The sequence below is a fragment of the Meriones unguiculatus genome, chromosome X (genome assembly GCF_030254825.1).
Source record: "Meriones unguiculatus strain TT.TT164.6M chromosome X, Bangor_MerUng_6.1, whole genome shotgun sequence".
NCBI lineage: Eukaryota > Metazoa > Chordata > Mammalia > Rodentia > Muridae > Meriones > Meriones unguiculatus.
This window is the reverse complement of record NC_083369.1, coordinates 56,940,119-57,215,169: the sequence shown is the minus strand read 5'-3', so window position 1 is coordinate 57,215,169 and position 275,051 is coordinate 56,940,119. Positions and strand designations below refer to the sequence as shown.

The window sequence follows — 275,051 nt, the reverse complement described above, 5'->3', positions numbered from 1 at the left end:
GACAGAATTTCATCTTGATTTTCAAAAAGATAAATGTACTTCTGTCATGTGTATGTGTCTGCATATATTTAATGTATACATATTATATAATTTTTAATGTCAAGTATTCTGTTTATCGGAAATAAAAACCATCATTGTTGCCAATTTCAAAATAATTCTGCATGTTGTTGGCACTGATATAAAATGGTTGCTTTTTCTATTGCTTGAGGAGTTCTGGTGGTATCTGGCCTCTCATCTCTCACCTTTTCATTTCACATTTGAACACAGGGTTTCATTGGGTGCATGCTACCCTTGAGCTTCTGATCTTCCTGTCTCCACCTCACCTCCTGAGCACTTGATTACGGGCATACAGCAATACATTTGACTTATACAGTGATAGGAATGGAACCCAGAACTTCGTGCATACTAGGCAAGCACTACCAACTGAGCTATATCCCTAGGCCCTTGATCCCAGGTGTATTGAAGTATGATACCTTTTATAAGAGAAACAAATGAATGTTGTTTTTCTCAGTACTTTGTTAAAAGTAATAAAACAATTTGAGTTTTCACGCAGGATGAAAGGAATAATGGTTCACATAACTTGAAGTATATCTTTGCTGTTCAATGTGACTCTGTATTCAAGAATTTTTATTTTCAGGGGCTGGAGAGTTGGCTCAGAGGTTAAGAGCACTGGCTGTTCTTCCAAAGGTCCTCAGTTCAATTCCCAGCAACCACATGGTGGCTCACAACCATCTATAATGATATCTGGTGCTCTCTTCTGGCTTGCAGGCACACATGCAGACAGAACTGTATAAATAATAAATAACTCTTTAAAAAAAAGAATTTTATTTTTATGGGCTGGGAAGATAGATCAGTAGATAAAAGTGTTTGGCATGAAAGCATAAGGACCATAGCAGATCTCCAGATTCCATATGAAAACCACACACAGCAGAACAGCATAGACGCTGCCTAATCCTAGCCCTTGAGAAGCAGAAATGAGATCCTTAAACCAGTGAGTTCAGGGGTTCAGCAAGAGACCTTATCTCAGTAAATGAAAAGGAAAGCAATCAAGAAAGACACCTGATGGAAGTTAGGCGTCCATACATGCATTTACACATATACGCATTCCCTCTACACATATGTACACATACATGTATGCACATCATACACACAAAAAGAATTTCCTTAGTCAAAATTAGCACAAATGGTGACTTTATTATTTCATTAGGAACATGTGGAAAGATAAAATATGGTTTTAGCATTTTCTCTTTGTGTTTAAGAACTCTTAAAATTTGTCTGAAACTATTGGATTTTACTTTATATTTTCACATATTGGAGTGTATAATTACCAGTTAAATCATACAGCTTAAGAGTTTGCAAGGAGCTGAACTGGTGGTGCACACCTGTAATCCTGGCATTTGGGAGGCAGAGGCAGGGAGATCTCTGTGAGTTTGAGGGCAGCCTGGTCTACACAGAAAAACCTCTCTTGGAAAACTTAAAAAAAAAAAGTTTGCAGGGATTTTGTAGATCATCCACTGTGGTAGTTTGCAAACTTAAACTTAAGTAGTATTTCATAATTCCTTGAAGTTTATAATGGTAGCCAGGCAATAATGGTAGCCAGCCTTGGGGTTGCCAGTAGGTTTAAGACTGGGCTTGAAAATTTGCCTTTTTTTTTTCTTTTTTAGTAGAGTTTGTTCTTTTACACATTGATACATGTGTGTGCTCTGTATTTTTGGTCCCTCTTTCTTCTCCCACATTCTCCAATTTCTCCCCTGGTCTTACCAGCACCCCTCTGTAAATCTCTTCTCCCTATTTGTTTTATTCTTTTGTGTCCCATGGAAAGTTTAATCAGGACTCTCTGTGTGATACTGAGTTTGGAACCAACCATCAGGGCCTGGTGGGCTCACAAGTTGGTACATAATTTGATACCATGTTCCTCTCCCAGGATCTGTCACTTGCCAACACATCAGTGTGTGGTAGGGCCCCTTTTGCCTTTGTAGCTGAGTGTTAAGAGGGCCCAGTTTATGTGGACCCTGTGTCAGATGCGCAGCTGCTAGGAGTTTGTGGCTCCCATGCCCTGCTTACAGAATGCTATTTTGCAGCACCTCTCCCTATCCTCCAAATCATGTATTCTTTCTTCCTCCTCTTTCACAGTGTTTTGTGAGCTTTAAGCAAGCGGAATAAATATTTTGTCTAAGTCTGAGCCCTCAACAGTTCCTTTTCTTTTTTCTTTTCTCAGCCTTTTGTTCATCTATGAGTATTTGCCTTTATCTTCATTCACTACAAGGAGAGGCTTCTTCATTTAAGTCTGAGTATATTCTTTCCCCTGGATATAAACTAAACAGTTATTTGGTGGAAAGTTTCCTGCTGTGTTAGTTCATCTAAGCATCGGTCTTAGGTGTTGTTTCTCCTCCCCCCCACCCAAGGTCAAAAGTTGACGTTTGATACTGGTGCTGTTTGTCCAGTGAACAGCTGTAGATACAGCACAATCTCTTTTCTCCCTCCTTCCATTGTAAAAAATGAGAGAATGTATAACCAAACAAAGTGATTAGCTGCTACAAACTGTTTAGTGACACAGCCCATTCAAAATCCAAAAGTTGAAGTGCCTTTCTACACCCTCAACCCAAAGTTTTTCTTTGGAGTAACCTCCCCTCTCCCCAAAAAGGCTTTATTCTCTGGTTCCTTCACATATTAGGCAGCTTTTTGGGATGGTCAGTTTTGGTCTGCCTAGATCAAAAGATTCTATGATCAGAACCAAAATCATTGGGGTTGGAGACGTAGCACAGTCTAGAGCTTGCCATGCAGTTTTGAAGATCTGCGTTGAATCCCCCAAAATCACATTTAAAAAATCCAGCTCAACTGCACAGAACTAGAATCCAAGGACTGGGTGGAAGAAACAGGTGGATCGCGCAGACTTGCTAGCCAAATAGTCTGACTGAATCGGTGAACACGAAGTTCAAGGAAGAGACCCTGTCTTCAGAAAATCAGGTGGAGAATAATTGAGGAAGACCCTCAGCTTCAACTTCTGGCTTCTTCACATATATATATAAACACATACATCCATACACGTCTGTGCCTGACCTATTTCACTTGATAGTGTGTTCGCTGCACATGCAGCTCCAAACATCAGAACGTCACATTTTTATGGCTGTAAAGCATTCTGTCATGTGTTTGCACTACATTTTCTTTGCTCACTCATGAATCGACACTTGGATTATTTCTGTTTATTGGGCCTTTTAAATAATGCTACAGTGGACACAGGAGAGAATGCCCCATTCAAAGCTTCAGGTGGTTCTAGTTCAGGAAAAGCTCATTTCATAATTGGAGCAAATGCTTTTTAGACCCTCAAGAATTTAAGTCGTCTTTGTTTTCATTCCTTCTTGTTCCGTATACACTAAAGCTGTTTGCCCTCTTAACGTCTAGAGCAGTGTTAAAACTTAACTGAACTGCAGATCTTTGAAAATCACAAGTGCTGATTGGGTAAGTATATGGAAGGAACCACAGCACTCTTAAGCAGCTATCCGCAGTTGGTCTGAATGCTACAATAGTGACAGTAAGAGGCAGAACGAAATCCAGAAAGCACAGGCCGTTGCTACGTCCATTGTCTGCCTGCTTTCACTACGTTTCTCTACCTCAGCTTGTGAGCATTTCCTTACTCCATGTTTAACACAACGTGTCCATCGCACATTTGTCCTATGCAACTTCTAATGTGTTTTCCAGATCAGGACAATGTCCTTCTGTACTCCTCTTTCCAGGGGTGTATGTTAGACCTGGTGACTGCTTTGTAATCACAATGAACCAAAAAAAAAAAAAAAAAAAAAAAAAGTTTGTGATCCTGTGCTTGGGAAGCTGAAGCAGGGAAATTGGTACAAGTTTAAGGCCAGTTTGGGGTATATGATATGACCTTTTCTCCCCAACCAAACAAAACAGCAAAAATCATCACTTTGGGGATGTTACTTCTGTGATTAGATTATGAGGGGAAAAACCATGACTGTTGTGTTCCTTATTCTGTTATGATTGGCATTTTGTCCCATCCTCTCCATTGCTCACTGATAAAGCAAACTCCTATGTTATGTGATACCCAGAGGAGAAGATCACATAGCAGAGACCTGAAGGATGTGGCAACATCTTGTGACGAACAAAGCCATGGCAACCGTCAGGCGAGTAAGCTACAAAGTGGATACTTGCCAGTGAAGCCTTCACATGATGGCAGCCTTGTGAGAAGTCCTGAGACAGAGAACCCATTTCAACAGGTATAATGTCTTAACGCATAGAAACTCTGCTATAACCTAATGTGGAAGTTGTGTTGAATTTCGAGATAACCAGTAGGTTATACATCATTTATGGAGTAGAAATGAAACAACTTTTGTCAGATCTTTAACTTTGTCCAAAGGCAAACACAAATGTTGCTTCCTTGTTGACTTATTGGGCAACACCCTTGGAATGCCTACTAAATTCTAGGCTTGTTTTAAGTTGCAGTGGATAAGTGGTAAACAAAAACACAGTGCCTTTTGCACTGGTTTTCAGAGTTTCACAAAAGAACCAAGACACATTTTATTAACCGGAAAACCTTTCCACGCTGTTATTTAGACGTTAAAAATCAGTAAAGACTTCATTCTATTCTGGCCATAGTTCACATACAGGTTCTTCTGTAGTTCTTGTCTATTGTATTTTAAGGCAACCCTATTTTATTTTAGGATGTATTTCTTGTAGACACCACCAAAATGTCCACTTTACATTTATTTACCTTACAGGTACATCCTGCCTTACAGGTAGGATTCTTTTTTATGCCTTCCCTACTAGTCCACATTTTATCTTTTACATACACATGGTGTCTTGCCATGTGAATAACCATAGTGATTTGATATTAATTATGACTTTATCTGAAAGGCATCACTATTTTCTCCTGTTTGGGGGAAGTGTTTCTTTTTTTAAACTTTTTATTGGCTCTCTTGTGAACTTCACAACATGCACCCCAATCCCACTCATCTCCCCTCCCCTTGCACCTGCCCTCCACCCTTTCAACCTCCCCCACAACAGACCAAAAAAAAAAAAAAAAAAAAAAAAAAAACTCATTTTGGAAGCTGTATTGTGTCACAGTGTTTCCCACAGCAGACACCCCCTCCACACTTCTTTGCTTGCAAATGTTCATTGCAATAACTCATTGGTCTGGAATGAAGCCTCTGGCCTCTGCTACTCTATTGACACTGAAACCTCACTGAGGCTTCCCTTGGACATCCTGTTGTTGCCTTGCACCATGGAGATCTTGTAGTTTTTGGATCTGTAAGACCGGCCTGTTCAAGCACTCCAGGAGTAGCAGATGTTAGGGTGGGCCAATTCAAAGCCCTGCGTCTGGGCCTGAGAGGTATCTGATCTGTTCAACCCACTTGTTCTCATGGACTTGGGGTCGCTCACTTGCAAACCCCACAATCAGGGCCAGCTCTACCCTGCTGTCCAGGTGAGGTACTGCACCGGCTCTTCCAAGTGTTGTAGATAGTGAAGGACATGTCCAGTTCTCCCACTCTCATGACCTGCAGCCAGCTCTCCCTCCTGCCATAGACAGCTACGGATGAGGAAAAGGAGAAGATTGTATCTTCCTCATCCATGCCACTGCCCAGCAGATATGAGGCAGGACTTTCTCTGCTGAACTTTCAACTTCCCGGCCAGTTCACCTGCAAACCCCATAAACAGGACCAACTCTACTGTGCTGCCCAGGTGAGGAGCAGGACCTGCTCTCCCAAGTACTGACCCCAGGGCCAGCTCTCCCACCTACTGTTAGATGGCAAGTGGCAAGGGGTGGCAGGGCATCTCTGTTATACATGCTGCTGCACAGCAGACGAATTGTGGGGACAGCTCTCCCATGCGTGCACCCTCAGGGCCAGGTCACCTGTGCGCCTTCCATCAAGGTCAGCTCTACTGTGCTGCCTACATGAGGGACAGGACCAGCTCTTCTGCTCTCATGATGGCATTGGGATCAGCTTTCCCATCCATTGCCTGTGGTGAAGGCAAAAGGGATCTTTCCCTCACTGATGCCACCACAGCAGAAAAGAGACAGGGCCAGCTCTCCCACACTCATGCCCTCGGAGTCAGCTCAACTGCTAAGCCCCACATCTAGGGACAGCTCTACTCTGCTGCCCAGGTGAGGTGGAGGGCCCACTCTCCTGAGTGCCTCAGCTAGTGAGGGGTAGGGACAGCTCTGCTCTCATGACTGCAAGGCTAGTCTCCCACCCACCTGCCACAAGTGGTGAGGGAAGAAGCAAATATTTCTTCTTCGTCCACACCACTGCATGGGAGATGAGTAGTAGGGTCAGCTATCCCATACTTGTACCTCAGCCTGCTGACCAGCAACTTCTGCAGTGTGTGTGTGTGTGTGTGTGTGTGTGTGTGTGCGTGCATGTGGTGTGTGTGTTTTTGTGTATCTTTTTTTTTCTCTTTCTGTTGCTGTCTTGGCACAGCACCTCATGTAGCCCATACTTGTCTCAAACTCCCTATGTCACTGAGGATAACCTTGAACTTTTCTGCCTTCTTTTTTTTTTTAATTTTTCATCAATTACACTTTATTCATTCTGCATACCCCCATAAGCCCCTCCCTCCTCCCCTCCCAATCCCACCCTCCCTCCTCGCTCTGCTTGCATGCCACTCCCCAAGTCCACTAATAGGGAAGGTTCTCCTCTCCTTTCTGATCTTAGTCTGTCAGTTCACATCAAAAGTGGCTGCATTGTCCTCTACTATGGCCTGGTAAGGCTGCTCCCCCCCCCCCCCAGAGGGAGGTGATCAGAGAGCAGGCCAATCAGATTATGTCAGAGGCAGTCCCTCTTCACATTACTATGTAACCCAATTGGACTCTGAACTGCCCTGGGCTACATCTGTGCAGGGGTTCTGGGTTATCTCCATGAATAGTCCTTGTTTGGAGTATGAGTCTCTGGGAAGTTCCCTGTGTTCAAATTTTCTTGTTCTGTTGCTCTCCTTGTGGAGACCCTGTCCTCTCCAGCTCTTACTATTTCCCAGTTCTTACCTAAACTTCCATTCACTCTGCCCAACAGTTGCCCATCAGGCTCAGCATCTGCTTTGATAGTCTGAAGGGCAGAGGCTTTCAAAGGCCCTCTGTGGTAGGTTCCTAGGTGGTTTCTTGTTTTCTTCTTCTTCTGATGTCCATCCTCTTTGCTTTTCTGGATGGGGATTGGACATTTTAGTTAGGGTCCTCTCTCTTGCTTAGTTTCTTTAGATGCACAGGTTTTAGTGGGTTTGTCCTATGTTGTATGTCTATATGAGTGAGTATATACCATGTGTGTCTTTTTGCTTCTGGGACAACTCACTCAGGATGATCCTTTCCAGATCCCACCATTTACCTGCAAATTTCATGATTTCCTTATTTTCATTGCTGAGTAATATTCCATTGTGTAGCTGTACCACAATTTCTGCATCCATTCTTCAGTTGAGGGGCATCTGGGTTGTTTCCAGCTTCTGGCTATTACAAATAAAGCTGCTACAAACATGGTTGAGCAAATGTCCTTTTTGTGTACTTGAGCCTCTTTTGGATATATGCCCAGTAGTGATATGGCTGGATCTTGAGGAAGCGCTATTCCTAGTTGTCTGAGAAAGCGCCAGATTGATTTCCAGAGTGGTTGTACAAGTTTACATTCCCACCAGCAGTGGAGAAGGGTTCCCCTTTCTCCACAACCTCTCCAGCATGTGTTGTCACTTGAGTTTTTGATGTTGGCCATTCTCATGGGTGTAAGGTGAAATCTCAGGGTTGTTTTGATTTGCATTTCCCTAATGGCTAGTGAGGTTGAGCATTTCTTTAAGTGCTTCTCTGCCATTCGGTATTCCTCTACAGAGAATTCTCTGTTTAGCTCTGTTCCCCATTTTTTAAGTGGATTACTTGGTTTGCTGCTTTTCAGCTTCTTTAGTTCTTTATATATACTGGATATGAGTCCTCTGTCAGATAAAGGGTTGGTGAAGATTCTTTCCCAATCTGTAGGTGGTCGCTTTGTTTTGATGACGGTGTCCTTTGCTTTACAGAAGCTTTTCAGTTTCATGAGGTCCCATTTAATGACTGTTGCTCTTAGAGCCTGTGCTGTTGGTGTTCTGTTCAGGAAGTTTTCCCCTGTACCAATCAGTTCTAGGGTATTTCCCACTTTTTTTTCAAGCCGATTTAATGTGTCTGGTTTTATGTTGAGGTCTTTGATCCACTTGGACTTCAGTTTTGTGCAGGGTGACAAGTATGGATCTATTTTCATTTTTCTACATGTAGACATCCAGTTAGACCAGCACCATTTGTTGAAGATGCTATCTTTTTTCCATTGTATGATTTTGGCATCTTTGTCAAAGATCAGGTGTCCATAAGTATGTGGGTTTATTTCTGGGACCTCTGTTCGGTTCCATTGATCCACCATTCTGTTTCTATGCCAGTACCATGCATTTTTAAAACTGTTGCGCTATAGTACAACTTAAGATCAGGGATGGAGATACCTCCGGAAGATCTTTTATTGTAGAGGATTGTTTTAGCAATTCTGGGTTTCTTGTTATTCCATATGAAGTTGAGAATTTTTCTTTCCAGGTCTGTAAAGAATTGTGTTGGTAATTTGATGGGCATTGCATTGAATCTGTAGATTGCTTTTGGTAAGATGGCCATTTTTACTATGTTAATCTTGCCAAGCCATGAGCATGGGAGATCTTTCCATCTTCTCAAATCTTCTTCTAATTCTTTCTTCAGAGATTTGAAATTTTTTTCATACAAGTCTTTGACTTCCTTGGTTAGGGTTACTCCGAGGTACCTTATGTCATTTGTGGCTACTGTGAAGGGTGTTGTTTCCCTAATTTCTTTCTCAGCCCTTTTGTCTTTTGTATACAGGAGGGCTACTGATTTTTTTGAGTTAATTTTGTATCCGGCCACTTTGCTGAAGGTGTTTATCAGCTGTAGGAGTTCCCTGGTAGAGTTTTTGGGGTCACTCACGTATACTATCATATCATCTGCAAATAGTGATAATTTGACTTCTTCCTTTCCAATTTGTATCCCCTTGATCTCCTTCAACTGTCTTATTGCTCTAGCAAGGACTTCCAGCACTATGTTGAAGAGATATGGAGAGAGTGGGCAGCCTTGTCTTGTCCCTGATTTCAGTGGGATTGCTTTAAGTTTCTCTCTGTTCAGTTTGATGTTGGCTATAGGCTTGCTGTATATCGCCTTTACTATGTTTAGATATGTGCCTTGTATCCCTGATCTCTCCAATACTTTGAACATGAATGGATGTTGGGTTTTGTCAAAGGCTTTTTCAGCATCTAGGGAGAGTATCATGTGGTTTTTTCTTTCAGTTTGTTAATATGGTGGATCACATTGATGGATTTCCGTATATTGAACCACCCCTGCATACCTGGGATGAAGCCTACTTGGTCATAGTGGATAATATCTTTGATGTGTTCTTGGATTCAGTTTGCAAGTATTTTATTAAGTATTTTTGCATCAATATTCATAAGGGCGATTGGCCGGAAATTCTCTTTCTTTGTTGAGTCTTTGTGAGGTTTAGGTACCAAGGTGACTGTGGCTTCATAGAATGAATTTGGTAATATTCCTTCTGTTTCTATTTTGTGGAATAGTTTGAAGAGAATTGATGTTAGCTCTTCTTTGAAGGTCTGGTAGAATTCTGCGCTGAAGCCATCTGGTCCTGGGCTCTTTTTGGATGGGAGACTTTTGATGACCGCTTCTATTTCTTTGGGGGATATAGGACTATTTAGTTGATTTACCTGGTCCTGATTCAGCTTTGGTAAGTCAAATCGATCAAGAAAATTGTCCATTTCATTTAGATTTTCAAATTTTGTGGCATATAGACTTTTGAAGTAAGTCCTAATGATTGTTTGGATTTCCTCAGTGTCTATAGTTATATCCCCCTTTTCATTTCTGATTTTGTTGATTTGGGTGGTGTCTCTCTGCCTTTTAGTTAGCCTAGCTAAGGGTTTGTCGATCTTGTTGATTTTCTCAAAGAACCAACTCTTGGTTTCATTGATTCTTTGAATTGTTTTATTTGTTTCCAATTGATTGATTTCAGCCCTGAGTTTGATTATTTCCAGCCGTCTACTCCTTCTTGGTGTGTCTGCTTCTTCTTTTTCTAGGGTTTTTAAGTGAGCCATTAGGGTGCTTGAATGAGCTGTCTCGAATTTCTTCTTGAAGGCACTTAGTGCTATGAACTTTCCTCTTAGCACTGCTTTCATTGTGTCCCACAGGTTCGGGTATGTTGTGTCTTCATTTTCATTGGTTTCTAGAAAGACTTTAATTTCTTTCTTTATTTCTTCCCTGACCCAGCTGTCATTTAGTAACAAGTTGTTCAGTTTCCATGTGTGTGTAGGCTTTTTGTTATTTCTGTTATTGTTGAGGTCCAGCTTTATTCCATGGAGATCAGACAAGATACATGGGATTATTTCAATCTTCTTGTATCTGTTGAGGCTTGCTTTGTGACCAACTATATGGTCTATTTTGGAGAAGGTTCCATGAGGTGCTGAGAAGAAGGTAAATTCTTTTGTGTTTGGGTGTAAAGTTCTGTAAATGTCTGTTAGGTCCATTTGATTCATGACCTCTGTCAGAGACATTGTTTCTTTGTTTAATTTCTGTTTGGTTGACCTGTCCTTTGTTGAGAGTGGGGTGTTGAAGTCTCCCACTATTAGTGTGTGGGGATCTATATGTGCTTTAAATTTTATCAATGTTTCTTTCACAAATGTGGGTGCCCTTGTATTTGGGGCGTAGATGTTCAGGATTGTGATGTCTTCCTGGTGGAATTTTCCCTTGATGAGTATGAAGTGTCCTTCCCCATCTCTTTTGATTAATTTTGGTTGAAAGTCTATTTTATCAGATATTAGAATGGCTACTCCTGCTTGCTCCTTGGGTCCGTTTGCTTGGAAAGTCGTCTTCCAACCCTTTACCCTCAGGTAATATCTATCTTTGTGTCTTAGGTATGTTTCTTGTATGCAACAGATTACTGGGTTTTGTTTACGTATCCATTCTGTTAATCTGTGTCTTTTTATTGGAGAGTTGAGTCCATTGATGTTGAGAGAGATTAATGACCAGTGGCTGTTAGATCTCTTGATTTTGATGTTGGCTGTGGTCATCAGGTTGTGTGCTTGGTTGCTTTTTGTTTTACTGAAGTGAGGTTATTTATTTCCTGTGTTTTCTTGAATGTAGCTAGCTTTCTTGGGTTGTATTTTCCCTTCCAGTGTCTTCTGTAATGCTGGATTTGTTTGTAGGTATTGTTGAAATTTGTTTTTGTCATTGAATATCTTGTTTTCTCCATCTATGAGGACTGAGAGTTTTGCGGGGTATAGTAGCCTGGGCTGACATCTGTGTTCTCTTAGGGTCTGCATGATATCAGTCCAGGCCCTTCTGGCTTTCATAGTCTCTGTTGAAAAGTCAGGTGTGATTCTAATGGGTTTGCCATTATATGTTACTTGGCCTTTTTCCCTTGCAGCTTTTAGTATTTTTTCTTTGTTCTGTATACTTACTGTTTTGATTATTATGTGGCGGGAGGATTTTCTTTTCTGGTCAAATTTGTTGGGTGTTCTGTAGGCCTCATGTATTCTAATTGGCCTCTCCTTTAGCTTGGGGAAATTTTCTTCAATGATTTTGTTGAAAATATTTTCTGGGCCTTGGAGAAGGGAGTCTTCTTTTTCCTCTATACCTATTATTCTTAGGTTTTGTCTTTTCATATTGTCTTGCATTTCTTGGATGGTCTGTGTCAGGAATTTTTCGGATTTAACATTTTCTTTGACAGATACATCGATTTCTTCCATTGTATCTTCTACACCTGAGATTCTTTCTTCCATCTCTTGTAGTCTGTTGGTTATGCTGACCTCTGTAGTTCCTGTTTTCTTCCCTAGATTCTTCCTTTCCATTATTTCTTCCATTTGTGTTTTCTTTAATTTTTCCAATTCTATCTTCAGGTCTTGAGTTGTTTTGTTTACTTCCTTCACCTGTCTGATTGTATTTTCCTGTTTTTCTTTTAGTTCCTTCAACTCTGTTTCGATCATTTCATTCAGTGTTTTAAGCATTTCCTTTCTAAAGGCCATAAACTGTTTGGCTGCAGCTTCCTCTATTTCTTTATGGATGGCAATATTCTGTTTGAGTTTATCTTCCTCTATGTCTTTACGAATCTTATTTGTTTCCTCTGTTATCATCTTCATGAGCATACTTGTTAGGTCATCTTCTTGGATTTCAGTTATGGTGGGGTGTCCAGGGCTACTTGCCCCTGGGTAACTGGGTTCTGGAGATGCCATATTGCTCTGTCTTTTGTTGCTTGAGCTTTTACGCTGGCCTCTACCCATTGTGTTATCTTAGGAGTTTGGGGTTATTTTCTGGTGTTTCCTGGGGATCCTGTGGTGGAGAGAATCCCCTTTGCAGAAAGCTGGTTTTTCCTGAAGGATGTCTTTTCAGCTTTTTGGGTATAGTCCCTGGATGGCTGGTGTTTTTTCAGGAGTTGCTCACCTCAGGGATATAGACCTGAGTGGTAACTGTGGTCTTTGTTAGTCGAGAGGGTTCTCCTCTCACCCAGGGAAGTCCTGAGGGCAGCTGCCCTGTTTCTGGGTTTCTTGTTGTAAATTTAATGATCAGCTGCTGTGACCCAGTTGGACATCAGGCGCGCCTCAACTGTTTGTGCCTGTGTCTGGAGCACAGCTGAGTGCTGGCGCCTCGGCCCCACTAGACTGCTAGACTTTTTCTAGGGAAGGATTGGGTGATTTAGGTCAGTACAGTTTCCTTCCTTCCCCGTGGATTCTCTGGAGACAGGGACTCCCAGTGTCTTTTTTTGCCCTGGTGCACACTGCTCTGTGTCCGCCAGCTGGCTGGTCACAGAAACTGCCTGTGCCTGGAGCACAGCTGTGTGACGGCGGCTCAGTCTCCGCCAGCTGTCTGGTGCGCAGAAACTGCCTGTGTCTGCCTTTGCGGCTTTTGGGAGCCTGAGTGCCTCCCTAAGCTGGGTAATTTTCCGGGGACCTTTTCAGGTTGGGGGTGAGCTGAGTACTCTGAGATCAGACCCGCTGTTTCTATTTCCTGGCGGCGAATCAGGTGCGCAGGCAGGCAGGGCTCTGTGCCAGAACCTGGGTCCCCGGCTCTGGCTCCGGGCTGGCTCCTGGGGTGCCCGTGGAACCCGAGTCTTTTCCAGGGGATGTCTGGGTGACCTAAGGCCGGTCTCAATCGTTTCCTGTACCCTGGGGTTATCTCTCAGCTGAAAATTCCAGTCTCTGATAGTGTGGTGAGCATGGTTCAGTCTGGGACCGTGACCAGAGACACTGGCTTGTGGCTCTGGGCTGGGGCTGGGGCTGGCAGCAGGCAGCCAAGCGTCTGGCGGAACCGGGATCTCTTCCGCAGTTTAGCCGGGTGAGTTAAAGGCTGATTGAATCTCCCACCGTGGGGTATCCTCTCACCTGGGAAACACAATGACTGTGTTTTATGGCCGAGAGTTCTGATTGCTGGTCACTGTGCTGATCCTGCTGTGCTGCTGCTCAGAATGAGAGTCCTCCTGGCGCCGCCATCTTGCTCCTCCCGATCACTTTTCTGCCTTCTAACTCCACCTCCTGAGTATTGGTATTATAAGCATGCATTAACATGTTCATTTCAATTTTTTTGTTTGATGATGCCGTAAGTGCATATAATGTGCTTTGATAAAATCCATCTCTATTCCCTTCCCTCTAATTCTTCTCATACATAGCCCACCACTTTCCCCTTCAATTTTGTGTTCCTTTTAAAGAACCCACAGTAGGAAAAAAAAAAAAAAAAAAAAAAAAAAAACAACTTTAAATTTTTGTTTTAACTCCTCCGGAAAATAAAAACAATAAATGAAAAAAAGTAAAAAACCTGTACAATCCACCTAATGCTGCCAATCTTGCATAGCCTCTCAGGGTTCTTGTCACCTCTCCCCCACCCCTACCCCCCCCCAAAAAAAAACAAAAAAACTCTACCTCTTCCAGAAGTGGTTGTCATATCCACTAGAACTGAAGTTACAGGTACTTTTGAACTGACATCGATGCTGGGATCCAAATTCAGGTCTCTGGAAGAACAGCAAGTGTTCTTAAACCATTCAGCCCTGGAAAATATAACGTTTGTTGCCACGGACCGGCCCAGTCGGGCTCCCGTAGTCCGCGGGAAAACAAGGCTTTAGACAGGAAGACACGGTTTTGGCGAAGAATTGACAGACCTTGATGGTTTTGACTCTGCTGCAACTTTACTGAAATGAAGCTAGTATTTTTATAATGATTTCACAAAAGGCACCTTAAAATTGGCATACTTCCCAGAACATTCAGACTTTTACCAAGAATACAAAGTTTACATTTTAACTCAAAATGCAGTCAAACATAAAGCAGTACCCACGAATAATCTTGGCCTAAAAACTTTTTGATCAGAGCAAACAAAGGAAAAGAAACCTCAAATATAATTTCATTATTGCTAACCAATGAAGAGGAAAGTCAGGAGCTAAGTCAGATGCCTGCCAAAGTCCCTCTCTATATCAAAATCTAACTACACCTTTGTTAACCCTCCTCCCATATGTCCAGCCCAAGATTTATGATCTTCTCTGGGAACAAGGTACTAAAGGGAGGGGGAAACTCCCACCAGCTGCACCTCTCATGCTATTATTTCTTAAGATGGAGCCTATTATTATTCGACTATTCTTAATGCCTATTAATACTAAATCTAATTCATTACTTTTTTTAAACTTATTTTTATTAAAGCCTTTAACAATCTACTAATGATAAATTTCTTTATAAAGTTAGTTGTGCTGTTTCAGGTGTCACAGAGAAAGATCAAAGAATTCATTATTCCAGCCCCAGAGCCACAACTGAAGAAGCGTAGAAAATCTCAGAACACGTCTCTTTTCCAAGTGGGATGAGTTTTCCAGGGACCTTCCAGGGGGCGTATTTCCGGGGAAATCATATCCCCCGCCCTGTAGCTTATGCTACTATGGCGACACTGGCGTGGGTGTGGCAGTTTGTTGTTATTGTTGTTGTTTTGTTTGTTTGTTTTGTTTTGTTTTTCAATACAGGGTTTCTATTTCGAACAGAGCCCTGGCTGTCCTGGATTAGCTTTGTAGACCAGGCTGGCTTTGAATTCACAGAGATCTGGGTACCTCATCTGCCTCCTAAAGTGCTGAGATTAAAGGTGTGTGCCACCATGCCCAGCTAAAACATAAGTTTTGATGGTCAAGTTCAGATATGGATTCTTTTTTAAGCACTATTACATATTTGGTTCAAGTTTGAATAAACTGAGATGAAAGGAAGGATGCAACACATAAGAAAAACAGAATTTCAACTGGATAAATGACTCAATTTCCTCAATAACAAAAAAAAAATCAAGGGAAATTAGGAAGATAAGAAGATGTTATGAGGGTGATTGTGGTGCTATCAGTTAAGAGACACATGAGGGGCTAGTTGTGGTAGCGCACACCTTTGATCCAAGTAAGTAGGAGGCAGAGGCTGTCAAATCTCTGTTAGTTTGAGGCCAGCCTGGACTACTGGATGAATTCCAGGACACCCAGGGCTACACAGAAAAACCCTGTCTCAAACAAAACAAACAAACAAAAATGGAAAGAAGGAGATCCATGAGGAAAGAATTAATAGTAGGTCCCATATTTGAGACCTGATTCAAGGAAATTATGTGTGTTAACATTCAGCATTTGTGCACACTGATGGAATAGATGTTCAGTGATCTTAAATATTATCTTAATTTTTCTAGTGTGGTAATGGCATTATGATACTCATCAAATTTTTAAGAGTTAGCTGTCCTTGAACTTAGAGAACCACCTGTTTCTGCCAGAGTGCTGGAATTAAAGGCATGCAGCACCACTACCTGGCTAATTAAAATTTTTAAATGTTTTATACACTAACATAAGATAAAAATAGCATAAATAAATTATTGAAGATGATTTTTTATTGGGATTGAATTTTTACTGATGAGAACAAAATAAAAACATTTCCGGAATAAAAAGTAGAGATTACGAGAAACTCTTCCTCAATAAACTTCTGAATAACACATTTAAGGAATAAAAATGTAACACCAGATGGATATCTGACACTGAAGAAGAAGAAAACGGGGCTAGAGAAACATCTCAGTGGTAGGGTGCCTGTCTAATGTATGCAAGGCCCTGGGTTCAGTCCTCAGCACTACAAATAAAAGGAAAAACAATTATACATTAAGATTTAATATTTGTACATTTAGTTGTATGTTAATTACTTTCCAAAAACATTGGAAAATAAACAGTGGCAAATTCTAAAAGGAATCTGAAACAGGCAGAGATTTAAAAGTATCTAATTTGTGGGATTAAAACAAGGCCTACTATGATGGTGCAGGCCTTGAATCCCAGCACTCAGAAAAAAATGGAGGCAAACAGATGTCTGCGAGTTCAAAGCCCGCCTCTCCTACACAGCTAGTTGCAGGGCAACTATGGCTACCTAGTGTGACCCTGCTTTAAAAAAGAAATCAAGCAATAACTTACATAGCTTAAAAATAATACAGACCCAATATTCACTATGGCTGAATACATGCATATCTTAACGTTCCATTCTTAGATTTTACAGAAGTTGTCACTGTGCTACAATGCAGTTATTTCAGGAGTAAGCCCAATAAACTCCCTTATTTATCAATCTGGACTTGTATGGAATATTTGTGGTCTGCTGTTGTCACCCTGTATGGACTGAACCAACGTTTGTTCACATCTTCCCAGACAAAGTTACAAAACACTCATGTTCAGAACACTCACATCCTGTACCAAGGAGAATGCAAATGACCACTTGAGTTAATCTCACAATCATAATGGGAGCAAATTATTTTAGTCAAAAAGGAGCATATAGTGTATAGGTCCACTTGTAATCTGTGAGTTTCGAATAGACATCACTAATGTCAGGTTTTTTCCATCAGTTTTCTAGGTTAGCATAGAAAAGACTGGGTTTTATCATGACACCTGCATACGCAGTGCAGCAGACTGTGCTCTTACTGCTTCTTTGTTTACGTCCTTCCCTCATCTCCTCCAGTGGATGCCCTTCTCCTCCTACTTAGTGCACCTTGGGCTTTCCTAATATATGTAAACCATTACCCACTGTTTTCACCCTCACCTAATCCTTTCCTCTCATGATGTCCTTTCCAGCTCTGTTACCTACAGACTCATATAAACACGCACACACTCACATGGAAACTAAATGTTAAATTCTACAGTTTTAAAATTAAATATTACATATTATCTAGTTCTGTGGAAATAGAGATTTTAAATTTAGATTCCACATATGAGCAAGTCAATGGCATTGATCTTTGTGATTTTGTTTTTTATTATTAACTTTTTATTTTAGTATTTTTTGATAGTAGGTGTGGTTTGCAGGCACATGTATCTGTGCACCACATGTGTGCCTGATGCTCATGGAGGACAGAAAAGGGTGGTCAATTCCCCTGGAAGTGGAGTTACAGTAGGTTATGGAACCCCACATAAGTTCTGGGAATGAAACCTGGGTCCTCTGGAAGCTATTAACCACTGCTCTTAACCACTGAGCCATTTTCCAGCTCTGGTCTCTTTTTTTTTTAAAGGTTAGGAGGACTCTTGCCATTGGAGAACAAAGGAATAGTAACTGGAGGAGGGGAAGATATTGTGTAAACACTGTGGGTGCTGTTGAGGACTTCATGGTGCTTTATACCTTTGTAATAATTCTGTGGCAATACATTCAACTGTGCACTTATTTCCTATGTACCTTTATGTGAGTTCCAGAGCAGTCAGAGTTATGTAAGAGAAACCCTGTCTTGAATATAGATAGATAGATAGATAGATAGATAGATAGATAGATAGATAGATAGATAGAATGTGTTTTCATCAAATCCACCCCTTTTTTCCTCTCCCCAACTCTAAGAGCTCATGCAACTACTTTTCACTCTCAACTTTGTGGACTCTTTTCTAAACTAATTGAGTCCATGTAATGCTGACAGTACATGGGTATGGGGCCATCCTCTAGAATGTGGCAATCTGTCACAGGCCACATACAAAGAAAAACTAACACTCCCTCTACCAACTCCCAGTGGTGCCTCAGCTAAGTGTGGGGCCTTGTGAGACCCTTTCCACTCCATGCTATAATTTAAGCTGGCTTGATCATGTGCACACTACTTTTCTGGGTCATGAAAAAATTCTGATTCCAGTGTATGTGGCTTTGAATTCCACTTGCTCTTACTCACTTCACAGTTTTCCTGTCCCTCTAATGACAGCATTCATTTTTCCCTAATCTGGATCTTGAATTATGAACAAATTTAGTTCACTAGCTCTTCTAAAATCCCTCTCTGGAAAGCTATTTCCTCTTTTTAAAATACTTTTTATTAATTATTATTATTTATTGCAATTTATTCACTTTGTATCCCAGCTGTGGGCCCCTCCCTCATCTCCTCCCAATCCCACCCTCCTTCCTTCTTCACCTCCTATGCCCCTACCCTAGTCCCCTGATAGGGGTGGACCTCCTCTCCTTCTATTTGACCCTAGCCTATCAGGTCTCATCATGGCTGGTTGCATTGTATTCCTCTGTGGCCTGGCAAGGCTAACACACACACCCTCCCGGTGGAGGCGATCAGAGAGCCTGCCACTGAGTTCATTGCAGAGACAGCCCCCGCTCACCTTACTAGGGAACCCAATTGGAGACTGAGTCTATGGGCTACATCTGAGCAAGGGTTTTAAGTCCTCTCCATGCATGTTTCTTGGTTGAGCTATCAGTCTCTGCAGGGAGACTATCAGCCTCTGTTGTTGTTGTTGTTTTTGATTTTTAGCTCTGTTGGTAACCTCCTTTTGGAGCTCCTGTCCCCTCCAGGCCTTTCTATCTCCCCTTCTTTCATTAAATTCCAAGCTCTCTGCCCAAAGTTTGGCTATGAGTCTCAGCCTCTGCTTTGATACCTCAATCAGTAGAGTCTTTCAGAGGTTGTCTGTGGTAGGCTCCTGTCCTATTTCTTTGTCTTTTCCTGCTTCCAATGTCTGTTGTGTTTGCCCTTCTGAATGAGGATTGAGCGTCTGTCTCTAGGTTCTTCTTTGTTGTTTAGCTTCTTTAGGAATATATATTTTAGTGTGATTATCCTATATTATATGTCTAATATCCACTTATAAGTGAGTATATACTATGTGTGTCTTTCTTCTTCTGGGATACCTCACTCAGGGTGATCTTTTTCTAATTCCCATTTGCCTGCAAATTTCATGATTTCCTTTTTTTAATAGCTGAGTAGTATTCCATCATGTAAATGTACCACAGTTTCTGTATCCATTACTTCCTTGAGGGACATCTAGGTTGTTTCCAGATTTTATCTTGACCTGTAAAATCTGGTTCAAGACCCGTATCTTTCAAGCATCTCACTCCCTTATTAAACACATTTTGAGTGTTAAAAATGAGTCAGAACAGCTTTCTTTTCTTCAAGTTCGCATTCTAAAGGATGGAGCTTTGAGAGAGAGAAAGGGGAAAGGAAACAAATACACTAACTTCAGAAGACACAAGCATTATGAAGGGGCTGGGAGGATGGCTCCATAGGTAAGGAGATTGTTACAAATACCTGAGGATGTGCCTTTGGATCTCTAAAACCTGCATAAAAGCAGAGCTATGTGCCTGTAATATCAGCACTGGAAGAAAAAGTCAAGTGAGTCTCCAGAGCTGACTGACCACCCAGTTTGGCTGAATAGGTGAGGTTCAGGTTCGGTGAGACAAGTGCTGTCTCAAAATTAAAGTGGAGGGTGATAGAGGAAGACTCTGGGCATTGATCTCTGACATCTACACACATGCATGTGTGGGTGCACCTAATTTGATAGAAAATGATTGAGTAATGGGTCACCTATGAATGGGGAATACTGAGGACGAGACATTCAAGCTTTTGACCTGCAAGAGAAGATTAAGAGGCTGTCATCTAATCCTGGCCAAGGGACCTGCCAGGGCAAAGAGACATCTCTGAACACGACACTACATGCAAAATGGTTGTTTTCTCAGGTTCTTGTTGAACACAATTGCATGCTTTGTCAAGTTGAAATGTGATATTCTTCCTCTAGGCAAAACCACTCATTCTTTGAAAACTCAATCTTTCCCCTTAAAACACCATCCTTGATAACAATAGATCCACATTAATACTCACCAAGACAAAAGAATGGAGGGTCACTAAGGCTATCAAATAGATCTAGCTAGTCACCAGCCACTCCCATTGATTCTATAACCTAACCTTTTGTCCTTGTCAAGTCCAGCTGGAGTCTTAGTAGATGGAAGCATAGTCATATCCATCACACATTATACAAGTCTGTCCGCTTCCCAGAAACAAGATGTGATTGAGCCCAGGAGATTCAGGTTAAACAAAGAATTCTGCCCATTACATGGTAATGTAAGACTTATTCCCAAGGAACAACATAAACATTTTAGTTTCCATCACCAACAGAACACATCAACAGAATTATTTCACCTTTCATTTATTTCCTCTCTCTCCTTCCTTCCATCTTAATGGTTCACTCTGGTTTCCGTTAGTCTGTCATAGGACTGAAATTCTATTCATAGACAATTTACACATTAAAAATTTATTTCCTAGAGTTCTTGTTTAAAAAACAAACAGCCTTCAGGAGAGGCAATGAACCATTCTATTGCTTCCTCTTAATATAATCCTACAATTAGATAAATCAAATTGTCTTAAGCTTATACAACCTAAACACAGTATCAGGCTTCCCAGAAGCTGCAAGAGCCCCTCAATAGGGGTCTGGTCTCTGTCTTTCATAGCTAAAGGGAAACAGTATACTAATAAGTAAAACATAATGACATGATTAAATTTTTTCATTGGCACTGCCACCAAAACTTTTTTCTATAGACTCTTCAATATTCTCATTCATTATCCATTAATGTCCAAGCAAAGTGGCAATGGAGAAGAAAAAAAGATTGAGATTCTTAGTCTCCATGCCTAGATATTTTGATCTAGCAGGTCTGTATAGGGCCTAGGAGTCTCTATTTGTATACCTTCCTCCAAGTGACTCTGATGCATGTCTTTCTCTAACTAATCCAAGAATTGAGAGTCTCTAACCAGACCAAGATTTGAATCATATAGATGACATCTGAGTAGCTGGCACTGAGCATTTGGAAGTGGGTTTGTGTGTTTAAAATGCTATGTGACCTGGGATCTGGCTAAACTATCTTCAGCCAAGTATAACAAACTGGGCACTCACTGTTGAGAACAACCATTTCTAGCAACTTAGCAGTCTTTTTTGAAAAAGAGCTTTGAAAAGCCTGTCAGGAACAGAGGCTCCTAACTCAGTAGCTATCAAAGCAGTATTTTTATAAATCAGAAAAGGCTTGAGGGTTACTGACATGAAAGGAGTGGTATGGTCATGGATGAGATTAGGGTACCAGATTAGACTTTGGTACTCTCTCATCCCAGAGTTTATGCTTTGACCTTCCAATAGTTAATTATGTTCTTGCACAAATGGTAGGATCTTCCTGCCTAACAAATATTTCCCTGTCTCTCAAGGTCTGTGTTTGATGCTGCAGCCTTCTCTGTGAAACCCTCATGCTGTTCTGGGATGGGTGATACAGTAAAACAAGGGCTTACTACAGTAGTGAATTTAAAGTTCAACCATGTAGCAGAAATTTTGGGAGCGGGGTTCAGTGGAGGCCACAGCATGCAGTTAACAGGGAAAGGAGCTATCTTGTACATTTGTTTTTGCGTGGCCAGGGATCAAATATCTGCCTTTGAATGTGCGGGGCAGGCACTCTACAACTGTGCTATATCCCCAACCCAGTAACAGACTTTAATTTTGTGTCCAAAGACCAAAGACAGTGAGCCACTCTGTAACTAACCATGGGTAGTTGTGTTAATGTTTTATTACACAATAGCTTTAAAAACATGTCTTTAGATGAAAGGGTAGGGAAAATGTTAAGAAGGCAAAAATCATCTGAGCAATGTCCTCAAAGGTAGAGTCCTTGTACTTCTAATCCCCCAGATAACTGTGTGTGTGCATGGGTTCATTCAAGTATGTGTGTGTAGACATAAATGCATTCAGCAAGTACGCACATGCATGTGGAGGCCAGAAGGCAACATCATTGCCTCTTACTGAACCCGAAGCTCACTTACTTGGTTAGGCTGGCTAGCCAACAATCCCAAGGAACTCTCCTGTTTTTACCTCCCAAACTCTGGGATTACAGGCTTATACCACCAGGTGCTGAGGATTGAGCTCAGGTCTCCATACTTGGGCAATAAGCACTCTATCAACTGAGCTATCTCCCCACCCCTAAATACTTTTGACTGCTGATTGCCATATAACCCAGAAATCTGCTCTTTTTTTTGCAAGTGTCTCAAAACTGAGCTGGGTAGAATAATGAATGGTTCAGGGTCAGATGGTGGTGGCACATTCCTGTAATCTCAGCACTCGGGAGGCAGAGGCAGGCAGATCTCGTGAGTTTGCTGCCAGCCTGGTCTTCAGAGTGATTTACAGCGCTACACAGAGAAACCTTGTCTCAAAAAAGGAAGAAGGGAAGAAAGAAAGGGAGAAAGAAAGAAAAGAAAAATAATCACCTGGAGAGCTTTTAGAAGAAAAACTGTCCGAGCTCCACCCAATACTACCTAGTACATCAGTATATTAGAATCACTGGCCAGTGGGTCTAGACAATTGTAGTTTTCAAAACTCAGATGATTCCAGTTTTGAGCCAAGTTTGGTCATTTGTGAATGTGGGCAACTGGGGCCAGTAAAAGGATCAGTGTATTTCACTTCTTTTTTGAGATGGAATCTCTTGCCTAAGGTGGCCTCTACATTCCTGTACTCATGTGATTCCCCTGCCTTAGCCAACATGACTACATTTTGTAGCCCAGATGGGCTTGGAACTCACAGTCTTCCTGCTTCATCACTCTGAGTGCTGTAAGTACAGGTGTATGCCACCTTGCACTTCTTAATCTATTCAATATTTGAAGGATTCTGAGATTTCAGTTTGATTTGATAGGCATGCATTAATTGTCTAGATATTTCAGTAGCTGAAAAAATAATGCTAAAAATAACGGCTCATTTTCTATGAGCTGTAATACATAAATAATCATTCTGCTTACAAGTTTCCATTTAATTTTCACTATACTCTATGAAGTATGTGCTGTTAACAGTTCCTATGTCTTTCAGATATAGAAGACACAGAGTGGTTACACTATTAATACCAATCACACAGTTCTAACTTAGAGCTGAGATTTGAATCTGAGCACAAGACTCCTTCCTAGGTTTCATTGTCTAATGCCGTAGCCACTATCAACAATGGGGCTACTGAATACATGGAATGTGACTAGTCCTAATCGATATGAGCTGTCACATTAAAGGGTACACCTGGTTTCAGAGACATTTTGTGAAATAATATAAAATTTCAGCAGTTAAAAGCACTGGCTGCTCTAGTAGAGAACATAGTTTCAGATCACAGCACCCACATGGTGGCTCAGAACCATCTATAACTCCAGTTCCAGAGAATCTAATACCCTCTTCCGGCTCTCATGGAGAGCAGGCATGAATGTTATAAGCAGATATACAAGCAGGCAAAACACCTATACACACAAAATAATAATTTTTAAAAGTAAAAAAAAAGATTTATTATATGCTTGTCATGATAATTTAATAATTTAAATATAATTATTTAATTTTCTTTTATCTTTTTAATGTGACTACTAGTGAATTTTACATACATGGTTCACATTAGTTTTTTTTTTTTTTTTATTGCAAAGTTTTGCTCCAGTGGGTGCATACTAAATCACGGTCTTTACTTGAAACAGAGATGAAGAAAATTGGTCATGATGTTAAAAAGATTACAGACTGAGTACTGGGGATATAGTTCAGTGGTAAAGCATTTTCAGGCTGTGTATGCATAAGGCCCTGGGAATAAAAATTCTTACTAAATTGTGTTTACATGAAGAGGAAGGAACATTTCTAATTTGTTAATTAAAATTAATTCATTAAAGGAGAATTACTAATATGTTAAGATTATTTCACAGAGATTAATGACAATGGTAAGGAAAAGGTAAAATATGGGGTGCATTAAGAAATAGACTAGTATTCTGGTTTGAGATAAATTACACAGCAAGAGAAGGAGGCCAGGCACAGTGGAAAAACCCATAATCATAATATTTGGGAGTGAGAAGCGGGAGAATCATTCAAGGAGACGAACAGAGCCAAAAAAAAAAATCTGGGCCCAGGGGTTCCTGCAGAGACTGATACTTCAACCAAGGACCATGCATGGGGAGGAACAAAACCCCCTACTCAGAGGAATCCCATAGGCTGCTCAGTATCCAAGTGGGTTCCCTAGTAAGGGGAACAGGGACTATCTCTGACATGAACTCAGTGGCTGCCTCTTTGATCACCTTCCCCTAGGGGTGGGAGGAGTAGCCTTGCCTGGCCACAGAGGAAGACAATGCAGACAGTCTTTATGAGAACTCATAGGCTAGGGTTAGATGGAAGAGGAGGACCTCCCCTATCAGTGGACTAGGGAAGTGGCATGTAGGGAGAAGAGGGAGGGAAGGCGGGGCTGAGAAGAGATGAGGGAGGGGGCTACATCCAGGATAAAAAGAGAATGAACTGTAATAAATAATATATAAATTTTAAAAAAAAGAAATAAGAAAAAATAAAGTTCTAGTCTAGCTTGGTCTATATAGTAAATTCTGGGCAAGCCTGACCTGTAGGGCAAAACCAAGAAAGAAAAAAAAGGGGGCAGGAGTGGTGCACATCTTAATCCCACCATGCAAGAGGCAGAGGCAGGCAGATCTCTGAGTTAGAGGCCAGGGCTGCATAGTGAGACATTGACTCAAAAATATGAGGAGAAGGACAAAATTCTCTCAAAGTGCAATAACCCAGATTTGACGGCAGGCTGGGATAAGTCCCTGAGACTGAGTAATATACAATTCAGTACATGCAAACAGTGGATCTCTCCAGTGGGAACAAAGAAAACAGGACAAACAAGTGGAAGACTGGCAGAACAGGTCATTAGGGTCAGAATTGTCAGAATTTCCATTTTCTAATTGTAACTTGATTTAAATGGCTAGCTTTAAACTCTAAGACTGAGACAAGTGAAGGATAGAGGCTTCAATTTACTCATCTAAAAGGGTAAATGAGACTGTGATCTTTTAACTGTCTGTCCTCTCAAGGCCAATATTCTAAGACCTTATAACATGTTTATAGCTCCGGAACTGAGTGAAGTGGGTAGAGTAAGAACATGTAAATTATTTTAGGATTATTTAAATATTTTGCTTACCAAGACAGTACAATGACTAAGACACAACTTGGGGAAAGTACAAAACTACGAGAAGTTACTGAACTAAATGTGACTAACATCATTGTACAGCTTGCAGGCAATTTTATGTTGATTTGAAATAACATGAATCTGTGAATGACTATTACCCTTAATTTAAATTACTCATAGCAATTGTTGCTTTTCAGGACCTGTCAGAAGTGCTGCTCTTTCAACTGCTCATTACATGTACAAAGCAAATTAATGTGGTTGCAAGTACTAGTAATTTTGGCCAGCTTGCCAGTGTATTTTTTCAGTGAATGCAATTGGTTTTGAATGAATGGTTTTAATTACCCATACAGTGTGCTACATGGTTTTCTATATATAAGGTCTGGCTGAGGAAGTTGACCCACTACTACACAGGACCCTAACCCTCCAGAGACTCACCCAAGAAGGTACAGGCTGAGAAAGTAGAAACTGGGACTCTATGAAGGCTTGAGGTAAATAAAAAACATAAAGGCTCTGAGGAACATTGTACTTTATACCTTGCATTGTATTCTGGTTGTGTTTCCATTTTATTAACTGCTTCCAGAGTGTTATTGTTATCCCCATTTTCGGTCAGTTTTATTTGTGCTATAGGAGTAAGGTGATCTTGGGAAAAAAGAAATTATTGCTCAATAAATTATTCTTTTGTGTGTTTATTTGACCTTTAAGAAAATGTCTTACTCTGTAATCCATACTGGCATGGAATTATTATGTAGCTCAGATTGCTCCTGAACTTATGACAATCCTCCTCCTGCCTCGATGTTCTGGGTGCTGTATTATAGGTGTGAGATAGCAAATTTAGCTTAGTAAATTACTCTTAACTCCCTTACTGAATTTTTAGGTATTTATTGTTCAAAAACTTCTTTCTTTGAGCATAATTTTAAGTTAACATATAAAGTAATAGGTATTTTCATTCATATGTGCCATTATAATTTCTTCTAATTCTTTTCATCCCCATCTGCCCTCCTTATAACCATTGCTCCCTCTAGCTCATTCTCTTGCTTTCCCCAGGTAGTGTTTCCTACTTTCTTGTCACATATATTTCACTACTATTTCTCACCCCATAACTATTTTTTTTTGTAGTTTTAGGGAAAGAAATGCTGGTGATGTAGTAGCAATTGTGTGATGAGATTACTCTAAAGGTATCAAGGGCACTATGAGATGTGTCCCTAGTTGATGTGTACCTGTTGATGGAGGGAGAGTAGGAGGAAAAATATTCTATACAGATGTTGTATTCTATAATGACTAATATCATCAACTTTCCCTCTTTCCAATATTAGTCAGCTAATGCCGAATAACATGTACAAAATTCAACTGGACACAACAGCTAGCATTTTTTTTTATACATTAATTAATGGTTGTTTGGGCAAGGTAGTTAGGTTGAGAGACTATATTTCAAGCTATCTATGGGATTCAGTTTCTACTGCTGGCTGGTTCAAATATTCTATGAGTAGTTTTACTCTGAAGTACAGGATTAAGAAGAACTAGCTATTCACAGAAAGTCCTTCTGGTGACTGTGTCACTATGGCTGTCCTTGAACTTGTTAGGTCATACTTTCCTGGGATTTAAAGAAATCTGTCTATCTCTATCTCCTGAATGCTGGTGTTAAAGACATGAGACACCACACGTAGTTGTATTCAACTTTTAGAACTTTTATTAGGCAATGTAGCTAAAGAGCTAAGATACTCAATGAAGGCTATTTCTGAAATCTACAAAAAGAGACACAAAACAATACATTCACTAAGCAGCTAAGTTCAGTGGGATGCTAGAGGCTGGCAAGCATTCATGTGACATGTGAGATGGGTAAGTGAACTTGACAAAAGAAAACAAAAGGAGGAGAGGGTGTAAAACAGGGAAGGCTTCAAACAAGCAGTTCCCAAAATTATTCAGCTAGAGGAAGAACAAGGACAATGTAAATGTCCTCATTTACATTGCACAAGCAATGGCATGGACATTTGTTATGACACTGTAGTGTCACAGAGTCAGGCTGGAGACAAATTCCTTGCTAGAACAATAGATGAAAAAGATATGGGCAGTTAGTTTGAAGGTGCACTAACTCTTATCAAAATGGTGGTACAAAGCTCAACACAGTGTAAAGGGCAACAAAAGCAAATAAATGTAAAAACACATAAACAGGTTATTTGACTTTTTTTTGTAATATCCATTTTCTTGGCAAGTGTGATTCTAATTAATTAAGATATTGAACACCAATATTATATTACACTACATATGATGACAGTTGGGTCACCTAGATCACCGAGAGACACTATCTTCTGATTGGGGCTGGAGACTGAGGCACCAAGGACTATGAACCTGAGTCATTTTTCCCTTTCTTTTGCTAAGCTCAGATGGCAGGAGCTACCTCCTGAGAGACACCAACTGTATGACAATGCCCACTCACCTCACAGCTCTCTAAACCCAGCAACACCACAGGACCCAGCTACAAACATGAATTCTATCTCTGGTGGATCACTACAGCCTGATTTTCTGCTCTAGCTATCAAAATCTCCTTTGCTCTATGTATTTTTATCTCTTGTATAAGAAAAACTGGATAGAGACTGAGTTCTTTTCTTTTTCTTTTCTTTTCGTAGCTTCTATCTTATCTGTTCTTTATTTTCTAAACTAAGATGCAAGATTTGTAGGCATGGAATGGAAAATTATGTTCAAACATGACATTTGTCAGAAAGCCTAGTTTTTTGTGGTGGCTGTTTTTCTGAAGGGTCCAGGTGTATCAATTATGCTGCTATGCCTGTATGCCACTTCTTCAATCACTTGTGTCCATTTGTTCGTGAAACACAACAGAATGTGCTTCCTGAAGGAGTCTTTTTGTATTTCTAGAGTCTAAAAATATTTGCATGTAAATGTTGGAAATCCAGACAGTCTTGTTAAGACCTACACTTTGCCTGGGGAGCTACACAGCCCATCCGGGGTATGCTTGAAAACTATATTTTGACCAATTCTACCTTTGAGCCCTGGCCCCACAATGCCACACTGACATCTGAGGAGGAGAGACTGGCACTGACAGAGGCAAAGAATAAATAACCACAGTTCAAAATGAATACAAATTCTATAATGACAGTTTCCAAACTATTCATCCATTAAAAAAAAAAAAGTTAATTCAACACAAGCCCAGAATTGGCTGTTGCTCATGTGTTGAGGTGCCAGTTGGCTGACACAGCTTTCCAAGGGGGTTGGGGGAAGTGAGGGCTGTTGTAGTGGAAGGCACACTCAGCCTTTTGTGAGGAGGGTACAAATTGCATCACTCTCTCAAGGCCCTGCTGTCCAGCGCTGGTGAACGGACACCAGGATAGTACATGTCTTCAGGAGAAGTTGCTTACTTTTCCTAGACGTAAAATGGCTGGGTGTCTAAGCTTGGGGAGGAGATTTCCGTCTCTTTAATGAAAGCGCTCTGGCACGGGGGAGCTCTACATGGACTGCTGTGTATTGCTCCTCATGGGGCAGTCTGGGCGTCCAGAGGACACAGGATCACATAGAGGATGGCCTTTTCTGGTAAGAAATTCTCATGCCATCCTAGACCGTTGCACTGTTCCACCGCATGCTCTCCCCCAGGTAAAAAGGAGGGAGGCACTGGGTCACTGTAAGCTCCTGCAGTTGTACCTTTAAATTGGGTGTCTCCCAGCAGGAAAAAAATATACGTTTGGAAGAGCAGTGTGAAAGAATAGGACTGGGTTCCTGTTCTCAATCTTTCCCTAAAGGACCTAGGAACATCTGTCTGTCTCACATGAGGAATTAAGGTAATCTTGTGTGACAGTGCCTCAAAAGAAAACAAGAATTATTTGCTTAGAAAGAGATGCTGGGCTAAGGACTCATTCTCTTGCTGGTTTCCAACTACCTTGAAAAATTGAGAATGGCAGTGGGAAAGACTCCAATATATCCTCCATCCTGAAATACCTTGCACTGTTTTCAGGAAAGGGGGCTATGATGAGATTTATATCAAAATAGCAGTTTCCTCCAGTGAGTCTGTCCACTCAAGATTTGAGAATTCATGGCCAAATTATATGGTCCAGTTTATACCAGCATTCCCTCTTGTATCAGTGGGAGGGCATGGGCTACAATTAAAATGATATCAACTTGAATTATCAATCAGGAAGCACAGTTAAGGACTATGTTTGAGCACTGTACTTTACCTTGAGGCCTTCAACAACTGCGAAAGTAATCAAACCACCCCTAAATAATTGGATAAAAGCCCCCAACTTGTGCCCACAGGGTTCCCAATATTAGATATAATGCTGCATGATTACAGCTCAAGGCTAATGTCTGTTCTTTGAAAACAATTAAAACAAGATTTGTTTTTTTGTTTTGTATATATTTACATTAATTGCCTTTCTTGAAAAACAATACATTTATCATCTATTTAGACACTTCATTTTATTCTTCTTTAACATACATTTATTTGTTATTTATTCAGCATTGTACATTGTCTCATTGTGTGTGTGTGTGTGTGTGTGGGTGTGTGTGTGTATGTGTACATGCCATAGCTCATAGCTCATGTATGAATGTCAGAGGACAACTTGTAGGAATTCCTTTCACCATGTAATTCCTGGGGATTTAACTCAATTTTCAGGATTGTCAGTAAGGATGTTTATTTGTCTGCTGAGCTATCTTGACAGCCAAGAAATATTTTATTTTTAGATAATTAATTATTTCTTGGTTCTTCCTTTTTGTTCTCTTTCTTAAGTATCTGTAGTACAGACAGTGGCTTAAAATTCTGATTCTCAAGCCCTTTCAAATTAGGATGGCAAAAGGTCTGATTACTTTGGTTTGGAAGGGTTTTGTTTGTTTTTTGTTTTGTTTATAGAAATCTAATTTCAATAATTAAGAGCTTGTTATTCCTACCCAAACATTTCCTACCTTCTGTTTGAATAATTTAAAGATGACAATTACTGTTGTTGAGAGTTTCCCGGCCTGTGTTCTTCAATTTGAAACAATTTTAGAACACAAGAGTATATCCAGAATTATACGACAACAGTACAATTATTAAGTCCCTACACTTGAGAGACAACTGAGATTGGGTTTTGTAACTTTTGTCACTTTTCAATTCAAACTAGCACCTTCAAATCACAAGTTACTGGTAAATACAAGATACAAATATAAGTTAATTTTTTTTAATTTTCTTTTTCTATTACTATTATCATTCATTACAATTCATTCACTTTGTATCCAGGCTATGGGCTCCTCCCTCATCTCCTCCCAATCTCACCCTCCTCTCCTCTTCTCTCCCTATGCCCCTCACCTAGACCACTGATAGAGAGGGTGATAGTTGAAAGTCACAGGTGTGGAGGCTTGGAAAGGGGCAGGGAAGAGATGAAGGAGGGAGGGTGGGATTGGGAGGGAATGAGGGAGGGGGCTACAGCTGGGATACAAAATAAATAACCTGAGCTGGGATACAAAATAAATAACCTGTGATTAATATAAAAAATAAAATTATTATAAAAAAGGATGAGGGAGTGCTCTCACGTGCGCGAGCACACACACACACACAAAGTAAATAAAGGAATAAATAAATAAATATAATACAAATTTAAAACACTAAACTGGATGCTTTCCTAAACAAACAGCTTCAGTTTGACTTTCTTTTTCTGGCTTTCTCTCTTCTCTCTCTCTCTCTCTCTCTCTCTCTCTCTCTCTCTCTCTCTCTTTCTCTCTCTCTTTTTGAGATGGAGTCTTACTGTACTCACCATGTTGCCTAATCAGGTCCCTGACTTCTAGGACAGAGCCTCCTAAATGTTGGGCATACAAGCATGTACCACTATGCCACATTAGTAAAGATTTCTGATCACCCCTACCTCCTGTAAGTGAAAATTCTGGTAAGATACAACACTTTTTTCTGAAGGAACTAAAATAAATTCATAGTACAATCATGTTAATAAAATAACTGTCAAACATTCAAATATAAGCCTCTTTAAAAAGTTAAATGTTTTAAAAACCATGAGTCTGGTTCCCTTCCTCCATACTGCATTTTGGTTTCAGCTGTTTCCCTCCCGGTAGATTGCCAAAAAGGGAGCATAAATAAAGCAGCATTCTGATCATTTTTTTTAATTTTTTTAATTCTTTATTAATTACACTTTATTAATTACAATTAATTCACTTTGTATCCCCCCCCTGTGGTTCCCTCCCTCCTCCCATCCTAATCCCTCCCTTCCTCCACCCTCTGCATGCATGCCCCTCCACGAGCCCACTGATAGGGGAGATCTTCTTTTCCTTCCTTCTAATCCCAGTCAATTAGGTCTCATCAGGAGTGGCTGCATTGTCTTCTGTGGCCTGGTAATGCTGCTCCCCGCCTCAAGGAGAGGTAATTAAAGAGCAGGCCAATCAGTTCATGTCAGAGACAGTCCCTGTTCCTATTACAGTGGAACCCACTTGGATACTGAACTGCTATGGGCTACATCTAAGCAGGGGTTCTAGGTTATCTCCATGCATGGTCCTTGGTTGAAGTATCAGTCTCAGGAAAGACCCCTGTGCTCAGATTTTCTGGTTCTGTTGCTCTCCTTGTGGAGTTCCTGTCCTCTCCAGATCTTACTGTTTCCCCTTCTTTCATAAGATTCCCTACACTCTGCCCAAAGGTTGCCCATGAGTCTCAGCATCTGCATTGATAGTCTGCAGGGCAGAGCCTTTCAGAGGTCCTCTGTGTCAGGCTCCTGACTTGTTCCCTCTTTTCGCCTTCTTCTGATGTCCAGCCTCTTTGCTTTTCTGGATAGGAATTGAGCATTTTGGCAAGAGTCCTCCTTCTTGATTAGTTTCTTTAGGTGTACAAATTTTAGTAGGTTTATTCTATGTTATTTGTCTATATAAGTGAGTATATACCGTGTGCATCTTTCTGCTTCTGGGATACCTCACTCAGAATGATCTTTAGTATTAAGGACTGACAAAATTGTCATTGCTTTTGGGGTCATATCCCACAGTTGCATTGAGCTTCTGAACATTGAGTGCTGCTGGTGGCCAGGGAAATATGGCTGGAGGAGATGGCCCAGGTGGTACAGGCATTCCGGATGGTGGAAGGGACCTGGGTGGAAGAGGAAACATTTGAGGATGCATGGGCTGTGGCATCATGGGGTAATATTTCCAAACAACCTTCCCAATAAGGATGGGACCATAGTGATCATAAATGAATATACCCACATGGGATTCATGGTGACTGGAATCATGTTTCTGTATACTTGTGCCTGCTGAAGTCATCTCCTATTCTGAAACCAAACCTTCAAAGGGAAAAAGGTTTGTTTAGAATACTGGACAATGAATGTCATAATAAATAAATAAATAACCCTACATGTCACTGAAATTATCAATAGTGAACTAAGCCTGGTGTAGAGCTTGAAATATTGCTGTATTTTTCTTCTCCACCTTTAATATTTTAAAACAATTTTCTGGGACTTGGATGCAGATGAACTGTACCAGGTACTTACTGGTAATGCTCATATCTGATAAGCAAGGCGAAGCAGTGAACTAGTTATCCAGCTATCCCTGTGTACTAAGAAAACTGTCACCCTATGGTGGGAAAAAAAACCTTGTAAAAAAGATGTTGTCTGAGTCAAATCATACTGAGAACCACTCTGTATTTAAAAGGAACTCCTATCTTCAATCTGAACTAACTAATACTTATGAGTTTGTTCGTCTTTTAGACATATTTCCTCCAATGATGTAAAGGGTTCGTTTTTTTGTCCTCTAAAAACTCTTGAAAACAAAACAGGCGATGGTAAATCAAGGGAGTCCCAACCATATGGTCCTAGAAGCTTGTAGTTTGTTTTGAGGGAGGACAAATATTTTAAGACTCATTTCCTCGAGTTCTTGCTAGTTTCACAATTCTGTATTGGAGTCTTTGCTGCACAGTGTGGCAGGGCACCCTAGGCTTTGCAAACAAAATACACCCCAATAGCAAGCAGGAAGTACATTTAAGAAGGTGTTAAACAACAATGTAAATAAGGGGGATGATCACAAAAAAAGTTGTCTCCAAGCACTTAGCACTTGCTTTTTTTTTTTTTAAGATTTATTTATTTATTACACGTACATTTTTCTGCCTGCAAACCAGAAGAGAGCACCAGATCTCATTATAGATGGTGTGAGCCACCATGTGGTTGCTGGGAATTGAACTCAGGACCTCTGGAAAAGCCACCAGTGCTCTTAACCACCAAGCCATCTCTCCAGCCCCAGTATTTACTATTAAAGGTACAATCAAGGAACACTCTTCAATTAGTTTTTACTCTCAGCAAACTAGATAACAGTTTTCAATAATTTAATTTTTTAGAATCTCCAAACCTGCAATTTTTATTTGAGGCAAAAAAGCCTCTTCCTTTTACAGTCTGCTTTTTTCTGTCTCATCTCTGGATTTGAGGATCTTGTCTCTTTTGGAAACAGACAAATGTATCAACCATCAAATCTTCCTAAGCACAACCGATGGCAATGGATAGAAAAGGTTTTTTGTTGTTGTTTTTTGTTTTTTAACATTTCAATGTGGACTTTAATTAGCAAGTCCCAGCCTTGGTGAGAGCTGTCCATGAATGCATGCAAATACGTTGCAAAATATACAAAAGAATGTTTGACAACTCAGGGAACAAGATCAGGGTTTTAGCTCAGTTTGGTTCTGAAAGGCGCTTTTAAATAATAAAATAAGATAAAATAAAACAAAATAAAATAAAAACCCCCAAACCTCAAAACCCAACATTGTAGTTATTCCTTGGGCTACTCCTGCCACTTAGACATGGCATCTAAACTCAACAAGCTAAGGGTCTCAGGCAGATAATCCATACAGGTGATAGAAAAGTTTTTGTGAGGACTTATTAAGCCATTTCTCCCAATTCTGTTTTTCTAACAAGTCTATTTTATTGTTAAAAAAGAAAATAAGGAAGGAAGGAAGGAAGGAAGGAAGGAAGAGAGAGAGAGAGAGAGAGAGAGAGAGAGAGAGAAAGAAAGAAAGAAAGAAAGAAAGAAAGAAAGAAAGAAAGAAAGAAAGAGAAATGTGGATTCTGTTTCCTAGGGAAAATTCAAACTGTGGGGACTCTGAAAAGTCAAGAACATTTTCTTTCCTTATTTGTGGTATTTTGGTTCTTCTTCAGAAATCTGAGAGGATAAGAAAACTTAAGACCTGGAAGCTGGTGTGTGTGTGTGTGTGTGTGTGTGTGTGTGTGTGTGTGTGGTGTGGTGTCACTAAAACAAACAAACAAACAAACAAAATAAAAACAAAAACAAAAAGAAAAAACTCAAACAAACAAAAAACTTGTTTTTCTTTTCCTCCAAATCTGCTGGGTTGGCCTTTCAACACGGGCTAAGCCTGCCTGTGGAAGAAGCCTGTGGCATCAAGCTGCCATAATTCAATGGCTAGAGCTGTGTTGAGAGTGTTTTTCTAGATGTCCCCCCAAACAAATATACAGCTATTTCCACCACACACCCACTCTATGGTAAAAAGAAGCCTGTTCTGATTTTCTACTAAATACTTATTTGATGCAACTATGTTTTAAATATTTTTCACACAACCCTATATAGTCACCTTTTATTTCATGAAATAGAAAAATTATCAACACCTGAATAAGTTAAAAAGTATTTTCCATTTACACAAATAAGAAGGTTGCTTGAGAAGGGAGCATTTTATAGTCAGATTCCAGAAAACTTACATCTGCTTTAATTAGCATCCACTGCAAATAAAAGCTTCTCAGATTAGAGTTGAAAGGTGCACTGATCTAGGAGCAAATCTTATTTTAGGAATATAATTCCAAGGATTGAGAGGATAGTTCAGTGGATAAGAGGGCTTGCTGTGTTTGCATGAGTATGTTGAATACCTAGCAATCATACAAAAATCTGTCATGGCCATGTGTTCCTGTAACCCCAGCACTGTTAGGGTGGAGACAGGTAGATCCCATGAGCTCACTGGCTAGCCAGTTTAACCAAAATGGAGAGTTTGAGAGGCCAGTGTCTCAAGGGGATGATGCAGAGTGTGGTAAAGCAGGACATCCAACATCTTCCTCTGGCTTCATCCACCTGCACACACACACACACACACACACACACACACACACACAACCACAACACACACACATACTCATACATACACACACACATACCTCACACACATATACATGCATAGTTATACTATCATACACACATGCACAACGAAATACAATTTTAGTGACACATGGACAGAATCTCAAAGGTTGGCCTCCAACTCACTGTGTAGCCCAGGAAGTCCTAAAACTCATGGTCCTCTTGCCTCCCCCACCAAAGGTGTTTATGTTTTTAAATTATATTTATTTATTTACTGTGTTTATGCGTGTGCACACATGTGTCGTGGCACACCTGTGGTGGTCTGAGAATGATCTGTAGGTGTCAGTTCTCTTATTTCATTGAGAGGATCCTTGGGAATAAATTCAGGCCATTAGTAGCGATGGCAGGTACTTCTGATTTTCTAGGCCATCACATTAGGCCCCAAGGGCGTTTTTTAAAAATAATTTTATTTTATGTGTATAAGTGTTTTGCCTGCATGCAAGTCTGTGTATCACATACACTCCCAGGCCAGAGGAGGCCGGAAGAGGGCGTCTAATACCCTGGAACTGGAATTACACGTGGTTTTGAGTCACCGTGTAATCGCACCAGTTGTCGAGTGCTTGCTTTTAACTCCTGAGGTAGCTCTTCAGCCACTCCAAGACTTAATGTTTGACATTATAATTCCTCTTTCTTCCCTTTCCTCCCTCCAAGCCCTCCTGTATACCCTTCCCTTTTCTGTTTTACATAGTCTCTTTGTCATTTATTGTTGTTACATGCATATGTGTATATATATACGTGCACATAGAGTTCTACATATAGGCTCCTCAGTCTGTACAGTGTTACCTGCATGCGTGTTTTCAGAGCTGACAATTTGTTATGGGAGAACGACGTGGTGTGCTCTTCCCGAGGGAAGGCTGTTTCTCCCATTCTCAGCATTCCTATTTGCCTGTAGTTCTTTTCATAGGCCTGAGGTCTCCTGCTCTTTCGCTGCCTACTTTGACGTGTCTGTTGATGTACATGTTCAGCTCTTGGTTGGGCAGCCATGCTGGTGAGATTCTATGGCTTGTAACTTCTGTAATTCCTAGGAAACACAATTTCACAGCAAACTTCCTGTTACTCTGGCTGTGACAATCTTTCTGTCCCCTATTCTGCCAAGTTCCCTGACCTTAGGTGCGGAAGTTGTTTTGTAGTTGTATCCATCCATTGAGACTGGGATGCACAACTCCACATTTAGATTGTGTGTGTTTTCTGTAACTGTCTCCATCTTCTTCAAATAAAAGTTATCTTCATGAGGGGCGAGGACTCCACTTATGTGTGTGAATAAGGACAGATAGTTAGAGTATAGTTAGGGATTATGCTTGTTTGATCCAAGTAACTTCCCCGAGGTCTATGAGTTTACTAGCCTTGGGTACCAGGCTTGGTTTCCCTTTTGTTGCATGGGTCACGTTTCCTGTTATTTAAAAGATTTGAACCACATTTATGTTTTATCTTGTCTGCCTGCTTGTCTGTTCTTTTCTCTGTATGTGATTGTGCTCTGGCACGTAGGTAGAGAGGTCGGAGGACAACTTGCAGGAACTGGTTCTCTCCTTCTACCATTTGTGTCCTGGGGATTGAACTTTGATTGCCAGGCTTGGTGGCGACACCTGCAGAGCAGCATCTTTGCCCTTCAAGAATGTTTTCATTAGAGGCATACAACACCATGCTTTACACATTTCTTATTCTTCTTTAAAAAATAAAATTGTATGAATTTATTCAGAAAGGAGAGAGGAAAAAGAGGAAAGAGAGAGACAGAGACCAAGAGAGAGACAGAGAGAGAAAGAGAGAGTTATATTTATCATGGCCTGGCTAACAGGAGAAGGTCAGAGGACAGAAGTCTCTCCTTTCACTCTGTGGGCTTGGGGATGGAAGGGGGATAGGCTTTACACCCAGTGAGCCATCCTGCCAGCCCACACTTACTATCCTTGTTCTTGGAGAATGGCCTTTCTGTTGATATTTCTATACAAAAAGCAGCAGAGCACAGTAGACAGATGTAAGGCTTTGAATCAACTAAGATGGATTTGGAGTCCTTATTTCCTATATGAACAGGAAAGTGTTATCAGCCTCTTTGAAGCTCTGTGAAGTGGGGGAAATAGTGGCTTCTACATTGCAGACTTGTTTGGAAAGTTAAGGCAAAAGTAAAACACTTGCTTAGGGCTCACATAGAGTTTTTAATAATCAGAACAAGAATTTTATTTTGGAGGCATTCTTGGCACCTCACTTAAATGCTTGCTGCAGATGCTACTATCTTCCTACCGTTTCTGCATCTTAGATTGTGAACAGAATATGCATCTTGCTGGAAGGACACCGTATCTGGCAATGTACCATCACCAATTATATCCAGTTACTAGCGCTGGTGTTGACAAAAGATAGCTTTTCTTGAGAAGCAGGAGGTAGTGTTCCTGCCAGGCCGACCTGCAGTTTCAGGAAGTTAGCTGCCAGACGCACCTGGCACTAATCAGGAGCTCCCTCTGCTGGACAATCAGGCTTCAAGCGTCCGCCTTAGTTCTTGCTTTAACTTTAGCTGGAGAATCAGTTGCAAGGGTACAGTGAAAAGAAGCAGCAGGTAGGCAAGCAAGTATAACCCACAAGTAGGAACAAGTGCAAATATAAGACATGTGCCAAGGGATCTTAGGTTATCAAATGCAGAGTTATAAGGTCAAATACAGCTAGGATCTCGTGCAGAACAGAGTGGTGAAATAAGGGAGCAGATAAATGTGATTAAGGATGCTCTGGACATGGCAGATGTCTGTAGTGGCACAGCAGGGGTCTGTACAGAGGGAAATCCTGGGGGAATCTCCTGGATTATAAGAGTCTTCTCTAAATACAAAGGTGTCACGGGGAATAACAACCCCTGGGTTTAGTCTTGGAAAACAAGCTGGTTCCTGGTTAAAGGATCAGGCCAGACCCCAATCCCCCAAAAGTCATCAGTCCCAGGAACTAGGCCAAAGGTCACCAATTCTAGGAATAAAAAAAAAAATCCCATAAAAAAATTTCTACCCAAGGAATAGCCTGGAGGTAACCACAAGAATGGGAAGATATCTTATCTCAGAGTTGGGTATCTGTGCTGGACAGTCCGCCATTCTAACATTCCTGAGCTCACTAATGTTAGTTATGTTAGTTAACCAATCACTTTGTAACAAACTTGTCCTTGCTAAATATCATCCAATTGTGTAACTTCTAAGCTAGGATTTCCAGGTTCTTGCTCAAGCCTCCCCACCCACCCCCAAATCCCTGCCATGTAGCTGCTCATTGCTCTCCTTTCTGATCCACTGCTTTGGTGACGGTGGAGAGACTGAGCTTACGCCCAAATAAAGCTCTTTGCTTTTGCATATATAGTCTGGATCCTGGTGGTCTTTGGGGACCTTAAAATCTGGGTACAACACTGGTAAACAGCCTGGCTTAGCTATTAACACACCGTGATAGATTTGGCAGTATGTGGATGTTTCTGTTTGTCACAACACACCACTTATCTTTTATCATGAATGAATACCCACAGCCTGTTTTTCACAGACCTAGTTATTTCAAGTTAAAGGACAAAATGTATGATCAGTCAAATATTAGTGTAGAAAAGTTAATTCACAAAGATTGTCTTTATGTAGTGATTGTTGGTACTTGTCCTCCTAAATTTTAAGGAATGTGGTTTTAATTGGGATTAAATAATAATTTGGCATCACAGAGTTGACTGTGTGATTGGGATTTGTCAGTTTGAAATGGTGTGTTACTTTATAACTTTGTCAGACTAACTTCCAACTCATAATTATGAATTTACTCATTCAAAACACAAGATTCCAGAAATGTGCAAATGTCAGGTAGTCAAATGATAGTTGATATAGGTTCTTTGATGAAAGACGCACATCCGTTACCTTCCAGATGGTGTGACCGAGAACATTCTACCCTCAGTTGCAAGTGCTTACCATCAGAGTTGACCAACAGAAAAAAAATTAGTGATTTTGTAATTACATCAGCAGTCAATTCTCTTATAATAAGTGGTGGGCACCAGATGTTTTATTTCTATTATTCTGGGAGATTAAATTTCCTCTTGGTAGATTTTGATCTTCTGGAAGTACCAATTGTTCCAGGAGTCCTATCCCATCTTTCCTTTCTGCTTTAAAACACGAAGGAGTATGCTTTACGGAGATGGAGTAAAGGCAGTTTCAAAAGAAGACACAATGGCTTTACAATTGTGTTAACATTTTATTTTACTTTATTTTGTGACAGGGTTTCACTCTACATTCCAGACTGGCCTTGAGTTCACTATGTAGCCCAGGTGGTCCTTGAATTTGGGTCAGCCAGCCTTCCAAGTAGTGGGATCCACATCCCTGATTGATTTAACATTTTCTTAGGCTTTGATAACCCTGGTGACTTGCCAATTTCCCCTGAGGTGTATGATCTTTTGTATTCCATCAGCTTCTCTGCCTTTCTAAATGTTACTCTTTAGCTCTGAAAAACAAATCCCTCACAACTCCTCCTCATCATCATCCTCCTCCTCATCCTCCTTCTTCTCTCTCTCCTTCTCCTCTTCCTGAGGGAGGCCAATCTCCCCTTAGGCATTTGTCGTGTGATTTCAGGAGAGTGGTGAAGGTTCTTATATCCTCCTTCACCATCGTGGTAAGACACGGGTTCCTGTCAATGTTCAGTTTTTTCTTTGGTGAGGTGACATTCTGCCTACCTGATTCTCACCACTATCTGCTTCTTACACTGTCATGGTCTTGAAACATTTTCCATACATATTTATTTATTCATTTAGCAAATATTTTGTGTTTTCTCTATGTACTACCTGTGTGCCTGGTGCTCAAGGAGGTCAGAATTGTGCATCAAATATCCTAGGACTGGAGTTACAGACAGTTGTGAGCTGCCATGTGGGTGCTGGGGATTGAATTTGCGTCCTCTGGAAGAACAGGACATATTCTTAACCACTGAACCATCTCTCCAGCCTCATTGCACTTCTGTGATTATCACCTACACAGTCTTACTGGGAATCCCTGTTTTGGGGCAAAGTGTTGGAGGAGGGGTGTTAGTATTTATATAAAAATGCCATGCACACAGTTGATCTTGTATGAAAGAGGTTTACTGGATGGAGATGGACAGTGAGAGGAAAGGAGAGAGAGAGGTTGAGAGAGGGGGTGCTATGAAGAGAGAAGGAATGAGAGCAAGAGAGGGGGAGAGACAAGGGCCAGAGAGTAAGAGAAAGTGGGTAGTGGTGGACCAGTCACTATATACCTGGCCCAGATGATGTCACAGGACGTTGTCAGAACCCTAAAGGTCCCTAAGGGAAGGCCAGTTGAATTGCCTGCACAACATAACAAAGGGAACAGAAGTCAAAGAAAAACAAGAGATATAGAGTAACTGGAAGCAGTTCGGTGATAAAGCGAAAGGGGCTGGCAATGGATGCAGCTCACTCTGAAGCTGCATCTTTGAAGGCATCCTAGCTTGCTAACTCTCTTTCTGTCCCATCAGGAGGCTGAGGAGAAACCTGAAGATAGGCATCTAGGTGGCGAAACTCCCACACATGTTCCTCCTAAAGTGCTGGAAATTTGTGAGTTAGAAAAAAAGTAATTTTAGCCTGGCAGAGTGGCACATGCCTGTAACCTCAGCACTCTGGGAGCAGGGGCAGGCAGATATCTGTGAGTTTGAGGTCAGCCTGGTCTACAAAGTGAGTCCAGGACAGCCAGTGCCACACAGAAAAACCTTGTCTTGAAAAAAAAAAAAAAAAAAAAAAAAAAAACAGTAATTTTAGTGACACCCTAATGTAACCAAATGGCATCCTGCAAAAATAAATTTAAAAAAAATAATAAAAGAATGTTTTCTTGAGACCAGGTCTCACTATGCAGTCCAGGATGGCCTGGAACTGATCATGTAGATCAGGTTGGTCTTGAGTGTTAGAATAGAAGATGTGTGCAAACTGCACTCGACCTGGCAATGACTTTTGATGGAAGATGGCACATTTTATGGACACATCAAAATGGTGCTTGGCAAGGGTAGGCATTCAACGGAGCAGCTTGTGTAGAGATGTCACTTTTCTCTTTAGGGATATTTGAATAATCTTGCCAGGTTTATTTTAGAAATCACAGTGAGTTTGCTTTATTGATTTAAATCTTACTGTGTGTTCATTAAGAGAAGTGGGACAAACAGACTAGAGGACAAGAAGGAACGAACATAGAAATTTTGAACCTAAGTGTTGAACAACTTTAGATTTATAGAACTTTGGTAAAGGTAATGAAAACGAATTACACAATAAACTTTGTACAGACTCTCTTCAATTTAACATTTTATCACATTTGCTTTATAACCATCTCTAATCATAAATGTATGTATTTTAACTGTTTGAGAATAAGTTATTCTTTATCCTTAAACTAGTATGTGTTTTTCATAAACAAGGACATAGGCTCATAAAACCACAGTATAGTTATCTAAAATGAAGTGTTAACAGTACTCTTTTCTAATCTACAGGGTTTACTCAAATTTCTAAATTATTTCTCTATGGTCTTCCTTTACAACTAGAAATCAAGGTCTGGTCTATCATCACTCATTGTCCTCACCACCCATGACCTCCATGCATGGTGAGGCTGAACCAGGGCTTCAGAGACTCATAGAATCTGTGAATGTGTTCTAAGGGTAAGTTATATCTCCAGCCTTTTTCTTATGTCTCTTTTTATTAACATTTATATAATATTTTGTTTATTATTTGAAAATTATTACATGGACACAATTGTTATGTCTCTCTGACCCTTCTTTAATCTGAAATCTTCTTTCATAACCATAACATCTAAAAAGATTTAGATGGGCTGGAGAGATGGCTGGCTGGTTACGAGCACTGGCTACCTTCTAGAAGACTCAGGGGTGATCCCCAGCACACACACTGTGGATCACAACTGTTTGTAACCCCAGTCCCAGGGAATGTGACACCCTCTTCTAGTCTCTGTGGGAACCAAGCATGCCCATGGTACATAGATATATATGCAACCAAAGCACACGTAGACACAAAATGTTAAAATGCTCTCAAATTTTTATATTTGAACATACTAAATTATGATTACATTCACCAGATGTTTGGAAATGATCACACTGAGATTTCACCCTCACTTCTATATGTGTAAAACCTTGAATACGAATTCTCATGCAGATAAAACTGGAAATAGGACCATGAAAAGAAAAAAAAAAAAAGAGATGTTAAAGAGGGGGAAATAAAACAATAAAATATAAAAAGGTCGAGGCTAAGGGATTTTTTTTTAATGTTTGTGCTTATGGGGGGGGTTTCCTCCCTTCTATGAGGAGAAAGGGAGGAAAAATTGGGGGAGTGGAGCTTGAGAGTGGGATTGGAAAAATAAGAGGGAGGGTGCTGGGATCAAGCTATGAAGTGATTAAATAAATTAAAGGAAAAATGTCTGTGAATTTGATTTTTTTCATATATACTCATGATTAAGTTTATGTTGTTGTAGGCAGGAGTACCACAAAAGTGAAATTCTGTTCTTTTGTTGTTATTGTCCTTGATATATAATATAATATAATATAATATAATATAATATAATATAATATAATATAATATAATATAATATCACATCACATCACATCACATCACATAACAACATAACATAACATAACATAACATAACATAACATAACATAACATAACAGTATGGCTGTTTTGCCTGCATGTAAAATATGTGAACATTGTGTGTGCAGTGCCCATATTTGCCAGAAGAGGGCACTGAATCCCCTGGAATTGGCATTACAAATGATTTTTGAGCTGCTAAATGGGTCCTGGGAATTGAATGTGGTCCTTTGCAAGAGAAGCAAGTGCTCTTAATTGCTGAGACATCTCTACAGCCCGAATATTGAATATTTTTTGAGATAGTGTCTCACGTTGTGGCTTTGCCTGGCCTGGAATTTACTGCAATTCTCCTGCCTCAGCCTCCCTAGTTCCAGGATGACATGTGTTCTGTGATTGTCAGTGTTGCTAATGCCTCTTTGTTTGGACCACAGGTGCTGCTGACACATAGATTTTTCAGAAAACTTAATGTGGAAAATTATAAATTCAAATATTGTCACATTTCCTGTGGGTTCATGGAAGTTTTCCTATGATATAAGACAAAAGCAAGGAACTGAGGAATCTACCCACAGCCCTTTGATCAGTCTAGGAATATTTTATGGAGGGTGAGGGCTTTTAGGAAATTTCAGGTGAAGCAAGGGGGAATTTGGAGTGAGAGATATTTGGTGAACGTGTTTTCCATACAACCAAGTGATCTGAATTTGTTTCCTGGGACTCACTGTGAAGGGAGAGAAGTGGTTTCTACACACACACTGGGACACTGCCCTCCTACTATAATAGTATGAAATGATAAAAAAGTTTCATTTCTAGTATATTTTCTCGGCTGTATTTGTGCGATATGACTGTGGTGACATTTATCTAAAGATGTGCATGCTTCTGGTTGCTGATAAAGTGTGATAGCAGCCTGACTGAATATTTGATTCACTTTTTAATTTTATGACAATGTACAATATTTAATAGGAGTAAATTGTCACAACGAGGCAATATAATTTTCCAGTATTTGCTCAAATGTTTTTATGGTTTAAACAGGGAATTTTATGTCAATCTAGAAAGGAAAATTCTGCATCAATATAAGACCAGATGAAAGTTTCAGATTAAAACAAAAGAATTTCCACGGGATGGTCAATAAATGATATCCTGAGAAAGGACCTTGTTTATATAGTTAGTAAATTAACTCAATAATAAATATGATGACTATCAACAATATATTCTGTCCTCCTTATTTTTCTTTTCTTTTCTTTTTTGATGTAGGGTTTTTCTCTGTAGCCTCGGATGTTCTGGAAGTTGCTCTGTATACCAGGCTGTTCTTCATCTTAGAGAGCTGCCAGCCTCTGTTTCCAAGTAATGGGATTAAAGTCATGTGCCACCACCCCGCAGTGTACCTCCTTATTTGTATATTCTGAATTCACAAATTCCAGCAAACTTAGGGTCTTAATATTTGGAAAACATTAGCACATATACTGAACCCATATAGGCATTTTACTGCCATAATTTTCTGTACAAAACAGTATGACAATAATTTACATAGTTTTACAATGCATTGGGTATTCTAATTAATATAGTGATGATTAAAAGTCTGTGGCAGAACATACTAAGTTTATATATGAACCCTATACCATTTTATATAAGGGAATTCAAAATTAGAACATTTGGGTATTTGCAACAAGCCCTGGAATCAATATTCTGTGAACACTGAGAGGTGACTATAATTAATAAGTTTACTTAATAAATGTACAGAGTACCTGTTCTGGGCTATGCATAATACCATGGACTTTGATTTGATATGTTGAAGAGAGTGGAAAAAGACAGATAAACGAATCAAGTAGAGGGTGTGTTCCAATAGGACAAACATGAGGTGCTGTGACATAATCCAAGATTGGGGAAACTCAGAATATTTTCCTTATAATTTTATTTGTTTTGTCAGCATATATTACTTATATATAATAATGTACAATTTCATCATATACAGTTCCGTTAGGATGTTTATTTCTTGGAGGAGTTGAATGAAAGATTTATTTATTTTTATTTTATATATGTGAATGTTTTGCCTGCATGTATTTAAGTGCACCACTTGCAAGGTTGGTACCAGCAGGGGCCAGAGGAGGGCACTAGAGGGCACCAGATTCTCTGGAATTGGCATTATGGTGCTGCCCCACTCTGCAAGTGCAGAAAGTGCTCTTAACTGCTGAGCCCCAGGACTTCTTTTTGAGACAGAGTTTCATGTATTCAAGGCTGTCCCCAAACTCACTATGTAGCTAAGAATAACCTTGAACTGATCCTCCTGCCTCCGCCATGTCTAATCTGCAATGCTGCAGATGAAACCTAGAGCCTTGGGCATTCCAGGCAAGCACTTTAGCACTGAGAGACCTCCACCCTCAGTCCTGGAAAAAGCCATTTCTCATTCTGAGTTTTATTGGCTTATGTTCCTTTCAAAGCACGTCGTAAATATGGCTGAATTCATCTCCTGCACCGCCTCATGTATTTGCCAGGCCTTCATTACCTTCTTCTCAATCACTCCATAGCTGAGCTTCATTAGGCTGCTACCTCCCACAAGGAAACTTTTGTCTATTTTGTTTCCCTAAGGATCCCAAACAATGCCTGATTCCTAATAGGTAATTAATTAATACATATTGATGAGTAAATAATTTCTTGTCTTACATTGCCGGGATGCAACAAATTAGGAGTTAAAGCAATATTTTAAAATGAAGTAACTTCTAGGGGGCAGACAGAGAATTAGCTCAGTGGGTACTAGAGATTGAATCCCCAGCACCCATGCAAAACGCTGGATGTGCTGAGTGCATGTTGCTGTAACATCAGCAATAGGGGCAGCGGATCTGCTCTGTCACTCTAGCCAAAAGAATGAGAGTCTCTGTCCCAGGGCAAGAAGGCCCAGAGAGAATGAGGAAGACCTTTGGTCTCTGTGTGTGCACATATGTGCATGTAGCACACACATATCACAGAACCACTCTCCAAATGTAACTGCTTAAGTTTCTGTCACCTCTCACCTCCCTCACCTCATTTATTTATTATTTCAATTATGTTTTTTTGGGAACATGCATGTGCCTGCCGAGTCTATAAGAAAGCATCCTTCCCCTGGAGCTGTAGTTAGAGTTGGTTGTCAGCCACCCAACATGGTTACTGAGAACTGACCCTTAATTATTGGTTCTTATATTTTATACAGATACATAGAATCATGGATGCATGTGTGACATAAAAGTGCAAGTAAAACTGTCTAAAGAGACAATGTTGTTTGAGGTGAGCAGAAAAGGGTCTTTTTGTTGTCGCTTCCCTAGGATATTAATATTTGAGACAAAGTTCCTGCTAATTCTGCTTGGGACAGAGCAAGAAGGTTGGAATTGAGACTGCTGAAATGTAATTCTGTGCCACTGTACTATGAAATTGGGATTCACGCACACAAAAAAGGTCTTCAGTGTCCTCACATCAGTGCTGCCATCCCAGGGACCCTGTGTCTTCATCTTGATGTACTGTTTCATCAGACTAGATTTTCCTGGAAACCACTTCATTTTTTTCCCCTCAGATCGTCTTTTTTTGCTTGTTGGCTGTTCCTTAGTGTTTTGGCCTCGCTTTCCAAAGTTTGTCTTTAACTTAATGCCTTTCTGAGTGACTGCTGCAAATTTTCACTGTCCATGGTGTGGGTATATACAGCTTCTTTCCGAACTATCACTTTTTCCCACACTTACACAAGAGAATATTCTGTAGACTCCAGTGCATACTAGGAGACTGTCTCTGACATGAACTCAGTGGCTGGCTCTTTTATCACCTCCTCCTGGAGGAGGTGCAGACTTGCCAGGCCACAGAGGAAGATGATGCAGCCAGCCTTGATGAGACCTGATAAGCTAGGCTCAGATAGAAGGGGAGGAGGTCCTCTCCTGTCAGGGGACTAAAGAAAGGGCATAGGGGGAGAAGAGGGAGGGTGGGTAAGACTGGGAGGAGATGAGGGAGGAGACTGCAGTGGGGATCCTAAGTGACTAAATTGAAATAAATAAATAGATAAATAAATAAATAAAGCATTAAAAAGCCTAAAAATGTGTTTTCTTATATTTTTATATATTATATAAGGTACCTCAATCATATTTTATCACCTCCCCATCATTTATTCCTATTGCCCCCAACTTTCACTGTTCCCTTTCTTGTTCTGTATTAGCCCCCCTTTCACTTTCATGTCTTTCCTTTTTTCTTTTTATATTTTACACATGAGAGGAAACATGTAATGTTTGGCTTTTTTTAGTACAGCTTATTTCAGTTAACCTGATGACTTCTAGTCACATCAATTTTCCTGAAAATAATGTAATCTCTCTCTCTCTCTCTCTCTCTCTCTCTCTCTCTCTCCTCTCTCTCCCTCTCTCTCCCATGGCTGAGTATTCACTAAATTATGCTTTTTAAATTTTCTTTATTTATACATTGATAGGCACCTAGGCTGATTCCAAAACTTAGCTAATGTGAAATTTTTCAGATTTTCTGTTTTTCTCTTTTCTTCTTATTTATAATTTATTCACTTTGTATCCCAGTTATAGCACCCTCTCTCATCTCCTCCCTTTCCCACCCTTCCTCCCTTTTCCTCCTCCCTCCCTCTTCCTCCCCTTTCCCTCTTCCCTAGTCCACTGATAGGGGAAGTCCTCCTCCCCTACTGTCTGACTCTAGCCTATCAGGTCCTATCAGGACTGCCTGATCCTTTTCCTCTGTGTGCTGTCTAGGTCACCTCAACAAGGAGAAGTGATCAAAGAGCAGACAACCAAGTTCATATCAGAAACAGTCCCTGTTCCCCTTACTAGGGAACCCATATGGACACTGAGCTGCCTATGGGCTACATCTGAGCAGGGAGTCTAGGTCCTCTCTATGCATGGTCTTTGGTGGATGCATCAGTTTCTGCAGTCCTGCCTGTACCCAGCATTTTTGGGGGCTTTGTTAGTCTCTTTGTGGGGCCCCTATCTCCTCCGGGTCCTTCTATATCCCCTTTCTTTTCACTTACTGGGTGGAATCTACAGATTCAATGCAATTACTATCAAAATACCGACACAGTTCTTTATAGACCTCGAAAAAAAATTCTCAACTTCATATGGAAAAATAAAAAGCAAACAAACAAACAATTACAAAAACAGAATTGCTAAATAATCCTGTACAATAAAAGAATTTCTGGAGGTAACTCCATCCCTGAACTCAAGTTGTACTATAGAGCAACAGTAATAAAACGGCATGATATTGGCATAGAAACAGACTGAAGGATCAATGGAATCAAATGGAAGACACAGAAATAAACCCACAAACCTACAGACACCTGATTTTTGACAAAGAAACCAAAACCATACAATGGAGAAAAGATAGCATTTTCAACAATTGGTGCTGGTCTACTGGATGTCTACATGTAGAAAAGTGCAAATAGATCCATACTTATCACCCTGCACAAAACTAAAGCCCAAGTGGATCAAAGACCTTAATATAAAACCAAATACACTAAATCTGTTAGAAGAAAAACTGGGGAGAGCCTTGAACACATTGGCACAGGAGACAACTTTCTGAACAGAACACCAAAGAGCTCATCCTCTAAGATCAACAATCAATAAATGGAACCTCATAGAACTGAAAATCTTCTGTAAAGCAGAGGACATGGTGAACAGAATAAAATGACAGCTTATAGATTGGGAAAAGATCTTCACCAAATTTTCAGATTTTCAACGAGAAGAATCCTCAGACGTCTTTGAAATTCTCTTTAGGAATGGCTGACACTGTTTTTGTTTGTTTGTTTGTTTGTTTTTGTTTTGTTTTGTTTTTTGTTTTTTATATCAAGACTATTTAATAGTCTTAAATGTTCTTGAGAACCTCCAAACAATTTTGTTTCTGTAATTTAAATACATTCATATCTTCCACATAAAACTCATAAACCAATGTAAATTTAGTAAACAAAAGTATATGCAGGCTTACATTTTTGAGACTTCCCAGAGTACTGGCTTATCATGTATAGTGTGCCTTTTGGAAAACCCCATTGTACATTCACGGGAGGATAAGTAAAAACAGTAAATAATGTCTTAGTGTCCTAAATAAGTTGTGGAGAATTCCAAGGGTCTGTGGACCACACTTTCTAAATTGTTGTTGTACAGTTGTTAGAAAGGAATTGCCCTTCTAAAGCATTTGGAGACCATCGGATCTAGTGAAAGGCTCAACTTTAGACATGTAAGATGGATTTCCTAATCTATATTATCAGTTGGTAATTATATCTAGTTGTGAAGATTAAACAAAGTGCCTTCTTAGCGCAGTATGCAGCACATCAGTCTCATAATCTGAAGATTAAACAAAATTAGGCAGTATATCTCACCTATGCCGACAGTACTTGCACAAAAGTTGGCATATATCAGGATTTCAATAACTGTTGTCTCCTCTTTGAAAACAGACCTAATAACTCCCTGCCTCATGAGGCAGAGTGGAAGATAAAATTAAGAGTTCTATTTGGGCATATGTTAAATTTAATGTACTTATTAGATTTATATAGACAGATGGCATGAAGGATCTGGAGTTCAACAGAGGATAATAAATTGCCATTTGAAGGTACTCAGTAGATAACACTCAGGAACTGAGTTCTGGAGCACTTCACTGTAAGACACTGAAAATACAAACAAGAACTGCTAAGGGACATTGAGAAAAGAATGAGGCCATCTAAGAGTGATGCCAACAGAGTGAAGTTAAATGCTTGCTTTGTTGGTGGGGATATAGATTAGTACAGAGTGCTTTGCTTGTGTGCAGGAGTGCCCCCTGACCAGGGAGATGGAGGGGGCAGAGGGAGAGATTGAGAACTTGTTTTGGGTAGGCTGAGGGAATTTTGAGAGGTGAGGCAATAGAGAGGCTATTGTAGAGAATGTTTGGGGAAGTTTTGTTATGAAAAGGAGAAAAGAAATTATAAAGAAACTATTTGCAAGTGTGTGGCCAAGGGAAAGCTTTTGTTTAAGTAGAGAAGCAATGTTGCCTATGTGTTGATCAGCGAAGATCCATCACTATGTGATGGAAGAAGAAATTGGTGCCATCAAAGTGTGGCAGATTATCTGCCAAAGCAACAAACTTTAATAGCAGCTGAGTGGAAGGGAATTTATGCACACGTGGAAGGATTGGTCTTACCTGGGAATATGGAAAGTTTCTGTTGAGCAACAGGGGAGAAGGCAGCATATGTGGGTAAGAATGCAGGTGAGTTCATAGGCCTGTTGGTTTGAAGATGAGTAAAACAAAAGTTTCAGACACTGCTGCATACTGTTGTCTTAGTTTGGGTTTTTATTGTAAAACACCATGACCAGAAGTAATGTGGGGAGGAGTGTGTTTATTTCATCTTACAGTTTGTAGTTCATCATCCAGGAAAGTCAGGGCAGAAACCTGGACGTAGAAACTAACACAGAAGCCATGGAACCGTATTGCTTAGGCTTTCTCCCCAGGACTTGCTAAGCCTGCTTTTTTGTTTTGTAATTTTTCATCATCATCATTATTATTCATTACAATTTATTCACATTGTATCACTGCTGTAGCCCCCTCCCTCATCTTACCCTGGTCCCACTCTCTCTCTCTCTTCCCTTCCCTAGGCCCATTCCCTAGACCATTGGTAGGGGTGGTCCTCCTCACCTTCTATCTGACCCTAGCCTATCAGGTCTCAGCAAAACTGGCTACATTATCTTCCTCTGTGGACTGGCAAGGCTGTACTCCCAGGAGGAGGTGATCAAAGAGCCAGCCCCCCTACTAGGGAACCCACTATGGGCTTCCTCTGAACAGTGGGTCAAGGTCCTCTCTATGCATGGTCTTTTATTGGACTATCAGTCTCTGCAGGGTTCCCCTGGATTTGGTTCTCTTGGTCTCCTTGTGGAGCTCTTGTCCCCTCCATGTCTTTCTATCTCCACCTTCTTCCATAAGATTCCCTGCACTCTGCCCAATGTTTGGCTATGAGTCTGAGCTTCTCCTTCAGTACCCTAATGGGTAGAATCTCTCAGAGGCCACCTGTTGAAGGCTCCGGTCCTGTTCCCTGTCTTCTCCTACTTCTGAGGTCTATCCTGTTTTCCTTCTGAATGAGGTTTCAGCCTCTTCCCTAGGGTCCTCCTTGATGTTTAGCTTCTTTAAGACTTAGATTTTAGTATGTTTATCCTATATTATATCCACTTATATGTGAGTGTATACCATGCCTGTCTTTCTGCTTCTGGGTTACTTAGATGATTTTTTCTAGTTCCATCCATTTGCCTGCAAATTTCATGATTTCCTTATTTTTAGTTGCTGTGTAAATGTACCACAAATTCTGTATCCATTCTTCAGTTGAGGGACATCTAGGTTGTTTCCATATTCTATCTGTTGTGAATAATGCTGCTATGAACATAATTGAGCAAATGTCCTTGTTGTATGGTTGAGCATCTTTCGGATATATGCCCAGGAGTTGTATAGCTGGATCTTGAGGTAACACTATTTCTAATTTTCTGAGAAAGCATCTAAAGTGGTCGCACAAGGTTACATTCCCACCAGCAATGGAGGGGGGTTCCTGTGTCCCCACAACCTCTCCAGCATGCATCATCCCTTGAATTTTTTTTTATTTTAGCCATTCTGATAAGTGTGAATTGGAATCTTAGGGTTGTTTTGATTTGCATCTCCCAGATAACTAAGGATGTTGATCATTTCTTTAAATGTTTCTCTGCCATTCTATATTCCTCTGTTGAGAATTCTCTCCGCCTGAGATTCTCTCTTCCATCTCTTGCATTCTGTTGGTGATGCTTACCTTTGTGGTTTCTGACCTAAGTTCTCCAGCTCCAGGGTTTTCTCTGTTTGTGTTTTCTTTATTGATTCTAATTCTAATTCCAGGATGCTCCTCAATTACAGAATATATTTAATAACATTGCTTCCATACAGAATGTACCTTTAGTAGTGAAACTCGACTGCACTCCTAGGCCAAGCAACAGCATCTGAAGTTAATATTTTTTATTTAGCCTAACAGAAACTGACCAGAATATAGTGTTCATACGTTCATATTCATATTCTTGAGATGGGTGTAGTGGCATATGTCTTTAATTCTAGTCCTAAAGAGGCCAAGGCAAGCAGATCTCTGTGAGTTCAAGGCCAGCCTGGTCAACATAGTGAGTTCCAGGTTAGTGGGAGACTCACAGCAAGAACTTGTCTCAACAAAACAATAAAATCTTGTGGTAGGTATTAAGGATAAAATGGAATAACAAAGAAGAGACTTCTCTAAGGAGAGAAAGATTAGCATCAAGAAAGAGGTGACCATGCAGTCAATGAAACAGAATGGTGGCCCAAGAGGAAAAAAGTAGGAAACCCTTTAAAACTCTAAGCCCAGCAGGAAGTGATGGGCTTGCTAACAGTGACTTCTACTGCAAGTGAAGCCAGCATGGGGAAAGAAATCCATTATATCATTCCCTATATTTTGGAGTGCTTTATAACCTGTGCAATTTTGAGAAAAAAAAAATGTATTGTCTGAGCAAATCGGAGGGATGGATCACAAGTCCAGGAGCCTGGGGACACCCTTCTGTTGGCATCTGGATGGGAAATGGTCATAAGAGGGAGTAATGAGGAAGAGGAGATCCAGTTGTGGATCTGCAAGTTTGAGTGGCAGGGAGCATAGGCTGTGGGAAGCAAGGAGGGAGCCGAACTGTGATTGTGGAGCCTAAGGGTGTGTAAGCGTGTGTCTGGAAGATTGCTTTGTCTGCTTCCCTGTCATATGTGATTTGCTGCTAGGAAGCACGAGAATTATGAGCTCAGATCTGGCCAATTGCTTGATTCCACATTCTTCTGTCTCTTATAGGCTGATTTACTGTCCAGCCTGAAAGCAAGGACACCTGCAGGCAGAGTTCTCAGCAGTCTCGATTCTCTGCTTCTACTGCAGAGCTTGGTGGACTGCTTTCTTCCTTGGCTCCCCTATACCTCTTATACCATGCAGCTTCAACATTTGTCATCCTTGGTAGCACAAACAGTGCAATTTCCTGAGAAAGTGGGGAAAAAGTTGAGGGTGGGTGTCAAATGTGGCTCTAGTTTCCCATAAAAGCAAAGTTTCTAAACTGAATGTAGCCCTTGCTCTGAGAACACATCTTTGTCTGCTCAGAGACTCAACCTATAAATATTACCAACATGTGCAATGGGAACAAAACGAAATACAAAGGACTCCAGCTGTGAACCACTACACAGTTAATAAATTACAATATGAGAAGACACAAAAAGAACTTCCTTCAATGCTTTGTGGGGTTTTTCTACTTTATTTGTTTTTAGTATTATATTCACTTTCTTTAAAAAAAAATCCTTTATGTTTCTCTTTTGGTAGCCTGCAGAGTGCCTTTCACAGTAGAAGGGGTGGAAATTCTTTGCAAGCCCCATATAGACCTTTCCATGTTCAATGAGTTGTATAGATGTTATCTTCAGCTTGTGGGAGTAACCAACCAATGTCTGACTTGACTTAAGGGCCACTTTCATGAGATGGAATCCATAGCTGATACCGTTTATGTGGCCAAGAACCAGAGATTAGGTAGTCCAGAGACATAGGGCAAAACCAAATACTACTGATCTAAAACAAAAACAAAAACCAAAAAAAAAACCAAAAAAAACTATCAATAAGATGATATGCTGCTGTATTAATAGATCAGTGTCATTTCAGCTATCATCAGCGAAGCATTCTCCTGCAGTTGGTGGCAACAAATACAGAGACTCAAAACCATAACAGGCAGAGAATAAGACCTTGGAATGCACAGCTCTAAATGAAATGCCTCTATCAAATCCCTCCCTTTAGATCTCAGAGAAGAGGAGGACAAAACAGAAGGATAGAGTGTAAATAAACCAAATCAATTGAGCAAAGCCTATATGAGCTCACAGGCACTGAAGCAACAAGAACAGACATGACACAGATCTGCACCAGGTTCTCTGAATATATATTATAGCTTTTGGTTTAGTATTTTTATGTGACTCCTCAGTGTGAGAATGAGTGAATCTCTGATTCTTGTGATTTCTCTTGGGCTCTTTTCCTCTGGTTGGTTTGCCTTGTCCAACTTCGATGAGATGTTTTTGTTTTATATTATTATTTATAATATTAATATTAATATTATTTATATTATTATATATGATTTTGTTATCATTTCTTAAAAGCCTGTTCTTTTCTAAGGAGAGACAGATATCTAAGGAGAGCATGGTATCATCAGCTTTCCACCATGGCGAGACTCATTATTTATTCTGGGGAGTGGAAGGCTACCTTCCTCCCTGGAAATTCATCTGCCCAACCTCTACAAGCTTGCTGACCACCAGCAAAGCATCAGCCAGGCCTGGACCCACCTTCTGACTTGCCAGGCCTTTGTCTCACTAGTTTCATTTTCTGCTGAGCTTAGCAGAGCAGCATAACCAATGAGCTGTAGCACTTTGGTATTGTCATAGGCTTTGGAATGCCAGAGCTTCCATTGCCACTTGGAATCTCATTTTAAAAGAGCTAACTAACTGTAACACCTGCTGTAAAACCCACCTCTACCTCCCCTGCTGAAACCGAGACCCTTGCCTAGCATATGGGTCTTGCCTTAAAGTACTCTAGTCAATTCTGAGAGAAAGGGAACCCCGATCTTAGGGTGGCTCTGTTCTTGATCTGGAAGCTAACATCTGAGCCCCAGACTTCCACTGGATGAAGAATGACATCATATGGACCAGCTATATAGTTTGGGGTATGCACTCCCAAAACCTAGGTTACTTCAGTATATATTTACCTCTATGTTCATGTTTACTGCTATTCATAATATCCAAGTATTAGAATTAGCCCATAAACAAATGAATGTACAAAGAATGTATAATACAATATAAAATTTTGTTTATTCTTAAAAAAAAAACAGAATTATCCCTTTCACATAAAAAAAAATTGCAGAAATGGAGACATGTTTTCACAAGATAATTTAGCCTGACAGGCAAGTATTTTATGTTTACGTGTTTATTTGTATATGTGGAATTTAGGGGAGAAAAGGACATGAAAGGAAAAGAGGGAAGGCTGGGGTGGTAGCTCAGTGTTTGGCACTTGCCTGGCATGTGCAAGACTCTGGGTCACTCCCCAGCACTGCAAAAACAAGAAGGAGTGATTAAAAATATATCTAGGATAGGGTTAGGTAGATGGCTCATCAGGTATAGGTGCCTTCTACCAAGTCCAATGACTTGAATTTGATAGCAGAACCCACATGATGGAGCAAGACCAATTCTCACCAGTTGTCATCTGACCATATGAGCACCATGGCACACATGCCCACATGCACACACAACCAATAAGTAAATGTAAAATTGAAAAATAAAGGAATATCGAGAATATACAGAGAACTTCAAATATTAAATACCAAAAATGAAGTCATCCAATCAATAAATACCAATGTACCAAATAGGAAATTCTCAAAATAAGAAATTCAAATAGCCAATAAATATTTGAAAAAGTGTTCAGCATCCTTAGCTATCAGGAAAACACAAATTAAGACTGCTTTGAGACTCCATCTCACCTCATTCAGAATGACTGCCATCAAGAAAACAAATGCAGAGAAACCCTTTTATTCACTGCAAGTGGAGATATAAACTAGTACAGTCACTATGGAAATCAGTAAGGATATATCTCAAAACACTAAAAATACAAATTTCATATCCTCAATATATACATGAAAGACTAAGTCAACATATCATGGATATCCATCTTTATTGTTGCACTACATAAAACAGCCAGGAAACGAAATCAACCTAGATGCCCATGAATAGATAATTGGATCAAAAAATGTGTTACATACATGTAATGGAATTACAAATATTTTATAAAGTGAAATATATTTTTAGTAAAAATGAGATGTGGGATAACAAAATTAAAGTCATGATATTTATAAGAAAATGAATGTGACTAAAGATTATGTTAAGTGAAATAATCCAGACTCAGATAAATAGCATGTTTTCTTTTATATACAGAACATAGACTTAAATTTTTATATTTAAGGGCTGGAAAGATGGCTCAGCAGTTAAGAGTATTTGCAGAAGACCTTGGTTCAGTTTCTAGAACATACATGGTGACTCAGAACTATCAGTAATGTCAGTTTCAGGGAATCTAGTGTACACGAGGCATACACGTACTATACATACATGCAAGCAAAACACTCATATATATAATAAATTAATTAAAAATAAAATTATACACATGTATTTTGTGTTTACATATGCCTTGGAAGTCATTAAAGGGGAAAGGGGATTATGAGAGGGGAAGAAGAGATCTTAAGAAAGGGGAACAAAGAGTAATGGAATATAGGTGCTTAAGAAAGGAAGGACTAAATAAGCAAAAGAGGGTAACTAATGTGGGGTGTATAGAATGTATGGGGGAAGTCCGAGTGGGAAGTGAACATAATGACATACATGAATGAAAATGTCATTATGCTAACATAAAATTTATTCTTTTAAAGTTAATAAAAGTTAGATTATGTTCTGAAAAACAAATAAAAGAAGTAGGAAGGGTAAGATTGATGAGAAAGGACACTGGAGGGGGTGAATATGATCAGTGTATGTAAATGCATGTTCAAAACTGTTGTAATGCAACCCATTACAATATGTAAAATTATTATGCTACTAAACTAAGTTCTCATTTAATGCTTTTTGGAGTACTAAACTTAGAAAGAAACTGATACTGCAATCCCCCTTTCTACCCAAAGAATACTTCATCAGACATTTTTGCTAGAGTACTATTTATCTGACATTTATAGCAGGAGCTCCACAAGGACCAAATATATCTGGGCTCAGGGGTCTTTTCTGAGACTGTTTCTCCAACCAAGGACCATGTATGCATATAACCTAGAACCCCTGCTCAGACATAGCCCATGGCAGCTCAGTATCCAAGTGGGTTCCGTAGTTAGGGGAACAGGGACTGTCTCAGACATGAATTCAATGGCTGGCTCTTTGACCTCCCCAAGGGAGGAGCAGCCTTGCTAGGCCACAGAGGAGGACAATGTAGCCAGCCCTGAAGAGACCTGATAAGCTAGGATCAGATGGAAGGGGAGGAGGATCTCCCCCATCAGTGGACTTAGAGAGGGGCAGGAAGGAGATGAGGGAAGGAGGGTGGGATTGGGAGGGAATGAGGGAGGGAGCTACACCTGGGAGACAAAGTAAATTAACTGTAATTAAGATAAAAATAATAAATTAATTAATTAAAAATTGTACCACAATTGTTTTTTTTTCTTTAACTTTTGAGCAGTTTTCAGTGTCATTTACTTTATATAAAAACAGGAACAGGGAAAGTAAAGGGAAAGGTTGACACTTCAGTATTTTCTTTTTAAGACTTTTTAAATTGTGTATTTATTCTTGTGTGTCTGTGTGCAAGTGAATGCAGATGCCCTGGAGGCCAGAGGCATCCCATTCTCCCATGGAGTTGGAGTTACAGACAGTTGTGTACAACCTGAAGTGAGTGCTGAAGTGTGGTGTTCTGCAAGACCAGTCTTTGCTCTTAATTTGTGTTGTGAGTCATCTCTCCAGCCCCACGGTCAGTATTTTAAAGGGAGATTGCAAATTTTGCTTTGAGAGTTCTAGTAGGCATGGATTTAAAAATGCAGCAAAACTTTTTCTTGAAGGTTTAAAGTTCTGATAATGTGGCTTCATTGAACATAAAAAAACAGATACGTATCTAGAAGCAATTATTGTACAAGTCTTTCAAGAAAGCACCCTTTAAAATTAAGCTTTGACTAGTGTTGAGCAGTAGAGAGTTTATAAAATCTGATAGGCAATAAAACATCTTATTAGTATCACTGTCCCTTTAAGAGAAAAAAAAAGACTAAATAAAAAAGACCCCCCAAAAAAACAAACAAAAAGAAAAAAAAAACAAAAAGAAAAATAAAAAAGAAAAATATATTTTTGCATAATTTCTTGAATTTTTGGAACCCGCTATACCACGTGACAAAACTCCTTGCTATATTAGCGGCCCCCAGACTCCCGCTAGGCAGTGTGGGTCATGGAACCTGCTGAGGAAGCACGCGCTGAGGGAGTTCCCGCGGAGGGCGCCCCGACTGAGGCGAGCCAGCCGGATATTCCGGAAGCCCCTCCAACAGCTGTTTCAACATCAGAAGAAATGGGCTCCCAAGAGCCCCAAGTTCCTGTTAGCCTTTGTGCTGAAAGTGCTGTGGACATATCTGAAAGTGGAGGTGCTCGAGGCCCAGAGATTCCTGTTGCCAGCACCAGTCAGGCCCAGGCCCAGGGTCACAGCCGCAGCTGTTCTCGTGGCAGAAGTATCGAAAAGTCAATGGGAGGTGAGTGGCGTTTAATTTAGTTGCCCACAATGGGGACAGGAGGAGGTTGCAAGCCTCAAAAGGTGTGACACCTATGGGGGTTAAGGTTCGGGGAGCTGTCTGGCCTCCTTGGCCGAAAGAAATGGCGGGCGTCTCTGATGAGGGCCCAGAGCTTGCTAGTCAGTTTTGGGCTTGGGCGGGGCCGCCACAGCACTAGTGGTGGCAGTTGTGGCCCTCGGCAGGGTGGTATATTTGTGCCCCCACAAACGGAGGGGCTTGTGAGTCTCAAAAGGTCCTCTGAAGTGCAGCAGCTGTAGGGGACGGTGCAGGCCAAAGCCTGGCCACTCTGTGACAAAACCGTAATGGCGGGCGTCTTTGACAAGGCCCTGGTCTGGCTAGTCAGTTTTAGGCCTGGGATGGCGCGTTGGAGTGGGTCACACCACCGCAGCACTGCTGCTGGCAGTTTGGGGCCTTGACAGGGTGGCGCGTTTGTCACCCCACCATGGGGGCCTTGAGAGCCTCAAAAGTTCCTTTGAGGTGCGACACTTGTGACGAGGCAAGTTTCAGGTGGCAGCCTGGACTCCGTTATAGAAAGTAATGGCGGGCGTCTTTGACAAGGCCCGGACCTGGCTAGTCAGTTTTGGGCCTGGGGTAGGGGGCAACGACCACAGCAGTACTTGGGACAGTTGTGGCACTTAGCAGGGTGGTGTGTTTGTGCCCCCACATACGGAGCAACTTGTGAGCCTCGAAAGGTCCTCCGAGGTGACACTCTGTGACAAAACCATAATGGCCGGTCTCTCTGGGGAGGGCTTGGACCTGGCCAGTGAGTTTTGGGCCTGGGGTGGAGGGTTGGAGTGGGCCACACCACCGAAGCACCACTGGTGGAAGTTTGAGGCCTTGGCAGGGTGGCGCGTTTGTCGCCCCACCATGGGGACCTTGAGAGCCTCAAAAGTTCCTTTGAGGTGCGACACCTATGAGCGGGGAAAGGCCTGGACCTGGCTAGTCAGTTTTGGGCCGTGGGTGGGAGGCGACGACGACAGCAGTACTCGTGACAGTTATGGCCCTCAGCAGGGTGGCTTAGTTGTGCCCCCACAAAAGGAGGGACTTTTGAGCCTCAAAAGGTTGAAAAGTTCCTCTGAGGTGTGAAACATGTCAGGGGAAAAAGGTAGAGGCGGCAGCCTGGCCAATGGCCAGCTGTGCTGAGAGCTCAGGACTGGCCAGTCAGTTTTTGGGCCTCGGGGGGTGCCGTATTTAACACCCAGAAATAGCCTAGCCAAATGACAAGTTCTCAGATTGGAGGATTAAGCATGTGCTGCACCACTTTTTTTTTTCTTTGTGTTGACACCTGCCCCAGGTCAGGTCCCTCAAGTGACCTTAGCCTCCCTCTCTCAACCTCCGCACCACCCTGAGCCTCCCTGCCACATACAAGGAGTTAGGAGTTAGGGTTTGACCACACCCCTAGTGGTGGGTCCATTCCTGGCTCGGTTGCAGCACAGCAGGGGAGCTCTCTCCCTGGCTGTGCATGGTGCATGCACGCACTCACTCACGCAGCCTAAAGGCTGTACACGTGGCCTAGAAGCTGCGAGACCTGGAGCAGTCTGCTTGGCTGGGGAGTGGGGCGAGGGGCGGGGCTTGGGTGTGCAGGCCTCTACCTGTCAGCCAGGGTTCTTTTGCAAGCACCTTGCCCAGTTTTGGCAACTGCTGTGAGGGCTGTAGAGCCCGGGGAGCAGGGATACATGCAAGAGTGTCCTGGCCAGCAGGTGAATAGAAGGACCACCGGAAAGGCAGGAAGGTGTCTCTGCAGCATCCTGCCTGAACCAGGTTTACCTACCGTGAACTGTAAAGGCTCCTGTGGCTTTTCTGCATGATTTTTTTCCAGCACAAATTAGCAGAAGCAGCAGGAGCAGAACTTTTTCCGTTTAGTTTCCCCAGGAAAAAGATGAAACGGGCAGTCTCCAAAGGCAGCTCAAGGTTGTGTGCTTAAAAAAATGCGAGTATGAGTCTCAGTTTCTCCTTTGATACCGTGGTGGTTAGGGTCTTTCAGAAGTCCCTTGTGGAAGTCTCCTTTCCTGTTCCTTGTCTTCTCCTACTTCTGATGTCTATCCTGTTTGCCTTTCTGAGTGAGGTTTCAGCCTCTTCCCTAGGGTGGTCTTTGTTGTTTAGCTTCTTTAGGACTATAGATTTTAATATGTTTAGCCTATATTATATGGCTAATATCCACTTATAAGTGAGTATATACCATATGTGTCTTTTTGCTTCTGGGTTAGCTCACTCAGGATGATCTTTTCTAGTTCCCACCATTTATTTGCCTGCAAATTTCATGGCACACTTGCAGGCAGAATACTGTATAAATAATGAATAAATATATCTTAAAAACAAAAAAACAAGGGGAGGACCTTCCCCTATCAGGGGACGAGGGAAAGGGCATAGAGGGAGAAGATGAAGGGGACTAAAGAGGGGGTACAGTGAATAAATTGTAATAAATAAATAAGTTTTTAAAAAATCTTAAAAATTTCGGGACCAAGTTTCTGCAGTCTGGAGTGAGGAATTTCGCTCTCTCTGTTTACACTATTCCAATTGTCCTGCTGGAGGGAAATAAGCCAGATGTGAGCAGTGGACAGTGATTATGTTCATTTAATTAGGCATCCAAGAGTTCCTCCTGGGAGTTTCAAAAACTAAGAAAAATAAATATTATCGGGGGAAAAGCAGATTCATTTTCTTTAATATATCATTCTTCCAGTTGTTATTTTCTTATTCTTTATTAAAACCCTTTCAACTAGGTTTTTCACCTTCTCTTCCTTCAGACCTTTTTACTGGGGCTATTAACTAGGAAATACTTTAAAAATTTGAGTTCCTGAAGTTTTTATTTTGTAAACGAGGAGTTGCCAAAAAAGGCACTAAAATGAACAAAATGCCCTAATCTTAGTTCTGCTGAGAAGTCTAAAAGATATGAATGATCTGATAAGCTTTTTCCTTAAATTCTGTGTTTGTATTCCTGGTCTTAATATTTTCTGTTTTCACTCATTAAGTGGTATACCCAGCCCTGAGATTACTTCATTCACTTTTTATTTTTAAATTTTGCAGAAGTTTGTCTTAATTGTGCATAGGGGTCAGTAAAACCCCTATGCACAATTTCCATATATGTATATGATTCATTTTGATCATATACATTATTTATATACATGTGTATATATATTTATAAACAATAAAATAGAAATAACTATAAAAATAAAAATAATCCATTCTCTAGCCCCTTCCTGAGTGTCTTTTTTATTCCTGCTCTCTTTGTACTTTCTATACTTTCTAATAATGTCCAAAAATTATACTATGGAATTAATTTTAAAAATACTTTTACTATTTTTAAAATTTTTGATAAATAATGTTTTGAGAATTCTAGATAATGTAGTTTGATCAGATTCATGCACCTCCCCCAACTCCTCCTAGATCCCTCTTTACCTTGTTACAGAGTTAATTCTGTGATTTTTTTTTTTCTTAAAAAAGTCCTGGAGTCCAATTTGTATTGCCTAACAACTCTTGGGTGTGAGGTCTGCTCAGGAATGTAGTCAACCCACCAAGAGTCACACCATTAAAGAAAACTGACTGTCCTTCTCCCCAAAACTATAGAATTCTAATAGCTTTACAGCTAGAGCATGGGATCTTGTGCCCACCTCCTCAAACTCTATGCTGGGACTTTGTCTGGTTGGAGTTTGTACAGGTCTTGAGCATGCTGTCCTAATCACAGTGAATTCATGTGTCAGCTGTCCTGTTGTGTCCAAATCATCACTTCCAGGTAGTCATCCACTACCTCAGCTCTTATCATCTTTTCATTCCCCTTTGCCTTGAAGATCCTTGAGCCTTGCGCTCAGCACTTCAAATCAGTATGTCTACATCTGGGTTCTGGGTTAATTTCATTTTTTCGGTTTGCATTCAGGCCCATGGAGACCATTTAAGTTTGTTGAAATTTACCCCTACTTGACAGTCTAAGTATATTACTTAAATATGAAATCATGTTTCACAACAGCTTAGTTATTTATTCATCAAGTATCATCATGTAATTTGGATTGACTTTGGAAATAATGACTTTTAAAAGTTAAAATATCAAAGTATTACTAATATGCACATTTTTCAATGAGAATTATGGGTAAGATCTTATATAAAATAACTAGTGCTACCAGAGATGGTCACCAGAGTGAGCAAGAATTCATAATGACTTTCTGTTTGTTTTGTGTTTTATGAACTCAAAAACAAGCCATGAGTTTAAAGCGTGATCAACCTTACGAAATTGAGGAACAGTTTCTATTGCGTCTGCCTTCAGTAAGTAACTCTTATGTTTCAGAATTAATATCTTCAATGCAAAAGTATAGTTCTACTTAGGTAAAATTTGTATTTCAGGCTAAAAAAGATCAGAAAATTTGCTTCCCAGAAGTCTATTAAGCAGTTCTATTGTAGTGCATATTCTTCTCACAGTATTTCTTTCTTCCTGTCCAAAAAAAAAAAAAAAAAAAACAAAACAAAACAAAAAAAAAAACACATGACAATGACAATTATGGATCAACCAGTCACTTATCACAAATATTAACAGCCAATTTTCTGGATAGCCAAGGTAAGGCTGTTCTAAAATTTTTTCTGTCATCTCAGAAGAGGTGGTTGGAGGGACTGTAATTATGTCACCTGCAGACTTATCACCAAGCAAAGTTATGAAACTCCATTTTAACATTTTGATTGAGTCTCTTTTTCCCCCATTAATAACCATTTTCAAGTATTATTTCATTTAGGAGGCTATGATAGAGATAGTCAGAAAGCTATTATCCAATTATAGTTAATTAATTACAATAAATTGTAGCTAATCCTTTCCATAGTAAATTCAATGGAAGATAGCAGTAAGAAGTAGAACTAAAAAGCTGGGAGAAGGCACCAACTGTAGTTCCTAAAAGATAATGATGAAATTTGAATTGACTTCATCTAACTTATACAATGCATGGGCTTTCACGGTACATAGCATAATTAACATTTGGGAAATGTTTTAATCAAGGGAAGACTCACTTTGAAGTGTCTATTCTATTAGTTATCAACTAAATCTTTCTGATTTTTAATTTACCTCCCTTTCAGGAACATGCTTGTGCTGTCAGAAAGATTATACATTCTAGAGGTGCTGTCAAGAAGAATAAACTAAAAATTGACTTTTCTGGTAAGTACCTAAGACCAATTTACAATATATTAAATAGCAAATTGCTACAGATTGCTGTGTGCCAGGCAGTATACTAGGCATTAAAGAATAATGAAAAAAAAGAATAGGATATGTTATCTTTCCAACCTTTAGACAATATACAAATATAAATTTTAAAACTGAATGCTTTTTTTTAAAAGGAATGTTAAAAAAAACAGTTGCTATTTCTCATCATTGCTAGCATTAGAAATTACTTTTTAACTAATATACAATATGAAGAAACAAGCTTTAGATACTCTTTCTTGAAGTTACTAATTGAATATTGATTTTTAGCTTTTAAAGAAACAGTTTTATTAAATAACTTGTCTTTGCCACATAAGTCTTTATTATTCAAATTCTTGGAGACTGAAGTGTTCATTGGAATGTCAATATTAATTTTCTCTACTTTCCTTTAGCTGATGGCCACAATGCAGTTGTTCATGTAGACAATGTCTCACTGCCTGCTAAGCTGGTTAATTTGCCTTGTGTTATTGGAAGCCTGAAAACTGTTGATAGAAAAACATTTTATAAAACAGCAGATATTTCTCAGGTATGATTTTTTTTTTGAGAAATTGTTTCATATATCCCAGGTTAGCCTCAAACTCAGTATGTAGCTGAATGACTTTAAACTTCTAATCCTTCTGTCTTCAACTACCAAGTGCTGGGCTTACAGGCATGCCTTAGGCTATGCTGAGTATCAAACCTATGGCTTTGTGAATGCTAGACAAGCACTTTACCAGCGGAGTGATATCCCTAGTTCCATAAAATCTTGTTTTTTTTTAAATGGGTTGATTTTATTAATTTATTTTTAATTACAATTTATTCATGTTGTATCCCAGCTGTACCCCCTCCCTCATTCCCTCCCAATCCCACCCTCCCTCCTTCTTTTCTTCCCTTGCCCCTCCCCCAGTCCACTGATAGGGGAGGTCCTCCTCCCCTACCCTCTGACACTAGCCTATCAGGTCTCATCAGGAGTGACTGCATTGTCTTCCTCTGTGGCCTGGTAAGGCTGTTCCCCCCTCAGAGGGAGGTGATCAAAGAGCCAGGCACTGAGTTTATGTCAGAGACAGTCCCTGTTCCCAATACTAGGGAACCCACTTGGAGACTGAGCTGCTATGGGCTACTTCTGTGCAGAGGTTCTAGGTTACCTCCATGAATGGTCCTTGGTTGGAGTATCAGTCTCAGAAAAAATCCAGGGCCCAGATTTTTTGGTTCTCAGTGAGGTACTCCAGAAGCAGAAAGACACATATGGTATATACTCACTTATAAGTGGATATTAGACATTATATATGATAAACATACTAAAATCTGTACACCTAAAGAAACTAAGCAAGAAGGAGGACCCTGAATAAGATGATCAATCCTCATTCAGAAAGGCAAATGGGATGGACATCAGAAGAGGGAGAAAACAGGAAACAGGACAGGAGCCTACCACAGAGAGCCTCTGAAAGACTACCCAGCTGGGTATCAAAGCAGATGCTGAGACTCATAGCAGAGTGCAGGGAATCTTATGAAGGAAGGGGGAGATGAAAGGCCTGGAGGAGGCAGGAGCTCCACAAGAAGAACAACAAAACCAAAATCTTGTTTTGTTTTGCTTTTTAGTGCTGAGTACCAGGTCCAGGGCCTCATGCATGCTAGACAATTGTTTTAACTACCACTGAGGTATATCACAACCACTGGATTGATTTTCTTAGTCTTCTAGTTCTCATACCTTTTGTGGACTCTTCATTCATTCTGCCAGTATTACTTTACACATGCTAAATGCTAATAACCATTTATAATCACCAGACCAATTGCACAGGAACATAACATCATGCTCTGGTTTGGTATCTGATACTTAACTTTTCATTTCTTTACTTGTACAGACTCCTGCTCCTTTTTGACATTTATAGTGACTTTTATTAATTTAAAAATATGAATGGCTTACATCTTTTTTTTCTGCACTTTCTGCTAGAAAAGTATGTTAACTCTGAAGAAAAATTGGTTCTTACTCATCATCCCTGCTGGTGCTTTCTGATTGCCTCTCTAAATCAAAATTCTAAAATGTATGCATTTCATGATATTCCTTCTGAAGTGGTAAACACTAGATAAAAGTCAAATCTATATATCATGGTGCAGAGAGTGAAGGGGTAGAGGTAAGGAGAAGAGGATGGGAACGTGATATATTAAAGAATCTGAATGTATATCGCATAGTACTTGGTTCTGGGAAATATCAAGAATCTTCTGTGTTCCAGATTTCTGGAGGTATGCTCATGATTTATTACTAACAAATATTTGGGCAATAGTCAACTTCTTTGTCTTTGCTAAATGTAGATGCTGGTATGCAGTGCTGATGGTAAGCCTCGCTCTCCTCCAGAAGAGCATGTTACCTCTACTGATCCTTTTGCAACTGGCAATGGTGATGGGAAGACAGAGGAAAAAAAATATAACTGGAAGCATGGCAGTAAGTCACCAATCCCTTGCTCATTCTGTCTGACTGCATTTATCAATTGCATTGCAAATCCCTATGAATCAGGGTCTCTTACCTGGTTCCTTAACCTCTTATTTAAAGGAAGAAGTCATGCCACAAACATGAAATATTTCTTTATCAAATTCATGTAGATATAGGACAGTCATCAGTCATATGGTATGTTTTTTATCATGTTTTTATTTTAGTTACTCCACCACTTAAGAATGTCAGAAAGAAAAGGTTCCGGAATACAACCAAAAAGGTTAGTCTCATGCCATTTGTGTTTCTACTTGGTGGATTAAAACTATGAGAGGGAAAGCAAGGGAGAGAGTCAGTTAGGAATTTATTGGTTCATTTGTTTGTTCAATAAACAATGCCTACCAGACGTAGTGGTACTTACCTGTAATCTCAATACTTGAGAGGCTAAAGAAGAAGGATTATGAATTCAAGGCAATCCCTGGCTACAGAATAAGACCCTGCCTCAAAAATGTAAAAGTATGCAAGATCTACAGCATTATGAGCTAGCAGTTGGGATGACAGCAGTGAATAAAAGTAGACCCAGTTCTTTAGGTATAAGCTCATTGTTAGGGATTTAGACGAGTCATGAATTTGACATTTCAGCCCATGCTTTAAGTTTTTGATTGCTATAGATTTAAAGCCAGGCCTGTAATCTTAGCATTTGGTAAGCTGAAGCAAGAGGATTGCCATCAGTTGGAAGACATCTTAGGCTATATTGCCAGTACCAGGATAGCAGAGGATACAGAGTGAGATTTTTTTCTAAAAAAAAAAAAAAAAAAAAAAGAGAGAGAGAGAGAGAGAGAGAAATAAAGTTTTAAATCAAAGTCATCTAGAACCCGATAAAGTAGGAATTCTCCTTAAATTTCTAACCTTACTTCAGGTGAGCTATAGGAAGAGTATTGTACTTTGGATTCATTTTAAAAATTCAATGAAAAACACTGAAATAATCAGATATTCATATGCATTTGGAAAAGCTAGAAGTGCACAGTGCACTCTTTCCCTGCTTTACCCCTTTGTAACATTTTATAAAACTATAGAACAATATCATAAATGAAATTATAATTATTTCAATTCACCAGTCTTAATGAAATATCACATCTTCTTAAACTTATGTATTTATATATGTGTTTAGTTCTATGCAGTTTTACTACATTGCTAGATTCATGATCCACCTACATTGTTAAGATGGTTAAACAGTTCCATCACCACAAAATGTGTCTCATATTGCCCTTTTATAGCTATTTATATTTTCCTCCTGCCTTACACCCCTGATCTTTAGTGCCTAAAAGTTCAAAATATTTTCTTCATTTCTGTAGTTATTTTATGACAATCAATAAATTGAAAACACAGAAACATCAAGAATGGCATGAATCAACAGTTCCTTTTTATTGCTGAATTGTATATCAAGGAGTGAAAATACCAATGTGTTTAACTGTTAACCCATTAAAACATACCTGTATTGTTTCCAGTTTTTGACAATTAAAATAAAGCTGTGAGCAGATTTTTATGTGAACATAAATTTTAATTTCTCTAGGATAAATGTTCAGGAATAATGTGATCTGTCTTTTTTAAAAATATTTTTATATTTTATTCATTTTGCTTAATGTATATGAATATTTTGCCTGCATGCACATATGTGCATGACATGCATGCCTGTTGGATAGCCTGGAACTTGGGTTAAGGGTGGTTGTGAACTACCATAAGTGGTTGCTGGGACCTGAGGATCTGAAACTTTTGTAAGAGCAACCAGTTCCCTTAACCACTGAACCATCTCTCTAAAGGGAGGAGGGGCTTACAAGCCCCCAAGTAGAAGGTTTGTAAAAATATTTTTGAGACGGGGGGGGGGGGTCTTTATCATGTAGTTCAGTCTGGCTTTGAACTTGCTGTGTGGTCACAGATGACTTTTGATCTTCCTGCTACCTCCTTTCAAGTGCTGAGATTACAGGTATGCACTTCCACACCCTGTTTTATATGTTTCCAAGGATTAATCACAGAGTTTAGTGCATGTTAGCCAAGCCCTTTACCAACTGATGTATGTCCCTTGCTATGCTTTTAAAATGCATTTACATTCATTTAGTGTGTGTGCATGCATGTGTGAGACACATGGAGCCCACAACTTTTGAGAATCAATTCTAATTATCAAACTCAGGTCTTCAGGCATAAGAAGCATCTCAATGTTGAGCCACTTCACAAGCCACAAGCATTTTTAGTTTTATATGAAACTGCCACACTGTTTTCAGAAGTATCATTTATATTCACACTGATAATATATGATTGATCAAAATCCTCCACCTCCTCACCTGCATTAGGTCTTGTCATTATTTTATTTTATTTTAGCCATTCTGATAATCTGTATAGTGATTTTATTGTGGTATTAATTTGTATCTTTCAGATAGTTAATAGCTTTGAATTCATAGCAATTCTCCTGCCTCATTCTTTGAATGATGGGATTGCAAACATGTGCCACAACACATAGCTTCTTTTGTCTATTTTCTAAAATGAGTTCTTGTTAAGTTTCAAGTGTTCTTTTTCTATTCTGTATACTAGTCTTTCATCATATTTGCATAGATTATCAATACCTTCTCAGAGCTAATAGCTTAAATTTTTAGTCCTCTTTATAAGATCTTCATACAGCAAAATTTTTAGTTTTGATGAAACTTAACTTATTGATGTTTTTGTTTTAAGAGTCCTGCTTTTTTTTGGAGGAAATTATTTTTTATTTTTATTTTTTATTGTCAGTTACATTTTATTAACTCTGTATCCCAGCTGTATCCCACTCCCTTATTCCCTCCCAATTCCACCCTCCCTCCCTCATCTCTTCCCTGCACCTTTCAAAGTCCACTGATAGGGGAGGACCTCCTCCCCTTTCATCTGACCCTGTTTTATCAGGTATCTTCAGGACTGGCTGCAAAGTCCTCCTCTGTGGCCTAGCAGGGCTGCTCCTCCATTGGAGGATGGGGAGGTCAAAGAGCCAGCCATTGAGTTCATGTCAGGAATAGTCCCTGTTCTCCTTACTAAGGAAATCCACTTGGTTACTGAGCTACCACAGGCTACATCCGAGCAGAGGTTCCAGGTTATATCCATACATGGTCCTTGGTTGGATAAACAGTTTCATATAAGACCCCTGTACCCAGATATATTTGGTCCTTGTGGAGCTCCTGTACTCTCCAAGTCATACTAACTCCCCCTTCTTTCATATGATTCCCTGCACTCTGCCAAAGGTTTGGTTATGAGTCTTAGTATCTGCTTTCATACACTGCTAGGTGAGTCCTGCTTTTTTTGTTGTTAAATCTAAGGAGTCTTCGCTTATCCTAGATACTGAATATGTTCTCTCATTCATTTTTTGAAAGTTTTACAATTTATATTTATGCCTGCAATCCATATTTCAGTTTTATAAAAGCACGAGTTTTAATTCAAGATTCCCCATCTCCCATTCTTCTTCCTCTCCCTTGTCCCTCTATTCCTTCACCTCTTCCTTGAGAATATTTGTACTGTAGATGGGTTCTTTATTCTGGTCCATGGATCCATGCATCAGTCTCTCCACAGATAAAGTTTTAAATTGGAAGGTTGATTGCTACCATTTCATTTTGTTTCATCAATATTGTTTTAAACATTTTAGAATATGTATCCTCCCATATTAATTTTAGAATAAATTTGTACATGTATACAGAAAACTTTGTTAGAATTTTGAAAGAAACTGGTGAGCTTGTGATCAACTTTTTAAAATTTATGTGGTAAGTTTGGCTTAATAACCTGACAGTCAATGAAATTTATTGTCTACTAAATATAAAAAGTATTTAAACATAGTTGTATAGCTCTTTAAGCTTGACTTAAATGGAACGATCAAAATATAAAATTGTTCTTCATTGTACTTTACTTCATAGCACCCAGATGTCAAACAAATGGATGACTTCCAATTTAATGAGGTACAGCATCGGTCATAATTTTTGTTGTTTACTTTAATATGCTATCCATATATATATATATATATATATATATTACAAGCATACAAACATACATACATACATACATGCATACATACATACACTGGAATTTATTCACTGAGAAATAATTATTTAATGTTCAATAACAACTTCTAGGAGAAAAAAAATAATCAGCTTTGCTAGTGCTACCATGCATTACAGATTGCTTTCCACCACCTGGCTCCCTTATTTTCATTTCAAAAGTTATTCCTTGAAGTCAAGGGTTCAATTTAACAACAATTGCTTGAACTAATGTGATTTTTCATCAAAAGCCTTGTTTTCTATTTGTGTCAAGATGAATTAATTGCTGCGGAGTAATTGATTAAAACTATATTCAGGGGAGAACATGTAAAATAGGATCTAGTTTTTGTAGGAATATTTCAATAGTAAAAACGGGACAATGAAGTCTGGGAATTTGGATTTTAAAGCAAATTATAAGTAACTAACATGGAGTTATAGCTGTTTGCCAATATGAGTCAAGGCAAATAATAAAACATAAGTGTTAAATCTTTTCCATAGAGTTATAGACAGATAAGATTAAACATCTCAAGTGATTCAATTTTGAAAAATGAGCGTATTATACAAAATACAGATTTTAGATAGATTCCTTCATAAATAGCACTGTTTAAGCATGACTGTTGTTGGATGACTATCTAACATGGCCCAGTCATTTCAATTCATTAATATATATGAAAAGGGCATTTTCATAAAACTGGGTTCTAAATGTCATTACTGGTATCCACACACCCCTACTTTGCTTCAGTGCATTAAATCTCCAGATGTGAAAAACGAAGTTAAGAGACTGCTGCGCTCCGATGCTGAAGCTGTCAGGGTCCGTATCCTTTATATCAAGTATTTTTCCATTATAGTCTGTTTCCACTCATGTGCATGTGCTTGCAAATCTCACCTCTGGTTGCTAGTTTTGCTTTTATTTGTGGTTTTGGGGATCAAATTCAGAATGTTTGTTAAGTTATATAACACTAAGCAGCCTGCCTAATTAATCCTCTCTTCTGGTGTTTGAACACCAGTTTTGATGGTATAACTTAAGATTTTTGAAATGTTATTTTTCTAGCTAGAAACAGTAAATACAGACAACAGAAGTCTGTGTGTAATTTAATATTACAAACTTCTCCACACTAAGAATGCAGATACAATGATTTAAATTTGGCCTAAATTAAGTATTAAGATCACTTTTAGTTAAAGTGATCTGTGTGTTCTCTTTCTATTTGGCTTTTTCCTTGACTACTATCTTTTCAGGCTGGGAAGTCATTACAGATGATGAAATAAACGAACCAGAAAGTCATGGGTGCATCCCAAGCATTTCAGGATCCCCACAGATGAGTGGTCCTAGCACATCAGGTACTTTATTGAAACAGAGAAGCCTCTGCTAGAGCAAATGTTAACTGTGTGACAGAGCCACAGATTCACAGACCAGTCACAGAAAAAGGATGCCTTTGTACTTATTCCTTATTGGTCTTCCTGTGATTTGAGGGATTTAGATTGGAATTCTAACCACCTATATGCCTTGGTATTCAACTTCCTATGGGACCTTAGATTCTCTAGATATCTTGATAATTGAATACATGGATGAATGTTAGTGTTTCATATTCCTTGCCCTTATTTTACAAAGGAAATGATCTTTCCATAGGAAAATAATTTGTAAAATTCACTAGTTGCCCAGTGAATTTTATGTTAAGGTTATGGTCATTTCCAAAGCTTCAGATCAGTTCCATTTTTTCCTGTGCTTGAACTCAATAGAATATGATAAGCTTGGGGAGATGGCTGATGATTCTGGCAGTAACAGTAATGATGTGGAAGATAAGAATGATAAAATTGAAGAAGAAGAAGAAGAAGAAGAAGAAGAAGAAGAAGAAGAAGAAGAAGAAGAAGAAGAAGAAGAAGAAGAAGAAGACGACGACGACAACCAAGAGGAGAATGATCATGATGAAGATGAAGAAGATGATAAAGAGATAGAAGAACTGGAGACTGACAGTTCTGAAGAGGAATTAGAAAGAGAGCTGCAAATCAAATTTATGCAATTTAGCCTCTATGGAACCAATGAAGATTACAGTTCAATAAGTAAGTCAGAGGAAAAAACAAAGGAATTGGCTAGGGTGGGTGTAAAAAGGCTAACTCTGAACATGTATCATGTGCATGCTTAGTTTTCAGTAGCTTTGTATTCTTGAAGTTGTACTTGATTTGTGACTTGGTCTATTATTTAAAGCTATATTTATATACAAAAATTATTTCTCCACATCTTTCAGTCATGGGAATTCGGAAACTGATTCATTACAAAGAAAAAAACCTCGCACGGATTTATAAAAAAGCACAGCGACAGACAGAACTACTTGAGACTTTGGAAAACTTTACCCTTAAAGTAAGTTCTTTTCAGCTGTTAGACACCCTGATATCTTACTTTGAAAATCCCATTTTTTTATTTGTTTCAGCCAAAAGGACCAGGTTAATTGAAAAATTTTGTCAGGTGTGCTGAAATAAGAGTGAATTATACCACACACACACACACACACACACACACACACACACACACACACACATATATATATATATATATATATATATATATATGTTTTTCAAGACAGGGTTTCTGTATAACAGAGCCCTGGCTGTCTTGGACTCGCTCTGTAGACTAGGCTGGCCTCAAACTCACAGATGTCTGCCTGCCTCTCACTAATATAAGAATTATTTTATTTTTATGGATATGTTTTCAGGTTTCACTGAAAGAAAAAATATTGATATTATCACATTTGCTCTCATCTTGGTAGTAAGATGATTGTAAAGCACTAAGAGAATCCTTTGCTAGATTCTTTTATTTTTTGAGCAGTAGTTGTCAAAGGCAAGCAGCTTGGCATAGTGCTATACCCACTTTGCCTGTAGTCTTTTAGAATAGCCAAAGATAATAACTAAAAATATATTTTGAAATATTCAGATATTTGATACTATTGTGGTATATGTGTGGTTTGTAGATATTATTAGGAGTAATAATGTTCTGTTTTAGTGAGAGGAAATGGAAGAAGAATCTACAGTAGATTCCAAGTTAGCTTCTTCAAAAAGTCATAGGCAAAGGATTTGTGCAGCATTAGGAAAAATGTAGCATGTACATATTTCACCCATTTATTTTAGGACAAGAAAATACCTTAGAGGGTATATAAAATTAGATAGGATTTCACAGGACTTAGGGAGTAGTTTTATGCTCCAGTGTGTCTAAAAAGAGTGCTTGTCCTATAATTGACAGCTTTCTTATCAAATATGTGACAAACTGTGTTCTGTGGTTTTCCTTTCCATTAAGATACATCTTTCATCATGGATCCAACTATTTTTTTTTCCAGAGGTACTTTGAGAATACTTTGCGGCACCTTAGCAAATTGGAAAAACAAAAGTGTGAGCAGGTAAGAAGTACGTTGTAATATAAGTAATTTTCTATGAATATTTCACCCATCTCTAATCTAATGTGTCTCACAAGAATAGTAGTAAACATATATTCTGAGGGACAATAGCAGGGTATAATAAGATCTTTTTGAAAGTCTGTTCATTCAACACTTATTGAATACCCACAGAGTGGAAAAATACTGGGGAAAGAGTGTTGAATAAAACAGATACAACACTTGTCCTCATAGAGTTAATGGTCTGCCAGGGGTGATTGATAGTAAACAAATTATCACATAATATATAGAAGTGCAAATCTCAAACAAGTGCTATGAAGGAAAAAAAAAAGGCAGAGTTTCCATTAGAATAAGGAGAATCCTGAGTTAAATTACAAGAACTTGGCAAAGCTCCCTTGAGGAAATTTTATTTTTGCTTAGACCAGAAGAGTAAGTCTAACAAACAGTAGAATAAGCCTCTTGGGTGGAGCATATTCAAGATCTCACTTAGGAGAGAACTTGACTACTTTGATCGTGTTTCATGTAAAGCAATGAAGAGCATTGTCTGACATAAGATCAAGAAATAAAGCAGAAGTTATATTATTTGACATGTAGGATAGGATAGGAAAGATGGGTTAAGTCTTAAGTGAGTTTAAACAACTTCTTGCTAACTATGAAGTAGGAGAATCAGATGTAGCTTAAAATTTATTTAAAATTTTTTATTATACTTGAGCTTGTGTGTGTGTGTGTGTGTGTGTGTGTAGGTGATTCCTTTATTTCATTTCATTGAGGGGATTATTCTTCCATTTAACATATCTTTAGGTAAATTAACCTTCCTGAGGAGTAGTATTTTGGCCAGCTGGATTAATTCTTAAGGGAGGAGTCAACAATATATAATGTTCTACTTTTTAAGGGAGATCAGAATGTCATGTCCTTACCCTGTGCCAGTAATAATTGGACTCATATTCAATTATTTTAGCAGAAGGAAGTAGTTTTCCCTTATTGAACCTCAGCAAAGTTCAGAAACTCTACATTTCACATCATAGTTTATTCCCAAGGAGAGGCAAATGTGAAGAATACCTTTCTAGTATCACCATGGAAATGGTATATAGGTCCATATTCAATGGTCTCTAAAGCTGTTAATCCCTATCTAGCTACCTAACATGTATGGCTTGGAAGCAAAAAAGAAAGGAAGCAACCAGAGTCGCAAATTCCATACTTTGAGGGCATATTTCATACTACTTAAAATAACTCCACCAGTCCCTACCTCTTAACAGTTCCTCTACTTACAGGCTAGAGACCAATGCACATGGGCTTTCAGGGTATGTTCCAGGTTCAAAATTGTAGCAAATTTACAGGCCATAAAAGGGATCAAAGATAAGTCTGAAGCCTGAGTAACTGAGAAATAGTGTACCAGTAACTGACGTTAATATAACAAGATGAGAATTTAGAAGGTACAAAGGGTGAAAAGATGGCAAATTTCATTAGACATACCTTTGAAAACGGAGCACTGGAGACCTTTACACAAAAATGAGCATTGAAGATGAGGGGTTTACAGAATTAGCCAGGTTAACATGTAAGTTCAACAAGAAGTCTGAAGCTAGGGAAAAACCTACCTGAAGGGGGAGGCAAAAAAGAGTCCACAAAGGAGGAAGAACTGGAGATGTCACTGGTTATAGTAAGGGGTCATTTAGCATCTGAATGAGAAGAGCCTAAGTGAGTTCACAGACTGAAAGTTCACGCTACTTCTTATCCTTGCTAATACAGATTAATCAAAGTTGAATAATATTAGGAAGCAATCTTTATCTCAAAGGTAGTATACATCCTTGAATTTGATTTTACCATTTTAAGTTTCAAAAACATTAGATCCTGGACTACAAAAGGCCCATGACATCTGACTTAGCATGAGTAGAATATTAAGATGCTGATTGGTCAGGATTCTGACTGACTTGCTAAATGTCTTGTAAACCCAGCAAGGAGCAGCAAATAAAACTTGGCATTAGCGGTCAGTTAGTGATGATTGCAGCATTCGTTGTCAGTGGTTAAAGCAGAATCTCATTAATTGGGCAAAGTCTACCAAATAAACTAGTATCAAATGTTCAACCATAATAGGAACATCTATAACATCCTCTCCAAGACTCTGGGTGCATCATTGAAGAAGAGACAAAAAGAAGGTAATAGCCAGAGAGAAAATGGGTAGTGGTGGTATAGGGTACTGACTTCTAGGCATGGCACTGTTGTTGCACGTTTGAACTCACAGTAGCTTTGATTACCTATATAAGATTGGGCCTGTTGATAGATTGTCATGGAGAGGTTTCACCCATCCCTGAGGACTTATATATAGATAACATTTGATGGGGGCTTTAAAGAAAAAAATCTTTGGAAAAGGTACACATGCTATTGTGAACAACCCTAATGAAGCTCATTGGGTCAGAAAGACATGAAAGCAGAAGTTGTACTAGTTGGAAATAGGGAGGCAATTAACTAGAGAATACAGAGGAGTGAGAGTGGGGCAATGATAAGAGGTGACACAAATATGTTATGTACATGTATGAAAATACTATAAAGAAACCCATTAATGTGTAAAATTAATATATTCTAATAAAAATTTAAAACAAGATGGCTCAACTTTTAAAGGCACTTCTTACTGAGCCTGACAACCTGAATTTGACTCCTGTAAGAAATCTAGATTCTTAATAGAAAACATGTTCAGTTTTTGAGCATAGTCAATTTTAAGCTTCGCTTTAATGTCTGGTATACTAAAAAACATTGAGGTCATAGCATTGTGCTTGAGTTCTTGATGGTGTGACTGTTCTTTGGAACATTGTGAGACTAAGATGAGCTCAAAAAATGTCAAGTAATAGTTGATTTTTGGTCTATATAAGTAAATGCTAGATGAAGTAATACATTTAAAGATTGTACACAACCTGTTTCCTGTTTTCCTCCAGTTTGTAATCTGAAGCAGTGAGGAATTCTGAGAAGTTGTGTGTGTGTGTGTGTGTGTGTGTGTGAGAGAGAGAGAGAGAGAGAGAGAGAGAGAGAGAGAGAGAGAGAGAGTATTTTTCTAAATACTGGCTACAGGTCAAAAATTTAAACACATTTTCTGGATAAGCTTCAATCCTATGCTTATGAGTTGTATCTAGGGATGGGCCCCTCTCTAAACATAATCCTTTACTTTCTTAATATTGAAAGTTCAACTTCATATGAACCAGGGATTTTAAATATCAGAGGCTAAATATCAATAATATGCTCTGTTCAAAGAAAATTGAGATTCATGTTTACAAAACGAGGTAGAGAACAATAGTACATGTGGGGAAGCACCTCAAGGACCACTGAGACTCAACACCATCTCAAGTTGCATATTTGGGAGTTCAGAAAGGAATACTAGTCAGTAACAGTTTTTTCCTTTGTTGAACAATTTTTTTTTAAACCTTCATTGGTTCGAAGTGGAAGAAATAAGCTATAAATGTGGATGATTTAATCAGCTATAATAACTTGGAAACAAACTACCTGAGTATTATATTACATCTTAGAAATTGGACAAATGTCTATGGGTATTATCTTTTACCTTTTGACTAGTCTTCAAATAGCTTTACCTGTTGTACATGCTTATCATTTTTTTTTGATATGGTAAAGAAGGAGCTAAGTCATACTTTTGAAATTGTAACAAAATATGTTTTTCAAAAATAAAGTTTGGAATACCAACCAGAAAAAAATCATACAGCTTTTATCTTTTTCTGCCTCACTCTCCTTACAGATTTATCACCTACGGGAACAACTGAAAAGTTTTTTGAAGGAGTAAGGAAACCCTCAGCATAGCACAAAAAGTGGATTCACTTTTCAGATGAAGACCAGGTGGAACCATAAACCTCTATCGCTCTGGTTACTTTATCTTGACCAACTGTAGTTATTGAGTATTTTTCACTAGTTATAGTAAATTTGAAGACCAGAGTCATATAGAAGGGGGCAGTATAAAATGCATAGTAGGTTTAGATAGCCCACTTAACACAGGGCTTTGTTTCTCTTTGTTAATATGACATTAGATAGAGATATAGACATAGCTTTTATTCTATGGTTCCATGAGATCATTCAGCAAATGTTTGTCAAAGGCAGGCGGTGTAGCCTAGAAGGAAGCAGGAGTGTTTTTCATAAGTTATCTTTTCAAACCCTATTTTAAGCATTTCTTACACTATAGAAAATAATCAGTTTTTTCGGCTGGTAACCCCAGCAATCAAGAGGCAGAAACAGAAGGTTACAGTTGAAGGCCAGCCTGGGCTATGTATGAGATCCTGTCTCAAAATAAAATAAAAACATGAAAACACCCCTAACTTCTATCAAGAGCTGGGCATGTGTCAAAATTATTTAACTACCTACCCCTCAGCAGTAAGTACTAGGCTGTGCCTTGCCTTTTTCAGGTAAAAGGTTGTTTTCCTTCTCACTGATGATACCTTACTACTTATCTTTGTTCTATGAGTAGGAACTGAGGGCTGTAGCTGGTTATTATTTATGTAAGAGAACTAGAGCCAAGATTATATCCTTAATCTGTCTTCCCATTGTAACTCCTATAAGAAAAGATTAATAAAAACTAGATTCCTGTAATGCCAAGAAGACTGGATTTCTTCTTTTTTAATAATTTATTTAATTATATTTTATGTCTGTTGGTGTGAGGGCATCAGACCACCTGGAACTGGGGTTACAGTTGTTAGCTACCATGTGGGTGGCTGGAGTTGAACCCAGGTCCTTTGGAAGAGCAGACAGTGCTCTTAACCACTGAGCCATCTCTCCAGCCCCCTAACAACCCTGGATTTCATAGGGATGTTTTTTAAAGCTGTGGTATTATGGCATTCTGGTTGTGTGTGTGTGTGTGTGTGTGTGTGTGTGTGTGTGTGGTGTGATGAGGGAGGGAGGGTGGGATTGGGAAGGAATGATGGAGGGGGCTACAGCTGGGATACAAAATGAATAAACTAATTAATATAAAAATAAAAATTTAATAATCAGAAAAGGAAAAAAAATGTCTATTTTAAACAAATGGCTGGGGCTGGAGAAATGGCTCAGAGGTTCAGAGCACTGCTTGCTCTTCCAAAGGTCCTGAGTTCAATTCCTAGCAACCACATGGTGACTCAGAAGCATCCATAATGAAATCTGGTGCCCTGTTCTGGCATGTAGGCAGAACACTATATACATAATAAATAAATCTTTAAAAAAAAAAAGAAAAAAAACTTTAGACAAATGGCTGTCAATTTTTTGTGGTGCTTTTGATCAAACTCAAGGCCTTGCAGCAAGTTAGGCAAGTACTGTGCTACTAAGCTAAACCTCCTACCCTCATTCCTCTACAAGAATCAGGCTCATATTAAAACACAACAGTGAACTCTGCCTTGGTCTATTTAGTATACCATAACAAAAATACCTTACTTCTCAGACTCTGGAAGAGTAAGAAATGTAATATTAAGGCATCAACAGATGTGGTCTGATCCCAGATGGTGTACAACCTGACTTATACTTCATAACTTCTTGAGCATCATTACATGGAAGAAGAAAAAAAATCTTCCAGGCCTCTTCTTTTAAGGGTATTTCACCGGCCTTTTTGACCTAATCATGACTCAAAAGCCCCACATGTTAAAAACCACTATAGTGTAGGTGATGTTTTAACATAAAAACCTGGTAGACACATTCACATTGTAAGCTCTTTCTGATAGGAAATGACACAAGATGCCATCAGCATACTAGAGAGCCTTTCTAAAGAAGAGTTCGTGGATCACAAAACAGCCTACGTCCTTTTGAAAGAAGCAAGCAATCACATCATAACTGTATAACACTGGGATTTGGAACAAAAGGATAAAGAGACAGAATACAAATAAGCAGCTCCAATGTTTCAATTAAATATTCATGTTGTAGAATGAATATGTGGTAGCAGTTGTGGCTTTACCACTTGTCTTGTAAGTAGGTTACCTCTTTGAGCCTCCTCTAGTAGTTATCTAAGCTGATAAGTTTATCACCAAGAGGCTTTGTTGGGTTTTTGACTGCTCAGGTTGACCCGGGTCTGGTTCCAATTGAAAAAGCAAGCAACTGCCCCAACAAATATACACTTAGGTTCTCTGTACCATGGTTAGTGCTCTATCCCAAATGGAAATAAACAGTGGGAAAAGAAGAGTAAATCAGTCAGTACGGATGGGGCCTTGGAAAGAAGATCAAAGACAGGAGGAATACTAAGGGAAATACAAAGAAAGAAATAGAACCAAAGGGCATATGCGTGTCCAAAAAAAAAGTTAAGCTAAGTATTAGGAGAGAAGTATGAGAAAATCTTAAAAGCAAAGATGATACAAAATGTTTTCTAGAAACCTAGAACTGAAAAGATATGAAGAAGGAGAAAGATAGTGGGGAAAAGAAATTCTGTGTCAGGGTAGGCCAAGAAGTTGAGTTTGAAATGGAGATGGACCTTCCATGTCAGCCAAGGTGGAAGACTAGGACACAAAGGTCTAACACACTGCTAGACAGGCTGAGGCAGTAAGAATGGTACATGTGCCACACAGGTGGTATTCAGGAGTGACATACATAAGAGAACCTTCTTACTATCTTTGTCCAATACTCTAGCTTGAAAGCAGCCAGAACCCTCCTGAGAGGCAGGGAAGGAAGTCAGACAACACAAAGATATAAAGATAACCTTGTACATCTTGAGTGCCTTTCTATCCTATTCCATTTTTGTTGTGTCTGTGTAAGTAATAAACTACAGGTCTGGTTATCTTGTCTTATCATGAACTGACATCTTAACAATTCTGAAGACTTAGGAAAACCAGGTAAAATATTCTAATAATTGTTTAAATTAATAATAACATTAATTATAATTGAATAGCTGGAAGGATAGTATTTGTTGAGTGGGCTAAAATATTAAAATTAATTTCCCCAATTTACTTACACCTTTTAGACATGCTTTAAAATTTTAAACTATGGATGTTAGTTGCATTTGTACTGAACAGTATTAGTATGGACTGGCAAGGAAAGAAAAATTGGTACAGATGAAGAACTAACAGGGTTTTATTTTGACATGAAATAGCATTAAATGAAATGATCACCGTTATTTCATGGGGACATTTTAACACACAAACACACAAACACACATACACACACACACACACACACACACACACACACACACACCACATTCGGAGCCACAGTCTCAGAATAAAGGATAGAGCTTAACTGAATAAATATGTTTTCATGGAAACTCACAGCAGTAACCCTGATTTATCTCCTATTGTTTTAGCTGCTAGAAAAACTCAGAAGGATGAAAAAATTTAGGAACCATTAACTTATCCTCTGAGGCAACCTCTTCCTTGTAAAAGGGGAAACTTGAGGGACCACCAATCCAGGCCACTGTGGCCTGTTTGGCAGTGTTCCTGTAGCTTCTTGACCTATGCTCTTTTCTTTCCACCCCAAAATATTGGAAGAGGGTACAATGTCGTGATCAGAGAGAATAACCAGTGGAACCAAAGTAAACAAATACAAATTTATTCTTTTTAAAGCAGAATTCAAGAATAAAATGGGAAAAGCACCACAGTGAGTGGCAACTGAATTTAACCCATTTGCTCCTACCCCCAGCCTTTCATCCTGAACTTTTATACATGCATGCCACCCTTAACACCTCACCAATCTCTTCCCTAATTTTTATCCTTGTGATCCATTCTTGCAGCCAGCAAGCAACATAGCAGACTTCAGTCTGCCCTTAATACTATTTGGGAACAGCAAGGATATTTATTCAGCAGGTCTCCTTCTAAATATGACAGCTAAAGAAAGAGGAGGACACTGGAGCCCTGGCTTTGAGTTTTTCCCTCTCCCACAGTCACAACTGTTAAAACAATGAAGAATTGCTGAAATATTTCTTTGTTCCAAGTACCAGATTTCTGCAGGAAGTCCCACAGATTGGGCTGCCCAGCTGAAGAACTAAATTTCCACAGCTTTAGGGCCACGTCTCCAGGTTGTCTCCCAGGACTGTTCATAATAAGCCAGCAACTTTGTTGGTTGTCAACAGTATCAAGGGAAATTGAGTGGAATTAATGCCAGAAAACAGTCCCAGAGACCACAACTCTGCCACTGAAAATATGAGTTCAAAAAATAGCCTAAAGCTGGGCATGGAACTTCCAAACCTTTTTAAAACAAATACTGCAGGAAGCAAGGGTATTTCTTGAAATTAATCTGGTGGCATCTTCCTGGCTTTGCGTCTGCCTTGGCCCTTGGTTTGTTTTTAACTATTGTGGACTGCCAGACTAGTTCACAAAACAACTGAAATCTCAATCAGGTTTCTCCATAGTGAAGAACTGCCTGATTCTGGGCCTTGAGAGAAACACTGAAAGTCTTGATTCTGACCTTTGCATTCTGAAGAGATGGATACGTGTCCTCCTGGGTGGAAAATTCTCTATGAACTATATACCACATCCTCATGTCTTCCAGCTGGTCGGCCTTCCCTAACAATTGCCAATTAATGTGAAGCTACTCTGTGTGAGCTGAAAGCACAGCTACTCTCCCAATGGCTTATTGTTCTCCATGGAATTCTGTCCAGAATAAGTTGCCTGCGCTATTGGATAACAACTCCTGTAAACACATTACTCATCACTGATGCTAATCTCCTAAGTCAGAAAGTTTTCCTTAGACTACTAACCCAGCAACTCCTTCACTACCTTCCAGTCTATGGTCATACATAACACAAGACTCCTTTAGGAGTCACAATACACAACAACATACCCAACAACACAGAACACATTTTGCTAAATTCAACTCCAGTGTGGATTCACACTGTCCAAGGAGCCATTTTCCTCACTGCAGGCAAACTGCCTACATATGCAGCAGGGACTGCTACTGGATCCTTGAGCAATATACACACCTCAGGCATTGCAGGTAAACATAAATGGAAAAGTGCTAGTGACTCCCTTAGTGAGACTTCAACTTTGACCTGCTACTTCAGTCTACCTCCAGCACAAATCCTACATAACAAAAGCAACATCTTTTCTACCAAGTCCAGTCCAATGCAGTTGTCCCAGACACTCGGTGGCCTAAAAACTTTTGAGAGTGATTGGAGGTTTTTTTTTTTTAAAAAAAAAAAAGACCCTTATAAAAGATTGTTCCATAATATCTGTGCTCCTAAAGCATGGGGAGGCACATATTCCACAGTTTCTGAGTCCCCTGATCCACAACAAATTTCTCTAAATTTTGTTCACAATCTAGGCTCTTACAAAGAATGCCTTATTCTGACTGATGACCTGGTTCTGTGTTTGATGCTTGCCTACCAAATGCTCACAATATAAGTAGATATTCTGTTCTCCTTTCCAGAGACATCCAGACAAGAAATTTGAGCCCTGAACCCATGGCTTGGTTGGGGGGAATGCAATCTTGGCTTCTGGAGCCAAGCTACTGTTCTCCCTGAAACATATCAGTCTAGGATCTTAGCAGTTCCATCTGTTTGCCATGGTCTGATTTATAACACAGAACTCTAATCATCTTCCTCCCCCTTGACCTTGGTGACAATCGCTGCATTCTGAAAGGCGATGATCCAGACCTTAGGAAATAATAGGAACCATAGGATGAATTCTGTCTTAGCCTGGCAATGGCTAACATATGCCTTTTGTTCCTTCTTTTCTGTGTGGACGGGGTAGAGCTTGAATGTGTTCTATTTTGGTTCCTGAATCATTGGTTAGGGGTGGTAAGAAATTTACCCAAGGCCCAAGTGTCAGTGGAACAAAGTTTGGAATTAGTACAGAAAGCAGAATGCCTCTTCCTGTTAGATAACTCTGTGGCCACAGACTTTCATTTTGTTGGTCTCAAGGTCAGTTTACCTCAAATACCAGTAAGAGAGAAACATCCTAGGGGCACAGCCAGAGTGCATTTATCATCCCAACCAGAGACTGAGGCTAACAAAGAGCAAGGCAGGACGCTAATTCTTTAAGAAGTATTAGAATTTAATGTGTGAGTGAGGCTGGGAGAGTACTGATGTACAGTAGATATGCAGAATAGATATTTATGTATAAACTCAAAATTTAATCAATCTCCAGGCTCTTGGGAGAATGCTCTCCTCTGTAGACTGTAGCCTAAGTGGGCACTGCCTCTGTTCAAGTTCCCTAGCCCACTCTTCCCACCTCCACACTCTATGTTGAACAGTTGTTGGACAAAGGAATTACAGTATATACAGCTTTGGAAAAGTTAGTTCATTTTGAGGGACTGGGTACACCTTTCAGTGTTAGCAACAGTTTTATACACAGGAAGAACTTGCTGCTATTCCACCTTGGGTGGAATGTGGCCAGTTTTCTGATTCAAGTCTAGTGGCTTTTAGGCAGCAATCACTATTCGGGTTGGTGAGTTGTAACTTCCCAGTGAATAGTTAAGGGCAATCAGCCACCTCACCTAGTCCAACCTATGGTATCAAATGGTTATAGCCTGGAGAGTGTCAGGCCCATACTCCCCTAGGATAGGGGTTTTCCTTTCCATTCTAAACCAAGGAAAGAGAGAGCAAGGTCTCCTTGTTGAAGAAGCTACACTCCTGCCCCCATATTTGTGAGGACAGACTCAGAAGAACAAAGAGTAGCTTCACATAGGTTTCCAGAGCATCTCAATGAGTCTCCTGGGATGCCAAGGTCATCAGGAAACAGGATAGGGTATATAAACCCATAAGTTTTTCTTTAATGTTTCCAAACATAGAGTGGAAGCATATCTACAATGACTTGTTCCCCCATTGGAGATGCTCTGATAGGTACTGTGGCATAATGAATAAAGATATTTGAGGAGAAAACATGTAGGTGGAATCCTGAAGAAGACTATGTTCTGGAGCTGAAGTAGTAGGACATACATGGCCCAGACTTCCTAAGGGGCAACTAGAAGGAGTGTCTCAGGGATACCCATTTGCCTCTTTCAATTGGGCCAGAGAGTAGGACTAACCCCTGGGGGATCAATAATCCAGACACCTTGGGGCCATTAGGCTTTTTCCTCCATGATTCTATGAAGAAGGGAAAGGGGCCAGTGGGCACTGCTTAGCCTTACAAGGTAACTTTCTACTCCTCATCTGGATGACAAGTGCCTTGGCCTAGGTTGCAACAGCAGGATACCATAAGGGACAGGCTCAATGCTAAGGATCAATGGGTACATTTCTGGAGTCAGAGGAAGTACACCTCTCTTCCCCCTTTCCCCACCACATTTCACATACCATCAGATGCCTGCTGTTGCCCCAAGCCCAAATATCTCTGGTTGAAGAATGTGGGGCCAGTGGGTACGGGAAAGGTTGGGCAAATATTGAGGGAAGGCATTGACAAGAATCAGGAAAGGACTATGAACTACAGGATTGGCATCTGACTCCATCAAGAGGCCAGCAGGGTGTTTTCAGTCACATCAGAGCTTTGCACACTGGGGAAGGCATGGCGGAGCTTCTCCATGATGTCTTCTAAGCATAGGCTGACATCCTGACTCTTTGACCCCACATCATCTAAGTTGAAAGAGAGAGATTTGGAAAGGTAACTTGAGATTTTCTTTATAAGAAGGAAGCCAAGAGGCTGTGGTAGGGTACTATTAGCTGAATAGTGGGTCCAGAGTACTTGCACCCTCCCAGTAAAATGACTAGTATGGAGGAGACATTAGACATTTTTAGAAGAAGCACATGAGAGAAACAGTCAAGAAATAAATTATAACCAACCTTAGTCTCAGCTCTAATAAAACTTTGGGTAAGACAAATTGCTGGAGGAAGGGGCTACATGGAGGAATTTACCTGCAGCCTCTGTGTCTGGAGTAGTCTGTCCCTTCTCACGGGGATGACTGCCTTCTGACTGGCGTGGAGAGGAATCTAGAGACGAGACTACAGAGCCATTGCCTTCTGACTCGGTGGGTGGCTAGAAAGAGGTAAGACATGATTGAAGTGGTTTTGCCTTCCTGACCTCATTCTTAGACTCCTGAGCTCAAAAAAGGACCTTCGAGACTTCACACTTACACTTTTGTCCTGGATCTTTAAAGAAGCTTTTCACAGTTTCATAAACCATGGTTTTTCCCCTTTAGGAAAACTGTTTAGACTGTTCAGTTATCAATTCAATTTCTCTTTTAACAACATGAGTCAAAGGTTCCTGGTTCTAATAAGAACAGCACTACACCTAAGGGTCTCTTGCTGCCATTTCAACTATAATTAAGCTGTTTGGAGCCCAACTTTCTCTAGAGTTTCAGGATTGCATATCTAATCATCAGTTCATGACGTAACAGTGTATGACAGAAAAGTCCAGGAATTCATTAGATACTGTCCCTTGAACTAGAGAGGGCAATGAAATACATGCCATAAGAAAGAAAACTGGGGGACTGACTGGGAGAGAAGGAGGGAAAGTAGAGGGGGAGAGGGGACAAAGGGGAGGGCAATGAGGGATGACAATAGATAAGAACAAATTATGATGACACAAATGTACAAAGAGGCCATGATGAAAGTATTACTTTGAATGTGAATTTAAAAACTAGTTAAGGAAGTAAAAAGGCTGTTCCATGGATAATACAGAGAAGCAGGGACACTGTCTGCTGCATATGATGACAATGACAGTTAATATATATGATTAGTGTGCTATATTCCTGGTATCTTGCTGAATTCTGCACATGCATTATGTGGTTTTCAGGATGGTTACAATCGTATGATGTTGGTGTTTTTACTTTTTAAATTTTTATTATTATTACTGTGTGTATGTGTGTAGATGTATTTATGCCACAGAGCATATGTGTAGGTTACAGGATAATTCCATGGAGTTGGTTTTCTCTTTCCACCTTTACATGGGTTCCAGGGATTGAACTCTGGTTGTCAAATCTGTGTGGTAAGGACTTGACCAGCTGAGCCATCTTGCTGGCACCTTTTTAAAAAGATTTAATTTTATTTTTCTGTATGCATCTGTTGGTATGTGCCACACTTATGTGGTTACTTCCAGAGGCCAGATGAGGTGTCGGATTCCTTGGACCTGGTGTTACTTATGGTTGTGAGCTGACCCACATGGGTGTTGGGCAACTGAATTCTGGTCCTCTGGAAGAACAGCAATTTTTAGCTGGTATTATCCTTACCTCTGTTTTACAGATTAAAAAGAAACTGGCCTAGCAAGGCTGCTCCTCCCTCGGGGGTGGGGGTGAGGGTCGAAGAGCTTGCCATTGAGTTTATGTCAGAAACAGTCCCTGAACCCCCTTGGATACTGAGCTACCACGGGCTATATCTGAGCAGCGGTTCTATGTTATATCCATACATGGTCCTTGGTGGAGTGTCAGTCTCAGAAAAGGCCCCTGTGCCCTGATATATTTGGTCCTTGTGGAGCTCCTATACATTGCAGTCGGTCCTGAAGAGACCTGGTAAGCTAGGGTCAGATGGAAGGGGAGGAGGACCTCCCCTATCAGTGGACTTGGAAAGGGGCATGGAGGAGATGAGAGAGGAAGGGTGGGATTGGGAGGGAATGAGGGAGGGGTCTACGGCTGGAATACAAAGTAAATAACCTGTGATTAATATAAAAAATATAAAAAAATGTAAAAAATGTAAAAAAAAAAAAACTGGCACTAACTGTCAGCACTATATTCAAACCCAGGTTGTCTGACCCTAGAGATGCTTGACCTCAGGGACAGGAAGAGAAAAATGCAACAAACGAGCCCTTTATTGCAATTTTTTTCTCCTGCCAAATATGTCCTAACCTGAAAAAGCCACACTTTGGATTGTGTGTTGGCATATATGTGTACATGAGTGTATACACATTTGTGTGCATTTGAGTGTACATGTATGGCATGAATGTAGAGGCCAGAGAGCAATCTTGGGGTCAGTCCTCAAGTGTTGTCCACCTTTCTTTTCTGTTTTAATTTCTTTGTTTTAAGAGACAGGGTCTTTCATGGGCCTGGAATTTACCAAGTAAGTTAGGCTGGCCCGCAAGACCCAGAAATCCATGTCCCTGGCATGGGAATTCTGAGTGTGTGTCATCACATCTGGCTTTTAACAACAACAAAAAAGTTTTCTGCCAATCCAAGTCAGTTCACCTCATGTTTGGTGCTTTGCTAACTGAGACCCTTTGTTACAGATGGTTTATGAAGTTGGTTCTGTTAATACCAGATTCCAATGGGCTATGAACTAGCATGTTCTTAAAAGTCAGTTCTCTGCCTCCAGGCTGTAGGTAGCTTGAGACTGACACACTGAGGTGGTATTGAGGTGAATGGGAAGAGGACTGATTAAAGATGTCTCTATTCTTCCCTCTTCCTTCTTCATCCCTTCATCCCAATTACCAGCCAGCTCCTCTTAAGAAGAGCTGACTGCCACAGCTAAGGTGCTCTTTCTCTTCTGTACCTCCAGCTTTCTGTGCCCTCCTGAATCAGGAGACAGCCCTGGTTCTATATCTCTAGCCTCACCTGCAGGAGCAGCTCCCTCAGGCGTTGCAGCTGAGACTCTAACTGCTTGTTGTGGTCTTCAAGGATCTGCATACGTGTCTCCAGGCGGCTCTTGTGCTGCCTCAGGATCCTGGCTTCAGCCAGAAGCTCTTCATTGCGGTGGTCTGGAGTTGCTTCAGTGGAGCCCTCAGCCAGGGTGGGTGCCTCAGCTGCTTCCTCATGCTGCCATTTCAGGCGCCTCAGCTCTCCCTGGAGAATCCTGACATAGACATGGAAGCCAAGACATAGGCTTTAATAGGGTCAACTAACTATCTAGATCCCACAGGTCCTTTCTTCCCCAGGTGTGAGAGGGTCTCTGTGATCTCCCAAGCCAACCCCTGGCGAGGCTCTACTTGAAATGGCCATAGCCACTTCCTCTTGAGTCCACTTGACATTTACTCTGCCATCCTGAGACCTCTAAGCAGTGAACTGACATTTCACATACGAAATGTCTTCAGGCTTTGATGCTTTGGGGGATTAGTTTTGACCTTCAAGAGAAGGTAAGAACATGTTCTGCAAATAAAAACGGCACTAGTGCCAATGGCTTACCTATTCTACTTACAGATTTTTAGATTCGTGGTGAAGACATTGCATAAATAAAGAGATCACCGATCTTGCCTCTTCTCTCTACAGCCCTCAAATTTGACCTTCTTTGAATGTTCATAATGGGTTATCAAGCAAACACTCCAAAGAGACAGCCTACTTTTAGGCACACCACTTTCTATTGATTGGGAAAACAGAATCATGCTCTTCCTAGCATTTATGGGAGCCTGCTCTCTACTGCTTTAATGTAGCAGTTCTCTAACCTCCCCTGGTGAAACCAAGGTGTTTTTTGTTGTTGTTTTATTTTTTTTATTTTTTTATATTAATTACAGTTCATTTATTTTGTATCCCAGCTGTAGCCTCTTTCCTCATTCCCTCCCAATCCCACCCTCCCTCCCTCATCTCCTTCCTGTCCCTCTCTAAATCCACTGATGGGGACGTCCTCCTCCCCTTCCATCTGATCCTAGCTTATCAGATCTCTTCAGGACTGGCTACATTGTCCTCCTCTGTGGCCTAGCAAGGCTGCTCCTCCCTCAGGGGTGGGGAGGTCAAAGAGCCAGCCACTGAGTTCATGTCTGAGACAGTCCCTGTTCCCCTAACTTGGAAACCCACTTGGACACTGAGCTGCGATGGGTTATATCTGGTCAGGGGTTCTAGGTTATCTCTATGCATGGTCCTTGGTTGGAGAAACAGAGATGCAAATCAAAATGACCCTGAGATTTCACCTTACACCCATCAGAATGGCTAAGATCAAAAACTCAAGTGACAACACATGCTGGAGAGGGTGTGGAGAAAGGGAACCCTCCTCCATTGCTGGTGGGAATGTAAACTTGTACAACCACTTTGGGAATCAATCTTGCGCTTTCTCAGACAATTAGGAATAGTGCTTCCTCAAGATCCAGCTATACCACTCCTAGGCATATATCCAAAAGATGCTCAAGTACACAACAAGGACATTTGCTCAACCATGTTTGTAGCAGCTTTATTCGTAATAGCAAGACCCTGGAAACAACCCAGATGTCCCTCAACTGAGGAATGGATACAGAAATTGTGGTAAATCTACATAATGGAATACTACTCAGCAATGAAAAACAAGGAAATCATGAAATTTTCAGGCAAATGGTGGGATCTAGAAAAGATCATCCTGAGTGAGGTATCCCAGAAGCAGAAAGACACACATGGTATATACTCACTTATAAGTGGGTACTAGACCTATAAGATAGGATAAACATACTAACATCTGTACACCTAAAAAAGATAAAACAAGAAAGAGGACCCAGGGTAAAATGATCAATCCTCACTTAGAAAGACAAATGGGATGGATATTGGAAATAGGAGAAAACAAGTAACAGGACAGAAGCCTACCACAGAGGGCCCCTGAAAGACTCTACCTAGCAGTGTATCAGAACAGATGCTGCGACACATAACTAAACCTTGAGCAGAGTGCAGGGAATCATATGAAAGAAGGGGGAGTTAGTATGACCTGTAGAGGAAAGGAGTTCCATAAAGACCAAATATATCTGGGCCCAGGGGTCTTTTCTGAAACCAAGGTTTTGATACTAGTTCACTCCATTGCATACTGATAGCTTGTCCTAATGTTCATAACTAGTCCATAGTACATACCATTGCTGTCCCCTACCCTATACTTTCAACAACACTCAAATTGATCTTTAGCCTATTCAGTGTGATGGACTTACACAAATTATGTGCTTTATCCTGACGGTGTCAGGATTCTGTATGTTTGGGCATTTATCCATCCTGCACTGGCGACATATACTTTGCAAACTAGTCCTCACCCAAGAAACATTGTTCTAAGACTTGGCATGCCAAGGGTGATGTGGAGACCAGTGACATTAATATCTCCTGATAGCTGGTTAGAAACAGAAATTCAGGCCCTCCACACTGGGGACTGAGGACTTGCATTTTCCCAGACTTGCCATTGTCTCCTGTGCACACTGATGTCTGAAAAGCCCTGCTGTAAGAGGCTCTGCAGATGGTACTTCCCTCCCTCCAAGAGCCTTCAACCTTCTGTAGGTCCATGCAGCCAACTCTATTTTTGAGGAGATTAATGCCGTCCGTGGCACTTTGTTTCTTCTGGTTCAGAAATGATGCATGTAGTGCCACAACCCGCTGGGATAGTTTCACTCAGTACCTAGTATTTCTTTTTTTAATTTTAATTTTATTTTTATTAATTATAGTTTATTCACTTTGTATCCCAGCTGTAGCCCTCTTCCCCATAAAGTATTTCTTTCTAGTTTTAGTACTAGAACTTTTTTTAGAGCAAGGACAGATTATAGTCTTGTCTGCATTCTTCTACTGTACTCTCTATACTGTATCTAGTGGGTACTAGGAAAAGTCAGGGTTATATTAAAAGTACTCAAACAATTATTAGAAGAGCTAGCATTGATTAACCCTTACTGTAAGCCAGCCAGTAGACTTACACATTCTATGTTCCATCTCATTTGGTCTTTAAAGTAACCCTTGGAAGTTGATATCATTGTTATCTCTATTATACAAAAAAGAAAATAGAAGGTCATAGGATGTAAGTGACTCGATCCAGGTTATATATAGCCCATGAAGCATTATGATTGAAACTCAAGCTGCCAGTCTCTGGCACCCACCAAATTTATGCCATGACCAAACCTACCGGTTCTCGTCTTCTAAATGAGCCAGAATCTTCTCTAGTCCCCCCTTGCTTTCTGTGCCCATACTGCATGGAGCCTGCTGTCCAAAGGCTGGCTCTCGGTCTGTGATGGGGCTGGAGTGCCGCAACAGGTACTGGTCCTCATCTCTGCATGGATGTAGGAAGAGGAAAGGAGGTGACCAGCTGTTCGACCCAGAAACAAGTCATAGAGCCAGTTCTTGGATCCAAGTTTAGCCTCCAAGAAACGTATGCCGGCAGTTTCACTTTGAAGTCACAGAAAGCAAGCCAGGCCTCAAGTTCAGGCTTTACGATGTTGAAAGAGGCAGTATCTGAGAGACGACTGGGAGACCCCAGAAATTCTGGGATTTCTGGGGTCTTCTCTTAAGTGTAATGAGGAAATCACTTTTCTTTCTGTGTTGTTTCCCCCCTTTATGTCCCTTTCCTTTCTCACCCTCCAGAAGGATCTGAGTCTGTCAAGAGCAGATCATCCCTTGTAGTCAACTGTTCCTAGGTCTTCTTTAGAGGCAAAGAGCCTCTCTTAAAGATGCAAGGACTTTCTCTGTGTGCTATAGTACCTCCCTTAGGCCACACTCCAGTATAGTCTCTGATTTCTCTTAGGGATAGTGTGGCATTAATGGGGTTTTGTATCTTGAGCACAAGTTAATGGCTCCTTTCTGTAATTTTAGACATAAGGTTTTTTTTCTCTTCCCTGAAGTTGGGCATGGAAGGATGGAATCACATGATAGGAAGGGGCTTGGTAGATGGCTATGTTGACAGATGGGAAATTGCTTCTTTTATGAAATACTGTAGCCAGGAAGCAGCCTTCCTTCCTTGGGGAATCAAGGACCCTAACCACCAGCCTCCCATTCCCTTGAAGATATACCATTCCCATTCAGTGGCAGAAGGATTCCCAAGGACAGCTATTTCTGGAAAATTAGCAGCTGTGTAAACTCACATGCTGTCATCCGGGGACAAGCTGTCATTAAAAAAGGAACAATTTTGGCTTTCCATCTCAGCAAGCCTAGAAAGAAAGAGCCACAATAGCAGAGAAAGCAGGACACAGGGCCTGCTTCCATCTCCAGCACTCTAATGGTGCAATAGTGTCACTGATTTAGAGAGCTGGCCCCCACCCACCACCATTGAAGACTGGGCCTTGCTGGCCAGTGGCACATTCCACTCTGCACCTCCCTGACTCATTCTAATTATCCTTCTCCTTGGATTTCCTACAAAATCCCCACTCCCACTGAAAAGCAGTAGTACCTGCTGGCAAAATGTTCAATTCGAGAGTGTGTGTCAGCATGTGGCAACATCGGGGAAGAAGACAGTCTGGAAAAAAAGCAGAAGAGATTCAGGAGAACAAAGATGATTGAAGACCTGTCTCATCATCACCCTCACCCCTACACTGCCAAGATGGCAATAAAAGACAAAGAGTGGACCCTACTCTTTCTCAGGCGAGAGTCTAGGTCAGGCTTAAGAGGAACTGCACTGTCACTTGGTGGTTTTCACCTGGGAACAATGGCCAGCTCATCTGGGACTCAGCCCCTTTCCAGCACATAGGTGAGCTGAATGAGGTCACCCACATCCTCTGCCCAGGCACTGGTACTCACGTCTCACTGCACTCGCTCTCCAGCACTGACTGCACAGGCAGATAACCCCGCTGAGGATGTTTGCTGAAATACTGCTTCGAGCGGAATTTATTCTTTAAGGTTGTGGCAAAGTCCCTCATGTTCTCACTGGATGTGGTCTGCAGGGAGATGGAACAGAGAGACTCCCATTAGTGAGATCCAGATACTACGAGGTACTGTGACTCTTATGCTAGAGCACAGAATGTGACTGTGCTCTAGTATGGTACCCCACTGTTGTTTGGGCCTACCATACCCTCCCAATTAAAAAAAAAAAAATGTCCCAAAGACTACACCTTAACCTCCGAATACTGGTTGCCTCTATGAAGGTAGGCTGGAGGGGTGAGGGGAAAAGAAGACTTTCATTTTAAACTTGGAACACCTCTACCTGCATCATTTGAATCTTTACAGTGAGCATGCTACATTTAAAAATGTCTTTTCTGTTGTTATTATGCTGGGCTTGTTCAGGTAAACATATTGTTGAAAACTCATGGGTTCTTCACTGTCAAGCATAGAAGACACTATCTCACAGCAGGTGGCTTGCTCTCTGGCTCTTACAATCTTTCCATCCCCTCTCTTGTGATTTTTCCCTCAGTCTTGGGTACAGGGTTTGTGTTGAAAATCAAAGGCGGGCACCCCACAGTCACTTATTATCTACACTGTAACTTGTGGATCTCTGTAATAGTCTCCATAATGACACCACCAGCTGACATGCCAACACAGGAAGGGGAAATTCCACATGGTCCAACCCCTAGTTGAAGAGCTAGAAAGGGTTAATGCCTGCTGAGAGAGAAAGAACCATTCTTCTCCAGAGACAATCGTCCACATAGGTTATCCAATCCCAAATAGTCAGCTCTGGATACATGTACATACTAGCAAAGCTAAGTGGACTCAGTAGGTTTTATATATATATATAAATATACATATACATATACATATGTACATATACATATATATATAAATACATATATATATACATATGTACATATACATATATATGTACATATATACATTTGGGAGGGGACACAGCAAAAATTTAAGGGGGTAGGAGTGTGTAGATACACTGCTCATCTATGAAATTGTCAAAAAATAAAATTATATAAAAACCTTTTTTTATGAATTCCTTTTTACAGAATTTGAAATTGTATTTATTTACTTTGCGTGTCTCTGTGTGGGGGGGGGGGGTGCACTGCAGTATGCAAGTGGAGGTCAGAGGACAACTCCCAGGAGTTGGTTTTCTTCTTCTACCATTTGTGTTCTAGGAATTAATCTCCAGCCATCAGGCTTGGCACAAAGTGCCTTTACCTGTCAAGCCACCTTGCTGCCCCTTATTTTCTATAAATTCTAGGAGTGGGGAAGATGAACAGGAGGTAGAGGATTATCAGCTTATCTCTTCTAGCTAGTTTGCTGTTTGCATTTTATACTGCTTTATGTAAATTATAATAAAGGAAAAGTAAATGGCATGCCCTTACTCCTGCTGGCTCACACATTCTTGTCCTAAAATAATTGAGTATAACACCTTTAAAAAAAGTGGGTTGTGGAGAAACAGGTTGAAAATGGAGATGTGGGGGAAGGGAGAAACTCCAGTGTACTTGGAGTTCTGGAAGAATCTAATAAGAGAACAGAAAAGTATAAAGATATCAAGTGAGCGGCTGGAGAGATGGCTCTGCAGTTCAGAGCACTGCTGTTCCAGAGGACTCTATTCCCAGAGGTTCTATTCCCAGCACCCATACGGCTGGTAGGCAGCCCAAAACTGTTTATTACTCGAGTTCCAAGGGATCTGACACTCTCTTCTGGCCTCTTCTGGCACCTCAAGTGCAAGTGGTCCACAGATATACAATCAGGCAAAGCACCCAGGTGCATAAAATTAAAAAAAAAAAAGAATAAATCTTAAAAGACACTGAGGGGAGGACCTCAGGATGCTACACATGTAGCTACCCTGTGGCTGAGTTCAGGGACACTGACCAAAATGGGCTCAGGCAGCTGTGAAGGGAAAGCCATGGAAACCAAGCACAGTCTGCAAGTACAGATCAAAAACATTATGTTTCCTTTTAGTGGACTGAGCAATCTGAGCACAGACTTTGGTACTGGAAAGAAGGAGTAGGAAGAAATGACAAAGTAGCAGGAAGAAACTCAGGGATTCAGTACAGGAGCTATACAAGAAGCTAGGCAGAAAAACTCACATGATCAAGAGAAAAGGAGGTACCTGGAAACATCTTGCCCTCTTTCCCCCCGGGACATTTTTTCTGCAACAAAACAGTTAATGCTAATTAAAGGACTAAGAGTGCCCTAGTCAACTGTGGCTCCAATGACAGAGAGGCTGTGATGAAAGACTAGAGGGGCCTGAATCTCCCAAACCAGTGAATTCCTAATGTTTGGTAATGCTCCATAAGAAGAGCTGACACCTATGTGCCAATGCTGTGCAGAAAGGATTAAAACCTAGTGTCTAAGAGATGACCACCCCTCCCACCTGATGAGGAGTCTCCATACCGGTGTGTAATACTCCATGATGGGATAGTGGAGCTTGTTGCCTTTGCTGGCCCTGCCTGTCAAGAAGCAAGTCTGGCAGATATCCACATTAAACTGTTTCAGACTCCGGTACCTTAGGGAGAGAAGACGTGGTCACAAAGATAATCTAATGTATCACAGTAACCTCATCATTTCCCCAAACCAAATACACACAGAAGAGAATGGGGTTCATCCTATGATATCTAGTGGTGTGAAGTCCTCAACAGGTGAGTAGCCTTATTCTAGAGACCACAAATCCTCATTAAAACACAGGATGCAGATCCCAGGAAGTGTGGGAAAGAGCCAGGTTTTAAAGGAAGGCCAGGTAAGAGCAAACATCTCATTGTGGTAGCTTTCTTTCTTCCTTTCTTTCTTTCTTTCTTTCTTTCTTTCTTTCTTTCTTTCTTTCTTTCTTTCTTTCTTCTCTCTCTCTCTCTCTCTCTCTCTCTCTCTCTCTCTCTCTCTCTCTCTCTCTTTTTGAGACAGGGTTTCTCTGTCCTGGACTTGCTTTGGGACCAGGCTGGGTTTGAACACACAGAGACCCTCCTGCCTCTGCCTCCCCGAGTGCTGGAATTAAAGGTGTATACCACCATGTCCGCCTGTGGTAGCTTTCTAAACAAGGATGGCCCCAAAGGTCCCCTCCCTACTCTGGAGGAGTCAAACCTCCCATATGAAGGCAATTTAGTCACTAGCTGTGGTTAAGTTGATTGCGGCTGTTTTCAAATAGTAACTCTATTTATATTATTACAAAATATAGACCAGTTGTCCTCATCTCTTTCTAAAGGCAAGATAAACTTCTATAGTCCTAGTAGCTCAAAGAGTGAAATGCCTACCCTTAGGTAATTCAATATCTATCCTTGAGATTACAGCTAAATATCCAGTTATCTTGGACAGCCACATATCATCTCTGTGTATATTTTATTCAAGTTATAAAAAGTGCAGAGTTTGTTAAGACAGTTGTATGTTAGTACTCTAAAAAGCTAAGTGATTGAATGGATTGAGGCTTGGACTCAGTGCTTGCCTAGAATGCCCAAGACCCCGAGATCTATCTTCAGCTGCACACTCACAAAATTTAGTGAGAGCAGTTAGGTTTGTGGAGGAAGATGTGGATTATAATCAGGGAGACTTCAAATGAATTTCAATAATGCTTTTTCCCTTAAGCTGGGCTCTGGGTGTGCACCATCTGCTGTAGGCAGTTGACATTGTAACACAGTGCTATCTATGAGGTTCACAGCTGAGAGGAATGTGTAACTGACTTACAAAAAAAAAAACCCTCTTGCGTTATGTAAATTTTTGAATTTGTGTTAGGCTGCATTCACAGCCATTCTCAGCTACACAGATGCTGGCAGTTCATACCTATAAGGCTATTTATACCTATGTTACTGGTTGGATCTCCTTTACGTGAAGTGCTTGCCATCTTTGCTCAGGCTTTGCTGGCTGAGCATCTGCTAATACAGAAATCGCTGATGGGGCATTACCTACAGATTTTTCAAGATTTACTTAAGTATATTTTTATGTATATGGGTGCTTTGTCTGCATTATGTATGTGTGCACACCAGAAGAGGGCATTGAATCCCATTATAGACAGTTGTGAGCTCAGGACTTCTGGAAGTGCTGCCAGTGTTCTTAACAGTGTTCTCCAGCCCCTCAGATTTTTAGGTTAGGGTTATGTGAGTTGCATCTGCACGGTGGAAATGTAAATACTGTGCACACGAATATGTGTCTCTTTCCACTTCTGTACTGGGATCCCTTGTGTGTAACCTGCTGCTCAGCTGTGTGGGGAATATTTGCTAAAAATTGTATAAATCAGGCTTCCTTTTGTTCCTTTCTTTCTGTGGAGTTGATGGTGAAATATTTGCTGATACAACATTTACTATAGATTTTTAAAATAGCATTTACTATATATTTCTAAGAATCTGTAGTACTTAGTATTACAACTAAAACAAAACATTTCCTTTCTAATTTTTCAGGAGTTAAACATTTTCAATAAAAAGTTTACAATAATACAACATAGATAAATTATAAAATGTAATAATTAAATAATGCTGTTCTGTACCCATTTTTTTTTTGTCCCATGACATTTTTTAAATCCCAGCAGATATTTTATCCATACCTGAACCCTTTGATGGGGCACTGCCTACAGACAGAACATTTGGTCTGATGCTTTACTTGCTCAGCAATGGTGACCCGATGCAGAACGGCCAGCCACACCATAGACTGAGGCTCCAAGTTGACCCACTCCAGGAACTGGGAAGCTTCAATGACTGGCTTTCCCGTGCTCTAGAGGATAAGAAATCCAAAGGGTATGAACCCAAGTATCTTGCTGCATGAGTGCCAGCCAACTCTTAATGAAGCAGGGGAAACAGCACTCCTCCAGAGGTTCCCCTTCTGCCTTATCTTAATTGAGCTGACACCCTACCCTGCAGGACTCCAACTCTATACTCCAGAGAACTCTGTTCTGTTGTCTCATCTCAAAAAAGTTCATTTATCTCTGAATACTTTGCACCAAAAGTTGAGATGCTGGTCATCATCCATTGCACTCAACATCCCTTCCATCTCACTTCCCTCCCTCCTTGAATCTACAGCTCCATACTTACAAAACGAAAGCAACTACGGACGCTGGGCTCCACATTGCTGCCCCCAAATGCTGCCACTTCACCCAGCTGACGGGGCACTTGAATAGCTTCATGAAGCAGAGCAGCGAGATGGCGTTGGTCACACTGGTTGCCTGAATTGGCCACTTGGCTGAAGAGGTCTGCTGAGCCAATCATCAACAATAGCCAAATCCAATTTAGGAATGACCAGAAAATGGTACAAGGAAGAAGAAGCAGAAGAGGATGACAGAGAAAGAGCACATTGCAGAACTAATGACTTGAAACTGGAAAATCTAGAAATTCACCCCAATCTCAAATTCCAAGTGATCTAAAAAGAGCATTTCTGAGTTTGGGGGTGGGGGAATGAGATAGACAGACACAAAGAAGGCATCAATAATGAAAGAGGAAGGGAAGAAGGAATGGGGGGAGGAAAGAGAAAGACATAGAAGGAGAAAAGACAGGAGAAAGAAATAAATCGACATCAATGGAGAGGCAGGAAAGAGAGAAAAAGACAGAGAAGGGGGAGGAAAGAGAAAGAAAGAGAGAACAGAGAGCAAGAAGAGAGAGCTAAGTAATGGCAGTGCCAGAGACAGATGTTACAGTACTGGGAAAGCAGATGCCTCCTGGGTATGGGAACACACATTAAGCAGCTTTCAAGAGAGGACAGCTCTTCTAGGACTTCCTGAGGGCCAGGCCAACAACCTTAGCAAATCCCTGGATATAACATCCATTGCTTCAAACCTCACCCAAGACTCAGAAAACACACAGGGAGATTGAAGAACACGACAAGGTAGCACAAGCGCTCCTCTGCTAAGTTGCAAGATCTAAATTCTGCTTATCTTATGGTCTCCCTCCTTTCTCCCCTTGCAACACCACTCCATCACCCAACATCACTGCAGATGCTGGAAGTGTACTCACACTGAAGTTTTTCTTTGACTTCAGTGCCACACAAGCATGCGATACCAGTCTTAAAGGACAATGCTCGCATCTTTCCACTGCGACCACTAGATTTCAAGGAAGAGACAGAGAACATGAATATATGTGAAAGGTTAACATCTTGGCAGTCTGCTACCTCACTGATTTGACCCCAGCAGTGCACTGGCCAGCCATGCCCTAAGCTGATCCAAGTATACCATGAGAGCTAGCTCTTCCCAACATGGCCAGTTTGAGATGCCCCATTAGACTGATGTGGGAGGTTTCCAGGACTGAAAGCTTTTACCTATCAAAAACATTGAGGAGCCAGTTGAGGCTCATGTCTACACATAGTGGCACATTGACAAGGATGCCTCTTTCCTCCTCCAGTCGTTCATACAAGGCAGTCAAGCAGTGAATGACCTCCACCACGTCCATCACATGTTCACTGGCCTGCAGGTCATGCTCATTGAAGATCTCCAGAGCTGTAGTCAAAGTTACCAGATCTACTGGAAAGGAGAGAAGAAAAGGAAAATACAGCCCAAAGAAGAAGCCCAGGGATGATGAGGCTGATGAGGCAAGGCCATTGTATCACCAAATCTGGTACTAACTTCAGACCAACCATTTACAAGTATGCCATAACCTTGTCCTTTATTATGACTCCCATCCCATGGAAAAGCAAGGTAGCAAAAGGTTGCCAGAGTTAACATGTATCATGTCTTATATACATAAGTTCTTTCACATCAGTTTTGAGAAAACAGTGAGATGTGAATAAACATACCTCCTATGCTATACTGACTCCTAAGGGATCATATCTCATTTAGCATCTTTGTTTGCAAAGGTTTCTTTTGTCTCTTAAAATAACTTGGGCAGAGGGCTGATCCCTGGGCCTTACTAGCACTAGGCACTCTATCACTGAGCCAAATATCAGCCCAGTATCAGTTTCAACTGAAAACAGATTTGTTCATGAGCCCTGTTCTAGGAAGCTTAGTCCTGGTCACAAAGGTTCATGCATGGCTGGGTGAATGTAACATACATTAGGAAGACATTTTAATTACCTGTGATGCTGAGTCAGCCTAGCTAGACCCCTGGGGCAGGAAGTTTAAATGAACAGTACTCCTGAGCAAGGCCAAAAGAGACAAGAATATATCTGCAGCATGCTGATGGCCAACCACAGGCACTTGCTTTAACAGTTCTGTTGCTCTATCTAGTAACCCCATGTGAAACCTTGAAGCTGATACTACCTCCTGAAAAGCAGTTTCTTGATTGCCCAAGCTGGCAAAAGGGGAAAGAACCAGGAGGCCTTGGGGTAAGTGAAAAGATTAAGTTTTCACAGCCAAGATGCCCCTGCATTTGTAGTGTTCCCATTCAAACAAACAATGGCTCTGGCCATGGTGGGATGCAGGTGGGAAGAAGCAGACAGGTGAGGACTAGGAGGAGGAGGGTGAAAGCCACGGGAAAGAACAACTGAAGACATACGGCGCAGGGCCTTCTGAACTCTGCGGAGCTTCATGGCAGTGCGATAAGCAGAGAACTTAATGTTGTTCAGATCAGCTGCAAAGAACAAAAGAGACTCACTTAGATCTGAGAAATGTAAAGTAGAACAAGCATTAAAAAGGATATGCATGAATGAGGATTGTTAATGGAAGTGTGCACTGTTTCCACCAGGGAAACAACGTGGTATTACCCAGTAAAGTGGAACACATACACTCTGCCATCAAGGCAGCTATATATTCCATAAAAGTATTATGCAAACATTTTTGACACATTAAGACATGAATTTTATATCATGACCCAGTATACACACAGTTCAGACAGCAATTCTTTACTATATTAATACAAATAAAAACATAAAATTAATATCAAATTTGATCCTTACTAAGTGCCCACCAATAGCTCCTAGTCTCTTTCAGTTTGTGAAAAGATTATGACATGCTGAAATAATATTATGACCTACATAGTAAAAGTATGCCCTGGAAAAACCCTTGCACACATGTACCTAAATCCGCATACAAGAATTCCTTAGCAACGTTGCACATATTCCCTCTAAACTAGAGACCCATGTGCCTATCAGCAACAGAATAGGTAAAGAAAGGCTATATCCAGTGGTATCCCCTACAGCAGGGAAAGTGTTCTAACTCTAGAAATATGCTGTATTTTTCCTAGTAGGCAAAGATAAGGCATAAAAGTCTCCCTCACTGCAACCCAGAGACTGCCTTTCAAATGAGATTAGACTTCATGTCTTCAAGCATAGCTCCCTAATAATGTTAAAATTTTCCAGGGAGAATGGAGAATACACTATTGAGGAAGATGTAAATGAAGATACATTATTGAAGTACAATGGACACAGCAAAAAGCTGTATGTGAAGTGACAGTTAGGAAGCATGTATTTAATATATATAGCTTGATAAGTTTGGTGATAAGTATATGTCAAAAAAACCTGTATTATAAAGCTATCCATTGCTACCAAAGTTTCTTCCCATCTTCTTATTTATCATTATTACTATTAGTAGTATGGTATGTTGCTGGTAAGAACACCTAATATAAGATTATTCTCTTAGTAGAATTTGACACATTAAAAAGAGTACTATTAGCACTTGTCATATAGCAGATCTTTAGGACCTGTTCTTGTTGCATAACTGAAACTGTGGCCTGTGACCATTACCTCCCTGTTTCCTCCTCCCCTACCCTCTAACATACAGCATTCTACTATCGGATTCCTTAAGTCTGATGATTTTAAATTTCTTATATAAGTGGAACCATGCAGTGTTTGATCTTCTTTTTAGCCTTATTTTAGTTACCCTAACATTCTTTGGGTTTATCCACATTGTCTAAATGGTACCGTTTTAAGACTAAAAAAGTATTATTCCATATTGTGCATATGACACACAGTGTTCATCCACTCATACATTGATGGAGTATAGAACAAAGATAATGGTATAGAATCCCATTCCATATAGGAAACTTGTGTTCTCACCTAAGGTTTGGTATAACTCAGTCATCTTGGGATGGTCCCAGCATGTAGTCTGAGCCTGGTGGCTACAAACAAAAGCATCAATAGCACCAATATCACATTCCCAGCACCCTGTGCAGGCACACACACCCATCAGTCAGTGAAAGGTGGGTTGCAAAAATCTGCACAATGCAAAGATAAACCCTGAAAATCCTGACACACCAGAGTTCATCACACACACACACACACACACACACACACACACACACACACACAGGCAGAATCTTAAACACTTCCAGCAAGTTGGAGGAAGAAATGGACTAAGCATGGGAATCTCAACACACAGGAAGTGGCAGAGTTAGGAAGCAGAAAAGACATGTGATGAAGGGGCTAGGCAGGTGACTGACTGCCTTCTGATTCTGATGATCACTCACTTGATGTAGTAGGGAACTTTATTGGGAGAAATGGCTCTTTCCCAGGGAACCTGGACAGAAGCTGTTAAAAAAGAAGAGAAAGAAGGCTGGCCACTAATAATATTCTTCAAGCATCCTGGCCATTCTGAAGTTTCTTAATTAGATTAATTCATTTTATTTGTATATGTTTTGTTTGCATGTATGCATGTGCATCACATGTGTGCTTGGTGCTTGTAGAGGTCAAAAGAGGACATTAGATCCCCTGGAACTGGACTTAGAGATGGTTGGGAGTTGCCATGTGGGGACTGGTAATTGAACCTCTGTCCTCTGCAAGAGCAACAAGTGTTCTTAACTACTAGGCCACCTATCTAGTACATCTTGGCCATTTTTATGCTCTGCCCTTCCTCAAGGTGGCTAAACACAAACAGAAATAACATTCACTTCCAACTGTCAACAGATCCCAGGCAGTAGCACTTACAAGAAACATACATTGCTCCTTGATGCGAGAGAAGGGGAAAGGTGGTCAGTAATGGCCTATTGAACCAGAAATGGGCTAGAATATGAACAGGACTACTTCATAACCCTAATATTTGCCTAAGCAGACTGTCATTTTACCTATTCAGCTGCAGGTGGCTGGACTGTTCCTGTGGCTATGAAATATAATTTTCTCACAAGGTTCAAAGTCTTTCCCCTAGAAGGCCAACTTTCTCAGATCTGTGGGGCGCGGGGGGGGGGGGGGGTTAGTACTGCCTAAATCTTTACTAGAAGGAACTCTTTCAATCCTCTGCCTATATCATTGAGATCTTAACAGGAGAGGATCAGGCTAACTGGCTTGTCTGTTCACTCATTACAATTTTCCTGAATATATGTGTCTACTTTTAATTATGATCTGTTTCCTCCACTAGAATATGAGTTGTCCAAATCTAAAGATTCCTCTCTATTTTTTCCACCACTATGGCTCCAGTGCCCAGAAAAGTACCTGGCTCACAATTAATACTGTTGCATAAATATGCATATTTAATTTTTTAAAAAATAAAAAACTAGGAAATCCACCTCTTTCAGATTGGAAAGGTGAGGTTCAAACAGGTTACACCAGTGTTTTCAAATTTGCACAGCTTTTAGGTTGAGGCACAGTGTCTCTGACCCAGCACTCTCCGATTGAGAGACTGAACCTCCACACCACACAGCTGTTTTTCTTATTGCTTCTTGAATGCCAAGACACCCTGGGCTCCCACCTGACTCCCTGCAGACAACACGAGATTTTCTTGGAAAATGGCTGAGGTTCTGCTATATGCAGTCTAGCTTGACTCACGTACTGGAGAGGAAGTGCTGTGACCCAGGCCCAAAGTCCCGATGGGCATCCTGGAGCTGTTTAAGCCTCTCACCGACCGACACCTAAGGAAAGAACAGTGGTTAACTTCTAGCCATTTAGTGTGGAATCTGCACTTGCCTTCAGGAATCTTTATGAGCTCCCTCATAGGCTGTTCTTTCTCCTGTTCCAATCCCATCGATAGTCACCCAACTCCTGACTTCCTCTAGCACTGACAAGAATCAGATAAGCCTTCTTAGTTCCAAGCCATAGTAATTCTTCTCTCCAGTCTAATCAGTGTGCCTAAATCTAGACAAGTACCTCTCATTCTTCCAGTTCAGCTATTTCCTGCAGCTTACAGGTTGAGAAGCTTATTCTCTGACCCCTAATTCTCTATCATTCTTTTCCTGTGGAGGTTTCATTTCCAAACCTATGATATCCTTTTGGCTTGCATATACTACCCTTTCCCGCAACTCCACAAGCTTGGCCATACCAAGATGCCTCCTCAGAGCTCATTTCAGGATGGTCCTCTACCTGGAGCTGTTTCCATCTGATGTTGATCTGTTCCAGAGCCCTTGAATTCTCCATTGACAAGTGTACATCAGAAATGGCAAGTTGGTGGGCCAGATCATTCACTAACTTCACTCCATCTTTCACAGGAGAAAATTCTTCTTTGAATAGCTAGAAAATCAGAACCCAAGTTCCACAGCAGATAGAAAGTAGAGAAGAGGACACATTACTCAATCCACTTTAAATCTTCCATTTCCATGTAGAGGTTTAGTTTCAACAACACCTAGCTACTTGGCCATTTGTACAATAGACTAAAATATGAGTGATCACTAGTCTTATCCTTTACTTTTATTCATTTTAGAAAAGCAGGGAAAGAGTAAGCAGTAGGAATATAGACAAACTAGCCCCCGATCTAGATCATAATTAAAAGAGGCTCAACTGAGGCCCAGAAAAACAATTTAGTCTCAGCAGAAGGAAAATTGGCACTGTGAAAGGAAATCAGGTCTCAGTGAGAATTATTGTCAGGGAAGGAGCCCTACATACCTTGATGGCTTGGATATGCTCTGGGAGGGAATCTATGAAGAGATCCCCAATGGGCTCCCAAGTGGCTCGGACTCCCTCTGCTTGGGTCAAAGTGGTGCTTAGTTCCTCCATTGCCCCTTGGATCTCCAATAGATGCTCCAGAGTATGCTCAATATGTCGATGCTGATCCACACAGCGGGCTGTCAGTTTCTCCCACAGTTCACTGGCCACCGTTGCCTGCTTCCACACAAAGCGGCTAAGATTCTGAATTCGCTGTCTCGGGGAGGTATCTGTAGTACAATCAGGAAGCCAAGTCAAGCTAACCTTAGCAGATGCAACCCAGAGAAAAACAAAGGTAAACCCATCCTTTTATAAAACGCACATGCTTGCCTGTAAATGTGGGGTTTGGGACAGCAGTGTGTGCTTGCTTGTATATGTATCTTCATATTAACATATGTATTTCTGTTTGAGCTTCTTTTACACATTCTGGGATTTCAAATTTTATTACATTTATTTATGTATTTAAGTATATGCATACTTTGTGTCTGTGCATGTGTGAGTGCAAGTGTGTGTGTGTGTGTGTGTGTGTGTGTGTGTGTGTGTGTGTGTTTTCTCTTTCTACAAAGTGGGTCCCAGGAATTTAACTCATGTTGTCAGGCTCTGGGCCAAGAACACTTACCAGCTGAACCATCTCACTGGCACCACATTCAGAGATTTTTTTTTTTTAAATTAAGCTGCTTATCTAAGATTATTATAGTTTAGCTCCTGGTTATAAGCAATAATATTGTTACTTCCTGCATTCTTTCTTGAAATGGTAATGTCTTGTAAACAGACAATATCATATCACAACCAGGATTTTGGCATTGATATAATCTGTCAGTTTTGTTCAGAGTTCCCTAGTTTTACCTAGTAAAACTAGTGTTCATTTTTGTGCATGTACACACACGCACATTTAGTTCTATGCAAATTTTACCATGTGTTGGTTCATGAATCTACTGTTACATAAGACCATTTTAATTTCACACACACACTTTTACATTCAGGTTTTCTCATTTTTAAGTGGTAAGGTAAATAGTGAATAAAGAATTTTAAGAGATATAGTTAAGTGAATCATCTAGTGCTATCCATATACACTGGAAAATGATTTAGACACTAGTGTCTGATGTTTACTAAAATCCTCATTTTTATATATACACATACATACCCATACACCATCATATACAAGAGGCCAACCAGTTGTCCTCTCTCTCTCTCTCTTTCTCTCACACACAGACAAGATCAACCAGTTGGTCACTTTTCTCTGTTTTAACACCAGAAGAGAGGAGGTTGACCAGTGGTCCTTTTTAAATGAATGGATAGATAGATAGATAGATAGATAGATAGATAGATAGATAGATAGACAGACAGATAGATAGATGGATGGCTAAATGGATAATGAATTGACCAGGAGAGATCTGATATTGACTTTTCCCTGTCAATCAGTCTGTCTGTCTGCATGCACCAGCAGCAGAGGGTAAGGTTTTCTCTTTGTCCTTCAGACTTACTGTTGAGAGATGATTCAGAGTCTATAGTCCTAAGCTACATGGAATTTGCCTTTCTCTCTCTGGAGTTTGCCCTATTTGGGGCCCATTGAGGAGCAATTTATGTACTAACTGGCCAACTTAGAGACCAGAAATAAACAGAGACTGTGAATGGAATCTACAAAGGACTTCACTAATGAAAGCTTCTTTTTGGTCTATTCACTTCATGTGTCAGGGCTGAGGATTCTTTCTGGAAGGGTTTGCTAGACTACCACTCAGACTTAATTTCCATGGTTGACACATTGGCAGTTTCTTGGAATCTAAACAGAAAATGGCCCTCCCTATGATGGCAGGTCCAGAAGGCACTAGGCTCAGTATTGACAAGCAATCAATTTTCATCTCAAAGGTCACTACCCAACTTCCTAGGTTTTAAGATTTTTTTTTCATCTGCTGGGGGATACCAGCATTGCCAATGTCCCTCTCTGTTGAAATAAAGCAGATTTTTTTCTAATGTTTTCAATTTGTGAGACCGTTATTCATTAGTATCTTTACAAGCAAATGTGAAAACAAAGGTAAAGATCACATGGATAATAAGTACAGCCTTGTGTGACAACCCAGGTGGCAAACAATGTTCCAAGGACACACTCCTCTCATTCCCTGAGTTGTTTCAATTCACTTGAGGTCTTTCTTTTCTTCTGTCTCTGTCTGTCTGTCTGTCTGTCTCTGTCTCTGTCTCTTTCAAATATCTCATTACAAGGCCACATATGACACTTTGAAGAGACACATGCTAGTGAGCCCTGCTTCAGGCTCCTTCCTTTTCCTTACAACTGTGACTCTTGACCCTGTCCAACTCTAGACAGACAGGAAAAAAACACCTTTCTATGTAGCAGCTGAGAAAAGGGGCCTGTGAAAGGCACAAAGGTGTTTGCTTAGTAGTACATTGAGCTCAAGAAGTGGAGGAGGACAGGAAGGCCACGTACCTTTGCTCTCAGAATGAGGTTCCTCTAATTCCTCAAATGGGTGCTGGGACAGGAAAGCCTGAGCAGATTCCAGCACAGAGTAGATATAGGGGCCCTTGGACTTGACTTCTTCCATAAAGGCCTGTAAATGTTAGCAATCAAGTTAGCCCTTCAATCACTTCAGTTTTATCTCATGGTCAACAACCTTTCTTCTCAAGGTTACTTGGTCCAATGGCATTACTAGGTATCTTAGGATTAACCAGAAAAAAAATTTATCAGTCCTCCCTATAGGCAGAAAGTAATGCTGGAAATTCTATTTAGTATGTCTGGCTATGCCACAGAAGAGGAGAAATACAGAGTAGACCTTATTTTTCCAGAAGACTCAGTGTGAAACTGAGTTTTACAATTAGTTTTACAAAAAAGCCTGAGTTTTACAATTAGCTTGAGGCCAGCCTCTGAAGCTAGCCAGGTTTATGCAGTAAAAACTTGTTTCAAAAACAAAACAAACAAAAGAACAACAAAAATCAAAGAGATATTTGTCATATCCTGATTATAGAGATGATGTAACTGAAATATTTAAAAGTTCAGAAAACGATAAAGTACAAAATTAAAGAGAATTACAGTTTTATTGCCTAGAGTTAAACACTTAATGTTTTGGTGTACTTCCCTCCTATGACATTAGTGTATATATGCACACATCTATATATATTTTTATGTAATTGAAATCCATAGTTTCATATTTTGCATTTTAAACATCATATTATGTTCATTTGTCCACATTCTCTTTCTAAATCAAGGCAGGGATTTTTTTTCTTTATTAATTACACTTTATTCACTTTGTATCCCCCCTGTGGTTCCCTCCCTCCTCCTGTCCCAATCCCTCCCTTCCTCCACCCTCTGCATGCATGCCCCTCCCCAAGTCCACTGATAGGGGAGGTCTTCTTTTCCTTCCTTCTGATTCTAGCCTATTAGGTCTCATCAGGAGTGGCTGCATTGTCCTCTTCTGTGGCCTGGCAAGGCTGCTCCCCCCTCAGGGGGAGGTGATTAAAGAGCAGGCCAATCAGTTCATGTCAGAGACAGTCCCTGTTCCTATTACTATGGAACCCACTTGGACACTGAACTGCCATGGGCTACATCTGTACAGGGGTTCTAGGTTATCTCCATGCATGGTCCTTGGTTGGAGTATCAGTCTTAGGAAAAACCTCTGTGCTCAGATTTTTTGGTTCTGTTGCTCTCTTTGTGGAGTTCCTGTCCTCTCCAGACCTTATTGTTCCCCACTTCTTTCATAAGATTCCCTGCACTCTGCCCAAAGGTTGACCATAAGTCTCAGCATCTGCTTTGATAGTCTGCAGGGCAGAGCTCAAGGTAGGGTTTTTAATTGGATGACAAGCCTTGACTCAAGTCTGTGGAGCGCAAGCCCCAGGCTAGGCATGCATACCATCCATTGCTTGCTGCTTTAGGTGTCTAAGCAGAACTGAGGCCCTGTCTGTCAGGATACTGTGAAAGGCTATTTCCTGCTGCAAGGCTGCTCATCATACCTCTAGGAGTTTGACCTACCACATGCGTCTCCTTCTCCTGTTGTACCAGGGCCACATCCCCTTGCAAGGGAAGCTGAGCTGACAACTCCTCATCCTTTTGGCTCAGCCAGTCAATAATCTCTTGGAGTGGGAGCTGGAGTTTTCCACTATGGTCTGAGAAGGCCTCTAGGCGAGCACTGTGTGTGACCATAAGAACAGTGACTCAGTCATCTTTTTAAGAAGCAAAATCTATTTTTCCTAACATTCCATGCTTATATGGAGCTTTCATATACAAAACGGATTCAAAGAAACTGCTCTAGCTTAAGTGGTGGGAGGCCCAGGAGTCCCTCTTTCTTGTATCTACTGATGAATATTCCCAAGGTCCTACCAGATGGTGTAAAGCACTAAAAACAGTGGTTGGAAGCTATCTTCCATTAAAATGGTTTAAAACATCACTTTGTGGATCTTAGTCACTTCAGCTGCATGCTAGCATCAGGCCAAGGAGGGTAAGAAACTGAGCAAGGGGATTTAGTGGTGACAGCCATCTGGCTCCTGTCTTGCCTGGGCAGAATTGCGATCACATCAATCTGTTCAGCCACACAGGATGCCCTGTGCATGAGAGAATACAGTTGGTGGGAGGGGTAGGGTGGAGAGTTAAATATGGGCATGGGCAAAGATGCACACAAATCTCAGCAGCCCAAAGGGACTCAAATGATAACAGAAGCATTGGCTACAGGTTGTGACTACAGAGGAAAAATTTCTATTCCAAAGTCATATGTCTGTTTACTAAGGTGTAATGGTAGAAAGTGGAGGCTGGTAAATCAAGGCTTGGTGCAGCTATAAGCCTGTTCCTCCTAGTTGGAACTAACAACTATCTTTTTCCACTGCTTCCCTATATCTGGAAAAAAAAAACTTTTTCTAAATCATCATGTCAACTAATTCTTACAGCAATCTTATGGAGTGGGCATGACTCTCATCCAAAGATGTTCATAAGCACAGACTTAATTGCTAGACATGGAGCTAGGATTTGAAACCAGGCTTATCTGTCTCTACAATCTGCTTTCTTTCAGCTTTTCTACACTGCCTCACCTCATCACAGACACCCCCTCCCAAAGCCTTGTTTTGGAGCTTTAATAGTAGGAAATAGAGAGGTTTTTTGTTTTTGTTTTTTTTTTAAATGAGGCACACAGAAGGACAGAAAGAAAACAACATATAGAAATAGCCTTTAGGCCCTTACTGAGTTGCACCTACCTGCTAACAACCCACAGATGGGAATGGAGGACATAAAAAATATGCAAGTGGGCTGGAGATATGGTACTCTGTTGGTAGAGTACTTGCCTAGCAAGAAGTTTGATTTCCATGACCACATAAACATGGTGTTTTATGTCTGTAATCTGAGGACTCACGAGGTGGACACGGGAAGATGAGAAGTTCTAGGTTCTCAGCTACATAATGACTTTAAGGGTAATCTGGGATACATGAGACCTTGTGTCTAAATAAATAAATAAAACAAATTACAATACAGGGATGGGGGTATACAGGTGAAACCTTCCAAGGTTTGGCAGTTGTGAGGAGGAAGAGGAAGGGGAAGAGGGAACAATCACTTCATTTATATTTATACATCAACACATTTAAGTTTAGAAAGCATTTTCACATGTTATTTGAATGTTTATGACAACACTATGAAGTGTGGAGGAGAGGTATTATTTATGACTCCACTTATTTCTTTTTCTTAAAAAGTGAACCAACGAAGCCAGGTATGGTGGTAAGCTTAGCACGGGAGAGGTAAAGGAAAGATGATTCCAAGGTGCAAGGCCAGCTTGCACTCAACAGAACAAAACAAAATCAAAGTGGAGAGTAGTAGATAGTGAGACTGATGGGGGAGAGAGGACACAAATCACAACAACAAAAGGAGCCCGATACTGTCCCAACTAATTTCTAAAGTAACTGTTTCTAGTGGTTAGTCCTTACCGGAGGTTCTGAGACTTCTTTTTTATTTCATTCCAACACAGATTCATGGCTGATGGTTCCAGGGGGCCAATGGCTCCAACAGACCTGTTCAAGAGCTTTGGACTTAGGCAGGGATCCCTGGCACCATCCCAAGGAGGTGCAGGGATGGTGACCGCAGCTCTAACCTGGACAGAAACACAAATATTCTGTGGTCCCTGGAGTTTTTCCATGCCTTACTATAGCTAAGTTTTCCCACAACAGCCTTTCTCTCATCTTCTTCACTCACATCCTACTTACCAAGCTAAGTGTGGGATATGCGTGAAGAAGAGAGAAAAGCTGATCCCAGGGTCAGAAAATCCTTTCCTGCAGGAGTGTGTTCAAGGGAGTGAGCTGCAGAAGGTATCTAGTGTCTCACTCATTGAAAGGTCTTCTCTTGGGAGAGGAGTGAGACATAGACGTGCTATCATTATTTCCCTCCAGTTCGAAATCTTGCCAGGATGACTGTGCAAATGGGATCCTGCACTCAATAGGAAGCTACTGGGATTTGCCCAAACATGAACAACCACAGCTTTCAAACTGAGACTCAATCCACAGGGGCTCATACTACCACCTAAGCTTTAGAAAATACAGCTGAGGAGCTGCCCCACAAAGATTCAGAGAAGAAGCAGATATTCAAAGGAAGTGACCAGTTCCCTATATCCTATTTTCCAAATGGATCTAGGCCTTTGAGGTCACCTCCCCCCAGTTTTAACCCATACTTTAAACCACAGTCAAGAAGCCTGGAAATCTTCATAAAGGACACTAGCCAGGAAGGTAAACATAGTCTGAGATAGAGCTTAAAGGAATGTTCTGAATTTTGCACTACAAAGGTTACTCTGACCAATGTCAGCAGCCAAAACGTCCAGTCTTGAAGTTTGCCAAACTGTAGCTTGGGTTCTCAGCCCCATACTCTACTTACTGTCGCTGTCCTGGCACTGGTAAGGCCCAGTAACAGCCCTCCTGGGTCAAGAGTCTAGTTGTCAAATCACCTATTAGGAGCACAGTGTTGGGGATACCCAGGCAAGGGGCAGTAGAAGGAGGGAAGTTGGAGGAAGGAATCTCATCTTGAGCTGATCCACCCTACCTGTCTGCAGGTCCACCTGCTTCTTGCCTAGCTAGCTGGCCCTCCTAGGGGCTGGGACTCCTCAGTTCTCTTTTTCATCTTAAAATCATACTTCTTACAAGAGTCTCTGGGAAATTAGGATACTAACCATCCAGTAAAAACCACAGCTCACCACAGCAACATGAGAGGAAAGGAAGGGAGCTACCAAGTTTTAGAAAACAAGCTAAGAACTCAGCACCCCTCTCTGTCCCCTGCAGACTGTGTGCTGACCCTACCTGTGCTGCCTGAGGAGTCCATGGCAGGGCCAGGGAGTTCCATGATTTTCCCTCAGCAGGAATCTGGATACTGCAGATCCCTGAGGAGCTCTGAGCAAGCTCACTCAGGGAGCCAGGAAGAGCTGAGACAGGCCAGGAGGTGGAGGGCTGCTACCCTGTTTGTTTACTGACCCACCAGGAATCTGGAGGGGGTGGCTATGTCAGAGCCTACCCAGTAAATCAGAGCTTTGTTGTGGGGAATTCCGGCTAGCTCCCATGCTGGCAAGGATGTCAGGAGTGGGACTGGGCATTCCATGGTGCTGAGCAGGGTTGTGGAGAGGGTAGCTCCTGCTGATTAATTTTCCCTTTCTGGGGAAGAAACACAGCCCTTTCTTTCTGTTGCAAAGACACAAAGCACTCACTGCCTCCAGGCCCAGCCCTGCTCTGAAGCGGACAAAAAAGATAAGACAACTTCAGCAATAAAGTCATGAAGGCAATTTTTTAAAGGCCTGGTAGGAGATGAGGTTGGGAAATAAGCCTTGCTCTCAACTAAGTGAACTTCCTCAGAGGCAGTAAGGAGCCAGTGTGGCACATAGGGTCATACAATGTTGCATTGGGAAGCTGGGGTAGCTGAATCCCTCTGTATTTGATTGTCTTCCATGAGTCAGAAGCCAGAAGATTCACTGGAGGCCACCATGAAAACAAGGGAGTGCTTTTTCCTGCTTTTGAGAGGTGTAGAGAGAGCTATGGCTAGTAGACTTCTGTACTCTAAGGACAGAGTGATGGACTCTGGGCATCCCTTTGGGCCTCTATAATGGAGGAAAAGAGGACATTGAAATATAGCAGCTCCATGCAAAGAACCAGAGATGGAGTCACTCCTGTCCCAGCTTGTGCTATACTTGGTAGGATTGAGAGAAGCCGTTTACATTAGGCCACTGACTGAGGGCCAGATCCTCTACTGGAAATGACCACCAGTTTCCCTCTTCACTAGACTTGCCTGAAAAAAAGGTTAACATTCCTGAGCTCAGCCCCCACCCATTAGCACTTTCTGAAAACACTATGTTTATACCAAAAAGAATTCTGTTCCCATCCTTATTTATCTCCCACAGTCTTGTAGGCTTTCCACAGTTCTACATTGTTTCCATGCTGAGGTCCACCTACAGGAATAGCTGCAACAGCTGCTTGACCCTTTAGAGAGGCCTTGAGTGAAGCCAACTTGGATGGCTGGAGGATGGCAGGCGGTGACAAGCCAGAGTGGGGAGGGGCTTCGAGCTACAGGCATTACTTGTGTTAGAATAATTGAGCTAACGCCAGGGTCACAAAGTCCTTTGGATGGGGAATGCCCCAGAGGTGGAAACAGCCCTTTGTAACCCAGTCGTGACCAAGCTGTCCTGGCTGTGCTCTGGGAAAGAACACACATCAGTGGCACCGTGTTAGCCTTTCTCTCTTTCAGCACTCTTTCTTCTTAGTTTCCAAACCCCCATCCAGGTCCCACATGGCTCTCTAGAGCCCTGGTCTCCTCTCATTTTCCCCTCTGAAGAGGGCCAAGGACGTTTCATGGCCAACTCATGAAGAGTAATTATTTTCTTTCCCTTTCCTATCAGTTGCTCTCTCTGGTTTTTGTGGCTAAGATTTTTGCTGCTCATGTCCCATCCACAGAGCTCAAAGGAGTCTATATATATATATATATATATATATATATATATATATATATATAGAGAGAGAGAGAGAGAGAGAGAGAGAGAACAGAAGAATATAAAGTACACTACCCAGAAACCAAGGCCAGGAAAAAATCTCACCTTGCCTGAGTCCATGCCTTGAAGAATCATGTTCTTTTGGGACCTTCCCAGGCCTATAACCCTCAGAAGGTTAACATGGGATTGGTTCCCATTGGTCATAATGGGCCTTTGGATTGCCTAGGCTGACATCTTTCTTTGCTGTATATCCCCCATTAACTATGTAGTGGCTGATAAGGGATGGGCTGCAGGAGAATCTGTGCTGAATAAGGGTTTTCATACATACACAAGTTTCTTTGCACCTTAGGAAGGACAGTTAACATATATGTTCACACACATCTAGTCTTTCCACAGCCCTTTCTTTTAGTAACGGGCACTTACCTGAGGCTGGGGGCAGGTGTTTCGGAAGCTGCTGCTGTGATGAAACCTGTCAGCAGCACGCCACTCATGACATCGTGGGAGGGTGTAAGGGCATCCCTGCATGACCAAAGGTTGCATCAGAACCAAGGCTCATGGAGGGTGAAGACTAGCAGCAGACCAACTGTGGAGCATCAAGCACCTGAAAGAGTAATACAGAGAGCTTTAGAGATAAGACTAGGAAAAAACCAATGACACTTTGGAAATGAATCTGGTGCTTTCTCAGACAATTAGGAATAGCGCTTCTTCAAGATCCAGCTATACCACTCCTAGGCATATATCCAAAAAATGTTCAAGTACACAACAAGGACATTTATTTGTTCAATCATGGTCATAGCAGCTTTATTCGTAGTAGCCAGAACCTGGAAACAACCCAGATGTTCCTCAACTGAGGAATGGATACAGAAATTGTGGTACATTTACACAATGGAATACTACTCAGCAGTTAAAAACAAGGGCATCATGAACTTTTCAGGCAAATAGTGGGATCTATAAAGGATCATACTGAGTGAGGTATCCCAGAAGCAGAAAGACACACACAGTATATACTCACTTATAAGTAGATATTAGACATATAATGTAGGATAAACATACTAAAACCTGTACACCTAAAGAAGCTAAGCAAGAAGGAGGACCCTGGGTAAGATTATCAGTCCTCACTCAGGAAGACAAATGGGGTGGACATTGGAAGAAGGAAAAACCCAGAAACAGGATAGGAGCCTACCACTGAGGGCCTTTGAAAGACTCTACCCAGCAGTGTATCAAAGCAGATGTTGAGACTCTTAACCAAACTTTGGGCAGAGTGCAGGGAATCTTATAAAAGAAGAGGGAGTTAGTAAGACCTGGAGAGGATAGGAGCTCCACAAGGAGAGTAACAAAACCAAAATATCTAGGCACAGGGATCTTTTGTGAGACTAATATTCTAACCAAGGACCATTCATGGATATAACCTACAACCCCTGCTCAGATATAGCCCATGGCAGCTCAGTGTCCAAGTGGGTTCCCTAGTAAGGGGAACAGAGACTGTCTCTGACATGAACTCAGTGGCTGGCTCTTCGACACCCCCCCCCTCCCGTGGGGTAGCAGCCTTGCCAGGCCACAGAGGACAATGTAGTCAGTCCTGATGAGACCTGATAAGCTAAGGTCAGATGGAAGCGGAGGAGGACCTCCCCTATCAGTGGACTTGGAGAAGGGCAGGGGAGAGGATGAGGGAGGGATGATAGGATTGGGAGGGAAAGAGGGAGGGGCTACAGCTGGAATACAAAGTGAATAAATTGTAATTAATATAAAAAATAAAAATTTAACTTAAAAAAAAGAAAGAAAAAGCCAATGAAGTTAGTGCCTCCTAATGCTGCATGGATCAGCTAGCCATGCAGATAAATATCTATAGATAACTGACCTACAATAATAGGCTACTGTGCGCCATCAAAGATTAATTATTAGCCAAGGAAGTATTTATTGTTACCTATTATGTTTTGTGCTAAAGTCACAAAGATGAATTACTATGAGACAGGTTGGAGAGGCACCTAGGTAAGCTAATAATTAAAATAAAACACTCACATGTCAAATGCTATAATTATGGCTAGACTAGGTTAGGGGAGCAAAAAACATACCCATGACTACCCAGATTCAGAGAGACTGCATTTGAGAGCCTGAGGAGATAAATCAGTCAGTTAAGTGCTTGCTACATAAGCATGAGGACTTTAATTTGATCCCCAGAACACACAATTAAAAATAAATAAATAAACGTTGCGCATGATAGCATGTACTTATAAACACTGGGGAGGAGGAGACAGGCAGATCCTTGGGGCTCTCCAGCTAACTAGCCTTGTGTACTTGGTGAACTCCAGGCCAATGAAAGACCCTGTATCCAAAAGAGGGGGTTCCTGATATTGACCTTTGGCTTCCATAGAAATTCATGCACTCAAGCATATGCTCAGTGTTCCCACATGCTTGCGAGTGAACGCACACATGCACGCGCGCGCACACACACACACACACACACTTCAAAGATAATACATTTGAGATAAGCACTGAAGGTACAGTAGTTTGTCTAGGTAGAAAATGAGAGCTAGGGAGAAAGGAATTAATTGTTGACCCACCTATTTAAGGCTGATGTAACAAAAAGGCAAAGCATATTCAGGTAATAATGAGTTTAGTATAGCTAGAGTTTAGAAGACACAAAGAGGGAAAAGATACAGTGCCTGCTCCAAGGAGTTCATGTACAGAGAAAACAAACAGGGAGAAGGAAGACCATAAATTGTTATGTGCATTAATATTAAAAATAGTGATGAGATAGAGGAAAGAAAGAGATGAGGACAAGGTGAATTCTTCCTGGCCATGTTAAGAAAATTTCCTAAATTCATCCTTTAGATGAATCATGAAATAGAATTGGGATTGTATTAGGTAGAAAAGATAAAAAAGAATTTTCCAAACCACAAATTAAAAAAAAAAATGTGTAGTGTGAGCAAAAACCAAGATAGGCATCAGATTGGGCCATATCCCAAACAAAAGATTCTAGCTTTTATCTTATAGACAACAAGGGGGCACTGAAGATTTTAAGCAGAAAAGTGACATGGCCAGATTTTCCTCTGCTTGCCTTGTGTGATGATTCTCCCAGGGGAAGAACATGCTGAGAAGCTAGTATATAAAAAATAGGTAGGTGGGATTCATGAGCAGATGACAAGCTTTGAGATACATCGAAGAGGTAAAATGTTTGGGACTTGGTGGCCAATTAGATGTGAAAGGTAAGGAAGGTAAAGGAGTCAAAATTTCTAATTTTGGAGCAAGTAGGTTACATTGCCAACAGCAAGAGGAAAAAGAACACATTTGGTGTGATAAGGGGCAAGGGCAATGTTACATAATCAGCTATGCCCAGGACATTCAGCTTCACATATCGGGATTGATGAGCTTTGAAATGAAGATATATGAGCAAAAAAATCAGATGCATGAACCAAATGATGGCTTAATAAATGAATACAACATGGAGATAAACAGCAAAGATGATACTTGCAAATGATAAAGGGGATCTCTTTTAATGTGTGGCTAAAATAAACCCTCCTCCAAAGGAGAAGAAGAAATAATCTTTGATTCCTGGTGGTGATGATTAAACAGTGACCATTTTTGGACTCTCTTCCACCAGTTCACAACATTTTATATATAAAGGTCCCTTCCTAGGATGAAACAAAAGTCTCACTTCACCCACTTCACACCCACAATAGTAGCTGTACTTTTAAAATTTACAGAATGAGAAAAACACTTAACATATTTAGACATCTGTAGACTTTGTAGGTCAAATATCCTTCTCTCTTCTTCAAGGGTCTATGGTCCCAAAATGGAGTGCAACTACGAATTCTGAAGTTTTTAGTATAAAGGTCACTTTGTCAGAGTTAAAAATTCCTGACAGGGGCTGTCTCTGACATGAACTCAATGGCTGGCTCTTTGATTACCTCCCTCTGTGTGGTGCAGCCTTACCAGGCCACAGAGGAAGATAATGCAGCCAGTCCTGATGAGACTTGATAGGCTAGGGTCAGATGGAAGTGGAGGAGGTCCTACCCTATCAGTAGACTTGGAGAGGGGCATGGGAGGAGATAAGGGAGAGAGGGTGAGATTGGGAGGGGACAAGGAAGGGGACTACAGCTGGGATACAAAGTAAATAAACTGTAATAAAAATAAATAAATAAATAAATAAATAGGAAAAAAATCCTGGCAATTACACAACTACAGCTTTCTATCCACAAAGATATTTCTGAAAGGATGGCTAAAAATAGGATTCCCAACACATCTACAAGAAAAGATAAGATGAAATATATATAATGTATTGAACTGGGTATGGTGTTATAACCTTTAATCCCAGAACTCAGGAGGCAGAGGCAGGTAGATCTCTGAAGAGTTCAAGGCTAGCCTTACCTACATAGTGAGTTCCAGTGCAAAATGTTTTTATTTTTATTGAATTCACAAGTAATTCATTTCTTTAAAATTCAGTTTTTATTCCTGTGGTGCTAGCAATTGAATCCAGGGACTTGTGCATACTTGGTCAGCTCTATACTGCAGAACTACATTTGTAGCCCTTAAAAACTTTTTCATTGAAAATTATTTATTTAGTTAGTTACTTGCAGTGCTGGGGGCAGGGCCCAGGGCCTTTCAAATGCTAGGCTCTATCACTGAGTTCTTTAACAGAAAATTGGAAAATGTGAAAATAAATTGTAGGCTGGAACTGAAAATAGGCTACCATGTAACCACAACCCCAAAATAGCCATTACTAACAGATTTGTCTTTGAAAAATAAGTATTTGTAAGTTCTAGGTGATCTAAAGGACATGTGTTGTCTGAATAGGAGTGGCCCTCACAGATTCGAGTGTTAGAATACTTGGGTGTGGCTTTGTTGGAGGAAGTTTGTCAATGTAAAGCACAGGCTTTGTGGTCTCAGAAACTCAGGTCACTTCTCTTCCTGCTGCCTGTGGATCAAGATGTAGTGCTCTCGGTGCTTTCTGCAGCACCATGCCTGTCTTCATGCTGCCATGCTTCCTGCCATGATGATAATGGACTAAACCTCCTCTGAAACTGCAAACCAGCCCCAATTAAATGTTTTCCTTTCTAAGATTTGTGGTCATGGTGTCTCTTCACAGCAATAAAACCCTAACTAAGACAACATGAAACTGGTTGCATGTAACCAGGTGAAGAACAGTCAGAATAGCTAAAAATGGCCTATTTAAAAGAGAGGAGAAGAAGCGCTTTGGGAATGCATGAAGGCAGTGAGTGATAGTAAACCTGGAAAGCACAGAGAAAATAATAAGGATTGCACCAACTAGAGTACTCTAAACTGAACAAGCTTCGGCCATGTGGCTCTCTGATGAGGGGAAGGGAAGCAGAATCTCCCTCCACAATCACTTTGTTTTCTCCTCTCTGAGCTGTTCTAGGGAACTGAACCCTTCACTCTGAGTTGTCCTAGGGAACTGAATCCTTCAAAGAGGCTGCTCAACCAAAATATCTCTGAGTAAAATTAATGAGACATGTGCAAATTAATGAGCAGATGTGCAAATCTAATCACAGAAAACACACACACAAAAAGCAAGGCAACATGACTCATCCAAAAGAGCGCAGCTCCTCAGTTACTGAATTAAAAGATAAAGGAAATGAGTAGATATTACATAAAGATTACAAAAGTTTACTAGGAAAGATGATCAGTGACCTCAAAGAGGCTACAAATACATACATGACTCTAATCCAAGACCTATGCAAGAAAGCAGTAACATGAAGGGAAAATTCAGCAAGGAAGCTGAGTTTTTAAAAAACAGGAAAACATAACATAGAAATGATAGAAATGGGGCCAATGAGATGGTCTAGTGAGTTAAGGTGCTTGTCGCTAAGTTTGACAACCTGGGTTTGATAAAAGGGAAATACTCAGTAGATGGAGAAAACCAATTCTCAACACCCCCCCAATAAATAAATAAATTTAATAATAAAATGTTGGAAATTAAAATTTAATAAATCAAAATTTTAAAAAATAGTGAAAAACATCACCAATAGACTCACATAGCAGAAGAGTATCAGCAATGGAGGACTATGTCAATGAAACTCTATTTTACAAGCTCTATTTTATACCAATAAGAAAAAAAGCACTCAGGAGTCAAAGGTAGGCAGATTCTCTGTGAGTTTGAAGCCAGACTGTTCTACATAGTAAGTTCCAGGACATGTAGAAAGATCCTGTCTCAAAAAAGAAAGAAAAAAATGAAAGGAAGGAAAGACGGAAGATGATCATGGCCACAACTACCAAGAATTCTGGGTCAAAAAACAAAACAAAACAAAAACAAAAACAAATCTAAGAATCCATAGGAGAGGAGAGGAGATAAAAACAGAGCCTCCTGAGAATCTATTTAACAAAATAAAATCATAAAAATCTCCACATCAGCCAGGGGTGGTAGTGCACTCCAGCAATCACAGCATTCTGGGAGGTAGATGCAGGTGATCTCTGTGAGTTTGAGGCCAGCCTGGTCTACAGAGCAAGTCCAGGATAGCCAGAGCTACACAGAGAAACCCGGCCTCAAAACCAAACAAACAAAATCCCCATATTTAGAGAAATAGATGCAAATTCCAGAGACATTTGGAACCCAAAATAAGCATGACAAAAATAAGATCCTCTCCCAGGCAAACTGAAGTCAAGAACTCAAGAACACAAACTAAACAAACAATTGTAAAAGCTTTCATGAAATTACCACTTACCTACAAAAGCAAACACATCAGAAAATATCCTGTGTCTTATCAGCAACCTCAAAGCTAACCAAAAGAGGATGAGAAGATATTCCAAGTTCTGCATGTAATTAACTTCTGTAGTCCCAATCAAAACATGATTTCTTAAAACTGCAGAGTGCTGTAGGTGAGGTCATTGGACCAAACCCAGAGTGAACTCACACTCTTTAACTACCAACAGTGTGGCCTGGAATATCATTATCTCTTGGAGCATCAGTGTTCTCGTCTGTAAAATGGGTATAAGAATGATACTGACTTTGTGTAATTCTTTTAATTATTAAAGTAATTATGAATTTATACAACTTAAAATACTTCTGATAGTGAGACATGACTAAGAGCTATAATTATCATCGCACACTCTATTTCATTAAATTGATACAGCATAATTTACTTTAACAGTTGGACATATATTTATAGTTCTGGTTTAGAAGTCAAATTGCAATGAACGAACTTGTACATAATTGTGATTATCAGCATAATATCCTGAAAGAAAGAATTCCTGGAATAAAGGTTAAAAAAACAGTTTTGGGCTTTTCACAGGTATATTTAAAACATTCTAGAAAAAAAGTTGCATTGGTTTATACTACCACAAGCAATGTATGAGTGTGCCAACTTCCTAGTAACTTGCCAGCAATATAAGTATTCTTATTTTTTTTTGCCAACTTTGTGAGCAAAAAAAAAAAAAAAAAAAAAAAAAATGGTATCTGGCTGATTACTTTGCATTTCCTTAATCACTAGAAATGTGGACCCTCCACACACATTTTAGTAGTTATGTCGGTATATTGTTCTTGTGGAATATATATAATTTACCCTTGTGCATTCAAATGCTGATTTCTCTACCCCACTATCTGGTTTCAATCGAGACATTGCATTGTGATGTTTATTCTAAGCATCACCTGTCTCAAGTTTGTGTAAACATGTCACCATTAGTTCTCTGTATTGTCAATAAAACCACCAGCCAATGCTGAGCAATGGAGGTAATAGAGTGGGACATCCTGGTCCAGAGGGGAGTAGAAAGAAGCAAGTGGGAGGAGTCAGAGGAGAGAGATCAGAGAGGAAAGGACAAGGAACCACGAGGAGAGATGAACCAGACCTAAGATATGACTAAAAGCAAATATAATGTGGGAAATCTGAATGGGAGGGAGTTAAGTGGGCTTGGAGGTTTAAGATGGAGTAATTGTTTCCCAGCACTGTGTTCTAGGTTAACTAAATGCATCCTAGTCTCTGTGTGATGATTTGGGTATACAGCTGGTTCAGGAATAAATGCTGTTTAACTAAAAGATAAATCAATAATAAATATTAATAATCAACAACATAGTCACCAGCATTTCTTCTTTTGTGAACTATTTTGAGAGTGACTTTGTACCAAATATAGTGCAGTGACACTTGCCTGTATTCCCAGCATTGAGGAGGCAGAGGCAGGAAGATTGCCACAAGTTGAAGCCAGCCTTTTCTATACAGCAAGTGCCCCCAACCAGAGTTCTTTACAGATTAATGCTTTCTTTATTATTCTTCTGCTATCCTGTCAACAGACAGGATAAAACTGAGGATTTTTAAAAAATCATACCTTTTGGGTCACAGTAATGCTGTCCTTTAATCTCAGCACTCAGAAGGCAGAGGCAGGTGGATTGCTGTGAGTTCAAGGCCAGCCTGGTCTATATAGAGTTCCAAGACAACCAAGGCTACAAAAAAGAGATACTCAATCTCAAATCCCTTCCCCCTAAAATGAATTCATAGCTAATCATAACATAGACAGAAAGGAATCTGTTCCCAGCATCAGGAAGCTCTGTTTTCAGCCTTTTGTTCTATGACCTTAAGTCATTTCACCTACCTAAGCTTTATTGTTAGATTTATTATCCATTGACGATTTCATACATGTGTATAATGTATGTTGATCATATTCACTCCCCATTACCAACTCTCCCTCCAGGTCAATCTTTTCTTCCCAATTCTCTCCCTACTTTTGTTTCGTCTTTTGATTTGTTTTGTAGTTTGGAGAACCTCACAAGTTTAATTAGGGTAGTTTGCATAAACACATGTAAGAGGTTATTTACTAGAGCATAGGCAACTAACCAGTGACTACATCACTGAAGAAAATAGCTCCTTCTCCCATAAGCAACCATTAGCGCCATTAGTAAGTCCTCAAGGAGGAGTGGGCCTCCTGAGCCCCTCCTCTATTTATGATTGAATGTTGAAGAGCCCTATCTTGTGCAGGCCTTGTTAGGTAACCACAGCTGCTGTGTGTTCATGAGCACAATGGTTTAAGACTTATTTTGCTATTCTGTCAAATATGTGTTTAAGGCTGGCAGGCATCAAAACACTATTATTCACATTGTCTGTACAGAATGAACTTGAAGCCTGCTAAACTGTCTTTCAAGATCTTCTACCCAAAAGCCAGGCACTGTGGTCCATGCCTATAATCTCAGCACACAGGAGAAACAGAGAGGAGGATGGAGATTTCAAAGTTGTTTTTGAGTACATAGCAGTTTAACGCCAGGCTAAGATGAGTGAGACTCTGCCTCAAACAAAGAAATAAACAAAAACAATCAAGCAAACAGAAAAAATTATTTTTAGCATAATTTGGCAAGGCTGCCCATGGCAGAATTATATTTTTTTTTTCAGATGAACATGCTGAGATATAACTGAACTTATTCAGGGCTCTTAACTGTGTGTGTGTATGTGTGTGTATGTCTGTGTGTAACTGGGGATTATGTTTCACACATGCAGGCCAGTGCTCTATCACTGAGCTACATCCCTAGCCATTTTCATTTTTAAGACAAAGTTGTACTGTTGATCAGACTGGCCTTGAAATTCAGATCTTACTGCTTCAGCTTCTCAAGAAGCTGAAATGACTGACATGTGATACTGTATACAGTTAAAATATATTTTCATAAAGTAAAAATTAAAAAAAAAATAAGTTAAGATTGTTAATCTTCATTTGCTCACAAAAATGAAAATATGCCCTTGTATATGCAATAAAATATCTTTTGAAAGTATGTAAAATAATTTGTTACTACTGGAGAAGAAAGCTGAATGGCTGTTGTAGAGAAAATCTCTCCCACACCTTTGACATTTTCTCCCTTAAAAAAAGTAGTATGCTTATTAAAAAACTGTATTGGACATACATGTAAAATACATTGAAGTTACAAGAATATATTGACTTACAAGTACATCCTCATATAATCACAGACCAGACTGAAAAATAATATAAACCAGACCATAAAAAATCTAGTCACCAGTAGGAAATATGGATTTTATTTGTTTGTTTGTTTGTTTTTTATGTGTACGAATGTCTGCCTGTATATATGTATGTGTACCATCTGTGTTTCTGATGTGCATGGAGGTCAGACAGTTGTAAGCTGCATGTGGATACTGAACCCAGGACCTCTGCAAGATCAACAAGTGCTCGTAACTAATGGGCCATCTCTTCAACTTAGAAATATGGGTTTTAAACTCAATATCCTTTTATACTTTTTGAATTTTAACCATGTAAATATATTAAGTATTTCAAAGAAGCAATTTTCTCATTTCTCTCCACTTTAATTCACGATGCCATGGAAGCCTGTAATGGCTTCTGTTAACAGCCAGTTTGGCTGAAGCTAGACACACCTGGCAGTGAGGAATTATCTAGATTAAGAGTAGGCTCTGGGATGGAACAGGATGGAAGCCTATTACAGATGTCCCCCAAAAGACTCCACCCACTAGGAAGAAAGGAGAGATAAAAGTTTGTGGAGAGGACAGGAGCCCCACAAGGAGACCAACAAAGCAAAAAGCAAAAAAAAAAGAAAAAAAGAAAAAACAACCTACCAAATTCCATATATATATATTTTGAATGAACATTTTATATATATTATATTGAACATTATTAAATATATGAAATTTAAGATATTTAATATGTATATTTAATAATTTTCAATTAAAATGTAATATTTAAATATATATGTTCATTCTAAGGAGTTAATTAAATGTTGACATATATAATCCTCACAACAATCCTATAAAATAGTTGTTTCTGTTGTCTTCCACATGCAATGAAAACACAGGCACACAGACAGAAAGTAATTTGTTCAGTCATACTGAAAACATGTAGCAAAGAGCTCAAATCTGTACTCAGGTAGTTCTTCACCATTATGTGATGTTGTCTCTGTAAATTCTAGAACCTAAACTGTGAGGCATTGTTGTGACTGGTCCCCTAGCAAGCAGAGAAGGGTAGCTGGTTAAGAAGATGAAGGGGATTAGAGGAAGAGGGTGGGGAACAAGAGACAGTAGCATACATATCTGTGTGTATGTGTGTGTGTATGTGTGTGTATGTGTGAGTGTGAATGTGCGTGTGTTTGAGATTCAAATACATTATGTACATGTATGAAAACGCCATAAATTAAATATACATATGTAACAATAATAAAGAAAATGAGGCTATCAACTTGAAAGTAGGGGAAAACATAGAATGGGTCCTGGGGAGATTAGCTAGGAAGGGCTGGAGGGAGGAAAGGGAGGAGGGAAAGTGATATAATTCTATTACAATTAAAGACACACATGGTATAAACTCACTCAAAAGTGGATACTAGACCTATAATATAGGATAAACATACTAAAATCTGTACACCTAAAGAAGCTAAGCAAGAAGGAGGACTCTGGGTAAGATGATCAATCCTCACTCAGAAAGACAAATGGGATGAACGTTGGAAGAAGAAGAAAACAGGAAACAGGACAGAAGCCTACCACAGAGGGTTTCTGAAAGACTCTACCCAGCAGGGTATCAAAGCAGATGCTGAGACTCATAGCCAAACTTTGGGCAGAGTGCAGGGAATCCTATGAAAGAAGGAGGAGATAGTGGGGCCTGAAAAGGACAGGAGCTCCACAAGGAGAGCAACAGAACCAAAATATTTGTGCACAGGGGTCTTTTCTGAGACTGACTCTCCAACCAAGGACCATTCATGGATATAGCCTACAACCCCTGCTCAGATATAGCCCATGGCAGCTCAGTGTCCAAGTGAATACCCCAGTAATGGGAACAGGGACTGTCTCTGACAAGAACTCAGTGGCAAGCTCTTTGATCACCCCCTCCATTGGGGAGCAGCCTTGCCACGCCACAGAGGAGGACAATGCAGCCACTCCTGATGAGACCTGATAAGCTAAGATCAGATGGAAGGGGAGGAGGACCTACCCAATCAGTGGACTTGGAGAGGGGCATAGGGAAAAGATGAAGGAGGGAGGATGAGAATGGGAGGAAATGAGGAAGGGGGCTACAGCTGGGCTACAAAGTGAATAAACTGTAATTAATATAAAAAATAAAAATTTAATTAAAAATTATTTTAGGTCCAGTATGGTAGTGAATACCTTTAATCCCAGGACTGAGGGGAGCAGTCCATAGTCATGGAAAAGAAATTTATGCCCCATTGCCTTGCTGCAAGCAGTTAACTCATACTTTTTGCTTTTTAACAAGTACACAAATGTTATCTATTGTAGCCACTCATACAGGAATGTTATGTAGCTGCTAAAAAGATGTAGCTTTATATGCACTGACTTATCAGATGATGTCTTGATTTGTTTTCTGCTGTTGTGATAAACACTATAACCAAAAGAACTTGAGAAGGAAAGGTTCACCTTACAACTTCTTATGAAGAGAGTGGGGACAGGTACTCAGAGAAGGAACCTGGAGGCAGGAACTGAAACAGAAGCCATGGAGAAAAGCTGCTTTCCAGCTTGTTCCTGAGAGCTTCCTCATCCTGCTTTCTTATATAGGGCCCTCTGCCCAGGGGTGCACTGCCCACAGTGGGTTGAACTCTGCCACATCTATCAATCATTAATCAAGAAATCTTAGTGAAGGTTTGTTCCTTCAAGGTAACTCTAGCTTGTGTCAGGCTGACAAAAAAACTAACCACTACAGATGCCAGACAGACAGACATATATACATATGTGTGTATATATATATGTATATGTATATACACATGTATGTGTATGTATATATGTATGTATATTTAGTCAAAGAAAACAACTATTAGAATGGTATGCTTGTTGAAAGTCCACTTTTGTAAAGACATTTACAAATCTATGTGTGAATATATGCAGAAAGAAAGCCTAGACAAGTCTACAGCTAACTGTTCATTGGCACTTCTGGGGAGTGAAATTCTTTTTTGTTACCCCCCCCCATATTTAACAAAACGTTTGTTATTCTCAGGAAGAAAAAAAAAAAAAACATGGAGTATTAAGATGGACGTGTGTAGGAAACAACGGGGCAATGGGGAGTTTTCCTGCAGCTACAGACTCCCTGCCTCAGTCCAAGGTGAGATGGCCTGAGCACCTTTCTTCTCACAATGTGGCTTTTCTACTAGAAAACATGATAGTAAGAGAGGAGGCACACACTATGTATGTGTTCCTAAAATCATTTCCTGCACTAGAGCCAAAGCCAAGTTTCTACTTCAGATATACCCGACTTAAAATAAGTCAGAGAAACTCCAACTGCCAAACTGGAAGAGACCTGTGAGATCATCTAAGCAACCCCTTAATTGGTATTTGGGAACAAGGAAATGTGTTCCTAAGAAAAGACCTATCAAGCATTTTTGAGAAATAAAATTTATTTCCCACTCAAAAGCCTAAAGATACATCCCCATGGGTGACAATTCCATTCTAAGAGCCAACACACTCAATAAAAATGTAATTTTTCTACACTACTAGTGAGAATGTAAGTTGGTAGAGGAATTGACAACGTCTCTTAAAGATGCTGCTGCTCATATTTTGTGAGAAGGTAATTCCACTACAGATAATCTTCCTGACAGAAGCATTCACCCAAACTCAACTATCCAAGAATGAACACAGAAGCCCTAATGGTCATAGCTGCAAGCTGGAGATGGTCTAAACATCCACTAGTAACAGAATAGATGGATAAATAGTTCTTATACTCATAAACACATTATTAAAACTGAGTCAATTAGAGGCACATATTACAACATTGGTGCATTTCACAAGTATATTACGACTATATAAACAAGTTTCAGAATAATACATACATCACTGAATACCACTGATATAAAACTTACAAACTTTTAAAATACATGAGGCCTCTGATTATGTTCCTTAAATACACACACACACACACACACACACGGTAAGGATTAAAGTATGAAAAAATGAAAATGAAAAACAAACACAAATAATCAGGTCATTGTGGACTTTTAATTATGGAAAAATAGACTCTATTGGTAATGTCTTTCTTTAACCTGGACATCATATTATGTCCAGATTATGTCCATAACAATGTATATACTGTGTTCATTATGCTGTTTTGAATGTACAAATATTTCATAACAGTGCTTTTTAAAATGCAACAAATCCCATGCTAAATAGAAAGCTGATCACTGTCGAATATAACAAGACACTAAATGCAGTTTAGTAAATACAGATGTTGCATTCAAAACTTAAAAAGTTGTTCCTTAAATCTTCTTCATTTTCCCAGGACTAGTTCCACAGGAGGAAACTGCTAGAGACCTAGCAGTTGGATGTACTCAGCCAGGGGTCAGGAGACAATCTTTTAGCTATACGAAAGAGAACAATTTTATTAATTTCTTGGGTTTGCATATTTAAAAATTCAATAGTGGAGCAGGTTGTCTTATAGATTTTTGTTTTCAGATGACTGCTTCCTTCAAGTTTTTTGTTTGCCCTGTTGATTAATTTGCTAGTTAGCAGCAACTGCTAAACCCATCCCTGTAAAATGCTTAAGTATTTCCCATGTCAAAAAAATTTCAGATTTATTCACAGTAGTACTCATCAGAGCCTTTAATATCCTTTATGTATATTGTCACTCTCTAAGAAGAAAATTCAGTGAAAAAGCATTTCCAAAACATTGTTTCCCCCCTCAACACAGACACACTTTAAAACAGAATCTATTACCATTCTCCTAAAACTGTTGTCCTAGAAAGACTTCCTTACTATTTTAGCTGTCAGTGTTTGGAATCCTTTGGAAGGACTGGTAAGATGGCTCAGTGGGCAAAGGCACCTGCTGCCAAGCCTGAGGACCCAAGTTTGATCCCTGGAACCCACATGGTAGAAGGAGTAGAAGTGACTTTTGCAAGTTGTCCCCTGACCTCCACGTGAGAGTTATGTCACATGCCCCTCTCTCTCACATGCACATGAAACAAATTAAAATGTAAGAAAAGGATAAAAAAAATACTAGACTCCTTTGCAAGAGAAGACTGTAGTTATATATTGTAACATCCACTGAGTAGGTTTCTCTCAGTGACTGCCTTATCAGTACAGAATCCTATCTTCTCACCTTCAGGAATGAGATCTAACCTTTACCTCACAGGTATTGTGGCAGATTGAACCAGAAGCTTATGAGCATGTGGGATGGGAAAGCTGTGTCCTAAATGTGTTCTTTACATCTAAATGTTGGGCCTACCCTAAGTGTGCTGCTTCAGGCCAAGCTCCCCTCCTTTAAGTGACAGCAGAGCTGAAAGCTATTCCTTGTGGGAGCTCAGAGCCACACAGCTAGGGCCTAACCCAGAAGTTGCAAGTTTCTTCCTTCATGCCTTCACACCATGCCAAGAGTTGGCAGGAGTAAGCTCTTGGAGGCAGAAAGACCTGATCATCCAGGGAAGGAGCAGCTCCATCCTCTTTCAGGAACAAGACATTAACTTCAACTTCCAACACTGATATTTCTTGGAACCATCTCCCCACTCAAATCTCAGAAGAATCTGCTCAGGTTTGTGGCTTCCTCTAGACTTTCTTAGAAACTGACATATTTGGGGGTCTTTCATTTATAAACAAAGATTGCTTTGGAAAAGTCTATACATGAAGATTTTTAATGTCCTTGTTCTTTTGAACAATTGAAAGGAAAGCAGAAAAATATGTTATTTTCCTTACAGTATGTACCATGTTCTCAATGGAAGCTAACACTAGATCTCTTTACTTAAGATCTCTTTTCCCCATCCCAGCCATCTCACCTGCTTGGGACCCATGAGCCCTGTCCTATACCTATTAAAAGAAGGATACACCATATTGACTCATACAGTCCCAGGCCCCTATATCAGGCTTGGCACTTGGCCAGAGGCTAAGAGAGGACTGAGAATTATTGCAATGAGTATTATTATATTTTAGAGTTGCTCTTCCTTTATTTTGTAATTTGTTAAATGACAGAAAGGTTTTTTGTTTGAGGAAATGGGGTGTTGGAACCTAGAGAAGTAAGCTCTATTTCAAATCAGTCCAAACTATGCTCTGGAGAGGTAAAAGGTACCTGTGAGGTTCAGGAGGGAAAGAGGGAATCAGAAAAGAGAACAGACAATGGAGAAACTGCACCAGGGAAAATGAGGGGGTTCAGGAAGTCAGTGCTGAGATGTCATGAGCCCTTCACCCAGGGCTCTGAGGCCTGAGCCCAGTTTACTTCAGGGAAGAACTCCTATGTCCTGTCATCTGGCCAGAATACTCATTAGCTCAGAAAATTGGAGGTCCAGTGTTGCTTCTCTTTTCTTTTCAGCAAATGCTGTCCACACACACCCCTTCCCTCTCACCAGTAAATCTACTCTTGAACATAAATCTAAAATAAATAAATAAACAGCCCATTCTTATCAAAGAAACAATCACAATTGCTCCAATTGTCTTGAGTTACTATTCTTGGGTATCTTTTTTCTTCTTTATGAATACAATCGGTGGCTATTTCATTAGAAGCATTTTTAATGCAAGTGTTCCCCCCAAAGGCACATGCAGGCAGACAAGAACAGGCATACAGACACCCCCTTAGACAGTATCCTTGAGGCTTCCCTTATTTCAGCCAGCTGAACGAGGGCAGGGTTTGGAAATAATTTCTCCGTGGCCTACCTTCTGATTCCGTCAGGTCTGCGAAGCAAGCGGTAGCTGGGAGGCCCTGGCTAGGCCGCCTCTGTGAATCAGCAAAGAAGTCCCTCAGACAGGGATGCCGACAGCTGCTGTGTGCACACTCTCCCTCTGTCTCTCCCACCTCCCTATCCTCCTTCTCCTTCTCCTCCTCCTCCTCCCCTCTCCGAGCAGCTCTGTGTTGCTATGCAATCATCGCCAGGACTAACAGCACCATACCGACCTCAGGCAAAGACACCCTTGACCGGACAAATGCAGAAAGAGAAAGGACAGTTTTATAAAACTACCAGAGCTGTGGCGGCTCACGGAGATTTCAGTTCATTAGAAGCAGAAGAGCAAAGCGGAAGAGCCTGAAAAGCAGAGGGAGAGAGGGGGAGCAGGAGGAGAGGCTTCCACTGGAAGGAGGAGACAAAAGAGCCCTGGAGATCAATAGGAGCTGCTGAGCTCAGTGAACTGTCTGGCCCCCAACTTCCACATATCCAGCCCAGAGCCAAAACCAACTTTGGAGCCAGCAGCTGGCAGGGGCCCCTCAGTAGCCAGGCCAGGATTAAATTTTTGTGCCGGGAGCTGAAACACTATGCTCTAACAATTGTCATTGGTATTCAAGGTACAGACTTGGGCACAGCTCAGTATGCCAGTGACCTCTGAGCTCTTGCAGTCACTCCCTCCTAGACCTTCAGTGTGTGAAACTCAACAAGTAAAATAAAGAAAAGGGACTTTGAATGATTTGAGAAAATTAAGCTCCTTTCTGGCTCACTTCACTGACTACCCCACTCGCTGTCACGGATTTTGTCCACACCAGCTCTTAATCTTTTAACTTTTAAAGTTCCAAACATCCCCTAATAGATCTGGATGCAGGATATTATGCTCCTTTACTGAGAGCTCAGCACACACCAGGTCACTTAACACACACTGAGGGAATGAACAATGAATGGATGGCTGGGTAAAGGTAGTCAGAAAACCCTCACCACTCTCCACCTACCCAAAAGAGACCGAGGCTTGAAGCCCTAGAAGCTCCAGGTCTTGGCAAAGAGACTCCTTTTTCCCTCCCTCTGGGTATGTCTGACGAGGATCAAAACTGCATATGCTCTGATGGTACTGGAACATAAAACAGAAAATACTTCTGGATTTGGGAAATCTGAAGCTGGTGTTAGTATGTCTAAAAGACTGAGAATTATTGCAATGAGTACTATTATATTTTAGAGTCGCTCTTCGTTTATTTTTGTAATTTGTTAAATGACAGAAAGGTTTTTTGTTTGTTTGCTTGTTTGAGACAGGATATTATGTATCCCAGGCTGACCTCAACATTGGTATACAGCTAAGGGTGACCTTGAGTTCTTAATCCTTTGCCCTTTACCTCCTGGTGCTGACATGATATGCATGCAGTACTGTGCTGGTTTATATTGTGCTAGGGGACAAATCCAGGGCCCTGTGTTTGCTAGGCAAACATATCACCAACTAAACTCTATCTCAAGCCCCGAGAAAAAGGTTTTTAAAAGAATTTTAATTGAAAAGTAGCAATTGCTCATATTCAGTGAGTTGTATACTTATGTTATAGAGCCATTCCAGCTAGCAAATATAGCACTACCTCACCAACTTACCATCTTTTCTTGGTGAAAATGTTATTGCCTTTTAGCAGTTTGGAAAGAAGCACATTATTATCTGTGCACACATGATGCAATATTGCCATTATTAACATTTTCAATATGATCAACATTCTAAAGCAGGCAGATCTCTCTGAGTCAAGGCCAGCTTGATCTACAGAATGAGTTCCAGGACAGCCTGGGCTACACAGAAAAACCCTGTCGTGAAAAAACAACAAACAAATGAACCTTCCACCAAAAAAAAAAAAAAATAGAAGTTTCTAGCTTCAGCAAATAGCTAGAAATGAGGCCTGATCTCTTCAAAACAAACAAAGCTTAACAACATAAATTCAGTCTGGAGACCTTGTTGTATAACAGTTTCCTCTTTTTCCACTGAGAGTGAAACATTCCAGTCTGCAGGAAAACTTTTTAAACAGAAAGTTAAAAAAAAAAAAAAGCTTCAGGAAGTCCCTGAAACTAGAACCCTCACTACCAGAGTAAGCTAGAGAGAGAAGCTGCAAAGAAGAATCTCAGACAATCCAAGCTGCCAAAAATAACAGACAAACTGAGCTGTGAAGACTCTGAGACCAGACCACTCGCCTGGAAGAAGCAGAAAACAGCTGAGATGCCTGGAAGAGGTTTAGACCAAGTGAGACACCTGGAAAGGACACTCTCCAGCCTGTTGATCTGCCTGCGGGCCATGCAGTGTGCTCCAAGGTTCCCAGCTTTGTGAGCTGTCCCCCTTGCTGGGGTGGGCTTTGGTGATGCAGCTGTCTTTGAGTCATTTCTGCTCCCATAAGTGATCCCCTTACCCATACTGTTGTAAGCAACCCCAATAAAACTTTTTGGTTCACCAAGTTAGACTTTGGTGGTATCTGTAATTTGGTCTGTCACAGACTCCTTATCTGGAGTGAATAGATGTGTGTCGCATTTCCTTAGGAAAAGAATTTTCACACAACAGACCCACAGGTGGAAAGGGAAAACTGACCTCCTCAAATTGTCCTCTAACCTCCACACATGTGTTGTACCCTGTGTGTACTCCCTTACACACAAAACAAACAAATAAATATAACAAAGGAAGAGATTATTTTGTCTCACAGTTTAAGGATGCAGTCCATCATGGCAGAAGCTACATGGCAGCAGTGCTGTGAAACAGTTGGTCCTCTTGTATGCATGATCAGGAAAAAAAAGCAATGAATACTACTCCTCAATTCATTTTCTCCTTTATATTCAGTCCTATATTCCAGTCTATGAAATAGTGCCATCTACATTTAAGATTGATTTTCCCACTTCAGTTAATCCCATTTAGAAAGTCTCTTACAGTCACGTGCAGAGGTTTATCTCTTAGGTGATTTTCAATCCTGTTGACAATAGTACAGTCACAGCTGGTAATTTCTTCAGATCTAATTATTTATTATTATGATTATTGAATATTAATATTGAATATGAGCTAATTGTTTTGAATTGTTTTGTTCAGTTTATACTCACAACAAATAAATTGTATTAATACTTTCATTTTACAGTACAAGTATTATGACACAGTGACATTAAGTAATAACTCAAGCAAGCCCAAGATCATATAACTAATAAATTATGAATATAAGGCTTAACTTAGACCTCATTAGCCAATGCCTATATGATTAACCATGAATCTTATATTGTTTTATTTCCCTAGCCAAGGCCTAATCCAGATTGGAAAAGGGAGGAATCTTCCAGTGGGAGCTGAAGTTATGGAGCCACAAAGATAAGGCTGTAGAAGGAATGGAAGCCTATGTTAAAATACAAATTAAGAATTTTAACCAAGAAGGTGATGTAATTAGATTTTGTTTTTAGTAATATCACTTCTAATGGCTTTTATTCACAAAACATTACTGGGGGCCTCCCTTACACTAAGATCTGTGTTGCAACACAGAGCCATACCATAAAAAATAAAAAAAAAAATCTGAAATGACTTTCAGGTTGTTCACAAAAATAAATAAATAAATAAATAAATAAATAAATAAATAAATAAATAGATAGATAGATAACTGAGATAGCTAATGAGGCATAAATACAATAAAGTGATGGGCATAATAAAGGTTGGAATGAAGAACAGAAGGGCCAGAAATTTGGAGTACAGTTGTATCCATCTGTTGAGGGTATGAAGCAGGGTGGTGGGGATGAGGGTTTAAAGAAATGGACACTTAGCACCATCACTGAAAAAAATATCTTTTCCCCTGATGGGGGAGCAGCCTTACCAGGCCACAGCGGAAGACAATGCAGCCACTCCTGATGAGACCTGAAAGGCTAGGGTCAAATGGAAGAGGAGGAGGACCTCCCCTATCAAGTCCCTATCAGTGGACTTGAAAAGGGGCATGGGAGGAGATGAGGGAGGCAGGGTGAGATTGGGAAGGAGTGAGGGAGGGACTATAGCTGTGATAAATTGTAATTAATAAAATTAATTAAAAAAGAAAAATATGTCTTGTCCCCACTAATGGATCTTCTTTATGTTATTTTTTCCTCTTACCATTTCTTCCTAGTCTGGTTATTTGCTAAGTGTCTGAAGGAAACAAATAATAAAGTGCGAGTATAGTTTTTTTCTCCTTTGAGCATGGGAGAGCTAGTATAAGTTGATTTTTCTGCCTTTTGCCATTCTACAGCCTTCTTCATTGACTCCATGACCAACTTTACCAAAAGTAGTACTTCAGATTATTTCTATTCTTCCTAAACACCCAATGCCAGGCACTTGTGTCAGCAAACAACCTCTTCTCTTTACTGAAAAAGTAATGCCCCCTCTGAAAACTTTTTTTTCCTCATGATTTCTTACAGTCTTCCTTTCCATCATCTCTAGACAACCCAAAATTTATTTTCCTCCTCTAGGTCAATGCCTTGATCTCACAGCATTCTTTCTGTATGGCCTCTCTCTAAATATCACTCTCCTACTTCTCTCATTCCCTCTCCTTCTTCTTGTCTCTGTCTCCATTGCTTTTTTATTATCTTCAACACCTTTCCTGCCTCTACGTCTTTTCTTGTTGCCTGAAAACACAAGAAAGTCAGCAGTTTGTTAACTCCTGTGATCTGAGAAGTAGGAATCATATATGTTCACTAGAGAAAGTCCCCCAGGACATCCCATGCACATCACACAGACAGCCAGATTAAGACTGTGTCACCAATGAGCTGTAAAATGGAGGAAAGAAGCAGCATCAGAGAAGAGAACTCCCAGGTTAAAGGTAAAGTGAAAAGTAGGGTTAAAACTGGAACAGACAAAAATAATTGTAAATTGTCATTTATTATCTACAAATGTCTACTGACATATTAGTTTATTCATATATAAGAAATTCCTTCCAAGAAATGGAAAGTACCTGCAGTAAAACATCAAAATGGTTTTAGCAGAGAAACAGATAGAAGGAAATTATCCTGGGGCAGTCAAGATTAATAGGGATTGAAATGGGACAAGGAATGAGACCCACAGGAGGGAAAGAGTCTCATCAAGTGTGTATGACATTGATGAAGAAAGCAACAAGTTGGGAGATAGGTTGTAATTTTAGGAAGATAAGATCACAAGGCTAGGAAAGCTGGCTTTTGTCACTGGAGTTAAGAAATAATGCAAACCCATAATACACTGAAGTATTATTGTTCCAGTCAATACCCCAAGCACTCTGTTGAAATTTGCTGAACATTTCAAGATGCAGAACTCATTTTATACACTTGACTACCTCCCACCAGCTTCTCTTGTTCTTCAAGCTTCTGCTAAACCAGACCCAGCAGCTGGGGTGTTACATAACCAAATAGTATGTTCTATTTATGTTCTCAAATATATTCCATTTAGACCCAAACCTCTCAATCTGCACGGTTAAAGTGGTAGAAAGAACACTGAATTAGAGTCCATGGACAAAGGTTCTAACCCCAATTTTATTACAAAATTACTGTTAATCTTTTGTGGCCTTTGATTTTTTTTTTTTTTTTGATTCTTCACCAAAATGTAGGTTTACTTCACTTCATTAGGTGGACAATCCAATAGAACAGTAGCTGTGAATATACAGCAGATATATTGACATTGTAAAGTGCTCTTCAAATGTAAGAGGTTATTATTTCCATTGCTTCGAGGTCCTGGTGCTTTTCCTCTCTTTAAAAGGACACAAAGACCTATAGTAGATTGCATTGGCCAAGAAATGTGTCTGGAATGTATTTATCTTCCTGTTTCTATCATGTACCAGATACTATAGTTCTTTAACTAACCGGCCTAACCATTCAGTTTCAGATCATCCTTCCTAGTATCCACCTCCCAGCCCAGACTGTAGACATGCGCACATTCCACAGCACCCTTTCCCATATGAGTTTCCAGGATAATGTGTGCAACTCAATAAGCTACAGGCTCTCTGGGCTGGAAAAAAAAAAAAACAGCTATTGATTTGTACTTTCATTGTATTCAGGTTGATGAGGCAAGGCAGGAACACACACTGAGAGAGGAAGGGGATTAATATTTTAGAGGATTACATCTTGTGCCATACACAGCATAGAGCACTTGATATCTGTTACCTCTCATAATGCTTACAACTTTCCAGTGAGGCAAGGATTGTTATCCCCAGTTTTACACAAAAGGCACCTGTGATTCCAAGAGGTTAAGCAGCTTGTTCAAGTTCATAAAGCTAATATGAAATGCAAGCTTGGATTCTATCCTAAATCTACCTAACTCCAAAGTTGATGCTCTTTCCGCTTCTCCCCTATTTGCAGGCAAGCTCACAAAGTTAAAAAACAACAGTGGGGGCATGTCACAAGGCTCACCACTTCATCACTTCTGGCACACTTAATTGCACACATTGCCATCACATCTGGCAAATACTTTGGCCACCAACTGGTAAAGGACCCTTTCCAGGATGCCTTTAATTCTTAACATTGCCTTGAAATATGAAACAAGCCTGGGTCTAAAAGACAAGAATTATCTATTTTTTACATCTAGTAGTGAACTCTAGATATAGATACAATATGATATTTTCAATGTGAAAAGCTGTCAATAATAAAAAGTTGTCCCACTCATTCCTGCCTTGCCAATAACCAACCAACCAAATTCAGACCTACCACAGTGACACCATCTTAAATTTGACCTTAGAATCCTGTTATAGGAGTGGGTTGTCAGTACCTACTTCCTTAATATAATTTGAGGAAGGCTGACTCATCAAAATTATTTCCCACTCTGGCCTTGCCACAGTTCCTTACAGTCTCCTATTTGTCACATATGTCCAGTTAAGGAACCTGCCAAAATGTAAGTACTGCCTTAAGTAGTTAGACTCTACACACATTAGTTTGTCACCTTCCTTGTAGCCACCAGACTTGAGACACATAGCAAATGATTTCAAAAGGGGAAGATCCAATGTCATATACACTGCACAGGTACAGTCAAGCAGGTTCAGGCCAAGATATTTAGAAATCTAAGCAATGAGATAATAGTGCAAAGCCTACACACCCAAGTAGTGTTCAAGCTAAAATAATACTAACCTGTTAAACACGCTAAAATAGTTAAACAAAACCTAATTATTTACACAATTAACACGGCAATACTTTCTTATTGCCATACAACTTGATGGTTTTCAGTGTGCTTAGGATTATGCAACCATTACGAGACCCAAACTTTTTGTTTCATATCTTTAAACGAAACTGTAAGTCCATTGGACACAAAGTCCAAATTGTGTGGCTAAAAATATCTTTATAAAATAATAACTGTCAGTAAGTAGAAAAGAGGTCCAGGTCACAGAAAAAGGAAGTTTATCAGTCTTTCATCTCTCTCCATCCCTCCTTTAGTTCTTCCCTCTTTCCCTCCATCCTTCCCTCAATTCCTCCCTCCTTCCCTTTCTCCTTTTCTCCCTCTGTCCTTCTTTCCCTCCCTCCCTTTTGCTTATCTTGCTCACATTTTTGAGACAAGATCTTACTCTGTAGTCCACAGCAGCCTGAAATGTAGACCAAGCTGACTTAAAACTTTAAGCAATCCCCCTGGATGAGCCTCCAGAATGTACCTATCTGGCTGAACAGTCTTTCTGTGAGGGGTCATGCGACATATAACACAGAAAAAATCGGATCAAAGCTATAATGAAACATACTTCATACAATGAGTACTAGGTCTCAGTATAAAATAGGATTTTCTTTAAAAACACATTTGGTACATTTTTAAAAAGGATGTGTTGGAAAATTTTTATTTTAAATCAGTACTGTGTTTTTATATACTATACTAAATTCTGCATATCTCACTGAGAAAGAAATACCCCTTTTTCTCTAGTTTGTACAGTTTTTGAATATTTCATCCACAGCTGTCTTCAAAATTTCCAAACTTAGTATCTGTCATTTCTCATTTCCTCCACACCTCTTGGAACTCTGAGCAACTAATAATTCAATTTATGTCTCAATAGAGTATACTATAACAGACATTTTAAACCTATGGAATCAATCATATTGTGATAATTTGTGCCTGGATTTTTTCACTCAGCATAATGTTATAACATTCTTCCATGTTGTACCACGTATCAGCATTTCATTCCTTTAAAGGCTGAATAGTATTCCTTTGTATGTGCATACTACATTTTTTCTTTATTTTTATTCTTTGACAGCCTCATATGCAATGAACTTCAAAACTTTTCACTCCCTGTTACTTTGTCTTCCTTTCCTTATCCCATTGAAACTTTTTTCTTCCCCACTTTCCTCCTCCTACTTTCACATCTTTTATTCTGTGTGACCCACGCTGTTTAAATATGGTTGCCTTCCTGAGCATGAGAAGGCGGTTATTTACAGGAGCATGGGCAATTTACCAGTGGCTACACCACTTGAGAAAATGACATGCTTTAACTCTGCCACCATTAACTGCCAATAATTATAATGAACTTTGCTCCTTCTTTGAGGAATGTTGACTAGCCCAATCTCGTTCATGTAACCACAGCTGTAGTACTTTCTTGAGTTCACTGGCCATGTCATGTCCAGAAAACACTGTTTTGTATCAGTCTGCCCCATCCTCTGGTTCTTACATTTTCTGTCTCCTCTGCCTTGATGTTCTCCAAGCCTCAGGTGAAAGAAGGGTTTAAATATAAAGATAAGAATAGGATGTTGCAAGATGACCCAGGAAGTAAAGGTACTTGCTGCCAAGCCTGATGATCTGAGTTTGAGCCCCAGAATCTAAATGGTGGAAGGAAAGAACTGCCTGCCCCAAGTTGTCCTCTGACCTTTACACTTATGTTGTGGCATGCTCCTTGTCCCCCATCTAATAGAAGTATTTTTTTCTTAAGATACGTAATTAGAAGGCAGTTAGCACAACAATTGTAGCAAGTTCTCATCTAGGGCCTATGACCTTTTCCACTATGAGTTCTTGGCCAGATTTATAGTATCAACCTCAAGTTCACTACTGTGAAACAAGCCTTAAATACAATCAGAAAGTTCTTGGTTAGCCCTGCACTTGTGCTACTATTACATTGGTATATTTTGCCAAGTTGGTTGTTATTGTAGTTCACAGGGACTACGACTTTTGGTTACTTTTCTCCCTCTGCATCCTAAATGTACCTTACAGTAAGTACTATGAAAACTAGCCATTGGGGAGGGAGCCTCCAGATCAATACAGCTTGACCTATCCATGTCTTTTAACTAAACTGAACAGTATCTTCAGCAACATGATCTTATCATTCATTTCTGTTGGCAATCAACACCAATAGCAACAGCCTGAGTAAACAATATTTTATTCATCCACTCATTAATTATAGACATTTGGGTTACTTCCATTTTTTCATTACTATGAATATGCAAACATCCATGTGCAGGTATTTGTGTGGACATTTTCACATTTTGTTAACAGGATTTTGCTTAGATTGGCCTTGAACTCACCATGTTCCTGCTTCGATCTCCTGACTGCTGAGAATATAGATTTGGACCACTAAACTCACCTTGTTTTCACTTCTTTCAGGTATATATATAAGAAAATTTGGTTAAGATTTCAAAATGATCAGTTAGCTTAGTGTGATGGTATAAACCATTAGCCCCAGCAGAGCAGGCAGATAGATCTCAGTGATTTCAAGGCCAGCCTGGTCTATGCAGCCAGTTCCAGATCAGCCAGAGCTACACAGTGAGACCTCGCCTTAGAAAAAAAGACTGTGGGTGGGTTAGAACCCACTGGAGGAGTTCTCTTTTCTGAGAAGGGGAAGGGAAACACAGAGGAGGGAGTGTAAGGTCAGGACTGGGAGGAGAGGAGAGAAATGGCTGCAATCAGGCTGTAAAATGATTAAATAAATAAATAAGAAAAATAAAAATAAATTTTTGAAAGACTGGATGAGGACTAGAGATGTAGCTCAGTGTTAGAACACTTGCCTATCGTGTGAGGCCCTGAGTTCCATCATCAGCCCTTAAAATAAAAAATAAACTAAAACAAAATAAAATAAACTGAAGAAAGGGGGGGAAGCAAGAAAAGAATTTTTGTGTTATATGGTAACTCTATGTTCAACATGTTGAGAACTGCTAGGATATGTAGCAGTGTTTGTACATTTTTATATTCTCACCAGCAAGTTACAAGGATTCTAGTTTCTCTGCATTTAATACATGCTGTATATCTTTTACAGTACAGCTAACCCTTCCTTTTTTAAGATATCAAATAGCAATCCTCTCTCCTTTTTTTAGGGGGTAATCTTTAGTTACAGTGTATAGATGGATTCCTGGACATGTGACTTGTGTATCCATTATGCCATCCAGAACATGGACCGGCTGAGTTGATTGTTTGTAGGGCTGAAAGCACATCAGAAAGGACATAATTTGTGTAAAACACTGCCAACACTGAACCAATTTTTATTTCATTTTATTATTTTGTGGGCATAGGTGTTTTGCCTAAATATATACCTGTGTGCCGTATGGGCACATGATGCCAGTGGAGACCAGAAAAAGACATTGGATCGTTTGGAATTGAAATTACAAAAAGTTTTGTAGATCCTGGGAATCAAACCTGGGTTATCTATATAAGCCATCTGTACAGCTCCAGAAAACCAAAATTCAGAGATGGGATAATACAGTTTCTGACTAATAGGGAAAAAAGAACCTTATTCTAACTACAGCACAAAGGAGAATGTGAAAAATACTCTAGTAAGGTCATGGCAGAACTGAGGAGTGTTGGGGTAAACCCGGCACAACAGTGCCTTTCAGAGCAGTCCCCCAAATGCCACAAAACAGTCCAGATTGTCATGATTTCTGCTCAGATCTCCTAGGAAATCAAGATCTTCTGGAAAATAGATAGAAGAGCAAGAAATGAGGCACTTTGAAAAATACTGTACTGGGCTACAAGGTTTATTTGTCATTTTCTCATTTCAATGACTATCCATGCTTTCTACTCACTTTCCAGCCTGGCCTTATCACTTTCAATCCATTCAATTTGTATAGCTGCACTGAAAAGTGGCTACAAAGTGCCTTGTAATTTTAAAGTACATTATAACTAATAAACATTCAATGCAACCTTTTTAGCAAAAAACCAAGCAAATCTTACTTTAGCAGATCATCAATGGCTCTTTTCTAATCTAATTTACCTGAATCATTCCCATTACACCTCTTTGCATCAATATACCCTAGTATCCAGAAGTAATGCTGACAATCACAGATGACTTCAGAGAACCTTTGCAATCTTATTTATAATCACTTTGTTTCAGTATTTTGCTTTAAAAATAAAAGGCAGATCAGGGGAGGTTGCTTCTGTAACAAATTGCTTGAGACAGTTAACTTATAAAGAGAAAAAAAGTTATTTGGACTATGTCTTTTTAATGCTTATATTAGAATACGTTATTCATATATAATAACAGGTTTCATTATGACATTTTCATTTTTGTATAGGATGCATTTCAATCACAGTCACACACCAGTTATGGCTTGTTTCCTTTCCATCCTTGCCAATCCCTTTCCTCTTTCCAACTAGCTCCCCTTCTATTTTCATGTCTTTTTTGTATGTCTGTGTGATCCAATGAGTATCATTAAAGTTGCTTACAGTAGCATGGGTGAGGGCATGTTTACAGAAACAGTGGAGCCTTACCTGTGGCAACATCACTGAAGAAATATTTCCTCTCCTCCCCATCAGCCACTGCATGCATATAAAGCCTCAGGGAGATGAGGCTCCGTGAGACCCACATTCCATGAGAGGATAATGACAGGCCTAAAGTTGTGCAGATCTTGCGCAGGTAATCACAGCTGCTGTGAGTTCAATAATGCAAGTCATGTCAGTGGTCTTCACTGATCCCACCAGCTTCCTCAGGTTCTTGTATTCTTTCTTCCAGCATGTATCCTGAGCCTTGGCAAGAGTGGAGAAGTTGATAATAGATGTCACAGTTGTGCTTGGGTAAGCAACAGTCAGTTACTCTAAGCACTTAGACCAGTTATAAGTCTTACCACTTCAAAAAGAACCCTCTAGCCAAAACTGAGAACACTACCATTATATAAGAAAAAATGTAGTTATTTAGAAGGCAACTTGATGGGCACACCACTGGACTTGCAGTTTGGTGGTTTTAGGACATGATCAATTGGCCCTATTTCTTTGGTTTATGGTGAGGTAGCACAGAATGCTGGGAGCATATTGTGGAGTTAACCACTCACTTAAGGACAGGAAGTTAAAAAGAGGGATTTCAAGTGCATATCTCCAACGAATACAGGTTTCCTAGTGGGACCTCCAACTCAAGCTTCCACCATCTCCCAGTACACTACTCTACATGTTTCTAACGTGGGAACTTCTGAGGGAATGTCAAGACCCAAGCTATAAAAGATCCATTCTACAAACAGAAACACTGAGGAACATCCAGATTAATGATTTAATAATTTAAAGGAAATTACACCTACCAGATTAAATTTCTATGTGTCCTTCCTGTCTTCCTCCTATCCAGGATAAAACTGAAGTTATTAAAGTTATATTTTTAAGCTGGGTGTGGTAGTACACACCTACAATTTAGCACTCAAGAGGCTGAGGCAGGAGAATCACAAATTTGAGGCTGTATAGTGAGAGTCTATCTCAACAAAACAAACATAAAGGCTGGGGGTGATTAGTAGAGTGCTTGCCTAGAATATGGAAGACCTTCCCTAGGTCTGGCCCTCAGCACTGTAAAAAGAAAAGCAAAGAAAGTATGAATAAATATAAAACTACAGGTTTAAGGTACTTATTTCTCAGTCCTAAGCCTTTCTTCCAAGGCAGAGCACAGCTAAGTCATATTCAAAAGGCTGGAGAAGGTAATTTGATTTTTGAACTCTCTACTTTCCTGAAGGGGGCTCAATTGTTCTTAAAAAAAAAATGTCAAGTGAGACCTAATTGGCCTCAACCACTTGTCCAAAGTCTCTTTAAACCAATGGGCCCCAAATGTGTGGCTGATAGAGCCTTGAGGAAGCCTTCAAAAATTAGAAACATTTTATTCAAAGATTTGTTGAGCTCTTGCTAACTTTAGTGCCTCAGTATGATACTAGTGTCGTAGTTCCCAGCATAGACTTTGAAAGTCTACTGCTTACTTATTGACTTTAGTTCTTTCTTGGTAAAATGAGAAGACTAAAGTTATTCAGAGAAGAGTGTAGGTGTAAGGATAAAATGACACCCACATGTGACATACCTGGCACGTGATAAACATTATCTACTAATGTAATTTGGGCTGAACTGGAGCAAATCTATCATGGATTACTGGGCAATGGACAACAGTTGGTGGAATAAAACTTTAACAGCTCTTTACGGAGCTTCATGGATTCATTCACTACTCAGTGTCCCCTAGGACAGAAGCATGTGCTGAGAAGAGTCGTGGCACAGGCATCATTACTGTTGGCAGTTAAGTAGAAATACTATTTAAATGTCAGAGAATGACTTGCTGAACTACTTAAGTTTCAGAAACACATCGGCACCACAGAGAACATTATTAAATACCTTCTCTAGGCTAAATGATTTCTGTCAACAGAGCATGGGTCCTAGAATCCCTACTTTCTATCACAGGACAAAGAGGGCAATGCATTTTTTTTCTTTTTTTAAAATTAAAATATAATGTCATTTTCTTTTTCCCTTTTCTCTCTCCAACCATTCTCACGTGCCCCCCTACCTTGCTTGCTCCCTCTCTTTTTCTTTCTTATTGTTTTACACACACACACACACACACACACACACACACACACAAATAAAACCTGCTCAATCCATTTCATGTTACTTCTATTTATATGATTCCAGGGCTGACTGTTTGGTGTTGAATAATCAGTTAGGGGGATCATCTTTTGGGATCATGACTTTTTTCCTGCTCCCAGAACTTCTAAGTTATCTTTGTTTAGAGGCAGGACTCCACAAGAATCTACCCTTGCATGTTAGCTATCTATTGGTGTTGTCTTTGCTCAGGTTTTATTTAAGCAACCATATTGCTGAGCCTTCATGGATGAAGTAACCCTGTCATTTCTAGGAGACACTGTCTCATACTGACTTTCTGGTCCTCTACCTTTTACAATCTTTCACCTTCTCTTTTGAAATGTTTGCTGATTCGACTGAAGACTCATTCAATAGGAAAGGAAACATGTCTGGTATAAAATAAATAAATAAATAAATAAATAAAAATTAAAAAAAAACCTACCAAACTTCCTGGAGCTAGCAAGTTCATGGATCTTAAAAAAACCTTCTACCAAAACTTTACCAATATACAATACACAATAAAAATGTAACTATTATCTGCATTCTAAAAACATATCCTTATACCCACAGCTAAGTGTAGCTCTCACCCATCATCAAAGAAAATTCTCTTCGTAATACACAAAGACCATTACAGAGAACTATAACTGTTCAAGAAGCAGCAAACAATTGATCTTGGGGTAACCAGCCCCAATGGAGACATCTATAATACAGTGCATTTTAAAGACAGTTGTTCATAAATTCAAAGCCCAGAACTTAACACACGAGGTCAATTTTTCCAAGCAACATTTTTTGTAGAATAATAGTGACACCTAGAAAAGTTAAATGAGTGGCAGAGAGAAAAAACAGTTGGTGAGCTTACTGGGAAGAGTAGCTTAGGACTACCTCAAGAATATAGATCCACTTTATTGGGATATAAAGTTCAAAATAAAGATAGGTTGGAAAATCAGAATTCTGTTTTGGTTCTACTAATGGCAGTCATGCCCCACTTCTGGCTTTTATCCATATGAGTGTCTCCTCTGTGCACAGTACTGGCAAGTCTTCAAAGAGTCACACAAAAAGGCAACAAATGAGCTTCCCGTCTCCCATCTGTAATTAAACTGAAGTGGGAAAAATATTCTGCATTTTGTGCCTGTAAACTTAATTCCAGAGTGGAGAATACAATGGCAACAGCTGCGCTAATTGCTTTTATTTTACATACATTGCTTAGAGTTGGGGCCTCTTGAACTCAATTCACAAACTGTCATTAAACCATGTGTGGGCACTTCTGTTTGTTACATGACTGCAGCCAGAACTGAATAAAATTCTATGTTTATGCTCTCTACTGCACCAGTCCTTCATTGAGCTGGCATTCCAGTCTTTAAATAGTAACCAATGGGTTAGCATAACAGAGCACTACTGGTACAGCTCTGCTGCTCCCTTTAACTCATTTTGTCATTTGGAAAATCTGCTTCTGTTCTCCACTCCCTCCTATGGCTTACTCTTCAGAAACAGGAGGCCAGGGAGCAACCTTTTGTGAGCAATCTAACAGTGCAGGAGCCAAGACAACAGCAGACTTAGCAGAACCTTAAGCACCAGGGAGCTAGCAACCCACTCATCTCTACAGCCTCACTACATTCCTCCAGATTCCTTGGTCAGAGTTCCCAGTACCTCCCACTTAGTGTGAGAAGACTCGTGGTGACTGGGAGGTAGGCAGAGGCAAACAATTCGCTAACACCCAAACTATTATTCATCACTAGTATGGGATGGGTTAGGTATAGTTCTGCCTGAAAACAAAGAAACAGCCTCTTCCAGCCATGTGCATCTCTAGTTACATGTGCATCCGGATTCCCCCAGAAATGAGCCAGGTTTACACCTACGCTGTCTAGTCTTCAATCTGTTTCAAGTTAGCAGGGTCCAAACTTGACAGAAAATCTCTGATTGTTGAAAGCTTGGAGCTACCATTGTAACTATTACATTTTAATACCGTCCTTTGCTTTGGAGCAGTTTCTGCCTGATGGCACATGGGTAGAGAAATGTATTGTGACCTAAAAGAGAGAGCATCTGTGAGGCTTCTAAGAGGGGTTGATATTTAATTTGTCCCTGGCTGAGAAGGGCATTTCTGGGGAGTAAATAGCAAGCAAGGACACACAGGAGGTATCCAAGGACATTGTTCACAAATTCAAAAGTAGAGTACAGTTGAGGATGCCAGAGCAAGGAATAAAGGGAGGTGTGGCAGATGCTGAAGGGCACTGAATGCCATGTTGAGGTGGTAAAGGTGCTTCTCTAAGTCAGGGAGCCTTCTAAGCAGATGAAGACCAATCCAATGGACATTTACAAAGGCAAATCCAATGGACATTTACAAAGGCAACTCTAAACAGGAATATGAAGGTTTGATTGGCAGAAGTAAGGGAAACATTTAGGAGGTTCTAGCAAGTCTTTAGATAAAAAACCACCACAAAAAAACAAAAAAACAAAATGAAGGGCTGGCCAGTGAGATAGCTTATCAGATAAATGCACTTATTACCAGCCTGATGACCTGAGTCTGATCCCAGGATCTACATGGTGGATTGAGAGAATCGACTCCAAAAAGTTGTTCTCTGACCTCCACACGTGCATCACTGGATATGTGCACCCCTACATACACACGAGTTATTTTTTTTTTAAACCTGAAGGGTTGGAATGTAGCTCAGTATGGAAGTATTTGTGTAGCACCCATGCAGCCCCGAATTTGATCCCCAGCACTGTGTAATACAGCTATGGTAGCACATTCCTCTAATCCCAACATTTGGAAAGTTAAGGCAGGAGAATCAGGAGTTAAAGACCAACCCTGGCTACACAGTGAGTTAAGGGACTAGCCTGGGATACAGAGATATTGTTGGAAGCAAGTAAGAAAGGAAGGAAAGGAGGGAGGAAAAAGGAAGAGAATGAGAGAAGAAGGAAGGAAGAAGAAAGAGGGAAAGGGAAGGAAGGAAGGAAGGAAGGAAGGAAGGAAGGAAGGAAGGAAGGAAGGAAGGAAAGGGAAGGAGGGTGGGAAGGAAGGAAGGGAGAGATGGAGGGAGGGAGAGAGGGAGGGAGGGAGGGAGGGAGGGAGGGAGGGAGGGAGGGAGGGAACGTGGTTGGATCACATCTATGGCCATAGTAGCAAGAACTGAAAGACAGCAGATTTAAACAAGAAAAAACAGTGGTGGGTTGATGAGCAACTGACTCCCTAGAGGAATAAAAAGACTCTAGAGAGTTTGCTAATCTCTATGGTGTCGAATACTTTTATCCATGGGAGATTCAAGCTACCAATTGGATACTGCTTGAGGTAGAGCTGGGAAGATATGCCCAATCAGCTTTCTCAATCCAGTCTGGGCAAGCTGCAGCGTAGCACTACGAAATGACAAGTAGATGCAGAGAGAAATAATTTGGAAGAGTGCTTAGATACTAAGTTAGTGGTAAGACAAAACTCAGGTGAGAGAACAGATTGGGTGAGGAAGGAATAAAAGATAGGAGGCCTAGACCTCCAAGAAGGAATCATGACCTTGATTTTGGACACACCAATTCAGAAGCGCTAGCTGTGAAATTTAACTTTCAGTGAGGCTATGACTTGTAACAACTAGTAACCTTAATGGAATGTTTATGTTGGACTAAGTGCATTTTGTATATTTAAATCTTGCAGGTTTGCAATCCTATGGGTGGAGGAGATAACTGACATTAACAGGTTGTTCAACAAATATCTATTAAATTAATGAATGGGTTTAAAGGACATAATATAGATAGCAATTCTGTTGTATTCTTTACTTTATAAAAAAGGGAAATGGGGCAAAACCTAGCTGGACAAAGTCACAGGATTGTGGTTCAACCTGAAGCCAGTGTGACTCCAAAACCCCATGCTGTACTATAAATATGTACCGTGCAGACAAAACATGGCAGAGTTCTTCCCTTCTTAATCATCTAACCCTACTGGATCATATTACCTAGTACAATGCTAGGCTGAAGGCCTACCATCCAAAGTGACTATATGTGAAGCAATGGCCTTTATGAAGCCATTAGAGCTACATGAAGAGACAGTACCCTAATCTACTGAGATTAATATCTTTGTGAGGAGCAGCAACCAGAGTACTCTGTCCCCAATTACAGAAAGAAAATATAACACCCACGAAACCACAGTGAAAGAGCTGTGAGCAAGGCAGGAAAAGAGACCTCACCAGGAACCAGGTGACAGGCATCTGGATCTTGGAGGGTCTTCTCAGCCTCCAGAACTCTGATTAATTTTTTATTTGTTGCTTAAACCATTTAGTCTATGTTGTTTTGTGATGGCCCCCAAACATTAATATACATAGTATAGTATCATAAAACATTTGTTGAACGAATGAAAATAAGTCCTAATGTTTATACTGGAATTACTATTTTCCAGAAGTGAGACCTAGTAAGACATAAAGGATAAACAGGAATAAAAAGAGAGACCTCTGTTAGAGGACTTTTCTCCTGTGAGGTTTCCAGCTAGGGGTGAGAGCAATATCACTAGCCACTTTTCCTTTGGATAACATTCTCCTTTTTCCACTATTTATTTACCTGTAAAATTAGAAGTATGATAAGGGAGTTAGAAAACTATTTACTAATGCAATAAATATGTAGCTGATCTGCAACATACCCAGTAGCTTATTTATTGTGTGTGTGGTGTATACATGTGTACATGTTTGTGTGTGTACATGCATACGTCTGTAGGCTTGAGGCCTTTTTCTCTCCCCCCCCCCCCCCCCCCTTATTTTCTAAAGGATCTCTCAGCGAACCTGGAGCTGCCTGATTCTACTAGACTGATGAGCCAGAAACCCCAGGATTCTCCTTGGGTGATGTGAACTTAGGTCCACATGTTTGCACACCAAGCATGTGTCAAAAGGAGCATCTCCCCAGCCCTATCTTTTTAAAAATATCACTAAAATCCCGGATTTGTTGTTTATGTTATTTCAATTTTTCAAATAAAGTTGAGAATATACGTATTTTCATTTGTGTGAGATAAGGTCTCCTGTATCCCAGGCTGGCCTCAAACTAGGTAAACAAGGATAACTTATAACTCTTTATCTTACCACCTATCCTACCTGGGTGCTAGGATTATAGGTATTGCCAACCAAGTCCATTATATGGAGTGCTGAGGATTGCTGCCAAACTGTCTACCAACTGAGCTACATCCCTAGCTCCAAGAGGCTATTTATCTTGTAGGTTATATTACAAGGTTAAATGTCTACATTTTAAATAATACATGCAAAAATAAAATAAACATCCTCCTTGTACCCTTACCAAACAATAGCATGCATTCTTTGCTCAGGAGATCATTTCTCTGTCTTCGTATTGGCTTATTTCCATATGAGAATATCAGTCTATTTTTTAATTAATTATACTTTATTTACTTTGTATCCCCCCTGTACTTCCCTCCCTCCTCCCTTCCCAATTCCTCCCTTCCTTCCCCTTCTCCACACTTGCCCCTCCCCATGTCCACTGGTAAGGGAGGTCTTCTTTTTCTCCCTTCTGATTCTAGTCTGTTAGGTCTCATCGGAGTGGCTGCATTGTCTTCCTCTGTGGCCTGGTAAGGCTGCTCCCCCCTGGGGGGGATGATCAAAGAGCAGGCCAATCAGTTCATGTCAGAGGCAGTGTCTGTTCCCATTTCTATGGAGCCTACTTGGAGACTGAACTTTCATGGGCTACATCTGTGCAGGGGTTCTAGGTTATCTCTATGCATGCTACTTTGTTAGAGTATCAGTCTCAGGGAAGACCCCTGTGCTCAGATTTTTTGGTTCTGTTGCTCTCCTTGTGGGGCTTCTGTCCTCTCCAGATCTTACTATTTCTCATAAGTCTCGGGATCTGCTTTGATAGTCTGCAGGGCAAAGCCTTTCAGAGGCCCTCTGTGGCAGGCTCTTAACTTTTTCCTTGTTTTCTCCTTCTTCTGATGTCCATCCTCTTTGCCTTTCTGGATGACGACTGAGCATTTTAGCGTTTTAGAGTCCTCTCTATTGATTAGTTTCTTTAGGTGTACAGATTTTAGTATGTTTATCCTATATGATATGTCTATATGAGTGAGTATATACCGTGTGTGTCTTTCTGCTTCTGGAATAGCTCACTCAGTATGATCTTTTCCAGTTCTCAACATTTACCTGCAAATTTAATGATTTCCTTGTTTTTTATTGCTGAGTAGTATTCCATTGTGTAGATATACCATACTTTCTGTATCCATTCCTCAGTTGAGGGGCATCTTGGTTGTTTCCAGCTTCTGGCTATTACAAATAAAGCTGCTACAAACATGGTTGAGCAAATATCCTTATTTTGTACTTGAGCCTCTTTTGGATATATGCTTAGAAGTGGTATAGCTGGATCTTGAGGAAGCGCTATTCCTAGTTGTCTGAAAAAGCGCCAGATTGATTTCCAGAGTGGTTGTACAAGTTTACATTCCCACCAGCAGTAGAGGAGGGTTCCCCTTTCTCCACAACCTCTCCAGCATGTGCTGTCACTTGAGTTTTTGATCTTAGCCATTCTGATGGGTATAAGGTGAAATCTCAGGGTCATTTTGATTTGCATTTCCCTGGTGACTAATGATGTAGAGCATTTAAATGTTTCTCTGCCATTCGATATTCCTCTATCGAGAATTCTCTGTTTAGTTCTGTTTCCCATTTTTTAAAAAAACAGACACACTCAACCTGTTAGAAGAAAAAGTAGGGAATAGCCTGGAACTCATTGGCACAGGAGACAACTTCCTGAACAGAACAGCAACAGCACATGCTCTAAGAGCAGCAATAAATAAATGGGACCTCATGAAACTGAAAAGCTTCTGTAAAGCAAAGGACACTGTCGGCAGAACAAAACAACAGCCTACAGATTGGGAAAGGTTCTTCACCAACCCTATATCTGACAGAGGGCTAATATCCAGAATATATAAAGAACTAAAGAAGTTAAAAAGCAACAAATCAAGTTATCCAATTAAAAAATGGAAAACAGTTGGACTATTTTATATATATATATATAATTTTTTTTCATTCTCATCACAGCCCAAGGCATCTAATGTATTGTCTGGCACATAGTATTCATTAACTATGTTTGAAAGAAGGACTATTATTTAGTAACTATTTATTACTCTTTAGTAACTATTATTTAGTAACTCATATAGTAGTCAATGAGTCGACATCCATTCTAAATTCATTACATGTATTTAACTCATTTAATTTCTACAATACAAAAAGACAGTGATTCTTATACATATATTTTATCATAACTTTATTTTCAATATGTTTGAGTTTTTCTTTTTTGGCTTTCATACATGGTATATATACAATAATATATGATCACAGCTACTCCTAATTTCCCCTCTCCAACTTTGCACATATGCCCTCTAATACAACTACTCCCAATTTTTTATCTCATTTTAAAGCTCACTAAGTCCTGTTAGTGCTGCCCATATATCTGTATGTGCATAAACGGCTAGTCACTGAATCATGGGAAACCTACCAATGGCCATAGCCTCAATAAAAAAATTATTTTCCCCATTCTAGCAACTATTCACTATCCAGAGGTCCTCAGGCTATGGTGGAGCCTAGAGATGATCTACCCCATCTCTGCTGGAGTTTTGGCTGTCTTGATCCTGTGTAGGTATCATACAGGTAAAGGTTCTTCCTAGGGTTAAATTTGCGGATGTTTCACAAGCATCTCAAACTAAGCATGCTTAAAATTGGATTCCTGAAATCCTGCACATCCTTTTCCGGGATGTAGTCAGGTGATCTAGTCTTTCTGATCCTCTCTTACACACACTCTTCTCAACTCCCCAGATCTAGCATTGGTCTCACATGTAGTGTCACAGCCTCATCTGGCCACCCTTGCCTGAAGCACAATGAATCTCTATGCTTCTGTCAGGACCTCTGATACCTGCCCCTGACCACAGGTCTTTCCAAACCACATTCAGCCTCTTCACCCAGCCTGTATATCCTTTATCAAGGCCTAGCAATCTGAGTCTGTCTGATCTTCCTCTCCATATGCCTCTAGCCCCCATATCTAACCCCAATCTCCAAGCCTGGACCAAGGCATACATACTGCATACTTGTTCAGTCCTGTGCCATCCAGACTTCATTCTACAAAAGCCAAATCCAACCTCTAGGCTCAACCTGATCTACACACCTTTTCTTCTGCCCCAACCTTCTCTGTCCATATTAGACCCAAAATTAACAAAAGAAGTCCATATGGCCAGATTATCATTGCTTGGTGCTGAGATTTTTGTTACATGGTCTATGCCTCTTGGGGAAGCATTCTTATTCCAGATAGGAAATATCCGTTTAAACTGTACATGTTTATATATAAAGACTTATGTGTATTATAAATATTTTAGGTAGTTAATGATTCCTTATTACTTCTTCAGACAGATCATTGTAAAAATACAAACAATGTGAAAGATCAAGGCAGTATCTTTTCTCCAAAATCCACCAATCCAGTAGAAATGTTTGCCAATGAAAATTACTTAGATGAACCCCAGTACACTGAATTTTAAAATAACAACTCTTAACTTCATAAAAAAGATTCAAGAAGTTAAAAGGAGGACAAAGAAACAGTTCAATGAAATCAAGGTGAAAGAGCTTACAGAAAATAAAGCCCTGAGTGAAGCCCAAGGAAACCCAACTATAAGGCTGTTGGAAATGACCTCATTATTTCTTGTCAAATTATTTATCACAGTACCTCTAGCTCTCGGCCTCAGTAGTAGGTATGTGCTCCAAGCAAGTCAGATTCTCTTTCCTAAGAAACCTGAATCTCAAGAGCATATGAAGATAGAGTTTGATTAGGACTTGGTTATCTAATTACACCATCCTAAAGAGTTATCTCCATTTTCCTCCCGCAGAATATACCACTACCACCCTGTTCCCAGCCTTTCTAAATTCTGGTAGCTCACTCTCATTTCAGGCATGACATATTTCATGTCCTTCCAATAAATTTCATTTAGGTCAGGCTCATGTTGAGTCTTTTTAACTGCTTGCAACCAATGGACTCTAACTAATGAAATCAAACTCAGTGACGCTACCATTTTCTTTACCAGTAGCTTAGGTTAAACACTGAACCCATTATGCTTCTATGGATTAAGTCAGAAAGATCAACATGTGTTGAACTTCCTACATCTTTCTACACTGTCTACCTATTCATATTGTTGCTGTCTTGACTCAGGCCCTTATCTTGCCCTAATTATAGCAAATATCCCTAAATTGACCTCATTGTCTCTGATATAATCCCTTACAGTATACACCATGCTGAATCTACACTCCACCATCCCTGAAAACCCAATCTGACATTGTGATTCCTCTATGTAATCCCTTTCAGTGGCTCCACCTACCAATTAAGACGGTACTGAATCCTTCAATTTAACACAAACAGTATTTACGATGAAATCACTACCTGCCATTCTCTTCTTTGACATAAATGTAAAATAAAAGTCCAGTATGATGAAGCATGATTGTAAAGCTAGTACTCAGGAGACTGAGGTAGGATGATTGGAGTTGAAAGCAGCCCTGGGAAAACTAATGAGTCTCTGTCTCAAGAAAGAGAGCAAAATAAAATAGAAGGCTAACTTTATTTCTCTCAGGTTGATAAGATTAGGAATAGTAGATTACAGGGCTTTACTAATTGTGGGTTGGTGATGAAGCATTTTGAAATACACCCCCAAGTAACAGCCTCATCCTTTTTCCATCCATTCTAAATGTCTTCCTGTGAAGCTTTGCTGAACAACCAAGAGCAGCAGCAGTAATTGCTGTTTTGAGGGGGACCATTGGGGTTCTTCATGACCCATCACTCAGGAAGATTATCATACCTGTCTCTGAGCATTTCATTTTATCATTCATGGCTTTTAGGATTGCCATTATCCAGCCCATGTAGAAGACTTTCATTCAAAATATTTTCTATCTTTTTTCTATTAATTAATTAATTTAATCACTTTACAGCCTGATCTTGGTCCTCTCCCTCCTCTTCTCCCAGTCCCAACCTTACACTCCCTCCCCCATTCTCCTCTCTTCTTCTCCTCAGAGAAGAGGAGGCCCACCATAGATACCAATCCACCCTGACACATCAAGCCCCTTTGCATTTTCAAGACAGGGTTTCTCAGTGTAAGAGCCCTGCTTCCCTGGAACTTTTGTGTAGAACATGCTAGCCTCTGCCTCCCAAGTGCTGGGACTAAAGGCATGTACTGCCACACCTGGATCAAAATGGTTTTTGGACATAGATATCAAAAACAAGTTCAATAATATAAAAAAGTAACCTTTTCTCATACAATACATGGTGACTACAATCACTCCTCCTTCCACTCTTCCCTGTCCCCTGACCCCACCTCCCCAAATGTGCTTCAACCAAAGAATGGATAAACAAAACGTGGTACATTACACAATGGGGTATTACTTGACTGTTAGAAAAAATGTGACATCATGAAATTTTCAGGCAAATGGATAGAACCAAAATATTTTTTTCTTAAAGATATTTTTATTTTCATTTGTGTAGAGATAGGTGGGATGTGTGTGGGGATTGGTGCCCACAGAAATCAGAAGAGTGTTTCCGTTTCCTAGAGCTGGAGTTATGGTTTGTTGTGAGCAACTTAACATGAATGAAAGAAAAAGGGATACTTGCTCAACCATGTTTATAGCAGCTTTATTTGTAATAGCCAGAACCTGGAAACAACCCAGATGTCCATCAACGGAGGAATGGGTACAGAAATTGTGGTATTTTTACACAATGGAATACTACTCAGCAATCAAAAAGGAGGAAATCATGAAATTTGCAGGCAAATGGTGGGATCTAGAAAAGATCATTCTGAGTGAAATATCCCAGAAGGAGAAAGACAAACATGGGATATACTCACTTATCTAGACCTGTAAGATATGATAAACATAATGAAATCTATACACCTAAAAAAGATAATCAATTGAGCGGACATGGGGTAAGATGATCAATCCTCGTTTAGAAAGACAGATGGGATGTGCATTGAACGTATGACAGGAGTCTACTGAGCGCATCTGAAAGACTCTAACTAGCAGTGTTTTCAAAGCAAAGACTCATGACCAAACCTTTGGCAGAGTACAGGGAATCATAAGAAAGAAGGGGAGTTAGTCTGATGGGGAAAGGATAGGAGCTCCACAAGGACCAAATATATCTGGGCACAGGGTCTTTTCTGAGACTGACATTCAACCAAGGACCATGTATGGATATAACCTAGAACCTCCACTCAGATGTAGCCTGTGGTAGCTCAGTAACCAATTGGTTTCCCAAAGTGAGGGGAACAAGGACTATTTCTAACAGGAACTCAATGACTGGCTCTTTGGTTTCCCCACCCCCGAAGGGAGGAGCAGTCCTGTTAGGCCACAGAGGAGGGCTTTGCAGCCAGTCCTGAAGATAGCTGATAAAACAGGATCAGATGAATGGGGAGGAGGTCCCCCCTGTCAGTGGACTTGGAAAGGGGCACGGTGGAGATGAGGGAGGGAGGGAGGGACTGGGAGGGAATGAGGGATCGGGACACGGCTGGGATACAGTTAATAAAATGTAACTGATAAAAAAAATAATAATAAAATAAATAAAGAAAGAAAGAAACCAAACTAGGGTTCTCTAGAAGACCAGCAAGACCTCTTAACTATTGAGTCATTTCTCCAGCCCTCAAACTCTCCCTTATAAAGTATTTTCACCTAGCTTATATAATAGGTTTCCATATGTCTTCTTTCATCTTTAGTTTGGCTTATTTTTTCCTCTTCTCCCCTATCTCCCATCCATTATCTTGGTCAACCCTTATCACTCCAGTATTCCTCCCAACTACTCTCATTTTACATGAGTTCCATGATCTGCTAACCCTTTAGACACCCCCATTCACCATGGCTTCTTCCTAGCTTAGTGGTCTCTACAGACATTCCAAGTTAAATACAAAAATAAATTTGAAGCTATGATCCACACGTAAGGCAGAAAATGAGCCATTTTTCTTTGTGGGGCTGTTATCTCACTTAATATAACTTTTTCCAGTTCCTTATATTTTCCTTCAGATTCCATAATTTTATTTTTCTTCAGTGCTAAATAGATTCCATTGTGTAAATGTCCTACATTTACACTATATCTTTTGGGTTTTAACTTTGAATTTGCTATGTACCTCAGACATGCCCTGCAGTTGCTATTCTCCTGTCTCAGCCTCACAACTGCCAAGATTACAGGTGTGCACCACCAAACCAAAACTAAACGTTATATTCTAAGAGTAAAAGCTAGTACTTTACACATCATCCCTCATCTCTGCTTTACACCTTCTACCCTTTGATGTGAAAATTTCCTAGGCTACCTTGCCAACTGCACTTCCTCTTAAGGTCTGTCTATAGGAAGCACTGGCAGGAGATCAGAAGGAAGGAGAAAAATGGTTTGTGCTTGCCTGACAGCATGTTGGTTCCCAGAAAGAGCTGCAGTGGCAGCAATAGTTTCCCACCATTGTTGATGCAGAACGTACTCCTTTGGCAAATACGTATCTGACTGTGGTAATGTCTGTAACAGAGTAAGTACAAGCTAGTCTACTGTATCCCAGGAATATAAATTCCCAATCTGTATCACATCTTCTTCCTTTTGCCTCCATCTTTCTCCCTTCTGTTTTACTGTTCCTTCCAAACTACTGTTCCTTCTGTTCAATTTCCTAATTGAAACACAGAGTAGTTCCTCTTTACTTGGTGCCCTAGGTAGTTTTTAGATCATTTGAGAGGAGAGAACCTCAATTGAGAAAATGCCTCCATAAGATATGGCAGTAGGCAAGGCTGTAGGGCATCAATTAGTGACTGATATGCCATCCTAGTGGGTGGTGTTATGACTGGATTGACAGTCATGGGTTTTATAAGAAAGCAAGGCTGAACAAGCCATGAGGCATAAGCTAGTGAGCAGCACCCATCCATGGCCTCTGCATCAGTTTCTGCCTTCAGGTTCTCACGTGGTGTGAATTCCTGCCTTGGTTTCTTTAAAGGTCTGTGATTCCTATTATGTAAGCCAAATGAGCCCTTTGCACCCCAAGTTTGCTTTTTGATCATGATGTTTCATCACAGTAGTAATGACCCTAACAAAGACCCTCAGTAACCCTGGCTAGACCCTCACTAACACCGAAGAAATTAGATGAGATTATTAAATCCCCATGGATGATTTTTTAGAAGAAATGATAAAGCGATAGCATCTGAGACCTGAAAATATCAAAACACTGCACTTAAAAACAAACAAAACAAACAAACAAAAACTTGAGGTAGGTGTGGTGGTGCATGCTTTTAATCCCAGCATTCCAGAGACAGAGAAAGGAGAATCTCTACATTTCAAGGCCAGTCTGACCTATATAACAAGTTTCCAGCCACTCAAGGATGTATAGTGAGACCCTATCTAAAAAAAGAAATGAACAAAAAACCAAAAGTGCTTAAGGATGGGATGCAACAGAGTTAAGAGAGTACTTTATAGCATGCTTCAAAGTCCTGGGCTTGACTCCCAGCACCTAACTGAGCATGATGGTACACACCTACCAACCTAAGCATGTATCCCTGTATATTACTGACTTACTTTTCATGTTGTTTGCATTTTTCATACACACATAACCAAACAAGATCTATTCTTTTGTTTATGGTTTCTTTCATCAAAATTCTATTGTGAAATTGATCCATTGTCATACAAGGAAGTGCAATTCACAATTTTGTCCCTGTGTAATCAATATTCAGTCATATAAACAAATATGGCTAGCCAGTCAAGCTGTATTAATAAGGTAGGTAAGATTAGGTAAAACACTGCTGAACTGGATGGCATACTTAAAATGACCAAGACAGTAAAAGTGTAGCTACATGCACTGCAAATAGAAAGGTTTGCAGCAGAGAAAAACAGTCACAGCTTCTTTAATTAAAAAAAAAAAAAAAAAAAAAAAAAACTACCAGGGACTAAAAAGATTGTTGAATGGTTAAGGGCACTCACTGCTCTTCTAGAGGACCCCGGTTCAATTCCCAGCATGTACATGGCAACTAATGACTGGCTATTAACTCTAGTTCCGAGAGATTCATTGCATTCTACTGGCCTCCATAGGATTCATGAAAGATTCAAGGCAGTCTACTAGCCTCTGTGGGCACCAAGCACACACATGGTACACTGACATCCATGCAGGGAAAACATATACACAAAATAAAAATCAATAAAAATAAAACTAACTACTGTGTAGAAGACAAACTTATTCTCTGACCTTTCAAAGGCAAAATTTTGGGCCTATGGATAGATGGCACCAATAAGATACCTCTGCCCTCTTGTCACTATACTATTATCTGTATCATTTCATAAATTTCTTTCAGATGATCTGAACACATGCCCAAGATACTAGAACACTACACACATATAAACTAAAATCATCTTCATGGATACTTGCCTGAACCAAAAGTTCCCAAACTCAATAAATAGCTCTAGAAATAATTCTTAGAATTCTCTGCAAGCGTGTACATGCACACACATGTGCATGCACATATGCAAGCCAACAAAATAGGCTAAGTACTTAGCAGACATTGGCTCACTATATAGGAATCAGGAGAACTATGCAATGTTGAGGCCTCTGAATTAGAAAAATTAGGATGCCAGATAAATTTTACACTAATTTGAAAACTAATTTCTTCTGCTACAGCATGCTGTAAATCTTTCTTTAAAAATGTGATCCTGAGTGTATGAAATTAACAGATAAAGCAGCCAAATTTTCTAAGAGCCTGGGGATGGTTATACAGATATGAGGAGAGTTTATACACACATGTTGTTGTCTGATCAATTATAAAGTTCAAACAAGCCAAGGAAAGTTTAGACACTTCATAAATCCTAAGGTACATTACACTACAAAAAACTGCTAGAATAATCACACTCAAATTTCAAACCTGTGACTACTTAAGTGGCTTGATTTGTATTAAGTTAATTTTTTTAAATTTTATGTGTATGGGTGTTTTGCCTGCATGTATACTTATGCACCACATACATGCAGTACTCATGAAGACCAGAAGAGGGCATCAGAGCCACAATGCTGGGAATTGAACCTCTGCAAAAGCATCAAGTGTTCTTAACTGCTCAGCCAATCTCTCTAGTCACTAGCAAAATTTTTCTAGCAAAACTTTTCTCAATTTATTTGTTTGTCTATCACAATTTATTCACTTTGTATCCTGGCTATAGCCTCCTCCCTGTCTCCTCCCAGTCCCATCCACCCTCCCTTTTCTCCCCCTATGCCTCTTCCTTAGTTCCCTGATAGGGGAGGACCTCCTCCCAGTCTATCTGACCCTAGCTTATCAGGTCTCATCAGTGCTGGCTCCATCATCTTCCTCTGTGAACTGGCAAGGTTGCACCACCTAGGGGTAGGTGATCAAAGAGCCTGCCACTGAGTACATGCTAGAGACAGCCCCTGTGCCCCTTACTAGGGAACCTACTTGGAAACTGAGCAGCCTGTGGGCTTCCTCTGAGCAGGGGGTCTAGGTCCTCTCCATGCATGGTCCTTGGTTGGAGTATCAGTCTCTGCAGGGACCCCTGGACCCAGGTTTTTTTGGCTCTGCTGGTCTCCTGTGGAGTTCCTGTCCCCTCCAGGACTTTTTATCGACCTCTTCTTCCATAAGGTTCCCTGCACTCTTGGCAGCACAATTTTTAAGAAAAAAAGTTCTGAAAATTTTACTGATGAAATTCTTGAGCAGAATTAAAGACAAAAGAAGAGGGAATGGGAAAGAAGGACAAGGTCTGCTTGCCATGCTCAGGCTGGCCAGAGTGCCTTCAATAACTAATAGGTAGGAAAAGCAATAATGTGCACAAAGGAACCAATGTTCTTAATGATGAACAAAAATATCTTTATAGGTAATAAAATTATAACCCTGGTTTGGCATGATAGCAAATACCCTAGTCCTAGTGAAGGCAGATCTCTGTGAGTTGCAGGCCAGGCTGGTCAACACAGCAAGAATCTTTCTCAAAACCCCCAAAAGCAATAACAATCTTAATAGCCTCCCTTTATTCACTACCAATATTTGGCTTTTATGGTTCTCCTGGATTAGAGGCGAGGGAAGAATACAGTGTCTAAAGCATCAGTACCAAAAGTAGTCATTATTTTCTGCTTCAGTAAGAGTGCTGTATATTGGGCTGGAGAGATGGCTCAGAGGTTAAGAGCACTGTCTGCTCTTCCAGAGGTCCTGAGTTCAATTCCCAGCAACCACATGGTGGCTCACAACCATCTGTAATAAGATCTGGTGTCCTCTTCTGTCATGCAGATGTACATGCAAATAGAGCATTCATATGTAAAATAAAGAAATAAATCTTAAAAAAGAGTGCTGTATATCGTTAGTCATTTGTTGTGGGTTATTAATATTTACTATTGATTTATCTTTTTGTTAAACTGCAGTTATTCCTAAACCAGCTGTATACCCAAATCACCACACGGGGACTAGGATGTATTTAGTTAACCTAGAGCACAATGCTGGGTAATAATTACTCCATCCTAAACCTCTAAACCCGCATAGTTTGTTACCATTTAGCTTTTACATATTATACTTGCTCTTAGTCATATTTTACGTCAGGTTCATCCCTCCAAGTGGTATGAAGACCTCTCCTGCCAACCTCTCCTCCTACTCTCTTGTTTCCTTCTCCTCCCCTCTGGACCAGGATGTCCCACCCTATTCACCCCATTGCACAGCACTGGCTGGTTGTTTCATTGACAACACAGAAAACAAATGGTAGCATGTTTACATCAATTTGAGACAGGTAATGCTTAGAACAAACATCACAATGCAATGTCTGGATTATAACCAGATAGTAGGTAGAGAAATCAGGATTTGAATGAACAAGGGTAAATTGTATACATTCCAAAAGAATATTATACCAACAGTCGTTAAAAGAAGAATCAGTGAAGTGTGTGTGTGTGTGTGTGTGTGTGTGTGTGTGTGTGTGTGTGTGTGTGACTGTGGGGGGCAAAGGAAAAAAGGCAACCCCAGGTGTCATCCTCAGGAACACCATCCATGTCATTTGAGATAGAGCTCACCAATTGGTTGACCAGCAAGCTAGGGATCTTCCTGTCCCCCCCTCCCCAGGCCTGAGATTACAACTGTCAATTATCACACCTGGCATTTTTACATAAATACTCATTCTTTAAGGTAAGTGTTTTTTATCAACTAAGCGATGTCCTTCAGCCTATGAATCATATTTTCTTTTGTGCACAGCTGGGGCAGGGTGGGGTAGAGGAGGGGATGTTCCTACAGGCTTTATAGTAAGCAGGGGAATGATCTAGGTGCCCTCTACATTCTTTACCCAAAATTTTCAAACATTTTTCTTTGAAGGAAGCTTTGGTGTGTTTTGCCTGCTTTCCACCAGAGTTTAGCACAGGGCTATAATTCAAATGTCTGAATTATGTAAAGTGCTTGGTTTTAATTTTCCAGATGAGGAAGTGGTAACTAGAGATAACATTAACTTAGTAATGTTAAAGTATTAAATAGAGAAGAAATTCAATTTTCTCTACACTTGTATGATTTCTTATGGCATGGCTCATACTTACAATATGTATTTCCTCTATTATAGGACTAGTTTTTTTATGATACTACTAGTCTTTGAAAAGAGGTATTTTTCTGAAGAAAATGCATAGAGTAGTTTGCAATGTCATATGATTTTATTCTGAATAAGGTATAATACAAAAAAGAGAATTTGTGTCAGCAGATGTGAAAAGGCTAGACTTCATTATGAATGATTGTGAGAATTACTTAATTTTTCAAAGCTTACAATTTTTACCTGTGAAATTAGATGATTAGCATAATGGATGAAGAAATGAAATCAGTCATATAATATCTCAAACTACGAAATGGATATGGCACTATTCTTTAAATTATAGTAAAATTAAAGATTACAAAGATTTAGATTCTGGTTTCAAAAAATACTGCAGTCAAAGCTCATTATAAAAACTTCCATAATGGGAGTGGGCTACAGCTGGGATACAAAGTGAATAAACTGTAATTAATAAAAAATAAATAAATAATTTTTAAAAAAATCCATAATGCTGGTAATAAAATGTATATTTTAATGGGGAAAGGGTACTTTCGAGTTCCATGGAATAAAATACTTTATTACTGGGAAGATGAATATAAATTAGTTTTGGAAGAAAGTAATTCATAGAAATGAGAGATTATCATTACGTCTTTATGCTCTAATCCTTTTGTAAATGCCAAAGACAAGAACCAAATGATACTCTTAAACTACAAAGAAAATGAAACAAAACACCATCATACATTAAATACTCGTGCCAAAAAATTCAATTTCCTTTAATTAACTTTGAAAGAGGGGATCAGAACATGCTAAATAATAATACCATGAAGACTGAATCAGAAAATCTAGACTGTGGAAAATTCAAGCAAAGAAACTGTCACTTTCTTCAACAAGTGAAAAAAAAAATCGAGAAAAGGAAGGCTGTGGATGTTACTCAGTTGATGGGTGCTTGCCTCAAATGCAATACTACCTAAACCAGTGTGCTGTCGCATGACTGTAAGCCCAATATTTGGGAAATAGAGGTAGGATGATGAGAAATTCAAGGTCATATTTAGATACATAACTAAAAAAAGTGTATATATATGTACAAAAATGTCAAAAGAAAAATAAAACTTCAAAGTCAGCTTAGCCTATTTGACTTCTATTTTCTACTCTCCAGTTCTGAGAAAGTCTTAATTTTTTTTACATGCCACATTTGTAAAGGAAAGCATTAGTGTGGCAGATACATGAGGAGGAAGAGCTGGAGCACTTTCAAGCATCAATCCCAGACAACTGTCACTGCTGCATATGTCTAGATGACTCCTTCTAAGATACTACTTAAAAGCCTGGGTGTACCAGACCTGATTCGGGCCTAAATGCAAGTGCAAAGTACATCCTCTAGGTGGAGCATTTGTCAAAACCAAATACAGGCAACTGTCGGAGCTTTTAGCTGAGACAAAGGAAACATTAAGATACACAACAGTCTCATAAAGACCCCTGTGCCCAGATATATTTGGTCCTTGTGGAACTCCTGTCCTCTCCAGGTCATATTAACTCCCCTCCCACACACTTTTTGATTCCCTGCACTCTGCCGAAGGTTTGGTTATGAGTCTTAATATCTTTTCCAAACAAGGACCATGTATGGATGCAACCTAGAGACTCTGCTCAAATGTAGCCCTTGGTAGCTCAGTATCCAAGTGGGTACCTTAATAAGGGGAACAGGGACTGTTTCTGACATGAACTCAATGGTGGGCTCTTTGACCTCCCCACCCCCACCCCCCAGGGAGGAGCAGCCCTGCTAGGCCACAGAGGAGGACTTTGCAGCCAGTCCTGAAGACACCTGATAAACCAGTATCAAATGGAAGGGGAGGAGGTTCTCCCCTATCAGTGGACTTGGAAAGGGGCAGGGAGGAGATGAGGGTGGGAGGGTGGGATTGGGAGGGAAAGAGGGAGCAGGATACAGCAGGGATACAAGGTTAACAAACTGTAACTAATATTAAAAAAAAATTAAAATTAAAAAAAATACACAACAGACCTTAAAAGGGGGAGAAGGAAAGAAAAAAATTGAAGTTATATATAAACTTTTTAAAAAGGTCCTGAATTTGGGCATGGTGGTACATACCTTTAATCCCAGCACTTGGGAGGAGAGGCAAAGCAGATATCTGAGTGTTCCAAGTTCTGCATGGTCAGGCTAGCCAGAGCTCAAAAATAACAAAACCAAAAAAGTCTCACATTTTCCAGGGAATCTAGAAGAACATATGCATGCAGATGACTTTTGGTCTACCCAAGAAATACCTGAGAAAGCTCCTCTATTCTTAGCCTGTCTAAGCTTGAGCTTCTACACAAGAAATGTAGGCTAAGGCAGCATTGCCAGTGGCAGGACTAGATGCTGAAAATAACCCCGAAAACTTCTCCAACCACAGTATAGTTATTGGTTCCAGAAATTTAAGAAACATTGTCCAATGATGAGCTGACAACCAAACTAACCTACTAGACCACACATGACAAAAAAAAAAAAAAATACAATTGTTAAAGAATAGTTGACAAAAGTCACTAATCAAACAACTATAGTCAAAATAAGCAGAAAGAACACACTCTAATAGTGGGGAAGGATATGATCTCTAGAGCTGCTGAATCAGTTATTCAAATTTCTATGCACTGCTGTAGCTCAGTGATAGAGTCCTGCCTACTATGTACAAGGCCCTGGGTTCCACTCTGGCACTATAAACAAAACAAAATGTGCGATATGCCTATAATCACACCCTTAGGAATATCATGATTTCCAAGGCAGCCTGGGCTACAGAGCAAGTTGCAAACCAACCTGGGCTACAAAGTAAGACCTTATTTCAAAAACAAAAATTGGAACTACATCGAATTTTGATGAGTGAGGCAAATGAACAAGAACGTATGATCTATACATGGGACAATAAATAAATAAATAAATAAATAAGAACTCAGAATCCTCTTCCCCAAGAACTAGTTCTTAAGGTACCAGAAGGTACTATGTAGGCTTCCAAAGGAAGAAAGCAAAGCAACAGTCCTACACAGCTATGATGCCTATGAACCATATCAGCTAACATCATGGTACAATTACCATAACACATACCTTAGTAGTAAGCAGCTGCTTCTCCGACTGGACTTTAAAACCTCTCAATCAATATTTAAAGCCCACTCCATAAGATGGAACCCATCCCCAGGTAAAACCTTGGTTTTACCTAGGGTAAAACCAAGTACTACTGGTCTACTAAAGAAACATACCAATAAAATGAGCCCTAATGACATTCTGTTATACTCATTGACTAGTGTCTTGCTCAACCATTATCAGAGAAGCTTCCTCCTGCGGTAGATAGGAACAAAAATAAAAGACCAACAAGCAGACACTACCAACGGGGAGACATTGGAACACTCATCCCTAAATGAGATGTCTCCATCAAATCCTTCCCCTCATGGTTCAGGGAACCCTGCAGAAGAGGTAGAAAGACTGTAAGAGCCAGAGTGGACAGAGGACACCCATGAAACAAAACTCTTTGAATCAGCAGAATCAATGTATATATGAATTAACAGAGACTCAGGCAGCACAGGTCTAAGCTAGATGGGGTCCCAATGCTAAGAGGTGAGGTGGGCACAACCCCCTATCACTAACCCAGAAGCTATCTCCAATTAATACCAATTAAAAAATGAATAATTAGGTTTCTCCAGCAGTCTTACTGGAACTACAAATCACTCTGAAGGTCAGGCTCCACGCCCAGCAGGAAATTGTTAACACAAAATAAACTCAGTGGCATTTTTGGAAGTTTTTTGTCTCATATGCTTTGTCAGGGATTTTAATTTTTCCCTTACAAGTTCTCTGTGTATGTACTATGGCTTCCAGTTTTATGGCTTTATGGCATTCTGTGTGTGGGAAACTATCTCTGCATCTATATGTGTTTCTTTGGCCATTTCTTCTGTTCTTTTTCTTTTGATTGGTTGGCTGGTTCTACTCTCTTTTGTTTATATTTTATCTAATTTTACTATTATTTTAGATGTCTGTTGGTATCCTAATGATAGACAAAAAAAACGTGGATTTGAGTACGTGGGGGAGTGAAAGATATGGGAGGAGTAGGAGGAAAGGAAATCATAATCAGAATATATTATATGAAAAAAATATTTTCAATAAAAAGGCAAATGAAATTCATATAAGACCCTACTTGCAATGAAGCTATTATTTTTCTATTAGAACATGAAAGCAATTTAAAAGCAATTAAAAAATAAATGAAATGTAGACTTCTCTTTATTAATATAAAACTTTGAAAAAATAAGTTAGTCAGTAAACAACAATCTACTTTAACTCTGAAAATATTATTCTGTAAAATAATGGTATCTAGTAATAATTGCCCGCTTAGCATTTTCATTTTTATTCAATACAAATGAAATATCTAAACTTAAATTCAAGCAGTACTTAAAGTTCTTTAATTTATCATCCTATACTTATAAAATATAATTATTCCAATTTATTTGCACAAATTTTTGGATTTCAGGAATCATAAGCTTAAATGCAAAGAATAGTGACTTTCCTTGTGCTTACATAAAAATTCATGTCCCTGGAGTATTCCTTTTCATCAAACACCCTAACCTAGGCAGAATCTCACTCTCACTTATTTTTCTCTATTTAGCATCACAAATAGCCAGAAAGACATGAGGAAATGCTTGACATCGTTTGTCAATAAATAAACAAAAATCAACCTGGTGTAGTGGCCCATGCCTGTAATCCCAGCATTTGGGAAGGCGGAAGCAGGTGGATCTCTGCGACTTCAAGCCCAGCCTGGACTACAAAGCGAGTCTATTACAGCCAAGGTTACAGAGAGTTAACAATCTCAAAAAAAAAAAAAAAAAAAAAAAAAAAAAACAAAATAATAATAATAATTAAACAAATAAATAAAAATCAAGACCACAATGAAATGCCACTTCACGCCCATTAACTTTTCAATTTTTATCTACTATGTAGAAGCTAAGGAGGTACAAAAAGAGATCTCTAATGTCCCTCAAAGACCAAAATAATTCCCCTCGATGTGCTCAGAACTATTCCTCAAGGCCAAATCCACAAAATCCTTGGAGTCTTTGTGGAAGACTTGGCAGAAGTGCTGGAAGAACAATAAAACAGTCCAACTGTGAAAATCAGCCACACATCATTAAAATGCTAAAATACAAGAAGCTTTCTGCTCACTATCAGTCTGAGGAAAAATTTGGGGACAAAGAGGATTCCACTATCATTTTAGCCCAGAAAATCAGGGAGAGGACGAGAAGGCAGCCAGAAGACTTTAAACTGTTTATCTGCCAAAAACTCAAAGCAACTCAATGTTCGTGGATGACATGGAAAAGAGCTCCCTTTGTAGGCAAGGGGCTGCATGGAGCTCACTTGGTAAGCAGCTGGACAACATGCCAAGCCAGGCTTCTCTCCCCAGTACCACAGAAACTGCACAGTGGTGCACATCTGTAATCCCATGGCGTTGTAGGTCAGGGCAGGAGGACCAGAAGTTTAGGACTATCCTCAGCTACAAAGTGAGTTTGAGACCAATGTGGGATCCTGTCTAAAAAACAAGATACCCTAGTTATTATGCAGTATGGCTTCTCTTATATAGAGTGGGCTCACAAAATCAATCAGTGTGAGAGCAATGGGGTCTTAGGCTCAGCTACTGCCTGGGGTAACTTTGTCATTACTGTGATAAAATACAGTAGGAAAGATCCCAAATGGAGATTGAGTACAATTCTAATTTCTTGCTCTTTCAAAATTCAGACTAACTTCCTCATGTTTGGAAATTAATTCAGCTTTTAGGGCTTAAGATCCATGGCCTGTATCTTAGGTTAAGGGTCAGACAGGACTATGAATTGAATATGAAACATCTGACCTCCTCCAGGTCATACACTGAACATTTGGTGCTCAGTGGGTAATGCTTTCCTTGAGATAGTGGAAACTTTAGGAGGTGGGGCCAAGTGGAGGGTGCAGGTCACTGTGATCCCACCATTGACAGTTACACCCTGTTGCCTTCTCTTTCTCTGCTTCCCACACACCATGAGGTGAACAGCCCTTGCTTCTGTGTTGCCACCTGCAAGTTCTGCTTCAGCCCATGCCCAGAATCAGAGGAGCCTGGGACTATGGACTGAAACCTTGCAACCCTGAGTCCAAATCAACCCTTTCAAACTCTTGCTCTATACTCACACCTTTCTTGGAAATGGCTTTTCAGATTCTCATTCCACTTTGCATTTTGTTTAAAATTACCAAGCTCTGAAAGTTCTTACATATCTTCTGAACACAAGATTATCGGGTCATTTCCAGTTATTTTCAATTTTGTTTTCATTTCACTGTAGGTTTTTGTTTTGTTTTTAGACAAGGTCTTGCTATTAAGTCTAGGCCTAGGTTAATTTCACTTTCATAATGGTGTTATTAGAAGCATGGAAATGTTTTGTTGTTGTTTTCAAGACAGGGTTTCTCTACATAGCCCTGTGTATCCTGGAACCAGGCTGGCCTCAAACTCAGAGATCTGCCTGCCTCTGCCTCCTGAATTAAAGTTAAATCCAGTTAATCTCCTGGGATTAAAGGCATGCACCACTACACCCATCCTAAAGCATGAAAATTCTTAATTTTTTCATTTTTCTTTTTTAAAAACTTTTTATTTTTTTGCGAATTTCACAGCATACACCCCAGTGCCACTCATCTCCTCATCTGCCCTCTATCCTTGCAACCTCCCCCATAAAAACAAAAACTCTTGCCATGGAAACTTCAGTATGTCACAGTGTCACACAGTATACCCTTTTGCCCAAACAGCTTTACTTGCAAATGTTCATTGCAATGAGCTATTGGTCTGGTTTGAGGCCTCTGGCTTCTGCTACACTATTAATACTGGTGCCTCGCTGGGACTCCTTTCAGATATCCTACTGCTCCCTGTGTCAGGGAGATTCTGTAGTTTTGGTTCTTCAAGACCAGCCCCTTCACATGCTCCAGCAGTATACATGGGGTAGTTGTTGGGGTGGACCAGCTCAAAACCCAAGATCTCGGCTTGAGTGGTAGAGCTGATCAGCCAACCAGCTCTCGATGCCTGTGACACCAGATCCAGCTCTCCTGCTTTGCCGAGGAGAAGGGTGGGCCAGCCTTCCACAGGCAGCAAGGAAGGGAAGGAGGGACACATTTCTCTCATACCGTGGCCAATGAAGCCAGCTCTGCAAAGCCCTCAGACATTAATATGGCCTCAGGCAGCAGCTCACACCAGGGATGTCTGCATGGCTTTGGTGGTGACATGGGCCACTGACATCAACACAGACCCCTACTGCTAGAGGGACATGGATCTCGACAGGACCCTCAGTGGCATCACCAACTGGCTGGGACTTCATCATGACTTCAGGTGGCAGCGCAGGGTACTGTCACATCAGGCTGATCTTCAACACCCTAGCTTCTCCAGTTCTGCCTCTCTTCATAGTGGACAAAACATTCAGCTTCTCCACAATATCTCAACCACATCCTTGTTCATCATACTGTTGTTTGCTCGACCATACAGTGGGAGGGGGCACTTAATTTTGACAATCATTTTTCATTTATTCTGTGTGCCTGGTTCTGTAGCCAATAAATCACTACCGAATAATTTAAGATCATTAAGACTTACTCTTGTATTTTGTCTAGGAATCTAATAGTTTAAGTTCTTACATTCAGGTTTATTTGCTGCAAATTTTTTCTCTTTAATTAATTTATTCTTTATATACTGATTTCACCCCACCCTCTTCTCCTCTCACCCTCTTCCCCTATTTTCCCCTCCCCTTCTTCTTAGATGAGGGAGTCCCCCCCTTCTCACCCCCACCCCTGTGCCATGCCACCCCACCACTTCATGTCGCATGAGGACTAAAACAGTCTTCTTCCACTGAGGACAAGGCTGCCCAGCTACAGAAAAGTGATCCAACAGCAGGCAACTGTGTCCATATCACTGACAGCCCCAGCTCCATTTGCTAAGGGACCCACATGAAGACAGCTGTCCATTAGTTCCATAAATGTAGAAGGCTTAGGTACAGTCCATGCATAGTTCTTGGTTGGTGCTTCAGTTTCCACACGCCCACCTGGGCCCTGGTTAGCTGTCTCTGTTGGTCTTCTTGTGGAGTTCTTATCCTTTTGGGTCCCTCTATCCTTCTCCTGACTCTCCCACAAGATTCCCAGATCTCCCTCTGTCTATTGGTGGGTCTCAGCATGTTTTGATATGCTGCTGGGTGGGGCCTCTCAAAGGACAGTTAACTTGGCTCATGACATGTGTGTCTTTCTGGGTCTGGGTTACCTCACTCAGGATAATCTTTTCTAGTTCCATCCATTTGCCTGCAAATTTCATGATTTCCTTGCTTTAAATAGCAAAGTAGTATTCCATTGTGTAAATGTACCACATTTTCTTTATTCATTCTTCGGTTGAGGGACATCTAAAAAGCTCAAGTGACAGCACACAGTAATGAGGATGTGGAAAAAGGAGTATAGTCCGCCATTGTTGGTGGCAGTGCAAACCTGTACAACCTCAGAAAATTGGGAATAGTTTCTACTTTAAGATCCAGCTATACTGTTCCTGGGCATATACCCAAAAGATGCTCCATCACACTACAGGGACATTTGCTCACTTATGTTCATAGCAGCTTTATTCATAATAGCCGGAAAATGGAAGCAAAATTTTTACATGGCATGACATTGAAATCAAACCAGAATCTTTTGCATTTGGATATTCAGTTACTCCAGCATCATTTATTGAAAAGACTGTAACTTAACTGCACTGAGTTTTCTTGGCAACCACTTTTCAAGTAAAATTATCTCAAAGATTTATACTTATTTCTGAATTCTCAGTTCTACTTCATTGTTCTATATATATTCTCTTTTGTGTGTGCTTATGTGTGTATGCACATGTTCATTCAAATGCCTGCAGAAGTCAGAAACTGGTGTCAGATTCTCTGGAGCTGGAGGTATAGGCAGTTGTGAGACACTTGACTGCAGGTGCTGGGAACTAAACCAAGTCCTCTGCAAAAGCAGCAAGTGCTCTTACCTACTGAGCCATCTCTCTATCCTTAATCTATAATCTGTCTTCACACCACACTGTGATTTTAATAGGCCCCAAACCTTAGCACAACTGACTCCATAATGTAAGTACCATTCAGATCTTAAAACTCAGCACCACCTGCCAAAACAAAATCAGGGACCTAATCCATTAAAGTCCATAGTTCTGGAAAAATCTTTAAATGTATTAACTTTGCTTTTTGGCTTCAGTAGTTCTGCTTCTGGAAAACAGTTCTTGCTAACAGATATCAACTTAGGATATGCTTAAAAGCTCACCCTGAGAAAAGCACAGGGCTACACTGTCATCCCAAATACCCAGTGTAGTTGCCAGCTGACTAATATTACCTTAAACCAATGTGCGTATTCTTTTCCAGTGGATACCCCACAACATTTGTAGTAAACTTTGAAGTCAAGAAATGTGAATCTTCTAATGATATCTAGTTGTGTTTGTTTAGCATGTCTATTTCGGGGGGACCTTTATTAACTTACAAATATATAGGTTTCATTAGTGCTTCTTTTTTTTTTTCAAACAAATTTTTGCTTCTCTCCCTGTCTTTTTCCCTTGACCCCTTATGTCTTCCTATCTGCTCTGACTTTTTTTCATGCTCATTTTACATGTAACCTCTTATTCCCCTCCTTCAACTCTTCATGTGCCCCTTAAATGATCTCCTATTTGAATTTTAAAATCAATATGTTGGTTTCTGTAAGTGCCAGCTGGGATTTAAAATAAACAAAAACAAAAAACAAGAATTGGATTAAGCTGTAGAAGAGCATGGTAAATATTGCCTCTAGTCAGTATACTAGTTAAATATGGAATGTCTCTGCATTATTAGATTGTCTTTACTTTCTAAAAGAACATTTTGACAAGGCATATTAATTGATTTTTCAATATTAAATGACCCTGGCATCCTGGCGTGAATCCCAGTTTGTCTGTACAGTATATTACTAGATTTGATTTGCTAGTATTTCCTTGGGCTTCTTGTAGATTTGCATCAAGCTTAGGGCACTACTAGCCATAATTTAAAATATTTTCTTCTTTCCTTTTCTGTCCTCTTTGAAAAATTATTTATTTTTCTGTGGATGGATGTTTGACTGCATGTACAACATGTGCATACTTGGTGACCAAAGAGGACAGAAGAGGGCATTGGTTCTCCTGTAACTGGTGTCACAGATGATTGTGATCCTGTGTGGGTGCTGAGAACTGAACTTGATGTATGTGGTGGCTATCCTTACTTTTCACATAAGCTACTTGTGGAATTAACTAAAAACCCAAGCCATTGAACACACCTGGTTGTAGTGAGAGTTCTGATATCTTTAGAAACCCAGTTATCTAAATCTCTTTATGTTTTAATCCCAGGTGTGGGATATGGGGTTGCTTCAAACTGTACACAGCTAACTATGATTTGCCTTGTGCACTAACAAGGGTATGATTTTTGTCAGATGAAGGTAGTTTACATTTGGAAATCTGGGGACTCTTGAGAAGGTATACATGCCAGAGTCCAGAGAGGAGCAAGTGTGCTCCAAAGAAAAACACAGCTGCTGCTCTCCCTGCTGCTGGTGGTTCGTCCTGTTGCATTTGCTATTGCTGCTTTTCTGGACTGCTAGATAACCTGATGATGAAGACTGGACTTGCCCCCAAGGGACTATGTCCCTGTTCAGCAAGAAGTAGCCTTTAGAGTTCTATGACACCTTTTCCCTCTAACCTTTCTCTCCTACTCTCCTACGTAGTGTTGGGAGATTGAAAGGAATTAGGGTGGATAAGGGTTGGAAGGGAGGCAGAGGTATAAGAACCCAATATTGTAAAAAAGAAAAAAAAATACACCTACACTAATTTGATCATTTGATATAGGAAGACTCACTTAAACACCAGCTACACCTTGTGGAAGCCTATATAAAGGACAAGGAAGAAAAATTTTGTTCTTTACCTGCTGCTTGCCCTCACTCACTGAGTTCATTCCTTCACCAGTATTAGAGCCCACTTCTTCAGGATTCTGGTGTATACTAAAGACCAGTTGTGAACTTAAGTACTGGATTCTTGGACTTTCCATTGGGAGATAGCCATTGTTGGACTAGTCAGGCCATAATCTGTAAGATACTTTAATAAACCCCAAATACAGCCATTCTATCAGTTCTATTTCTCTAGAGAACCCTAATACAGTACATCAAATTTTTAGAACTATAATACCTTCTTGATGGATTTTTTTTCTTTAACGAGTAGATAGTGTCCTTCACAATCTGATTATTTTAGTTTGATGTCTGTTATGTCAGACATTAAAACAGCTATACCTGTTTGCATCTGGATCCATTTGCTTGAAATACTTTTTAATATAATTTTTATTTATTACATTTTTCACTTTGTATAAAAAGCTGTAGCCCCACTCTTGTTCCCTCCCAATCCTGCCCTCCCTCTCTCCCTCCATCTCCTCCTGAGCCCCTTCCCCAGTCCACTGATATGGAAGGACCTCCTCCCCTTCCATCTGACCATAGCCTATCAGGTCTCAATCAGGACTGTCTTTCAAAGTCTTCCTCTGTGGCCTGTTAAGGCTGCTCCCCCCTCAGGGGGAGGTGATCAAAGAGCCAGCCACTGAGTTCATGTCAGAGACAGGCCCTGTTCCCCTTACTAGGAAGCCCATTTAGAGACTGAGCTGCCACGGGCTACCTCTGTGAAGGGATTTTTCCATTCTTTTACCCTAAGGTGATATCTGTACTTGGTGGTGAGATATGTTTCTTGGATTCACCAAAAGATGAATCCTATTTTCCAATCCAGTCTCTCTATGCCATGTTATTAGAGAATTCAAACCATTAATATTGAATTATTAATGAGTAATGCTTATAGTAATTCACTTTATTTTTGTTGTTACAGAGTGAGGAACACCCCTCCCCCCCATTTTGACCAACTGCTCTGGGATTATTTATTCTTTTGTGTCCTCTTATTCTTCTCTTCAGGGTAAAATATTGCTTCTAGTGCCTTCTGTAGAGCTGGATTGGTGAACAGAAATTGCTTCAATTTGTTTTATTGTAGAATGTTTTCCTTTCTTTGGAGATTAGGATCAATAGTTTTGCTGTGTATAGTAGTCTGTGCTGGTATCTGTGGTCTCTTGGAGCTTATAGAACATATATTCAGTCCTTGCTGGCTTTCAGAGTCTCCATTAAAAATCAGGTGTTAGTTATTCTTTTGTTAGTTATTCTTTTGTTTTGTTTTGTTTTTTTGAGACAGGGTTTTTCTGTGTAGCATTGGCTGTCCTGGACTCATTTTGTAGACCAGGCTGGCCTCAAACTCACAGATATCTGCTTGCCTCTGCCTCTGCCAGAGTGTTGCAACTATAGGCGTGTGCCACCGTGCCTGTCTAGGTGTTATTCTTAATGTGAATGTATTAAATGTTGTTCAGGAGTCTTGAAACAAAATTTTACAATTAATTTCCAGCAAAAATAATCTTCATTATTTCTTTAAAATCAGAATTACTCCTGAAGGTAAAGCTTAAGTTTATTTAGGCCTGGAAATTTTAAATCTATATACATAAATACATACATATGCATATACATTAAAACAAAATAATGGTTTCAATCAGAAGTGTCTCCATCGTCTCCCCTTCCTTCACTCATATAATTACTACCAATGCAGGCCCAAGAAGTCATCAGCTGTTTTAGTAACTTAAAAAAATAAAATAAACGATAAAATATCCCCAAGATTTCAGAAACTGCAGAGTACTCTGCATAAGTATGTCTTGTTCTCTTTTACTAACATAGCAGACAAAAATGCAAAACAAATTTCCCACTAGAAAGCAGATGTATCTCTTCATTCATAAGTCAGTGAAGGCAGAACTGGATGATGAAGAGGTTATTTTTCATTAGTAAGCTAAAAATCTGAATGCTATAACTAAGTTAGTCTACAACAAAGCTATCCTGAGCTGTAGACAGAAGGCCAGTCTGTATACTCCTTAAAGACAGCAATCAGCTTGTGAAACGTATATGGAAACTCACACTCAGCTACTTGGCCTGTCTAGCAATGAGGAATTTAGTCCAGCATTGCCAGTGTGTTTGTCAACATTCTTCTAAGAACGACGGATAACACTGTTTATGAAAAGTTTTACGCCTTGAAAACCCTCTGAAAATAAATAATCCAAATAACAGTTCCATTTCTTCCCCTGCAGGTACAAAAAAGGGAAAATTACTTATTGAACATGTACACTTGTTCCCTACCTCCTTTCCCCAGAAAAGTTTACAACATCCTAAATGCAAATTGAAAGCAACTGATTAGAAGGACTAGGTTCATGATTAAAGAGCTAAGTCACTAAATTAATCTAAGGGCTACATATTGCTTTAATTATATCAGCAAAGCAGTCATCAGAGCAAAGTACTGTGAAATGGAAAAGCACCACCATTCTCATACTCTGGAAATTTAGTATCTAAAATAGATGACACAAAAGATATTCTGTCACTCACTGTCTATGCTGTGTACCAGGAGGATTTTCTAGGATAGTGAAAACACTGTACATGTTGTTCTTACATCAGGTTCATTTTAGATACATACACCTGTACTACTACATGAGACAATGAATAATCAGAATAGCAAGAATCAAACTATGAAGAGTTATATCCTAGCAACAATGAAGGTGTATGCCAATAAGTCTGGATGAAAATTATTCAACTGTGTTATGAAGGCCAACATTTCATTTTCACTTTTTGGAGGCCGTCGAACTAAGACTAAAAAAAGTAAAGGCATAGAAAATCTGTTGATTAAGCTGCATGAAATCCCTCTGTGATGAAAGTAAAGTTATTTACCCGAATAGAGCTCAGGTCTACCGTCCTTTCTTCTGGGCTCTCCTTAAAAAAAAGGAAGTGAGGAATCATAGAGATGAACACACCAGGTTAGCACAAGTCATCAGATAATAACCATGGCTCTCCATACTCTGATTCATCTTGCTAGGTTCTATTTCAAGCATCATCTTGGGTTTCCTTTTCAATAAGCACTCACTATACCTCCCTGTATTTCCTTCTCCCTAAAAGCACAAATAGGGGAACAATAAAGGTATACTGGATAACTGAGCACCTAAGTTAAGCTAACCTATGACTTCTTTTTAGCTTGTACTTAATTATTAAAGTAGTGATTGACGGTAGACATTTACCCTAAAAAAAAAGAATGTGTCTGAATTTCACCTTCAAGGACACATACACATTTTCAGTTTTCCATATTGATCGGTCCTCTCTGGATTTTACTGGAGTCCACTGTAATAAAACATGGCTCATCTCTGATTTTATTTATTTATTTTTAGTTATTTTGGTGGGGGGCTTACCAATCTTGTTTATCAATTCAGAGAATCAGCTTTTTGTCTCACTGAGGCTTTACTTGCTCTTTTAGTCTCTACTTTATTTATTTCTGCCCTACTCTTCATTATTTCTTGCCATTTACTACATTTCTAGAAACTTGTGGTACATCATTATTTTATTTAAAATCCCTAGTTTATTTGCTTTTTAAAAGTTGTGAGTTTTTTTATGTATATGGATATTGTGTTTTGTTTTTTGCCTGAATGTATATAAGTGCATCACATGCGTGCCTGATGTTCACAAAAGCCAGAAGAGGGCATTGGATCCCCTGGAATGTAACCAGAGTGACAGATGGTGGTGAGCTACCATGTGGCTGCTGGGAACAGAAGCTGGGTCGTCTGCAAAGATCAGTAAGTGCTCTTAAGCACTGAATCATCTCTCCAGACCTTACTAGGATTTTTTTAAGTAAACACTTACAGCTTCCCTGCCCCAGAAATATTTAGCTGTATCCCAGAGGTTCTGGTAGGTTGTGATATGATTTCATTTGATTATAGGAATTTTAAAATTTCCTCAATACATTAAAAAATGTATTCTTCAGTCTCCAGGTATCTGTGTAGTTTCTCTTACTGTTGGTTTATAGTCTTATTTCAATATACTGAAAAGGATTTTTGGTTTTCACTACAGCTGCTTTGAAAACTGCATTTACACATGCAGAAGAATAAAAAACTAGATCCGTACCTCTCACCCACCTTAAAAATAAATCCAAAATGAACCAAAGACCTCACTGTAAGACCTGAAATTCCTCAACTGCTAGAGAAAAAAAAAAACACTTCAAGATACAAGTATAGGCAAACACTTTCTGGAAAGGAGTCCAACAGAGCAGAAAATAATCCCAAGAATTGACAAGTGGGGTTACATGAACTTAAAGAACATTTGTACAGCAATGGAAACTATGAGCATATAATCTGCAGAATCAGAGAAAAACTCTGCCAGCTAAATTTTAGACAGGGAGCTAATATTCAAAGGACTGCAAAAATTAAAACATCGCAAAAACAATTTATCCAATCAATCAATCAATAAGGTAACAAACCAAACAGAAAATTCTCAAAAGAAAAAATACAAATTGCTAATAAACATTTTACATTTGACATCCTTAGCCACAAGGAAAATGAAAACTAAAACTACTTTGATATTCTATCTCAACTAAGTCAGAATGGCTATTAAGAAAACATGAGACTAGAGATTGTTCAACACTATAATTACAGTTGCAGCAAATCAGACATTTTATGGCCCCTGGAGCATCAGACATACTTGTGGTACACATATAAACATGCAGGGAAAACCTCCATATACATAAAATAAAAATAAATCACAATCATATAAAAAGGAGATGACAACAAACACTGGAGAGGATCCCTTATTAGCTGCTTGTTGGAGAATAAATGGCTATAGCCACTATGGTAATCATTATGTTTATTACTGCATTACTCATTAAAGTCAGGAAATAGAAAATACTCTTTATATCCATCCACAGTTTAATGGATTAAAAAACTGTGGTACAGTCACACAGCTGAATTCATTCACCAATTTAAAAAAAAAAAAGAAATCATGACATGTACAGGAAAATGGGCGGAATATAAATTAGCATCTAAAGCAAAATAATCCAAACTCAAAAGACAAACACTTTGTCTTTTCTCCTACGTGGATCCTCTTTTGTCTATATTTGTATGCATATGTTCATGTGCATATATGTAAAGACCAGAAGAGAACCTATGGTATGGTTTCTCAGGCAACTTGTTTTTGAGACAGCATCTCTTCAGTGACCTGGGGCTTGTCGATTAGAGTAGGCTGGCCAGCCATGCAGCCCCAGTGACCCACCTGCCTCTCTAGCACTGGGATTACAAGGGCACACCTAGCTTTTTTATTATTATTATCATCATTTATTAAAATTTATTCAATTTGTATCCCGGCTATGGTCTCCTCCCTCATCTCCTCCCAATCCCACCCTCCTCCCACTATTACTCTCCCCTAGTTCACTGATAGTGGAGATCCTCCTCCACTTCAATTTGACCCTAGCCTATCAGGTCTTATCAGGACTGGTTACACTGTTCTCCTCTGTGGCCTGATAAGGCTGCACCCCCAAGGGGCCAGTGATGAGAGAGCCTGCATTGAGTTCATGCCACCCCTTGCTTTTTTTAAATGCAGCTTCTGAGGATCAAACTCAGGTTCTTCTGTTGCCTTGCAAGCACTTTACTGACTGAGCCATCTCTCTAACCCTAAAATCCTAGATTTTAATTTCTGCATGTACATATATGTGTGTAGCAGGTATAAAAATAGAAAGGGAAGCACTAGGAAATGGGGATGTTACAGTAGGAGGGAAGAAAGGAAAAGAGAGTAATAAAATAATAAAAAAAGAATACATGTGACATCAAGTGGATGGGAGATATTAGGGGAGGATACAAGAGAAGAAGCAGGGTAGTTGGAAAGGGAGAAGCAAGATCAACAAAAAAATAAAATAAAAAATGCAATAACGAAGCATAATACTTTGAATGCTAAACTAAAAAAAGCTTTAAAAAGCACTAAAAAGAAATAAAGAATCTGGTGAGGTAAGCAGTATTACAGTAGATGCTATGAAACTCTAAATATTTACTTGGATTTAACTATCACTATATTCTCAGACATGACTGCTCTTTAATATTACTAACAGAAAATTCTGCATATTAAACTCTTACAATGCAATACCTTTGCTATACAGTTTTTGCTTTGTTTTTGAAGTGTTAGGGATCAACAGGGCCCTGCACATGCTAGCAAGGTACTCTGCCTCAGAGCTTTAACTTCACCTCAACAACACTTTTTCATCATACTTACCATTTTTATTTTGTAATCCTGAACAAGTTGTTTCAGGTATAAGTGTATTTTTGTCATACAACATATTTTTTATTTTAATTTTTATTAATTACTTTATTCACTTTGTACCCCCCATAAACCCTTCCCTCCCCCCTTCCAGTCCCATCCTTCCTCCCCTTTCTCCATGCATGCCCCTCCCCAAGTCCACTAATAGGAGAGGTCTTCTTCCCCTTCCTTCTGATCCTTGTCTATCAGGTATCATCAGGAGTGGCTGCATTGTCTTCCCCTGTGGCCTGGTAAGGCTGCTCCCCCCTCAGGGGGAGGTGATCAAAGAGCAGGCCAATCAGATTGTGTCAGAGGCAGTCCCTGTTCTCAGTACTGTGGAACCCACTTGGACACTGAACTGTCATGGGCTACGCCTGTGCAGGGGTTCTAGGTTATCTCCATCAATGGTCCTTGGTTGGAATATCAGTCTCAGAAAAGACCCCTGTGCCCAGTCCTGGAGAGGACAGGAGTCCCACAAAGTGAGCAACATAACCAAAAATACAACATTTTTATAAACATATGCTAGCAAGTATTCGCCCACTGGCAAAAGCATTGTTTGGGAGGGGCAGGGTAACGAAGCATTTCTTAAAGATCTAAATGCTACTGGTGACAGCATCCCAGTTATATAAAAGTAAAGGTTGCTGTCCACATCTATGGATAATCAAACCTAAAATCAAAACTATTTGGGGAATATACAGAAAATTTCAGAACTCAAAACTTGAATCTGCTCTGTGTTGAGAGGTATGCTGAGTGCATATAAGTGGAATGATATCCTGGCATGCCCTGCTATAATTCCTCATGGCACTCTGTTTCAGCATTGTTCATGTAGCATTTATGCACTGTTAGTGTAACAATACTACACAAAATTTACTCTCTACTGGATACTTAATAAATAATTAAGAAATGGTTTGTTAAGGACCATTCATGAAGATAACCTGGACTCCCTGCACAGAGGTAGCCTGTGGCAGCTCAGTCTCCAAATGGGCTCCCTGATAAGGAGAGTAGGAGCTGTCTCTGTCATGAACTCTGTTGCTGGCTCTCTGATCACCTCCCCCTGAGGGGGAGCAGCCTTAACAGGCCACAGAGGAAGACTTTGAAAGACAGTCCTGATGAGACCTGATAGGCTAGGGTCAGATGGAAGGGGAGGAGGTCATTCCATATCAGTGGACTGGGAAAGGGGCATGGGAGATGAGGGAGGGAAGGCGGGATTGGGAGGGAATGAGGGAGTGGCTACAGCTGGGATGCAGAGTGAATAAATTGTAATAAATAAAAAATTACATTAAGCTTCCCCTCCCCCCGAAGGAGAAGCAGCCTTGCTAGGCCACAGATAAGGACAATGCAACCATCCTGAAGATACCTGATAAGCTAGGGCCAGATGGAAGGAGAGAAGGACACCCCGTCTCAGTGGACTCGGAAGGGGGCAGGGAGGACATGAGGGAAGGAGGGAGGATTGGGAGGGAAAGAGGGAGAGGGCTACAGCTGGGATACAAGTGAATGTATAAAATTATTTAAAAATAAAAAAAATATTTTAAAAAATTACATTAAAAAAGAAATGGTTAGTTAAGTAATTACAATAAACATATAAAAACATATAACATGTAAGTACACTGTACTGCATAAGCAATTCAGAAATAACTTAAACTAAAGACAGCTTCCAACTTAATGATGGTTCAACTTAAGACACTTCAACTTTATCATGGACCTAGTAGGACAAAATATCAACCTATGTCAAGGAGCATCTCTATACAAGAAGAAATGAATAGGTTATACAAAAATAGTACATCACTTGATGAGACTTCAGCATCTATGGATGTTGTCACCTGTAGGAGTTTCCTAGAGCCTAACAATATTAAAGGTCAAACAGATTGTTGGCTCCTGCTTCAGGCAAGTTTGGAATGTGTATGTTTTTCTGTTTCTTATCTTCACCATTTTGTTTTTGGAGGATTAACACAGTGGCTCAAGGAGCTACTATAACTCATCAAGTTTGATGGCAAGCTGCCTGTGCACACTCAAACAGCAAAGAGCAAGTACTTCGTGGTTGCTACCTAGTTGGAAATGATCACAAACCCCATCCTGATTTCTGATATTACATGGGAGTGACCAAACATGATTTGGGAAATGATGAAATACAGAGCATGCTCATCAACTCCATATTTTATTTCTCTAACTTCCAACCTTTCTCCTTGTGCTCCAAGCCCTACATCAAATTATCTTCCTAACATTTTGGTCTTGAGTATCTATAGTCACCTGAAACTTAAATAGGTTAAGACACAGTTGCAACTTGCCTTCAACCATAACAAGACAATACCTCCAGTTCTTTCACTAGGATTCCTCTTACCAATAATTTGAATCACGTTAACCCAAACAAAAGTCCTTTCCTTATTCCTACCATCAATCAAACTATCATCAGCAGTCCTGCCTGCACAGAACACATGTTAAAGCAGTCCAGTCCATTTCTATTAGTCTCCATTGGAACCATCTATACAAAAGTCAGTATCAGGATCTCGTCTAGACGCCAGCAATGCCCTGGTTGCTGTTCCCTATTTCCACTCATCCCACTTATAAAAAAAATCCAATCCTCCACAAAGAAATCAGTCATCATTACTAAACATTTGCTCATTGTATTACAACTATGCTGGAAAAATCTTCCCACTGTTTCTTATTTTATTCTTGAACAGATAGGTGTTAACCATGTCTTTTCAAACTTTGCTAAGCCCTTGTCTCAAAAACAACTAAAAAAGAACTTAAAAAGTCTTTTATGTAGGCTCTATACATATTCAAATATATATCCAAGAGGAACTAACAAGTTGGCTAAGTGTTTCCTACTAAGCCTGATGCCCTCCATTCAATTCCTGGAAGCCATGGGATCAAAGGGATCAAACTACTACATTTTTTCCTCTGACTGCCATACAAGTGCCACAGCTTATAAGAACTGCCCCAAATCAATAAATGGGATCTCATGAAACTGAAAAGCTTCTGTAAAGCAAAGGACATTGTCCTCAGAATAAAACAACAGCCTAAAGATTGGGAAAGGATCTTCACCAACCCTATATCTGACAGAGGGCTAATATCTAGTATATATAAAGAACTAAAGAAGTTAAACAGCAAAAAAATCAAGTAATCCAATGAAAAAATGGGGTACAGAGCTAAACAGAGAATTCTCTGCAGAGGAATATCGAATGGTAGAGAAACACTTAAATGTTTAACCTCATTAGCCAGCAGGGAAATGCAAATCAAAACGACCCTAAGATTTCACCTTACACCCATCAGAATGGCTAAGATCAAAAACTCAAGAGACAACACATGCTGGAGAGGTTGTGGAGAAAGGGGAACCATCTTCCACTGCTGGTGGGAATGTAAACTTGTACAACCACTCTGGAAATCAATCTGGCACTTTCTCAGACAACTAGGAATAGAGCTTCCCAAGATCCAGCTATACCACTCCTAGGCATATATCCAAAAGATTCTCAAGTACACAATAAGGACATTTGCTCAACAATGTTTGTAGCAGCCTTATTTGTAATAGCCAGAAGCTGGAAACAGCCCAGATGCCCCTCAACTTAAAAATGGATGCACAAATTGTGGTATATGTACACAATGGAATATTACTCAGCAATAAAATCAAGGAAATCATGAAATTTGCAGGTAAATGGTGGGATCTGGAAAAGATCATCCTGAGTGAGCTGTCCCAGAAGCAGAAAGATGCACACGGTATATACTCACTCATATAGACATATAATATAGGATAAAACCTACTAAAATCTGTACACTTAAAGAAACTAATCAAGAGGGAGGATTCTTGCTAAAATGCTCAAGTCCTATCCAGAAAGGCAAAGAGGCTGGACATCAGAAGAAGGAAAAAAGAGGGAACAAGTGAGGAGCCTGACAGAGAGGACCTTTGAAAAGTTCTGCCCTGCAGACTATTAATGCAGATGGTGAGGGAACCTTATTAAAGAAGTGGGAAAAAGTAAGATATGGAGAGGACAGGAACTCCACAAGGAGAGCAACAGAACCAAAAAATCTGAGCACAGGGGTCTTTCCTGAGACTGATACTCCAACCAAGGGCTATGCATGGAGATAACCTAAGACCCCTGCGCAGATGTAGCCCATGGCAGTTCAGTCTCTAAGTGGGTTCCATTGTAATAGGAACAGGGACTGTCTCTGACATAAACTGATTGGCCTGCTATTTAATTACCTCCCCCTGAGGGGGGAAGCAGCATTATCATGCCTTAGAAGAAGACAATGCAGCCACTCCTGATGAGACCTAATTGACTAGGATCAGAAGGAAGGAAAAGAAGACCTCCCCTATCAGTGGACTTGGGGAGGGGCATGCATGCAGAGGGTGGAGGAAGGGAAGGATTGGGATGGGAAGAGGGAGAGAACCACAGGGGGTATACAAAGGGAATAAAGTGTAATTAATAAAGAAAGAAAAATGTAAAAATTAAAATGACCTGCCCCAATACAACACACAAAAATAAATAAATAAATGTCAATTTTTTTTTTTTTTTTTAATGAAAGTACTTCCAGGGCTAAGGCATTTAATACAGAGAATCTCACTGATTTGAAATTTTTACAACTGAATATACCAGTAAGGTAAAACTTTAGAATTAAATCAGAGGTTATAACCAACACCAAAACAGTACAGTATTTAGATAGTTGCCCAGCTTACCATATTACTTTTAAACCGTGTTTGCTGAACTCTATAGAAACAGTAGCAAGAGAAAAGAAAAACAGCTTCACTTTTTGCCAGATATACTCTCTATGCTGCTAAATTTTCACCTTAGAATGAACCTTCATTAGATATTTTGAAAATCACTTTCTGACTTAAAACAGTATATAAGTTACTAACCTTCTAATATTCACTACTCAGAACATTGAATAGTCTAAGTGTCTCTCATTCATGCTCTGTCTCTCAAGAAAAAAAATCTATTTTACCTCTTATTCAGTACACAATTTTTCAACTAAGAGTTATAGAAGCTGCAATTGTATTGAGAGAGTATAGAGAAATAAGCATCCATTCATTGTTGGTGGATATATAAGACTATATAACTTCTACTTAAAAGCAAACTAACAATACCCCCAAATCTCTTAGAAAATGTACCTTTGAAAGCAGTCCCACTTTTAAAGGCTTTATCCAATAGAATACTTGCATATATGTGAAGCATTGTATAAAATAGTAGATCTTAATACAATTAAAAGCAAATCATCAAAAGTAAGGAATTGCTTTTATTTATATTAAATTTTACAACGGCAAACAAAAAAGATTAAACCAGCCTTTTATATACTAACAGTAAACAAAAACCATGTTGGATATAGGATATCAAAACACTTTCAAAATAGACTACTAATAATGACCACAAAGTTGTCTTCAGAGAATATCCTGGGCACCAAGATGTTTAACAGCATCTCTGCTCCCAGCCACTAGATGTCAGCATGTCCACTCTCCAACTGGTAAAAACCAAAATTGCCCCCAGACACTGTAAACCCTGTTGAGGAGGGCATTGTCCTTGGTCTTGAAGCATAGCTTTCAAGTATTGAGAAACAATGACTAATGATAAAAAACAATTTTCAAAATGTTCTTGAACTGTGATGCAAATTAATCAATCCATAATAATAACTACTACTATCCAAGCAATTACTATATGCCAAGCATACTGAGATTCACATAGATCATGAAATGTCTATTTACAACATAATCAAGTATATGTTATCATTCCTATTTAGCAGGTAAGGGTAACTGAGTATGGCAGTACTTATCTTTAATTCCAGAACTCAGGAGACTGATGTAGAAGGGTTAAGATTTGAGACTGGTTTTGAACCCCAAAATCTTAAAAAACAAAACAAAACAAAAAACCTTGTCCCAGATCAAAGTTATTAAGCAAAGGCATATTTGAGCCATGTAATGGTGTCCAATGTTTTTATATGTTAGTTTGTTTTGAGACATTTATTCAGGAACATTTGTTATATGGACACAGTGGTGCACACCTGTAATCTCAGTACCTGAGAGGCTAAGACAAGAAAATTCTAAGTTATAGGCCCATTTAGACTACATAGGAAGTATGTCTCAAAAAAAAGATAAAAACTGATAAAAAATTAACAGAAGAATTTCTATTAAACCTCAATTAGAACAGCAAATGTCTGAGACACTGGATCTATGACCTGCTGCTTCCTGGAGAGTACAGCTAAGTGTTCAAGGCTCCCTTTCTCCCCTAAAACCTCAACCTTAGGAGAAAGGCTACATTCCAGCTGCAAACATCCAAGAAAAGCAGAGTGTTCATCTTTGTCTCAGCATGTTCACTAGGCAGAGAGCCCAGTGCTGGCTGGGGTATATCAAAGACTAGAAGCTTCTACTTTGCCCCATGCTTAAAACAGTGGCTCAGAGATTTTTATAGGGAAGTAAGCAGTAAAAAGAGAGCTTATATGTTCACTAGAGTTTTACTCATCCATGAAAAATGAAACTATATCATTTGCAAGAAAATGAATGAAATTAGAGATCATCATGTTAAATATATTATACATTTCCTGTCATATGAAGAATCGATATTTTGAAACTTTCATATAGTCAGTGCGGTAGCCTATAACCCTAGCACCTGGAAGTTGGGAGCATGAGGATAAGGATTTCAAGATCATCCTCAGTCAGATAGCAAGTATGAGGCCAGCCAGAGTTACTTCTCACACTCACCACACACAAAGGAACAAAAGGTCTGAATATTTTTTATAATTTTTATTTTCTATATTAATTACAGGTTATTTACTTTGTATCCCAGCTGTAGCCCCCTCCTTTATCCCCTCCCAATTCTACCCTCCCTCCTCCATCTCTTCCCTGACCCTCTCTAAGTCCACTGATGGGAGAGGTCCTCCTCCCCTTCTATCTGACCTTAGTTTATCAGGTCTCATCAGGACTGGCTGCAATGTCCTCCTCTGTGGCCTGGCAAGGCTGCTCCTCCCTTAGTTGGGGGTGGGAGGTGGTGGTCAAAGAGCCAGCCACTGAGTTCATGTCAGAGACAGTCCCTGTTCCCCTTACTAGAGAAACCTACTCGGATGCTGAACTGCCATGAGCTACGTCTGAGCAGGGGTTCTGAGTTATCTCCATGCATGGTCCTTGGTTGGAGAATCAGTCTCAGAAAAGACTCCTGTGCCCAGATATATTTGGTCCTTGTGGCGCTCCTATCCTCTCCAGGTCTTACTAACTCCCCCTTCTTTCATATGACTCCCTGCCCAAGGTTTGGTTATGAGTCTCAGCATCTGCTTTTATACACTGCTAGGTAGAGTATTTCAGAGGCCCTCTATGGTAGGCTCTTGTCCTTTTTTTTTTTTTTTTTGTTTTTTGTTTTCTCCTACCTCCAATGTCCATCCCATTTGTCTTTCTAAGTGAGGATTGATACTACTCAGCAATTAAAAACAAGGAAATCATGAAATTTCCAGGTAAATGGTGGGATCTAGAAAAGATCATCCTGAGTGTGGTATCCCAGAAACAGAAAGACACACACGGTATATACTCACTTATAAGTGGACAGTAGACCTATAAGATAGGACAAACATACTAAATTCTGTAACCTAAAGAAGCTAAACAAGAAGAGGTTCTGGGATAAGATGATCAATCCTCACTTACAAAAACAAATGGGATGAATAATTTTTGTAAAGAAAATATAGAAATGGAGAATAAGTGTTGAAAGTGCTAACTATCCAGTTATCATGGCAATGTAAGTCAATATCACAATTAATATTAGCTCATACCCTTTAGTATAGCCAAATATATATATATATTGATAATAAGCATTGGAAAAAATATAGAGAAAAATGGAATCCTCACATTGTCCTTTGGCTGTTCCTTTTCCTTCCTTCCTTTCCTTTCCTTCCTTCCTTCATTTCTGAGACATCATACTATGTGTCCCAGGCTAGTCTCAAATTTACAACTTTCCTCACCTCTAACCTCAGCTTCCCATGTGCACTACAAACCTTTTTTGGTGTTTGCTTTTGTTTGAGGTTTTGGTTTTGAGTGCTACCAGCTTGGAACTCTTGCTCTTCCTGCCTCAGCCATAAACAAAAGCTGTTTATTGACAGTCTCCCCAACTACACACTGTACTCTGAGAGTAACCTCCAGATGGCTCTTACTCATTACATGTATATTTGAGACATCTAGTCAATGATTATTTCCATAACTCTGTGTTGTTTTCATTGTTAGAATTCTCAATGCTCTAACTGGTTAAAAGATTTATGACTCTAAGTTCTTCCAGCATATTTGTAATCCTAACATTGTATTATCGAGCATGTGATACGCATACCAATGAATAGTGCCCAAGTCACTAATAAGGTTGAAAATGATAATCTTGCCAATCATCTGGGAAGACACACACCCACCCTGCCATGCCCACTTATCTTCAATACAGTAAATCAGCAAGCTTCGAGGAAGAGTTGAAAAACATTGCCTAACTTCCACTTTCAATCTTAAGAGGGATATACAGGAGCTTCTTTCTATGAAGCCTTTCCTTACCTGGTGGCACCACCACACTCAAGTAGAACTAAGTATCTTTCTTATACTGCACCTGGTCTCTCTTCACCGCACAATATTATAGTAATTTGTTGACAAATCTGTCTGTAACAAGCCCAAGCTCTCTCAGAGAATAGAGATTTCTTTATTGCCCTTAAAGCCTAGCACCATGACCAAAATTCTGTTAGCACTGAAACATCTGAATGTGCCCTATAATTCAAATATAATATTTCCTATTTTCCTAGTCAGTATTACCATAGGACATCTAAAAACACTTTAAATACACTTACCTGTAGCAAAAAAAAAGCTGCATAGCTCAATAGAGAAGGATGGTGGACTAAATTTAAGCTGTTTTTGTACTCTGTTCTTCCTGTGTCTTCTAAGATTTGCAGATCAATGAATAGTCCTTTTGCAAATGGTTTGGATGTCCATAGGCAACAAACCATAGCTGTCAGATAGTAATTAAATTCCCGACAGACCTTGCTGTTGAAATTAAACTCTGATTTTGCCTAATGAGAAAGAAATAAAATAGTCATTAACATCTATTATCCCTTTCCTTTTTATTTTTAACACATTTCATATATCTATATTTGATTATTTATAAAAATGGTGATTTAACACAGAGGTTTATCCTTCATACCTTGTGCAGAAAGTCCTTTTTCTTTGCAGCTATCAAATTACTGTGATACCTAATAACAAAAGCAAACATAACCCCAGGGTCAGATGATTGTTCAAGGTTCCTGAATAAACTGCATTGAAAAAAAAAAAAAGCAAACATAAAAACATGTTTAAAATGTCACAGGATGTAATGCTTCTGAATGTAAAATACATTTTTTAAAATGTATATTTGAGGGATGATTAGTTCCACTGGTAAAATACCTGTCATAGAAGCACAAGTACCTGAGTTTGTATCTCTAACACCCACATAAAAACCAGGGTCGGTTGCTCATGTCCCTAACCCTAGCACTGTAACCGTGGGGAAGACAGGAGACACGTAGGTCTCTGGAGCTCACCAGCTAGCCAGAATAGGCAGTTAGTGAGTTCCTGGTTCAGTTAGAGACCCTGTCTCAACAAATAGAGCGCAAAGCAATAGTGGAAGACACCAGACATTTACCTCTGACCTCCATGTGAATATGCATTAAATTGCACACACACAATCATACGTACACACAGAAGTACATTTTTAACTAAACAATTACAAATGTGCACAAACACAAATATCTGATTGTCTAGTTAAGGATTTTACACTTTTGTGGTACATTTTCCATAAAGAATTTTTCTTTTTAGTTTTTTGAGACAGGGTTTCTCTGTGTAACTCTGGCTGACCTGGATGGAACTCACTCTATAGACCAGGTTGGCCTCAAACTCAGAGATCAGCCTGCCTCTGTCTCCCCAAGTGCTGGAATTAAAGGCATGTGCCACCCCTGCCCAGTTGCATAAAGAATTTTTAAAGTTAGGGTTTACAGGTTGAATTCATTATCAGACTAGTTGTCTAGCATGCATGAGGCCCTGAGTTCAATCCTGAGTACTACTAAACATAAAAATAAAGAAAGATAAACAAAAAGAGGCTCAAAATTGAGCTGGAGGATGATAGGATGCTGACTATGTAAAGTGCTCACCATGAGATCTGACCACCTGGGCTTGATCTTCAGAACCCACATACAAGTAGAAGGAAAGAACTGACCAAAGAAAGTTGTGCTCTAATCCCCAGATACATACTCACACATACATACACAGAAATGATAGTTTTTTAAAAACTGAATCAGACATTTCAGACGTGCTTTTACTGTAAATATAACTCAATAGAAAACAATGAAAAACCTTCTTTTAGTGTTTCATTATTAGAGAAAGTAGCGACTCACTAATATAGAACACTCTTTATGTAAAACAAGGTACAGAAGGCCAGGGAGATAACTGAACAGGCAAAGACTCCTGACACGGAGCCTTGATCCCTGACCTCATATACTGAGACAGGCTCCTTTGACCTCCACATGTCACACACACACACACACACAAATAAATGTAAAAAAAAGTTAGTTTAAAGATAGAGCAGAACAATGAAATTCAGAAATGTAATTTGTTCTTATCTGAGAACTGCTATCTAATTCATTTCTACATGTTTTAACACTGACAGAGCTGTACAAACTATCACAGAAGGAAGTATACTCAGGGATTAAAAATAAACTCAATCCACAAATAAAAGAGCAAAAGGCATGGGAGGAGATGAGGGAGGGAGGGAGAGATTACTAAGGGATGAGGGAGGGGGCTACAGCTGGGATAAAATGTAATTAATAAAAAATTAGTAAGTTAAAAAAGAGCAAAAGGCCTGAAATAAAGCTTAGGAACTCACAAAACTGGCAATAAATAGTTCCTCTTGCCTCCCAGAAAATGATCCTTTTACCAGAGAAACTACATACACTTCAACAGTTATCAACAAATGAGTAAATTTTCTTAAACATGCAGAAATTTTAACAAAGCTGAGTAAAATAGTGCCTTTACATAAAAAAACAATCCATAACAGACTTTTAATTCCATACGCCCTATCTGGGTTGGGGAGATAAAAAATAACACAGCATCATTTTTAGTGTTTGAAGGTACCTCCATAATAAGCTTGAAATCACTTATAAAGTAAAATATGGCAGACTCAGAAAAAATATGTTTTCTCTCATTTGTGGATCCAATATTTCACAGACAGAAAGCATCATTTATATATACATATTATAACAAAGCAGAAGCAAGACTAGAGAAAGGAAGTGGACTAGCAGGAAGGAGATGAAGGAAAAAGCATGTGGGAGCCAATACTGCTAAAGAGTATGATGCATTGCAATGAGCATGTCTTTAGGAAAACCAGCACTATGGATAACAAGCATACTACAATAAAAGGCCTTCTAATAGGGCATACACCATAAAAGCCATGTTTCCTATTTCTATAAACCATGGCAGAAAATTGATAGGAATTTTAATTTTTAAAACCAAGTGATGAAGAGAGAACTATGATGTAGTAATTCCTAAAGTGATTTAAAGAGAGATACGGGCTTGTACCTGTACATAATGTAACAGAGTTGGTTCAAGATACTGGCATCCAGGCTTAGGAGTGCAGAATGGAAGATCACAGGAGGAAACAACACCACTAATGGAAGGTCATAATTTATATATATGTCACACACCTTTTGGAAAGAATGTTAATATCAATATATAGATTATTTTCCATAAATCAATGAAGTTTACTCAAAGAATCATCAATCTAAGATAAACAACAGTGTTTCATTACATTTGAACCTATCTGACTCCTAAATACAAAGGGTAACTTTAAGTCTGTTCAAAATATAACTCATCAAATATCAACCTTAACTGAGAAAAATTATTTCTATAAAACCATTATTAAAATATTTCATTTAGGTTGGCCAGCTGGTACATGCCTTTAATTCCAGCACTCAGGAGGCATAGGCAAGTCATTCTCTATGAGTTTAAGGCCAGCCAAGGCTACACAGTGAGATCCTGCATTAAGAGCACTGTCTGTTTTTCCAAAGGACCCAGCACCCATATAGTGGTTTACAACTATCTGTAACTCCAGTTCCAGGGGATCTGATGCCCTCTTCTGTCCTCTATCCCAACAATTTTTGTATAATGCACAAAACACTAAGTACATGCAAAACACCCATACAAATTAAATAAAAATAAATAAATCTTTAAATTCATCTTAGACCTGGAAAAAAATCATGTTACAGTATGGGAACATTTCTTTTCCCTAAGTCTCCCAAATATTTATTTACCATAATTAGTTAACTAGCAACCTGCAAAACAAAGGAACACATTTTTCTAAGCAAATATGTAACATAGGCTGGAGTTATGCTTCAATCCACAATAGTGTTTTGGATGTGTTGATGCAAGCCTTTAATCCCAACCTCCAGGAGAGAGGATCAGGTGATTCTCAGTGTGCTGGCTAGTTTTACATCAACATAATATAAACCAGTCATTTGGAAATAGGGAACCTCAATTGATAAAAGGGCCCCACCAGACTGGACTATGGGCAACACTGTAGAGCATGTTCTTTGATGTAAGAGGGCCCAGCTCACTGTGGGTGGTGCCTCGTCTTGGCTTGTGGTCCTAGATATTATAAAAAATCAGGCTGAGAAAGTCTTGAGGAGCAAGCCAGTGAGTAGTGATCCTCCATGGCCTCTGTTTCAGTTCCTGCCTTGAAGTTTCTGCCCTAAATTCCCTTCATAATGGACTGGGAAGACATGTAAACTAAAATAAACCCTTTGTTCCCTAAGTTGTTTTTGGTCATGGTGTTTTATCAGAGCAATAGAAATGCTAAGACACTTGGCTACACAACAAATTTGTGACCACCCTGGGCTATATGAGCCCTACCTAAAAACAAAACAAAAAAAAAAATCCAACTAGGTATTAGTGAATTAAGAAAGATAACTGAGGAAAGGAAGATTATAATGGGTACTTTGTGATGATAATAGTTTTGTCCACGTTAAATATTATAAAACTATAAAATGAGTAGAATTATAAAGGAACTAGGTACCAGAAAAAATATCAAGCAGTTTAAAGTCAGAAGTATAAATCTGAAGAAGCAATTTAACATTTTCTTTTGTCCTGCCAGGGGATGGGGATGAACACAGATGAACAACAACAACAACAATAAAATGATGCTAGGAAGACTTCTGCCTAGAACCAGCTTATTTATAAGTCAATATATATTAAAAAGCATTTGAATTAAAACCAACCAGATGTTCAGATGAAACTACACTTGTTCTATTACAGTCAGTTATTCAGGTGAAAATAAACCATTAATTTCAAAACGTGGTTATTTTAACTACAAAGTAAGATTGTAACTTACCTTAATGATTATACATGACATCTACATTATAGGCCAAAAAAGTGACTAGCTATCATAAATTTGTGGTTTGTGTACTACCTTCTCATAGAAGTCCAAAATAAAGTGTAACAACAATGTACTGTTGCTCTCCAAGCGCACTGCAATCACGGACAACCAGCCAATGTACTCAATCAACTGAGACACAGAGTTCATGGATCCACCCAAAGTTGTCTCTCTACAATAAAAAAATCATAATATTCAGATTCAACACCAGCAAGTGCTCAGTTTCCAAGCTAAAGGTAGGCAATATAAAGTAATAAAAGGACACAGCATTCAAAAACTATCAGTTCTCTAATGCACAATTTACTTTCTTTTTAAAATAAAAGCATAGTGATTAACCACAGTATTATTCTTGCTCATCATCTCTCTCCCCACTCCTTTTTTTTTTCTTTGAGACAGATTCCTCCGTGGCTGTCCTGGAACTCACTACTACATAAACTAGACTAGCCTTGAACTCAAAGATCTGCCTGCCTCTGCCTCCCAAGAGCTGGGATTAAAAGCATGTGCCATTACAACCCAACAGTCTTGTCTTCTAAGAAACCATTAAAATCAACTCATTAAATATTCTCAGCAGCCAGATTCTATAAGTAAATCTGAGAAGAAAAGAAAAAATGATTACGCTTTAAACAAATTCTGGATGTTACAATACTTAAAAACGATTACAGTCAATATATTTGCCTCCAGTAATTCATTATCACTGAATTCTAATACTCCTCAATTATGGAAATCCCTTAGGGAAAATAATGAAAAATCACTGAGAATGGGTACTCAGTAACAATTCAGAGAAAAGTTCATGATAAACTAACATAAAACATTCACAAAAACTGAAAATGAACAAAATAAGTAGAAAAAAAATGTCTTTAATCCCACACAGCCCAAATGTCTCAAAACTTTAAACATTCACTAGGAACCCCTATGCACCAGTAACACAGCAGCACACTAAATGAAACCCGTGTTTCAGGAATCAATATCCAGTTCTGCCTAAATTCCTCAGGAAATATATTCTCACCAGAATTCAATCTAGTCTAAAATTAAATAAGGAGAAAGTTAGCAGATTTCAATCTTCTAGTAAAGACATATCCAGGTTTGGAGAGATTCCCCAGCAGTTAAAATTACTTGTTGCTCTTGCAGAGGACCCAGAGTTCAGTTCTCAGCAACAGCAGCATGGCAGCTCACAACTGTCTATAACTCCAATTCCAAAGGATCCAATGCCCTCTTCCAGTCACCATGTGCTACACAGACATACATGCAAGTAAAATGCCTATAACCGTATAACTTCACATCTGGATATATTGTATTCACTCCTAAATCAATAAATATAATCTCTTAACTTACAATATATAAAGTGAGTAGTTCAATCCACCCATGTCTCATATGTATCTTTCAATCCAGTTAAAAAGATTTACAAAAAGACCTACAACTGTGAACTCATACTTTTACCCTTCTATCTACATAGATCATTGATAACAGTGATGCACTGATCAAAGGGTGATGTACAATAATGTAGAGTGTGTGATAATATACAGTGTCAGAGTTTTGGAGATGATAACTCTCCCATTACTCACTACCATGATGGTTCAACAGAAGAAGCAAGAAAAGATTAGAGAACATTTAACAAAGCCTATGATAATCTGTTTACTTGGCAAACTGATATAGGTTACTTGAGTTTTGACAGGACTTCACAAATGTGTCTCATATAACCACAAACAATGATGACTGTTCCCAGTAACCTTTTCTTTTTTAATGTGGTACTGGATATACAGCCCAGGTTCTAATCCTAATTCTAACCCTAACCTTTCTTGGTGAGTGCTTCTTTACAAATCGCTGGCATTCTATATAAAACAATTCATGTTTCAATGACTGCCTCTTATTCTTACCCTCATCCCCTGCACTGTGTTCAATATTCCTAGCTGCTGCCTGCTAAATGATAGTAGCACACTCTTTCCAATCATTGCTACACCCAGAAATGTCCCTGGCAAATGATACTGAGATTGGTATTCTACCCTTCTCTTCTTTAGGATCTATCACTACAATTTATTCCCTTCTGGTCACTTATGTGGAAAATGGTCATATAATAGAAATATAATATTCAACTAATTTTTCCAAAATGAATTACTGAAAACTTATGAGCTATACTGAATTTATCTGTTTATTAGTTAATTATTGTGTGTGCACTCATGCACAGGTCACAGTGCCTGTGTGAAGGACAGGAGACAACTCTTGGAAGTCTGTTTTCTCCTGCTATCTGGTGGAATGTTAGATTTGAACTCAGGTTGTGAGGCTGACACTGAAGCATCTGCTAAGCCATCTTACTTGCCAGGTAATATTATTTAATTCTATTTAATTAATATTATTTAATAGGCAATATTATTTAATTCTAAATATTATGACAAAGTTATCTGGACACATGCCCATTTATATACTTAAAGGCGTTTAAAAAAGCACTGTTCCTCTTTAGATGTTCCCCATAAATTTATGACACAATTATGAAAAATCTTGGCTAAGACTTTAGCTCGGTGGTAGATTATTTGCTTTGAATGTATGAGGCCTGAGTTCTGTTCTCAGCAATACACACACAAAAGGAGTATTTGTGAAAAGACACTGCAGAAACTGTAAGGTACTTATGTGTCTCTGCAAGTTGGCCAAAAGTTATACAAGCAAACACACTTTTCTAGTAGTATTTCTTTGTAAGAGGGTTTTTCAAACTCCAGCGTGCACTAAAATTGGGGGAATGGTACAACAAATTACTGTGGTATCTATAAGGTTTTACTCAGTAGATCAAGAGCAGGGTCTAACAGTTTTAGTATCTGAAAAGTTCCCATGTGGTATTGATACTACCATATTCTTTTTGATAACTAGAGCGTCATAAGACTTCTTCATTGCTGAGCATGGTAGTATTCATCTTTAATCTCAGCACTCCAGAGGAAGAAGCAGGAAGACTTCTGTGAGTTTGAGGCCAGCCTGATCCATAAAACATGTACCAGGCCAGCCAAGGGTACACAGTAAGACACTATCTTAAAAAAGGATGTTTTCACTACCCTCTAATGCTCCATTTCCTTCTAAAAGTGGTCATAACCATATAGAAAAGCATTAAAATAATGAATTTGAAGAATTTAAAACATTTTCTGCGTTATCCTACCTCTAACTCTACATTCTCCTACTTAAACTGCACTCTAAAGATAAAAAGAGAAACAAACCTGAGCTAAATGATCGTGAACATTTGGTTCAGTTTGCAATTAACAGCTATTTGTAAGGGGCAGGTATGTTGGTACCCATAGCTCAGTTGGTACAATGCTATCTCAGCATAAATAAAACACTAGAATTGATTCCTAGCACCACACAAACTGAATATAGTGGTCTACGCCTACAGTCCTAGCACTTAAAAGGAACTTAAGGGAAGATCTGAAGTTCAAAGCCAGCTTTAACTACACAGTAGGTTTGAGGGCCAATAGGAATACATGTGACCCTGTTTCAAAAAATAAAATAAAATAAATGATACATGTTGGACTGGAGAGATGGCTAAGAGGGTAAAGCATTTGTCATGTAAGCATGACACATGAATCCATTCCCCAGAACCCATGTGTAGTGGTAGGAGAAAATCAACTCCACAACATTGTCCTCTGACCCTCTCATACAAGCCTGGCATGCAGGTGTACACACATAAACACACTGACAGACGAATAATAAGTATTAGAAAGTTTTAAACACTGTTCATGTTAGGTATAATAATAGTACCATTTTAACAGCTGAGATGGTATCTGAGTTTCACTAAAGAATTCAAGGAGAAAAAGTAAACAGTGAAAGGCAGTGTGGGGCTAGCGAGATTCAGCAGTTAGAATGCACTGCTCTTTCAGCGATGCTAAGTTAGGTTCCAGTGGCTGGCTCACAATCGTAAGTAAACTTTACCTCCAAGGGATCCAACACCTTTGGCCTCCAAGGGCGCCTGCACTCACATGTACACATCCACTTGCATACATCTATTTAAAACTATTAAAAATAAAACGTCTTAAAAGAAAAGCCACTAAATTGAGTTGATAACTGTTGGAAATAGATGATAGATGTGTAAGTGTAGTGGTTAATCTTGATTCTTAACTTGACAGGCTCTACAGCATGGAAACCAACCTCTAGACATGTCTGTAGAGATTATCTAAATTAGGTTAACTGGGGTACAGGGAGGCTGAGCCTAAATGTGGGTTGGGGTCCTGAGCACAAGCATTCCTTGTTCTCTGCTTCCTGAATGTGGATAGAATGTGGCCAGCTGCCTCAAGCTCCTACAACCATGCTGTCCCCACCATGACGGACCACACTCTCAACTGCGAGCCAAAATTAAGCCTTCCTTCCTTACACTGCGTTTGTCTGGAACTTTGTTGTTGCAATAACAACAAAAAAGTAATATACCAGAGGTTGGTAATGTTGTACTCTTTGTATTTGTGTGTGTGTATGCATGTGTTTCTTTGAAATTTACTTTATTATCTATTTATATAGATTTAAAATATTTATCCATTCCTTTGGAATTTCCCACAACGTATTTTGATCATTTCACCCAACTCCCCCCTTTTAACTCCTCCTACCTCCCAATGACCCCTCAGCTTTATATCCTCTTTCTCTTTAATTTAATAAGCCATCAACTCCAAATTTGTCCTAGCCATATATTTCTGAGGGTCATTCACTGGGGCATGCTCAACCTACCAGGAGCCATACCCTTAAGGAAACTTAAGTTTATCCCAGAAGCTATAAACTGTCCTTAGCTAATCAAGGATGGAGTCTTTTAGACTGCTCGCATATTGACTGGCTGGCTCTTGTGCAGGACATAATGCAGTCAGCCACGGCTACTGTGAATCCATGAATGCAGTGGTCGTGTAATGTACGGAAGACGCTGCTTCATTCCAGTCCATCCAGACCTCTAGCTCTTATAATCTTTCTAACCTTCTTCCATGATAATCCCTCTTAACTCTACTTTTGATTATATTTACAATTTTCTATAATATAAACTTTCTAAAGCACTAAAGAATAATGTGGCTGACAGAATATAAGAGAATCCAAATAAGCAAAAAAATAAAAATAAAAAACTCAAAATAGCCTTATTACACATTTCCTTGAAATTCAGTCTTTCACTTTGAGGGTAAAGCATACCCTTAATGGAAATTCAAATTCATTTGTAACTCTAACGCCAAGACAAATGAATACATGAAACCAAAATATACCTCAGGAAAAAAGACTATCATTAAAATTGGCTAAACATATAAAAATGCATTACATAAAGTGAATTAAAAGTAAATAGAAGTCAAAGCTGCACTGTAATTTCAGCTTTCCTTTTTTGCTATATTACCTAGTGCCAAGTGACTCAAAGGGGTTGCTTTCTCATTTACCTAAATAGTAACTTGGAAAATTGACATTTCTTTCAGGATTGTGAGACTGAAATGTGACGAATAACTAAAACATTTCCAGAAAAGTTCTCCTAGGTATTTACATGAAATAATTTAAGCCTCATGCGTTAGTATTAGACTCCATATGCAAACATTTTTATGTAGAACATCTCTGTGGACAGCCACATAATTAACTTACAGAGGACTGTCTGTCATGGATTGCATGTGGTCATCCATAGAAAGCCACAACAGCCAATTCTGTAATAGTTCTTTCAGACTTTGAAGAACAGTACACTGAGAAGAGAAAACAAAACAAAACAAAACAAAATCATCCAAAGCAAATGACAGACTACTAACAGAGGCTAGAAATACAAGGACCTTAGAACTCAAATTGTTGCTATTCCAAAAAACATGTTCAGTCTCCAAAGCACAGATGAATGCAAGCAGATTTATGTTACCATTTTTTTCCAAGCACACAAGACTTTCAGAGTAGCTTAGAAACACATCTTTCTCTAAATCACACTCCTTTATGACACATTACATCATCAAATAAACCTTCACTCTTGGCCATGCATGGCGGTACAAATCTGTAATGCCAACACTCAACAGGCAGAGTTAGGGAGATAAGGAGTTCAAACAGAAACTTAGCTATGTATCAAGTCTGATGCCAGCCTGGGCTGCATAAGACTTTTTCTCAGAAACAAAATCATCCTTACCGTCCCCCCAGAGATCATTTGAAGTTGCTACCAATAAGAGTTCTCCACCCTGTTCACTTTGTGACCTCTCAGTAGAAGCTATCTCCTCTTGCTGGTTATAAAGTTTAATCTTCTGGAACTCTAGAAAACAAACACTTTGAATCTCTGTGTTCTCAGACTTTTTACCCTGCCTTCCCAGGGCCTCATTCACAATTCCTTAACTATCTTCCCTGAGCCTCATTTGGGGCCTGAAATTTAAATACTCTTCCCTAATTTTAATTCATTTTCTATTCCTTTTCTTCCTTATCCCTACCCCAAGTGTCAGACATAAGCAGATATATGGACAAATGAATGTGTACATGCACAGTAGATTGCATCATACACAACTGCTAACTATCAACCACACTGATGTATAAAAATGACAATTGCCTAAGGTTCATAGCTAATAAGCTCCTTAGATCGCTGAGATAAGTGAAAAAATTGAAAAGAACTCAACTGGAAGATTAGGAGAAAATTGCAAAGAATTTTATTTTAAAATATTATCTCTGAAATTTATTAGCGGGGATAGCTGTTATTTTCATTTGATGACAGTATTCATATAATAGTAAATTACAGGTTAATAGAAATATTAGCAAATTCAAGTTAATGTGATAATAAAATCACATTCAACAAATTATGAGAAATACCAGAACAACCTGTTTTTCCATAAATGTAGCCAACAGTGAATCATTTAAGGAGTAAAATGTTTGTAAAAGAAATATTGTATATTGTCAATGGTTTCAGAAAAAAAATCAAGCACTCAATAGGAAAGTACCTCAAGGGGTTTTGTTGGCTTTGGTCACTACTGTGCTCCCATAGTTGTGAAAAACAGAGCAGAACATCATAGCTCATGCCCCTAATCCTAGTGCCTAGAAAGCCGAGTCAAGACAGATGTAAGTTCAAGGTTATTCTGACTTGCAAGGAAACCTGAAATACACAGTTAGATCCTATTTCAACCTCACATCCCCACATACCAAAAACCTTCAAAAAAGAAAGAGTAATTACTATATTTATGAAATATGCTAACATGAGTATTATGTTCAAAAGGCTGGCAATGCATTATAATAAAACCATCTTTACATTCTAAGAGACTGAAACTTTGGCTGGATCTCATAGCCAGGGTTAATAATACACCTTGAGGTTACTTAAGCCCTAAACTGTTAGCCTACTGTGCACCTGGCCTGTTTGTTTAAACTGCCCTTATGAGAACCATGTAACATCAAACCCCACCCTTGGTTTCCCATGTAATCAGCTTTTACAGCTACTGCATAGCTGTAACCTTAAGTTATGTACTTTTCCATGCCCCTGACCCAGAAGAATGTATGTGCATCATTTGTTGAAAGCAGCAAATATAAAAGTTGAAAGCAACATTGTAAAATGAGTATCACCATAAATGTTGAACATTACATTTATGGATATTAGTTGATAAACAATAATATTTTTAGTTCTGTTCTGTGGTCTGGGTCAATTGTGGTCACTTGGAAACCGTGGCTTAATCACTTTAAACTCTGTTAAAGGTTCCAGAAAAGTATTACATTCTTGCTTTTGGTTAAATGGCTATTACTTCTTTCTTTAATGTGATACTTATGCATTGTTGATCTGGACACACAAAAGTAGAAATACAAAACTCTAAGTTTTGTTGAGGATTTCCCAGTTGGTTTGTTTTTACATTCATGTTAATAGGCATTTCACATGTTTTTCATGATCTTGTTTGGTGCTTACTAGCATAAAAAGTTATAGAAAAATGTGTGACAAAGCTTTCAAACCAAAAACTTCTTTACATTTTAACTTTAAATTCCATAATACATAATAGTTACAAAATCAACTCAGGGGCTAGGTGGGGTGAGCCATATCTGTACTATCAACACTGGGAAAACCAGGGACAGGAAGGCTGCTGGTAGTCCAGTTTTGTCTATGTAACAAATTTCAGGCTTCCAGCCTAGGCTACAATCCCTAGCAAACCCTTTTATCAGAAGGAAGAAAGGGAGGGAAGGAGGGAAAGTGGAAGGACGAAGGAAGGAAGGAAGGAAGGAAGGAAGGAAGGAAGGAAGGAAGGAAGGAAGGAAGGAAAGAAGGAAGGAAAGAAGGAAGGAAAGAAGGAAGGAAAGAAGGAAGGAAAGAAGGAAGGAAGGAAAGAAGGAACTATTGCTAGAGGAATGGAAGTGCATTTCTGTTGGTAAAGTGCTTGCCTAGCACACATGAAAGCCTGGGTTTGATAAACATCACTTCTGAAACTGGGCATGGTGGTGCATGACTGAAATCCCAACACTCAGGTTGTAGGGACAAGAGGATCAGAAGTTCAATGTTATCTACACCTACTCAGAGAGTTTATTGAGTTTGACCCAGACTAGGCTACAAGAGACCCTGTCTCAAAAAAAAAAAAAAAAGCCAGAAAAGAAAAGGAAAGAAAAGAAAAAAAAAGGGGGGGGGGCAGGTTTTAAAATGACCCAGTGGTAAAAGAGCTTGCTGCCAAACCTGATGACCTTAGTTCAAGCCTCAGGACCCACATGGTGAACAAAACCAATTACAACAAGATATCCTCCCCAAATTCTGTATCATGAAACATGCATTGTGGTGAATACACACACGCACATGCGCACACAAAAATATCGCAAAATTTCACAAAAGAAAATAGATAATCACTGTCAGAATTTGAGTTTGGAATTATATAACACTAGTTAATAGAAATATGTTTTTTCCTAAGTATAAGTAAGATGTGTTTAGTTTGCTTTAGTTTTTTTACCTTGAAATAAATGGTTGATGTAAAGAAGAGAGGCGCTAGATGATCAATAAGAAGTGGCTTCACCTCTAAGAAACAGAAAATAATATTCAATTTTTAATTTATATTACATTGAATTAAATAAGTTCATGTTATGGTACTTTAAATGAGAATGTCCTGTTGGGTGGTTTTTCCTCCTAGCCTCAAGCTCCTGGAATATGACTCATGAGACCCAAAATAATTTTACAAATACCTAGGCTATATAGGTAGGCTCTTCTCTGAATAGCTCATAACTTAAAATAACCCATTCCTACTAATCTACATTTGCCACATGGCTGGTTATCTCTGCTCAGGTACTACGCATCTATCCTCATCACATCTTGCAGGGGCAAATACCTCATGTGCCTAGCTCTATTCCAGAATCCTTTTTGCCTGCTGGATGTATCACCTCTTATTTCATGCCTCAGCTCCAGGCCATTAGTTTTTGTTTCTTTGTTTGTTTTTGTTTTGTTTATTTTTGGTCAGGTGATACTTCCATACAGACACAAGAGATTCCTTCTACAATGGCCCCTATAAGCTCAGACGTTTGAATATTTGCTCGACTGTCATGATTCTAACCCTCTGGAACCATAAGCCAAAAATAAACTCCTAAGTTGCCTTGGTCATGGTATTAAAACAGAACAACAAAAAAGTAACTAATAATAAGTTTTCATAATACATACCAGAGAAGCTACTGAATGGAATCCAGGCCAGAAGCTGAAGGAACTGTGACCGACAAGAGAAGCCATCCCAGAGAGGCAGGCTTTTATACAAGAAAGCTTCACCAGAGTAAAACCCTTCCTAAAACACATGGTGATCATAAAACCTTGTACAGAATCACAAGTAATCTCTAACAACTGCTTTATTTTGTGCTATAGTTGTTTCAGATGCATGGAATCATCTAGACAGTGCCAATAAATGAGTTCCAGCTTCAAATGCAACTGCGAGATAACTAGAACAAATAATCCAGCTGCCAGGACATAAGTCACACTACAAAACATCTGTAGTTATTAAGAACATAAATCAGCCAAGTGCAATGGTGCATGACTTTAATCCCAGCACACAGGAAGGCAGAGGCAGGTGGATCTCTATGAGTTCAAGGCCAGCCTGGTGAGTTCAGGACAGCCAAAGTTACACAAAGAAACCCTGTCTGAAAAAGCAAAAAACAAAAACAAAAAGACATAAGTCATGTGCTGGAGCTGTAACTAAGAGTGCTTGCCTAATGCCCAGAACTGCATAAACTGGGTGTCATCCTACACACCTGTAATGCCATCATTCAAGGCCCTGGAGGTAGGATGATCTGATAAGGAGTTCATAGCCATTCTCAGCTATGTAACATATTCGACACCAGCCTAAGCTAATGAGGCACCATCAAAGAATTAATTAAGTAGTTAATTAATTAAAAAAGAAGACAAGTCATGAGCTGAAAATGTGGCTCAGTGGTAGAATAAGTACTTGCCTACAATGCATAAGCTCCTGGGTTTGATTGCCAGCACTTTCCCAGCCTCCGCCCCCCCCCAAAGAACACAAGTAGTAACCTTAAAAGACTCATATTCCTGGCTAATTCAATTGTCAGCACTTTCCCAGTCTCCCCCCCAAAAAAGAACACTAGTAGTAACCCTAAAAGAGTCATATTACTGGCTAATTCAATTTATTGAATGCATTAAACCATTTGTTTTCTTAAAATTATAGAACTTTCTATTCTGTTTAAAAATTTAAACTTATTCTTTCTTCAAACATAATAGTACAAAAATAAACATCAATCCAACTTGGTCTATAAAGTTCAAAGTGAGCAAATATTTTTAAAAGATGTCAAGAATAAGGAAAATTAGTAAATAAAAATAAAAATCAATGAAATCAGGTACTAGGGATGAGGGTATGTCACAGTTAGTAGACTGCTTTCCTATTACACACAAGGGCTTGGTTTCATCCCCAATATTATTTAAAAAAAAAATCAGGTGTGGTGTTACATGTCTGTGGTACATAAAACCCTAGCTACAACAAAGAAGGATATCAGGGACTAAAGAAAATATTGTAATGGACATCCAAATAAATCTTAAGAATCAAAGAATCTATAGGAAACAAATGGTATCTTACTTGTAGGAAGCACTGCATCCTGATGACAATGTCAAGGAAGTTTATAAATTCTTTTTCTCTTTTATAATTATTTACATTATACCATATACATTCTAGAACAGAAATAGTAAATAAAAGCATATGGTTATGCAATAATGAAATGATAAAAGTACATTTGTCACAGCCAGACATTGTGGTGTGCACCTTCAATCCCAGCACTTGGGAGGAAGAAGCAGATGAATCTCTATGAGTTTGAGGCTAGCCTGATCTTCAAAGTGAGTTCCAAGACAGCCAGGGATACACACAGAAAAACCCTGTCTCAAAAAAAAAAAAAAAAAAAACAAAATACACACACACACACACACACACACACACACTTGAATCTTACAACTTTTTAAAGATATTCTGTCTTGCAAATTGATTGTCTCACAAAGAAATGATGAATTAAGAAAGTTGTAAGATTCAAATATCCTGGCTAAGTGACAGTGTAAATTATAACAGGAATTTAGAACTGACAGTCAGCAAACATAGTAACACAGGGGAAAGCTTATAGTAAAAATACTGAAAAAGTTCACTCACAGTGAACAGTATTAGCTTCATGTCTCCCAGTAACTATAATTGCACAGCTGAAAATAGATAGGGTTAGTTGAATACAAGCTACAAGTGGTGAGAACTTACAAAGTAAAAGTCTAAGTAATTGTAACAGATCTCCTGTAGAAAAAAGACTAAGTCTCAAAGGAACAACAGCCTATAGTGACTAAAACTGACTTCAAAGACTTGACAAGTCAGGAAATGCTTATCCAAGAAATAAGCACTCTTGATAGTCAACAAAATTACTAGAGAAAAACGTCACTGTAATTTAATGAAGTGGTCAGGCTTTACTATGGCTCGTGTGAAACACTGTCCACTGACACTTCCTTTAATTCTGTAGTAAGAAAATTTCTAATGGCTAATGTTATTAGAGGAAGTACATGTGTACTTGGTACACATGAGCATTTTGTCACCAGAAAAAATCACTCCTGTTATAAAATAAACAGGTGACATTCTGTACTGTAAATTGATTTTCTCTGTGTGTATTAACAATAATCCAATGATTCTTACATTTTCCCTAGAATACAAAGCAGAATTCTGAGATTAAGAACAGCAGTCTGGTAAGTTCTGAATACCTTTTAGCAGTGTTTGCTTAACACCACTTCTTTTTAATTATCTTAAAATGATAACACTACAAATATTCAAGTTCAGGATATATGATTGTCAGAGAAATGATCATAGCATATGAAACTCCAGCCTAGAATTTTTAATCTAGAATAAGAAATCTATTTACTATCTTCTTCCATTCTTATTTACCCAGGGCTTTACACCACCAATTCTTACCTTCTTGGAATGCTTGACTCAACCAATAATAGAGCCTCAGTAAGATTGACTCATCTTTGACACAGTTAATATAATGAAGTAGCAGAGAGTTGTTTAGCACTGAGCCCATCTGAGAAGGCAGCTGTAAAGATGGAACAATCTGTCACCAGTTAGTATATGAAATGTAAGCCACAGCAACAGGTTAAACATTATATAGGTAACATACAACAAAAACAGATGATTTGGGGCCTGGGATGAGATTCAGTACAGATACTTCCCTAGCATACATGAGGCTGAATTCAACCCCAAGTTCTAAAAACAAAGAGGCTATGCATATCAAACAGAAAATTCAAATTAGTATCTGTTCCAGCCACGTACCTCTAAGCAATGAATGTTCTGTAAAAGTTGAGGGAAACTTTGAAGCTGTTCTAGTGGAAGTGATCTATCACTGCTAAGATAATCAGAAAGACTCATCTTCTTATTCCCACATTCTTTGTTAACAGAATTTAGCGCTGGTATAACTGAGTGAGAATTCCATTTCTGAAAAAGAAAGATAATACAAATATTTACCAATGCACTGAAAGACAATAAGAAAGAAAGACAGACTGACAGGTTGGGTGTGTTAGTACACTCTTTTAACCTCAACTCTCAAGAGGCAAAATCCAAGCCTAGTCAACGTAACAAGTTTCAGGTCACCAGGGCTACATTTTTAGTAAGATATACTCTCAAAAATAAATAGATAAAAAATAAAGAAAGAAAACCAGCTATTAAGAAGTTTCACTTAATGGGAGTCTGAATGTGGTTTGCATAAAATACTACATTATCAAAGTCTAATTAAATATCTATGATCACCAATATCTGAGTGGTTAGTATTTTTAAAGCTTCAAGTCCTTTGGTACTTCAGATTACTTACTCTTTTTAGGCAACGGCCCTTAGTCGGACTTAATGTCAACTTTGTAGGTTCTGGAAAAGCTCCTTGGTTTCTTAGCTTCATAGCAAGCATAGCTGAAGTCCACAGGTTTTTTGAAGTATTAAAATAGATCTATAAATTTAGGTGTAAAGTAAGAAAGATTTAAGTACTCATGAGTCAGAGCAACATAATGAGTCCAGAACCATTAACTAAATGCATATTAAGAAATACTTACACCCTTAAAAAATCCACTTAATGCTGCTTTTCTCCTAATCAGGAATCAATTATACTATATCAAAGAGATCAACACAAAGAGCCAATCTCTGATACAACTTCTCTCAAAAAAGTGGGGGAAGATTTTAGCACAAATCTTCAAATTAACTTTATGAAAAATGATGCAGTTTGCCATGGTTGTGGTACACAACTGTGATTGCAGCATTTGGGAAGCCAAGGAAGGAAGATGAGTATGAGGTCAGCCCGAGTTACCTTACCACAACTCTTTCCAAACAAAACTAAATAAACAAAAATATATTCAATCTCAGTAGGACTTATCTCTCAGCAATCGCTTACCTTCTTCCTTACAGGCAAAGATACGGAAATCAAACTAGGAACAAAGAACTTATACAGTGACAACAAAGCCTGGAGATGAGGTTGCATTCCCTGAAATAAAATAAGCATTTTTCATTTTTCAATTCAGTGGCCAAATACAAACTAAGAGCTAATATTAAACACAAAGTAATAATAACTTAAGTCTAAACCTTTAGACTACAATTTTCCAATGTGATGGAACTATAAAAAGCAGCTATAGAAACTATAGAAATTAGTAACTATCCAGGCGTGGTGGCAAACACTTTCAATCCCAACAATCAGGAAGCAGAAGTAGAGACAAATAGAAATCTCTGAGTTAATAACCAGCCTGGTCTACGTAGACAGCACCAGGCCAGCCAGTGCTAAATAGAGAGAAACTGTCTTTTATGTCAGCATGACATAAAGGAGAGGCATTTGGGAAGAAAAAAAAAAACTTTATTGAGAAAATGCCTCAAGAAAAATGTCCTGTAGCCCAATCTAAAGGGCATTTTCTTGATTGATATTTAAAGGGCCTAGGCCACTGTGAGTGGAGCCACTCCTGGCTAGGTGGTCCTGTGCTGTATAAGAAAATAGGCTGAGATAGACATGAGGAACAAGCTAGGAAGCAATGATCCTCCATGGCTTCTGCATTAACTCCTGACTTCCCTGACTACATGTTGTAAGATGAAATATACTCTTTCCTACCCATCATGTTTTTAGTCCCAGCAACAGAAACCGTAAGACAATGTCTCAAAAAAAGAAAGGAAAGAAAGAAGAAGCCCATGGCAGCTCAGTATCCAAGTGGGTTCCCTAGTAAGGGGAACAGTCTCTGACATGAACTCAGTGGCTGGCTCTTTGACCACCCTCTGCCTGATGGGGGAGCAACCTTACCAGGCCACAAGAGAACATTGCAGCCAGTCCTGATGAGACCTGACAAGCTACGGTCAGATGGAAGGGGAGGAAGACTTCTCTATCAGTGGACTTGGAGAGGGGCATGGGAGATGAGGTAGGGAGGGTGCGACTGAGAAGGAATGAAGGAGGGGGCTACAGCTGGGATACAATGTGAATAAACTGTAATTAATATAAAAAATAAAAATTTAATTTAAAAAAAAGAAAGAAGAAAATGAGTAACCAGATAATCTGTATCACCAAACTTAAAATGAAATTCTCCAATGGATAATCTTCTTTTCTGAGTGTTTCCTTTTTTACTACTTCTATGTGTTTTCTCGATTCTTCTGCTTGTATTTTAGTCTTACAACTCCTACTTGATAGCACAGCATGACTTATTCAGAATGGTAACTTACTCAAGCTTCAGTGTTTATTAATCTTTAGAGCTAGAGAGATAGCTTAGCTGCTAAAACCACCTGATGCTCTTACAAAAGACCCAGGTTCCATTCCCAGCACCCACATGGCAGCTCACAGTGTCTGTAACTCTACTTCGATGAGTCCTGTTACCTTCTTCTGGCCTACTTGGACACTGTACACATGTGATGCACATACATACATGCAGGCAAAATACCTATATGTACAGAATAAATAAAATTTTAAAAATAAAAATAGCAAGGATGTGGTGGCACATGCCTTTAATACTAGCACTCAGGAAGGTGAAGAAGAGGCAGAAAGAGTTCTAGGAGTTCGAGGCCAGCATGTTCCACACAGCAAGTTATATGACAGCCAGGGCTATGTAATGAGACACTGTCTCAAAAATCAATTATTGATTGATTAATTAATTAATTATGATCATCTTTGATTTAGCTATCAAGGAGGTAGGACCAAGAGTGAAAGTCAGGAAAACAGCAGAGGAGATACTAATTTAACAAGAATACTTGATTATCCTAAATCCTGGAAAATTCATTAGTAAGGCCAATGAAGCTTGTGATATACACTGTAACCCATTTTTCACGTACTTGCTGTTGACTGACTGTTCCATCTATATAGCTGCCCTCTATTTGGATACAATAGTCAAACAGCTTGATAGGAAAATAAGTCTTCAAAATATTAACATCAGAACTGAACAAATACCTGTCAATAAATTACATGCCTGGCAAGCATGAAGACTTGAGTCTTCCATCCCTAGAACCTGAGTCATATGTGGTGGCCTGCACTTGTAATTCCAGTGTTAGAGGGGCAGAGACAGGTAGCTCCTGAGGTTCACTTGCCAGCCAACCTTGTCTACTTGGCAAGCTTCAGACTAGTGAGAGGCCCTGTCTCAAAAAAGGTAGATAGGGACTGATAAGATAGCTTAGTAGGGAAAGTCAACTGTAGCTAAGCTTGATGATATGAGTTCTCCCTGGGACTTGAATATTAGGAAAAAGAAAATCAACTTCAGCAAGTTGTCTTCTGACCTTTATAAGCATGCTAATGCAAATGCATACCCATACATCTATACAACACAGAGAGAAAGAGAGAGAGAATTGGATTGATTGATTTCACAGTGAGAAAAGTCATTGCTTTTGGATACCTGTGTTTAATACAGCAGGTTACTGAGAAAAAGCATATCACTCAAAATCTAAATAAACAACCAAGTCTTTTTACTACATTAAAATTTTGCTGAATTGAATGATACAAAACAAGACAGCAAATGAGATAATAGAGTCATAATATTCATGGGGATATATTATGAGAAATGCATTGAGTTCATTATTGTCTGAAAATCATTGATCTGGTTAGTTCTTTATCAATCTAACACAAGCTACAGTTAAAACAAGGAAGAGAAAACCTCAGTTGAAAAAATGCCTCCAGGGCTAAACAGCACAGCTTGCTCTTCCAGAGGACCCAAATTTGATTTCTAGTACCTACATGACAGATCATATGTAACTCCACTTTGGGGAATCTGACAGCTTTTGGGCCTCCACAGGCCCCCGATGAGCAGCTCACAGGCAGAACACCTATATACATAAACAATTTAAATAAATTTGTTTTTAAAGAAAATATCTGTCAGATTGCCTGTAGGCAAGTCTGTAGGGCATTTTCTTGATTAATGATTAATGGTGAAAAGCCCACTGCACTATGAGCAGTGCCATTGCTGGCTTGTATAAAAAAGCAAGCTGAGTAAGCCATGAAGACAAGCTACAAGGCAATGTTCCTCTATTGCCTCTGCTTCAGTTCCTGCCCTGACTTCCCCCCCCCCCCCAGTATGGACTACACACGGTAAGCTAATAAACCCTTCCTCTAAAAGTTACTTTTGGTCATGGGGTTTTATCACAGGAATAGAAGGTAAAGTAGGACAATCATAAAATCTAATTAAACAACTTAGATGGTATGGCCTATTAAATAATTAGGTTATATGGTACACACCATTGTATATGTAGTCAGTTGTTAACCAAAACATTACATGGAACATGACTGTATCCTTTCACAGCTGCCCATGTAACCAAGGCTGACCTCAAACTTGCTATGTAGCTGAAAATAACCTTAAACTTCTGATCCTCCTGCCACCACTTTCCAAATGCTAGGATTTCAGGTATATGCCATAATGCCCAATTTTAAGTGGTTCTAGAATCTGAACTTTGTGCCTACTAAGTAAGCACTCTATCTACTAAGTTATACACCTTGCACAAAACGTCTTAAATTTTTTTTTTGACCTTTAAACTCTTTATTGTGTGTTTTTTTAATTAATTATACTTTATTCATTTTGTATCCCCCCATAAGCCCCTCCCTCCTCCCCTCCCGATCCCACCCTCCCTCCCCTTTCTGCATGCATGCCACTCCCCAAGTCCACTGATAGGGGAGGTTCTCCTCTCCTTTCTGATCTTAGTCTATCATGTATGTTATGATATACATTAATTGGGTTCAATGTCATGGTTCAGTGCAACAGTTTAATATAGTTGCACTGCTGCATTGTACTTTTAGACTATTACATTATTCCTACCTCCCTATATTCCCAAAATATATTCTCTCAATTCTTATTAATATTCCATATTAATACTGACACTTTTTCTTTTTTAATTTATTTATTCTTTATATTAATTACAGGTTATTTACTTTGTATCCCAGCTGTAGCTCCCTCCCTCATTCCCTCCCAATCCCACCCTCCCTCCCTCATCTCCTCCTTGCCCCTCTCTAAGTCCACTGATAGGGGAGGTCCTCCTCCCCTTCCATCTGACCCTAGCTTATCAAGTCTCTTCAGGACTGGCTGCAATGTTCTCTTCTGTGGCCTAGCAAGGTTGCTTCTCCCTCGTGGGGGGGGGGGGTGGAAGAGCTCACCGTTGAGTTCATGTCAGAAATAGTCCCTGTTCCCCTCACTAGAGAACACATTTGGACACTGAGCTACCATGGGCTACATCTGAGCAGGGGTTCTAGGTTATATCCATACATGGTCCTTGACACTTTTTAACACCTACATATTATATTAAGCTTTGTGTCTGGCTCCTTTTATTTATCATTAATGTCTTCCAGTTCGATCTAATTTGTTACAATAAGAAGCCTTCATTCTTTTTTATGGCTGAACATATTCCACTTTACATATTTAAAATATCCTTTTTATTCAGTCATTTATAAACAGGCACCTCAGCTGATTCTATCTTACCTAATGCAAACAGTGTCATAATAAGTAAGGGCATCCAAGCAGCACTTTGCTATGTTGACTTCATTTGCTTTCATGCAAACCCAGAACACTACATCATATGGTAGCCCAATTATGTGTGTGCTTTGGGAGGGTTGGGGGGGGGGGGGTTCTATATGCTCTTCATAATGGCTGAATTAATTTAAATTCTCACTATTGTAAATGAGTCCCTTCTTTTTCAACTAAAAATAGAACTGACTTCAGATCAGCTATTCGACTTCTAGGTATATGTCTGAAGGAAGTTAAGTCACAACCAAAGACAGACTTATGCATACATGTTTATTTCTGCACTATTCACAATAGCAAAAATATGGAACCAAGGGGCTAGAGAGATACCTTGGGGCCAACAGCACTGGTTGCTCTTTCAGAGGACTGGATTTTTATTCCCAGTACCCACATGAAAGTTAACAGCTTCTTGTAACTCCAGTTCTAGGAATCTGCTGCTGTCTTCTGGCCTCTGTGGGTACTGCATGCACCTGATATATACAGCATGCAGGAAAACATCCGTACATGTAAAATAAATAAATTTTAACTTTTTAAAAATATGGATAAGCTAGGGTCAGATGAAAGGGAAGGAGGTCCTCCCCTATCAGTGGACTTGGAAAGGGGCAGGGAGAAAACGAAGGAGGGAGGGTGGGATTGAGAGGGAATGAGGGAGTGGGATACAGCTGGGATACAAAGTTAATAAACTGTAAGTAATATTAAAAAAAATAAAAATTTAATTAAAAATTTAAAAAATATATGGAACCAAGATGTCAGCCAAGGTGAACTGTTAAAGAAAACATGATAAACACACACAATGGAAAGAAAGACTATATAATTTGAAAATGAATGAACTAGAGATTATTATAGATGAAATAAGCCAGACTCAGACTAATGTCATGTTTTTGCTTCTAGGAGGAATCTATATTTAAATATAAATATATAGGTCAGGCACAATGGCATATGCCTATAATCCCAGCACTAGAAAGGCAGAGGCAAGAAAAGTGACAAAAGTAGACAAGGCCAGCCAGGTCTACATAGCAAGTTTCAAGAGAACTAGAGCTACATGGAGAGACCCAGTCTCCAAAAGATATATACATGTTTGTGTATGTGTGTATACATACATATACATACATATTAAATGTCATATATATGTATGACATGAAAGAAAAATGAAGCCTATGAAGGGGACAATGGTAAAAGTTAAGAAGAGTTAATTTGAGGGAGAAGACAAAATATTTCATGTTTTCTCTAATATGTATAATCTAGATAGAACTCTCTATACATGAACATATGTGTATATGTGTATATATGTGACATGAAAACAAAAAGGAGACTACCAGGGGAAAAAAGGATACAGAAAATAACAGAAGAAGAGTGTGGTGGTACAATGATATATTAAAACTCCTTAATGAAACTCATTATTTTGTATAATAACTTAAAAAGTAATTTAAAATTTTTCAAAAGGGCTGGTAATATGACAGATAAAGGTGTTTCCTGTAAAGCCTGAAAGCCTGAGTTTGAACCTCAGGACCTACAAGATAGAAGGAGAGAACTGATTCCTGCTAACTGTCCTCTGACCATGACATGTGAGCTATGGCATGTAGTGGCCACAGGTAGACACACACACACACACACACACACACACGAGCTATGGCATGTAGTGGCCACAGGTAGACACACACACACACACACACACACGAGCTATGGCATGTAGTGGCCACAGGTAGACAGACAGACAGACAGACAGACACACACACACACACACACACACAAAATAAGCAAACAAATAAATAAACAAGTGTGATTTTTTTTTAAAGACTTTCAAACAAAGGACCGAAACCAGTCCCTTTTAGCCACACTGGCATTTGATTTTCAGGTGGGGAAGGTTGATAATAGCCATTCCAACTTTGATGAGACAGGACCTTGTGGATATGCATTTCCCTATGGCTAATTATACTGAACATTTTTCATATATTTGTTGATTAATTGTAACTAAAAGTAAACTGGTTAAAGAGCAAAATGGCCCACTTTAGTCAATGCTGACATTTTTTGATACCTGTAAACTCAATAGTGTTTCAGCTGAACTAGGCCAGGTAATCCTCCTGCCTCTGCTTCCTAAGTGTTGGGATAATGGGTATAGAATGTTTTGCCAGAAAATATATTTTGGGGGCTAAGTAGATAGTTAAAAATTGGGATTGCTTTATAAGCATAAAAGACCTGAGTTCAATCCCAGAACTCACATTAAAAAGCTGAGGATGGGAGCGGGGGGCATGTGCTTGAAATCACCATGCTGGGGAGGTAGAGACAAACAGAGGCAAGTGGATCCCTGTGGCTCACTGGCCAACCAGCCTTGCCTATGTGGCGAATTCCAAGCCAATGAGACCCTGTCTCAAAAAATACAGACAGCACTTGAAGAGTGACACATTAGCTTGTCTTCTGCCCTGTACATTCACCACCAACCCCAACACACACAGTAATATGCACATAGACTGATTTTTTTTTAAAGAACACATACTGCAAACACCTTTAGGACTTACTGTATAACTAACTGAACTTATCTGTTTGTAAAAATTAACATACTGTACTAGAGATTGAACCCCAGCCTCATGCATGCTAGCCAAGAACACTAAGAACTGATCTATATTCTCAGCTTTGATTGTGATTTTCCACTTTGTTGACAGAGTTCTCCAGGAAGTAAGTTCCTTCAAGGTGATCACTCACTTGACATTGTATCTCCTAAGCCTAGCCCCATGCCTATTTAAAAGTGCAACTAGTTACTCTAAAGGCTTCTCTGCACTCACCATTTTGGCCTGAAGATCAAGCAATTTTCTCACACGAAATGGTTTGACTAGAAAACAGAGAAAAAAAGAGCATTTGCTTCAGCAAAAGAAGAATTCATTTATACTTAAACACCATGTATTTCAATAATTTCTTACACCACCACTATGCAGATGTTCTTAGACAAAAGTACTAAAAAATCAATTTTCAGAAAATGAGTATTGTCATATAACCAATGCTAGTTATCTATATAATAGCTAGTTGTTGATATAATAGTTATATATAACTAATTTAGTTATTTAAATTTATAAAATCAAACAAATGCTGATTTTATAGAGCAAAGGCAATATAACTGGAATGAAAATACTTACCATTCTCTTTTTTGGTCAGTAAATATAACAGATGGCAAATATGGGGGCACTGTTAAAATATAAAAAAAATTAAGAAAAATGACAATATTGTTTTGAACAAAACAACACCATATCCTCTTCAAATGTCAATGATATGCTATGTAAAACACTTTTAGGGCTTCACTGAATAATAATTTCCTGAAGCAGTTCCTTATTACATGATAGACTGAGCACTCCTTATCAAAAATGCTGGATGCTAGAAGTGATTGCAAGACCCAAGATATTTCCATGCACTTAATGAAAAAGCTAAAGACTGACACCTAAGTCTAAACACAGAACTCATTGGTGATTTATATATACTGTATATGGATAACCTGAAGGTAAATTTATACACTATTTTAGTGTGTCTGTGTTTTGACTATGGCTTGAGGAATGAAGCAAAGAATTTTCCACTTTTTGTCTTTATGAGATATATGCCCTCATACATGTACAAGTGCATGCACCCTTGCATGTGCACACTTGGAGACCAGATCTGAACTGTTGAATGCTTTTGATTTCAGATTTTCAGAATAGGTATGCTTAAACCTGTAGGTAAGTGTTTTGTGGTTTTGTTTTTTTTAATTAGAAAACAGCTTCGATTGGCAGTAAGATACATGAAGATTTTTGTTTAGCCTTTTATTTAAATTTCTGAAGACCTATTTTAATATGTATGACTGCTTGCCTGAATATATGTACGTGCACCACATGCCAACCTGGTGCCCATGGAGGCCAGAGGGGGCATTGGATCCTCTGGAACTGGAGTTCCAGATAACTGTAAGCCACCATGTGGGTGTACAAAACTAAACCCAGGTCCTCTACAAGAGCAACAAATGCTCTTAACTGTTGAGTCATCCCTCCTGCCTAATATTTTTGTTTTAAAATATAAAAAAAAGTAGATAAATTTGAACAAAATTTTAACAAAAAATTACCTGGAAAAATGTGGAATTTTTCAGTCATAAATAGGAATGGCATGTTATTTGCCAGAAAAATAGGTGTAACAGGAGATAATCATATTGAGAGAATTAAGCCAGTCTCAGAAAGGCAACTATTATGTTTTATCTAGTCTGTGGCTCATAGATTTTAACATAGATATATGGTGTGAAAGCAGAAGCAAAACAGTGTGGAGGAACAAAGGGAACTATTGAGAGGGAGGGTGAGAAAAAGGCGAGGTAGAAAAGTATAGGGGAATATGCTCAATATTGTAACATATACTTATATGAAAATGTCCTTATGTAATACAGAACCATGTATAATGAACATATACAATAAAAACTTCAAAAAACAATTTTTAAAAATTAGATATTGTATTTAATAAGATACAAAATTAAAACTTTTATCCTTGGGGCTGGAGGTGATAGTTCAGTGGCTATGCTCACTTGTTCTTCCACAGGACCCCAATTTGATTTCCAGCAAACAATTATAAGTGGCTTACAAAATCAGTTCCAGGGGATCTAAATGGTCACTCTGACTTTCCTGGGCTCCCGTCTATACAAGGTGCAGATATTTATACACTCAGGTACACACAAATACACATAGATAAACATTTTTAAAACATCATTTTCAGTGATGCCTCATTTTCCACTGGGTACATAGAATTTCTTATGTGCACAGGGCCATGCACATGTTAAGTAGATTCTCTATCTCTGAGTTACCATAATTTGAATAATAACTTGCTCTGTGGTCTGGCAAATAGGACCCACTTGATAACCTTTTTTTTTTTTATTAAATAACTGGATGACTGATTTTCTTCTTCATTTTAAGTATCCATCTGCTGAAGGCACGGTTCATTTGGTAGAGGTTTTGCCTAGCATGCACAAAGCTCAGACTAAATATAGGTATGGTGATCTAGACCTGTAATCCCAGCACTCTAGTGGAATAAATACGAAGATCAGAAGTTTAAAATCTTCCACAGCTACATAGCAAGTAGGAGGAAAGCCTGAGCTACATGAGACCCTGTGTTGGATAGATAAGTACTGACAATAGCTAGTTTGCAATTACAGCTGTTGTGACTAAGACTGTATGGCCCTCCCATGTAAAATATTTACTTCTGGGTCTTTATGGAAAGTTTGTCACCACTTGTTCTCAATGACTAAAAGTGGAAAAAGTCAATTATAAGCGGGCATGGTGGCTCATGACTTTAATCCTAGCACTTGGGAGACAGAAGCAGACAGATTTTTGTTAGTTCAAGGCCAGCCTGGTCTATCTATATAGTGAGTTCCAGGATACTCAGAGCCTATCTCAGAAATGAAAAGAAAATAAGAAATAGAAAGAGCAACAGAGCTGGCAAGAAGGCACAGTGGAGAAAGCTCATGCTGTGCAAACCTGATCCCTGAAGTGAACACTGGAAGGAAATAAGCGACTTGCAGAAGTTGCCCCTTGGCCTTCACATGCTTGCAGTGCTGAGTGCATATGTACATTTATACACATAAATTATACTTACCCATATGCATGTAAGCATGTGCGTACAAGCAATAAATATGCTAAATTTTTAAGGCATAATTTTAAGAAGAAAAACATTTAGATTTCACTACAAATCCATCACCTCATACCCCTAGGATATGGACCATTAGGAACACTATTCATCACTTTGAATATAAAATAAGTGCCATACACTTGTTGGCCTGAGGCTCCAGCCAGTATTATGGAGAATCTGACATTATCCTTTAATCACATGTAGAAAGGAAAAATCCATATGCATCTCATACATTGTAGTTGACTTGATGGCAAATATTTAACTGCCACATCTGAGTCACTACACAGTCAGAATCCAATCAAATTCTATGCAAATAATACTTTTAAAATCTAAACCCTGGTAGTAATCCCAGCGATTGGAAAGGCAGAGGCAGGTGGATTGCTGTGAGTTTGAGGCCAGCCTGGTCTACAAAACGAGTCCAGGACAGCCAAAGCTATGAGAAACCCTGTCTCAAAAAACAAAAACAAAAAACAAAAAATCCTAAACCCTGCTGCCTGCCATGGTGTTTAACTCACAACTACAGCCCCAGTACTCTAAGAAGGCAGAAAGATAGTAAACTGAAGGCTATCCTGGACTATACAGGACACTCTGCTGTCTCAAACAAACAATCACTCACTCAATCAAACTGTCAAAAAAAAAAAAAAACAGACAATGGGGCCAGTGAGATGGCTCAACAGGTAAAAAACAATTTCTTCACAAGCCTGACGACCTGAATTTGATCCCATGAACCCATAATGGAAGGAGAATTCAAATCCTGAAAGTTGTTCTGACATTCACATGTCCTCTATGATAGGTACACAGTCACATTCATACACATGCATTATAAACATATTTTTTTCATTTTCTTCCCCCCAACCTCTCTTTCAAGACAGGGTTTCTCTGTGTAGCCTTGGCTGTCCTGGACTCACTTGTAGACCAGGGTGATCTCTAAATCTTGAGATTTGCCTGCCTCTGCCTCCCTGAGTGCAAGGATTACAGGCATGCACCACCACACTTGGCATTTTTTTCATTTTCTAAACCTCAGAGCCTTTTCTCCTATTTGTTGATTACTTAAATATAGTCACTTAGAAAATAAAATACTTAACATTCTTAAGAGTTGGTTCACTGGTTAAGAATATGTGTTCCTCTTGCAGAGGAACTGGGTTCAATTCCTACCATCTGCATAGCAGCTCAAAACTGTCTGTAACTCCAGTGCTAGGGGACCTAATAACCCTCTTCTAACCTCCAAGGGCACCAGACACACATACGATACATAGACATATGTGCAGACAAAACACTCATACACATAAAACAGACTGGACTGGCCTAAACCTCTCTCCGCCTCCCTGAGTGCTGGGATTACCAGTATGCACCAACGTGCCAGGCTAAAGTTCAACATCTAATCGTATAATCTCTATAATCTGTTCTCAACCCATGTATCTCAGTCTTACCACTATCACCTAATACTAACTTCAACTAACTCAGACTGGTCTATATGTAAAGTCTCCTAAAACATAATTTACACATCTCACAGCTACGCCTAAAACGTTCCCCTCATAACAAACATTATTTACTATTGACAAATCCCTAAATCACAGAGCATGGTGGAATACCAGTACTAGGCAGGCAGAAACAGGCAAATCTCTAAACTCAAGCCCAGCCCTGATCTACATAGCATATTCCAAGCCAGCCAGAGCTTGATAGTGAGATTTTTTGTCTTTAAAAAAAGAAAAAACCCAAATTCAATTCATCCTTCCAAGGCTCAGCTCAATGCTTACATCTTTATAATGCTTTTATTAATCACTCTGATTTGTAGTTTAATTTTCAAATAGAGTATACTAATTACTATCTTTGTATCATTATTTTACTCTTTCACAATTCAACTTTTTAAAAAAATGTTTCCTTCTGCACTATATTACCACATGTATAGTGTCTGCAGAGGCCAGAAGAGGGCACCCAATCCCCTGAAACTCTACTTACAGTACATGAAAGGGAACTGAACCCAGGCCCTCTGCAAGAGCAGCCACTGCTGTTAGCCAACAAGTCATCTCTATGACCTCATAATTCAACCTAAGCTGTTTCCTTCATATATACGATTTCATTCCCTTGCTACATTTTTACATTATTGGACAACAAATTTTTTAAATCTAGGGACTGGAGAGATAGCTCAGTGTTATGAGCACTTATTGCTCTTACAGAGGACACAAGATCAATTCCCAGTACCAACATGGAAGTTCATAACTGTCTATAACTCTAGTTCTAGGGGATCCGATATAGTCTTCTGAACTCCATGGGCACCAAGCCTGTAGTATAGGCAGTACACAGACATACATGTGAGCAAAACACTCACAGACATAAAATAAGTAAATCTTTAATGAAAAATAAATTTATGCCTACCTAGCACAAGGCAAGAAACAGGATGGTAACATGAATTTTCATAAATAAGATCAAGGTATGAATTCTATTTTGAAAGCCAAGAGGAATTCAGTTAGGCCTTACATAGTCTATAAACTACTGATTGTTCTTGAAAATCTTCTAGGTAGCCAGTAGGCTGATTTATTGACATTATTAATGTTTTTAATAGTAATAACTATGCTATTTAATTTAAAAAGCTTCATTTGCAACTTGTGAAATATAATATTCTCCTCATTGATTCCGATATAATTTTTGTAGTGTCCAGAGAATTCAGAGTAAGTCACCCAAAGGATTTTGATGATGTGGTTTAAAAGACAGCAATCGCTGAGCTAAATCAACTAATGTTTCTCTATCTGTAACATTATTTCCTTAAAAGATATATAGCAAATACCACAGATTTGTTACTCTGTGAGACAGGGCAGCAAAGATGTCTGCTGTGTAATTCTTTATACTTCCTGTATTCATAATGTATCTTAAAATAAAAGGAAACACACATTAAGAGGCATGCCAACATATACAAATATAGTATTTGACTGAAGCTCAATGCTGGTCAGTGTTTACTTACCAGAGCATCATCTTGCAATGAAGCAAAAAAGAAGCCATAAAGCAAATTAATCTGCTTCTTTTGATCAATAAAGTCAAACATCGCAACCAACCAACGATAAAAAAGTACCTGTTGAACGAGAAAATACTGTCCTTAGAGAAACAGAGCTAATTGTTGCAGAAGAGCTTTAATTCATCCTTAGTGCTATTTTAAAAGCTTCTAGCACCAAGTAGGATAATAGATTTTTTTATTTCTTAGTAAAAATTTCTGTTTGAGCAGGGTCCTTTTATCAAGCTATATTGTTCTGAAACCACAGGCTATATACAAAGGCCACTACCATTACTCTGTAAGTGGCTCTTCTTTACTAGCTCTTAAGTGGGTTCTGAAGGACTTATCATCAAAGCATCTAAAAAGATTACCTTGGTATTACCAGAACACTTGCCAACACAGAGCCATGACACCGCCTTAACCACAGAGTCTTCTGCTATATGAGTTTCGGGAATCATGCACTTTAATATCCGTGTGTTTATAGCATTCCCTGGAAAACAGACCAACTCTAAATTAAAGTGGACTTCAGTGTCTCAATTATTCCTTTACTATTATTCACTATGGGTCATAACACTCTAAAGCCTCTAAAGCAAACTAAAAAGCAAATTATTTTGTGTTTCTACACGTCCATGAATGTGCAGATATGTGTGCATGTAAGTATGAATCTGTGTGGAGGGCAAAGTTTGATGTTAAGTATCTTCCTTAACTGTTCTCCACCTTACTTTTTAAAAATTATTTTATTGTATTATTTTATATGTATGGATAATTTTGCCTACATGTACGTTTGTGTACCATGTGCATGCAGGATCCACTGAGGTCAGAAGAGGGCACTGGACTCCCAAGAACTGGAATTAGAGACAGTTATAAGCTGTCACTGGGTGCTAGGAATCAAACCTGGGTCCTCTGGAAAAGTAACAAGTGGTTGTAATCATTGAGCAATCTCTCTAGCCCCATCCACCTTACATTTTGAGAGAGGGTCTGTCAATGATCCTAGAGTTCAGATTCAGCTAGATTGGCTCGTCAGCAAACCCTATGTATCCTCTGGTCTCCACCTCCTCAGTGCTGAGATTACAGGGACATGCCTTTACCCCCACGCTTTCTTTCCTTCTATGTATGGGTATTTTGTTTGTATACATGTATACACATCACATGTGTATCTGAGGCCAGAAAAGTGTGTCAAAACTCTGAGACCAGAGTTACAGAAGTTTATGAGGTGGCATGCAGGTGCTAGGAATCACACCCATGTCCTCTGGAAATGCAGCTAGTATTCTTAATCACTGAGCCATCTGCCTAAGCCCCTTGTTGTTGGCTTTTAAGTAACTGCTGGAAATCTAAACTCGGGTTCTCATTCTTGTATGGCAAGTACTTTGACAACAGCTCCATCTCCCCAGATCCTAAATCAAATTATTTGACCCATATATATCTATTATAAAAAGTAAGTTGAGGCCATTGCGGCTCATGCCTTTAATCCCAGAACTCAGGAGGAAGTAGGTGGATCTTTGAGTTTGAGGCCAGCATGGTAAACAGAGTGAATTCCAGGGCTATTACACAGAGAAATCCTGTATCAAAAGTAGGGGGCTTAGAGCTGATTATGGAGGTATAGGCCTGTAATACTAGCACTCAAGAGGCTGAGGCAAGAGGAGGACAGCCTAAGCCAAGTAACAAGAACTTTTCTCAAAAAAAAAAATAATGAAAACTACTTTTCCTTTTAAGATGATTAAAATATTTAGCAATTAGATCATTTTGATGACTGCAGGACTCAGTGAATATGCAAAACATACCATGTGGATTTTTTATTTCATCATGAATTTTAATATAATATGAACTATACCTCAACATCAACAGACCTTTTTCTTTTTTTCCTTTTTTTTTTTAAGACAGGATTTCTCTGTGTATTCCTGGTTGTCCTGGACTCACTTTATAGACCAGGCGGGCCTCCTCGAATGCTGGGATTACAGGAGTGCACCACTGAACCCAGTTCAAAAATACTTTTAATTACAAGGAAATTTAAAAGTGTTTTTCACTTTATTTTTACAAAGATACCATAGATCCTTATTAATGGGTTAAACCTACTAACAAGTATCTTCATGAGTTTTTGCATTTAAGAATTTTATTTAAAGGACCCGGCGTGGTAACTCATACCACTATCCCTAGATCTTGAAAGGTAGAGGCAGGTGGATCTCTAAGTTTGGGGCCAGCCTGGTTAAGAGAACAAGCTCCAGGACAGACAGAGCTACAGAGAAACCCTGCCCTTTTTTTAAAATATGCATTGCTGCTTTGCCTGCAGTACATCTGTGTGACAGTGTTATATCTTGGAGTTACAGACAGTCGTGAGCTGATAGATTGGTGTTGGGATTTGAACCTGAGTTCTCTAGAACAGTCAGTGTTCTTAACTACTGCTGAGCTATCTCATACCTACAAACAGACACGAACCCATACACATAACTAAAAATAAATCTTAATAAAAAAGAATTTAAAGACCTGGAAGGGGCAGGAGCTCTACAAGGAGAGCAACAGAACCAAAAAATCTGGGCACAGGAGTCTTTTGTGAGACTGATACTCTAAACAAGGACCATGCATGGAGATAACCCCTAGAACTCCTGCACAGATGTAGCCCATGGCAGCTCAGTGTCCAAGAGGGTTCCCCAGTAACTCCCAAGAGGGAATAGGGACTGTCTCTGACATGAACTCATGGGCTGGCTATTTGATCACCTCCACCTGAGGGGGGAGCAGCCTTACCAGGCCACAGAGGAAGACAATGTAGCCAGTCCTGATGAGACCTGATAAACTAGAGTCAGATAGAAGTAGAGGAAGACTTCCCCTATCATTGGACTGGGGGAGGTGCATAGGAGAAGAAGGATGGAGGGTAGGATTGGGAGGGGATGGAGAAGGGGCTACAGATGGGATACAAAGTGAATAAACTGCAATTAATAAAAATAAAATTTAAATTAAAAAAAGAATTTAAAAATAGGTTTATATCAATCTAATTTCTCTAAAAGCTAGAAAAGTTGCAGAATGAAACACATTCCCTTGGGACTAGCTGGAATGTAGCATTTTGTGCTAGTCTAATCATTCCAACTTGCTCCCCATCTTACACAGTGCTTTCTATGCACCTTTTTATCAAGTTCTATTCATTAAGGGGTCACGAATTAAAGAATTTCTCATCAATTTCTACACCATCATTCTGTAGAGAAGAAACAAAATAATAATGACATTAAAACAAAAACAAACTTAATAAAAAGAAAATCATAATAAAATGTTTCTTGCGGTTTCAGGGTTCATTTTTTATTATCTGTCATTAATAGCCACTAAACCCTTTAAATTTTAAAACAGCATCACCACTACATCCTTGCCATATAACAAACTCAAAATGGAAAATTCCTACACTTATTTTTCCCAGTAACTTTTCTTAATTTTAATTTTTTATATTAATTACAGTTTATTCACCTTGTATCTCACCTATAGCCCCTTCCCTCATCTCCTCCCAACCCCACACTCCCTCCCTCATCTCCTCCTATGCCCCTCTCCGACTCCACTGATCAGGAGGTCCTTCTCCCCTTCCTTCTGACCCCAGCTTATCAGGTCTCATCAGGATTGGCTGCAATGTCCTCTTCTGTGCCCTGGTAAGGCTGCACTCCACTCAAGGGTAGGTGGTCAAAGAGCCCGCCACTGAGTTCATGCCAGAGATAGTCCCTGTTCCCCTTACTACAGAACCCACTTGGAGACTGAGATGTCATGGGCTACATCTGTGCAGGGGTTCTAGTTATCTCCATGAATGGTCCTTGGTTGGAGTATCAGTCTTACAAAAGACTACTAAGATGAGATTTTTTTGGTTCTGTTGCTCTCCTTGTGGAGCTCCTGTCCCCTCCAGGTCTTTCTATCTCCTTCTTCTTTCATAAGATTCCCTGCACTCTGCCCAAAGTTTAGTTATGAGTCTCAGCATCTACTTTGATACACTGCTAGGTAGAGTCTTTTAGAGGCCCTCTGTAGTAGGCTCCTATCCTGTTGCCTGTTTTCTCCTACATCCATTGTCCATCCCATTTGTCTTTCTGAGTGAGAATTGATCCTCTTACCCAGGGTCCTCCTTCTTGCTTAGCTTCTTTAGGTGTACAGATTTTAGTATGGTTATCCTATATTTTATGTCTAATATCCACTTATAAGTGAGTATATAGCACATGTGTCTTTCTGCTTTCCCCAGTAACTTCTTAAATTACTTTACAGTCTAGAGCAGTAGTTCTCAACCTGTAGCAAAATTACAGTTATGAAGTAGCAATGAAATAATTTTATGAGTGGGATCAGCACAGCATGAGGAACTGTGTTAAAGGGTTGCAGCATTTGGAAGGTTGAAAACCACAAGTCTAGAACCTCTATGCATTTCTGATGTCATTTCTAGTAAATCTACTCCCTAAATACGTATTTCAACTTTCCCAGTTATATGTAATGATCTAATATGGAGAACAACACAGAAGTACCTAAGAGAGAAAAAGAAATTCTGATGGTAACATTTGACCTTAGCAAATTTCAATTTAACATAAAAATAAAACAGTAACAGCCAGATAGAGTAGAGCACACCTTTAATGCCAGCAGTCAAGAGGCAGACACAAGCAGATTTCTCTGATTCAAGGCCAGTCTGATCTATCCAGCAAGTTTTAGGCCAGCCAGGGCTACATCATGAGACCCTGTCTCAAAAAAAAAAAAAAATGTGGTCTAGCTGGATCTTAAAGTCACAATAATCCTCTGCCTCACTTCCTTTAGCATGGAGATTTACCTATGTGTACTACCATGTTGACTTAGCTCAGAAATTACCTTTTCAATTATTATAAACAAATTTTCAGAGCCCGAGACATTTTTAAATGCCTCAGTATCTGGCATACATCAAGAAAAGTTTCTGACCATTAATTTCTGATACATCAAAAGGCAAAAGAAATTTTGAAATTTAAAAAAAAATAACCTGCCTATTCTACATATGTTAGTAAAGAAAGACACAGATATAAAATTGATCTCAACAGAAACCAATGAAACACAAATTACTGAAAAGGTATGAGAACCAAAGCATCTGAAACCACCACCATAAGAACAGAAATCCATTGAAGTCTAGCTTAACTTTCTAGAAACACATAGAACTTATCATGTAAAAGAACAGAAATAAAATACTTGAGACTGATATGCTGAATTCAGTCAGTCGTGTGTTACTTTTAAAGTACACACACATACAACCACACTCCTATCCACTCCTGTAAACAGAATGGAACATTACACATTAATGTGCAAAGACAAGAAAACAGTTTTTATTTAAAGCATAGGTTTAGTAGCTGTACCATTCAAACAGAAAACAGTGGCAATGTAGGCCATAAACACTAGAATGAGAGTTAGATTTGATTCTCCTGGCTCTAGCTTTGACATTAAGTCTCTAACCAGTCTGGGCCTGTTTTAACATCTTTGTTTTAACATCTTCTTCTATATTTACTCGTGTGTGTTTGTGTATTTATGTATGTGTGCCCCTATACAATGTCACATGTGTGGAGACCAGAGGACAACTAGTGGAAGAGTAGGAATTGGTTCTCTCCTTTCACTATGTGAGTCCCAGGGACTGAACTCGAGTCCTCAGCATGTTGGCCTATACATAGTAAAATGAAGATAAGCTATCCTGAATGCTTGAATATGGGCGAGAGAAAGCTAGGAGTAAAAAGGACATTTTCAGGAGCTATTTCTCAGCTTCCCTCCTATCTCACACCCTAACCAGGAAATACAAAAGAAAAGCATCTTGACTGTCTGGGTCTGAGATACTGGAATGAAGATACAAACAGAAACTTGTGAGATAAACATAAAGCAATGAAAGAGACTAAGTGGTCTTTCAAAGTCCCTCTTTGGGAACATTATTTAATTATCTATGTTTCTAAAAACTTGCTAAAAATGGTTCCCTGCATCTGGTGACAATAGTCCCACAAACATTTTCTTAAGATGTGGTAACTATGCCAGGTACAGTGGCACATTTCTACAATCGCAGCACTCAGGAAGGCAGAGGCAGGTAGCTCTCTGTGAGTTCGAGTCCAGCCTAGTCTACAAAGTGAGTCCAGAACAGCTAAACACAAAAAAACGTTGTCTTAGAAAAACAAAACAAAACAAAAAGATGTGGTAACTAGTCACTTTCAGCAATATGCACAGATCCTCTTGGTTCATGAAGTAATCTAAACGTAGATAACCCCCCTTTATCATTTTACTACATTACTCATGGAGAGAAAAGGGCAACTGATTTCAGTGCATAACTTAATTCAAAAAGGCTTGGGGCTTGGAAGTTAAGAGAAGTTGTTGCTGTAGAAGAGGACATGGGTTTGGTTCTCAGCACCGATGGCAGCTCATACCCACCAGTGCCAGGGTATTACACACACTCTATGACCTCCAAATACACCAGGCTCACACAAGGTTCACATACATACACATCAGCAAAAACACTTGTATACTTAAAACAAAATAAATCAATCTTAAAAAAAAATCCTGGGTATATCAGTGCACATCTGTATTCGCAGTTCTTGGGAGGCAGAAGCAGGAGTATCAAAGCAAATTCAAGACTAGCCTAGTCTACTTTCCAAATTCTAAGTCAACTTCAGCGATCTTATTGTGTCTCTCTGTGTGTATGCGCTTCTGTGCTTTTTCTTTGCTTGTTTGATTTGTTCTATTGTGCTCTGTTTATTTGTGCATTTTTTTCTAAAGAAAAAAAGAAGGCATAGAGTTGGATGGCTGGGGAGATGGAGATGATCTGGGAGGAGATAAAAAAGTGGAACCATGATCAGAATATATTGTATAAACAACTATTTTCAATAAAAAACAAAAACAAAAGCAACACTACAATTTCTCCCAAAAGGGAAAAAAATAAAAATAAAACCCAAAAACTGAAAGGCAAAACTAGCAGGACACTGATGATAAATGTATCTGCTCAACATACCAAACTTGCCATTGAGTGCCACATTTAATAAAATATCAATTGCTTCTGGAGCTAAGCCATTTTTCCAAGCCATATTTTCCACAGTTTTCATGTGTTTTTCCAAGATTGTATCTTTACTCAGTGAAGCTTTCTTGGGACCTGGAAAAAGAAACAATATTAAACACTGAGACCATGAAAATTCTGTCAGTGCTCATCCTCAACAATTACAACCTTGTTAAAGGACTTGTTAAAGGAAGACATTTATGTAATAAATTTTATGCACTATTGCATAAATGTCTTCCTTTATAAAAACAAATTTGAGAGCCTTTATTAATCAATACTTAGCAACAATAGAATCTTCAGTGAAGAAAACTTCCATCATGCCCTGACTGAAAAAGGCTAAATTTAATTAAAACCTCTTTCAATATTAGGACAATTCCCAAATTCAGCAGTACAATGAGTTTCCAAGAAACCTTTATTTGTGTATTTATGTGAGTATGTGTGTGTGTTGTGTGTGTGTATGTGTCTATTCCTGTGCATATGTGAAGTATCTGTGGAGGACAATGGTGATGGAATCTTCTTCTATAACCCGCCACCTTATTTTTTTTTTTTCTTTTGAGACACAGCTTCTCACTGAACTTGGAGTTTACCAACTGGGATACACTATTTGGCCAATAAGCTACAGGGACTCTCCTATCTCTGCTGCCCCACTGCTGCCATTAGAAGCCTATACTTCATGCCAAGAGTTTTACATGGATACTGGAAGCTTGGACTCAGGGCCTTATGCTTACAAAGCAAGCACTTCATCAACTGGGCCATCTCCCCAAACTACTAGAAGCCTTTAAAAAGTCACAGCGCCAGGTTACATCCCACACCAACAAAATCAGATGTCTAAGAGTAGATCATAAACATTAGCATGTTTTAAAGATTCTCAGGTGAGCACAGTGTCTGTCAACCACTATACTGGGAGAATGTCTTATTTTGTCTATAAAATATAGTGTTAGATAGTAAATTATTTATAAATAACTAGTACATAAAATTTTGTATAAACAAAAACATGTTTCCTTTAAAACTGTCTTAAAGCCTGGGTATGATGGTGCATGCCTTTAATCCCAGTGCTTAGGAGACAGAGGCAGGGGGATCTCTGTGAGTCTGAGGCCAGCCTAGTCTACATAGCAAGTTCCAGACCAGCCAAGGCTATACAGTAAGACCCTGTTTCTAAAAAAAGTCTTAAGAAAAAGTCAAGAATTATTTTTGGACAGGTTCCCACCATATACTACAAGTTAAACTTGAATTTATGTTCCACTTACCTAAGCCTTACACCCAGTGCTGGAATTACAGGTGTGTCTGCCACTACATCCAGCAATTAGAACTGAAACAGTTTTAGAGGGAAATAGGGTTTGGGGGGCTGGGGCTGTAGCTCAGTTACTAGAGTGCTGGGTTCTATCCCCAGCTCCACATAAACCATTTGTAGCAATGTACTCCTGCAATCTCAGCAACCAGGAGTTAGAAGCAGGCAGATTGGGAGCTGAATTCCACCTTCAACTACAAAGCTGAGTTTAAGGCCAGACATGCAGTCTCAATAAAAAAAAAAAGTAAATGAAAATGAAACAAAGCAAACCCCTGCACTTTCATAAGAAAAACAATCTGCTTTTACCTTTCTGAAAGTATCCTACTGCTATCTGCAGAGCATCTTCATTTTGATCATCAGCATGATTAAACTCTTCCATTGAATCTCTTTTCTTTAAGACTCTCTCCGAGTTACCTGATTTCTCTTTTACTTTCCAGCCTAAGAGACTGGTCTGACAACTATTACTGCCTTGAGAACTTGTGTTTTGTAGCTGTGAGTTTCTAGTGGCCATTGCTGCATACATGTTCTAGAAAAAAACAAGCACCAAGTTACTATTAATCAGCTAGAGACAATGCCCATATTTGCCTGAATTTCCATATGCAATGGGTACTTAATGGCTAAGAATCCAGGAGACATAACCTATAGGCTACCTTTTTTAGAAAGCCCTTGACCTGAACAGAAACAGATTAATAACTTGTCAACGTAACAGAATCAGGTAAACTTTGACAGCGTATGTTCCCTTTTAAAATGGCTACATCATATAAGCAAAAAAACATCCCAACTCATAAATGCAATCTTTTTTCATTCCTATTTTCTCTAAGTCTCCTTGATTTTCCTTTCAATCTTTATACTCCCTTTTTGTCAGTACTATGTTAAAACTGCATAGTTTAAAAAGGTAATTAAGTCAAGCGTGGTAGCACATGCCTTTTAACCCAGCACTCTGGGAAGCAAAGGCAGAAGCAGGCTTATCAATGTGAGTTCCAGGCCAGCCTGGTCTACAAAGTCCAGGACAGCCAAGACTACATGGAGAAATCCTGTCTTAAAAGGAAAAAAAAAAAAAAAAAGCTAACTAGCTAACTAGGCCCAAGGTAGTAATATTATCCATTTATTAATTCAGACATTCAATAAATAATTACTGTATATCATCTTTATGCCAAACACAAGTGTAGTCACCAAAGCTGTAAAAAATAAAATATCATGGTACCTGACTTCATAAACCCTACAATGGGGCACAAGGGTTATAAGGCAATAAATCAATACATGACCAGTGCAGTGCAGTGACAGAAACAGGGTACAGTAGGAATCTAATTTCAAGTAGGTATTCAGAAAAAGCCTCTTGTGGTGGTTTGAATGAGAATGCCCCCCATGACCCCCTATATTTGAATACTTTGTCCCCAGTTGGTGGAACTGTTAGGAAGTGCAGCTCTGTTGGAAGAGGTGTGTCACTGGCGGTAAGCTTTGAGGTTTCAAAACTCCATGCCATTCCCACTTAGCTGTCTGCCTTGTGCTTTTGGATCAGACATAAGCTTTGCTACTGCTCCAGTGCCATGCCTGCCTGCCCCCATCTTGGTCGGATTCCACTACTCTCTGAAATAGCAAGCCTCAAATTAAATATTTTCTTTTATAAGTTGCCTTAGTCATGGTGTTTCTTCACGGAGATATAAAAGTAATTATGTCACCTCTCTACAGTAACCTTTAAGGTGAAATCTGAAGGCCATAAAGGAGTGTGCAATGTGAATGGGGTAGAGGAGTATTTTACGAGGAGGAAAAAGCATAAGATCTTTCAAGCAAGAAAAAACTTTGTGTATTAAAAGAAAGCACATCAACACCGGTGTGAACACAGTGGAGTGAAAGAGGTGGAGTCAGATAGGTAACCAGAGAGATCATATTCGGTCTTGTAAACAAAGAGCACCAGTCTGACTTTTCAGTGTTGTGGGAAACCTCAGGAGAAAGAAGACTTAAGACCATTTTTTCTACAGTATGGAGAAGACTACAGTCCAGCAGTGTGGACAAAACTTACCAGGCTTTGCCAAAGGAAGAAGATAACTGGCCTGCAGTAGCCCTGAGTTGTGTAAAAGTGTAAAAAGATAGATTCATTTAGAGGCAGCCTGCATGCTTAATTCAGAAGCATATGCACTTGGGTTAACTGTTAAAAAGAAAAACAACAACAACAAAAAATAATTAGACACAGAAATGAGGGAAACCAAAAAAATGACTAATAAGGAGCCAAAACTGACTTCTAACTAAGGCTTTAGCTTCAAGTGGGAAAATCTAGGGGAACAGTGTAATGACATTCAGTCTCTTCACCCTAGAACAGATGAGACCAGAGCAAGAGAGTAAATTCAAATCAGAGGGAAGAGAGGTCCTGTGACAGAAGCGTTCTACAAAAGAAGGACCAGGGAGCAGATTATGACCCCACTGGGTAAACAGTTCCAGCGCCTCCTGTGGTTCAATTCAGTCCTCCCCTCCCCACCCAAGAGCGAAACTGGCAAACAACTCCCGACTCGGCTAAACCTGGGGCCACAGAGTAAAATGCGATCCCAGCACTCCTTTTCAGAATTAGTCTTACCCTCGCGGGTCACGGTATTCCAGAAGATCTCTGAGCCTCCACTCCAGCCTCGGTGGCAAGGTATCTCACCATGAGAACTTTCTCGAACACACAGCCGAACCCAAAAGCCGCCACTGAGATTCAAAGGCCCCGGCCCCGCCCCGCGCATGCGCTTCTCAGGAGACCGCCGGTGCAGTAGCGTTCAACCAAAAACTAATTGGTTTGAGTGTTGCTCTAAGGCGGGAGTTGGCGCGCGCTTGCGCGAGCGGAAAGTAACGCGACTCAACAGACGCAGAGCGGCTGGCCCCACCCACGGAGGCCTGGGGAGCGCCCCAGCCCGCACTTGCTCTGGAAGCTAGTTGACTGGTTGACATTTTCAGTGTCCTGAAAAGGCTTGTATCAAGCATTCTAAGTGAAACAATGCTAAGCGGCTTGATGTTGAGTTTAAAGCAGTTAAGTGTGGTATTCATTTTGCCCACATTGACCCCAAAATGCCCCGGCTTTGAATTTGCAGAAAAATGTGAAAGTGAAAACTTAACAATAAAGGCGGCTTTCTCCCTTTGCTGTGACTTAAAAGGATCTGCCGCTTCTCTGTGGAGTTGGATGGTGCAGGGGCCAGAGCAAACCACCAGATCTGCCTGCTTTTACAAATGATAAGTACAAGTCACTTAAATCTACTAAAATCTTGGTCAGATGTTAATCAAACTTTAAGGTAGCCAGCTTTCAACATATAAAAAAGAATTCTTAACCTTGAAGAACTAACAGACCTTAAAGTAGCTGAACCAACAAGAATTTAGTCCAAGGTGTAATGTTAGCCCATAATTTACTAGGAATAAAACCCAAAATGATGGCTCAAGCCTGTAATCTCAGTACAAGAGGGACTGAGGGAAGAGGATCACCAAAAGTTCGAGGACCCCTTGGGCTACAGTGTGACTTGTCTTAAAAAATAAAAAAGAAGAAAAAAATCTAGAAATAAATGAATTTCGCTGGGCACGGTGGCACATGCCTTTAATCCCAGAGCTCGGGGAGGCAGAAGCAGGCAGACCTCTGAGTTCAAGGCCAGCCTGGTCTACAAATGGAGTCCAGGACAACCAAGCTTACCAAGAGAAACCCTCTCTCAAAAGAAAAAAAAAATGAGAGAGAGAAAAATGTAATGTTGAGGGAGTTGAGGCCATGATTATGAACTTTATGCAAAATTATAAAGGAAAAATTTGCCATCTCAGATAGGCACAAATAATGGGGATTAGGTTGAAGAATTTGAGATATACTACAGCAAAAATGACTACCATGTCTAACATGGTTTTCAGAGTAGTTTGACAAACTCAAGGACTCATGCATAAAAATTGAAACTGCCCATTTTTTTCTGATAGCTGCTCTTTAGTAAAACTGAAATTTTTATTGAGCCATTTTTCATGCTTTTAATGATTTAATAGACTCCAAGAACTGTAAACCGGACAGGACTGAAGGCTTCACCTTTCTTTTCACAGATGAAATGGTATCCTAAAGTGATGAAATAACTTACTTAACATGACAAATCTGTGGCAGTGCAACTTGTCACTTTGTGGACACACTGTAGTGAAAGACACTGCCTCATATTTATTTAATGAGCCTTTTTTTCTGAAATAATTTTTCATCTTGTCCTTTGAGTTACTCAGTAAACACCTTCCTAAACATGGAGATAGTATTAGGATCCTGACTGTTAGGCTTTCCCTCTTACATGGTAGCATCAAAAAAGCAGGAAAATGACTTGAAAGGATGAGCAAGTTAACTGACTCCTTTGTATACCGAGACTATTATAACTTTCTCTTCTCTTTCTTCATCTAGACTTTTATTTGCTTGCTTTCTTGTTTGCTTAAGAGCCAGAAGCTGGACATGGTGGCACATACCTTTAACTGGGCACTCAGAAGGCAGAGGCAGGTGAGTCTCTCTAAGTTACAGACTAGCCAGTGCTATATAGTGAGACCTTGTTTTGGAGAGGGAGAGAGAGAAAGCATGTACCTGGGCAAGGTGTAGTGGAACAGCCTGGGTGCCCAAAATTTGTGATCTAAAGCAAATGAATGTCTGTGAAGACATTTTAGGCTACACAGTGAGACCTTGTCTTAAAACAAATAAACACACACACACACACACACACACTCAAAAATTTCACACAGACAGAAAAATCTAAGTCCCTTGATTATAGGAACTTGTCTTTCCAGATTTTCAGTCCACATCCACACCATGTCCTCCAAATTTCAAAAATCTTTATTTTGAAAGAATGAGTGAAAGAAGACAGGTATCAATTACCAAGAACAGTAACACCGAAGAAAATACAGTAAGCACTCTCCCCACACACAACCCCCAACCCCTTTCCCATCCCTGGCACAATATTAAAACCACCAAAGCACAATTAAGAAAGAGAAACAACAGTATGTAACCATGAAAGCAAATTTCCATACTGCTCATTCCAACTAAACCATGTCAAATGTCCTTCCCCCAGGTAAACTCCCCCCACTGGAATGCTGAAGAGGTGCAAAATAGACAATTCTCAGGTATTTTGGACTTTGTTAATATTAGCAAAGGAATTGGTAGGAGTAGAGAACTTTTCCCACAGATCAACACTGGTGATTTCCTCTCTATTCAGTTGCAGGATTCAGAAAAACACCAGGGCTGGAAAGGGTAACTTAACAGGACTAATCCCTGGTCTCTTGGTGGAAGCAGTAGGGAAACTGTCAAATCCTGGTTGACTACTGAGAATGGTGAAAGTGAAGCAGCTCTGGGTTTAAAACCAAATTTGAAGGTGTCTAATAAAAGGTTACTAAACTGAATTTCAAACTGCTAGCCAAAGAGCTCAGTAGTTTGGGCTCAGACAAAGGTAAAGAGGAACCCTCTCTGCAAGGCTTGAAGAATCAGACTGTCTATTGGCTGCATATATCCCTTGCTTTAATTAAACTTGATGTTGAGTGTTTAAAACTTAAAAGTTGAGCCAGAGGCTAATTAAATCGAAGAAATTCTTCTCCTAATATTGTGAGTTTAAGTTTACAGCTTAACCCAGAGAAGGTTTCCCACCCCACAAAGGAATAGGTTACTTGCTTTCTACCAGAAATGAATTCTTTTACGGGAGGATTCTTTTATTCTACCTTTGCAGGAATCGATTTTTAAAGGGAAGGATAGCTGTGCAGGATTAGTTCAAGATCAGAGCCTCCTCTCCACATGCATGTATACTCATACACATAGGACTTAAACACATTTTTCCACACATACTCTCAGAGTCACATGCTTGCTGGAGTCCATCTCACAAATACACCTCAATAGTAGCCATATACATGTACATGCAGCAAGATGTGAACGTTGCTCCAGAATGATTAAAGGTGGTGAACGAATGTCAATGTGGGGAGGTAATTTTAGGGCATAGATGTACACAAGCCAATTTAACTTGCAGATTATATTTTTCTCTTTCCACCCAAGATAAATACATCAAATGAAAACCTGCACTGATATCTTCTTGGGTTTAGTTAAGGAGGAACTGCCTAGAAGGTCCACTTTTGCACTTTCAATTTTCTATGACACCTTCACTTTGCCCTGTGGGGCCTTCTCATATAAGGAGAGTTGCTCCTCTGCACTCTCAGGCAAAGCCTTCTTCTCAGAAGACCGATCTTCAGGCTTGCGGGCAATCAACAGGCGGCAAGTGAGCAGGATTCCAAACACCAGCGCATGTGCATAACGTTTGAGAGGATCACCGACCAGCTGGTGGAAGAAAAGCACAGCCAACACCAGCAAGAGCAGGAAAAAGTTGGCCACATCTTTGGGACGCCCAGGTACCAGGGTCATGACAATGCCACAGGCCACTTCGAGAGCACCAATACTTTTCCGCAGGAGAATGGAATTGATGCCCATTTTCTTCAGCAGAGGAAGGGCTCGAACATAGCTCTTGTAAGCACGTTTCTAGAGTGGGAATATCATAAGGAAATCAATGCATTAGCCATAATTTTAAAATTAGAATGCAAAACAAACCTGCAAGGGTTGTTTTCCCTACTCTCACCTTTTCACACCAACCAAAGTTATACCATTGTTCACCTTGCCCCCTAAATAAAACATTGTGAATAGGATAAAAACAGACAAGGCACCGGCTTGGTGGCACATGCCTTTAATCCTAGCACTCAGGAGGCCTTGAGGCAAGGCAGATCACTGTGAGTTCGAGGCCAGCCTGGCCTACAAAGAAAGTCCAGGACAGCCAAGGCTACACAGAGAACCCTGTCTAGAAAAACAAATAAACAAAAATAAAACAACAACAAAAACAAACAAACAAACAAAGGCAATATTTTTGGGATCTCTATGACTCTGTGATTAAAAACCATGAAAAATATAGGGCTGGAGAGGTGACTCAGTGTTTAAAAGCACTGGCTTGTTAGGCACATGATTTTAATCTCAGCACTTGGGGTGGGAAGAGTGCGAGAGCAGGCTGATTTCTGTGAGTTCAGGGCAGCCTGGTCCATATCCATAAAGCGAGTTCCAGGTCAGTCAGGACTGCATAATTTAGAGACTCTGTCTGAAAGTAACCACAACAACTAAAAGAGCCCTGAGTAAGCTTGCAGGGAACCTGGGTTGGATTCCCAGTACCCACATGCTCATAACCATTTCTAACTCCAGTTCCAGGGGACCTGTGTCTTCTGTCTTCTGTGGGCACTGTACAGATGAGGTGCACAGACACACATGCAGACAAAACACTCATACATATAAAAAAGTTAGAAGGACACATCAAACCACAAAGAAGGCCCTCAGCTCCAAACCTGCTAGCACCTTGACCTTGGATTTAGCCTCCTGAACTATGAAAAATAAACATGTGTTGTTCGCAAACTACCAGCTGTAACATTACGGCAATCTGAATGGACTAAGACAGGCACCAAAAGTAATAAATCTGGTTTCATAGCACTTTGAAAAGATGTTGCCTTTAAATCACTAAGAAATTAAAAGAAATTCACTGAACCCATAAAACTGCTCCGTGTAATCCATATCCACACTTTCTAGTATCTGTTTTGTCCAAAACCAGGTATAAGGCAAAGTATGGGAAAGCCTCACTAATTTAGACTTCTTTTTTAAATTTATTTATTTATTATGTGTGAAATGTCTTATCTGCATGTTTTCCTACACTCCAGAAGAAGGTACCAGATTACATTATAGATGGTTGGAAGAGACCATGTGGGTGCTGGAAATTGAACTCAGGACCTCTGGAAGAGCAGACAATGCTCTTTACCTCTGAGCCATCTCTCCAGCCCTAATTTAGACTTCTTTATTGGAATGTATGGTAGTTTTTTTTTTTTAAAGCAGAGTTGGAGTATATATTTGCAGACTCTACCAAAAAAAAATTTTAAATGGGGCTACAGTTGACAGAGTACTTGCCTAGCATGCATGAGGCCCTGGGTTCAGTCCTCAGACTGAATTCATGTCAGCACTTGCCTATAAGCCTAATACTCTGGTGGTAAAGGCAAGAAAATCAGAAGTTGAAGGTCATCCTTGGCTACATAGAGAGATAGAGGACAGTCTGCTATACATGAAACTCCAGTCTCAAAGGACAAACAAACTTTGGCTTTATTCCCTGGCTCAGTATTTATTCTTTCCATATGCTAGACATTTTACTAAGTATTCTGAATGCGAATATTAAAGTTTCAAAAGGCCTTACCTTCTTGAAGCTTGAAGTTGAAAAGGGAAAGGGAGATACTGAAATGTGTAAGTGTGATAAATTGTTGAGTGCTGCATACAATAATGTAATGGCTATATTGGAGGCATATTGTTAGATCTCCTCAGATGGTGACAGTGAGAGTGGAATCTTAAAAGAAAAGCTGGTGTTTACAAGAACAATAAAAGGAGAAGCTGGATGGGGAGGGGGAGTCCTAAAGCATAAAGCAGATAAATATAAATGTATTGCAAACACTACCTCACTTTATCATGGACTGACTGGATAGGAGACATGAAATAAAAAGAAAAACATATGAACTGCATCGTGGAAAACTTTATTGTGCTATGGAGCTTTGGACTTCATCCTATAAGCCAGTGGAAGTAACATAATTTGGCTTCAGGACTGTCTTATTGGAAACAATGAAGACGTATGGAACAGATATACTATTTTCCAACAAGTAGATCGGGAGGAGATGCCTCGACTAGCAATATCACACATGCGCACATGCACGCACGCACGCACACACACACACCAAACAAATAAAAAAATAAATAAAAACAATTCTAGGTCTAGAGATACAGCTCAGTTGGTAGAGTGCTTTCCTAGTATGCAGGAGGCTGAATGAATTGGCACATACCTGGTAATCCTAGCTTGGGAGGAAGAGGGAGGAGGATGTGAAGGTCAAGGTCATCCTCAACTACATAGTGAGTTTGAGGCCAGACTGGGATTGTGAAACCCTCTCTAAAAAACACAAGATAGAAAAAGTGCTGTAGAACCCACAAATAGGAGAAAAATACATGAATTTACCTTTATGCACCTGATTTATTTAACTTAATGATTTCCAGTTGCATCCATTTTCCATCAAATGACATAATCTCATTTTCCTTTATGGCTCAATAGAACTCCATACTATAAGAATTGACTAGTGGGACCCGGTGTGGTGACACACAGCTTTAATCCTAGTACTCTGAAAGCAGAAGCAAGCGGATCTCTGTGAGTTTAGGCCAGCCTGATCTACAAAGGGAGTCCAGAAGAGCCAGAGCTCTGTTATACAGACAAACCCTGTCTTTAAAAACTGAGATAAAAACTGAGATAAAAAACTGTCTTTAAAAAGGAGATAAAGAGACTAGTGGGAAGTGGAGAAAAAGCTCGACAGTTAGAAGAGCATGTCTGGTTGCATGTGGGTTGATGCCCCAGGTCCCGCCTCTGAGAAAAAGGTATCGGACGGGTCTGATGCTCTTTGGGTGGATGAACATCGGTACAAAGTCCTAATTTATTTCTAGTATCAGAGATCAGACCTCTACTCTTGCCTGATGCGTCTAAAACAAAAAGGGGAATTGTAGAAAACTGCGTAATGCTATGCCTTAAAGATGGAACTGGTTTCCGCCTTCCATCTTCCAGATGGTGAGTGCTCTCTGTCACAAACAACTCCATATTTGGCTAAGGCTGAGGATCTGGCTTGCTTCCGTTTATGTGGACCTATCTGCATTGCCCACGAGGCACGCTGGGGTTGGCTACCCAGAGGCTATTTTAAGCTGTGGGCTGGCTTTCCCCAGGGTCAGAAGATTGTTCAAGGTTCCTGAATAAACTGCATTGAGAAGAACAAAAAAAAAAAAAAAAAGAGCATGTACAGAGGACCCAAGGTCAATTCCCAACACTGAGATAGCTGTGACTACAGCTGCAGAGGATCTAAAGCCTCTGGCCTCCATGGTCACCTGTACACACACACACACACACACACACACACACACACACACACAACAGAGAGTTATCAAAGGCAACAATTACTGAAGTCAGGTCTCAGTTTCTACAGATGAGGCATCAACTAGCAGCAGACTGAAGAAAAGTTGAATCTATATCTCTATTAGACTTTTTCACTATTCCTTACTATGGCATTTGTGTTTATTGTGTATTGTAAGTAATCTAGATGTGAATATGTACATAAATAATGTAAATATTAGATCATTTTAGGTGAGACTTGATCATTCAAGGATTTGGGTATCCTCTGGAAAAGGGGAATCATATGTCCTGAAGCCATCCCCCTATGAATACTGAGGGACACAGTATAACGATCAGGCAGAAAGCCAATGTGACCTCTTAGAAGCATCTGGCCCTTGGAGTAGTGTTCATACTTTTTAAGTTTGGGGGGAAATATTGAGACATCTCTCCCATTACTGTGCAAGTGAAGGCACCTATATTTCATGGATTATTTACTGTGAGTAGTTCAAGATAATTCTTTATGGACACAGTTAAAAGACCAATAGTTTTATCTTTTTAAATGCATAAGTTTAGAGTCAAATCAGCTTGGCTTCAAATCCCAGCTCTTCCAGCTTTCTAATCTGATATCCATGAGAAAAATATTTGACCTCTCTGATTCTTGTTTTTCAAAAACAGGCTGAGGAATAACTAAGCCAAGAAAGTAAAGCTACTTACCTTATGTTCAAAGTATAAGAGGATACTGAAAACACTATCCACAATGAGCAAAATATCAAAGTTTAAAATACAGACTGGCTTTGACTTTGCACAACCTGGCCACACTTAACTCTTTCTAGTCCTATGCTTATATTTAAATTTTAAATTTTTCCTACACTCCTGTCCATATCCTACTCCTGAGAATTCAGAAAAATATGTTAGTGATAGTTCTTCCTCTCTCTTTTCACCTTCAGTTAGAGCAGGGGTTTGTTTGTTCATTCATTTGTTTGTTTTGAGAACTCAGTTTAAGGGTTACAGTTGCTGCTGAGAAGCCTCTCACTTAACCTGCATGAATACCACTTGCTTCTTTATGCTGGTGATAGTAGCAAGGGGATATTAGGGAAAGAATTCTAGAGGCAAGAGGCTTCTTTAACATTTATGAGGACCATTTTTTTCCTCCGTTTCTTTTCCAAACAGTTTCATGTAGCTCAGGGTGGTCTTAATATGTAGTTAAGGATGGTCTTGTACTCCTGATCCTTCTGTCTTCACATATGGAGTGTTGAGATAATAGGCTTGTGCTTATCTGGCTACAAGATATCTCTCTCTCTCTCTCTCTCTCTCTCTCTCTCTCTCTCTCTGTCTCTCTGTCTCTCTCTCTCTCTTTCTCTCTCCACAGCCCCCCGTAACCCAGGCTGGCCTCAGTAAGTAGCTGAGGATGCTTTTGAACTCCTCCTCATGGTTGTACCTCCTTAATGGTAGCATTACTGGAGTGAGTCACGAAGCCCACCATGTTCATTTTCAAAAGGACCATTTCTAATTAATAGCACTATGTTTTTCAAGGAGGAATTCCTAAATCCTAATGTTTGAGCTTCTGAGGAATGCACAAAGGGGACAAATTAAATTTCTTAAAGATACTACAGCCTCTTCAGGTCCCAGAACTTCCAGATAAGCCCTGAGTAGCTTCTCTAGATTCCCCACCCCACCCCCCAGCACCAACCACTTAATATTCAGAAACAGATTCTTATCTATAGTATTGTGGAATCTGTTAGCAGCCATCCCCTTGTCCCTGTAACCATACCCAGAAGAAACTTTATTTTCAGCACTGGGACTCAAACCCAGGGCCTCATACCTGCAGCTATGTAAAGGCCCCATCATTGAACTCTTGTTGCTTTCTTTCTTTCCTCTTCTTTCTCAAGAGAAAACTGAATGTGGACAAGATATTTCATCTGATCCTTAGTTCATAGGACTTCATATATACATGACTCCAAATGGAGATTGTATGATTTATTAGAGATGGGATGGATATTGACATTATAGGGAGCCTTGTATTCTTATGGTTGTGGATTAGAAGGCAGACATCAAAAGACTCCTACCATTGCCAGCTCCTTTCTTGATGCTTGGTGCAGGGTACCTCATTTCTAACAACAGAATGGTCGCATGTCTTGAATCTGTTGTAAGTAGATCTCTAAAGGCATTAATGGTATTGATGAGAAGTATAAAGAGAGCTGACAGGCTCACTTTCCCAAAAAGCTCTCACAATTTACTTTTTTGTGTCTGGTTTTATTTTTCCATCCAAATGAAACAGACCCTGAAGTCATAGTTTCCTTGAAGGAGCAAAAAATGTGAAACAGAAGTGTTTAGTCAAATGTTTCAAAATTCTTCAAAGGCAGTCAGTCAGCAGTGTCCTTTGACCTGTGTTTGTTTTGTTGTTTGGATAAAATTACAGGTATCATATTGCCTCAGTTTTCACATTTATAAATTAGATGAGTATTTTGGAAATTTAATCAAAGATTCAAAGTACCATAGCTTCAACTGAGAGTAACACACACACACACACACACACACACACACACACACACTTCTTTATGTGAACCACACAATTAGAACTCCTTGCTATTGTAAGCCACAGTAGTCATTTTAATAATACTGATAAATCAAGTAAGTCCATCCTTGTGGTATGAGGACATATATTCAGAAAAGAGTCAAAAGCACTTGGAGCTTTTCTTTATTCATCCTTTTTTTCTCTTTTTTTTATTTATTCTTCATAATACCCCAGGGCTATGATCTTATATTACTGACATTAAACTTCAATAGCTAGTTCAAAGAAGTCCAATAATATTCATCTTTGATCACAATAATAATCAACCTAAGTCAGCTAACAAGACAAAACAGGAACAGAGGGTAAATGGTTTGATCCTCTTTAGTGCACTTATGTCAATTAGCTGAAAGAGAAAAAACTGGGCTAATACACTTGTATAATAGACTTATTTAATTCAAGAAAATAGATAAAACTATCTTACATTGTTAGAAATCAGGACAGAAAAATAACCCTTGGGAGGGCAGTAACTGAAATGGACTTTCTAGAGTGCTTGCTGGTCATCTGCTTCTAATGGACACATACTTACATGGTAATATTCTGAAATTTTCTGAAACTGTACAAATTATGCGTTGTGTGTGTATTATACTCCAATAAAATTAGAAGGGGAATTATATGAAAGTGGAAGAGTGCACTGACAAAAATATATTTTGCCTGAAAGTCTCAGCCTAGTTACTATCTTAGACCACATAAAACCTACACAAGTGTTCCAAAATTTGCTGACTCACATATGATTTTCATGAATTTCTGTAGAAAAAAAGCCACCTGTGAGTCATAGAGCATTATTGAATGCAATAGAAAGCTCATCATATTTAATTGCTAACTATTCATATTAACGATAGGCACCTTTTCAGTGACTCCACTTTCTATTGTCACTAATACCTACTAAAAGGGCTCTAACAAACCTGATCCTATTAAGCAAAGGGAATCCTGTCTACATTGCTTCTTAGAACAGGTGAATCTGTTCCCTACTGAATAGTCAAAAGCACTCTGAAAGGAAGTCAGATGTTGGCCACATTGAGAGTCTACAAGATCCCAGTCACAGCTTTGATGTGATGTGTAGAGTTCAGCATGGGTAGGTAACTGGGTGAACTAAGCAAGTTACATCACATCTCAGGGTCTATATTCTCTCTAAGGGACTAGATATACTGCATCACCTCCAAGAAGTCTAAGCATCAGTGAATTACCACCCTATTACCTAGTAGGAAAACAATTAATGGCACTGATTGGAAGCATAAAAGATTGCCTATGGACATTAAATATACTGCACAAATATGTTGGGAATGTCTCACTAAGAGACATTCAAACAGGAGAGCATTTAACTAACTACAGATAACCAAATTAATAAAATCAACAAATCTTTTCTATGGGGGGATGCAAAGAATCAGGAACTTGCCTCATGGTCCCCAGAGTTTAAATCCTCTGGCTTCTTTTTGACAGGGTTTTGGTGTTTTCTTACTAATACATATGTGGTCTCCTGGATAGAACTACGGCTACAAAAAAAAAAAAAAAAAGCTGAATACAAATGGATTGCAAGTTAGCCATCAATATACCCCTAGTCACTGCACAGGAAACTGCTTAGCAGCCTCTGTAAGCATTGTCTCCCAATTCAAGTGAACTAATGAGGCATTCAGTCAAGGGAGTCTCCTATCATGAAGGACTCACTTGGGAAATAGAAGAGTGTATAATAACACTTCCTTAATCTGGGGGAGGTATGAGACAACACATACCAAATGGATTATTCAGAAATGCATATGCTAATTCTGTAGGAGAGTCACTGCATTACACAGCAGCAAGTATATTCTTCAATATTATCTGATTGCATAAAGGTCTGCTCACAAGGACACAGGAAAGTACATTTTGTTCTTCTGTGCACTTGATTCTAGTCCCTTAAATGACCATTCAAATTAGTTCAAAAACTACTGCATAAAATAGAATCAATTAGCATGATCACCTCACCCAAAGATTTCCCTGAATATCTACTGTAGTAAGCATTACACCAGACACTATAAAACTGCTATCTCAGTTAATGTTTACAACCCGTTGAAATAGGAACTCTTTTTTTAAATATTTTTTTATTTTAATTTTTATTAATTTCACTTAATTCACTTTGTATTCCCCCATAAACCCCTCCCTTCTCCCCTCCCAATCCCACCTTACCTTCCCCTTCTTCACAAATGCCCCTCCCCAATCCACTGATAGGGGAGGTCCACCTCTCCTTCCTTCTGATCCTGCTCTATCAGATCTCATTAGGAGTGGCTGCATTGTCTTCCTCTGTGGCCTGGTAAGGCTGCTCCCCCATCAGGGTGAGGTGAACAAAGAGCAGGCGAATCAGTTCATGTCATAGGCAGTCTCTGTTCCCATTACTATGGAACCCACTTGGACACTGAACTGCCATGGGCTACATCTGTGCAGGGGTTCTAGGTTATCTTCATGCATGGTACTTGGTTGGAGTATGAGTCTCAGAAAAGACCCCTGTGCTCAGATTTTTTGGTTCTGTTGCTCTCTTTGTGGAGCTCCTGTCCTCTCCAGGTCACTCATAAGTGATATTAGATTTGTAATATATGATAAACATACTAAAATCTGTACAGCTAAAGAAACTAATCAAGAGAGGGACTCTGGCTAAAATGCTCAATCCCCATCCCGAAAGGCAAAGAGGATGGACATCAGAAGAAGGAGAAAACAGGGAACAAGTTAGAAGCCTGCCACAGAGGGCCTCTGAAAGGCTTTGCCCTGCAGACTATCAAAGCAGATGCTGAGACTTATGGCCAACTGTTGGGCAGAGTGCATGGAATCTTATGAAAGAAGTGAGAAATAGTTAGATCTGGAGGTAGGAATTCTTATTCCCATGTTACAAATAAGGAAACTGAGATGCCAAGAGTGCCAGAATTCTAATGCTAGCTTGTATGAATCCAAACCCTGCACTCTTCCTGTATTCTCCAATAGAGCCAAGAGAAAAGTTCGTGGTCTTTTGTTTGGTTTTCAGCACTTTCTCCAGTTATTCTTCATAGAGAGGAATATTATCTAAGATAACATAGTAGTTCTGTCTGTCTGTCTGTTTGTTTATTGAAATGGAGTCTCTCTATGTAGCCCTAGCTGTCCTGGAATTTGCTAAGTAATCCAGGCTGGCTTCAAACACAGAGATTCGTCTGCCTCCGTCTCTGCCTCTTAAATCCTGGGATTAAAGTGTGTACCACATGACTATCATATAATAGCTTTAGGATAGAGATAAAAATAGACAAAAAATAAAATAATATAAATTTGAAAAGTTGGCTCAGAAATAAACTCCTAAAATATAGATTGGGGATTTGAACTCATACAAAAGAAAAGGAAGATGCCCATCCCATTTGTCTTTCTAAGTGAGGATTGAACATCTTACCCCGGGTCTTCTTTCTTGTTTATCTTCTTTAGGTGTATAGATTTCAGTATATTTATCCTATCTTATAGGTCTATATAAGTAAGTATATACCATGTGTGTCTTTCTCCTTCTGGGGTACCTCACTCAGAATGATCCTTTCTAGATCCCACCATTTGCCTGCAAATTTCATGATTTCCTCATTTTTGATTGCTAAGTAGTATTCCATTGTGTAAAAATACCACAATTTCTGTATCCATTCCTCAGTTGATGGACATCTGGGATGTTTCCAGGTTCTGGCTATTGCAAATAAAGCTGCTACAAACACGGTTGAGCAAATGTCTTTGTTGTGTACTTGAGCAAATTTTGGGTATATACCTAGGAGTGGTATAGCTGGGTTTTCAGGACATAGGAGAAAACAAGTAACAAGACAGGAGCCTACCGCAGAAGGCCTCTGAAAGACTCTACCTAGCAGTGTATCAAAGCAGATACTAAGACTCATAACCAAACCTTCGGCAGAATGCAGGGAATCATATGAAAGAAGGGGGAGTTAGTATGACATGGCGAGGATATGAGCTCCACAAGGACCAAATATATCTGGGCACAGGGGTCTTCTCTGAGACTGATACTCCAACCAAGGACCATGTATGGATATAACCGAGAACCTCTGCTCAGATGCAGCCCATGGTAGCTCAGTAACCAATTGGTTTCCCATAGTAAGGGAACAAGGACTATTTCTGACATGAACTCAATGGCAGGCTTTTTGACATCCCCACCCCGCAAGGGAGGAGCAGCCTTGCTAGGCCACAGAGGAGGACTTTGCAGCCAGTCCTGAAGATACCTGATAAAACAGGATCAGATGAAAGGGAAGGAGGTCCCCCCATCAGTGGACTTGGAAAGGGGCAGGGAGGAGATGAGGGAGGGAGGGTGGGATTGAGAGGGAATAAGGGAGCAGGATACAGCTGGGATACAGAGTTAATAAAATGTAACTAATAATAAAAATAAAAAATAAAATAAGAATAAAAAATAAAAAAAGAAAAGGAAGATGATATGTCAGATATTTTAAAGAATCAGTTGTAGGTTCTTTCAATCAAAAAAATCAGTGACTCCTCATGCACATGGTTTCCAATCTCTTCTCTAACAATAGCTTTCCTTATGATACTAGACAAATTGTTAAACCTGTGAAAAGGTCTAATAAGATGAATCAACTCCATAGATATGTCCTAAATAAATATTATTACAAGTATACCACCATCACCACTTTGAAGTCTTATGAGAAATACCACTACAGTCAATATATGACTAACTCCACTGATGCAGAGAAATCACTTCAAAAATGAGAAGTAAAAAAGCCTAGATAATCATTCCATCTGTCCTAAGTTTAGTTCTGAAGAACTCTTGGCCACCTCTTGGAAACAAGAAATGCCTTATGAACTGCATAATTAAGAATAAGACAGAGAAGACTGAAGGATGGTGATGAGGCAATCCTACAAATGACTCATTTGACTCATTCACTCACCCATCTATTCCATGAATATAATATATATACATGTATTCTTATATATTTTTCCTTTTTGGAATCTACATGTTGTATGTGTGTGTCTGCTTTTAGAGACAGGGTCTTGCTATATACCCCAGGATAACCTGGAACTTCTAAGTCTCCTGCTTTAGCATGCTGAGTGCTGTCTACAATAAATATTGATCACATTTTGTTCAAGAACTGAATACTGCCTCCTTTTCATGTGGGCTCAAGATTAAAGCTGGGACAAGTGTGGACACTATGCAGTGAGCCCTATGTCAGAAACCCATCACCAGCCACAGGCTGACACTCAGTGCAAGAGGAGACCCTGGGAAAGAGCAGTTTGGAAATTCTCTGTAAGTTCATACCACTGCGACATCTACCTTCCAGTTAGATAGTATTTCCACCTCTCCAAGAACCCCATAGTATAGAAACACAGAACTGATCCAACACACACACACACACACACTTGTGCTCTCTTAGAGTATACCAATTTAAATCTTTTTCTGTATATGCCAGGAGATCTTTAGGCTTGTTTTCTCTTGCTTTCGTTAGACTGCAAGAGACAGCTCCACTCCCTAGGAAGATGCTCACTCTAAACCCATTTGTGGTTAGTACTCCTCATGAGCTTCTGCCAAGCTGGTAGGAAGCTTCCCAGTGGTGACTCCATCTTAGTTGAATTGCCCACATAGCCTAACACTGTACTTAGGGTGCAGCCTGGGATCCTTTTAAAGCAGCTGGGCAAGGTTTAGAGTGCAGGAAGCATACTGCAGGAAAGACAGTGGAGAAAGCTATGTTCTAAAGAAAGGGAAAGCTTAAAATACTTGTGATACACACTCACAAATGTATAAATAAATATACATATGAAAAGTAAAGCAAGAGCACATTCATGTATTTAAAATCAAACACTAAACTAGTTCAGCCAAGACAAAAGTATAAAAGCATTTCCCTTCCACACCTTCCCTGTACTCCAACCTCTTTAAGCCATTTGGTGGCTTCTCCTACCTCACACTTCCTCCTTCCCCAATGCAGGCAGCCTTGGCTACTTTTTTGACCTGCTTTCAATTCCATCTGGTCTAATATACTGGGAGGAGGGGAGATGAGAAGCATGTTAGGATTTGCTACTGGGGCTAGACCTAAGCTACCCTCCCCCACCCCAGAGTAATCCTGTGGTAAGGAAGACACAGAAAACACAAGCCAGAGCTGTGTGCAAGTATTTTCTGAACCTCTACAATTTCCCAGACTTCATCCATTTGCAGCTCAGGTTGAGGGGCCTTGAAAAGCTCTGCAGTGGGCTCAAGGAGAGCAATTAATCCCTCTCAGTGTGTGAGGCTATTCCTTCCAGTCTCGGCCTTAAAGGGAAGATCCCCTTGCCTCATTTCTCTCTTTCTTCTGTTCCTCCCCTAAGCTCATTTTCTTCTTGACCTTGACAGCCCAGTTATGTTCTTGTTCCCATTACTGGCACTCTGGCAAAGGCTTCTTGAAGCAGGTTCCCTACAACCGGGGCGGGGGGGAAAAGTGACAGGGGTGGAGGAAGGTGAGAGACTGAAAGTGCTGGAAACATCTCCTAGTACTCCACTACATAAGTCCTCATTGCACTCAACTGGGAAAGGCAGCCCAGCCCCCAGTTTGCAGAGCTGTTTTGGCCAGTCACCTTCGGGCATTTCAACTCTGCAGAGAGGAAACCTGCAGAGGGCCTGGCTCTGGGCAGCCACCAGAGGCATGGTGGGAATTACAGAAGGTTTTGCTAGAGAGTAGGAACAGACTTGATAGATTTTATAGATTAGTTTACACATAAGATAAAATAAAACAAAACATCCAGCTCTTTCTCCAGGGATGGTCAGAAGCAAAAGATGCTCAGTGACCTTTATTCGGGGCAAGACTGCTTTTTCTCCAAAATCCAGATCATACCCGGGTGCCTAAAGGAATACTGTAAGCTCTGCACATGGGATGATGAAGAATACCTAGCCAGCCCATACAAACTGCAAGCTTTGGAACGCATCTCCCCACCCCACCCCCAGCTCTTCCTCTCTTTCCCCTTTGTTCCTCCCTAAAATAAATAAACTCTGGCTTGCTAAACTCTTAGCTTAGAGAGAAGGACTCAGACTTGCAGACTGGTTGTGGCTGGGACTTTGGGTGTGTGCTGGGAAGATGGGAGGGCTCACCGGTGACAGGTTCTAAGCAGGTCTCAGCCTCCTGCTTGACTTGAAATTGGGGGTCCTTGCTGGGCAGCCCCTCCCCCAACTGGCATGCAAGGGCACCAAAACAGTTGCTCCCGGCATAACCCACAACGAAATTGCTCTCGTCCAGCTATTTCTTCCACGCTGCAAAGTTGTTAGGGAGAAGGGAGGGTCCTGGGTTGGGGGAGAGGTTAAGGAAAGGCACCAGAGTGGGGAAAGAAAGGAGGAGAGGCAGTCACAATCCCAAGGAGGTGCGCTCCTCATTGCTTGTTTATATCACTTACCATCTCACTGTAGGCATCCTTGCTGAGCCTGGGGGTCAACTTGATAGTCCCCATGAAAACAAAGAAGAGTCCCAAGGCTACTGAGAGTGCCACGATAGTTACGGTTCGTGGGGATGCCATGGAGTCGCCAAAGCAGGTCCCAACTAACCCTTTTGCTTTGCGCAGCTTGACTGTCAAGGCGCAGGCAGTTAACACAGGGAGAGCTAGAGGCACGCTGCGGAGGCAGCAGGCAGAGAGAATGACAAAGGGAGGGGAGGGAGCTGGGGAGAAAAATTGAGAGATTCAACCACTCTCACTACAACAATCGCTGGGTCCTAATGCCCTACGCTTGCACCTTCTTTGCATAAAGGACCTTGAAGAACTTAAAAGAAGCCCTGAACTGAGACGGGAACTTCTAATTCCTGTACAGTGAAAGCAGATTATGCCTCAAGCTCAGCCTCAGGTATGAAGAGTTTAGAAAGACTTCCTTCTACTATTTCACCAGGTGCACTTTTAATCCTCCTCACACCTTCAGTTATTCACCCCCTTTCAAACTTCATCTTTTCCTTCTATCAAACCATCAGTCTTCAGGAAGACTTTGCTGCCTGAAGGTGCTAACATTCAGGACAAAACTGCAAAACCCACGTGGTGGCTCAAGCCTGGAATCCCATTATTTTGGTGACTGGGGCAGAAGTATGGTGAGTTCTTGATGAACCTGAGCTACATAGATAGTTCAAGGCCACCCTGAGCTACTTACCAAGAGCCCTCTAAAAAAAATCATCCCCCAAAAAAAGTAAAAGAGAAAAAAATTGCAAAACCATAAAGTTCTCAGGATTGACAAAAACCAAAGGCTTGATCTTCTACTTCCTCAAAAACCATGTTATGGTTTCCATTGCTCAGTAAAGAACCCTTAGGTTTTAAATTTAGTATTTAAACATTTCACATGGGGCTGGAGATCTAGCTCAGTTTGTAGAGTGCCTGCTACATTATTCTTCCCTCTTTGCCCCATTTTCATTTTGATGCTATCTCTCAAAAATTTAACTTTCAATAGGTCCCACAGCAAAGTGCCACCCCTTACCTAGCCACTCACTGCCCCATCCTTCTTACCACCTATATTTATCTATTTATTTATTTATTACAGTTTGTTCACTTTGTATCATCCCAACTGTAGCCCCCTCTCTTCCCAATCCCCTCCCAATTCCACCATCCCTCCCTCTTCTCCACCCATGTCCCTCCCCCAGTACACTGATAGGGGAGGTCCTCCTCCCCCTCTATTTAACCCTAGTGTATCACGTGTCATCAGGACTGGCTGCATTGTCTTCCTTTTTAGTCTTGTAAGGTTGTCCCCCCATCGATCAAAGAGCCAGCCACTGAGTTCATGTCGGAGACAGTCTCCTTTCCCCTTACTATGGAACCCACTTGGACACTGAACTGCCATGGGTTACATCCGTGCAGGGGTTCTAGCTTATCTCCATGAGCATTCCTTGGTTGAAGTATCAGTCTCAGAAAAGATCCCTGTGCCCAGATTTTTTTTTCTCTCCTTGTGGAGCTCCTGTTTCCTCCAGGTTTTTCTCTTTCCTCCTTCTTTCATAAGTTTGTCTATGAGTCTCAGCCTCTACGTTGATACCCTTATTTTAATCACTCCTTTTCCTTCTCTGTACTCTTCATTAGCATTCAAACTTGACTCAATGTTGCCTCCTCCATAAAGCCTTTCCTGATACATGCCCAGCAGGATAAGACTTTTTTCTTCCTTTGATATTCTATTACAAAAATCAATGTTTATCGACTGTTTAGTAGGGGCAAGAAACTGCTCTTGGATTAATTCACTTAACATATACAGCAACACTGTGAGCTAGGTATGAATCCCCATTTATGAATGGGAAAATTGATGCCAGGATTCAGATGACTAGACAATTATATGTAGAGGCCAGGCTCATTTTGTCTTGTTAAACACATGAAGTCTTTGTTTATTCTGGGAAGGCATAAAGTGAGCATCAGAGCTTCTATTAAGTTTTGCTTTTCTGTTGCCAAAAAGTGTGTCCAGATGTCTCAGACATGTAATACATGGCCAGTGTAGAAGTCACACTGAAAAATTAATGGGGAGGTGACACACCAACATCATGAAAAGTCTTATAGGACTACACAAGAATAGTCAGTAGTCAGAGGGTGGTGTATCTTTTTGTTAGAGCATATGGAAATCAGGAAAGCTGGGTAGTAACCACCCCAGGTCAGACTGGAGCTTACCCCAAAGAGACAAGCAGGGCTCCAGTAGCACTGAGTCTTATAGTTTGCTTTCTGTTGCTGTGGAAAACATTGTGATCAAAAGTGACTTGTGGAAAATGGGCTTTATTTCAGCTTATACATTAAGGCCTATCATTGAGGGAATCTAGGGCAGGAACTACAGCAGAAGCCTACAGCTAGGAACTGAAGCAGAGACTGTGGAGGAATGCTGCTTACTAACTGGCTGCCCTGGTATGCTCAGCTACCTTCCTTGTACAACCCAGGACCAACTGCTCAGGGGTGGCCCTGCCAACAGTGGCCATCCCCTCTCTAATAACTGACAATCAAAAAATGCTTTACAGATGTACACACAGGACAACCTGCCTGGAGCAATACTTTAACCAAGGTTTCCTCTTCCCAGAGGGGTCAAGTTGACATTCAAGATAAGCCTCCACAAGTCTATACCCTCACTATGACTCAGAGGTCTCTTTTCATCTTAGTCACCAATTCTTAATACTCCTCCCACTTAAACAATCCAAGTTGGGCTTAGTGGTTCCTGACTGTAACCCCAGCACTCACCTGGAAGCTGAGGTAAGAGGATGCCTTGTCTATAAGACTTTACCTCAAAGACAAACAAATGCCTTCTGAAAAAGAAGAATAAGAGGAAGAGGAGGAAGAGGAGAAAGCAAGAGAGAGAGAGAGTAAACACTACAAAATCAGTACAAATGTCCTTCAAGACACTTTTCCTATTCCCAATGTCATCTCAGATGTTCTTTCTTTGCATTCACAGGTGTAATGATGTGCTTACTTATTACTGTGACAAAATACCTGAGAAAAGCAACTTAAGAGTTCATGTTGCAAGATGGCCTGGAAATAGTGGTACATGCTTTCAATCACAGTATTTTGGAGGCAGAGGTAGGTGGATCTCTATGAGTTCAAGGCCAGCCTGATCTACAGAGTGAGTTTCAGGACAACCAGAGCTTTACAGAAACCTTGATTCTAAAAACAAAATCAAAGAAATTAAGGTACTTTGGGGTTCTGGAGAGATGGCTCAACAGTTAGCACTAGCTGCTCTTCCAGAAGAACCAGGTTCAATTTCCAGCTCACAATGGTCTGTACCTCCAGTTCCCGGGATCTGTCGCCCTCACACAGACACACATGAAGGCAGCAGCAACAACAACAAAAAACACCAATGGACATAAAAATAAATCATTTTTAAAAAGTCTGTTTTGCTTACAGTTGTTACATAGCAGACAATAGAATTTGTTTATTTTCATACACATAATAAATGACTGGAAAGGAATGCACCAACGTATGAAATGTAAATCTTTGTAATTTATTTTTCAAACACCCTATACTGATTATGGCAGTAAAATGAGCACTCATGGAAGCCTGTGTTTCATTCTTTGCTACTGATTATATAAAATAGATTTCCATTTCAAAGGACATGATAATGAAAATAATACATACTCATAAAATATTTAAAATGCAAAAGGAAATAAGGGAAAATAACTCATAGTTCCATTATGAAGAGATTATTGTTGGTGTCTTTATTGGTCAGTATTTGAACTGACCTTTTCCTTAACTGCCTCTTTATGAAAAAGACATATATGCATTTTCAGAATTTGACCACTTTAGTATAGTTTATATCCAGATTTTATTATCTTATTAGCATTCTTTGGCACTATATTCCTGAGTTAAGACAAAAGTTATAACTTCAGGGAATCTCAGTGGGATCTAGCTACTGTTACCTCCTCAGAAAGCCAATCAAAGGACTGAATAGTAATTGACACAGGTAGGCAAGGATATTTATCAACAGTATGATTGTACCAGTAATAATAGATGTCTGATAATCTAAAATCTCTCTTCTATGTTTTTGTTTTGCAGATAAGATCTTGCTATATAACCCAGGCTGGCATTGAACTTATGAAACTCTTGCTTGTAAATGCTATGATTGCATCTTCAAAGTGCTTATAAGTGTGTTAGTGTTAACAAAGGCAAGAGAAACAAAGGCAAGAATTGGGGATTGCCATGTGTCTCAGTTACTTTTTTTCGATTACTTTTCTATTGCTGTGATAAAACACCCTTAACACGACAACTTATTAAAAAAATGTTTAATTGGACTTTCAGTTTCAGAGGGTTAGAGTCCTTGATGACCAAGCAAAGGCATGGCAGCAGGAACAATTGAGAGCTGTTATATTGAGCAAGTAAGAGGAAGAGGGAGGCACACAAGGAGTAATGCAAGTCTTTTGATACACCTAACAAAGCCGTGCCTCCTAATCTTTCCCAAATAATTCCACCAACTAGGGACAAGTATTCAGATATATGAGCCTATTGAGACCATTCTCCCTCAAACCATCACACCATGAGCAGTCCATATCATCTTGGCCTGTCCGTTGTCTGATTAATCATTATCTTGGGTTATTTACTCAAGATCAGTCATGCAGTTTTAGATTAGGCACAGTGTTCTCTTTTGCTTAGGGAGAAGTTTGGCGTTGATGGGATCCTAGTCAGCTGTAGCAGAAAAAGACTCAGAAGAACTCATAAAAAAGATGAAAATCTAATAAAGATGGAGTTCCCAAGAAAATAGGGTTCACTAGGTTAATGGCTGGACCTCCTAATAACTCAACTTCTGTGGGAGTGAGACCTGAGGTATTTCTCCAAACAATTAGTATGTAAGATAATCATTCTGTACTGGATAGTTTTTTTTCAACTTGCCACAAACTTGGGTTACCCAGGAAAGGGGAACCTCAAATGAGAAATTGCCCCATCATATTGGTTCCATATGAATTTTAAGATTTTCCCTACTTATGTGAAGAATCTACAAATCATTTTAAATGCTCTCTCTCTCTCTCTCTCTCTCTCTCTCTCTCTCTCGACAGGGTCTCCTGTAGCACAGGCTACCTTCAGACTTGCTATGTAAAGCTGATGATGACTTGGAACTTCTGATCTTCCCAAATCTACTCCTTCAGTGTTGGGATAATAGCTTTGTGCACCCACACCTGGTTTATGTAGTGCTGTTGCTCAAATGCAGGGTTTTTCCCATGCTGGGTCAACATTCTACCAACTGAGCTACATGCCCAGATCCCTTGTTTTCTTTATATAGTACTGTTGTTGTTGTTGTTTCATATGAAAAGTCCATCATAAGCTCATGTGTTAAAAGCTTGGTTTGCAGCTGATGACCTTATTTTGGGAGCTGATGGAAGGTTTAAGAAATGGGGCCCAATTAGAGAAAGCAGGTCACCTAAGAAATGTCTTTGTGGAGTCGAGATTTTTGTTGTGGTTCCTTCCAGTTTGTCTGAGTTTCCTTTCCACCTTAGGGGGTAGAGGGGAACTACATGTTACGCTTTATGCACTCACCATAATATTTAGCTTTTCATCAGACTTACAACAATGGAAACAACTGAACATGGACTGAAACTGTGAGCCAAAGTAAGTCCCTCCACCTGTAAGTTGTTTCTTGCCAAGAATTTTATCAGAGATGAAAAGGCTGACACGGAACCCATTCATCTGCTAAGATGAGATCTCACTGTATCACCCAGGATAGCAGGGAACCTTCAGGCTCAAATGATCTTTCTGTGTCATCCTTCCAACTAGCTGTACATAAAAGTTCACAATACCACATCTAGCTGAGACCAGAAAGCATAGTATTAGGGATTTTATCCTTGTGTCACCATCATGAATATATTCCACCCATTTTATCCTCTAACTGGCCGTGGAAATCTGTTGACTGTTTTCAGCCACTTGGCTGAACTCTCTTCTGAATGTTCTTAAATCTATTCATACTTCAATTGACTCCCCCTGGGCATTATCTGGAGAGACGACCAAATCAACTGCAAATAATGGTTTTTGTCTCCCAATGGCTATACCTCATTTCTTCTCTCATATCTTAGTCTATTTGTTAAAAACCCACTTTTTAACATTTGCCTGGCCTGCAGCAACCAATGGAATCACACTTGCCACTTGTCAAAGAAACCATGAAATGGAGAACCAGCAGAAGCAAGGAAGCCATGCTTATTACTATTTGGAAGTAATCATTGTTATGGACTCTGTTGCTATCAGGAGGGGAAGGATATGACAAGTTAATTGGCCTTTTCCTAAGCACTTCTGCTACCCAAATTCTTCCTGCACTTTCAACCAATGTCTGACAGCAGCAGCATAACTCACAGACAGATAGACCTTTCTGCCATCTAGATCTGTATGCCTTTTGTTTCAAGTAAGAAGGGCACAAACTGGGAAGGGTTGTCTTGAATCTTGAATTGTGTTGATTTAGAGAAGACATTTAAGGTTATGTCTGAGCCAGCACCCTCCACCCCCAAGTGAATCCCATGTGACACAAGTTTACATGCTTTCCTTTCTGCCTCTCTGTGTAGTTTTTCCAGTCTTTTGCCTTATAACAGATCTTAATAAAAAACCATGAGATCCGTAGCAGAATGGGTGCAATTCCATGTCTCACAAGCACCACTCCTTCATGGCTTGCCCTACCAGCTAAAGGGGCTAATTCTATCACTATTTGCAGGGAATGATCCTTCTGTGTAACTGTGTAACTACAGTGTATTAATCCTAACAGTCTAGGCTCAGGCAGCTCAGTGGTATAGCATTTGTCTAGCCTGATGAAGGCCTTGAGTTTCATTTCCAGCCCTGGCAAGAGGCTCTGAAACAAGTGCATTGAGTTCTATCATTGTTCTCTCTCTCTCTCTCTCTCTCTCTCTCTCTCTCTCTCTCTCTCTCGTTGTTTTGTTTTGTGGGTAAGTGTTTTGCCTACATGTATGGATGTGAAGCATATTTGTGCAGTTCTTATGGAGGTCAGAGAGAGTGTCATATCTCTTGGAGCTGGAGTTACACACTGTTGTGGGTTGCTGTGTGGGAGTGGTTAACTAGGAAACCATCTCTCTAGCCCTTGTACTGACTTTTAAAAATAGAAAAACTGGTCCTCAAAGAGTTTAGATCAATTGTCTAAGGTCATATTCTCATAAATAAAAGAGCTCCAAGCTTATCTTGCATGATTGGTATTTTTTCTTTTTTTGAGACAGCCCTCAAATTTGCTATCTCCTGGCTGGCCGCTTAAATACTGGGATTACAGGTATATACTGCCATACCTAGTTATAGAAACTATTTTCTTTCTCAGTGTTAGCTCTTAACCACCTTGGTTTGCATTATATGTGTGTGTGTGTGTATGCCACCATACGTATGCCACATATGCCATCTCTGTTTCTCACATACATACATACAAACACACACACACACACACACACACACACACACATGCCATCCACAGAGATATGGCTGTAATTGAGTATTTGTAGTTTTCAAGAACTTAACCAAGTATCTTAATGTGCAGCCACACTAATGAACACTGTGCTATGCTTTTTTGTCTGAAAATTCAGGGACCTCAGCTGTGTCTCAGTGAAATATTTAACTCATGCTTCTGCTGTCTACTGTAGGCAATGTACATTCTTTACAAGGTAGGTGTGAACAACAGCTCCAAGGAGAGCTTGCACAGTAATGGTTCTTTCCTCAGCTTCCCAAGGTAGTGCTAATCGAGACCCTCCACAGGATCAGGCTGGATATGTCAGCTGTATTAAATCCTGAGCTGACCGATAGCTATGCGTGGCAAATACAGCTCTTCAGTGTTAACTTTTTGAGTTACTTCAAACAGAGCATAAATATTATACTGCATAGATAGCAGCATATAGTAGCAATAAAGACCAGGTATGTGAAGACCTCAGCATTATGTCCAGCTCTTTCCTGAAAGGTTGTATTGTGTGAGCATACCCTATAAACTATGTTTCCTTTCAGAGTAGAATAGCTAGCCAATTTCTAGTTGTTTGGAAGAGAGAGAGGAAATTCAGTTCTCATGACCTCTGAGCACTGAGCTTAGAGCACAGAGGAGAGTGTGAGCCCACTCCTTCAGACAAGTGTCTTAGGGTCATACGATTCACTTGCCATTTGTGGGAGAAGGTGGAATACGAAACTGAGGTTTTCCAAATGTGCCAAGTACAGCTACCTCAACAAAACCTGGACACTTGCTTAAAATGCAAATTCTTATACTGACTCAATCAGAAAAGGTGAAGATGGGACTTTACTATTTAAGTAGCAGTATTTTGTTTGTTGTTGTTGTTTTTTTTGTATGTGTGTTCATGTTCATGTATACATTGGTACATGCATGTGTGCATGTGTGTGAGGGCCAGAAGTCAACCTCAAATGCTGTTTCTCAGGTACAATCCACAGTTTATTTTATTTTATTTATTTATATTCTTTAGACAGGGTCTGTCATTGGCCTGGAAATTGACAAGTGACCTATTCAAGCAGGGCAGTACCTGAGATTCACCTACACAGTATGGGATCACAAATAGGCATCATTGTTGTGGATTGTAAATATTTTATTATTGATTTATCTTTCAGTCAGTGGTTATTCCCAAACCAGATGTATACCACACAGAGACTAGGATTTATTTGATTAACCTAGAGCACAATGCTGGGCAATAGTTACTCCATCCTAAACCTTCAAGCCCATAGTTTCCTACCATTCTGATTTCACCCATTATACTTGCTTTTAGTCATATCTTAGGTCCAGCTCATTTCTCCTCATGATCTCTGCTATCTATTTCCCACTTGCTTCCTTCTCTTCCCCTCCGGACCAGGATGTCCCACCCTAATCTCTCCAGTGCACAGCATTGGCTGGTCGTTTAATTGAAAATACAGAGAACGTTTACACAACCTCGAGACAGGAGATGCTTAGAATAAACATCACAATGCAATGTCAGGATTGAAACCAGATAGTGGAGTAGAGAAATCAGCATTTGAATGAACAAGGGTAAATTGTATACATTCCACAAGAGCATTATATCAGCAAATCACCAGGTTTTGAGACAAGGTCTCAATGTGTGGTTGGCTTGGAATTTGCTAGGTAGACCAGGTTGGTCTTAAATTCACAGACATCTACCTGCCTCTGCTTCATGAATGTTGAGAGATTGAAGATGTGAACCACTAACCTTACCATTATGCCTGCCTTTTTTTTTAAGTGTGTTCAGAGTATCAAACTTGGGTCTTCATGCTTGTAAGGTAAGCACTTCTCTGGTATAACTATCAGTCTAGTCCTGGATATATATATATATATATACACATATGTATATATATGATGATATGATGTAAGGGCTACAATAGCATTAAACTACATATTTTTGTTTTCATCCTGCTTTATAAGTACTAGGATTACAGCCAAGCACTAGTGGTCTGAATTTTAGAAAACCCTCCAGAGAATGCGGATGCAAACCAAAGTTTGAGAGTCATTGGTTAAAAATTCAGAAATGAAAGTGGGAAAATGGGTATCTGACAGCTGATTTTAATTTTACTTCTATCATTTCCTGTGTGATCTTGAATGTTATTTATTCCTCTGCATGTCTCAGTTATTTTGTACATAAAGTACAGCTATCGGTGTTCTCCCCTGTAAACTGGACAGCTTCTCATGGGACTGTGTGGCACAAAATAAGTATCCAATAAATGCTGGGTATCTCTTATTACAACAGGCTCTGTTCTGGATGATCATTTTCATTTTCCATAGGATTAGGTTCTTACAGGTAGAAGTGTCCAAATTAGAAATTTAGGAAACAAACAAAAAACAAGCTTAAAAGCTGGGTGTGGTGAGACATAGTGCCAGCACTCAGGAAGTAGAGACAGGCAGATCGCAGATCTCTGTGAGTTCGAGGCCAGCCTAGTCTACAAAGTGAGTCCAGGACAGCCAGGGCTACACAGAGAAACCCTGTCTCAAAATAAATAAATACATACATACATACATAAATTAAAAAAAAACAGAGCAAACAAACAAAAAACTTAGGAAGCAGCTAGATGTGGCCATGCACACCTATAACCCTGGTACTGGGAAAATGCAAAAGGAAATATTGGGAGGCCATGATCATCCTCAACTAGATGAGCTTAGTCTGGGCTATGTGAGACCCTACCAACTTTCTTTAGTCCTCTCCAGAAATTTCGAGCTACATGGCATACTTTAACAAATCAGTCGGAAGAGTGTGAACAAACATTTTTCACCTACCAAAATCTTCACAGAAATGTGGGACACACAAGCAATGAGGCACTAAAGCAATCTAGTCCTATCATCCCTTGCAACCTAACTATGACACTTGAAAGAAATTGAGGAGCACATCATCAGGAAAGAGAAGGGAACCTAGTGTCTTTATTACAGGTTTGCTGAGGATGGTGATTTGGAGAGAACAAAAATTACAGCCTCTAGGTAGCTGGAGGATTTGTGCTTTTGGTCTAAGCCCCTGGCATAAAGCTGAGATACTTGTACTGATAGTGTTCTGGTGTGGGGTAGGATGGGGGAATTGATGTTCCTGGGTTATTTCTCTCCATCATGCTGTGAGGGATGAGCTGTCAGTGCTGGAATGCTGGGAACATTGAATTGCAAATTTTAGCAGTATAAAAAAAGCAAAGGGTTGAGACCCTAGGAAGTGAGGAATATTAACTCCAGCCATGTAAATGTGATATAGTAAATATCTGTGTTACCCTAGAAACTAGAAGTATAAAGGAGCTAGTTAGTTAAGCGACAGTTCCCAGGGTAATTCCTCCTACTGAAAATGCAAGAGCTTTTGCATTATATTAACTCTTTATGTACATGTCCACTAGGCCCTCTCTCCATATTCCATTATCTGTTCTCTTACTTAAAAGATTCCCTTTCTGAATTCTTTATTTTGCTAAGGGGTACTACCATTCTCCCAAGTGGTCTCATCAAAACACCTTGACACTCTGGCTCACTTATCAGAGAGCCAAAGGGACCCCAATTTAATGTGTATGTATAAACCCAAGAAATAAACTTTTGACAAAAAGAAAAAGATCAGATATAAAAATCAGGAAATGATAGACTCCTCAACTTAACAAAAAAAAAAAAAATTAAGGTAGCTTACAGTGAAGGAAACTAGCCATCTGTGACTCTTCCCAGAAGCAACTTCTGGTAAATATAATTTGTAGATATACTGGAGATGAGATTAAGATGCTTCCCAATATCTCACCTGGGAGCTACTAGCCTAAAATGTAATTCATGTAAGAGAACTGTTACCTTGGAAACAGTGATGCATAATGATGATAGAGGCAGGTAATATTGTAATGACAGAAGATTCTATTAACTAGTTAGAGGTGGTTGAAAATGGAACATTGGAGAGTTAGTGTTTATGAGGAACTTTTGAAGTCACAGGAACACCAGGCTGGTCGACTTGTCACAAATTAGCCAGTGCAAGAGCTCCTTCAACACCATGGAGCTCCATCTGTTCAAATGATTGGTGACTATGTGATGACAAGTGTGGTTTCTCTGCTGTATTAATAGTCATAGGGATTACCCCTGTTAATAGGTAAGTATATATCTGTCACTAGAAGTGATATTCCTCACTGGAATTTGGCTTGCTTAACAAGTTAGTTCCCAGAGTCTACTCTTTTCTGTATTTGCTGATTAAAATCTTGTTCTCCATTTCAGAACCTGGACTACAGGGATGTCATCAAGATTCAACAACTGCATTTTTCTTTATTATCATTGTAATACATGTCCACTCTAGAAAAACTGGAATGTGCAGAAATGAAAATGTGATAAACAAATGAATGGTACCCATGTTAGTTCCTTTTCTAGAGCTAAGATAAAACACCATGGCCAAGGCAAATTATAAGAGGAAGATTTTAAGTGAGATATCCGCCATGGTCTCAAGCATTTGACTCCTTCATTCCAGTTGTAGCACTGTTTGGGTAAGTTTAGGAGATTTGTCCTTGATGGTATGCCACTGGGGCACATTTTGAAGTTCAAAAGACACATGCCATTCCCAGTTTACTATCTCTGCTACTTGCTTGTTGTTTGAGATGTGAGCTCTCAGTTCTAGCTGCCATGACTGCCACCTGCTGCCATGCTGTTCCTGCCATTAAAAACCTTAATCCTATGGAATCAGAAGCCAAAATAAAAGATTTCTTTTAAAGTTGCCTTAGTCATGATGTTTCTTCCTAGCAATAGTAACATAACCTCATGTTAGTCACAGTTCTATTGCTGTGAAGAGACACCATGAGCAAGACACTATTCTAAGAGAAAGCATTTAATTGGAGACTTGCTTACATTTTCAGAGGTTTAGTCACTAATACTATGGTGGTAGTCACCCGTCAGGCAGGTGCTGGAGCAGTAGCTGAGAGTTACATGAGAGAGAGACTGGGCTTGGCATGGGTTTTTGAAACCTTGAAGTCCACCCCCAGGGACACACTTCCTCCAACAAAGCCACACCTCCTAAGCCTTCACAAATAGTGCCACTCCCTGATGCCTAAGTATTCAAATATAGTAGCCTATGGAGACCATTCTTATTCAGACAACCACAACCATTTCATGCACTTCCTTTCGGTCTTTGTTCTAGTACATTTTAAAACCCTTATTCTAATTTTTAAATTTATATATATGAATATGACCTATGTGAATGCCAGGTGAATGTGGATGTCAACAGAGGCCAACAAAGGGTATCAGATCCCTAGGAGCTGGAATATAGATTGTTGTGAACCTCCCAATATGAGTGCTGAGAACTAAATTCATTTCATCTACAGCAAGTGCTCTTAACCACAGGGCCATCTCTTTAGCTCCTCTTAAAGTACATTATTTTTGGATTTTTATTTTATGTGTATGAATGTTTTGCCTGCATTTATGTATGTGAACCAAGTGCATGCAGTGCCTGAGGAGGTCATAAAATGGGGTTAGATCCCCAAAACTGGAGTTATGAATAGCTGTGAGCCACAATGTGGGTGCTGGGGATTGAGTTCAAGTTCTCTGCTAAATCACTAAATATCTGCTAAATCAGTAAATATCTGATTAAACTAATTAATAAAAAAATTGAAAAAAGAAAAAAATAATAAATCCGTCCCTTGATTTATATTTTTATTACATTTACTTACATTGTGCCTGTGTTTCTGTGTTCCACAGCACATATGTGTGGAGGTTAGAAGATAACTTACAGAAGTGAGTTCTGTTTTTTTCACTGTGTGGGTCTTAGAGCTTGAACTAAGGTTGTCAGTCTTGATGGCTAGTACTTTCACCCATCAAGCCATCCTCCCAGTACCTGGGGATGATTATATATAAAATTATAAATGGCCTCATGTAGCCGAGGCTGGTCCCCACCTCTCTATGTAGCTAAGAATGACCTTGAAGTTTCAATCCTTCTGTCTCTGCCTCCAAGTATTGGGATTGCAAGCTACCATCCCTGACTGGTTTAATTTTTTTTGAGTTCAATAAGTTCATATGAAATTTCATTTGGTATATTTTGGGGCTCTATTTTTTTAAACTCTTTTCCCACTGTGTAGATACATGTGATATGGGCAATATGTATATGCAGTTTTGTACATGTGTGGGCTCACATGTGTGTGCAGGCTAGATTAGTTTACTCTGTTAGGGTTTCTTGCCAACTCTGCTAGCATAGCTAGCCAGCTTGCCTTGGGGATCGCCTGTCTCTGTCTTGCAAATGCTGCTATTACAGGTGGGCTACCACACTCACCTAATTTTTCACATGAGTTCTGGGTATCCAAACTTTAGTTTTCATACTTGCATGGCAAACCAGTTATCCACTGATCCCTCTCCCCTGATCACTGGGATCATATTTTAGTATGTGCATAATGTTACAAACCCAGGAATTCCTGATACCTCCCCTCCTTGAGATTTCACTTGGTAGGTATATGAAGACAGGGATCAGAAATTCACATTTGCATCAATCACTCCAGGTAATTTTGGTGTACAATGGCCCTGATAATATTTTCAGAAACTATTATGGTATGTAATATAGTCTGCTTAGTGACTGTGGCAGTCTCCTTCAGCTTCTAGGTTATTACATACTACAATTTATCTATAGATTGCTACTTGAGTTCTCCTATGGAAACATCTAAAGAAAACTCTTTCTGTTAGCTTCCTGTTGTTAAAAGAATCATCTCAAACTCCTTAAGCCAGCATTCCAGGCCCTCAACTATCTTTTGGGATCAATCTAATCATCCAGAAGGACTGTGTCAGCATTTTGCTCTCTAGCCAGGCCTGCATACTGATGAGCCAGCCTTGAATTTTTCATTCCCATTGTCATGGTTGTCATGCTGAAGCCGTAGACATTCCCAGAAGACACACAGTCTAGGCACTCAATCCAATTCTCAAATCCTTTTCCTTTCCTGACTTCTAAAGTGATGGGCTGCCTTCCTAGAATTACCAATGCTCTGACTGCTGAGTATTTTCACCCACTGAATCTTGTCTTCTCTGCAGATTCAATCTTCAAGGGCATGGTATGTATATCTTATCCTACACAACCTCTATTATAGCTCTAGGCATGAGGAAGTGCTGTTGAATAGAAATAAGTCAGCCCCACCAAATAATTTTAATATATGTTCTTTTAAAAATGATTTTTAAAAGTGATGTGCATATATTTGTATCTGAGTGAATTTATGGGCACCATGTGCATACAGGCACCCATGGAGGACAGACGGCATCAGATCCTCTGAAACTGGAGTTACAAACAGTTGTGAGCTGCTAGATATGAGTGCCAGGACACGAATCCAGATCTTCTGCAAGAGCAGTAAGTATTGTTAACCATTGAGACATCTCTCCAGCCAATAGATGGCAGTTCTAAGAAGGAATTCTTTAGACTCATAAATCTTTTCTTGGACAAAACTAAGAAGGTTTTAAACAATGTTTAGATATTTTGCTTTGTTGTGATTTTGTTTGCTGATAACAAAGTTAAGCAAAAGGTTATCTTAGACTGTCTCTGACAAGAACTCAGTGGCTGGCTCTTTGATCACCTCTCCCTGAGGGGGAGCAGCCTTACCAGGCCACAGAGGAAGACAATGCAGCCAGTCCTGATGAGACCTGATAGGCTAGGGTCAGAAGGAAGGGGAGGTGGACCTATATCAGTAGACTGGGGGAGGGGCATGGGAGGAGAAGAGGGAGGGAGGGTGTGAGTGGGATGGACAAGGGAGTGGGCTACGTCTAAGATGCAAAGTGAATAAACTGTAATTAATAAAAAAATTAAAAAAAGAAAATGAGTATATAAACTGAGATAATCACATCTTTTACAAGAAAGGTATTTTGAAGTTTAACCAAAAACACAGAGTACTTAGGGTAACGATGAGATGATGGCACATACAGAGGGCATTCTGAAATTCCTAGGCTATCCAACTTTGTGAACATTACTGTTGTTGAGATCTCTAGCATGGAAGTTAGAGGTGCCATTTTCTGAAGTAAGGGATAAACTGCTGTTTTGATTCAACCAAAACCAAGAAAAACATGCAGAGTCATCCGTGCCCTAGCATGTATCTGTTAGTCTTAAAAAGAATTGCAAGATGCCAAGATAAACAGTAAAAGAAAATCATTTATATTGCAATTGCTTAATTTTTTTAAACATAGAAGTCAGTGGATACAGTTTCCCTTTAGAAAGACTTAGGTGCAGTTCTATTTAAAAACAAAATTACTAGCAATCCTTCTTTAAAAAATTATTTAGTATTTATACAACATTGTGCCTGCACACCAGATCTTACTATAGATGATTATGAGCCACTATGTGGTCGCTGGGAATTGAACTCAGGACCTTTGGAAGAATGGTGAGTGTTCTTAACCTCTGAGCCATCTCTCCAGCCCACTAGCAATCTTTTTAGCCTCATTATTTTTATTCTGAAAACTTATAAGTGCATTTTGCTGTTTTGGTGTTCATGAATAAAACATAAAAACAAACAAACAAAAAGGTTATCTTGGTTCAAGTGTTTATCTAATTCAGCAAATTGTTTATCACCTATGACATGCCCACTTACAGATTTTCTGCCTGAAGAGTCTAATTTTACTATAATATGAGATATTTCTTTTTCTGCTTACAAATGTAATGGTTTTTCTTTTTCTAGAAGAGCATGTTTTATTGGATTAAATAAATACAAAGGGGTTAGTGGCTAAATAATTTCATTTTGGCTTCCTTAATCTCTTTTCTCTCTTTACCCTTCAGGGTTCTACTTCCCTGTCTCTGAAGGACAGAAGCGCTTTAAATGAGTTTGCCTGGATGTGTGGAGTAGGTGGAGACAGTGAAGGAAATGCTCTTTCTCTTGCAGTAGACAAGATGGTGAGATTTGGTTCATCAAATATTTATTGAGGTCTCCTAGGCACCTAGCTCTGTACACAGCACAACAGAGAACACCAATATGAAAAGTGATGACTGGGTGGAAAGGCGGGGGAAGGAAAAGGGGAAACTTTAGGAAGTGAAGAAAAGAGTCGACTGACAATCCACATAGGAGGGTACTCGAAAGGAGGAAAGGAAAAGAGAGCAGAGGTGAACTCTCTGGCTTCCTTTTATGTGATAGCACCAGAAGGGCCCAAGAACCATTGCAGCTGTGGCCTGAGCTTGGATTTTGAGAACCTTAGAGCACACCTTTAGGATGGTCACAGTTTCAGTCAAATTTACTTGCTTGAGGCCTACTAAGAAGTAAAAGGTCTCTTTCAAATAAAAAGCAACTACAAATGCATTTTGTGTGTGCATACGCTATATGTTCATTATTACTACTTTTGTCATACTGACTATCAAGCAAAAGCACTCTTCCCCTGAATTAAATCGTTAGTCCCTAAATTTTTTGTTTGTATTTTGTTTTGTTTGTTTTCCAGACATGGTCTCACTGTGTAGTTCTGGCTGTCGTCAAACTCGCAGAAATCCACTTGCTTCTGCCTTCCAAGTGCTAGAATTAAAGGAGTGTGGCACCACACCCGGCTATTTTTTTTGGGGGGTGGTGGTGGTGGGATACTGTATAAATGAACACAATGCATAAGGTTGTGAGCAATCATGTAGTTGCCGGGAATTGAAACTAGGTCCTCTGAAAGAGCAAGAAGTATTCTTAACCACTGAGCCATCTCTTCAGCCTGTTCATATTTTTTAATATTTATTTTCTATGTGTAAGTGTTTTTGCCTAGATGTATATATGTGCAAAATAGGTGTGCTCAGAGGCCTCAAAGTTCAGAAAAGGGTTTTGGATCTCCTGGAACTGGACTTATAGACAACTGTGGGACCTTATGTGTATGCTTGGAACTGAACCAGGTTCTCTGGAAGAGCAGGAAGTGCTCTTAGTCAATTAGACATCTCTTTAGCTTCCTATAATTTTTTGAGTGATAACAGGTGACATTTATTGTGTGCTTGTTGTGTCTGAAGAACTTTTACTTTTCCAGCATTAACTCATTCAATCTTCATCACAGTCACATGATTAAGCTTGGGCATGGAACAGATAAAGAATTTGCTCAAGTGCACATAGCATTTAGGTATCAATGTGGTCCTTTGTTTGTTTAGAATTAATTATTAATTTATACATATGAGCACTCTATTTGCAATCTGCATTCCAAAAGATGTCACCAGATCACATTATAGATGATTATGAGCCACCATGTGGTTGCTGGGAATTGCAGTCAGGATCTCTGGAAGAGCAGCCAGTGCTCTTCCACTGAGCCACCTCTGTAGTTCCCAGTCCTTTTCTTTTTTTAAACAGATGTATTTTACTGAATGCTTACTATGTTAAGCATCACTTAAAATTTATTTTTTATATTTATTTACTGTGTGTGGGGGGACATTCATGTCACAGTGCTTGTGTACAGGTCAGAGGGCAACTTTGGGGAGTTAGCTCTCTCCATCCCCATGTGGGATTTGTGGACTGAATTCAGCTCATCAGGCTCAGAGGCAAGTGCCTTTATTCAACATGCTATCTCACTAACCCAAAGTATAATGTTTTCTTGAGACAGGGTCTCATATAGTCTAGACAGGCCTTGAACTCACTATAACCTTTAACTCCTGATCTTCTTGCTTCTACTTCCTGAGTGCTGGGGTTACAAATGTAAACTTCCACACATTCCTAGCCCTGTTTTTTGTTATTGTTTGTTTGTTTGTTTGTTTGAGACAAAGCTGTACTCTGTAGTTTAGGCTGACCTGGGATTCACTCCATAGGCCAGGAGGATCTTATCCTCCCACTTCAACCTCCAGTATTACAGGCCTGAGCCACCATTCCAGCTGGCAGTGTGGTCTTGACGCTTTGCCTGCCTCAGTACATGTTATTATTTGAGGTAGTGGGCCTTGTATCATTTCTTCCCTGAGACTAATGTATTATCTTGCACATAATATGCATTCAATGCTTTGAATGAAACGAAACACCAACTAAAATGTGTTTACTATTTATACTCAATTACATAAGCATAAAAACTAGCCAAAATGCACATGGGGAAGGTTTGTATCTCAACACTTGGGAAGGAAGTACCATCTCAACACTTGAGGCAGGAAGATTATACACCTTTAATCCCAGCATATGGGAGGCAGAGATAGGTGGATCTCTGTCAGTTCTAGGCCAGTCTGGTCTACAGAGTGAGTCCAGGACAGCAAAGGTTATATAGTGCAACCCTGTCTTGAAAAAACAAACAAACAAACAAACAAACAAACAACACCCAAACAAACAAACAAAAAGTTCAAGTCCAACAAGGCCTGAAGTGGCCATCTTCTATAACCAAACAAAATGGAGGGATTAGGACATCAACCCAGCCACAAACCCATCGACCTACAGCTTTTCCTGCATGTAGAATGTTCTGGGACTGGAGCCTAGAGAGCATCAAAGAGACCAGAGAGACATTATCCAGCAACTGGTGGGAGCAGATGCCAAGTCCCACAGCCAAACATTAGGTAGAGCTTGAGGAGTCCTGCTGAGGAGGGGCAGGAAGGATTGGAGGAACCACAGGGGTCAGTGACACACCAGAAGAACAAGGCCCACAAAACTCATGGGTACTCACAGAGATTAGGGAGCCTGTATGGGTCTGACCTAGGTCCTCTGCATATATGTCATGACTGAGTAGCTCAATGTTCTTGTAGGAACAAGAACAGTGTTTGCATACTTTTAAAAAACTCTTTTATTTCCATTTTTTGTTATCTCTTTTTCCCTACTCTACCCCAATCCCTTCCAACATCCCAATACCAGGTAGGAAAAAAGGTTAGTGGGAGAGGGGTGTAGTTCACTTTCTTAGCTGCTTCCTGCTGGTTAGGGGCACCGTTGGGTTCCTTGAAGCCAGTCTAATATTCATTTCAGATCTCCAACAGCAACTGGGAGCCAAAGAGGAAAAAAGCAGCAGCAGTCTTGTTCTTTCTCAGAGCTTTCACACTTTCTGGGCTCTGGCATTTATTCTCTCTCTCTCGAGTTCTCAGATTTAAACTATCTGTAGCTGTCAAAAAGTTCCTTTCAGAATACTCATAAGGCAAATAGTTTGCTGCTGTAGACTCTCTGAATCAGTCCTACATCCCACACCTGGGATTAAAATAAAAACATTTATATCCACAACATAATGGCGAGAGTGGTGGGGCCTGTTCCTGACTCTCTTGCCCAATTGTGGAATCCTTTTCCTCTATTGGGTTGCTTCCTCCAGCCTTGATATGATGATATGTTCCTGGTCTTTTTATACCTTGTTATGCCGTGTATGGCCAATGTCCCTGGGAGATCTGCTCTTTTCTGAGGGAAGATGAAGGGAGTGGCTCTAGGAGAGACAGAGCTGGTGGAGAGTGACTTGGGGAGGGAAGAAAGGGGAAACTGAAGTCAGGATGTAATATAAGGGATAAGAATAAAAAATGTTTCCACTTATAAATAAATAAATAAATAAATAAATAAATAAATAAGGTACCCCTCCCCAGGAGTTCAAGTCTACTCCATGCTGCATGAGACCCAAATAAAACTAAACAAAACCCCAGCCACAACAAAGAGCAAGCAAACAAAACCACCAAAATCGAAAAAAGACAAAACATTTTTCCTTTGCCACATAAAATAGAAGGGAAAGGAATGTCTTAAAAATTCTCTGGTTCTCCATAGGGCATTTACCGTAAGATAGAACTTCATGATACCACCTTGTACCTTTTGTCTAAATCTTCCAACTCCTTATACATGGATGCTTGAAATTCTCTTGAAAATGCTTTATGCTGGTTATGTAATACCAGCACTTGGGAAGTTTACATAGTGAGTTATAGGTCAGCCAGGGCTGCACAGTGAGGCCCTGCTTCAAAAATTTATTTATAGTATTTTAGTTAGTTAATTGATTGATTAATTAATTGTGTATGGAGGGTTGGGGGTTGTGTATGGGTGCACCGTGGATATTAGGGGACAACTTGGCAGCAGTCCATTCTTTTTTTTCCAACTTGTGGGTTAGGGGAAATGAAACTAAGTTGTCAGGTTGGGCAGCAGGCACCTTCATTGCACGGCAAGTGAGATGGATGAGGTGGTAAAAGGGTTTGCTACCAAACCTGATGTGCTGAGTTCAATCCAGAGATCTACATAGTAGAAAGAGAAAAATGACTTTAGCAAGTTGTCTTCTGACCTCCACACATGGGTGATGGGAGACGTGAGCTAAATAAATAAGTGTAATAAAAAATTAAGAACAGAAAAATGTTCTTTGGGTTGAGAGTTGCTGTTTTGTAGCATCGCTGGAATGGACAATACCATTAACAAGGCAATGTGAATTTCTTCAGGATTTTCTTCCTTGTCTTATCAGGATCCCTATTTGATGAGGACAAAGGAGCACTGGTGGGAGAGGTCGCAGAAAGGAACTTGGAAAAAAAAAAAAAAGCCCTGCAGGCGGCTGAGACAGGAGCACCTTTGAGGCTCAGGTAGAATCAAGCAGTTTGGGCTGCACGCCTGTGGAAGGCGGAGCCGCGCAGCCCTGGGAGGAGCCTGGGCAGGAGGGCTAGAATGCGCACCAGGAAGTGACTCACCCCTCCGACCGGCTGGCGCCATCCGGTGGCCTTATGGTTTAGTGGCTCAGAAAGAAGGAGCAGTGAGTGGGTAAGTACCCTGGAAAACCCCAATGTAGGGAGAACTGCCCTCACCCCCACCCCCGCGCGCCCAAATTGTCGGGTTTGGGACAGGAATGAGGCAGGATGGTCCTAGGATAACCATCCAGGATGGCTTTGCAAGGTTGCAGCTAGCCTAGCGCCTATCATCGCAGTCCCTCTCCCCGTCTCTTCCCCAGCTCAATCCTGCAACCTGCCTAGAGTTTGTGTGTTTTTTAGTGGTTTGTCCTAATGTCTGTGTGCTAACCCACTTAGTTTCCATTCCCATTCCTGTGGTAAAATCCCCTAGCAAAAGCAACACAGGGTTCTTCCCAAAGACCCATACTCCAACCAAGTACCAGGCATGGAGATAACCTAGAACCCCTGCACAGATATAGTCCATGGCAGTTTAGTGTCCAAGTGGGTTCCATAGTAATGGGAAGAGGGACTGCCTCTGACATAAACTGATTGGCCTGCTCTTGGATCACCTCCCCCTGAGGGGGGAGCAGCCTTACCAGGCCACAGAAGATGACAATGCAGCCACTCCTGATGAGATCTGATAGACTAAGATCAGAAGGAAGGCGAAGAGGACCTCCCCTATCAGTGGACTTGGGGAGGGGCATGCATGAAGAAGGGGGAGGGAAGGTGGGATCGGGAGGGGAGGAGGGAAGGGCTTATGGGGGGGTATAAAGTGAATAAAGTGTAAATAATAATAATAAAAAAATCATCAAATAAAAAAATGTAAAAAAAAACAAAAGCAACTTTAAGGGAGAAAGGGTTTGTTAGGCGTACAATTACAGCCTCCAGTAATTCGTTATGAAAAAATCAAGACAGGAACTTGAAGCAGCTAGTCACATCCACAGTCAATGGCACAGAGAGAATGAATGTATGTGTGATTCCTACTCAGCTCAGTTTCTACAGTGTTCTGCAGTCAGGACTGAACCCACAGTCGACTGGGTCTTTCCACAACTACTAATATAATCTAGATAAACTCTTCCCACATTGTCCACAGGCCAACTTGATAAAAAACAGTTATTCTCAGCCTGTAGGTAGCAACTCATTTGGGAGTCAAACAATCCTTTCACAAGGGTCGCCTAAGACCATCCTGATTATCACATATTTACAGATTCATAACAGTAGCAAAATTACAGTTATGAAGTAGCATAAAAATAATTTTATGGTTGGGAGTCATCATAACATGAAGAACTATATTAAAGGATCATAGCATTAGGAAAGTTGAGAATCATTGATCTAGATATTTATCCCTACATACTCTCCTCCTGGATGTAGCCTTGACAATTAAAATTAACCATCACACCCAGCTTATAGATCCTTGTGGGACAGACTTGTTCAGAGAGGGGCTTGGAATCCTGGTCAGGGAAGGATGGACCAGACTGCATGTGGTTTACAGTGGGATACATTAGTAAATTAATTTTTCCCTAAATAAACATTAACTATAGATGATTGCCATAAACTCTTGGTTTTTCTAGTCTTTGATTAATCCTGACCCAGGAACAGAGAATCTCTCTCTCTCTCTCTGTATGTGTATGTCTGTCTGTCTGTTTATCTCTCTCACACAAATTATCAGCATTTATATTTAAGACAGAAAAAAAAAACAAACACAGGAAGAAATTAGGTTTTTTCCTGTGATGAGTTGCTCTCTGTGACATTAGAAAACAAAAGGAAATAGAATTTACTTGATAGGTATCACTGTCTTGCCCTGAAAAGTGCCTTTAGCTACAGAAATTACTAAATGCAATAAATGACTCTTTGTATGCTGAAAAGACAGGAGCCTTTTTTTCTTTTAATTTTTTTTGTTATTTTGGAGAACATGTCTTATTAGACCAGGCTAGCCTCAATCTCATGAGTATCATGTTTCAGAATCTCCAGTGCTTGTGTTATAAGCACAAGCCACCATGCCCAGTCTTTTTTCTTTTTATGTGTGAAATTGTATATCTATTATCTATCTATCTATCTATCTATCTATGAATCTATTTTGAGATTAGGGTCTTAATGTAGCCCTGGCTGGCCTGGCTTTGAACTTTTGATTCTCCTTCCTCCCAAAGGCAAAGGCTGGAATTACAGGTGTGCACACCATGTCTGGTGCTGAGGATAGACACCAGGCTTCCTATATGCTGGGGAGGCACTCTACTAATTGATACATCTTCAGCCCTCATTGTTTATACTTTACCTCCCACTTCTTCTTTAATTTCTTCTTCTCACAGGCCTTTGTTATTTTCCATATCCAATATATACAATTCTCTCACCTGGATGATCCTAGGTCACACGATTGTTGTCTTACTAACAGGTGGTTCTTGTCAGGCCATAGCCTCTCCACACTCCAGCAGGCACTCACTCAGCAGGTCGGAGGCTGTGTTTGTGTCTTATTTTTTTTTTTAACTTCTCATATAACTGTATTCATCTTCACAATGCTGGCTGATAGGTTGTAAGAAGCTAAGTGACCCAAGTGGCATGCTTTGAATCACAGTGTAAGAAAGGGCAGTTGAGCACCTGCTACATGACACATAGTGCCTCATGTATATGTAAGCTCTTACTACAGCTGTGAAAAGTTGGCACTATTAGTCCTGTTTTTATAGGTGGTTATTTGACATTCATTGTACTTAGCTAACCTGTCCAAAGCAACATAGCTAGGGAGAAGTAGAATCTGGATTAGAATATGGGCTTGGGGCCTATTAACATTAAATATATATATATATATATATATATATATATATATATTTGTTTTTATTTTATGTGTCTGAGTATTTGTCTGAGTGTATGTCTATGCTCCACATGTGTGCCTGTGGAGGCCAGAAGCAGGTGTTGGATTCTCTGGAACTGGAGTAACAGATGTTTGTAAGCCACCATGTGAGTGTTGGGAACCTGACGCGGGTTCTCTTCCAGAGGAACAAGTGCTCATAACCACTGACCCATTTCTATAGACCCTATTTAAAACTTTAAAGATTAAATTAGCTTACAAACTAGTGGGTACCCTTGTGGGATTTTCATACATCCTTGTTTCAGTTTTCCCTTTCTTTATCTCCCTTCATCCTGTCTCTACTTAAACCCTTAGACCTTCAATGTTTTCCCTTCTGCTTTCATACATGTGTGTTTTATTACCTTCCCCACTTCTCTTTTTTAAAGCCACTTGTCCTTCTCTTATGGCCCTTTTCTAGTGTTCTGGCTTCTGTACTCTCACATTAATGTACATATATTAAAAATTAGAAGCTGGAATCTGCTTATGAGAGAAGATGGGATGCTTGTTTATCTAAACCAGGGTTACTGGGTTTCTTTTTTTTTCTTTTCTGTATTATTATTATTATTATTTTTTGGAGACAGGGTCTCTCTCTACATACATAGTCCCAGCTGTCCTGGAACTCACTACATATACTAGGGTGGCCTCAAACTCACAGAGGTCCATCTACCTGCCTCTGCCTCCAGAGGATTGGGATTAAAGGCATACACCACCACTCTCAGCCATCACTCTTTGTCATATATTCTACTACCACCTATTTTCTTGTAAATTTCAATTTTATGGCTATTAAAATTAAATTGTGTATATGTAACACATTTTCATTACCATTCTGTTGGTGGGCGTGTAGATTGATTACATAGCTTTTTTGCCTATAACAGCAGTCAACATTAATGTGCAGGTATCTTTATGGTAGGTTTCAGAGTCATTTGGGGATGTACCCAAAAATGGAAGAGCTGGGTATTGTGGTAGTGCTATTTTTAGTGTTTGGATAAACTGATTTCCATAATTGCATCACCAGTTTACACTCCCATCAACTGTGAATAAAGGTTTCCATTTCCACACATCCTTGTCAACAGATAGCCATTCTGGCTGGGCTAAGATGGAATCAGGAAGTAGGGTTTTTGTTTGTTTTTTGAGGCAAGCTTTCTCTGTGTAGCCCTGGCTGTCCTGGAACTCACTCTGTAGACCAGTCTGGCCTCCCTCTGCCTCCTGAGTGCTGGGATTAAAGGGTGTGCTACCATTGCCTGACCACAAAGTAGTTTTAATCTACATTTGTTGTTTATTTATTTTTATTTTTAACTTTTTAGTTCTTTAAGTATTCTAAGTATCAATCCTCTGTCAGCTGTATGGCTAGCAAGGATTTCTTTCACGTTCTGTGTTTTGCTTTTGCTGTACAAAAGCTTTTTATTTTAATGAGCCTCAATTACTCAGCCATTGGCCTTATTTCCTGAGTAACTAGTGTCCTGTTCAGAAAATCATGACATCTGGTAAGGTCTTAAAGTTTTTTATTGTAGTTGTTTTTTGTTTGTTTTGGCTTGAAGTTTTTTTGCCTCTAGTTTTAGTTGTTTTTGTTGTTGCTCTTTCTCTGTGTAGCCCTGGCTGTCCTGGACCTCACTCTGTAGACCAAGCTGGCCTCAAACTCAAACATATGACTGCCTCTGCCTCCTGAGTGCTGGGACTAAATGCATGCACCACCACACCCAGCTTGTTTTAGGTTTTATGTTGAGGTTCTTGATCCATTTGGAGTTGAGTTTTTGCAGGGTGGGAGGTAAGGATCTATTTTCATTCTTTTACACATACCTACCCAGTTCTTCCAATACCATTTGTTGAAGATTCCTTTTTTATTTAAGTGTTAAGGACTGGACCAGAGGCTTTCCTGTCACTGAATTATGCCCCAAGCCTTTCTTTTCTTTTTCTTTCCTTTTTTTTCCCCTGGTGATAGGAATTGAGCCCAAGGCCTTATACATACTAGTTGAACACTCTGTTTTTAAGCTAATGTGACCTCAGCTTTAAAGCCTATGTTCTTTTTTTTTTTTCATTTTAGATTTGCTTATTTTATGTATATGACCATTTTGTCTGCATGTATGTATGTGTACCACAAGCATTCCTGACTCCCATGGAGATCAGAAGAGAGCATTGGGTCTCCTGGAACTGAAGTTACAGATGGTTGTGAGGTGCCATGTGGGTGCTGGGAATTAAACTGGGTCCTCTGGTAGAGCAACAAGTGCTTTTAGCCACTAAGATATCGCTCCAGCCCCAAAGTCTATGTCTTTAAATATGACAACTAATTGCCTCTTATGGATGTCAGTAGATGGAGAATGCTATTGTTAACATCTGAACTTATGGACCAGCTTAAATATATCCTGTTAGATATTTAAAATCTCCCCAAACCCAAATAATGTCATTTTGACAAAACCTAAGGTGGCACTCAATAGCTGAAGGTATTTTCATAGCAGATCAATAGGTCATCATGCCACGATTATTTCCCATCTTCTGTGACACTTAAGAAGAGTACTCAGCCAGGCCTGGTGGCACAGGGCTGTAGTCCCCAGCTATTCAAGATGCAACGGCAGGACAAGTTCAAGGTCTATCTGAGTTACACAGTGAGTTCAAGGCCAGCCTGAGCAACTTAGTTAGACTGTCTTAAATAAAAAGTAAAGTGAGAGCTGGTGATACAGCTGGTGATAGTAGTGTGCTTGCCTAGCATATATAGTAGGCTCAGTGTCCAGTGCTGTAAGGAAAGACAGAAAAGGTAAAGATGCTTATGGAACAACAGATAGCCTGTCTTAGTTTGTTTTCTGTTGCTGTGATAAACACTATGGCCAAAGATGGCTTGGGGTGGAAAAGGTTTATTTCTACTGATAGTTTGTTGTCCATCACTGAGGGCATTCAGTGCAGAGACTGAAGAAGGAACCTGGAGGCAGGAACTGAAGCAGAAGAGGTGGAGAAGTGCTGCTTACTGACTTCTTCCTCTTGGTGTGCTCTGCCTGCTTTTAAGGAACATTGACCCATGGCTATAACTGCCCACAGTAATCTAAGCCCTCCCCAATCAAATGTTAATCAAGAAAATGCACCACAGGCTTTCCTCTAGGCCAGTCTGATGGAGGCATTTTCTCACTTGAGATGCCTTTTCCCAGATGACCCTAGACTGTGTCAAGTTGACAAAAAAACTAACTAGCACACACTTTAAGGTAAGCAGGCAGAAGGGAAGCCCTGTAATGCAGGAAGGGCGGTTCCCTCTCAGAATACTCAGACAGAGGCATTGGCAGCTTGCAGTGCCTTCCACTGTATTCCCAGGGTCACATTTCTTTACTCTTCCAGCAACTGTTTCAGAGTTGTCCTCAGAGTTAATCACCTAATTCCTTTCTTGTGCTCTCCATCTGTATTGCCTCCCCTATTCAGTTCCATAGTATCATTAAATGCATTGTGACAGTAATAACACAGAAAAGCTTTTGCCAGGTACTGGGCACTGTGCTTAGTGCTTTGTAGATGTCATCTCTCTTTAATCTTCAGTTGAGTTCTTTTTTACGTTGTGTGGGGAACTGGATGTAGGGCCTTGTACTTGCTAGGCAAGTGCTGTATTATTGATCTATTCCCCCAGCAGTGCATTTTATTTTTTATTAATTATCTTTACTTAGCTCTTATAGCTACTATATGAAGTAGGTATCATTATGATATTCTCTCTTTTACAGATGAAAGAAAAGGAATGTTAGAGGAATGCTAACCTGCTAGAAGCCATCTAGCTAGTAAGTGTTAGAGCCAACAGACAGCCCAAGCTCATTCTATAGTTTTCCTATTGCACAGAAAGCCCAAAGCTTTCTTTTGTCTCAATGGTTTGACTTCATCCATTGCTTTCTTTCCCTTTTGTGCTTCAGATGTTGTCCTGACTATGTCAGTGCCTATATCAAAGATGCTTACTTTCCTTAGCCTCTATAACTCAGTAGGTGCTACTTCTCTTTTGTTTAAATTCTTTTCCCTTTTAAACCTTACTATTTTTCTTTTTCCCCATTCCTGCCCTCCCCCTTCTTTCTTTCTTTTTCTCCTTTCTTTCTTTTATCCTTTCATTTTTTTTTTTTTGTCAGGATCTGATTATACAGCCCTGGCTACCTAGAACTCAACTTACCATCTATCCCAAGCTGGCATACCTCTGCCTTCTTAGCACTGGGATTACAGATGTGCTACCATGCCAGGCCTCACTGTTTCCTCTTTTAAGTCAACAGCATCTCCTCTTGCTCTCTTTTAGGTGGAGTAACTGGTCTTTAGTTCTTCTCTGTATTCAAAGCTCTGTTTTATATGATAACTTGTGCTTACAGAACTGCTCGGACAGATCTTTTCCATGCTAGACCTGTCTGCTCTGAGAAGCTTTTCTTAAGCATGCATCAAGAAACAAGTTTATCAGAGTATTCACTAGCATTTTTCCTGTGTCTTCATTTGATCTTCTTAATTAGGCTGTAATCTTGTTATTCTTTCTGTACTGCTGTGACATGCTGCCTTGTACATAGTAAGCACTTACTAAATATTGCTTGGTTGACTGACTGTTGGGTAGGACTGTAGGATAGGTAAGAGACTGGCTGTAGAAATGTATCCTGGGGAACAGAATCTTATTTTCTTCATCTCTTTTTTTTTAATTTAATTTTTTTTTAAAAAAATTTATTCACTTTACATTCCAATTGTAGTCCCCCTCCCTTGTCTCCTCCCTGTCCCACCATTCCTCCCTCTTCCTCCCTATCTCCCTCCCCTAGTGCTTAGAAAGGGGGAGCCCTCCTCTCCTACCATCTGACCCCAGTCTATCAAGTTTCATCAGGACTGCCTCATCTTCTTACTCTGTGGCCTGGCAAGGCCATATCCCACTCCCCCACCCCCGCCCCGGGGAAGTCATCAAAGAGCAGGCAACAGAGTCCATGTCAGAGACATGAGCTGGTTATTTATTTATTTACTTACACTTATTCATATTTGCGGTACTAGAGATTAAACTAAGGGCATCACACATTCTAGGAAGCTACTCTACCACCGAGGC

At 39.7% G+C, this 275,051-nt stretch overlaps 4 protein-coding genes and 1 long non-coding RNA gene across 9 annotated transcripts; 2 read left to right on the top strand and 3 right to left on the bottom strand.

Moving 5' to 3' along the window:
* Positions 1-28,466: 28,466 nt before the first annotated feature.
* LOC132650136 (uncharacterized) lies at positions 28,467-44,162 on the top strand. The gene is made up of 3 exons (XR_009588500.1): positions 28,467-28,719; positions 41,743-41,856; positions 44,041-44,162. It is a non-coding gene; the product is annotated as an uncharacterized LOC132650136 (long non-coding RNA).
* A 13,583-nt stretch (positions 44,163-57,745) lies between these two features.
* Positions 57,746-77,654, top strand: Taf7l (TATA-box binding protein associated factor 7 like). Its single transcript, XM_060374600.1, has 12 exons — positions 57,746-58,040; positions 62,269-62,337; positions 63,642-63,775; positions 65,539-65,668; positions 65,881-65,936; positions 69,577-69,618; positions 70,439-70,511; positions 70,933-71,034; positions 71,434-71,754; positions 71,940-72,052; positions 73,023-73,082; positions 76,813-77,654. Exons 1-12 carry the CDS (start codon positions 57,746-57,748, stop codon positions 76,855-76,857), a joined length of 1,440 nt encoding a protein of 479 aa, XP_060230583.1. The 3' UTR covers positions 76,858-77,654.
* A 4,489-nt stretch (positions 77,655-82,143) lies between these two features.
* Drp2 (dystrophin related protein 2) lies at positions 82,144-130,079 on the bottom strand. 3 transcript variants are annotated; one of them, XM_060375705.1, is made up of 23 exons: positions 129,487-130,079; positions 113,390-113,567; positions 109,938-110,101; positions 108,007-108,163; positions 106,471-106,591; positions 103,992-104,260; positions 103,473-103,619; positions 102,946-103,024; positions 101,651-101,711; positions 101,241-101,302; positions 99,743-99,817; positions 98,571-98,772; positions 98,270-98,355; positions 97,355-97,512; positions 96,871-97,037; positions 94,740-94,851; positions 92,235-92,371; positions 91,888-91,953; positions 91,583-91,648; positions 90,631-90,774; positions 87,423-87,660; positions 84,796-84,916; positions 82,144-84,516 (listed from the first exon to the last, which is right to left on the bottom strand). In XM_060375705.1, exons 2-23 carry the CDS (start codon positions 113,504-113,506, stop codon positions 84,392-84,394), a joined length of 2,874 nt encoding a protein of 957 aa, XP_060231688.1. In that variant the 5' UTR covers positions 113,507-113,567; positions 129,487-130,079; the 3' UTR covers positions 82,144-84,391. The 3 variants fall into 3 exon arrangements, with proteins under 3 accessions (XP_060231688.1, XP_060231689.1, XP_060231690.1); XM_060375706.1 differs by having other exon boundaries at positions 98,571-98,769; positions 129,487-130,078; XM_060375707.1 differs by lacking the exons at positions 108,007-108,163; positions 113,390-113,567; positions 129,487-130,079 and having other exon boundaries at positions 109,938-110,057.
* A 10,879-nt stretch (positions 130,080-140,958) lies between these two features.
* Cenpi (centromere protein I) lies at positions 140,959-229,142 on the bottom strand. Of its 3 annotated transcripts, none has more exons than XM_060374544.1 (22): positions 229,011-229,142; positions 228,462-228,587; positions 226,748-226,967; positions 225,112-225,249; positions 218,540-218,658; positions 218,142-218,249; positions 212,692-212,740; positions 212,344-212,390; positions 204,997-205,086; positions 204,430-204,558; positions 203,895-204,056; positions 203,538-203,658; positions 202,185-202,276; positions 200,771-200,888; positions 200,073-200,137; positions 196,795-196,889; positions 191,269-191,404; positions 189,384-189,508; positions 186,982-187,030; positions 186,632-186,850; positions 141,894-141,929; positions 140,959-141,351 (listed from the first exon to the last, which is right to left on the bottom strand). In XM_060374544.1, the coding sequence occupies exons 3-21, from the start codon at positions 226,962-226,964 to the stop codon at positions 141,906-141,908; spliced, it is 2,103 nt and encodes a 700-aa protein (XP_060230527.1). In that variant the 5' UTR covers positions 226,965-226,967; positions 228,462-228,587; positions 229,011-229,142; the 3' UTR covers positions 140,959-141,351; positions 141,894-141,905. The 3 variants fall into 3 exon arrangements, with proteins under 3 accessions (XP_060230527.1, XP_021481874.1, XP_060230528.1); XM_021626199.2 differs by lacking the exons at positions 140,959-141,351; positions 141,894-141,929 and adding exons at positions 172,524-173,838; positions 174,476-174,517; XM_060374545.1 differs by lacking the exons at positions 140,959-141,351; positions 141,894-141,929; positions 226,748-226,967 and adding exons at positions 172,524-173,838; positions 174,476-174,517.
* Positions 229,143-231,212: 2,070 nt separating this feature from the next.
* Positions 231,213-246,531, bottom strand: Tmem35a (transmembrane protein 35A). Its single transcript, XM_021626198.2, has 2 exons — positions 246,272-246,531; positions 231,213-232,913 (listed from the first exon to the last, which is right to left on the bottom strand). The coding sequence occupies exons 1-2, from the start codon at positions 246,389-246,391 to the stop codon at positions 232,530-232,532; spliced, it is 504 nt and encodes a 167-aa protein (XP_021481873.1). The 5' UTR covers positions 246,392-246,531; the 3' UTR covers positions 231,213-232,529.
* Between the last annotated feature and the right edge of the window lie 28,520 nt (positions 246,532-275,051).

What these genes read in the sequence shown, in the direction of transcription:
- Taf7l (XM_060374600.1), top strand. Translation starts at nt 57,746, where the DNA reads ATGGAACCTGCTGAGGAAGCACGCGCTGAGGGAGTTCCCGCGGAGGGC. An exon ending in TGGAAAACTTTACCCTTAAA is followed by an intron (nt 72,053 to 73,022) that starts GTAAGTTCTTTT and finishes TTTTTTTTCCAG; the next exon opens with AGGTACTTTGAGAATACTTT. An exon ending in AAAAACAAAAGTGTGAGCAG is followed by an intron (nt 73,083 to 76,812) that starts GTAAGAAGTACG and finishes CTCTCCTTACAG; the next exon opens with ATTTATCACCTACGGGAACA.
- Drp2 (XM_060375705.1), bottom strand. Translation starts at nt 113,506, where the DNA reads ATGCAACCTTTGGTCATGCAGGGATGCCCTTACACCCTCCCACGATGT. An exon ending in AGGAGAAGGAGACGCATGTG is followed by an intron (nt 106,592 to 108,006) that starts GTAGGTCAAACT and finishes TAACATTTACAG; the next exon opens with GCCTTTATGGAAGAAGTCAA. An exon ending in GTCACAGCACTTCCTCTCCA is followed by an intron (nt 101,712 to 102,945) that starts GTACGTGAGTCA and finishes CTTTTTTAACAG; the next exon opens with CTTCTGTCCAGGTTCCCTGG.
- Cenpi (XM_021626199.2), bottom strand. Translation starts at nt 226,964, where the DNA reads ATGTATGCAGCAATGGCCACTAGAAACTCACAGCTACAAAACACAAGT. An exon ending in AGTGTTCTGGTAATACCAAG is followed by an intron (nt 218,250 to 218,539) that starts GTAATCTTTTTA and finishes CTCGTTCAACAG; the next exon opens with GTACTTTTTTATCGTTGGTT. An exon ending in TTGATCTTCAGGCCAAAATG is followed by an intron (nt 205,087 to 212,343) that starts GTGAGTGCAGAG and finishes ATTTTATTTCAG; the next exon opens with GGAATGCAACCTCATCTCCA.
- Tmem35a (XM_021626198.2), bottom strand. Translation starts at nt 246,391, where the DNA reads ATGGCATCCCCACGAACCGTAACTATCGTGGCACTCTCAGTAGCCTTG. An exon ending in AGGATGCCTACAGTGAGATG is followed by an intron (nt 232,914 to 246,271) that starts GTAAGTGATATA and finishes TTCCCACTCTAG; the next exon opens with AAACGTGCTTACAAGAGCTA.